The 282,353-nt window shown below is 38.4% G+C and overlaps 26 protein-coding genes across 57 annotated transcripts; 12 read left to right on the forward strand and 14 right to left on the reverse strand.

The window, feature by feature from the left end:
- Positions 1-42,202: 42,202 nt before the first annotated feature.
- LOC106639810 (cilia- and flagella-associated protein 300) lies at positions 42,203-44,077 on the reverse strand. The gene is made up of 6 exons (XM_014353590.2): positions 43,983-44,077; positions 43,607-43,688; positions 43,298-43,367; positions 43,058-43,230; positions 42,801-42,973; positions 42,203-42,413 (listed from the first exon to the last, which is right to left on the reverse strand). Exons 1-6 carry the CDS (start codon positions 44,075-44,077, stop codon positions 42,209-42,211), a joined length of 798 nt encoding a protein of 265 aa, XP_014209076.2. The 3' UTR covers positions 42,203-42,208.
- Positions 44,078-62,571: 18,494 nt separating this feature from the next.
- LOC106639829 (unconventional myosin-IXb) lies at positions 62,572-77,749 on the reverse strand. 4 transcript variants are annotated; one of them, XM_089593645.1, is made up of 17 exons: positions 77,049-77,749; positions 74,688-75,379; positions 74,181-74,487; positions 73,481-74,098; positions 72,639-72,937; positions 72,310-72,569; positions 71,932-72,239; positions 71,517-71,854; positions 71,369-71,429; positions 69,862-70,296; positions 67,164-68,024; positions 66,959-67,045; positions 65,339-66,887; positions 64,516-65,251; positions 64,011-64,431; positions 63,324-63,922; positions 62,572-63,240 (listed from the first exon to the last, which is right to left on the reverse strand). In XM_089593645.1, the coding sequence occupies exons 3-17, from the start codon at positions 74,474-74,476 to the stop codon at positions 63,143-63,145; spliced, it is 6,966 nt and encodes a 2,321-aa protein (XP_089449771.1). In that variant the 5' UTR covers positions 74,477-74,487; positions 74,688-75,379; positions 77,049-77,749; the 3' UTR covers positions 62,572-63,142. The 4 variants fall into 4 exon arrangements, with proteins under 4 accessions (XP_089449771.1, XP_023244943.2, XP_089449774.1 ...); XM_023389175.2 differs by lacking the exon at positions 69,862-70,296 and adding an exon at positions 70,974-71,021; XM_089593648.1 differs by lacking the exon at positions 77,049-77,749 and adding an exon at positions 75,653-75,737.
- Positions 77,750-79,845: 2,096 nt separating this feature from the next.
- On the forward strand, positions 79,846-83,953 carry Fadd (fas-associated death domain protein). Its single transcript, XM_089589374.1, has 5 exons — positions 79,846-79,873; positions 82,465-83,045; positions 83,304-83,501; positions 83,598-83,737; positions 83,795-83,953. Exons 2-5 carry the CDS (start codon positions 82,718-82,720, stop codon positions 83,951-83,953), a joined length of 825 nt encoding a protein of 274 aa, XP_089445500.1. The 5' UTR covers positions 79,846-79,873; positions 82,465-82,717.
- Positions 83,954-84,024: 71 nt separating this feature from the next.
- Positions 84,025-87,776, reverse strand: eIF4E4 (eukaryotic translation initiation factor 4E4). 2 transcript variants are annotated; one of them, XM_014353553.2, is made up of 4 exons: positions 87,504-87,776; positions 85,408-85,586; positions 84,777-85,094; positions 84,025-84,694 (listed from the first exon to the last, which is right to left on the reverse strand). In XM_014353553.2, the coding sequence occupies exons 1-4, from the start codon at positions 87,531-87,533 to the stop codon at positions 84,580-84,582; spliced, it is 642 nt and encodes a 213-aa protein (XP_014209039.2). In that variant the 5' UTR covers positions 87,534-87,776; the 3' UTR covers positions 84,025-84,579. The 2 variants fall into 2 exon arrangements, with proteins under 2 accessions (XP_014209039.2, XP_014209038.2); XM_014353552.2 differs by lacking the exon at positions 87,504-87,776 and adding an exon at positions 85,796-86,058.
- A 775-nt stretch (positions 87,777-88,551) lies between these two features.
- Positions 88,552-90,699, forward strand: RIOK2 (RIO kinase 2). The gene has a single exon (XM_014353551.3). The coding sequence runs from the start codon at positions 88,685-88,687 to the stop codon at positions 90,272-90,274; it is 1,590 nt and encodes a 529-aa protein (XP_014209037.2). The 5' UTR covers positions 88,552-88,684; the 3' UTR covers positions 90,275-90,699.
- A 149-nt stretch (positions 90,700-90,848) lies between these two features.
- Positions 90,849-91,806, forward strand: cype (cytochrome c oxidase subunit cyclope). Of its 2 annotated transcripts, none has more exons than XM_014353589.2 (3): positions 90,849-90,993; positions 91,361-91,521; positions 91,598-91,806. In XM_014353589.2, exons 2-3 carry the CDS (start codon positions 91,361-91,363, stop codon positions 91,677-91,679), a joined length of 243 nt encoding a protein of 80 aa, XP_014209075.2. In that variant the 5' UTR covers positions 90,849-90,993; the 3' UTR covers positions 91,680-91,806. The 2 variants fall into 2 exon arrangements, with proteins under 2 accessions (XP_014209075.2, XP_014209074.2); XM_014353588.2 differs by lacking the exon at positions 90,849-90,993 and adding an exon at positions 91,199-91,298.
- A 1,973-nt stretch (positions 91,807-93,779) lies between these two features.
- Positions 93,780-114,626, forward strand: LOC106639766 (Nuclear receptor coactivator 6). Of its 8 annotated transcripts, none has more exons than XM_089592951.1 (16): positions 93,780-94,450; positions 99,175-99,315; positions 99,391-99,519; positions 99,695-99,861; positions 99,997-100,210; positions 100,296-101,392; positions 101,476-101,751; positions 101,834-102,397; positions 102,623-103,110; positions 103,194-103,690; positions 103,774-104,217; positions 104,411-104,815; positions 104,902-107,934; positions 108,515-108,641; positions 108,811-109,313; positions 110,652-114,626. In XM_089592951.1, exons 3-16 carry the CDS (start codon positions 99,393-99,395, stop codon positions 110,711-110,713), a joined length of 8,004 nt encoding a protein of 2,667 aa, XP_089449077.1. In that variant the 5' UTR covers positions 93,780-94,450; positions 99,175-99,315; positions 99,391-99,392; the 3' UTR covers positions 110,714-114,626. The 8 variants fall into 8 exon arrangements, with proteins under 8 accessions (XP_089449077.1, XP_089449108.1, XP_089449084.1 ...); XM_089592982.1 differs by having other exon boundaries at positions 104,902-107,781; XM_089592958.1 differs by having other exon boundaries at positions 103,777-104,217.
- Positions 114,627-115,431: 805 nt separating this feature from the next.
- LOC106639765 (coiled-coil-helix-coiled-coil-helix domain-containing protein 7) lies at positions 115,432-116,584 on the forward strand. Its single transcript, XM_014353525.2, has 4 exons — positions 115,432-115,484; positions 116,106-116,180; positions 116,247-116,345; positions 116,434-116,584. Exons 2-4 carry the CDS (start codon positions 116,109-116,111, stop codon positions 116,548-116,550), a joined length of 288 nt encoding a protein of 95 aa, XP_014209011.2. The 5' UTR covers positions 115,432-115,484; positions 116,106-116,108; the 3' UTR covers positions 116,551-116,584.
- Positions 116,585-117,315: 731 nt separating this feature from the next.
- Positions 117,316-121,437, reverse strand: LOC106639792 (ethanolaminephosphotransferase 1). 2 transcript variants are annotated; one of them, XM_014353560.2, is made up of 7 exons: positions 120,063-121,437; positions 119,902-119,970; positions 119,626-119,818; positions 119,137-119,557; positions 118,889-119,069; positions 118,633-118,809; positions 117,316-118,546 (listed from the first exon to the last, which is right to left on the reverse strand). In XM_014353560.2, exons 1-7 carry the CDS (start codon positions 120,120-120,122, stop codon positions 118,484-118,486), a joined length of 1,164 nt encoding a protein of 387 aa, XP_014209046.1. In that variant the 5' UTR covers positions 120,123-121,437; the 3' UTR covers positions 117,316-118,483. The 2 variants fall into 2 exon arrangements, with proteins under 2 accessions (XP_014209046.1, XP_014209047.1); XM_014353561.2 differs by lacking the exon at positions 120,063-121,437 and having other exon boundaries at positions 119,626-119,775; positions 119,902-119,961.
- Positions 121,438-125,402: 3,965 nt separating this feature from the next.
- Positions 125,403-126,847, forward strand: LOC106639821 (transmembrane protein 70 homolog, mitochondrial). Its single transcript, XM_014353605.2, has 3 exons — positions 125,403-125,787; positions 125,875-126,270; positions 126,345-126,847. The coding sequence occupies exons 1-3, from the start codon at positions 125,662-125,664 to the stop codon at positions 126,567-126,569; spliced, it is 747 nt and encodes a 248-aa protein (XP_014209091.2). The 5' UTR covers positions 125,403-125,661; the 3' UTR covers positions 126,570-126,847.
- Positions 126,567-134,616, reverse strand: LOC106639764 (uncharacterized). 3 transcript variants are annotated; one of them, XM_089598063.1, is made up of 11 exons: positions 133,972-134,616; positions 133,173-133,361; positions 132,001-132,086; positions 131,844-131,898; positions 130,849-130,863; positions 130,720-130,782; positions 129,426-129,630; positions 128,987-129,380; positions 127,845-128,909; positions 127,310-127,765; positions 126,567-127,194 (listed from the first exon to the last, which is right to left on the reverse strand). In XM_089598063.1, the coding sequence occupies exons 1-11, from the start codon at positions 134,093-134,095 to the stop codon at positions 127,015-127,017; spliced, it is 2,832 nt and encodes a 943-aa protein (XP_089454189.1). In that variant the 5' UTR covers positions 134,096-134,616; the 3' UTR covers positions 126,567-127,014. The 3 variants fall into 3 exon arrangements, with proteins under 3 accessions (XP_089454189.1, XP_089450694.1, XP_089446598.1); XM_089594568.1 differs by having other exon boundaries at positions 128,987-129,712; positions 130,586-130,863; positions 131,844-132,086; positions 133,972-134,287; positions 134,478-134,615; XM_089590472.1 differs by having other exon boundaries at positions 128,987-129,712; positions 130,586-130,863; positions 131,844-132,086; positions 133,972-134,615.
- Positions 134,617-136,140: 1,524 nt separating this feature from the next.
- Positions 136,141-162,116, reverse strand: LOC106639820 (uncharacterized). Its single transcript, XM_014353603.2, has 12 exons — positions 161,633-162,116; positions 145,507-145,576; positions 145,156-145,415; positions 144,970-145,033; positions 144,396-144,491; positions 144,207-144,307; positions 143,918-144,049; positions 142,017-143,050; positions 140,656-141,325; positions 140,426-140,555; positions 140,148-140,273; positions 136,141-140,060 (listed from the first exon to the last, which is right to left on the reverse strand). The coding sequence occupies exons 1-12, from the start codon at positions 161,810-161,812 to the stop codon at positions 139,600-139,602; spliced, it is 3,324 nt and encodes a 1,107-aa protein (XP_014209089.2). The 5' UTR covers positions 161,813-162,116; the 3' UTR covers positions 136,141-139,599.
- An 11,421-nt stretch (positions 162,117-173,537) lies between these two features.
- LOC106639804 (uncharacterized) lies at positions 173,538-176,743 on the reverse strand. Of its 6 annotated transcripts, XM_089588954.1 has the most exons (7): positions 176,700-176,743; positions 176,392-176,599; positions 175,851-176,034; positions 175,357-175,389; positions 174,969-175,114; positions 174,698-174,905; positions 173,538-174,608 (listed from the first exon to the last, which is right to left on the reverse strand). In XM_089588954.1, the coding sequence occupies exons 3-7, from the start codon at positions 176,030-176,032 to the stop codon at positions 174,467-174,469; spliced, it is 711 nt and encodes a 236-aa protein (XP_089445080.1). In that variant the 5' UTR covers positions 176,033-176,034; positions 176,392-176,599; positions 176,700-176,743; the 3' UTR covers positions 173,538-174,466. The 6 variants fall into 6 exon arrangements, with proteins under 6 accessions (XP_089445080.1, XP_089445073.1, XP_089445067.1 ...); XM_089588947.1 differs by lacking the exon at positions 175,357-175,389; XM_089588941.1 differs by lacking the exon at positions 175,357-175,389 and having other exon boundaries at positions 173,538-174,355; positions 174,437-174,608; positions 174,698-175,114.
- A 1,021-nt stretch (positions 176,744-177,764) lies between these two features.
- VhaAC39-1 (V-type proton ATPase subunit VhaAC39-1) lies at positions 177,765-179,683 on the forward strand. Its single transcript, XM_014353544.3, has 6 exons — positions 177,765-178,171; positions 178,246-178,596; positions 178,679-178,836; positions 178,914-179,090; positions 179,163-179,240; positions 179,302-179,683. Exons 1-6 carry the CDS (start codon positions 178,051-178,053, stop codon positions 179,461-179,463), a joined length of 1,047 nt encoding a protein of 348 aa, XP_014209030.1. The 5' UTR covers positions 177,765-178,050; the 3' UTR covers positions 179,464-179,683.
- Positions 179,684-180,143: 460 nt separating this feature from the next.
- Positions 180,144-182,375, reverse strand: THG (tRNA-histidine guanylyltransferase). Of its 2 annotated transcripts, XM_014353543.2 has the most exons (4): positions 181,941-182,375; positions 181,410-181,770; positions 181,085-181,329; positions 180,144-181,003 (listed from the first exon to the last, which is right to left on the reverse strand). In XM_014353543.2, exons 2-4 carry the CDS (start codon positions 181,684-181,686, stop codon positions 180,452-180,454), a joined length of 1,074 nt encoding a protein of 357 aa, XP_014209029.2. In that variant the 5' UTR covers positions 181,687-181,770; positions 181,941-182,375; the 3' UTR covers positions 180,144-180,451. The 2 variants fall into 2 exon arrangements, with proteins under 2 accessions (XP_014209029.2, XP_014209028.2); XM_014353542.2 differs by having other exon boundaries at positions 181,410-182,375.
- On the forward strand, positions 182,027-187,630 carry LOC149376018 (tRNA (guanosine(18)-2'-O)-methyltransferase TARBP1). Its single transcript, XM_089593865.1, has 10 exons — positions 182,027-182,437; positions 182,516-185,276; positions 185,362-185,615; positions 185,674-185,890; positions 185,969-186,121; positions 186,199-186,546; positions 186,610-186,781; positions 186,856-187,184; positions 187,274-187,410; positions 187,469-187,630. Exons 2-10 carry the CDS (start codon positions 182,517-182,519, stop codon positions 187,620-187,622), a joined length of 4,524 nt encoding a protein of 1,507 aa, XP_089449991.1. The 5' UTR covers positions 182,027-182,437; position 182,516; the 3' UTR covers positions 187,623-187,630.
- A 115-nt stretch (positions 187,631-187,745) lies between these two features.
- On the reverse strand, positions 187,746-188,613 carry LOC149376019 (ATP synthase F(0) complex subunit g, mitochondrial). The gene is made up of 2 exons (XM_014353548.2): positions 188,487-188,613; positions 187,746-188,098 (listed from the first exon to the last, which is right to left on the reverse strand). The coding sequence occupies exons 1-2, from the start codon at positions 188,521-188,523 to the stop codon at positions 187,839-187,841; spliced, it is 297 nt and encodes a 98-aa protein (XP_014209034.2). The 5' UTR covers positions 188,524-188,613; the 3' UTR covers positions 187,746-187,838.
- Positions 188,614-188,955: 342 nt separating this feature from the next.
- Positions 188,956-191,372, reverse strand: TBCC (Tubulin-binding cofactor C). Its single transcript, XM_089589236.1, has 3 exons — positions 191,092-191,372; positions 190,226-190,524; positions 188,956-190,141 (listed from the first exon to the last, which is right to left on the reverse strand). Exon 3 carries the CDS (start codon positions 190,126-190,128, stop codon positions 189,094-189,096), a length of 1,035 nt encoding a protein of 344 aa, XP_089445362.1. The 5' UTR covers positions 190,129-190,141; positions 190,226-190,524; positions 191,092-191,372; the 3' UTR covers positions 188,956-189,093.
- A 3,649-nt stretch (positions 191,373-195,021) lies between these two features.
- CIAPIN1 (cytokine induced apoptosis inhibitor 1) lies at positions 195,022-196,959 on the forward strand. The gene is made up of 5 exons (XM_014353547.2): positions 195,022-195,442; positions 195,534-195,796; positions 195,875-196,019; positions 196,092-196,204; positions 196,270-196,959. The coding sequence occupies exons 1-5, from the start codon at positions 195,289-195,291 to the stop codon at positions 196,381-196,383; spliced, it is 789 nt and encodes a 262-aa protein (XP_014209033.2). The 5' UTR covers positions 195,022-195,288; the 3' UTR covers positions 196,384-196,959.
- Positions 196,960-198,521: 1,562 nt separating this feature from the next.
- Positions 198,522-209,720, reverse strand: cue (Low-density lipoprotein receptor repeat domain-containing protein cueball). Of its 2 annotated transcripts, XM_089593368.1 has the most exons (8): positions 209,552-209,720; positions 202,994-203,212; positions 202,616-202,799; positions 201,162-201,665; positions 201,024-201,128; positions 200,611-200,925; positions 200,236-200,521; positions 198,522-199,571 (listed from the first exon to the last, which is right to left on the reverse strand). In XM_089593368.1, the coding sequence occupies exons 1-8, from the start codon at positions 209,643-209,645 to the stop codon at positions 199,440-199,442; spliced, it is 1,839 nt and encodes a 612-aa protein (XP_089449494.1). In that variant the 5' UTR covers positions 209,646-209,720; the 3' UTR covers positions 198,522-199,439. The 2 variants fall into 2 exon arrangements, with proteins under 2 accessions (XP_089449494.1, XP_014209044.2); XM_014353558.2 differs by having other exon boundaries at positions 201,024-201,665.
- Positions 209,721-213,480: 3,760 nt separating this feature from the next.
- Positions 213,481-224,049, forward strand: LOC106639796 (uncharacterized). Of its 6 annotated transcripts, none has more exons than XM_023389177.2 (16): positions 213,481-213,875; positions 214,733-215,130; positions 215,215-215,350; positions 215,432-215,545; positions 215,627-215,748; positions 215,875-216,071; positions 216,152-216,306; positions 216,397-216,459; positions 216,536-217,021; positions 217,158-217,813; positions 217,892-218,125; positions 218,234-218,286; positions 220,689-220,798; positions 222,411-222,452; positions 222,542-222,961; positions 223,392-224,049. In XM_023389177.2, exons 2-16 carry the CDS (start codon positions 215,044-215,046, stop codon positions 223,748-223,750), a joined length of 3,234 nt encoding a protein of 1,077 aa, XP_023244945.2. In that variant the 5' UTR covers positions 213,481-213,875; positions 214,733-215,043; the 3' UTR covers positions 223,751-224,049. The 6 variants fall into 6 exon arrangements, with proteins under 6 accessions (XP_023244945.2, XP_014209051.2, XP_023244947.2 ...); XM_014353565.2 differs by having other exon boundaries at positions 220,692-220,798; XM_023389179.2 differs by having other exon boundaries at positions 217,158-217,804.
- A 5,511-nt stretch (positions 224,050-229,560) lies between these two features.
- Positions 229,561-232,195, reverse strand: LOC106639761 (uncharacterized). The gene is made up of 10 exons (XM_014353521.2): positions 232,106-232,195; positions 231,836-231,920; positions 231,655-231,767; positions 231,516-231,576; positions 231,239-231,339; positions 231,010-231,159; positions 230,858-230,906; positions 230,376-230,503; positions 230,027-230,204; positions 229,561-229,943 (listed from the first exon to the last, which is right to left on the reverse strand). The coding sequence occupies exons 1-10, from the start codon at positions 232,193-232,195 to the stop codon at positions 229,561-229,563; spliced, it is 1,338 nt and encodes a 445-aa protein (XP_014209007.2).
- A 2,404-nt stretch (positions 232,196-234,599) lies between these two features.
- On the forward strand, positions 234,600-242,051 carry fbl (pantothenate kinase 3 fbl). 3 transcript variants are annotated; one of them, XM_089588504.1, is made up of 9 exons: positions 234,600-235,170; positions 236,695-236,875; positions 237,617-237,795; positions 238,224-238,565; positions 238,864-238,940; positions 239,128-239,304; positions 239,872-240,025; positions 240,119-240,232; positions 240,311-242,051. In XM_089588504.1, the coding sequence occupies exons 2-9, from the start codon at positions 236,749-236,751 to the stop codon at positions 240,362-240,364; spliced, it is 1,224 nt and encodes a 407-aa protein (XP_089444630.1). In that variant the 5' UTR covers positions 234,600-235,170; positions 236,695-236,748; the 3' UTR covers positions 240,365-242,051. The 3 variants fall into 3 exon arrangements, with proteins under 3 accessions (XP_089444630.1, XP_089444641.1, XP_089444637.1); XM_089588515.1 differs by having other exon boundaries at positions 239,890-240,025; XM_089588511.1 differs by having other exon boundaries at positions 236,695-236,860.
- On the reverse strand, positions 241,456-244,907 carry LOC106639760 (neither inactivation nor afterpotential protein G). The gene is made up of 9 exons (XM_014353519.2): positions 244,820-244,907; positions 244,310-244,512; positions 243,342-243,689; positions 243,081-243,254; positions 242,850-243,015; positions 242,661-242,782; positions 242,405-242,588; positions 242,120-242,345; positions 241,456-241,829 (listed from the first exon to the last, which is right to left on the reverse strand). Exons 1-9 carry the CDS (start codon positions 244,905-244,907, stop codon positions 241,709-241,711), a joined length of 1,632 nt encoding a protein of 543 aa, XP_014209005.2. The 3' UTR covers positions 241,456-241,708.
- Positions 244,908-245,399: 492 nt separating this feature from the next.
- Positions 245,400-247,932, reverse strand: Hacd2 (3-hydroxyacyl-CoA dehydratase 2). 2 transcript variants are annotated; one of them, XM_014353578.2, is made up of 5 exons: positions 247,690-247,932; positions 247,516-247,632; positions 247,207-247,441; positions 247,025-247,126; positions 245,400-246,956 (listed from the first exon to the last, which is right to left on the reverse strand). In XM_014353578.2, exons 1-5 carry the CDS (start codon positions 247,774-247,776, stop codon positions 246,397-246,399), a joined length of 1,101 nt encoding a protein of 366 aa, XP_014209064.2. In that variant the 5' UTR covers positions 247,777-247,932; the 3' UTR covers positions 245,400-246,396. The 2 variants fall into 2 exon arrangements, with proteins under 2 accessions (XP_014209064.2, XP_014209063.2); XM_014353577.2 differs by having other exon boundaries at positions 247,025-247,129.
- Positions 247,933-248,065: 133 nt separating this feature from the next.
- RpL24-like (ribosomal protein L24-like) lies at positions 248,066-249,290 on the forward strand. Of its 2 annotated transcripts, XM_089590256.1 has the most exons (3): positions 248,066-248,130; positions 248,214-248,435; positions 248,692-249,290. In XM_089590256.1, exons 2-3 carry the CDS (start codon positions 248,355-248,357, stop codon positions 249,121-249,123), a joined length of 513 nt encoding a protein of 170 aa, XP_089446382.1. In that variant the 5' UTR covers positions 248,066-248,130; positions 248,214-248,354; the 3' UTR covers positions 249,124-249,290. The 2 variants fall into 2 exon arrangements, with proteins under 2 accessions (XP_089446382.1, XP_014209072.2); XM_014353586.2 differs by having other exon boundaries at positions 248,072-248,435.
- Positions 249,291-282,353: the final 33,063 nt, after the last annotated feature.

A 282,353-nucleotide genomic window follows, 5' to 3' on the forward strand; every position in this document is an offset into this window, starting at 1 on the left:
GCAGCACGGAAAATCACGCTCGGTTTAAACAAAAAGAGCCTCTATAGCGAACGTGCGCGTCTGGAAGCTCTCCATGTTCGTGTTTTCGGGAGCTCGTATTCATGCACGGGGCGTAAAGCACGAAACTCGAGCCGAAATCTAATTAGACGTGCAGAAGGCGACCCGCAGCTCTTGGCGCGGCTAGAAGAATATTAAATAAACCATTCTCGATGGAAATTCGATGCTGCTGGAATGTCCCCATGTATGGTTGAAAACAAAAGCTCGGTATATGTATATGCCTCTGATGCTTTTTTTTTCCAGTCATGACCCACAAAATTATTCCACGCAGCTAATTCTTCAATTTTGCCTCTCCTCGAAATCAATCGAAGAAAAACCTGAGCGATTGGCTATTGAGTAATAATTTTGACTCGCTTCTCGGCTAAAATGTATTAAAAAATTCGTATTGAAAATGCAAGGTTGATCAACAATCTACAAAAACAGTAAGCAAAAAAACAACAACAAACAACTCTTATTATTAGCGCGGCGAGCAAACTAGACTAATTGAAACACAAGAGCAGCCAAATAGGGCATTTGCATAGCCAAAGGCCCCTGGAAGCCCCAGCCATGAATTTATTAGCTCAGCCGGTCTACCCACACCAGCAGCATTAAACACACACACACACGAACACACGCCTAGTGAGAACACAATTACAGACCTACAGGTAAACTAGCGCGTTAAAAGCGAAATCGGGCGCAACACAACTGAACAGCAGTTCGATGCAGCAACAGCTCGAGGGGATAAGCTCGTACGTTCACGGCCGGATCCGAAAGGGATCGTAAATTTCGAGCCAAAGGAGATTGGACGCAGAGGGCAAGCAGCTCCGGAATTAGAGCTTCCTATGACTGTTGGTAGGAGAACGCTGGAAAGGACAATATCCTGAGGAAGAAAGTGGCCTGAATTGATCGATCAGTAGCGGAGACAGCAAGTACTTTGACTCCCACGTTCGACCCTCCCTTTGGTCTGTCTCTTTTTGGTTTTTTTCCCTGTTCAGGTTCCACAAGGCAAAAAAAGAGAAAAAAAAGTCGAGTGCTTGGCTTCCAATGTACCAATGGACTTGCTCTGTAATCGCCAACTGGTGGGCTTTTGTACTACGTAACTACAAACATACGTCCGTATCGACGTATCACCTTTTGACTTTGTTTACTCCGTCTTATATATTATTAATGTTATTCTTTGGATTTTCAGTGGTTTGTTTATAAACAGAATTAACAATACGTAATATTCTCTTGTAGTGTATATGTATTCCCCATTCCATCAAAGCTATGGCAATGACAACGTATATTAATAACCTTCGACAAAAAGGACGCGCTTTCAGATTCGGGATTTTTCATAAGCAGCCTCGCTCAGCCAGTAAGAGCTTCCGTCTGCTCGTCTCGATTAAAAAGGATGAAACAGATCCGAGCTTCCTTGACGGATGCGCTCCTTTTTCTCCTGCTTCTTCTTGGGAAAAAAAAAAAAAAAAAAAAAAAAACGAGGGAGAGAAAGTAGCCATGGCTGTATCCTTTGGCGAGGGAAACGAAATTACGCGGAACGTGCTTAAAAGAGGAAGCGGAGGCCAGCACTTAGCCCATGTACCTGTATACGCGGTGTTCCCTGTCGAGCGAGCGTGTTGTGGATGTGCTGAAGTTGGAAGTATGGCTGGTGGTGTGTGTGTACATAGGATAATTACGCGGTCGGTCGATTTAGCTTGGCGCCGAGGAGAAGGAGGAGAGGGAGTTTATCGTGGCGGATAGAAGCGCCCAGGGTGCGTGGGAAAAAATGAAGCCGAGAGATTGGATGAAAGGCCGTCGAGGGTGAACAAAAGCGACGAGCCTGGGGTTAAATCGGAGCTTGTCTGCCGAGGTGTTGGCGAAAAGTAAGGAGATAAAGCTAGCGAAAATACGCAATGGTCGATTTTTCTAAATCGATACGAATGATATTTAATTTTGACTCCCTCTCGATCTCATAATGGTACTGCTTTATTGTGTGGATTGCAATGCATGGGATCGAAAAAGCCATCTCGAACGTATCTATATGGGGGCACGTATGTAGTACGCATCGATTGCACAAAGGGAGCACTGAATTCTTTGCTTTTAGCTAAGACATCGAAGATACGGTCACTTTACACGCTAAATTCCTTTACCCCTTTGCCCGATGCCTACGTATACGTATGCTGTTCTCTGCTCCACCGTCGAAATAATCGAGTTAGCTGGCATTCATTAGCCAAGTATACATGTATCTACGGGTTAGGCTCCCATGGGCTACTCCAGCGGCCTATACTGCTTGCATTGTCATATGCTCAATGTATCGTGTATAATATACTAGGGAGGCTAGCGAAATTAGATGCTAAATATGTATCGATACCTTCCGTTGTTTGGTCGGACGAGATCGAATTATTCTACAATTTACGTGCTGGACACGAGATCAATACCGAATCCAAATAATCATACGTTTATTGATCTACGTCTCCTTTTTTTGTATTTACAACCATTGGAGCGAATCGTTCACAGGCTTTGGGTGAACAAAAATTGAATATTTCTAAAAAATGTTTCGTGTCAGTTGAGTTGGACTGGCTCGTTTCGGGTGGCTTGGGCCGCTCCTTTTCGAAACCCTCGCACCCATCAGCCTCGAACAGCTCGTCCAGCCGAAGCGCAGCGTTAACTGTTTAAAATCCCGACATCGCCAGTCTTGCGACAGCGGGAGCTTTCGCTTACATCGTGTTATCCCGGCGTGTCCGGCTCTCCCCAAAGCTCCCTCGGGACGATGTCGCTCGCAGAGAGGGGGACTGGAAAGGAGATTCGTTCCAAGCCCCCGTAAGAGGCGGGTGGGGTTGCTCGGGACGTAATGGCCACTTTTGTCCAGCTCCTCCGATACGTACGAAGCTCCGCGATTGCTCGAGTTGACCAAAGGTTGCCGGAAAGGGGGGACGTGCAGATTGGACGTGGACAAATCGCTATTCTGCAAGTACTGTACAAGAGGGACGTATTCCTTGAAGCAAAGAGAGACTGATTCCCGAGTAGACCAGCTGAGCTTGAAAGCTCGCTCGTGCACGACACGTTTCTCCAGTCTTTTTTCTTTTTTTCCTACCGCACTCGCGTGATTTTCAGCACATGTGGCAATTCGCAAGCTTTGGGCAGCTTTGGAATTAAAAAAGGCAGTAGGCGGAAAAACGCGCCGGTTTTAAAGGTGCTTGTGGTGGCGAGACGAGTTTTCATTAATGCCATCACGAGCGCGGCAGGACAGCCAGTGGGCGTCTTCTATTTGATGTTTTGACGCGGTTACGTCTGGACCCGTGAACGGGCAGTTTTGAGTTATGAGAAATTTTAATTACACGCCCCTCCCGGCGGTGTCTCGAGACGCAGTTCTTTCAAACGAGGAAAAGCTCGCTCGGAACCTCTCTCTCTGCGTCAAATTGCACGAACGGGAAATAAGGTTACTTTCGCGCATTGGAAAGTGTTTTCAAAAGAATTCGGGGTGGCCGTGCCTCTGCGAGTCATCGAGAAAAGCGTTTAATTAAAGTACCACAGTGAAAGCTGACGAGGAGAAAAATGCGTTTCGTAAGATCTGCACGAGCGTACATGAATACGCCATGAGGCGTTGCGGTGGTTCAGAGCGAGTCTACGTAAGGACGCGCAGGTGCACCCATCGGGACTCCCAGTCAAATTTCACCCACACGTATTATATATACACCAATGCTGCATCGCTTGCTTTCTCGTTTTCGTTGGATGCAAAAAAGAAAAGGAGGAGGAGGAGAAGAAGGGAAATGAGAGGCGGAAGCCGGAGGAGAATTCAAGTTTTTCGGCGCGGCCTTTTTCAATTCCCGGATGTAGGTCAAACGAGGAAGAAAAGTACAGCGGACTATAGTAATAGGGGGGGGGGGGTAAGGAAAGGAGAGATTCTCTCGGCGTATAAAAGTCGGGCGCGCGAGTTATAATATTCCACCGGGAAGAGCCACACACGCGTACAATCGCCGAGTGTAAAGTGGAAAATAAAGAAAGCCGAAGGTGGTGAGACACGCGCGCGCAGAGTGTGGGAGATGGCCGGTGGGTGAAAAAGTTTGAGAGGAGCATCGGAGAAAAAAAGCAAAATAAACGGAAGAGAAAAAGGAGGGGGACGCGATTAGCCGAACAATGGTTGCAGGGGAGTTGGACAATGGACTAAAAGAGAGAGAGAAAGAGAAGGAAGTAAAATGGATGAATTGGCCATGATTGAGCCAAGGATAATGGACAAAAGTGGAATAAAACGCGAGAACCAAGGGGTAAATAGCGACGTGGTGGGTGCAGAGCAGCTGGGGTCGTGTGAGCTTTGCGGAGGAGCGGAGAGGGGAATCGAAGCACAGTTAGAGCCAGAGAGAGGGTAAATTTATTAGCTCGGAGAAGTTTCGGAAAGATGGAGGAGGAGGAGAAGAAGCAGACCGTATGGCTGACTTTAGAGTGCAAAGTATGAATTGCAGGGGCGAAATTATTGCCGGCGAGCTAGCGAGGGAGTTTGCGATTGCTAAAAGTGAAATACAAATGGGCGCACGAGTTTGTCTAAATGGTAATGTTCGGGAGCTGGCGAGGAAATGGTATTGTAACGAGTCGGATGTGTGCTGGTGGAAGGACGAGAAGTGTCCTGTTTTTGCACTGTTTAAGTGGAAGCATGTGTCGAAAGTAAATGTGAATCAGCGATGGGCACTCGTGTTTATTTTTTTTTTTTTTTTCCTGTTTATTGTTATTTCTTGGAGCACCCTCGAGGGTTGAAACACGCTCGTACGTGTATTGCTCTCGTAACAAGCAAAAAAAAGGCTGAGTGCCAGTTTCTCTGTACATGCACGTACTTCACAAAGGGCGTCGAAATGCACATCCAGCTAAAAGGGAAAAAAGAAAATACCAAAGCAATTTCCATCCCGAAAAAAGCTCGTCGTATCGATGATAATAAAAGAGAAGGTGAAAAAGGTGGGGTTTTAATAAATACGTGCACGAATGAAGTTGATCGAAAGGGGAGCCTTGATTCTTCGCTCAACGTAGCTGTCGGTGGAGGTAAAATTTTTCCCGTCAAGTAGAAAACAGAAGAGAGGAAAGTAGAGCACGGAACTGTGAAAGCGCCTACGTCTCTTTTAGGAAGCCATCGAGTACCAGCGTTATTTCCCCTCTGGTTGCTTGCATTGGTGAAATCCAAGAGAAGCTCCGCCAGTGCTGCTACGCGGAACTCGAAATTCTATTATCAACGTGAACGAAAAGTTGATCGATGGAAATTTCATCGGTTGTTTCGGTTAGCTCGAACTTTGCAAAAGTAAAATGTTTGGGGGTACCGTAGTTTATAATTACGAGTAACTGTGTATATGCGCGCGTGCGGGTCATCTCGCGATCAAAGTAGCGTTGCTGTAATTATTACCACTTGTTCAAGAAAATTGGGCTATTGTACTTGCATTATGAAAAACTTTTGTTTGTACAAGGGTAATTATTTGTTTATGTTGACCAATAAAATCTTTGTGCACGATACCCATGACGACAATACCGATACTATACCTAAAGCTACACTCAATTGTAAGGCTCTATGTAACTTCAGAAAAATATTGACCTCGTGCAATTCAATCGAAGCGTAACAGTTTAAAGATATTTTTTTCCAATTCTCAAGTACAAAAAATATTTATAATTTTCACAATAGCAAACAGCGTAAAAACGTTAAAAATCAATGTCAAGACCGAAAAACGTCAACAAGCAGATCGCGCCTAAATATTTGGTCTTACAAAACACTCGAACAACCGGCACACCTTAGTTGTCGCGTAGATGTAGAGCCTCCCACGCTGAAATCATCATTATTTTAAAATTCCATTCCTCCGGGAGATAACAAAATTAAACCAAACTCACTCTCGAGGCTTATCTAAATCTAGGGGGTCGTTATCGCGGCCCCGCGAATTTTTCACACCCACGTAACCCACCCCCGCTTTTTTTTACCCTCCGAAGCTTTCAAGCGCTCAATTACAAGAGCGGCGCATATCGCCTGGGTTCGATCTTTCTAGCACAGTGGTTGTGCAGTATACACACACACACCCACTTTCAACTCCAACTTGGGTTGTTTTTTTTTTTTTTTTTTTTTTTTTTTCCTCAACAGACTACACCTCGGCTCGATAGCTTTTCTAAACTGCCGAGAGAGAAGAGAAGCAGGAGGAGGACGAGGCTAGTGCTCTCCCAAGATGTGCACTGCACTTGATTCGGAGAATCTGCTCCCGCGCATTCTAAGGAAAATGCAGTCGGCAGTCGAAAGAGATTCAGAGCGAAAGCGAGAGAGAGAGAGAGACGGGGATGCTTCCTTTTCAGATGTTAAGTTCCGTGGCCCACTTTATTCCGTTTTTTTTTTTCCCCCTCAAAGGTACCTACGATAGCTACAAGCTTTCGGCCCGAGGAGTTTATACACCCAACGAAGGCCGCGGGAACAATGACGCGACCACTGCTGTACGCTCGGTTTAGCTCGCGCTGATGACGAAGCCCCGCCAGACCATTAATTCCTTTTAACGCTCGGCTTCGTACTTTTTTTCCTTCACCTTCTCCCTTTCCTCTTTTTTCACCCACGCTTCGTGAGATTTATTTGTTGGGATGTAGAAAGTCACGGCTGGCCACGCACATGTTTCTTTGCTCCCCTCGCGCCACGGTCAATGAGATTTGTCGCGGCAACGTGTCCCGATGCATTTGGCCTTTCACGCCGCGAAATAATCACAACTGGCTGTACGTGCAATGAAACTTGAGCCAACTTCGAAATGAAGACCGGTTGTTTTAAAACTCGGTGGGGAGGGTATTATGTTTATGCAAAGCACATTAACGCGACTATGCACTCCAAAACTTATAATGCAATAGAGCCACGGTGGTGTATATGAGGAAGAAATAAAAAATTAGAAAAAAGTACCTATATACGCGTCGAGGACGAAAAGAAGAAAAGAACGCGTGGCTGGAGAGTCAAGTTGTTCGAAGGCCCGTTGGCCATTTATCAATCCCGAGGAAGTTTCTTGCGGCCGGCACACAATTCCTGCGCGAAGGGAAAACAGAGCCGTACAACTGTGCACGCCCACGCGAGTTTTGTTTTGTACATACGTCCTTTCCTCTCTCTCTCTCTCTCTCTCTCTCTCTCTCTCTCTCTCTCTCTGATGGTAGGAAGTGCTGGATGCGGAGGGAAAAAAAAATTGGCTCCGCTAGCGGTGGCAACTAAGCTTCGCGTATACGTGTGTTCGCGAGAGCCTCGTCGGGCTGATATACAGCAGCGGCCGTATTTTCTCCAAACGAGGCAAATGGCCCGGAAAAAAACGCAATGACACGCCGACATGTCAAACGAGGATTTTATCTTTCCCTCCGCCAGTGTATATGTGTGTGTGTGTGTGCTATGCTCCGCTCTGCTGGGCTTTCCCTCCGCCCTTTATTTCCTGAAATTTCGGTACGTGTAAGCGCGAGTTCCCGGAGTTTGGGGTAAAAATAGTTTCTTTGTTCACTACGAGCCTTGATTTTTGCCTTACAACTATCGTTTTCATGTCTTTCGATCAAATAGATATTTTGCCGATGAATATTGTGTGTTTCGTGCAAAACAACCCATGTCTTATTTCAAATATCACCGGAGCTCCGAGATTCCCCTCCATATACAAATATCAACCCTAAAAATAGAATTTGTACACAGATGCGATTGAATTTCGCTCTCTCGCCTCTCACTTCCTACTCCTCTCTCGATATCCCTGAGAGTTTCGCCCGAGTGTATACACACACGCGTGTAACTCTGGACTATTGGTGTTCCCCTTCCCCTTCGGCCAAGAGCCGAGATAAAGATTTCGCTTACTACCTCCACGGAGGTTTGAAAGGCACTTTGGCTCCCGGCATCGGAGCCATTATCCTTATAGTCCCCCCGACGCTCGTCGTTCGTTTTCTCCCGGCTTATTAAATTTTTGCGCGTCGCCACCCATTTTTCAGTCTCCTCCTTCTTCGCGATTTCACCTCCACCAAATGTAAACACACCCTATATACGTCACTTTAGATTTTTCGGTTGTATTTTCGATGATTGCGGTCATTAATCGTTCCCTTCGAATTTACCAAACGCGTTTTTTTCACCCCCCCCCCCCACACATTTTTCTCTCTCGATATTACAGTTGTTGTTATTGTTTCACCCGATAGCTGTCTTTTTTTTTTATTCAACTCTGATCAAATCTACACGTCAGTTGACTGTGATTTATGACCCTTACGCGTCAATGTTTGACCGAGGAATCAGAGTCGATGTCTTTTTTTTTCATCTTCTAATTAATCAAAGTTATCGATTTTATGAACAGCGTGAAATTCTCTCACCCGCTGCTATCACCGTACCCAACACCCAACGGAACCACAACAACGAGCTTCGTTAACAAAAAACAAAAAAACAAAAAAAAAAAAAATGGTTCTTAAGTAACAAACGATATTCCGAATAAAAAAACTCCCTACAAAACCCCATTACCTCCCATACAAACGTTATAATATTGAACAAACAATGGGAGTCCATTGAACGGACCAGCTTTCAAATAACGATATTAATTCAGTAGGATTGGGACACACCCGCATAAATCATTCGCAGCCCTGGCGGACGGCAAATTAATTCACACGAGCCATATCCCCTTCGAAAATCCGTATTTCAAAGACACGCGCGATTATGCAGTTCAATCGCAGCCCACGTGGTGGGTAAACGCAAGCTTTGGCTCGTAAAGGAGGAATAGCAAAAGCTCCGCGAATCATGAAGAGATCCTGTGCATGTATTTTATATATACGTATACACAAGCCGAGGGCTAAGCCTTACATCTGACCGGGCGCGCGTGTATACGTCTACAGGGAGAGGAGGGGGATGGGCCATATTTCGCGGTCCGATTACATCGGGGGAAGATCGCGCCATTGAATTATTCATCCGATCGGCCGGGGCTTCGATCGCCCTTCCTATCATCCCCCCCCCCCCGCGCGGAGGCAAATAATCGCCGCAAAGCCCACGAACGCGCAACGCGACCTATTAATGCCGTACCCGGCACCAAAGCTACGCGCCCGGCCTTTCAATCGCCACGCGCGAATCCAATCTCCCACTCTGTTCTCTGTCTGTATACATACCACTGTGGTGGCAAGTACTTACCGGGTGGCAAAGGCTCGTTTACGTGTGCTGTGGGTACTCACGAGTCAGGCTGCATCCTTGTACCGGATCGCTGAGCCGTGATAGGTACATTTGTAATTTCTATCATCTATGTGTGTACACGGGTTGTTTTTTTTTTTTGCCTATTTAGCTCTTTTTTTCACTCTCCTACGGATACACACCTGGACGTATCGATTTGCCCGAGATTTCACTCCATCCAAACGCATTACTATGTATACCGTTAACGCAGGCAAAACACGGTTGTTTGATGATCTTTCAAAACGCCCACCGCCCCGTTTTAATGCGATTGCGCGTCAAAAGTGTTTGGTTTGTTTGTTTTTGTTTTTTTTTTCCCCCAACAAGAGCAGCAGCTCGCTCTCGCGGTACATATCTTTTATTTACAAACTGATTTCCACTCCCACCGAGGAAGGGGTGAGGGGTGAAAAAAAAAACACGGCAAGCGATCGAGCGGGTGGGAATAAATAAAAATCGCTCGAAAAAACAGCATCCGCGGCCATTCGTTAAAAGCCGTATCGCGAGAGGACGAGGGACATTTTCGTTTTTGTTTTTTCGTTTCGCCCGTTTTACTGGTTACGTAGTCCAGAAAACCCTTTACGCGGAGCGGATCTGCGTAATGTTATCTCTGCTCGACGTGCTTGCATATTTTACGGTGTTTCATTTTTTTTTCTTTCTTTTTTTTCCCTCGTCACTGGTGTACTGTATATATGTATCCGTATGGGGGGGGGGGAAAAAGAGACAGAGAAAGGGAGGGTGAACGGTTTTTAAGCTTAAACTTTTCACTCTGCCCGGGGAAATTGAATTTTCGGTATCCAACGTTGAACGGGGCAACGCGCTCCTTGTTTAAAATCCAAAGGTGACACAACAAAATAATATTTGTGAATCCACGAGTAACATGTGAATTTTCTTTAAAATAGAGTTTTTACCAACCAAACTTGGGAGGAAAAAAAAAGCCCCATTCACGATCGGGGAAACCCCCCTATCATGTATACTCGCATGTGCGAGAGCTTCGGAAAAAGTCACCTTACGACTCGCGCGTACCATCAGGTAATTCTGATTGACGGGTGTTCCGGTGGGTGCAACGTATAGGGGACTCGTCTTTCCCCACCGCGTAATACATGTATGTATGCGTATCCTACCGCACGGATGGTTGTGTGGCGAAGTTGACGGAAAATGGTTTCGGTGCGTAAGCGCAGGATGATACGGCACAACGCATGTGTATACGGTGCACGAGACCGACCCGAGAGGGGCTTGATGAGCCGTGAAATCGCGTAAACATCGAGTGGAGCTATTGTTATTCAAAGTAACGGATTCCCCGCGCACGTGCGTGCCTTGCGTTCAAATTATTTTTGAGGCGTGTAACATAAGATTTCTGCATCAGTTAAATGGATTGTTTGTTATTCGTGATCGATGGGAGGGAGCGTTAAGCCGTTTTTTTTTTTTTTTTTTTTTTTTTCATCTTCCGATGCGATATGTTGCAGATCATTGAATAATCTATAGCTATTCATTCGTTGAAACGAACCATAAATATAATACCGTGTGGCGATGAATAATTTGTCGAGTGGTGGTGCGAATATAAGCTCTTTTATTGATTTCCGCGCGTTGGGGTGTTGCGAGGATAGCAGTATTAATTATAACATCGAATTGGTGAATTGGATTGATTAGCTGATTTTCTTGAACCAACAGTGAATGCGAGAACGCGGCGAGTGATGGTGCTAATTGGGCATTTAAATTTCGAGAGCTCGTGCGTGATGTGGATATTCGCGCGAAAGACAAACAGTAACGCGTAAGCCAAACATGGTAAAATTAATTTTACCAAAGTGTTTTGACGTGGGTGTGGTTGAACTTTTGTCTGACATTGTCCATTGTAGTCGTAAATAGCCAATAGTTCAATAATTAATCTCGAGTGTTGAAAAACTACGATTTATCCTATACGAGTGGTAAAAAATGTTTTGCTCGTGTGTTCGTGCAACTGATAAATTCTGGAAATTTGCAGAAATTCACCATCAGAAAAAGCTTTCGTTGTTACAAAAAGTATAATAAAATGGGTATTGAATAAGCTCTCCAAATATTTTTTCAGAAGAACTTCCTCATCGCCAGTGAATCCGCTTATTAATTTTGAAAAATTTCCACCCAAATCGATTCAAGTGAAAAAATTCGAGGAAAAAATTACTCTGTTCAAAAAAATCATGCTTTTGCATTTAGAACTTCCGTATTATACGTATTTAAAGAAGAGAAAAAAAATTATTTCATATTAAACTCCGAGTGTGCCTTTATTGAGCTTTTTATAATTTTAACTATTTGTAAAAAAAAAAAAAAAAAAAAAAAAAATTATGCAGATCTACCTTATGAAAATAATACCATGTACAAAAGCACCAAACCCGTTGTCAAATTCTGATAAATTTGTGGCACAGCATAGGGGTAAAGAGTACAGTTGTTGACCCCCCGATAGTGATTGACCGCCACATGCATTTTTAAATGGAGCCTTTATATATAGATATACAAATTATACAGGGGTCAATCACTACCTTAAGGTGTCAATAACTGTACCGTTTACCCCTACGTATTACGTTTAATAAAAACTTTTTTACCAAGCGTAAAATGGAAAAGAATCGCATCACCAACAATGAAAATGTACATCATGCTTTATATTCCTCTGTGTATGAAATTGAACGGATTCTTCGTTAATTATTATATTAAATCTTGGAAAGAGACATTCCATGAATTTAATTCCAGTAAATTTTTCATCAGACTTGTAGAAAAATTATATAAAATCGATGCAACGCACAAATTCTGTAAAGCTGAAATGAAATTCTTCATTGCCGCGAGCACTTGACTATTAATTCGAGGAAATTTTTCCACGAGGGCCCTTACCAACGAAGCGAAGGAGCCCCTTGCACTTGATTTCTCGGACCTCGTGATACCGCTTCATCAACCTTGAGCTGTTTAACTACCTTTTTTAAAAAAACAATTTTATTTTTATTTTTTTTACTACACGTAATCTGGAAAAAAACGTCTCGGGCAGAGGTTTACAGAGTTTCCAACAGAGTATTATTTTCCGGGGCTCTTACACAGTAACAAAAGTACCAAAATCCCCGAGACGCGGAGCGCGTGCAAAATCAACTTAAGCTTATTAGCCGCCGGAATGAAATTATTTCGCTCCCCGGTCCCTTGGCGGCGTTTAAAGTGAAACGCCAGAGATTGAGACGAAGGCAGACGCACCGACCCCGTTAGAGACAAAACGGACCAGAAGAAACAACCGCAAGAAGAAAACTCCCGCCCCTCGCTCTCTCGGCGTCTAAGAGACAATCGCAAAAACTCGAGTATCCCGAGAGAGTGCCTCGAAGGAGAAAAAAATATAAAGAATGCCCCCCGGCGGTCATTTTCGAGAGAAAGAGCTAGAGGGGGTCCTTTGACGTGCCTCGGGCCGCTTTCGCGCCGGCACCCTTTCATCGATTCTCCCGAGGAATTGGGCCAACCGCGCTCGTGACGCAACACTACCCCAGCCCCTCCACCCACTCGGCCAGCAGCATCCCGGCGCCACTCCTCCACCCCATCATCATCCTCCTTCGCTCGTCCTCGGCGTCGACAGCCCAGCTCCACCCCCCGTTGTACACGTATTCATCCTGACAGAGCAATTATTTACATCGGTCCACTTCTCCCGGAGCTCCCCTCTCGACCGTGAGCCTCTTTTTTTCGGCACCACCAACGACTCCCCTTTCACCGACAGTTTTTTCAGCTCCATGCTCTCCCTCTCTCTTTCTCTCTTTCGAAGAGAAGCGACGATTACTGGGCTCCGCGACACTTTGCGATCACCGTACGATAAAAGTGGCCACGGGAGGTACAAATTGTACCCACGAAACGATCCGAGGCTTACGGTACGCGTCACTCCATCTCGCCGGGGGCGAAGCTTTTTTTTTTTTTTTTTTTTTTCCAACGTGTTTTGACTCGCCGGGGCTTTGCGCCGCGTGTTTGTATTGCAGCCTCGTCGATTCTCGTTCGGACTTGGGGGAGCTTTTGAATTTATGCCGGGATTTTCGAGCGAGTAGCTTGTACCATTGAGCCCGTGAATTTCCAACTCTGCGGGGGAGTGCATTATTGCCCGGCGGACGATTGAATTTTATTGTTTGTACTGTGCGATAAGTGGACGTATCGCGACGAACGAAAAATACGCGAGCCAACAAAAAGTAAAATCTGTACGTTGGGACGACGAGGCGAACGGTGTGCTTTTCTTATCGGGGAAGAGAGGGTGTGCTTTCTCGTGCGATATGTCGCGTAGGCACCCTTGACTGGGGGGAAGAGGGGGACTTTGCGTATTTTCGAGCAAAGTTCCGTTCGAGTTTCATCCACTTCGGAATCTCGAAAGTTTTGCGTCTCGGCTCCGCTGCTATTTGCCCACGGAACTTTTGTTGCTTTTGTCACCGTCGGCGTCGTTGTTGCTGTTGGGCAAATAATTCCCGACCAAGGATTTTTCTACTCGCTGAAATGCCGTTTTTACTCTTTTTACCCTAAAATGATCATCAATACCGCTCTGATGATTAAATCTCGCCAAAGTATGCGAGTATCATAAAAATCTACCCCAAACACGGGTGGGGTAAAAGTAACAAAATTTACAACTAAATTACACGTAAACGAGTCAAAGATCACGCTGTTAAAATGCAAAATGCCATTGAATCACACAAAATGCAACTAGATAAATTTCGCGTGTCCATTTGAAATTACTTTTTGTACGTACGTACATTTATAAAAAAGAGCATTTGAGTTGGCGCTCGAGTGTCCTTTCGATGAAGCCGGTAAATCGAGGGGGTGAACAGCGAAGCCACCTCGACGCGCTTAATTGCCCCAATGTGTGCACCCTCGTGGCTCGGTCGCGCCGCGAAATGGGCTCGGGAAAAAATTTGTATGGCTACGACGTAAATCATCGGGCCGATGGATAGGTTTGGTAGTCATGGGCGAGAGCACGATGGTAGACGTCCGTGAAAGTGGAATGGTCACGCTGATATGCCAGTGACGTATTGAGATCGAGTGGCTGGCCATTTGGGAGGGGAAAGAAAGAACGAATAGAGGAAAGGATTTCGGCCGTAAGGTATGATAAATGGGGGTATATCATATGTACGTGTACATTATCGTCGCGGATCCTTCTGATTTTACTGCCCCCGATATTTAGAATGTGGGATTTTATCACTCACTCATTTATTTATTGCAATTATTTTATACAACAGTCACGCAATGGGAGTACAATCATACATGCGTAGGATGATCCATTCAAATCTCTTGCATTGAGTTTTCCCACAAACGCAAACTCCCCCGTGCAGCTGAAGGTAAATTATTAACTTCTTCCGTTCCAAACAATATGTTATACTTGCGACTATGTGCGAGTGTACTTTTAGCTTAATTCGTACACGCGAAGAAAGCAAACTTTTTGCTCATCAGGTGCGTCTTGCGAGAGTTTATGCGCGTACTCAATTATATGAACCTTAATTGAAATGTACACATCATAAGCGCCTGACTGCACGGATGTACCCTAGTTTTGAGCCTGCAGTTCTTCGTTCGAGGTAATTTTGAAGTATAAGCCAGCTCAACTTCGCGAACTATCTCGGCCCAAATCCATCAGTGTTCGTATAATATATACTATTCAGTGGATCGATTTTTCTTTATACCTGACGTTATGAAATAATTATGGATTACTTAACTATGTGAATAAGAGTACTTGGACGAAGGAGAAAATTAGATTAATAATTGCTACATTTCCTACAGTTGTAATATCACATCAAGCGGATTTTGTTCTGTTTTCGTTGCTGAAACATCAATAAATAACTATTTTTAAATTTACAAGAGATCAAAATGCATCCTTTTTTGACAAAACTTACATAAACAAGCATACAATGAAATACAAGTGCAGTAAAACATATGTTACAAGAGTTTTAATTTTTCCTGAGAAAACGATTTAAAATGTGATTTTATAACGATAGTATCCATTTTTATACATGTAATTTCAGCACTGCTTTTCATTTTGATACGCCGATACAACTACACATGTTTTGTGTGAGCAATTTTTTTTTTACTTGAATGATGACTGATTGAAATTCCCCTGATGCATGACAACAAAATCCAGTATTACTTGTTGACATTATTAGTCATATTAAAGCTCATGAAGGAGAACTTTTTTTCCTGTTATAAATAATCAGAGTGAATAAGTAAATGTAACTAAACGTTTATTATTTTGGGTTTATTCTGGGAACGAGCATATAAAAGAAAGCAAACGATGAAATCTCAGCAGTGTAAATTAAATAAGTATTCAGGTCAATTTACGTAGGCAAAGGTGAGATGAAAAAAAAAAAATAATAAAATAACAAGATTAAATTTACTCAAAAATATCAAGGATTACTTTATTTTTAGCTGTAAGATGCAACTCAAAATCGTATCAATCCTAGTAATATTTGCGATTTTCACCATCTCACTGGTATCAGCACAGATTGAAAACCAAGAAGTATGTTTATTATTTCAAAAAATTATCTAATTCATTACATAATATTAATGGTAGTAAAAATTAGCGTTAAAAATAGCCATTATTACAACATAACATTTTGTAAGTAAAATTTAACATTTTTATGGTCTTAGCTGATTCAACAATTTTGAAACATTATCACTTGTACATACATACCAGCTGTAGTGTATAATATGTTTCATTTAAATTTTAGTGCTATGGCCATGGAGTTTGTTCCACCAAGTGTTGCTACCAAGGAAAATGCACCGCTGGTAAGAAAATAATTTTGCTTTTTTCTGTTAAATAATTAAATTGAAACACTTGTTTTTATATTCAGTCGGGACTAAATTATTTTTAGTTCATTTAATTTTTTTGTTTTGTTTATTAGTTGTTTGGAATTCTTGTTTCACACATACCGATACATCAAATATATATTTTTCACCAAAACCAAATTTAAATTTATTGAAGTAACTTTATAAATCTACGTAATATTACAGACACCAGGTGGTGCCCTTGCATGAATTATGAATGCCAACCTGGTTACATATGCTTACCAACGAAGATAGTAAATTGTAAAGCACCTTGCTATCCTGGCCGCGGGTGCGTACGTCTTTTAATTCCTCCAAAGAAGTAAGATACCATTTAGAAAACTTCTACTTTAACGTACATTGTATTACAACTACAAATAAATTAATAAAATTAAGTGAAATTATTTGTATAAGATACATCTAAAAATGTGTATTTTTAATACACCCGATCAATACAATAATAAAGATACAATTGACAAATTGTTAATGCCAATGTCTTGACAATTTAAAAATAAAAAAAAAAATGAACCTCCAAAATAGTCCAAAATTAATAATAAAAACAGTTAAATTCCAACCAATAATTGATTTTCACTATATAACTTTAGAAACAAAATCATTTAGTACCTTAATAAAATAAGATCAAAAGTTTTATGTCTACGAATGATAAATAAATATCTTCAATAAAGTTCTGCTTAACAACTTTTCCGCGTTACATAACAACTTGCAGCATTGCTTCCTCAACATTGATATGCATCGATTTGCTTCAACAAAGAAAGAAGGGCAGGATAAGGGGGATGCTGGGGGAGGGGGCGAGAAAATGTAACAAGGAAAAAAAGACGTCAAATCAAGAGACGCAGAATGGAAAAAAAAAAATTTCGCGTGATGCTTTGCATTATTCAAAGATCTCGGCGACAATAAGAAAAGCAGGAGCCACAGACGAGTCTGCCTCGAGTCGAGACACTGTCGTTTTCGACGCGTGATGAAAAGTACACCCATATACACATATATGGCACGCGAGGGAAGGAAAATTAACGAAATAAGATAAAAAAAAGTGGGTAGGCTGGCTTTAATTTATCTTAGACTCGGCGCAGTTTCTGCCTTTTTTCCTACGCTTCCCCCTCTTAGTTGCTCCTCTTTTTTCATCCCTGCAGACACTCTCGTCCGCCCTCATTTATCCATCCATTGAGCCCTTGAGAATGACTCTCTTTCTTTATTATTTTTCTTGGTACTTGCTCTCTTTTTTCCTATTTCATTTTGCAATTATCCACTCGTTTTCCAAGAATCAACCGAACACCGTTACTTTCAACAGCAAACGAACCGTGAACAATTGACTACGAGGCTTCGCGTAATTTCTTATATTTCACACCTACACGCCCACATGTAAATTCGGAGTATCAAATCAAAAGCGCGCACGTTCTATTCTTCGAAATTTGCATTTTCATTTGTGTTCGTCACGCGCAAGAGAGCAAGAGAGAATGAGGGAGACACATACAGAGATGGGCAAAGAGCGTGAGTGGACTGATTTACTTTAGCCCGCCGAGAGCTCGTTTTATTTGTAACAACATTCGGTTTTCCCGCATCGACGACCCACTTGGAAAATTTACGTAAAAATAATTTACGCAGCGCGTGCGTTTGAAATTGATTTTGAAGTGGGGAAAAAATGACTAGTTGGTTCGAAAACTTGTTAACTTGATTATTTTTTTTTTCGCCGTTTCTAATCGGTGCTTCAACTAATGGCACATATAAAAACTATAATAACCAAGCAAGCTTACATTAAACGGTGCACTTTGATTTAATTGGAATTATGTATGATTAAAAGTGATCGTACCTACGTGCCCCGAGCTTACTTTACCTCGACAAACGCACACACAAGGTTTCCACTTTGAAAGATCAATTATACACCACAACGGGTATAACGTTTGTTTACGATTGACATCATGCAAACTCGATTCTCCTTTACGTACAACTGTGATATCTATGGTTACGCTACACGTCGAATCTAAAAACAAGGAACAACAATTCCTTACCTGGTTTTACAGGTAAAAACCAACAAAAACAAAACTAACGAGATCCATGGCAGACCAAACGCATGAAAAGGCCGACGATTGGGATAATTTATCATCGCCCTGTGCCAACTCCCTGGATTTGTTCAGCATAACGTATTGACGCGATTTGCTTGGTGTAATTGCGAAATGCGCTCGCTCAAGGAATGGAGAGAGCCGTCGAGACGTGCAGCATCATAACACGCCGATGACGAGAGGATTGCGCGAGCAGTCAGGCAGTCATACAGTCCACTGATGTAAACTGCAGCCGTTAATATTTTTTTTTTTTTTTTTTTTTTTTTTTATCATTATCGTCGTAAACGAGTCAGCTTACTGCTGTCCCGACGGTGCCTTGTTCATATCCGTCATTTAATGAGGGCACCAGTTGTCATTTCTTTTTTTCCGATCTGCTTTGTATGTGCATCATGGGATTAATGATGGTTTTTGATTCATCTCAGGACTCAAGTGGACGAAAAAAATGTTCATTGCATTATTTTTTCTTAATCAATGGTCATAGAGTGAGCTTTTGCGTTTTAGTTGATTATATCATTTTTACATGTATTAGACAAGTTTTCTGCTTCAAATGTCGTATAATTAAAATTGAAAATTGGAAAATGTATGCGGCCTTGGTCGCAATTATCAGATTATCATACAGACAAGCGGTCGAGTAACTTTTATTTTTCGTTTCTCTTCTATGTACAGCGTAAGTTACTGAAACATGAAAAACTTCAAAAATGCGTCAACGAATCACAGAGAAACAAAATGTATAGTGAAAAAATCCGTTTAAGCCGTGCAAAAGAGCGATCGAAAACCGATAACCAAACCGGATTACGGTGACCCTGTCCCTCACAATTAAGAATCACGAGATACACCGCGCTTTGCTTGAATGAAAAAAAAAAAAAAAAAAAAAAAAATGGGCAAAAGCACCAACCGATAATCACCCACAGCGCTTTATCTTGCCGAACGATTCAGCATCTGCGATTCATACGTATATATATATACATTGACCCAAACGCATCATTATATCGGAAAACACTTTCGTAGATAACGCGAAGCGGAAACCGCAGCAATAAAGAGCCGCGCGAAGTTTTTGTTCCTCCCGGCAAATATATATCGGTGAAAAATAATAGCCCCTCCCCGGAAAAACGCACACAATACAATATATACCCTTTATATTATATACACCCCGAACCGGAGAACAACGGGCAAAGCTAGCGTTGCTGGCCTCTTTTTCGTCCCTCATCCCCAACTTTTTACAATCATCTACTCCCTCTTTTTTTTATTTTTTGCTTTTTATTTCTGCAGCCCACCTCTTCTTTTCATTCTTTCTTTTCACGGTATACATTACACACTTTTCTCTCGCTAGAAACGTACGTATCTCCCTTCCAAAGAGACGGAGGCTAAGCTCGAGACGGACAAGACGAAATTTCATCCCTGACGCGAGAGAGCAAAAAAGATGGGTAACGAGACGTCCTGTTACGCATAATTCGCTTTTTCTCTGATGCGCCGTATTTTGCGTTTCACCCGTTTAAAGCAATTCATCAAATGCTCATCGCTCAAGCTTCGTTGAAAGGCTCCAATTGAATTTTACAACTCTTTGTACGCCACGTTATAAATTTTACGCTAGAAGCACCAACATTAATTTAATAAGTTCATCTCCCGAGATCGACGTTCAAACATCAAAAAGACGAAAAAGACGAAAAAAAAGAAGCGAGAGGTAAAGCAAACTAGGAAAAAGTCTGCCTATGTAGCATCGATGTACGCGATTCTCAATTTCCCAGTCGCGCTCGCAGCAATTTGTCATCGACTACTCGATTTCATTTCTCGTGCTACACGCCATTCCTTTCTCTCGTCCCTCTTTCCCTACGGCACCCTGCAATATCTCGCATTTTTGTTTTCCACTCCACTGTATATACGTATACGTGCACCGACATAAATATCAAAGACTTTGAAGCCGAATAAATTGAACGCTGTGACTCGTGCACATTCGTCATTTGTAAATATAGTGGGTGCACTGTTCACGATGATGCCTCGATATTTTGCGCGTGACTGTTGGCTTCTAAACGAATTTTTTTTCTTTCTTTTTTTCCTTTCAAAGGTACAGCTTTGGTGAGTTTATTTAACAAATCGGTTGAATGTGATCGACAGTGACTGTAAGTACATCTTTTTCCTAAAATCGCATAAAAATGCCAGACAAATATTTCAGGGTAATACGTGTGCTCATTGCGTGTAGTAAAAAAGATATTAAAGAAACACTATGTATTATGTACGGTTCGCTCGTTTAATTTAATTAAAATCCCTGTATGCGCCATGAAAACTCGACTGGTACGTTCGCGTTTGAAAAATTTTTCGCATTTGAAAAGTACTACAACAGCGCGGGATAGCTCCTTTCTTTTATCTCTCATTCATGCTGTCAATTATGAAAATCGGGCGGTAATTAAAACACGGTTCAAACAAATTTTATAAAATTGCAAAATTTTTGCGAGAGTTTTCGGGTGTATATTATATACTTGCACATGAAAAACCCTAAACGGAAATATTTCTTATGAACTATTTTTTCCACGACTTTCTTGCGGTTTGAGTAGTAAAAATTTAATTCAATTTACAGTTAGCAAATATGTGGATTCTGTAATTAGTATTTTTACACTATATCGCAAGAAAAACGTCACACATCACGATAGTGCGTAAAACTACACACTCCGGAAAAATTGTACTTTTCTTGCTATTTGTCAAACTAACTTTTGACACCATGCAAGCACGCACTGGATTAAAATTTGTTTACTTGGCCAACTTAAATGGTCTTCTAATCCCTTGGACCGTACAGCCCGACACTCGCATAGTTAAGCTCCTAAGTTTTAACATGTAGGCTCAACTTAACCAAAGTTTATGACAACTAATAAACTATTGACTATTATGATATTATTAATACAAGCGAGTACAGAGAATTAGTGAACGTAGATTTTCTATAATACCTATGTTTCGGTTGTTAAATATATATATTATAATCCAATCGTTAAGTATAAGTTAATGTGAGCTTGTGGAGTACGGTAGACTAAAAAGATTATGTTTTCTGTAAACAAGAATTCATTCGCACCTCATAGATTTTGCCTTTGTAAGAATCATGATTGTTTCGTATGAAGATTTTTTTGACACGTGTTGCACATTTAATGGATTCCATTAAATCAGCATTTTATCAAAAATTACAACGTGCTTACGGCATTTACAAATTATCCACAAACATACACCAAACACTCCTTGCTATACGTTATCACTTGTGTCTCTATCGGCATAGACTATTAGTTTTCAATATTTATTTCTGTTTGGCAAATCTATTTTATTTTTAAGCTTCGAACCGTATACATCGAAATATCACCTTCAAGTGAAAAAAGTATATATTTGTGGACATTAAATTTTCGTGATGTTTGATGTGTAGATTCGTGTCGAATTTGATGTCAAAAATAATTTTTAAATAATCAAATACATGGTTAACCCAGAACAATATAAGAGCAAAGCGTGAGTTTCTAATATTTACATTGTAATTAATATTTTTTAAACATACATTATTGCGCCATGTATACACGGAGATAACGAAACACAGTTGTAACGAGTGATGATCGTCCGCATGCATGTGGCACGATAACATATTCATCACCAAGGAAGTGGATTCTGCTACTCCTTTACGTATAGAGGCTTGTGAGCACTAATTATATTGTAATATACGTGGCATTCTCATTGTTTAAACTTAACTGTATATATCAGCCATACCGAGAACACGTAGACACTGTACTCGCTACAACCATCTTTTGTTCTCTCTGTGTAAAAAAGAGATATTTTTTAAGTTTGTGGTATAAAAAAAGTACTGATTCGTCATTTTCATTGAACAAGCAGCTAAAAATTGATAGCTATTTCCTAACTGGTGATGTTGTTTACAACCTTATTTGCGAATATTTGTTAAATGATAAGAACACGAAATGCATAATACCACCAACTTATTATTTGTCAAATTGCTTTATAAGATGATAAATGTTTTTTTTTTTTTTTTTTTTGCCAACAGGAACAGAGTATTTCCAATAACAAATCACAAATCTTGTTAAATCGTAGCTTCGATTTCGCAACCTCAGAAACTGACGCAATAAGATCGAAACCACAACTTAATTATCAGTGATTTTTGTGAAGTGTTATTGTTAAAAATATGGTTCACTATCGCAACAGCCATAATTTCTCGTGGAATCATCGTTGTGACATGTGCTCGGAAATTTTCACTGATTTTAAACTACTTGAAATGCACACCTACTACTGTCATAATCGTTGCAATTTATGTCACATAAACTTCATCGATTCAAAAAGTCTTACACTGCACCTACATAGAAAACATTTATTTCCTCAAAAAAACTCATTGTGATCGCTGTTTAAATCGAATCAATTAAAAATACATGGAGTAAAGTAGGGTCTAAACAGATTTAAGAAATTCTAATAATGTAATAATTTAAATAAAACGAAATTCATGGTATCAAAAGCCTCGTTTGTAAAATACCAAATGCAATCATTAAAAATCTTATTTCCTAAGTTTCAAATCTCCTAGGGGCTCACAGAGAAGGATATCGACGCTTAAAAACGTAAGTAAACTTCTTTTTGAATGGTACATTTTTTCTTTTCAAAGTAAAATTAATGATCCATATCGTTGAAACGACTGAAAATCATAATTCACCACCAACGATACGATTTTACATAATCAAAATAATACATGTTGTAAAAAACATAGTGATAAATTTATCAGAGTTGCCTTGTACGCAAATAACCATACCTTTCTGATGAACTTGGCCACTTGTTCGTTCGCTTTTAGTACCGCTGCTAAAATAATATCAACGTGGCGTTAAGAGGATCAAAAGTTAACGTAATTAAACCCAAAAAGGATGACGAGCCTTGGCATTAGTTGTAGGCAAGGCAGAGTCATATCACAGAACGCAACGCAACATTAAGCACGCCATCAAATTGTATCTTGTCCGTCACAGGATGAATAAAAACTACGATCCCTCTCGGCCCGGGGCTCCCTCTTAATCTTCGGATTCTCCCATAAATCAAGTTTACCCCCCTCAGTTCGCTCGCATCCATCCAGCTCGCGTTTCTGGCTATTATTTTCGCCCATCCCTCCCTCTCTCTTTCTGATAAGCCTTCGGTGTATACAAGTGCAGAGTGTAAGTGCGAAAGAGAATGAGAGGGCAACGAAAGCACCATCACGGCCCACTGTTCGGGTGAGTTAAAGCGTGTATACGTAAGGAAGCCTACCGGCTCGATCTCTCCCCTCTCGGAGTGGCATCGTTTTTCTCCCGTTTGCTTTGCCCTTTTGCCGCGCACTTTCGTTTACGAGAGACAGTGACATGGCTTTTACGACTTTGGAGCTGCTGCGAGAGGGAGACTCAGAAAGACAGCGATGACGATGATGCCTCGTTTTATGCGTCTTCTTATTTCTCGACCCTTCACTCCGATTCTCTTTTTACTTCTTATCACTGCACTCATTGGTTTTTTTTTTTTGCTTCGACATTGCTCAACACTATTCGACTTGTAATACTTAGCTGTTGGAAATGACTAAGCTGTTGATGTGCATTTTTTTTCTTTTTTTTTTTTTTATCACGAGAGTGACTAAAATTGCATTCTCTGTATCGAATTTTTTCATGAAAACTGGTAGGTAGTATATTTGTCATAAAATGCGCATGAAAAGGTTAAGACTGAGACTAGCTTTTTTTATGGCAAGTTTTAAGCTGGACTTTATGTATGTAGGAAGAAATGCATCATCTGAAGGGTCGCATTCAATGTTTATTTCGATGCATACTCGCATTGCATGATGCATTTAAAGCAACTTATATCGTGATGGAACCATAAATTTTTAATGGGAATGTTTTATGGAATAAGCAAGAGTTATGGAAATGTATAAAAGCTGTATGCCACAGTAATCATAAGCTTATAAAGCTTTTTAAATTGTACTATTCATATAGCTTTTTATTAAAACACAGTTGTTTGCTTTCCCTTTCATTAAAAGCCTGGAGTTACAATCTTTTTGCAAATTAAAAAACCATTTTTTGATAAATGGTAATAATGTCATTTATTAACTGATAACACGTTTCATATACGTTTAAAGTAACAACCGTATTTTTATTTTTAGCCTATTATGAGTACTTTAGAAAGAGGTTCGATGAAATAAAATATTCATGTACACTCTTATAAAAAATTTATGAAGTAATGATTCTTGGCTGCCAAGTGAAATATATCTTCGAACGTAAGAAAAGTTCTGATAAAACAAAAACACATGTACCATTGCCTGTTTAGAGCTATAAATTTGTTTTAATAACATTTGAGACAATGAACGCGCACGTGTGCATTGTGTCTTATGCATTCCATAGTATTCTCAAAAATTTTGTTATATTGGGTGCAGCTACAGTTTTTACTGCAAGAATTATGCAAATGATCTTTCAAACGATAGACGTGATCTAAACACGGGTGAGAAATATGGGCGTTCTGATAGTGCTTAAAAATTCATGCTCATAAAATGAAAATTATTTCCAATATTAATAGTCTATGACAAGAGAACCATTATACTAACAAAATAATGCGTATTTTATAAAATTAGACATTGCCCCCACGTGGAAAAATTTTTCGAGAATACGCTGTGTTAATAAAATCCAGCAAGCATATGATAAATAATAAAAGGAAAATTACTGTCAATTATTTTAAACAAAAAAAAGAAATATTTAAATCTAACAATAGAAATCTTCTATTTTCAAAGCAGTATATGTTATCAAATGAGAACAATTACATTAAAAAGTAATAAGTTGACATGCTGGATTTTTATGTCATTTAAATATTCATTATGCTCATGATAAAAATCTACAGATAAGCCAGATACGTCTTCTCACTAACGAAGATTGTTCATCATATGATAACGAGGATTTCAACATGTTGGAAATATTTCAATAAGCTGCTTTGGCTCACCGTATACTATAACGACCTATGTTTATGTGCACTTTGCGAAGTAGTAGACATGCGCACCATTTACATGTACACAGTTACAACGTCATATATATTACCTATTATCTGCGAATTATTAATAATACGAGGGAAAACTGAAGCAGTTCATGATTATATGAACACTTTGTAATAAAACAACTTGAGTGTAATTTGAGTCCCAGATCCAAAGCCTGATTAACTTTTCCATCCGGCACAGCTCTCTATAGGCTTCTCCTCGTCATATCGCACGTGACAATACTCACAATGCATACAAGCAGTCCCCCAAAAAAGCACAAACTAGTCACAGAGTGATATTAAGAGCTCGTCCTTTGGTACAACCAATCGTAAGAACAATCAATTTTTTTTTTTTTTTTTCTCCATTTGAGGAAGCAGAAACGACAAAACAAAGTCCGATACCTCGGTCGTGAAGCGCATATAAAAAAGCCGCTCAAGCCACGGCCATCAATCTCCAGTCCTCACGTGCACCTTATATACACACGGACCGACTCAGCCGGAGAGAAAAGAGACGAGTTGGAGGGCTGTACATCGCCGCCGGCAGCCAAATCGCCCGGGCAATTACGTCGTTAGGTCCATACAGTTCAATTAAGCGCCGCGAGGCCTTTGCTCTACCACCCCCTACCAGTGACGAGCCAATTAACTCCAGCCAGAGATTATCTCTCACCCTGGCTTGTATAGCGGGAGTGTCGTGAATTTAATTGCAGTCTGACGTATACGGACGTGCAATGCGCATCACCTTTTCAGGAGTGCGCGTTACGCTCATCGTCCTGATACCTCGTGTCCGAAAGAGATTTGTCTCTTTGGTTTGAGCGCGCATTACCTTAGAATCGTTATTTTCATCCTACTACATGTATCAGTAAAATGCGTATTGTACGGAAATTCATCTGGTCCAGATAAGAACTGAAAAACGGGGCACTGACAGCGGGAAGGGCGCATATATTGGTTTTGGAGAGGGGCTTATGGAAGTCTACTGAGTGATTGCGATGTAGACAAGTCTCGGGAAACGGTGACTTGCACTAAGTTATGTATACTGATCGATGGCTCGTTTGGGTGTGTTGCGTCGTAAGCTTACATACGACTACCTACTCGGGGAGTGAGGGAACGACGTTTTCGTGAATATAGTAGATAGAAAAACCATATTGACGTATCGAATGAAAATTATTGTTTTTTCCGTCACACTTGATCCAGGCTTCGGACTGGCAGCATACGTATTATGTAGTATACTGGCGTGTTTAAAAATACAATAATTTTATTTATTGAAAGTCAAATGTTTACTGAAACATGCTGTTGAAGCATGACTCGTTATTATTTGCTGGAAAAAAGAGAGACGATGAAATTTTTTTCCAAATACTGGAAGGTTTTTTTGTTGTTGATTTATACATTTATTGGAAGCAATGATATTATATTTGTGCAAAATTGTACGAATACCAGCATGCATCGACTGTTCAAAATCAACAAAAATCGTTTAAGGTTTAAATTTTAAAAACATTTTTTTTTATATTTAAATTTTAAAAAGTAAACTACTTACTTGCAAGAGTTAGTATTCTTGTTCATAGAACTAATTCATATAAAATAGTGAAAGATAAAAATTTACCATCGTTAAATATTTTGATCTCATTAATTAACATAAAAGGATTGCAAATAGTTGAACTAAGCTACAAGCTCATTTGCTAAGGGAGAAAAAGTAACATAAAATAATTCGATAAATAGAGAGATACATGTATACCAGTAAAAACACAACAAGTCCATCCTTTGTACCAACGAAAGTCAAACACATCGAAAATTCATCCTTTCGAACGGTATATGATACAAGTTCTCTTCAAACAGCCGCTCGACCCGTGGGTACGGAGGTCGTCGTCCGGTTGGGCGCCAAAGAGACGACAAGCTTATATCCTCCAAGGCTGTGTACGTAGAGCCAGAGAGGCTGGGCACACACAGTGTATTTTTGAAGAGGAAGGAGGACCTGACAAGTCGAATGACGCATGGTTAGTCGCAAAACTGGAGCACAATGAGCGTCTGATGAAAACGATGATGCCGGACGTGATGGAACTGGTACAGCGTGGGTCAACGGATGAAAGATGACGAAAATAAAAGTCGAAAAGCACGTATCAATGGAACGATCCTTGGCAGCCTGTGGAGCTCTCTATCTTATAGACTTTCTTTCGAAGAGCTGCTGCTTTTTGCCCTCGAATTGTCCAGACATCGAGTCGTTGTAATTTTCACCAGGATTAAATCAGGAGTCATCCCTTTGGTAAGAGAGACATAGCTTCTCCTTATTACATTAAAAAAAAAAAAAAAAAAAAAAGATTACGTTAATCATCAATGAAGTTTCAAGAAAGTCACGATTACACACGACCACAAATAACTTGATTGTCATGTTCAATGTTCCATTCAACTACAAATATTCAATCAACAATTACACGTAAAACTCGAGCTGGCGGATAAATCATAGCTACACGTGAATGATGCGACAGGACATACACAGACAGACAAAAAAGCACAAACGCAGATACTCATCCACGCAAAACAGCCCTTTATCGAAAAAACTTTCCTATAGCAGCAGCTCACCACCCCTCCAAAAAGCACTACGTTCCAAGTGGAGATGCATGCATATACATCCATCCATCCATAATCCTCTCTCTCTCTCTCTCTCTCTTGCACTCAGAGCGGAGACTCTCTCTGTCGCTTAACGATTACCCAGGTATGGCAGAGAGAGCTTCCTCCAAAACCCCAAAGACGAGGGCTTTTGGTGGTAAAGAAGGGGTGAGGCTATACACACGACAGCAGCGGAGGCAAAGACGAAGACGAGGCCTCTCTCTGTCGCCTTGTAAAACAGGATCAAACTTTCTCTCGAGCAGCATCAGACGCATAGCGAGTGGCTTTAATGCATGTGCGCACCACTGAGTGTCTTTCTCATCCACCCCTCCTGCAGAATGTCTGATGATGGAGTGTGGCACGAGGAGGTGGAGGAACAGCACATGGCTGTGCTCTCTCTCTCTCTCTCTTAAGAAATTTTATGCAGATTCCTTGCTGTTGGCTGTGGTGGGCTGTTTAGCGAACTTTTTCGGATTCTTAATTGATTTTTTAAATTATTTATTATTATTTTTATTTCTTTTTCTGTCAGTCATCGTGGATAAGGAATCCAATTTACGAACACGAGCTAATTGACGAAATTTGACATAAATTTTAAGTCAATTCAACTTTATCCAAGTCTACTATAACAGACGTATTTTTTACTTTTTATATCACACACTGCGCATTGGCTTTGTCAAGCTCACCAGCGTTATCGAGCACAATTTTTATGCTTTTCACACGCAGCAAATGACCATTATTATGCCATTAACGACGCATCTATTGTCGCTTGAACCATCCCACATATTGGGGGGCCAGCTCTAGTGCAGGAGCATTAACTTGCGAAAGTTCAACCTCGCGGATCATAAGCTCTTCTGTTTATCAAAAAGAAGAAAAAATTGAAAATATTTTGCTAACGAGGTTTTCAAAGTGACGTTTGACTACGAGTAAGTAATAGGAAATTAGCACAGCACAACATCAAAGGTTGATATCATTTTTAGAACTTGAAAAAAAAAAAATTTTTTAAGTGTGAGAAAATATTAGTCTATTGCTTTGAAAAGTAGCTATTTGAGAATAACCCTTGTTTTTCATATTTCTTATTTTATTTTTACAAGCTAATCGAAACACTTTTTTTACAATTAAATCACTTCCGGCATGATAAGTATTGACCACTAACGTAAGTAAAAAAAAAATCCGAAAGTAAATTCAATTCAGCGAATGAAAAAAATTTATTTGAAACATCTGATTTTCAATTTCAAATCCAAAGTAATTTCATTGATTCTAGAATTAGCCGATGTATTTACCGATTTTCAAATTTATCTCATAGTCGTAGTAAAAAAAAATATAACAATATTTCAGTAACATACGGCCACGTAATTTAATTCAGCATAGTACAAAAATGATTTATTTTACTGTTAATATAGCTTGCGATCAAAAAACAACAGAAACGAATCAACTTTTTTTTATCATCAACCAGGTCAAAAGTGCCAACGTCGACGTCAACCGACATAGAATGTCAGTTGATCCGCAACTTCCAGAGCACATGGAGCTTACAAGTACGTTCAAAGATGTGAGACGGGTATCCAATGGAGGAGAAAAAAAAAGTCCTTCACTTGCAGCGCATGCCAAAAGACGTTCGCCTTTTGCGAGCAAACTCATAACCCACGAGCGCATCAACTCGAACGAGAGGCCCTTCCAGTGCTCCGTGTGTCCGCAAGCCTTCACCCAAGTAGGCAACCTAACGGTACACCTTCGCACCCACACCGGCATGATGCCCTACCGTTGCTCGGTGTGCTCGAGAGCCTTCAGCGACAAGAGCAACCTAAGGCGCCACGAGCACCGAGCACAGCCACACCCACCAAAGGCGTTATCGGTGCTCCAAGTGTTCGCGCCTCTTCAAGGACAGGAGCAACCTCAAGGTACACATGCGTAACCACACGGGCGAGAGGCCCTACCGATGCTCGGTATGTTTGCGTAATTTCAGTCCAAAGAGCCATTTGACGGTCCACGTGCGCATCCACACGGGCATGATGCCCTACCGGTGTGCCGAGTGCTCGCGGGCTTTCAGCGACAAGAGCAGTCTCACGGAAGCACGAACGCTTCCACGCGCGTACAAAGTACAAAGGTGACGGGGTACCAAGCGTGCGGACGAGCTGTCAGTACAGTACGTGTACAGTAGGGCGTGATTTCTTTATTTACAGTGCTGCATATTATCTACTCGAAATGGATACTCAAATCTTCATGAACAACGTAAATTACATCATGACTTTAAGCTTACATGTAGATATTTAACAAGAAACTCAGTTTATGTAAATTACTTTGGTTTTGCATGCAAGGCGCACGACAGACACATAGGATACACACGAGTGTGTAATTATATTTTTCTTCTATTTGTCCTTGTAACAAAAATTTTAATTTATGTTATGTATTGTACTATTTTTAAAGATAAGCAAGATAAATTTTTAATACATTTATTTTCCTCTTTACCCCCAAATTGTATACGGACAGACTTGGGTGCTACTATTTTTAATGGCTCTTTGAATTAACTTATTTTTCCTTAATCAAGTATATTTTAAAATGTATTGTTCATTTCTATTCACGGTACCGTATTGATAGGAAAATTTTTTTCTGGCAGATAAGATAAGTGCAATGTCTTTTTAGGTATGAAAGTTTATTATTAGGTATTTCATATAAAATATTTAATACTTTTTAAATGCATTGACTCTTTTTTTTCTAAATTATTCTTTTTTTTTTTTTTAAATTGTAGTGCATTTTTTGGCTGGAAAAATTTGTGTTTAGTACTGTGATACAAGTAGTATAAAAAAAATGTATTTATCATCAATAAGGCTAAGCGTTTAGCAAGAAAATTTTTTTTTTTTTAATTTAAATAACTATCGGAGCCCAAGGGTGTATACAAACCAACGACTCCTGCTGTAAACCACAATAACAGGAGCACCATACGCTATATCGAACTTTGCGACTTGAAAGCAGTAAGTATTGCGTAGCAGAGCAGAATCGTGCCACTTCTGTCAGATTCCAAAAGAATCGATGAAAGTGCAGCCAAGACATGGCAAAACTTTCGTAAAAGTGACACGCGCGCACACCCTGAAGTATACACAAGAGCAACAGCCGTAGATTGAAAATGAAGACGAAAGGCGGTATAGAGGAAGGTAAAGGAGGGGTGAGGCCAAGATAGAGAGAGAGAGGGTAAGTGCAGTATTCATGACGACAGTGCCAGATGCCACGGAACGGTATTTTCCAGTTTCCAACAGATTTTGCACGCCCGCGGTGCAAGCGTGTATTTATCTGTACGTGTATGCCCCTCGAGCTTCTTCCTCTCCCCTTTTTTTCATCCCAACTTTGGATTGTCGAAACTTTCGCTTCGGTGTTTTTCATTTCTTCCAAGGTCTCGTTTCGTAATATGGTATTTTTTGCGAACTCGAGTTTATATTTGGTATCCAAAGTGCTTCAAAGTGTCAGATGAACTAAAGGTTCTACGGATTCGACTGCTCCCTGCAGTTCATCCTTAATTTGTGTTTTAAACGTCGATGATCCAAGCAGCATTTGTTGCTTATCGAACGTGCACGTACGTCGTACATTGAAATGATCAAAAAATTTGGAGTAATTAAATTTTGAGTGTCTCGCACGGTGGGTACCTATATATATCTTGGCTTCGATCAAAACTCAATTAGTATGGGTACAATGGTAACTATCAAAATTTTGCAAGTTTACTCTGGTCGTTTAACGCGGTTTCTACGGTAGTGAAAGTTTGATTGGTCCCGTGCAATTAGCAACGAAATTAATGTCATCGTGATTCGTTTCGCGTAAGCGTGTGTACGTCTATGTATTGATTAAAAGGGAAAAGTATAAGTGTACATCCCGAAGGTACGAAAACCCGAGACTTAATTGAACTGCATCGTCGGGCGGGAAAATTAAAAATGAATTTATAAGAGTGAGAAAGTAAAGGAAGACATCGGACTAATTGGTCGAGAATCGAGTTGGCGGAAGTACCGTTGGCTGGAAATACGTTTGAAAACCAAAGAGAGAGAGAGAGAGAGAGAGACGCAGCGAGAGAAAGAAATTATTGCGCGGATGGAGGAAAAAGAAAGCCGGCTAACAAAATCAGCCGTAAGTAAAGGAGGAGGAAAACTTTTAATTCTCTTTTGCGACAACAACGGCCACGCGCATCTGTGCTGTATTTTGCGCGCAACACAGTTCTCGTAATCAAAAGCTGTAGGTGGGAAAGGCAGTTGCGTTACGGAAGAAAGTTTATGAAAACCAATCCCATTCCAGCCGTCGAAGTCGGCGTTTATGATAAAGAGCAGATTTCTCCGGGTATTTTACAAATTTCACAGACGTACTATTAAAAAAAAAAACTTGTTTTCATCGTCGACTAAACGAAAGAGCGGAGATAAAATTTTCATTCGATAAAAGTCCGTCCGAGTCAAAGCGATGAAAAAGCCTTTGTTCTGTTTTATTCGTATTTTTTCACGATGGGCACCGATAGGTATTTCATAGCAACGCCATTTAATTAAAACTCGATTGATTTTCCCTCAGAGTCTTCGATATTTCCATCAAACGTCGTTGCATTTTATTCCCGGCCTATAGTCGAAAAAAGAAGAAGAACAAAAAACAAAAATAAAATCCACCGGCCCAATTCCGTGTGAAACAAGCGGCGGCTCTGAATGAAACGCTCGAACAACATAAATCTCGTTTTTCTCGCAAATCTACGTCCCTTAACACCGTAGAGAAGGGAAAAAAAAAAAAAAAAAAAAAAAAAAAAAAACGGAACAGGGAAAGGGGGGGATGCGTGTTCGTGCGAGGAAAGCAAAGGATCCACGAAAGGAAGCGCCGCTCAAAGGATTAGCCCATCGAAATCCACCGCAGGCCGGTATAAAGTTTACCGCCTTTTTTTTCTCCCTTCCACATTTCCCTCGCAAAAACGTGGAAGCCCTCGCGTGTGCAGTTCAATTCCAAGGGGCCAGAGAGTTCTTCGGGGATTCGTCGGATACCAGTGGCCGAGTTTATTTGCGGATCTCGAGCGAGAAAGGGTGAGAGGGGGGAAGGTCGGAAAATCTTGAATTCCATTGTTTTTATAACGTTGAGGTGCTATTGCGTAGAAAAATGCGTTTTCTTGCGTATACATACATGTTAACCCCACACGCGGAGGCTGGCCATTCCAGGAAGGTACGTATAAATATTCGCGGAATCTTAAGAGGATCTGCACGGAAAATTGGATGCGTCTTGAATGCAAGATTGCGGTGAATATGCTGTATACGTCGAAGGACGTATTCTAAATATGCGTGCAGCCTCCACGTACCGGCCTCGCTGGCGGAATAAAGTGGCATTCTTATCTTTGCTACCCAATTAAATAACTCTCGAGGCCGAGAGTCGCCCCTGCACCAGCTGCTATGATTGTGATGATCATATTTAAATTCTTACTGCACGTGTACACGGTGAAAAATCACAAGGAGCGCGTGAATAAAAGTAACCCCGTGCTTCGTGGCTAGCCTGTTTTTTTGTTTGAGAAAAACTTTTTCAAACCAACGGTGCTAATCCTGCGCATCCATGATGTGTCCCTAATTGCGCAAAGCGTGCTCGATCACGAATTCCGTGGCTACCCTGCCGTTTCTCCGAGAGATCCGTTTAATCTCCCAAAGTCAGTGCAAGCTCTTAGCGTTGTCTTAGTACTTTCGACTATCGATCGGTGCCGAATCCGTCTTTCCTCCTCCTCATCCGTGGCCCTTTGCGATCACGACTATTCGGGAGGGCGGGGCGAACCGACAAAAAAGTCCAGGTCCTGTGTAGAGCGCGCTTGTGGACGCTCTTGGAAAATAGAGAAGCAAGAGCCGATCCAATAGAGCTGAACTTTCTTTCTTACGTGGCTTTGCGAGATTGTATATCAAATGCGTTAGGAAGCGGGAGATTCAATAAAAAAAAAAAAATAAAAAAAAAAAACCTTTCGAGTGTTTATATAACAAGTGAGACTTGAGATGGATCGCCCAAAATTCGCACATCCTTTTTTTGTGCCCTCGCGTCATGGATGTAAACGTGAATTTCATTGCATCGAAGAGTGTGAACAATTTTGGAAAATAATTACGATTTGCAAAAAAAGTAGAGTTCACGATATCAGCAACAAGATGAGATTCTCCAGTGGGTATTTTGATTGGTGAAAAACAATAAGAACCACTCCCCACTGCATTCACAGCCCCCTCGGCTGATTATCGAACATCGGTTGTATATATACTCCTCTTAAGAGCCTCGTTAAAGTAACAAAGTCGCAATTTAAAGCTCATCGTCCCCCCTGATTTTCCCCTCTGCTTTTCCTTGTAAAATCACTGTCTGAGGGTGTAGTGTCACCGCCTACCTCGTAAAAAATACGGTTGCGGTTCCAAGGGAATTCCTACTCGATAGAAGAGTGAATTTTCTCTCGCTCTCTTTGATCTTGGGGGAAATTAAAATTCATCCCACATGATTTTTACGTAATTATCACTTTTAGCTGAATTGCAGCTCTCGATGCCTTTCCGATAATTCAATTGACACTTTGAGGTATAACGAAACAGGATGTAAATGTGATTTATTTGCAAATTAAAATTCAACCCTTGTGTTTTCGTGTCAAAGGCATTTTTAAGCTCAGTCAAATTGACCCCTTTTAGTACTTATTAGCATGTACCTACGATAGAACGAGACAAATGTCCACTTACGGATACTACAAAGCTGAAGTATATGTACATTGAACTTTTCCGTACTTGATACGAAAATCACTACAGCAATGTTGATTGACCATCTACAGGTATAACGGAAATAAAAGCGGTACAAACCATTTTATCAACTGTATCAGACTGGAAACTTTTTAAACGTTTGTATAAAGTGTGTAAAAAAGTATTATAGAGATATTTGATTTCCACAATTTTCCTAAGCTCGTTTTTGCTAAAAAAAAACATTTGATCTGTAATTGAGCTCGTGAAATAGTTTTTGGCACATTAATTTATATACTTATCAACAATTTACTGACGTCATTGTCGTGCATTTTGTTGCTAAGACAAAATATCGACTTTCACCCTTGGTTTGCAGTGTAAGCTCGAGTTTTGATGTATGAGTCGGAAGCATCGAGCAAAGCTCAGAAATATTTTTTCAGTGATTCCAAAAATGTAATTTCCGCAATTTAATTGCCTGGATCCCATTAGCCACGGATTATAGAGATTGGAAAAGATACTGTTTCGTAATTTTCTTCCACATCATGTGGGAAATAAATTTTATCCGGTGCGAATCCACTCTACGGCAAATTGCTTTGATTTTCTCGTTAAAAAGGTCGTTGCAGATTCCGAAACCCTCAATGTGGCTAACCCGATTAGTTGCAGTCATTACCAAACACTCTGAAACGTATTAAAACAACCGATCCATGGGAACGAAATTCCAAAGCAATTTAGATTTGAATGCTATATGCCGATAACATGTTCTCCGATGAGCTGTTTGGTAATGAAATATACGAAACGCTAGGTAGAATGAACCCAATTACTATTGACTCATTGAAATTTGGACTCAAAGTATTATTAAAAAAAAAAAAAAAAAAAAAAAAAGTAAATTTAACTTGGCATTGGGTACGAGTGAAATGTCAAATAAATAGCGTCTTTGTGAGCGAGAAAAGGGATTGTTTTTTCTTCTTCTTCTTCTTCTTCTTTTTCCATCCAACTTGAGGAACATTAAAAGAAACAGTGTACCTTCCTGCGATGCATGAGAAAAAGTAAATAACCGCTCGGCCTCTTTATTGTGTACTACCTCTAATCCGCGCGTACAGTACCGGAGAAAACAATGCCCCGGCACACCGACTTCGTCCGAGTAAATACACCATAAAAATGTGTAGGAGGGGGTTGGGGAGGTAGAACAAAAATCAGCGTAAAAAAAGTTCGGAAACAGCAGAAACCCCTCGCCATAAAATACAGCTTACACGCGCCGAGACAAAGAAAGCGCGCGGAAGCACGAGAAGAAAATCCACGCCGTAAAAACCCGTAGGGACGCGAGATTCATTTGCCCCCGCCCTTCGGCTCTATACACGTGTATGTAGGTATACTAGTCGCATGTACATATTATATTCCTCCTTTCGCGTACGTGGTTACACAGCAACACGCGACTATGACGCGCGATCAGCTAGAACGCGAAGATGAAGTAGTTGTTCGTGCCTAACGAGCTGCGATGAGCTGAACTTGCAAGGTTGTTCCGCGCCCTGGAACAACGGCTGCATTGGCATGTAGACGCGCGAGAGGGAAGGGCGGGGCTGCTCCGATTCGATCAGTTTTTCGACGGTGGAAAGGAAACGGCAATTTTTCACGAGTAATTTGATGGAAAGCTTTCGCAGGGAGAAGCAAGAAAATAGGCAGGCTTTCCGCGGGTCTCGATCGGCGTGATGGATACGCGCGCGTATAGTGATGAAATCCGTGCAGCCGATGCCAGTGGGTCACGTGTTGGCTGCACAATGGCCTTTTAACGATCTTCGGCTGAATATTTCATTGACGTGATGAAACGTCGAAGGTTTCTTGTCAGCGGAAACGTGACTTCCTTGAATATCGAGATACACCCTGCATCGAGCGATGGGTAGTTGTTCGTTAATCGCTTGAGAATCTCATTGGTGTTTTTTCGAAACTTTGATAAAAATTTTTTTCCTTTTTTTTTTTTTTTTTTTCATCAAAAACTCGTTACTACTACGGAAATGCAAATCTAGTTGCGACACGTCGTCGTTTTAGCCACTTGGGATTCCGAGCTTTTTTTTTGTCCTCGTGGATGGAATCAGCAATTTCACGATATTTTGACAAAAAAAATTCAAACGTCAAACCTTTTCAAAAAAGGATGAATTTCGACGTTATATTATTTCAACAAGAAGAGCAGAGAAACAAAAAGAGTAAATAATAAATAATTTTATGAAATACTCGACAAACATTTTTTTCAGCTTATGTGCGTCATTACATTGTACGTAATTACATATACGTATTTGTTGATGGGCATAAGGTAAAGTTGAAAAGTGTAGTTAATTACGCATATAGGATGGAGAAGTAAAAAAAAAAATTATGCCAGCACATTATTTGTCATGTTGCAATGGTTGGTAATTTCAATTACTGTCTGTACTTTAAATTTGGGTTGAAAAAATTTCTCACTTTGAACATTCGACATCTTAAATGTTTCATAGTGAAAAATTCATCTAGAAAAGTCCGACTAAAAATTTATTATAATTATTATCATCTTTAACACAAATTCCATAACTTATTCTACAATTTATTTTACAAATTTTCCAGGCAAACGGTATCGCTCAACTTTACTTCAATATCGTTTAATTAATGCGTTCGGTGAATACCTACTTATTATCGTGTCATTAACGATAGCTTTCTCCTAGCTAAAAACGTGTTTCACTTCGAGAGCCGCTTTCGTTGTTAAATCATTGTCTTTTCAAACATACATCCGTACTGGTCACCGCTTCTTCGAGTCACATTTTAAAAATAAATCTCTAAATAAATTTATGAGTTAGTTTAATTTACTGGGTAGTGCTAATATCGTTAAACAATCGAATGTATAATTAGTATAAACATAGTAAAAGTGGAGTTGGACAGCTGGAATCTAGAAATTAGGTAAGTGAATTTTAATTCTAAATTAAGAAAAAAGTACCCAAAGCTATTCGCTTTTACAATCAAAGTAAATAAATTTTGATACACTTTGGGAGATAAAATAATTCACCCTTGGAGAATATTACCCTTCAAATTTTAGAGACATTCGGAGCCTTCGAATCATTCCTTTGGTAAAAATTATTGAACAGTACTAAAAATTAAAAACTTCGACAATACAGTAAAAGAAAAACTCCGAAATTTAATAGCGATGGTACAGTAATTTTTTTACGAGCAAAATAAATTTAAAGACACAAGAACTTGTTGAATTTTAAATTACTCTCAGATTAATTAATGTACCAAAAAATTTGTCAAACTTGGCGTTCATTTTTACGCCCAAAAATTCCGACGTTATAATTATAAGAGAAATTTCATAGTTAAGCAATTGTTATACATAATAATATCTGTCTAGTTTTTTTATCAAAAACCAACTGAATTCACCATCGTATTTCTAAGATCTCAATTTCAAGTGGGCCATAAAATAACAATAGCCATCAGCTGTTCTCTATACTTTTGTCTAAAATGATCTTGACGAGTCACATAGAATAAAATATTCCCTAATTGGATATTCAAAATAATAGAGTAAATCAGACATGTTATTTAAAACTGTAACATAACTGTTTATTTTTTTTTTTTTGCCAACAGGAAACAATTCTTTGGAACTTGGACATCAACGAAAACCAACCCTTAAAACACCAGCCAGACTATGAGTTCCCGTCATGCTTGTGATACGTGCTTAAAAAGCTTCGCCTACGCCTCTGATCTCCTAAAACACCGGCGTATTCACACGGGCGAAAGGCCCTTCAGTTGTAACGTGTGTCAACGCGGCTTTTCCGATCCGAGTGCTTTATTGAGGCACAAACGTACTCACACAGTGGCGGTGACCCACCGGTGTACCGTGTGCTTCCGAACCTTCGACCGACGCGATAACCTCACACGTCACATGCGCAGCCACACCAACGAAAAGCCCTTCTCCTGCGCTATGTGCTCGCTATCTTGTACCCGAAGGGACGATCTCGCGACGCACATTCGTAAAATGCACAATGATTACCGGTGCACCGCGTGTTCGCAAGTCTTCACTCGGAGGGACGATCTCACGAGACACGTGGCCACCAAGCACACTTACCACTGTTACCGGTGTCCCGAGAGCTTTGCTCAAAACGGGGATCTTCAAAGGCACGTGGCCACCAAGCACACCTACCACTGCTACCGATGCCCGGAAATATTTTACCGAAGCAGCGATTTTCGGGGACACATTGTCACTCACGGACCCACAGATTGCCGATGTACCTCTGAATCTCCGAAAAGCCACGACACGGGGATGGCACGATTAGTTTCGAAAAGCCAGTTTGTAAAGAGCATCTTTCATCAGCCGAAAAAATTCTCAATCTGGAGATAATCTGTGTGTCATAATATACTGAAGGTATGACAACTAAAAAAATGGGAGAATTCGTGTAGATAAATAAGGCCCATGTTAGTCTTGCGCTCCTTCACGTTTTTTTAGGCGCTGCCTCCGATGTATACGTTACGTGTCCAATGTAACGCTGTTCTCTTCAGGATTTTGACAGTTCTTGTTCATTCTTCAACATTTTCGTTATGTACGATGCAACTGAGTGTTTTTTGCCAAGATTAAAAAAAAAAAGTTTTTGCTCTAAGATAAAAAAAAAATTTTTTTATGTTGCAAGTACAATATTATCTTGTGTAAAACTTTTCAGGAAAAAGGTACGAAAGTATAAAAAGCAGGAAGTAAAATTTTTTTTTAATCACATGCTAGATAACAAAAGCGTAAAATTTATAAAAAAGATATCCATAATGTATTTTTAATCTATTTTTTTTATTTTTTTATTTTCGCGCCACTTGCTTGAAATAAAAAACTGCTGCTATCTTTTAGACAATCGTTAAAAAAAATTATCATATAATAATGACATGTTTGCACGTTATTGTTGTACTAAAATAGTTAAAAAAATGTCGAAGCATACACAATTAACTATAATGTACGTGAGCCTGAGAAATATAATAAACACGAGTTGAATATTTATCCGTCAAAAATATAATATATCATTTTAATGAACCACGAACCCTATATAATTCGATATCCTCTCCAATTAAGTCACACAAAGCTCGCCTCTTTAGCATTTATAATTTCGCTAATCAACGAATAAGCTGAGCTAATTTTTATTAACATTAATTATGGTTTTCTACAATTACACAATCACCAAAAGCCTTTCTTCTACTCCAAATTTCAACAATATTTTCGCAGATTTACAGTTGGAATACCATAAGGGGAAAAAAAACACACTCTGCCCTCTTTCACCGGAACACGCCTGCAGAGTCTAAAGGGAGGAAGGAAAGAAAAGCCTCGTATGTTGTACACGTCAGGCTTAACGATAGAGCTAGAGTAGCTGGTTAAGCACAAATAGTACCGCCCACACCCACATACATACTCATACATCATATGTATATATCCACGCATTGTGAGCGTACATGGGGAGTCGCAGCTTCAATGCTTCAATCTCGCTCTCGAGGGAGTAAGAGAAGAGCCGCATCATCCTACACGTGCAAACTCTGGGGAGTCGGATAACGAAAGTTCGAGCAAGCGACGAGATGCATACGTATAGGCATTGGATGGTGCGCTAGTGCGCTATTCCTTTCGTCAAAGGTTGGTTCGAAGCATATGGGCAAAGGTATTGTTATCGTACTGTAAAGGGTTCAGATGGAGATTTTCATGTTTTGGGTTGTAATGAAAAATAAACGAAACTTGGACGACGGAGAAAATCTGCGTTGAATCAAGCTTTTAGAAAAATTAAAACTTGCCAAACGAGAGAAAAAAAAAAAAAAAAAAAAACGAAAATTCATAACGTGAAAACGAAAGCTCACGCGAGAACAATTCTTTCCGGGAGGTATGAAAATTACATTTTTATCCCTGTTTTTCGTGTGTCGTGAAAATGATTTTCCGTTTGTAATCTTATGTAATCTTATGAGGAACCCGCGCCATCCCGGCCCGACATCCGTTTTCATTTACATGCGACTTTTTTACGCAACTCCCGACCTTTTCCTCTGGTTTTTTTCTTCCTCTTCTACTTTTCCCCCCCTTCCTAAGCCCGAAGTAAAACGCGGTCACACCGACACGCTTCCTTATAAAAAAAAAAAAAAAAATAAAGAAAACGAGAGAGAGAGGAGCAGTAGCAGCTCGAAGGAATTCAAATCGAAGTGGAGCGACAAAAAGACGACGCGCCCCACATACACGCATACGCGAGCGGTGAACGAGCAGATTTGATATGCAGATGCGCGCGCGGTGAGCGCCGGGGAGGAAAAGGGGGAAACGGCGTGTAAGGCGCGGGGAGTGATTTTGCGGGAGGGCATGCGCGCACGGAACGCAAAATAACCGGGAGAGTCTTGTCGAGTAAGCTACTGATGGGATGGAGGTGAAGGGAGGGGGTGGGGGTAGGAAGGTCGAAAGTGAAAAATTTAATAGCGCGTCGCGAGAGAGGAGCCGTTCTTTGTTTTTTGTTCCCCGAACGGAGGAGTAAGGAAAGGGTGGAGAGACCGATGGAAAGTTTGAGAGAAAGCCAGGGAGAGTCGGCTGACAACTGGAGCATCGACTAATATCTCGGATTTAAAAGGCCCGGGGAGCCTGGGATCTTTTTTCCCACCTCTTCCCGACCGCGCTTAGCTGGCGCACACGTACTTACTTACTCAAAAGTATTTCTACTTTTTTTTTTTTTTCTTTTTTTTTCCTTACTTGCCAAGACGGCAAAGTTGCGATGGCAGGAGCTGCAGGTGAAGGCAAAAGAAGTTAAAAATTTAGCGTCATTAAAAGTTTTCCATCCCCGTGCGCGCGTGTATGCGATCGAGCGTCACTGGATATTATTTCAATAGCGCTCGCGCACCTGTTCCGCCGATCGCCCACTTTTTACGTTTGAAGGAAGAAAAGTTGCTTTTTTTTCTTTCTTTAAGCACTTGAATGAATCAAAGGAGTCATAAGAAGAACATAAACATCGGCAATAGAAGTAGAGGAGAAGTGCAGACAGAGAGCTTGAGAAGAAAAATAATTATGTCGAGAAAAAACAAGCGTGAGGAGGAAGGAAAAAGCAAGTCGTATGGTAAGCACGAGTGTGCATTATTATAACGTAAATAATGCAAATGAGACCGAGAACGGGGTAGTCTTGGGCACCCCCCTTTTTTCCTGTATAATAATGTCGGTGGCGCCAAGCTCACACACGCGCTGGAGTTTGCAATTTCGGCTTACAATCCGAGACGATGGCTCTGCGCTGCGGAGGCACATTACAGTTGTTACTTTTCTTTTCTTTTTCACTTGCCCCCTTGTTTTTAATGAGATTCCTTTTTCACCTTCGACGGAAAACGACGCGAATTTTCGTTCGCACGACGCGTTAGCCGCTTCGCGCTCCCCGTTCTCTTCATTATGAAAATGTAGAATTGCAAGTGATTCTTTTTTTATATTTTCGTTATTCTCACTTCGCGTGTGCATACTTCAAGGTGTACGACAAACAGCCTGTTCAAACAGGACTCGTTAGACGCTGCACTCGAGAGGGAAAGAGAGTGTCATTACGCTCATTATGCGGATTTTATTGTTTCCCTCTGCAGCTCTTTTTTTTCCTCCCCCCCCCGGCTTGTGATTAATTTGTAGAGCGTGAGAATTAAATTACTATCATTGTCCTCAAAATATAAACACACACGTGATTACTGCATTGTCTTTGCATGTACGTACGGGACATAGAGATACAAATTATTTTTGTACAAGCAGACAATTGTTTTTATTATGCATAAGCTTCTTTTTGATTATTCAGCAATTTATTGAGTAAATCAAAATTTGTAAATTAAATTCTTTATAATGAACAACATATACCAGTTGAAACCACAAATTTTCATAATGAATCATTTCATCATGAAATACAAGCTTTATTTCGAGGATCCAGCTGTGATGAAACCGCGCAAAAAAAAGTCCTGTACGAGACAAGCCCCCAAAACTTGTCTCACCAGTTAAAACCTCCGAATCGATGCAGCAAACTGGTCACCCGGCGTCCCGAGCCGTCAATCAGGAGGAATCCGACGTTCTGCCGGTTCTCCGTATCACCTCCCGGGAAGTACGGCCGCGTATCCCCGCGCTCCCTCGCGCTGGCCACCACTCGCACGACCGTCGTACATATTGACAAATCGCGGTCCTCCTTTTTCTCCACCCTGTGAATCACACGCGTTTATGCCACTGGAACTGAAAAGTTTCCCCCTCCCTATACCCCGCGATGCTAATAAATCAGAGCCCTAATGGGACGCGGCGAGTTTCTTCTTTTTTTTTTTTTTTCCCTCCCTGCTTCAACCTAGTTAACCGGTCGTAAAGTATACCTCTTGCGGCCTTCCTGCTTTGAAAACAAGCGTGTTTGTCGAGTTTGCTTGTTTTCGTAGCTAAAGACCATTACCGGCTCTCTCTATTTCTGTTCTACCGTATCACATGGACGGAGACAGATGGATGTATAGGGGAGCGATTAAAAAACTTTCGGTGCTGCACGAGCGAGTGTGTATACATTACATGCGAAGAATAGGGTTTGTAAAGTCATTTGGTTGGCTCACCTGACGAGGTCCTTGTAAATTTTTCTCGTGACGTCGAGATAGGGCTGCAGCTCGTCCTCGTACTGGCACAGGCTTCCCCCGAGGACGAGCATCTCGAACAGCCGGAAGATAAACTCGTCCCTCTCCTCTGGCCCGTACAGGCTGTAACGCTCGTTATCCTCGTCGAGGATCATCTGAGGAATTTTTTTTTTTTTTTTTTTTCTGCATTTCTCGATAAATTGAGTTCTCGGGGGGGGGGGGGGGAAAGGTGTACCCACGGCTCTGAGTTTGTCGGAGACGATGAATCCTTCGATTTCCACGTCGCACTGTTTGCAAATGGCTCCCGAGAGGGAGACGATTTTGTTCTCGGGGTTTTTTAATTTGTCGAAAAAGGACATGTTCAGCGCGGTACACTGCACCGGAGTGACGTCGACTGACGTAGCTTTGATGCCTGTGGATTCAAAAAAAAAACTCATCCAAATGAAAATCCACTTACCAGTAAAATAGACCATTTATACCTTGGACCATCCAAGCATCGCCGACTTTAAGTTTCAGCGAATTGGCAACCACGGGGCTCTTGAAAAATTGCTAAAACGTACAAAATCGAAGCATGAAGAGAGAGAGAGAGAGTACACACACGATTATGCGGGTACGAATTAATACCTATGAAATCCGGGGCTACAGAGAGACGGACAGATATCAAGGGGAAATTGAAAAACATAGTGATAGATGCAGAGCAATAAATCTAGCTGGAATTTATACACAAGCAGCAGCAGCAGCAGCAGCAGTGCCGTTTCGAGCGATTGGGTTAAGCGAAATTGAATTACCTCGGCTATGTGATATTTGTTGTACGGCTGAAACGGCTCGTTAAAGCAGAAATCTTGTATGCCTATGTTCCCGAGTAATCCCCTGAAATTGAAAAGCAATCAGCTTCGCGCGCAACTTACGCTTGTTCGAAGATTTTTCGATTCAAGATAATAAATACTCCTTCTTTTTTTTCTTTGTTTCATCAATTATCATACATGAGTATCGGTATATTGTTCAAAAAGGTAAGACAAGGCAATTTTATTACCGCAGTCAATAACCCCCAAATCTCGCACCCATACCCTCAACGAAACAGCAAAAAAGATGGAGTATGACGTAAAAGTAAAAAAAAAAAAAAAAAAAAAAAAACAATCACTAGGTAGAGAAAGAGTATTTTACCATTTTTTCAAGTAGTGCTGGGTGTCTTTGTTTTGTATGCCCATGTAGTGGCGCTCGGCGAGCGGGACGAACGTGTAGTCCGGATCGAGCTCCATTTTCAAACAAACTATCTTTCTCTTTCTCTTTGCACTCCTCCTGCTGTTATATACCGTTGGTCGTTACCGAGGTAACCGGGTGCTCCAACAAAGATCACGCATATGCTCCGTGAGAGAGTGTCTACACCGCTGGACACGACCTTTTGCCACGGTGTACAACATACTATGTACCTATAGGGTGTATAGGGTGTGTAAACCTCCACTCGCTCAGCTGCCCCCCTTCTTTTCGGGAAACTCGAGAATACATCCGCGTATATTTGATTTGAGGAAAGAGGGCGAGGCGAAAACGCGTGTGTGGACACTGTATCGTCCAAATCGATGTTTGACTGTGTTAAACTATAGACTCGATTTCTCTCTTTCTCCTCTCGACTACACCGAGATGAGCTGTAGTATATACCTATACGGTTGTTTGTCTTGAAATTAGCACCGACTCTCCTAGCTCGCTTGATTTTCTTTTTTTTTTTTTTTTTTTTTTTTTTTTTTTGTGGTACAATTTGCTCCGCGTATAGAGAGTTGGTTTATACTAATGTACATTGTGGCGTCCTCTGTGCATCACGAATGTTCAACTTTCCGATCTAATCGAGATGAAATAGGCAGGAAAGTAGTTGTGTACCAAACTGCGACGATATCATCTTCCACGCGCACCCAACACAACATCTCTCCTGCTTGCCGGAGACGCGCCTAGTTTTCGATGAGACACGCTGATGCTCGCAAACAAGCGCGAACTGCACTTATACGTGCCGGTATGTACCGGGCTGCGCCGCACTTATTCGCCGAGATTTATAGCCACCCGGCAGTTTTGTAACTCAGAAACAATTTGCATCGTAAATTCAAATGCGAGCTAAGGAGAGAAGGAGTCGGCGCCACGGGGAGGCAAGGGGGAAGACAAATATTGCGTCGGGCTGAAAATTAGAAACTACTCGCTTCGGGAAAGAGAAGCCGAGCCGGAGATAAACTTTTGCCCGCGGAATTGCACTTTGGGATACAAAGGTGTGTATGGGTGATTGATGAGGCGTTTATGCGTTTCGAGGTTTTTCCGCGAAGGAAGACTGGAGGTGTGGAGCTTGTATCCACGCGTGGTGTCATTGATTTTTACTTTTGCGCGGTTTCATCATTCATTGGCCACGCCAGGCCATGTCGAATAAGTGTGCTTTCGATAACTGTATTTTTACTGTGGTCGTTTGTTACTCAACGTAAAACCTTTTTTTCCTTCAACTTCTGATTCGACAAAAAAAAAAAAAAACAAGTAAAACTTGAAAAAATTTTTTAAATACATTGCTGTCACAACAATCAGTGTGTGACCTCATTGTGGTGTTAAATCATTAATTTCACGTGTATTTATTTATATCTTGGTACATTAGGCTTCCTAACGATTGAACTTTTACGTTACTCAAGATTACTGCTTACACTTGTGTCGTAAACTTTGAGGCCCGAAATATAATTGGCCGATACATTTTACAGTTTTTAGATAAGATGTAGTGCTTGTCTGTTTTAACTATACTCTTGTTATATTATCAACGAGGAATATCTTATCCTAAAGCCATCCGGCTATTATTTTACGTACTTCGTTTCAATATTTCTGAAGAAGTAGGGAAGTCCACTACGTCTTGCAACCATGGGATTAAACTCTTGGGTCCAACTATAGGTTAGTGCGTGTATATCGATGTACGAGGCCAACATAAAAACCAATATCGTGTAGTGGTCTGCCGAGAAATTGAATCTTTATTTTTCAAGATGAACCAGCCGTCGAATTCGGTAAGTGATTGTATTTAATATTGATCTGTTTGTAACGAATTAACTTTTTTTTTTACTAGGTATCGTAATATTTTGCTACTCACTTTTCGATGACGATCAATGACCGATTGATTGTTTTTAAATAATCATTATTGTTAGCTTAACCGGTTGTACTTATTTATCTATTGACTGGGTGTATATAATTTCAGTTTGCCGCTGAATTTGTCCATGAATCATCTTCATTCAATAACAATTGCATCGATTTTCATTCTAATGCCGCAGAAATGACTGTCCTAGAATGTCGATATGCCTATATTCCAACAAAAGAGTATCCTTCTACAGGTATATATGTATAACAAAAGTACATTCTCCACAGCACGTTGAAAAAAATTTTTAATTTTATCTTTCTTTTGTAGTGATTGTTACGGAAAATGGGGAGATAAAAGGAAAAAGAGGACAAAAAAGAAAAATTGAAGAAGTAACAGATTAATAGATAAGTTAAATGTTTATACGATTAAAAGTTACATACCTCCCTGTTTTCTGAAGCTCTGCGATGAAAGTATAATGAATCATGTAAGAAGAATTAAATGGTATTTTTGTTTTAACGTTAATCCTCCCTTTGTGAAAATCAACAAATAATAAACAGCTTTATCTATTTTGCTAGCTTTGAAATGAAACCAAAAACCAATAATATTAGTCAAAGTGATAATTTTGTCCCTGAAATCTTTTAGCATAGATAAATAATCGTTACATGATTGTACTTTTGAAATTTTAAACAATTACCCTTCAAAGCTTCCAATAACCCTCTGATCATGATCTCTTATCAAATAATTTATACCCTCAAGGAAGCAAGCCAAAACTTTGTTCTCCAAATATCTCCAGATTCCACATTTTTGTTTTTCGAAAATAAAAAATACTCAAAGATTTTAAATGCACTAAAAATATCAAGCACCATAAGTTAGAAATTTTATTATACAAGAAAAATAAAAATAATTCAGCAATCACCTTATATAGAAAAATACTATTGATTGATCTTGTTAAGTAGAATTTTCATTGCAGCAACCAAAACGTAATTTGGTGACGGAAAATTAATAATCAAGATTAGGACCTAAAAATTGTGTGCATCCACGCCCCCGTGCGATATATCCTTTTCGTGGAAATTCACGAACCATTAAATATAATCAAAATAAATTTTATACAAAAGACATCCATGCATACGTATATATATTCAACGACAAAAGTGTGCCAAATAAATTAAGAGTAGAGTCGAGGCGTCATCGCGCGATACACGCGCCGGCCATAATTCGCGCGCGAATTTCCTTTCAGCTCCTTTCCACGCACATAAATCAAGCGCCCTTCCCTTCCCATCCTTCCCTAGTCCCGTATATAAATTAATACCCGAATCTAGCTCTGTTACACGCACACACACGCCTACGCCGTACATTCGTTTGTTCCGCAAAAACTGCACAGCTTGTCATCGCACGCGTACGCGTCTGTATAGGTATATCATTTTTTTCCATTTTTTTGGACACATCCAATAGAAATTTTTTTCTGGGTTCCCGTAAATAACGTACAGAGGCATTTATAAATATCTCCCGCGGTCATTATATATGCAGGCAATAACAACACTTGGGGCTACAAAAACACTCACGGAGACGCTCCTCACGCGCATTCCAATCTTGCATCTGAAACCACCGGCATTACAGACAGAAAGCTCCTGCTCAACCATCTTTTGCAAATCACTCCTTCCTCCCCAAATTGCGTACACCCTTGACGAGCTATTCGTCGTCGAGGCCGTTTCAATCCGAACTCCCTTCCCGTAAACAGATGCAAAGACAGAATGAAAAAAAGAGAGACCGAGCAGAGTACGGTGACTCGAGAGAAAAGCTCGAGACGCAATCGATGGGGAAACGTAAAAGTAATCCGCGGCGAAGAGAGAGAGAGAGTCAGGCGCAGCCGGGTGTGGCTAATCGGAGGCTGTTAGCGGGAACACCGGCTTCGCGCGCGCGTGAGCAGAGAGAGTGGAAGGATGATCCCTTCCCGTTGGAATTATCTTTGCCGGCGACGTCAGGTGCGCGTAATCGCGCCAACTATTAAGGAACCTCTTTTACGGTTACAGATCCTTTCTCGATTTCCCGCTCGGGGAGAGGATACTATACACCGGGAGCCGAGGTTCGTATAGGCTGGAATGGAATGGCTCTCGAGTTTTTTTTTTTTTTTTCCCCCGAGAGATCTGAAGATGATGGTGATCGCTATGACGAGAGGAAGTGAACGAGACTTGCCGAGCAACGAAGGGGCCACGGATGACATTTCGCACGCGCCAGTCGGATGAGATCTATTGAAATCGCGTCTTTTGCGCAACTTTGCACATCAAACACCGCAGTGGGTCAAAGTATCCCCCTCCCAGTGGCTGAGAAGGGTAGGAGGGTTCAATCTGGGCCTGTTTAATCCTTTGCTTTGGAGAGAGGATCCGTTCGAGGGGAAAATGAAGCGAGTTCCTTATCCGTGCTGCTCTTTGCTGCACTGCACACCTCATCTCGTGCTAACTGCTAGGAGAGACGAGAGGTGGGGTTTGAGCCAGGATTATTGTAGGGCCTCTACGTTGAATGAAGAGGGGCTGGAAATAAAAAAGAATTTTGCTACTTTTTGATGCGGAAGAGCTGAGCTTTCGTGCGAGTATGATATGATTGTTTTGCGGCGAGAAAGAGAATTTCCATAAAGTCGACTTTGTTTCCTGAAAATAAATGTGATTCCGCTTGTCACCTTAAATTTTAAGGATATTACGTACGCTTGGATGCTGCACAACAATAAAAATCAAAAGAGAGCAACGACTCGGTTACGTCTGACCAAATACTGACTTATACTACTTGACTTTCAATTTCCGCGCGTTTCTATGTTGTAGGAGTATCTCGTACACACAAAATAGTTATTTTTATAATTGTAATCGATAGTAAAATTCTGTACAGCTCGTTGGATTCAAGAATAAACAAATTCCAACGAAATAAGAGCACACGCGCAATTCCTCGACATCACAACAATGGTACGTCCAAATCAGCTTTAAAACTTTGCCCTCCTGCGCAAAAAGCACAGTGTACATTCAACTAAATCTCGTCATTGTCTTTCTACTTGGGCCAAAGTTGAGTCACTTTTGACTCGAGACGAGACAGAAGACGTACCCGAAACAAAAGAAGAAGAAGAAAAAGAAGAAGCAAGACCGCTTGCAGGAGCAACGCTGCACAAGGGCGGATTCGCGTGGCAAAGCCAACAGAGCGCACAGACAACGATACCTTTCCTGAATGTATATCTATACACACGGCATGCCTGTGTACATTTAAGTTCTCGGGAGAACGAGCTCTTGCACCGCGGAAGAGGAATTTCCAATTCCGCTTGTACCAGACAGTTAATCCGCTCAAAGTAGCCCCTCTGCGCCGCAGACTCCCACAGCCACCGCTGTTAAAATTTTCTAATTAATTCGCCCGAGTAATGCTACAATTATATCGCGCTGTTGCTGCGCTTCTTTGAGGAATTATACACGTATACCCGGAAGGGCAATTGTAAAGTGGGTATTTATTTGAGCCCAATGTCGTTTGCATTTCGAAAGCCCCGTATTTAAAGCTCGCAAACATGCACAGGGTTCGTTCTTTTCATTGATTGAATGGAATAATGATGGATAAATATGCAGGCAAAGTACATTTCTTTCGCTGCGTTTTGGGTGATTTTAATTATAAATAATCAAACGGAGTGTTTTCAGGAGCTTTTGAAAAAACAAGAAAGGGAGATGGATCGTGTTTCAATAAACTACGATTTAACAGGTTTTAGGGAGCGTAAACCGGCAAAAACAACCAAACTCTTTTTTCTCCGTGCACGTTTCATCAGCTCCCAATACAAAACTTTCATTAACTTTCCCCGGTGCGTTCCGAGCTAGGGTATCGTAAATTTGAACCCCGGGACCTTTGAAGCTTGCACGACGGCAACATTTTCGTAGCTCACGTTTACAAAGAGCTGATTAAAACGATTAGAAATTTTCTAAATTTCTTTCCACAACAGTGTTATGAGAGGTAAAAGTGGAATTTTAATAGTCTGTTAAAAAAAAAAAAAAAAGTTAATTAAACCTATTGATTGTAAGACAAGTTACTGCTTTTCAAACGTAACCACAGAAAATTGATCCACATAAATTTCTCTGCTGGAATATTTCGAAACATGCAGTGCTACTTTTATTCAAGCAAAGTGGCCACTCTACCAGAGGTATGAAAACAGGACTCGTTCGAAGCGATAACGATGCGCGGTAAGTAAATTTACTTTTTGAAGTATCGTGCGAAAACGAGGTCCGAGGAAAAAGAGGTAATTAATAGAGAAGAAAGTTCGGTCCCAAGAAAAAATTCAATGGCGTGTCTTTGAAAACTGATTGCTCCTGAAAGTGTTTGGTAGCGAATCCAAGGAGTGAAAAGTTATTTAAAGGGAACTTTTACCATTCAACGCGCTTGCAAAAATCTTACACGGGTTTTTTAATTGAGGCGCATTGAATTTCTCGGGGTCAATATTTGACTCTCTCCCTTTCTCGACAAGTGGAGAGATACATATATAATATATACCAAGTGACGGAGCAAAGAGTAACTTCTGTACCTTTCGTCCCGTGACTTTCAAACTTTTTTCCAAGTATTGCTTCGAGGAAACTGGTTGTCGAGTTTAAATGATACCTGGAAAAAATAGAGTCAAGCTGTTCGTTATTAATTTTCATCAATTGGTGCACGATACGGCTTTTTTCGAGACGCGATTGTATATTTAATAATTGGTTTTCTTTAAAGAAATACACGAGTAACTTAAAACAAATCGTAATTTCAATTTTGATTCATACGTTTTATAATTGACTCTTTAAACTTCTTCAACCTTTAGAAAAAAAATCTTCAGACAAGCGTGGATATATCTCTCGAACAACGCAAAGGATTTCTACTCGAGAATAAATACAACTTTCTAGAGCACTAAAAGCAGAGTTTTCTACTACACATACTACAAGTAAGCTTTTTTTAAAACGAACCAATTTAGCAGCAAAAGTTATTGGAAAATCTTTGTCGAAGAATCAATACCCCAAGCACGATAACGGTTCTTGGTTCAACAACCCGTAAGAAATATCGGCGGTATCAAAATGGAAAGATATTGCAAAATAACTTTTTTGAAAAGCAAAAAAGAAAAGAAAAAAAATCCAATTACCGGAATAACAGAGCAATCATTTTTTGATTTATCGTTACATGACTGAAGCCCTTTTATTCGTTTGTGATTGGCATTGATTATATGAAATTCAATTCTCATGTTCTCTTACAAAATAATGAGATAACCATGTTGTGTACTACAGTACAAAGACTTGACAAAAATTAAGAATCGTTGACGAGATTATGAAAGTTTTTACGAAGGCAGTGGCGATTGATAAGCCAGTGCGAGCTAGAAACAAAAGAAAAAGGTGCAACTCCAGTAAACAGACCCTCAAACGGCTTTCACGGACAGTAAAGTACATCTAACGCGTGCAACGTCTCTCGGCGCGTTCGACCGGCAAAACGGTGCGAGCGAGGTACAGGAGGACGAGATTCCGAATGAAAGCTCACGCGCAGACTCCGAGGGCGCATCTTCCACCTCTCGTTCGCCGGCGATCGATTCCAGATTTTCCGGCGCTTAACGAGAGGAGACCCGGAGGCGACCCCTCCCCCATTCCGCTCTTTACGGTGGCGCAGACGTTGTTCGAGAAGAAAGAGAGAAGTGGAGGGGAAGCGGTGATTATTTATGCCCGCCGAAAGGGACCGTGCGCTGTTACTTGCTCGGTCTATCGGAACGCGAGGGCTGGCGAACACGGTCGATCTCGCTATACGTCGCTACTCGTTACCAATCGAAGCCGGGAGAAAGAGAAGCTGCCGGTAACAAACTATTGTCCCCCTTTTGCTGGCTATTCAATTATTCGCGTGACTCCTGCTTGCATAGGTACGGGCTTTTTTTTTTCACAAAGTGGTTACGAAGAGAGAGGGGGAGAGAGAGCGAAGAAAATTCGGAGCTCAAAAATCCCTAAAGTTATAATTTGTTCGGAGTTACGGCCGATTAGCTGCGCATGCACGCTGTAAGAGCTACTCGTACGGGAGTTTTTGAACTTTTGTTATACCGGCAGGCGGTGGCCGCAGTTTCTTACAGAAGGCACGAGTCGACGCTCCCTCGCCAACTCGTACACTTTTTCCTCTTCCGGCCTCGCTTAAGGAATTTCCGATACTATTTTTCCGACTCGCTTGAAATCTTTGGATGATATTTTAAATTACTTTCGCCCCGACGCCAGCACTGCGAGCATACGTGTCTATATATGTATACGTATACACTCTTATGGAGGGCCTTTGTTCTTTTGAATGTGATATTGTACAACCATAGTTGAAAAGAAACTTTGGTAAACTTGGACCCTCGGACTGCTCTATTTTTGGTGTAGGTACATAGAAGGAGGGAGTATTTGCAAGTGATTTGAAAGTCTACCTCAATGAGAACCAGTGCCTTTCGACTGAAACAACCACGCAAATATTTGTCCATAGATTTTTCAATTTATTTTTTTTTTTTTTTTGTTTTTCCATATTTACCGTACGAAAAATATTCGCAAGGCAAAACTGCAGCGTGTACGCGAAATTTTACAAAGGTAAATAAAGAATTGATCGTACACGTATTCCACAGACATACATTGACATACTGGCATGTGTTAAACGTGAAGCTAAATTAATGATCAAAATAACTGTGAAAATAAAGAAAAAACACGATGAGCTTTGACTCACGAGCGATCAAGTTGCGGAAAATCGGACAAAGAAAAAAAAAAAAAAAAAAAAAAAACGCAAGCGTCGGTGGGTAAAAAATTTATTACCACACGGGTGTAAATAAATTCCGAGCGCATAATTTTTCGCGCTTGCCGCAGCCGACCCACTTTCGAACTTAGGGCCGATGTATCCCTATACGCGTCCACGGGTCCAGCCTCGAATAAACAAGCGTCGCGCTGACGAGGAGGAAAAAAAAAAGCTCAACGTGCGTAAGTACACGCGAAAGAAGAGAAAGAACAAGAGAGAGAAGGGCGGAAACGTGGCTTATCGTACTCTAATTTTCCATCGTCTTGTTTCGTTGCTGCACACGTACACGTACAACACGAGAAACCAGAGCACGACACGACAACAACTGTGCACGGCGTCTCGTCTCGGCGTCTTTGGCGTCCATAACTAGATTCAATTGCGACCGATTAGAGCAAGAGGGAGACAGAGATAGCCGTCGGGGCGCAAGGGCGTGATCGGCATCCCTTAGCGCGTGCAGGTGCGCAATCGTTACCCCTGCGAGGTAGTGGTTGGTATTTTAGGAAGGTAAAGTTACCTTGCTTGTGTATACGCATATATATATATATGTACGTGAGCTCGAGGAAACTGCTGACGTCTGTGTGTATATATTTATGCGTGTCTATCGAGCGAACGTGGTGTGTTTTCGTACATCGTGGCTTTTACTTTTGTTGTTTTATTTTTTACAAACTAGTAAACAATGCGCGAGAAAGCGAAGAGAGCTGGATTCTGTGTCTGTCTGACCATACCTTGACTTTTCTACTGATTTTCATGATCGATTGGCGCATGAAACAGGGATTTGAAAACAAATTGATTGCAAGACCTCCGTGTGTAAAATCGTTAGATATTATTAAATAATCTCAAAAAGTGAAGCATTACAAACACTTTTTTCGAAAAACATCCTTTTTCCACTGTCCCAGTCGTATAGAGCAAACAAGCCGAAAAATTACACTCTTGCGATCACCCTATATATATTTTAATATACTTCTAGTTTTCTTCAGAAATAAAGAAAACTAAAAACACCCCAGCCGTCGACACTTTAACCCACCGGGTCGAAAAATTACCTCCCGAACGTTGCGCCTTTCTTTTGTTTGAAAAACGTTCAGCCAAGCGCGGATTTCACTTCCTTCTCCCTGAAAAAAACCGTACGCTAAACATTCTCGTTGCCCGAGTTTTTCCGGCCCTCCGCCTCTTTAATTTTTCCTCCTCGTCGGCTAGAGTCAAAGACACCCTCGCGCCGGCCCCGTCGAAATCAAAGGAATCGGGAATGCCGGCTTATTTCCCTCGTTTTTCTTCGCTCTCCGCGCGCCTCTTTCAAAGCCCATCCTGAGTGGCCCTTTACGCGGGCGCGCCAGTGTTACTTCGAAAAATGACTGCAGGTGTACAAAGAAGACAGTGACCCGCAAAGTGGCACTCCCGCCGTGTGACGATTTTTCGCTGTCGCGCGTATTATTCGCCGAGCCGGGAATTACAGTAATTATTCGCGATGAGCTTTATTTCAAGCTCACGGGACCTGGATTTTATGTCCAGGCACGTTCTCCGTTACCAAGGAAATCACTTGGGCTCGTTGTTCTTTAAGCGCGCACATCCACTGGATTGAGTAAAAGGTGCAGTTTCTAAAGCGGATCGCATGAAATGTTATTCACAGTATTTTTTCATGTATATTGGAGAAATCTCGTGTTATCATCGGAGTTGAAAGTTCACTCAGGAAGTGGATCGCTCAACGAAGGCCATGTACGACCGATTCGGCTGATTTTGACGCGTGACGTGCCGGCTCGTGGTGGTGGTTTACATGTGCCTGTAGTGATTTGATTGACGCAACGCTAGTCGGAACGATATAATTGTTCTCGATGTAATTTCATATTGCAATTTCCAAAATTTGAATTTCCGTGAGGTGATTTTCGTACAACTACGGCAGGCTATGTTTTGACTATTACATCAATCGTCAACCAGATGATAGTAATAATCAAAATATCAATAATACCACTCTTTCTCGTAAAATTAAACAAAAGGTCTTACCACTACGACAGTTGAGTGGCGCTAAGTTATTTTTTCATTTGACTTTAGATCAACATTTTTTTTCTCAATTTTCGTTACAAGTGTATACCTTGAGCAAAAACTACTGTTTTTTCGTCGCGTAAAATTGAAAATGGTACTTTTCCAAAATTCTTTAGTATTTCAAAAACTAAATAATGTAAAAAAGTATAATCATCGATCAAAATAACTCATCATAAGCACTGAAAAGGTGTTAGCAATTTCCCGTGCGTGTGATTTTAATTAAAATATAAATAAATAAATTATTTTAAAAAATTGTAAGTGCACGTATCAATGATTTTTTCACAAACTAGATTTTTCACGGAAAAAAAAAAAATAATTAACACGAACAAGGATTAAAAAGTTTTAAAAAACAACAATAAATATGGTACTGAAAAGAACATTTGGATCAATTAATTGGCAATGATTTTTTTTGTTTCGTTCAATAAATCGTGATTCTCAGTCAAACAACATTGCAGCCACAAGCTTGAATGCCGTTGGACTTTTTTCTGCTCAACCCAAACCCTGAATGATAAAAAAAAAAAAAAAAAAAAAAAAAAAATGAATCTAACGAGTTCGAAGAAGTACATGCTATCCTGCAGGTAAGCCGGCAACGGCAGTCAGAAACTAAAACCAAGCCTTTCTTTTTTATCCAACTAATTGGCCAAGTAAAGTTTATCCATCTCGTGTTTTTTCGCCACATACCCTTAGTCGTTTATTTCCCTCCCAACTTTGTCCCCTTCTGTTGTCGCGACTTTAAAACGCCCTTTTCCGTCGCGTAGCCGATACGTATACACACGTGTGTACAAAAGCACAGTCAATACAATCACAAGCGATTCCGGAAGCACCACCGTCGTAAAATCGATTTTTGGATTTACATTTAGAGCGACGAGGAGTCCGTCCGTCTGTCTGGCCTGGCAGCCAGCAAAGCTCATCCAATGCAAAAACACATGTTCTCCGACGCTGTGTATTTTTATTTCCGAAAGTAGCCTACATATAGACTCGCAGGACAGATAATTTTACATTGAAAACGAGAGGAAAAAAGGGAGGTAGGAGGTAAAAAAAAAAAAAAAAAAGATAAAGCGCCACTCGAGCACGCGGAAATTGGCATTCATGTATGCGCAAATTGTTATCTGCTGTTGTCACGGGGAAGCCGAATCCGTATGAATAAGGACTCCGAACGGGTGATCTGAATACCAGCGAAAATAATTTTCTTCAAACAGCTGTACCTTTTACGAACGGGTCAAAGTTTTCAACGAAACTTCATCAATGACGTTTCAAAGTTTCCGAGAAAATAAAGCGAGTACAGTTGAATATAACTTTTTTCCAAAAGAGGCCAAACTTCAATTAAAAGAATTTTAATTAAAATTTGCTTTGAAAGAAAACGTTGAGATTAAAAATAACAGGTTGTAAAAGTTCGAAGGGGGGGGGGTACAAACGCAAACTCACCAACTCAACCAGATTAGCCAGAAAAATTTACGAACCTGTTTGCATTGCGAAAGCTCAAATCGACCGTAAATTTTGATCCGAAAATCCCTTTTTAAATCTCGGAGGATCAAATTCAAGCACATTACGTACGAAGCTTACTTCACTTTTTTTTATTCGATTCGTGTTCATTACCTTCCGAAAAATAGTTTTTCATTTCTGTACTCGCTCTAAGGTATCTAGACATAGTCTCTTGGATAGTATACAGAAAACAGGCTATCACGTCTGTTATTCTTTTTTTTTAGCTTAGCAAGTTCTGAAATGAAAAAACTCGCTTTTCCATCGCAAAGTACTCTCAACGTGTTGGTATAAAATGGAGCATCTGCCATATGGAAAAAAAAAAAAGAATTTTTCAATCACACGAATAAAAAAGTAGTTGGGAATACAATACGAACAATGTAAGTGTGTGGGCGAGTGAGCAGTGCGATCGCTAATGACGCGAGAAATAATGCACTCCCGCGAGCATGCATGGGCGAGGAGGGGAGGCTAAAGACTCGGAGTGGAGAGCGCCATTCTGAACTTAATGGCACGTGCAGGAGAGCGGGAGAATGTCCTGCCTATACTCCCCTGACTTATTACTATTATTATTATTATTATATTCCACTTCTCTCTACCTTCACCCTTTCGCCCTTTGCTAATGTACTTTTGAAAATGTGCACGCAGGTAGTATACACGTGCATATGCGACAGCGAGTTAATTTTCCAATAATTCGTGGAGTCGTGTGATTTTTGGGACGATTTAATGGAATGAGAAATTTCATCGCTTTTCGTGAGGCTCGAGAACGCGCGTGCACGCGAGGGGGAACAAGACTTTCATGCGATGGATAAAAGATTCGTCTTAATTAACGACTCGGTCCGACGAAAAAAAAAGAAAGAAAGAAAGAAAGAAAAATCAAGATCGCGGACATAAGGAGAAAAAAAAAAAAAAAAAGAATCGCCAATCCAACGAACGGAGCGTCCGAGCGCGTTAGTTTTATTAGACAATCAATTAGACGAGTTTCGGTTGAAAATGAGGGGAAAGTGGAGGAAAACGAGATTCGTGGAGGCAAAAGCGAGAAAAAGGAGCTGCCGAGACGTCGGGTGGGGCCAAAGAGGAGGAGAAGGAGGGCGAAAAGCTGCTTTAACTGGGAAAGGATTTACCGGCGCTCGTTTCTCGCCGATTGCGAGCGGCTCTTTTCCTCGTTGTGCCCTTTTTTTTTGTCTTTCATCCACTTACGCGTTCTTGTTGCTGTTGTACGATATCTCCTTCGGTGTGCAGCTACTTCATGCATATATACCACGTGCGATGGATCCCGTGAAAGAAAAAGCCATTTTAAGGTCCAGGAATGAGTAAGGTTTTTTTAATTTTTTTCTTCCATTGGACCTTAAATTGGAAAAAAATCATCCAACCCACGATTATTAAAATCTCGAGATGTATTGTTACTACAGCCCTTCAATTTTTTGATGTTTTTACTTTACGCCAAATTTAAAATATATTTCATTTCTTTTTTTTTTTTTTTTTTTTTTTTTTTTTTTCTAATTTTAGGGTTTCAAAGAGTTTTTTTTTTTTATTCCTTAAACCCAGCTTTTTTAGTAAAAAATTTGGAATATTGAACCTTACGTGATGTGTCACTTGAATCGTGGGTCCGAGGATTTTTTTCGTCAAATAATTATCACAATAGTATGCTTCATAAAAAAAAAATCCAAGCTTTTTGTGGACTCCAAAAAGGCTTTTTCAAGCGGAATCTTTTACATGCATGATAAAAATTAATATTTTCACGGTGTGATAAATTTATTGTAGAAAAAAAAGAATCGAACCGATGCACCAATTATTTCTTAATAAATTGCCTCGAATAGTTATTCGTCAGTTTTTTCCATCAGTAAATCACTTACATTAAGTGCAGGGAGTCTTATTGAGCCGAAATAACGAAATCACCTCGCCCAATTTATTTTTCAAGCCATCAATCACGAGTAATTAAGACTGCGATTTTTTTTTTTTTTAAGTTTTATTCATCAACCGACAGTGGGCAAAAGCTTTTACAGGACGAATTTTTCCGTGATCAATTTAAAAAGAAATATTGAATGATTGGATCGATGTAATAACATTAGCCCACTGATGGGTTTTCGTTTTGTACCTGTTTTCCTCTCCTCCATTTTCCAATTTGAATGCGAATCGCGAATTCAATAAATCCCAATACTATCGCATTTAATTTGAAACGTAAATTTGAAATTTTCTTCTTCAAAGCAAACCATATGAAAAGTAAATAAATAAAAATAACCAATAACACATTGTACAATTGCTCGAAAAACCACCGTAAAGTTAAAAAGAAGATTTGAAGAAATTCTCAAAGGTATGTCCCAATTAAAAGTGAAAAAACAAACCCTCCATATTTTTTTTCACAGCTCGCCTCGAAAAAAAAATCACTTGCTCAAGAACCCATCAGTAAGTAAGTACATCCTCTTAATTTACGTAAAACGTCATTTCTGCTCGGAAAGGCTAGCGATTTTCGTCTCTCTTTATCTTTTTTTTTTTTTTTTTTTGCTATATGGCTATATCTCGATAAAACTTTGCTGGGGTCAAGCGGAAAAAATATATAAATTGAGGGTCTTGCTATCGGTGCGGTTTATTTGATTTTTTTTTTTTTTTTTTCTTTTCTTCTCTTTATTTCTTATTTTACAGAGCAAGGGAGAGCCTATCTACACTTTAGCTAAGCTCGTTTGTTTATATCTCAATGAATGGAAACGTGCAGGGCATATGGAGAGATACTTTTTTGTAGTTAGTCGAATAATAAGAAATGCTTACCACGGAAAAAATAATCCTCTTTTTATGTTTGTTTGTAACGAGTATTGATATATTTAAAAAAATGTTTAAGGTTAAACAATTTAAATGGTTTGTATGCAAGTACTTTGGAATGAGTAAATATTTACCAATTGCGTGTTCTACTTATGAAATATGTGTCGTAATTTATGCATAATTATCGAATAACAGACATCGACAAAGAGGTATGCTAATTGAAAATAAAGGAAAACTAATAACGGTTTAATGTTCGGGCTACTTCATTACTAATTTCATCCCGAGTACTATCGTTGAGTCGAATTGTTACATAGACATTCCAATCAAACTATGTATTTTTTTTTTCTGTGAGACCATTAATTTTCCCGTGTTTCCATAAATTTACCATTTATTAAAATGAAGACGGGAAAAGGGCGGTTTTTTATAATTTTATGATATTAATATCTCATTGTCAAATTAGAGCTTTTTTTTTTAATTTAAAGAATCGGAAGTATTTGAACCATTCGAGCTACTTTGATAAAATTTCATACTCGTAAATTTATAATAGGTTAAAAATTGTAGGTATGTACGTGTTTTGCTCTAATAAAAAAATATAGGCACTTTGTGTAACACTAGAGGTGAAAAATTACCAACTCACGCAAATACACTATAATATATGTAAACACATGCTTGAGATCAAAATACATTAATATTGATGGACGTCTGTTTCGTCAATATCAATTAATAGCTCAAATGTCTACAGAAATTTTTGCTTCTCATCTGCGTTAGTTATGGTCAAACGAATTGGACAAAATCACATTGGGTATTACTTCGCTATTAGTAAAATTGATTTATTGCTTTGACTTGCATTGCCGAAACTACAGACACTGTAAATGTTTGACCCAATTGCCAGGACAAGCCCATGTACTTTATGATACTACATTAGGCAGACAAATATTGATTCATGCGTGCAAAATTTTACAAACAAACATTCCCGTAATGTTAAGCAGTTTGATAAATTCTCGAAAACAATTAACGAGATAATGTGTAAGAAAAATATAAAGTAAGCAAAAAGTTATTTAGTTTTGCAGGTATTAAAACAAATACGCGTTATTTTTAATAGAATCTTTTACATTCTAAAAAAACTTAAATTTATTTTTTTAAAAATTAGTAATTAATACGATTCATTAAGTAAATTAACAAGTATAGGCAACCAAAGAACAATGAGTAGTTGAGGCGATTTTTAGGGATGAATGTTTAATTGGAAATGACAGGAGAATCGAGAATTCATATTATATCATTTATTTATACGCATATATATCACATAGTACGTTTAAAAAAATATACAGATATTTTGTGTGTTTTGTGTATGTGTTCGTTTTCAATATTACGCCCCGCACAGCGCGCAGTCCATCGATCGTCTTTGCTTTTGTTACTTATTTGTTCGTTTTACTTTTTCTAGAATCGTAGTAAAAATTATATAATATATTACTGCTGGAAGAGCGATTCATTTATGAAAACTGGGATAACGTAAAATATTTTCTTATCTTTTTTTTTTCTTTTTTTTTAAATAAAAAACTAATAATCGATAAGGATTAACCTTTTTGACAGTTTACAATAATTCAGTCGCTTTCAGTGATTTAAAGTAGTAAGTATTTCAATTTCCCCCTAAACATACATATTTCGTTTTTTTCATGATTTTCGCGTACGCGTGAGACTACGGTGCAACGACAAACAAGTCTCACGAATAAGCAACGTATCATTTGTTCGTTATAAAAAAAATAATCATTATATTCTATGTATTAAATACATTCAATCGTTTACCATTCTCGTTGATTACGAAAATCTAAAGCTTGCAAATGTACGCGTTCAAGGTCTGTGGTTGAAAAATTTATCGAACGAATAAAAAATATCTTTCTCACGTTGAAAAGTTATACATTTTTCTCTCTCTCTCTCTTTTTTTTTTTTTTTTTGTTTATACACGTCTTTGTACAGGATCACAGGACTCGAAAGCTAAATTTGCAAGATTCGACTTTTTCTTCATTCAAGTATTTTTCGCCTATGCTCTCCTCGAGGGTCATTGATGTCATGGTTAGCTAAACGGACACTAGTATATTATAATAACAAACAAAAATCTTCATAAGCTCGAGGAAAATAGTTAAGATTACAAAGTTTCGTAACAATTTAATTACAATCGTACCGAGTAATATAGTAATTGATTTTTCAACTAAAATTCATTCTCACGTTTTATAACTAATTTTTACACTCTAACTTTTCGAAAAAAGTACAAGAGAACCTTTAAGCGCTGTATTAAAAAAAGTTCCGATCTCGTGCTTTTCTCAAACGCAAAAAAAAAAGAAAGTTAATTAAGTAAACAACTTGATAAAACATTAACGTTAAACTTTATACAAAATATACGATAAAGTATATATTTTCAATTAAAATAATCAACTTTGCATAAAAAACAGGAACGTACCTTTTCGTTTCATTTGATCGCAATATTATAAATCTTCAAGGAAATCCTTAATCATCTAGTTAATATGATAAATCAATCGTGAATGATAACATAATGCGTTAATCTTTTCACACCTTAATGATATTTAATCATCGCTGATGCAGAGATAAAAAGCCATTTACCTTTCGGAGTCTCTCTCTCTCTCTCTCTCTCTCTCTCTGTGTCATCAAAATTAATCAGACTAAAGACAGAAATGCATCAGTAATTACGTCAATGGGTCAGTTCAGTTTTGTTAAGCTGAACGAAAAAACAAACATCAATCTTTACGTCTTGACGTCTTTTTCAATTTCACAAAAAAAGTCTATTACTGAAATAGAAATGGAAAGTAAGAATAAGTTATTGTTTTGGGTCATACCAAGGTAGAATTACTTAAAATTACTTTTTATTTGTAATGATCATGTACTATTAACTACAATAATAAATTATTTAAAACCAATAATATATGTGTAAAAAAAGTAAAAAATACAAGCTTCAATTGACAACAATTATTTTAAATATTTGTTACTGACTAAAAAAATAATTAATAACGTCGAAGGGATTTGTTAAAAAAAATGTAAAAGCTTGAAACTTATTCTCATTCCATTTTCTACTCAATCTTTTGATTTTTTTATTTTTTTATTTTTTTAATTTTTTATGCATGAAAGATCTGGATGTACATATATTACATATGTAATTAGAATATCGCGCTTTTTAAGTGATCTCTTCTATGTCTTAATGTGAGTTTGTACACTAAAAAAATCATATAATTTTGTGTACATAATAAATATACAAAAACATTCACGCACGAACGTAAATATTATGATTTAGTTTTTACACGGGAATCACGGAATAGGGAAGCTGAAATTGGATGAGATAGATCAAGGGTCGGAGGAGCCAATAAAGCACGCTATTAAGTAATTCACGTGTCTATATACGATTGCTTTGTAACTCAGATTGATTCTTATTATCAACGAGAGATGAAGTAGTAGAAACTTGGTAACGTCGTTCGCTAAAAATTCGCAACAATATAATAGTAACAGATTATGTACAAGCTAAGATATTTTGGTTTATCGTTCACCTCTTTGTAAACCGTCTTTTTCAATGTAAGTTTATATAGTCTCTTTGTCGCTGTAAGTCACTTTTTCTCATGCACTTGAAATTATAACTTTCTTTTTTTTTTTTTTTTTTTTTTTTTTAAATGAAGAAAGGGTTATCTAAAGGTTTTGATCTTTTCTCGCTCCACCACTTCGACAGCAGTCGCCATAAGGGCAACACACTTGATTTCTTTTAATTTTACACTTTTTCCACATGAGAGTCATAAATTTTTTTTTAAATGCGGCTCATTTATGATTTTACGATTGAGATAAAGAAAACACATAAGCAAAGCAATACACACCATAGAAAAGTTATCTTCTTTTGAAAGTCGGCATAACGTTCTCACTGATGTGCGAACAGCAGTCTTAGATAAGGAATGCATTCTCAGACGATTGGACTTGAAACAAAATCATACGCTCCAATGTACAGATATACATGTATTCTCCTTTTTTTTTTTGCAGCACATTCAATAATCAAAAGATGAAGATGCGCTAACCAAGTTTACTAGTTATTTAACGATGGACGCTATATTCCAGTAGAAGATTGACATAGTGCTTGTTTGCTTAAGTCGTATAGCCATTTAATCAACGAATGAACTTTTAATCAACGAGAGGACGATGTCTTGTGCATTTTCATCATTGATCACACCATCACCATGTCTTCGTCAACATTGATAATTGTGGGGAAGCTGCTGTCTGCTGAACTCTGCCTTTGAACATTTTTTTTTCTGACATGTCCATCTGTGGCAAAACAGTTAATTATTAATCAACTATCTACTGAATTTTCTTGAAATATAAAAATTATTGATAACGTGAAAACTTACCAGCTGACGGTAAAAGATCATCCAGCGATCCATCGTCAAGATCAGTCGCCGAGAGCAACAGATCATCGTCGGAAGAGGCCCTCGTGAGACTCGGCAGCGTCGATGTGAGCAGAGCCTTTTCTTTTTGTATCTCCTGAATGTGCCCCACGAGCGCCTCTTCTTCATCCTCACGATCCCTCTCTACAGAATTCGAAACAGAACTATTCGAGCCTCTACTAGCAACGATGCTCGATAATGTTGAGCTCAACTCTTGTGAACTGAAAATCTTTGAAGATCTGAGACTCGATAATCGATGCGTCGCCGAGTGGCAGGCCGAATCGAGATCGTTGATGTCAGCGAGAGTCGTCTTCACGATGCGTAGCTTCTCCTGGACTATCGTTTCCACGCACTTGGTCTGCCGACCCACGTCTTGCAAAGAGTCTTGGGCTGGCAGAGTTCGATTTGTGCGCAGAATGCACGGCGCGAAAACTATGGCAAGGGCCGACGGTGACATACGGTTGTCGACCTCGTGTAGAGCTACTCGCGCCAAGTGTACTATCAGCCTTTCCATTAGATCAAAATTTGGCTTTGGCAGTTTTTTCAGGATAGCAAAGAGTGTACTGTAAACAAAATATAAAAAAAAAAAAAAAAAAACTAAAGAATGCAACAGTTTCTTACAAACTATTATAAATTAACCAAACCCCTCACCTTATCCGATCCTGAGGTTCAGTCAAACTAGCAGCATGTAAGAAATCTTCGTAATATTCAAAGGTAAGCAGGGGCTCGGGCATGTCTCTAAAAAAGCTCTTGAGTACGGCCGCTAGAACATGCACCTGGTAATTTTTAAAGTCCACCTTCTCAAGGTCTCCTTCGTCCATCTTAGCCTTAAGTTCTTTCACTTTCGAGCTAACGCCACTCTTGCGATAGATGCCTTCGGTGTACATGCCGTGCATCTCGATTGTCGTGATTAATCTGTCAACTACTAGAGGAACCTTACCGTCACCAAAGTCAAGTTTGTGAAGTGGAACACCAAAAATTTTTCGCGGGTTCATGTCGAGTGGCAGACCATCCTTGCCACACTCTGGTGTCGCTTTTGTATAACACTTTTTGTGACATGTAAGCTTGCAATCTAAAAAACAAAAATTTATCAAATTAATATGTATATCTATTTTTAATGAAAGATAAGTGTAAAAATCCACGACATAGGACTCACTTTGACAGATGAGGCCACGCTCGATAGGCCACATGAAAAATGACGTGCAAACCTCGCAAGCAGTCGGTATGTTTATAATCGTCAACTGGAACACATGACTACCATGCCTAATCGGCTCTTCCTGCTTCCTCTTCTCCTTTTTTTCTTTTTTTCTTTTGCTTTTGCTCTGCTTTTCAACAGTTTCATTCTTAGCTGTCTGCATGAATTCATTCATAAACCCTCTGAATGCATTCACACCCATTGTCAATGGGAAATCTTCTTTCAGATTCTCCTGCTTGCACACGGTCTCCATCACACTTAGAAAATTCGCTATCAAATCCGTATACTTGATGTTACCCTCCATGCCTTGTTGGATTGCCACGCTGTACGTCATCACGAGATCGTCCTTGAATTGTTTGAGCGCCTGTTTAAACACCCGGTCGACCTCGTTCAGTGGTTTTTTGGTGTCTTTTTTGTCTTCCATCCCGTAGATCTTTCTCGCGATAAAATCCTGCATAAGTGCCAACTCCTTAGCGTCCGAAATAATCATGTCTGTGCTGTCTGAGAAAGCAGACGTTCCAGTAAGACTGAATTTCGAAGTGACTGCGTGTTTAACGTGATCGTATGGTGTTCGCAGCTGTTTCCTTTTGTTTCTGCGATTCGGTATGTTGGCTGTTATGCAGGGCATTTTCAAAACACCACCGTTCTGGATGCATTTAGTGTGGAAGAGTTGCTTACAGTCTATACACTTGTAGCCCTGTATTAAGAATTTTTTTTTTTTTAACATCGAATGACCAATAAAAGCCACAAAAAAAGAAATAAACGAGATTAAAAAATACTTTACCTGAGTAACAAACGCATCCATCTTTTCGCGGCAACAAACGCACACGTCGTCCTTGGAGAACCTCGGTATTTTTCTGAACTGGTGTCCTGCCAGACAAACCAAGTTACCCTTCCACTCGACCAAATTCATACCAGGTGCAATGGTATTGGGACTAGTCTTAACGTGAGGCTTATCGTCGCTCAGGCCCGATATGTTTGTGGCCGGGTCCGAGTTGCGACGCCGCAGCTCTATATTTGTAATAGCATTAGACCGTGTGCGTTTGGCTAACGGATTCAACTGCATTTCTTTCTTGTTCACGGGCCAGTCGGTGACAGTGCGCGAGACCGCCTCGTGCTTCGCCTCCTCCTTGTGTGACCAAGCGTTTGTCTTGACGAGGTCGCTTTCCTTAATTGTGCTCAAGAGAACGTTACGAGCTTCGTTAGTCGCCTCGCTCACGGACTCACCCATGGAACGACACTGAAGCTCCCGAGGCGGCCTGTTGCGCCGAACGCTCCTAACTGGAACATCAGGCTCGTTTTTCTCCTTTTGTGGCCCCAACACCTTAGCAGCTGTCTTCAAGTTCGCTATGTTATCACCTAGACCCACGTCACCCTCGGAATTTTGTCTCATCAGATACGCATACTCTTTCGCCTCTTTGCCGTAGACCGGAGCCCACTTAATGGACGTTGGCGTTATCGCGGGGTCCTCGTTGTCACTGAGTTTCCTGTGCCTCAGCGGGTTCTCAAGCTTGAGCGTCGCGGACATGGCTGGCTTGTTCAGTCGCTCCAGTCTGTTCGACCGTTCTTGCTCGAGCATGCTTTCACTGAGGTTCCTGGGCTGCGTGACATTGGGCGAGCGCGTGATTGTCGGCTTCTGCGGCACTTGAGGCGTTCCTCCGTACTCGACGCTGCTACTGTACTCTGGCCTCTTGTGCCACACGTCCGACGAGTTTGGCGCGTGAGTGAGATTAGCGTTGGTCGGATGATGGTGGTGATGATGGTACTTGAGATCGCGTGGAGTGGAAAACGATGGCAAACTGGCATTGAAAACGGGTGGCGCGCTATGAACTGCGCTCGGTGTCTCCGCATCAGTTTCGCCATCACTGAAGCCGGCGGACGTGCTGCTGCTGCCGGTATGCCTGGTCGTCGACAACGACTGTCGACTCGTTGTCGAGCTGGGCGTGTGAACGCTCGCCTGTTGCTCGAGTATGCTCGTAGTTGAAACACCGCTGCGTCGTACTCGCGCGTTCGGTACTGGTTTTGTCGCCAAAGTCGTCGCATTGTTCTCGCCGTGTGAGTGGTGAGACTCCGACGATTCTACCGACACCTGGGATTCATAACTCTGCAGGCTGGCTAGACTGTCGAGGCTACCCTTGCGCGGTTGGTGATGGTGTTCAATGCTCCCACTGCTCGTGTTGTTACTCTCGGAGTACGGATAGGAATCGGAGCTGTTGAGGATCTTGGGTGAGGTGTCGTTCGAGGTACGTCGGTAAACGGTAACTTTACGCTTCGAGACCTTTGAGATATTCGGATCGACGATTGGATCGTGATGGCTACTGTTGTCATTTGTCCTACGAACAATATTGAAGATTTGAGCAACTTTTACAGAAAACCATTCGACATTATTTCATCAATGACTTACCTCATTGGAGAGATACGGTTCGCAGGCTCCGGTCGATGCAGGGTCAAATTACTTTCAGCAAGAGGATTCGAATCGTGAATATACGACCTATAACGATAGTCGCACGAGCGATAATGACAATAAATAACGTTGAAAAAAAAAAAAAAAAAAAAAATTTTCTTCTTCTTCAACTATTATAACAGAAAGAAAGGAAGAAAGAACTTACTCTCGTCGTTCCTTGATTTTCAGCTCCCGTTTCTTCCTCCTCCGCTCGGGCAGCGTCTTCCTCACGTTGTAGCCCCTAACGCAGGCCTGGAACTTCACAATGCACTTTCTAAAGTTACTGAACCACTTTTGCTGCCTGTACGCCTTCCAGGTTGCCTGTATGTGCGTGGCCGCCTTGATCCTCGTCCTGAGGGCTTTGGCGAGCCTCTGCGCGGTGACCATCCTCCAGAACGACTGTATGAGCACAACCGCATTCTTGAGTTTGAGGAAACGCCTGCGCTCGAGGCAAACCCTGAACCACTTTTGTATCGTCGTGATGCTTGTGATGATCTGCTGGTGGAGCTCGATCTCGAGCTTGATCTTCTCGGACTCGCGCAGAAAGACCTTGGTCGTGCCGAGCTGGTAGTTATCGCGGTTGAGGTTGAGGGTGAGCAGGAAGTCTCGGACGTCGGCGCGCGTGCTAAGCAGACCCTTGGGCAGGAGCATGCGGTACAGCTGGATGAATTCCTCGTAGGTGAGACGCACGTTGAAGCCGGCCTGCCGGATGCGCACGGTCTCGAGCATGCCGGTGTAGCGCAGTTGGCGTTGCACCGTCTCCTCGTCGAATTCGTTGGGCACCTTGTTGGCGTTGCTCTTGATGCACCTGATGAAGAACGGATTCGCCTGGTTCAGGGTGTCCATCAGACTGTGCAGACTCTGTTGGAACTGCGCCGACACCGTCATGGGTTGCTTGCGGGCCTTGCCTGGACCACCGCCGCCTCCGGTTCCGTAGCTCTGCGTCCTACCGACCAGAGTTTTGACGGTCTGCAGGTTCTTCAGGCCTTTTTTGCCTCGCTCGCGTGGCCGAAAAGACTTGTTCTTCCTGTGTGCGCGTGTGAACAGAAAAAAAAGGCATTCGCGTGCGCTACAGTCAATGGGTTTATGGATTCGAACACTATTTTTTTATATTATAATACCAGCCTTCGGTTGCAGTCGAAGGTGTCTTGTGATTGAGGAGAGATCGTCCTTTTGGACTGTCGGTTACACAGTTGAAAAGTAATATATTCATACACAACGGGGACGTGAATTGAAAATATAAAATTGAGCTATGGAAATCGCGACTTTTTTTTTTTTTTTTTTTTTTTTTGTTGCAAAAGTCAAATATTTTCAATTCACGTGGCCCAAAAACGTTAAAGAAAATATGTACAGATAGAAAATATTTCCGTGATGATAATTGTGTGCCAAGTGAAATGTAAAGTGTCTAATTTTACCAAACGATCAAAGTCAATCCGATGTGCAAGAAAATTATCGAAAATGTGAAACAATACAGAGTGGAGTTTTCAACTGTGTTGGTACGTTCTAATGATTTTAAAACAATCCTAGAAAAATAATTACAAAAAATATTATGCATAAGATTGGAAAAAACTAAAGTTTTTCCCAGTAAATGCTAAATGAAACTTCTAGCCTAACGATTAAAATATCAATAGCCATCACTGTTTGTCTCGATACGATCTAAATCTAATCAAGAAATAATAAAAGTAAAAATTCTTGGTGGCTTTAATTTCGTTTTTTAGTACAGAACCATGCATCAAACGTGTCTTGAGCAAGTGACTGACTCATCAAGCGAATCGATTCACGGAAACGTGATGAAGTTTCTTGGAGTCGATTTGCTGGATGGACGGAACGGTAATTTTCATGCACGATACGTATCTCTTTGTTTCATCAAACTACGAGAAACCAGCTATTGCGCAAATGGAAATTCTCGTAGGATGAAACAAATACTCGTTGCGAATTAAGTTTTGGTAAAAAATGAATGTATGATGTATCCTCGAGTGAAGATCGATCAATGATAATGAATCAGTGATGATGAGAACAGTTACTAATTGTTATTTACAACAATTATTGTGCGGACTGTAATTATAAATACGGGGCCCATTGAAAAAATGTGTTGTTTTTTTTTTTTTTTACTTGTAACGGTGCAAACTACTTTGTGTATGTTAATCTACTTATTTCACTTGAACCAGAGATGGAAAAGTCCAAGACAACGCATTTACAAGAGCGCCTACGTGTACTGTTCCATTCCTGCTACAGAGCCTATGATTCGTTAACACGCAGTGCCTATATTAATCTTCTACGAGTTCCATAAAACCTAACGGTACTTTTGATAAATGCAAATTCAAGAGTTACAAATAATAGCACGCAACTCTGCCCTTCACCCTTTTAATGTAAAACCCAGGCTAAATCCACACCCTCGATAATGAGGTTTTTTTTTCTTCAATTGTGCGATGATTATTCCGAAAGCTCCGTTTTTAATTTTTCAACAAACCTGCCGAACGTGTGTGCGAGTGCGCGTAGCTTATATCATGTGGATGCACGTATCTTGTACTCTCTAATGCAAAACTCTGCTTTTACAGTAAGAAGAAAAGTCTATAAGCACCTAAACGCTACAATTGAATATGTTTATCGTAGGCTTTTTTCACTTTGAATAGTGTAACGGTCAGAAAATATAGTCAATATTCGTTGCATCGAAACGATTTTTCATTTTATTTCAACCAACGTAAGATAAGCACATCCAAAAAAATGCCATCCAATCGTAGTTATTGATAAGTCTAGTTATATGAATGAAAATAATGATGGTAAAATTTTTGAAAAAAAAAAAAAAAGGCAAATAACGCGTGCGATCGGAAGGGGGAGCGCAATCGGCAATCGGCATTACATACATGACAATCTGATTGGCGCGCTCCATGACGCTTGCCTCGTCTTTCAGCATCAGCATAGCTCTCGACGAGTCGAGCTTTATGTCTCGACCCGGCCTATTTCTCGGATAACTGGGCTCGTGTTCCCGACCAGCGCCACCGGCCGGCTGGTACTGCTGCCTCGGACATTTGCCCAACACGGCCCCGCCACCGCTCGCTTGATTAACATTTCGGAACTGCGGCCACGACACCCTATTGTTGTTATTGTTGTTGTTGTTGTTGTTGTTGTTGTGATGGTGGTGATGGTAATGGTGATGATGATGGTGGTGGTGATGATTGTTGTTATTAAGGCTGTCACTGTTAAGTGTAAGGGTAGCGCAGTTCGGGGCTACGGTAGCCTGGCTTGTGCTGCGCTGCTGCTGCCTCTGATAGCCCGCGCGGCTCTGTTGTTTATGGGAACTGGAAAGAAACGATGCTCTCATGCTTTAGACGAGCGCCGAGTTCATCTCATTTTTTTTCCGTATATAGGTACGCACTACAGTCGCTTCACACACACATAGTATTTTCCAAAGTAATACTTTCATACAGTACTTGGTTACATAATGTCGTTTTTTAGCTATTGCATTAATAATCAAGTGTTCGTACATCCTGTGGAAGATATCGCATATCAGCGTGACAATAATGACGACGGTAATGACAATTGATCGAGTGTGGTCATCGTTTTGGATGATCAACTTTTTTTTCTAGCGAGATGAGCAAACCGCGTACAATATAATGCCATTGAGTGAATATATGCAATGATTTTATGAACAATAGGCTTGTGATATCGTAAGATGTATCTAGTTTTTGATTAGCTACATTCTAATTTCATACAACACGTAACAGAATGATGAAATAAAAAATCTAAAATAAAAAATAAAAAAATTTAATTTAAATTGTAACGGTATCTAACTTTAAAAAACATTTACCAACAAAGGAATGACGATTTACATTCAAGTGAAAATTAAAAATGATACTTTATCGTACGTTGAATGATGAGAGATTAAAAAATTTTTTAAAAATAATACAAAAAAATAAAATTAAAAAAAAGTTCCTTCAAACAGTATACACAAACAGTGGATCAAAGGACCACTTACGCAATCCTGTTTACAGTTAGATTCACCGCAGATAACGTCACAAGATGGCTACAGGGACAGAAGACATTTTGGACAATTATAGTGTCATCACCTTTTTGTCTTTGATTTATGAATGCCAAGTATTCCACTACGTTATACATTTTTTTGACTACTAAGATTTTTTTATTATTAGTCGAGGGACATTTTTTCTAATGCAATGAATTATTAATGCACACAAACAAGATTAGTAATTATTTCAATGTTCAGTTGCAAGTAATGGCTTAATTAAAGAGATTGGTAATACTGATAAACATATAGAAATTTAGGGATGGGTTACCAACTTTTATTTCCAAGACATTTTAATTTTTATTACTGCAGTGGTATAACTATATGCGATAAGAAATTGAAACACTTACCTGATTACATTCTCGTTCGGAGTTCTGTATCTGTTCTGCACAGACACTTTATTTCCATCAGCTGTAAAAAAGTTTTTGTAATTGTAATTTCACTTAAACAAGTCTCGTTAAACATTAATCAAATTAAAAAATATGTATATGTGTATACCTCGCCCGTGCCTATGTGCTCTTCCAGCTTCTTGAAAAGCAAAGTGAGCTCGAAAGAAAGCTCGAAGTATAGCCCATCGAAAAACGGCTACGGGGTCGGCACCAACCAGTTCGCGTACAAAGGCTAACGAGGAATTTTTTAGAACTCCAACGACACCATCTGGCCTCATCAGATCCAGATTTTTCTCCCTCATGTTAGCAGCTTGATACTTTACTGCCCCGGCGTAATGCCGGACGACAAATGTGCCCTCTCTTCGTTGTGGTGCTTCGTAAAACGGATTATCTTTGTGAACTGAATTGAACTTTTGGAGAAGTGTTTCGTTAGTGGCACCAGGAAAACTGTAAAATAAAAATAAAACGTCGCTCACGTACAAACATAACGTAGTTATTGAAAAAAGTCTCCGTCATATACTTACTTGCACTGATCATCTAATAAACAAAGTAAACCATTTGGTTTGCCTTCAATGAGATTCAAGCAGCCAGAATTGTCGCTGTAACCGATATCTGTCCACCTGATTTCTTGTTTCCTGTATTCTCGTTGTTCATATTGAAAGACATGTTGATTAAAGTAATGTTGTAACTGCTCGTTGGCGTAATTAATACAAAGTTGCTCAAAGCTGTTGCACGTTTTGAAGTCTTCAAAACCAAAAATATCTAACACACCTATACTATTCCCTTGATGTTCTCTTAAAGTATCTTTTTTGGATAGAAGAGCGTGATTGACCTTTACAAAAAAGTTTACCATTGATTTTGGTTTACATTTGTTGAGGCATAAAATCTTTTTAAATACCCACTTGCAAAACTATCCAATCAAATAAAGCACCATATAAACACTTGGCCATGGCATCCCTAGCAGCAACAGCTTCCGGGAGCCTGTAATTAATGACCAAAGTCTCTCCAGACGCTCTCGCACGTTTGGCCGTGAGAGCTGACAGAAGAGTTTCTTGTTTTACCCTTAAGAGTTCAGATATTAGCGCAACTACATCTGGATTTTTTACACACACTGCTTCGTCGTGGTGGTGATAAAATTTTCTTGGCTGGAATTCAACATTTCCTGCGAAATAAATAAGTATGTACTATTGCAATTATTCAAATTTATAATTATAGTCATTCATCAACTAACCGAGTAACAAAACAGCCGACAGAACGGCAAATAGTCGCCTTTGCTTTTCAGGTGTGAACCCAACCATTTCCATCGATTGCTTCAATCTTGAAAACTCGTATCGCTCGTCGACGTTTTCCAAACCGTAGCAACCGCTTTTATTTAAATAATTATACCACTCGCAGTTGCGAAGGTGAAGGACCTGCCTCTCCTGCTCGTTTGCCCCGGCCAGCAGATAATAAAAGACGTGATAGTTTCGTTCGTTCCTCCCTTGCGAAACAATTCGTGATTTTTCGAGAAGGTACTTTTGTACCACAGCTCTGTAATGACCCATTAAAGCGATATATTAAAATGATTGGCACTAAAATTTAAATTGAAAACCAAAATACTATTCAACGCATTTTTTTCAATAATAAATAAAAAATTTTCACATGAACTGACGAAGATCAACAGGGAAACGTGCAGGGGGAAAGACATTAATAAAAAACAAAAATAATAAGTGAATATTAGAACCTGTTTGGGACCAGAAGCCTTTACACAAAGATGGTTAAAGGCAAATTGCTATATTGATAGAGGAAAAAAGGAAACGATAATCAAAATAAAACTTGCTTGGAAACAGAAAACGTTGCTTAGAAATAAGTTTTGAGACAGTAAAGACCAAATACGAAGTGCTCAAGGCTATTGACTCACTGTATCGTATGTCTTTAAAAGGTAGTCACATGACTTTATTTAGCTTCTTTAATTGAAAAGCAAATTAAATAAAGAATCAATGTACTCGATACTTAAACCGAAAAATTCGCTCACAACAGAAAATAGTTATAAAACGTTAAACTTGAATGAAAAGTAAAAATCAAATCTCTCACCCATGAACCATTCCATTCTCCTTGTAATTCACTTGAATGAACTTTCCGAATCGACTGCTGTTGTTATTATGCGCAGTTTTTGCATTACCAAACGCTTCAAGTACCGGCCCAGCGCTCAAAATCGTCTGTTCTACACCACTTCCATGCGAGCCCTTTTGACTGAGAGCAGTCAGGTGGTGCAACAAAAAATTTGTGGACTCCGTCTTTCCCGAGCCACTCTCACCACTAATAACAATACACTGGTTCTTCTTTTCCTTGAGCATGCAGTGGTAAGCAGCATCGGCTATCGCGAATATGTGAGGCGGTATATCTGAACCAAATCTACGATTCTGGTATAGCTTCACGTATTTTGGATTATAAATCGGATAAAATTTGAAGGGGTTGAGCGCTATAAGAATGCTGCCAACATAAGTATAGATGTTGCCAGCGAGAAAACGAGCTCGTAGATTGTCCAAAAGAGTTTGTTCGTTGAGGTCAGGCAGTTGGCAGAGGTCCGGATACTCTTTGTCGCGTGGCTGGTACAGAAAACGGTTAAAATAGTCCTTGAGCAGCTGTGGATCCATTGGAAATCTGCTGTCGGACCATAGATAATCTGGCTGTTTTTTCCTGAGATAAAATCTGCAAACACAAATTAACGCTTGCATAACAAACTTCCCTCATTGTGATTTACAGTTACTTAATATAATACAAACTATCTTACTTGTAATACTCTTGCTGAGAATTGTTCTTCTTTGGCCAGAGCAACATAAGTGCAACGGGACACTCTGTTGGCCCAAGCCTACGCTCTTTACACTCCTGGCCCACAGAGTTTCCGATGACCTCTGCCAATTCGTAGCCATTGGAAAGATTACCATCGACGAGGCTGAGCCTCTCTATGATACAATCAACTATTTCAGCTGACGATGTTTGCTTTGTGGCTCGGATAGAGAGTGCCTCGTACTCGGCGCTCCATTCTCCCACGAATACTTGCACAACTCCAACGCTACTGTTGTCCATATCTATTAACCCTGGAACATATTACAAGTTATTATTTCATGATTTTTTAAGGTTAATACAAAGAGCATAGTTTTTTTTATTTACAATTTAGACAGATTAAAAAATCTATACAAATAGCAATTTACTATGAATAAAGAAAGGGTGCGTTAACTGTGAATAAATAAAGGTAATAAAGAGCACTTTGACAAATTACTTTTGATATCAAACTCACCTTGCTACCTTAGGGTTACCACATTTGACCTCTATCATCCAAGAAACATTGAGAAAATGGTTGATCATGTTTATTTTGACATTTTAAAAATACTATTTTAAAAAAAAATCTTGGTTGCTTTATGCACATGTTAATAGGAAATTTTATCAAATGAACACTCAAAAACACAAATTTCACGTATTATATGAGCTTTCCCATTAGTTTAACGAAAATTTCATAAAATTATTTGAGCAATTTCTTTGTATTATCTATTTGGGGTTTTGAATTCTTGATCTTGTAGTGTACATGTAAATCAATGTTACAACTCGATCACAAAAAATCTTGAGATTGCTTTAACAAAGACGATATTGTTGCAGTACCATTTTTCTTCAGTATTTAAAAATAAATACACACATTAAAATAGTTTTTCTCAGCTGTTAAGTGCACAGAGTACTTTGAGAAACTGAATAACATGTTTATACATGGAATATATTCAAATAGCACCACTTCCATGGACTTTTAAACTGTTATCACAACATTTACGTCAGTTGAAAACTGTGCGCGAGTATGCTTTTGTGCAGTGGCAGGCAGTTACTTGATTTTCTTACTGGACACAAAAATCTATAGTTTTCCATTAGAGTATCCTTTTCGAATCACTTGAGTATTTTGATATTGCAGAAATTACAGTTGTTTTGAAGTATTACAGATTTTGACTGGAAAAATATATAATTAAATTAATATATGCAAAAATGTTTGTTAAGTAGAAGTTTACAATAATAAAAATACTAAAAAATAAAGTTTGTCTTTAAAAATTTGGATAAATTCTTTTTACATTAAAAGCAGAGAAAAAATTAGATATAATGTAGTAAAATTTGTAAAGCAAAAGCAATCATTGGATAAAGGAAAACCTTGTCTGATATTAGTCACGCATTTGAAAAACCAATTAATCATCACAGAAATAAAGTTTACATCTATTTACAACTTACTTACAAAACTCTTAGAACAAATAAATAAATTCAATCAGCTAATTATTATTTATCATGGTGTGTTTTCTAACAATTTTTATTTAATGAAAAATACGTACAACGAGTTGACATTGTTCAATGAGTTGACATGACACTAGATTTTAGATGATAAATAACATGTTATCTGCAATGATATTCGCATATCTTATCGCAATTGATTCTTCAAAAAAATCTTACGTTACTGAAAATTATTCCACACGATTCGTGAAGTATAAAATGGGGCAATAATTGACTTTAACATTATTTTAGATTTCAGGACGATAAAAACTCTTGATCGAGAAAATAGTTTGAATATATTTGTGTTCAAAATAATGACGTTTTAATTTATCCATAGTGAGAAAACACGTTATATTAAGAAATGATTCAAGCATTACAAATAGCTATTAATTACTTTTCATTCTACAACAAACAAATACTTAGCTATATATACTATCATTACTATCATGATTGAACAAAAACTACTTTATAATTTAAATTTTAAATGAGATTCAATTTAATATTGTTATTTTTTATATTTACATAATGTGATTAATATTACTGTGTCAAGACTATTAAAAAATATGTTTGATTTACATCCATTCCTTAAGTGCTGTTTACACACCTTCTTAGATAAGTGAAATACTGTCACATATGTAGAAAGGATGTCTTTTCAGATATTTTAACCTCAATTTACCGAGATTAATTGAAAAGTAGCTTTAAGCAGCATCACAATACGTAAGAAAAAAAAAATTTGTTCTTAAATCAGTTGAACATGGTGTTAAAAAATTTAATTCAAGTAATTACTTAAATAACCCAAAAAAACTGGAACACATGCAAAATTGAATCATTATCACTGAGTATACACTGTATCGTTAATCCAATACCTTCTAACAAAATAATCCAGAATTTGCACAGTCAACTCATTTGGCACAACTCCAAACTTTTGGCAGGCGAGCAGTGATAGCGTTTAAAAACAACACCAATAATCTGCACACTAAAAAATTCGCAAGCCTGCCACCTTCATTTACGTATTCAATGAAACTTCAGTCCAAACAAAAAAAGGCCTTCATCAAACCTACACGACTCTTAATACTTTATTGCACACAGAAAAAAATATCACTATACTTCTCTCCAACTAAATACATGTCACTAAAGAACAAAAACAATAACTCAATATAATTAACTACCACCAGTAAAACTGAAAAAAAGTGTGCACCGTGTAGGGCACACACTACGAGCAAGTGAATGAAAAAAAAAGCCAGATAAAAAGCGGCTCTGAACGGAGAGAAACAAGACGTCCCCATATACAAACATACACGCATACATGCACTTGGATGAACTTCAAGCCCATAAGCGAGCACGAAAGGCGTGTGTTTACCTTGAAGAAGGGGACTCTGGACGACGTATCGTGTTCTCTCCTCTTGGCCAGTGCTCTGCCCCAGGTTTTTCTTGCTCTTTTGATACACTATTCTTGTACTCTCTCAACATTAGTGGATCCGTGACGAGAGTCGTGTCGTGCGTATGTGTCTCTCACCTCCTCCTCATCCTCCTTCTCCTCCTCTTTAGCCTCTCGTTACTCTCGTATCCAAGGCGAGGGACACATACAGAGGTAAGTATATAAAGAGACGGAGCGACGAGAGAAAGAAGGATACGGCAACGTAGACAACGGCGACGGAAGGCAGGGTCGTACGCCAGGCTGCGGATAGTTAGCTGAAGCTGACTGGTTGTCCACGTCTTCCCCTTTTCTCTTGCTTTCCTTGCTGCTGCTGCTGCTTATATTTTGTACTTAGTTTGCTAGTCTTCTCAATCTGCACTCGGACTTTGCAACATTCGCAGATTCGCAATTTCGCACTTTTGTTCAGTATGCATGTGAACACCCAAGCATATGAACAGTAACACTTTGACGACCACGGCACGGCGGCGCGGCACGACGACAACGAACTAGGTAGGTATATGGATGTACGTGTGGGACACTGTGTGTGTGTATATGCTCATATATGTAGAGAGAGAGAATGAAAGAATGAGAGGGCTGCGTGTACACCTTCGTTCTCCTCTTGCTTACTCTTTTAGTAAGGATAAGGACTATAAGGAGTTCCAAAACTTCTCTAACCCTCACCTCCTTCGAGCAGCATCATACACAGAAGTCACAGCAGCTTCAGATCCCAGGCATGCACACGCAACTGTGGCAGCAGCATCTTCTCCACGGCTGCTAGCTGGGGCACGCGTGCGCTATTCGCTATAAGCTAATAAGCTATACCTAAGTACTTACTACTTAGGTATAAACTGACCCGGAGAAAGCACGGGAGTTATTCGGAAATCAGTAGAGAGCAGATCTAAATTTATTTTTACTTTATATTAAATGTTGATGATAGGTAGTATAGGTAGTTTTGGTACAGTGGGGATACTTGTGGGTTCACTGCAATCTGTATATCTGTAAACTCTGCCGAGTGTTGTTTTTCTTTTAAAAAACCATAAGTCTAGTAGTATCTCTCTCTTCTCGCCCTTTTAGCTCTAATTTATTAATTAACTCCGGTACTTTACCACTCCCAAGTCCCAAATGTCCCAATCCTCTTAAATCACATCTGATAATTGTCTTTAGCTTATGGTGTGTCTTAATTATCGCTGTTACCTTACGTCTTACGTCTATGTAGTATGTATACTATACTACTACATTAATACCAACTAGATACCACAATGGCTATTATTATAAGTATATTTATACTTTTGGAGGTCGATTTTCGGGTAAAAAATAAATTGAGCACTTGCCGCAAATAGCACAAACAATGTCAATTTTTTATTTTCTGGAGCTGTTCACATAGACATTTTTTGCTTATTTCATTGTGAACGTTCATATTGAAAAGGGGGTTCCACTAAACTCAAACTTTACAGCCTCTGATTGTATCATTCTGGTAAAGAGAGCACGGTGTAAGATGTACGTGGAGTTACGTGTAGTAATTAAAGTAATTATTACTAAGTAATGCCATATGGTCGATTTTATTAAACCATATGAATATGTATATTTTTGGAGGTCGACTTTTGGGTGGAAAATAGATTGTAAACTTGCCTCAACCAGCACAGACCACGTCAACTTTTTATTGTCTATCTATAAAATTAGTTGCGGCTGGTTTATAATTGATTAAATGGCTCCAATATAAGAAGTAATAATTATTTGGATCAGCGCCATCTAGCGTTGCGAATTTCTGAACTAAAAAGTGGCCCTAAACTTTTCAGCCAGAGCTTTAGCGCGTAGAGCCATTCAGTCAGTTATAAACCAGCCGCAACTCATGATGAAGCTATAAAATGAAAAAACAACGATACATGTGTTTTTGGCGGCAAGTTAACAATTTATTTTCTACCAAAAGATCGACCTCCTATGTGTTTATACCTTTGAAGATAAATTTTCGAGCATAAGATAGATTGTTAACTTGCCGCCAAAAACACATATATTGTTATTTTTTTATTTTATAGCTTTGTCATGAGTTGCGGCTGGTTTATAATTGACTAAATGGCTCTAATCCTGAATGCTCTGATTGAGAATTTTAGGAGCCACTTTTGGCCAAAAAATTAAGACCGCTAGATGGCGCTGATCCAAAATAATTATTGCCACATTGCTACTTACAGTAAAGTCACTTTATTAGTTATAAACCAGCCGCAACAAATCATATAGATAGATAATAAAAAGTTAACATTTTTTGTGCTACTTGCGGCAAGTTTACAATTTATCTTTTACCTTAAAATCGACCTCCAAAACCATCAATATTCTACTTATCTTATATGGCTCATAAAATCGACAATATTTACAATATTACAATAATCTTGACCTTTTACCATTAACTCATGGAAGCGCAAATGAATCAGTCCATTAAAGAGACAACCGAAGAAAAAAGGCCTGAAAAAGAAGCAGTCACACGAAAAGTCTCATACAAGAATGGAGCATTGGATCTCACTTGATCAGAGAAGGTTGGGTTCTTTGTTTACTAGGAATGGAGCATCGGATCTCACTAATTGAAAAATACATTTATTACAGAGATGTAAATTTTAAGTGTTATAAGTAAACAAAGAACCCAACCTTCTCTGATCAAGTGAGATCCAATGCTCCATTCTTGTATGAGACTTTTCGTGTGACTGTGCTTCTTTTTCAGGCCTTTTTTCTTCGGTTGTCTCTTTAATGGACTGATTCATTTGCGCTTCCATGAGTTAATGGTAAAAGGTCAAGATTATTGTAATATTGTAAATATTGTCGATTTTATGAGCCATATAAGATAAGTAGAATATTGATGGTTTTGGAGGTCGATTTTAAGGTAAAAGATAAATTGTAAACTTGCCGCAAGTAGCACAAAAAATGTTAACTTTTTATTATCTATCTATATGATTTGTTGCGGCTGGTTTATAACTAATAAAGTGACTTTACTGTAAGTAGCAATGTGGCAATAATTATTTTGGATCAGCGCCATCTAGCGGTCTTAATTTTTTGGCCAAAAGTGGCTCCTAAAATTCTCAATCAGAGCATTCAGGATTAGAGCCATTTAGTCAATTATAAACCAGCCGCAACTCATGACAAAGCTATAAAATAAAAAAATAACAATATATGTGTTTTTGGCGGCAAGTTAACAATCTATCTTATGCTCGAAAATTTATCTTCAAAGGTATAAACACATAGGAGGTCGATCTTTTGGTAGAAAATAAATTGTTAACTTGCCGCCAAAAACACATGTATCGTTGTTTTTTCATTTTATAGCTTCATCATGAGTTGCGGCTGGTTTATAACTGACTGAATGGCTCTACGCGCTAAAGCTCTGGCTGAAAAGTTTAGGGCCACTTTTTAGTTCAGAAATTCGCAACGCTAGATGGCGCTGATCCAAATAATTATTACTTCTTATATTGGAGCCATTTAATCAATTATAAACCAGCCGCAACTAATTTTATAGATAGACAATAAAAAATTGATATTTTTTGTGCTATTTGCGGCAAGTGTACAATATGTTTTAATAAAATCGACCATATGGCACTACTTAGTAGTGATACTAGTGATTACTATAATTACTATTATAACTTCACGTATATATCTTACACCGTGCTCTCTTTACCCAGAATGATAAAATCAGAGGCTGTATGCTACTCTGTGTTCTATTCCGCAAATGCTGCCCCAACAGATCAGTTGCGACGTTGCGTGGGTCGTGGTAATGGGTGTAATCCGCAATCGCCGCCAGCAGTTACATATGTACGACGTGACAACGTTGCGTGGTTGGGGGCGCTACTGTCGATTTACTGGTGATGTGATCCGCAATCTCACCAGCAGTAAAGCAGACGACGTCGGTCTATAGACTATAGTAGACCGACGTCGTCTGCTTTACTGCTGGTGAGATTGCGGATCACATCATGCACGACATCACCAGTAAATCGACAGTAGCGCCCCCAACCACGCAACGTTGTCACATCGTACATATGTAACTGCTGGCCGGCGATTGCGGATTACACCCAATGCAGCATGGTCGGGCGGCGCTAGCGTCAACCTGTACTAACTTAGAGTTAAACTCAAACTCTGTCAAACCAGTCAAACTGTCAAACTGTCAAACTGTCGGTGGGTTCCGCATGTCAACAAACTCCGAAATACTTATCGGGTGGCATGGGATTGAACAGTGAAAACAGCTAAAAATATCGAAGTTTGTTGACATGCGGAACCCACCGACAGTTAGTGCAGGTTAACGCTGGCGCCGCCCGACCATTGACAAATAAATCATCACTTTGTTGACCAAAACAGATCATGAGTGTATATATAGAATTCATTATAAGAAGTGTTTATTAAGAGTTTCTTTATGAATTTTTAATAGACATCAGCAAGAGTATAAAGCTTGGAAAGCATTTATTACCAGGTACAACGTTTTTTCGTAACGTGTAGATCTTACATAGATCTCTTGATCTCGTACAGTATATAATATATGCAATCGAGTCCGTAAAAGGTTGGAATCATATGGCGGCAGATCTACTATTAAAATCGTTAATTGACATACATACAAATAAATACACTATAGGTGAATAACAATTTGCGTTTTTTAAATTGATGTTGTCGTTGTTATATTTATGAACGAAGTATCTCAAGTTTATTACTTATTTTCATATGATTATTTTCACGTATCCATATACAGCGTATAGGTAACGTGTACGTGGTATCGAACTACAATTATAAAATTTATTCTGCCTGAAGCTAATGTATATTTTAAGTGATTATACGGGAACACTGCAACAATCGGAAATAATGTGATTTTAAATACTTGGTCATGCTGACTTATATTGAGTTTGTCTGTTATTTGCAAATAATTTTTATTCTAGATTCGATTTTATACTCTATTATTTAAAATCAAATATACTTACTCTTGCTATCGATACTAGATTATTTTTACCTTTTTTTTCTTTTTTTCTTGCATGAGTAATGTGCCTAGCGTTTATTTATGACAATCGTCACGATTTTTTTATATTCGAATAATCGTCAGATGCCGCAGTCATGATTCATGACAATACCTACTTGAGAACTCTGCTTATGCCGTAACAACTTTATCCGTTTTCTTGGAAGTAAATTTGTTTCAAGCCAAACAAACCTACAAAATTTTATGCAAATGTTTAAAGGTTTTTCAAATTATTATAAGTAAGAAAACAAAAATTCAGGTTCCACTTTCGTAGAACATACGACTTCGCAGTAACGAAAAATAATTGATTCAACACTTTTCAGAACAAAATGTCATAAACCGAGATAATTTCTTACACATATCCAAATTTTTTATTTTTTTTATTTTCAGAAAAATCATTTTTCGAGTAAAAGCATTCAAACGGAAACAATTCGACTATAAAATCCAGTACATACTATGTAACACATGTCCAACGCAAAGTTTACTTAATTTACGGAGAAGGGAAGTATCAACCAATCCTGAGCTCGAATTGTTATAAAATTGACAAAAAGGGGAATCCCGTAGCTCCAGTACCTATCGTCATACATGCGCACGTCACGCACTTGGCCCTGACTTTTTATATTTGCAACTAAGTAGTTTCATCATGGTAATGGGCTTGGAAAGATATTTCGAGTTCATTCGTCAGTTTGAACAAATATCACAAGCACATGTTCACGGTGATGTACTCGAACAATTGAAGGATCAATTCAAGAATCAAATTAACTCGAGGCGTATGTTGGAGACAATTATCGACATCAGGATTTTATTAAAAGTTTTAGAAAAACGTGGTGTGTTACAATATAATGATATACGAGTAATAAAACACGTTGCCAAAGAGTTTATAAGGGATACATCGGTTGAAGAGTTAATTTTGAACTATGAATTGTGGTTGGAAGAAAATTATTCTCAAATAAACAATTTATACAACCTTGGTGAGTCAATTATTTTACTTGTAAAAAATGTAAAACACCTATTGCTAAATCTTGTGGCAATCCAAATGAAAATCCATTTTATAACACTGAAGAAGCACCAAAATTTTTTTAGAGCCACCTACTATTTGTTTGGTTTTAAGCATAATATTTATTATGGAAGAGTGCGCTACTTTGAAAAATAATAATTTCGTTGCTCTTACTCTTTTACCCGTTTCTAATGTAATTGTGGTCATATCACATTATCTTGTCAATTAACAGCTATTGTACCAAATACTGATACAATTAAACCAACGTCAGTAACGCCGCCTATTTTGGGTGATAGTAAAATGCCATTCTATACATCTAGTATCAATGTGGGAATTTCTATGGACCCTAGAATTACTGTGAAACAGACCCAAAATCATACACCCACATTGCCGTCCAACGTTGATCAAGAAAAAGAACTAAAAGATTTAAGTAAGATGAAAACTTTTGAACTCTCAGTAGGCTGTCGGAGTTTTTTTTTTGGCTATCTAATTCATGAACAATCTTAATGATTTTAAATATTTTCAGTTTCCAATGGAGTAGGCAAAAAAATTGGTATATTTTGGAAGGATGTAAGTAGGAGATTAAAAATTGAAGAATCCATCATTGTAGAAATAGAAGCAAAATATTGCACAGAGGAGCACAGAGATGAAAAATCGTTCAAAAAGGTTTGCCGAAAATATCTTCTATTTCAAAATGGCTTGTTTAATATACTTATGTTCTAGGTACTTGAGTTATACTTTTCGAAAAATCATCACAATTGGAAAATAGAATTGATGCATGCATTGGAAAGATCTAGAAGAACAGATTTAAAAAATCATGTCGAACACGTAATTCTTGAATATTATCGTTCGCCTTGGTTAGAGTCTTCAGTGGTTGACTAGAAAAATAGTTAAAGTATCGCATCATAATTTATAAGACTATTTTACACACTGTTTAAAAATAAAAAAAACCATTGTGCAAAGTATATATTTATTCACATTATTTTCAAACATACCTTATATAGAAAACTGAATTACATAAGATTCATGAAAATGGATGCGCATATCTAATAATTAATGTAGCTTGTGAATAACGATTATTGAGCAGATTGTTGTATTTTTTCTAAAAATACAAGAAAAAAAATTAAACTAAAAAACAAACTAAATTTAATTTTCGATGATTATGATGGGATCGACACTACAACAATCTGCACTTGTCTCACCAAACATTCTCAATTATACTCAAATATATTGTACAGTTTTACTTATTCATACGTATTTTATATTAATCTATTATCATTCAGCAAACATATTCAATAACACCAGTTTTTTTTTTTTCTTTTTTTTCTTTAACTTTGCTCAACACTGTCAAAAAGTTTAAGTGGTAACGAAAAAAAGGATCATCACTTAGTTTCTGAATTTTTTTTTAAATCTTTCAACATCTGATTCCAGTCAGCGAGTGGATCTTAAATATTAATCCTCTTAAAAAACAGCACGCATAAGCTTGTGATATCGGTCCCACTTACTTCTTAAACTGTGTAGGTTGACTTTATTGTACTTCCTGATTTTACCATGGTATCTCTATGTACTTGATACGGTATTTGAAGCTTTGATGCAATCTTTAGTCTTTCTTTCAGTTTTCTTCTGCAAAAAATATTATGTTCATAATTTGTAACTTATTTTATAATTTATATATTTATATACAAACTGTTATTCGAATACGTACCCAATCTCTAAAATGTTGTCTTCGAGCTTAGCATTTCCGGTCCAAAGAGCAATTTTGTCTTGTCGATTTCTAATATTAACAACAGCTCCGCAAATCGTATCTGAACTATCATTGAATCCTTCACCAATCATACAAAGCAAAATCTCCAACCAAAAATTATCTAAATCAACGGATCTCTGTTTTCTATCCAAATTGATCAGCCATCTTCCTCCATGTTTATTGGCATCATCTTCCCACATGGGTCTAATGCCTTGCTTAAACATACTGTAGTCACATCCTATTTTCAGCTCGGATGCTTGTTTGATATGGTTGTAAAGACTGCACAAAAATAGAAACTATTAAACTTGAATGTATTATTTTTTTTGTTGATAACAAAAATGTATTGGAAAATATCTAAATATTAGAGATACAATAAAAAGGGCAATTAAATGATGTACCAATGCAGGCTATAATACGACTTCTAAATATAGACTAGTTGTTCGTGACCATATGCAAATGATTCGTTCATACCAAAGTCTCAATTTACCAAAACAACTGTACAGCTTGGTAATACAAACAAATTATGTTCAATGGAAAAACTGACTTCTCTGTAGCCTTTTACATAAGAACTGAGCAACAAGGTATGGCCTACCTCCAGAAATCTTCAGCTGTGTCGAAACTGGTGATCTCCCGCTGGCTGTCCTCCCATCCCTTGCTCTTGTCCAGCTCAAAGTACCAGAGGGTCCATGTGTTCTGTAGTGGATGCTTAATCAGAAGTTCAGGCGGGAACTCCTCAGGTTTAGGTGACTCTTGCTCTTTTTTCTGAATTTCCTGAAAAAAAATTCATACGGACATGAATACGTGTGTGTGTGTGTATATGTATGGAACTTACAAGTGAGAAACCTAACCTCTCACGTTAGCGTTTCGTAAATTTTGTTGAAATAAAAAATATTGAAAGACGGGCAGAATGTTGACAAAGAGTGAAAGTTCGCTACCTCGAATAAACATAACTATTATAGACGAAAGAACAACAATTTTACCGATTTACGAACGAGTGCAGACTCTGGCTTCTGGATGTCGATCATCTCTATATCCTCTCTGTATGCTAGACAAAAACTCTTTCGATGATTGTAAATAAATGTACGTTTTGAAAACGGTAAAACTGGATGAAGACGTTCACCAATATTCAATTCGATTTAACAAAAAAAGGCAATTTTAATCGCGATTTTTAACTCCTACAAAGAGAGAAAAGCTGAGCTGCCGTGGCTCACCGCTTCACAGCAGTAGCCAGAAAGGGAAATGCCGCGACGATGGGGCGCCGCTACACCCGCTACGGATACTTTTCGCATTCTTCCTTTAAGCACATCGGGGTGTGTGATAGACCAGTGTGTTGAGGGAGTCAAGGGGGGGCAAATCAAATCCGCGTATCATTCATAATAATTTATCATAAGTAGTAGGTGTATTTACGTAATTTAGGGTGAAAATGTCTCTTAATGTCGTAATTGAGTGGAAAACTCAAGTTTGCAGCTGTTCACTATATATGTAAAATTACAAATAATCTACTATCTGCTGCTTGATTGCTTGATCATCGTTGAAGAAAGAGTGATAAGTAATACGTTAGAAACGCACAAAATTTTCAAACGAATGTAGATAATCAGGATCAAATTTATGATTAATCAAAATTTTTTTTAAAAAAGAATAATCAAACTCAATAATATTAGTTTGAGAAAACTATTGAAAAATGTGAGGTTTCATAATAATTCAAATATTTATTTACTCAATTTCTCTAAAGTTATGGTAATATTGATCGATGTACCGCAAAAGTATTGAAAAATAAAGTTTCGGTATTTCGCAAATTGTCCAGAGATACGCGATATATTTAAAATTAAAAAATAAAAGTATGTCTCACCACTTCAAACAGATGTGCACGTAACATTTTTGATGCTATTATTTCACTCTATTTTAGTTTTATCACAATAAGGCATACATGCATGCCCATTACAGTTCCACGTAAAACTATGAAGTTTGATTTTACGGAATAATTTTAATCTATTTATAGCCAACTCGACAGACGAAAAACTGCCCAACAATAAAAATAAAATTTCCATACATATATATTCGATAATAATAATAATCACCAAGACAACGGATCGTAAGCTATATATACCTTTCACAAAAAAAAATTGAACATTCACAAATCATTCGAGTCAACTAACTGAACATAGCTTACATTTTCTTCAGTAAGTAGTTTTAGATTTTGTTTCTGTGAAATATGCACATCCTTACCGGAGTAAATAATTGGACGTACCATAAAAATTCCGTGGAAATTGTGACCTGTACCACGTATAGGTAAGATGAAGTAAAAAATAAATCCCAGTCGTACCGTTAATATTGGAAAGTTACATATATAAACATACGCGAGATAAGAGACACACGTTGGGTACACCATACCCTCGCCCTCGCCTATTACGTACACACATACTTATAACATATTTCCAAATGCGTGGAGAAAAGAGAGCGACCGAGTTGCAAAGATAAAAAATATACAGACGATTCGGGCATTAGACTATATTACAAAAAACGAGCTAAGCACACATCTTCCACTGGGGCTGCTGATATATTATAACGAAGAACAACCAAAATACTGTGTAATGTAGTACATTATGTGTATGTCATAGCTCCCTTAATTTGCAGATGTATCGATGAACACATCTAACTCATTAAATATTGTACAATGCACCTGCATACCTCGACCTCTTCCGTATTGTTCGTAGCCATTTGATTAGAGCCGAGCACAGTTGAGATTTATTCTTCTGTTTTTTTTTTTTTTTTGTCTTTTAAATAAATCTATTGAATAAGACGGTTTACATTCGCGCGATGACGCGACGACGATGGTATGCAAGAAACCGCAAATGAATTTAAAAAAAAAAAGTTTTTTTTTTCAAACGTGGCTTGATTACACGAGGAGCACAGCAGACGATTTCAACAGAGCTTCTCTCTCCGTGTGCACCACTATCCGCACACGAGACTTTTCCGTCACTGAAAGCTGAAAGAAGGGCTCTCTCCTCTCTCTCGATCGCTCTCTCCTCTCGAGACTTCAGAGTTCCGGAGTTTCGGACATTTGATATGCCGTGCGTGCTGTAGAGAGAAAATAAACGTACCCTATTTTCATAACATCTATGTATTTTCCCCTCTCTTTTGTTTTCCTCGTCGACTTGTCGAACAGCCAGCTTTTTTTTGGTAAGTACAGTCTTTCGTCACCACCTCCCACACCACCAGTTCATTAATTAATGGAAAATTATTTCTTTTACCCATACTTTTCAAATAATTAATCTCTGAATGTAAAGAAACATAATGATGTTATTATATTCAACAAGACTATTTTTAAAGCGAGATGAGAGAAGTAAAAGCGGCCTTTTTTCATCCAAAAGAGTTTAGTATTTCTATTTTATCCATCAATATAATTTTCATATTGTTCTTATTAGCCGATTGCACATAATTTTATATATTTCATTGCTACGAAGTGTTGAGTTTTTTTGTATTTCGGGAATCAGTACTGTAATTTTCGATGTACATAAAAGTTTACTTAATTAACTATGAAAACCTGTTTATTCACAATTGTTCTTTCGATTTGAATTTCGCGCCAATTGTGGTGGACCGCTGTCACCTCGCCCACCCCGGCACTGGGGGCACACGCGTCATAACCCTATCCCCCCCCCCATATGTCAGCTTATGCCCCATTGCCCCTTTCCCATTTCTTTTCTTTCCTTAAAACTTCTCAGACAGTGCAAAGCTGCAGAGTAGTGCAGTGCAGAGCAGAGTCTGATGCTCAAGTGCTCAGCCCTCAGGAGACAGACTGCAGACCCCACAGAGGTTAAATAAGTGTTCTTTTTCTGTAACCTGTTAATTATTGAAAAAGCAACAATAACATGGGCAAGCTGGACGTGAAGATGATGCGCTACTTGACGCGCGAAGACTTCCGCGTGTTGACAGCTATCGAGATGGGTATGAAAAACCATGAGCTCGTACCCGGAGCCCTCGCCGCTCAAATCGCCAATCTTCGTCACGGCGGACTTCACAAAATCATGAAGGACCTGTGCAAGCACCGGCTACTCAGTTACGAGAGCACTAAGCGTTACCAGGGCTATCGTTTGACCAACACCGGCTACGATTACCTGGCACTCAAGACACTCGCAGCTCGTGGACTCCTCGACTCGTTTGGCAACCAGATTGGCGTCGGCAAAGAGTCAAATATTTACGTCGTATCCAAGAATCGCGTGGAACACTACGTCCTTAAGCTTCACAGATTAGGCAGGGTTTGTTTCCGTAATATAAAAATCAAACGAGACTACCATCAACACAGAAAACACATGTCTTGGCTTTACATGTCGAGGGTATCTGCTGCCAAAGAGTTTGCTTTCATGAAGGCTCTTCACGACAGAGGTTTCAAAGTACCTAAACCAATCGATGTTAACAGGCACTGCATTATCATGGAGCTGATCGATGGTGTACCGCTATGTAATGTCCACGAGGTTGAGAATGTGGAAAAGTTGTACGATGAACTGATGAATACTATTTGCAGGCTCGCTTACCATGGAGTCATACACGGTGATTTCAATGAGTTCAATATCATGCTCATGGCTGATGAGACGCCTATTCTCATTGACTTTCCACAGATGATATCCACTAAACATGAAGATGCAGAACTTCACTTTGAGCGTGATGTAAATTGTATAAGAGAGTTTTTCAGAAGACGCTTTGCTTATGAAAGCACAACATATCCGGAATTTAATGAAATCGTTGGAGAAAAGAATGCAGAATACAAAAAGACATCAAAAGTCATCTTACATTCACCTGAGGTGAGCGATGATGAAGATGGAGAAGATGAAGAAGAAAATATGGAAAAGTCCATTAGTGACTTACAAAGAAAAGTGGATGAATTGAATGTAGGCATGGATAAAGAAGTTACTTTGTCTTTTCAAGAAAAAGAAGAATCTGACAGTGACTCTACAGTTTGCGATGACAAAGAAACTTTTAATTTAGAAAATGATTTAATTAAGAATACATTTATACCACCAAATGGAGATCAAGAAGTAGATCGATCTGTGAATGATCATACAGACTCATTGAAAATTCAAGAATTAGAGCAGGTTTCATTTGAACATAGTGAATCACATGATAATAAAACATCGAATCAATCTTCCAATGAAGATATTAAGTATGACCCAGACCATGTACCTGATGCCGAACATGATTTTAAACAAATGATGGCTGATTTTTATCTTGACTGTGGTGCAAGTGATACTTCTCATTACACGGAAACTATGTCCATAGCTTCTACTATAATACCAGAAGGTTTGGTGAAAAAAAGAGTCAAAGCAGATTTATTGAAACGTGAAAAGAAAACAACGAAATTGCAGGTTCAGAGGAAACTCAAAAAATCTGGAGTGCAAAATAAAAACAGAAGAGACAATAAAAATGTTGCTAGAGAAAATATTGACGTTTGGGACGATTTGTAAAAAAAAAGTTTATTGTGTAAATTATCTAAAAATTACTAAAGTATCTATTTATAAGATCCTATGTAATTTTACATATTTTATACGTGATTGTTATAAAAATGAAAACAACATCCATCTTTATTGATTACTTTAAAAAATTAATTATTTCAAGTACTTATACTCTAATTTGACGCAGATCAAAACATATATTACAAATTTCATCAGATTTAAAACCTTTCTCCTGCAAAATATATAACTGCTGATATTTCCTCGTAGCTATGCAAAACGTACACGAATTAAATTTTGTTTGCCATAATAAAAAATTTATAAAAAATTCACCTTGGAGTGATTTAAAAAAATAAATAACATTCACCAGTACTTGACATCAACAATATTTTTAATTCGTCGTAAAAAATAACACCAAGCTATACTGTTTGTACGAATAAAAATCTTTGATAATGTTTATAATTCTTATTGTATGTTTTTATTTATACTCGTTTATTAATCGAAATTTGATTCCGTATTCGATTTTCGTCCGATACTCCGATGACGTCACACAGCATAGCTGCTGAGTGTCTGCTAGTACGCAGAGTGTACCCAATATATATATGTATAAACAGTGTACTTTTCTCATCTGCCAAGAATCGGGAAGCCTTGTTACTGGTTCTCGTCAATCAGATCGATAACAGATAATAAAGTACATAAGACTCGACCTCAAGGAATAACTGTCAAAAAATACGGTAATTGTAGGAGTAATTTTGTATAGAATCCTCGAGAAAAGTATTTATTACGTAACTTCGGAATCTACTTTTGAGGTTTTGTCTCGGTAACTTGTACCCACCCCTTCTCTTTACCTTCTCAGTCCTTTGGCATTTGCGTCGTTTTTAGAATATGCACAAGATAATTTTAATTTTTTATTGAAACTTGTTGTATATTGTTTTTGGATGTGACACTTGCATGTTTACACATTTTAGACATGTACAGAGCTATATTTTGTATTGTGTACCTATAAAGGTTACTTTAAACTCCTCTCTGACAGTCCATGGTACTAGATGTTTTGATGTTTAAAATTTATTTTTTTTTTTTATAAAAAATTACTTTTTTCAGATGACTACAACAACGATTCCAAAGCCTCAGCTGAGGAATCTTCTGCAAACCAGAATCACCAAAGCTATATATGGAGCTGTTGCATGCTCTATATTAGGAGGACTTGCTTGGAAATACATGGTAATGGAGCCAAGGAAGAAGAAATATGCTGAATTTTACAAGTAATCTTATCTTTTTGATTTACTTTTTTTCTTATCTAAGGAAAGTTTAAATACTTAACGTGAATTTGTGTTTTAGAACCTATGATCCAGTAAAGAGGCTAAAACTTATGTGTGATAGAGGGCTTTTGCAAGCTTGTGGTCCAAATACAAAAAATTGAATTTGATTTACAATGTAAATAGTGATGATTATACCAATATTTGAAAACTTTGATTCAATGTTTCCGGTATAACATAAATAAAACCTAATTAAAGTTAAAAAAATATAACACTAAAAAAAACTCTCAATTTCATAAGTCATTTAATAAATGGTAAACTTATATCAACATAATACAGAGTGATTTTTCATTTTATATTTACTGATGCCAAAGTTTATTTATAATTTTCAATAAATACCATTTTACTTATTTTCGTAATACACAATTTATTTAATTCTATTTTTTAATTGTACACATATTTTTTTTGCTTTTTTTAAAAAGTGTTTTAACTATAAATGTCAAGTAATTAACTGTATATGTTTATGTTACTTAGAAATTTAAAAAAATTTATTAGAGCCAGATATTCTTTTTGCCATCATATTGATAGATGCACCTTTCGTTGCAAAAGTAATCATTTAAAGATTTAAGGAGGCTCCCTCGTGACAGTTCCCGAACCAAGAACAGAAGAATTTAATTGCTGAAAATCTACTGAAGAGGGTTGGCATTTCTGCACGAGGGAGCCTCCTTAAATGCTTTACAAGGATATGCTACAATATTAAGTATGAAGAGCAAGTCATCAAATGGTAAAAAAAGGTATACATTGAGTGCGTTATACTTATGAACTCTATCTAGTGAAATACGATCCAATTTTAACAAAATATAAATATATACCTCTACGTAACTTCCATCCCCTAAAAAAAAATAAAACAGCTGCAGGTCGACTGCAGGTATGGAATTACTGTGGAATTATGAGATGAAAAAAAAATCTGGGAACAAAATTTATGAGTCGTAATAATTTCGGTACCTAGTACTTATCTCAATCGTCTACATAATATTTCCAACATTTGTGTATAAGAATTATTTACTGTTTTTTAGGCCAACAGTATTTTATTCGTAATTAACTGATATTATGGTCATGTTCATTTAACAAAGAGTGGAAAGACTATTACTATTAATTAATAGCCAAATCCAAGGAAAACGATTGACTCCGATATGAATATCAATAACATGTACGGCAAGTATAGATCGTGTAAGAATGTTGTACATAAATTAAATTGTTTTTACATGTAGATTGTATGTATAGCTGCAAGATCTACTGATGGTAAACAAGTGTTTTTTTATTGTCTTTTGTCTCAACGATTTTATAGTTTATTTTTTTAAATATCAATTGATGAAATTTTAGTTCGAATTTGTTTCAGAGATGATTCAGGACCAACGTAGTTGTACTTTTAGCATTATATAATTATTTAGATTGCTCATTAAATCTCTAATTTCATATGATAAGCCCATGAACAAAATTGTTAAGAAGGGTGAGTAAATTTTAAGACCTTGATTACAATTTTGAAACACGATAAGTAGCAACAATGTATGAAAAAGCTCTAGAAAAAGTCGTTCTCTCAGAGAGAAAAAGATATATCGTCTGAAGTATAACAGAATTTGAGTCCCATAGTCCGCAAGTAACGATTTTGTATGAGATGATCCAAGGAATAGAAGTAGCAACAACTAAGTGTGTGCACTCTGAAAACTGATTAGCATCGTCGTCGTCGGCAAACGAAGAGTATGACAATGATCACCATGCAAGCTGCAAGCCAGACGTTGACTTGTTGACTTACGGTTGTCGATTTAATTTTTGGGAACTCTGGAGAGCCTCTGAGCGTCGGAAATGGAGATCAAAATCGCCGTTAGGCGTCAGCACTAGTGCCATGAATAGGTAGTACGACACACCAAATCGTCCAAATCACTAATCACCTAATGCTTGAAAAATGAGAAGTGTTTTTGGCAGGAGCTCTATTATACTAAGGACAAGGAGTCACTATAAGGACTTTATGCACCTTATCCTTTGTCGTATGCCAAGGTTTATCTCAATATGTATGTACTTTATACCTATACTCTCTCCAGGTAGGCTCTCACATGGGGTATATATGTATACACACAAACTATACTTTTTACAATTGTACAGAAGAGCTATAGTGCAGTGCACTGTGTACATGTGTAGTGTGTGCACTGGTATGTGTGTACACTGTACAAAAGTATAGTGTGCCAGTGTGCCCCCCGCGCGATTGATTTGCGCATGTCAGTTGGTTACATTGCAAATGGCGGAATCTTGTTATTGTCCATGGCGTTTCGTGACTCGTCCGCAGCATCAGCAGCAGTTACTCCTCGTCGCCGACGTCCACGCCGTTGTCGTCGCAGCTGTAGCTCCTCGTCGTTGTTGATGTTGCTGTTGCTCCGCACCGCTATCCTGACGACGACGACGACGACGAGAGAGAGAGCGCGCGCGCCCGCTTTAAAAAGTTCAGTGCAGTAGTGCTCAGTACGCCGTGTCGCCGCCGCCACCGCCTCTCGCAGCCGCTGTACACCAGCCTGTGTAGTTGCGCGTAACCTGGCCATACTCTAGTGCGCGTGTTTTCTGTTTGTGTACCTACGTGTAGTGTATGTGTATCGTGTACAATAGCTGCTGTTGCCGCCGCCACAGGTCAAATTGGCAGTCGTGACGAGAAAAAGAGAGAGAGAGAGAGAGAGAGATAACGAAAAACTGAATATACAAGGAGATCCCGATTTTCTCTTTTTTTCTAATATTGTGCTCCGAACACTAAATACGAGGACATCTACCTGAGGCGCAAGCCTCCGTGGGACAAGAAAGCGATATGAACCCCGGCTGCTCCAGCAGCTATTGTCAAAGCTCGACGAGCAGCCAGCGGCCACTTTTCTGCTGCCGCTACACCCTCGACCCGGTAATAATAACAACATACAGCTTATAAACCCAGTAGATGCAGACGGTAGCATTTGAGTCCAACTGCCTGTCTGCATCCTGATCGCTTTGGCTCTTGTAGGTACCGACCAAGAGATCGGCGTGAGTGTGTTTACGGGCTCTCTAGGAGTCACCGTCATTACGATTGATCTAGTGCGCGTACGAGTGATCTATTAGATAAGTAGGTATTGTGCGTGTAATTTGTTTCATTGATCATTCGGTATTATCTGTGGCAACAGATTTGAAGTGTATGTATACCAATACTCGTGTATATAATATGTAACTAGCTGGTGGTGTGGCTACCTACTGCTGCTCATTTTAAGGCTGATGCCCCTGCCAATGTCCATACTGCATGCAGCAACCAAACCCCATCGGTCTTTCTGATCACGATTTTTGTGTGTAAATATAGCTTAGCTTTATCACATACATGTACAGTTTTTTAAAGAGGTAACCGGCTACTCGTGTCCGGATAATTGATCATCTATTTTGGCTCTGGTTCCCCGTGCATGTGTCCCCTAGGCTACCTCCAGGAGAAGAGCAGCAAAAGATGTATGTGTGTGCGTGCGTGCCTGCGTGCGCCTAGTGCTCTGCGCCCCGTGAGAGAGCGCGCGCGCTTCCTCGCCTCGCTCTGATCTCTACCTAGTGTACCCATACCTATGCATGTGTGCGTTTACTTGTATTTTTCACGTGTGGGTGTGTGTCCATGCGCGATTTTAGAGAGAGATGGATAGTGGACCCGCAGGAAAGGACCGTATCGTCTAGGTTTAGGTGTACGAACGTTTTCTCTATGTCATTCACGTCGTGGATCTACCCTGGGGTTCGTGTGAAAACAGGTTGTCGTAGATAGTACCTGTAATTCTGGAGTACTTAAATCCATATAGGAGATTCGTTCACCTTACAATCCAGGGACGGTCGGGGACGGTGTGAGCGAGTCGGAGACGAAAGTGAACAAGTGCTCTTCTCCGATCGTCCGCGATCGTCCCTGACCGTACGCGATGCGGAGTTGTACACGTTAGGTTAGATTAATGCTGTATGTAAACAATAGTTTGTAAATAAAGAAGTGCAAATACAAACAAGTTTGTTTACTTTTTGCATTAATCTAACCTAACGTGTACAACTGCGCATCGCGTACGGTCAGGGACGATCGCGGACGATCGGAGAAGAGCACTTGTTCACTTTCGTCTCCGACTCGCTCACACCGTCCCCGACCGTCCCTGGATTGTAAGGTGAACGAATCTAGGTACTCGGGATAATTCCCGACGAGCTGGCGACTTCTCGCCACTGTTGTTTTTTCCGCGCGTTCTCTCATTGGTATATTATTTATCCTCCCTCTATTCCTCGTGCACTCTTGCGCTCTCTATCCTCCTCTTAATTGGCTTTCCTATCGCACATTATGTGTACTATGCACACGTATTTATTACAACAAGGAAAAATTAAAATTAAAAGCCCGCGCAGTCAACTAATTATCCCCAATATCTTCTATTTTGGAGCGCGTGCTCCAAAACTTTGCGGGCCAAGTCTGTCCTTTACTCCTACACATATCATACCCTTATTTCTTTACTTATGGCATACCCTACCTTTAAATTTTGGAGCATCGGGAACAACAACAACAACAACAACAATTATAATAATAAAACAGAACATTAATTTCAGTTGGACCTAAAAATTGGCTCCTCCTGCAACTGATAACCGTCCTGGATTAAGTTGACGAAGGTAGTGATAAGTACTATATACGAAAACAGCGCGCACGAGACGGTCTTCACCTCCCCCCGACTTGTACAATGTATATGTATATACAGACAAGACAAAATGGTGGTCCCCTCCTCCTTTTCCTCCGCTTCCTACCCTCTCACCCGCAGTCCAGCCCCCCTGGCCCTGTCGACGACGGCGACAGAGACGCAACGGTGGCGGCGACGGCGCACGAGAGCTGTGCTATATATGCTCATCCGCGTGTACACGCGAGGTCGAGAGGAGCGGAGGGAGTCCCCGTGCGCGCGCACAATCCATCCCATAGTCGTCGTCGTCGTCGTCACACTTCTGCCCAGGAAGTCGTGACCCTTTAATCCACCTCCAGTGCGACCAGCTGTCCTGCTGTTGTTGTTGTTTCTGTTGTTATTGTTGTATGCCATACGCCTCGGATCTACATGACAGCTCGGTCTGGTGTGTACACGCGCAGCAGCTCTATCCCTCTTTTTTTCCCAGCTTTTCCTGGTGCCGATAACCTCGTTTGTTTGCTCTAGCTGTAGCTGTAATTTTCTCTCTCCCGTCTTCTTCTTCCCCCCGCTCTCTTTTTCTCTCCATATTGCTCCGAAATGAAACGGAGAGCAGCCGAGAGAGCTCAGCCACGCGCAACAGAGATGGAAAACGAAAAAAGCACACCAACACGCGTTTAAAGAACACAGATGTAGAAAATATGGAAAAAGAAAAAACGAAGTTTATGATAGGCGCTGAGAAAAACGAAGCTATAGAGATTATTCCGAGTATTCCGTCACTGTATGCTTTTCCAGATTTCCCGACGGACGGTCCCTTTTACGTTTTCCTTTTTTTTTTTTTTCTATCCTCGATGCGTACCAATTAAGAGAGAATACCTAAAACAAAACAAAAAATGAATACACGAAAGAGAGAACGAGTACGTGTGCAGTGCTCCCCTCGCCCCTCGAAAGAGCGAGAGAGGAGGCAACGACGATAACCTCTGAGCAAAAGTGCATCTCCTGGGGGAGGGAAATACAGAGGCTAGCACCTAGTAGATGCTTTTTTGCACTCAATATCGCGCGAGTAAAGGCTTTTCTTTTTTTTTTTTTTTTTTTTTTTTTACGAGCTTTCCGATTCAGCGTCCAGCAAGAAATTGGTGTATAAATGCTGAAACTTGCACTTAACTAATGTCATATTTTTACGAAATGAAAACTGAAGAAAAAACTAGCTTTACCGTAAGTAAGTATACGTAAACCCCACAGCGCGCAATTATTTTCCCTTAAAAGATGGGTCAAGACGTCAGGAGAACTGTATATTGTGCAGCCCGTTTGCTGCTTTTTCTCTCAAATTGTATCCTTGTAGGTGTACATACACGCGTCTTTTTCACCTGTCGGAGTTCGGAGTTGTGCGGCGCTCCAAAGTCAAAGATGCATATGTCGTTGTTGTTGTCGTCGTCATCGTTGTTGCAATAGGTAGCAGTATAGGTGATAAGTGCTCTCCCGAAGCCGTGCAATGTACCTAGATACGTTTTGCATGCATTGGTTTCGTAGATAGATTCATTTTTTATCTCTTCAGTAGCGCAGTTTCTTCTCTTGCGTTGTGTGTGTACATAAGTGTGTGTGCGTGTGTGTGTACCATGTATATTATGTGAGACGAGCTGCGTACAAGTATATGGTTGTATGGTGTGGTAGTTCAGTGTAGTTAGTTACTCTTGTTCAGATCAAGGGGAAGACACACGGATGCGTGCAGATTTTTTTGGAGTTTTCTGGCTTGTGTACACGGCTGTGTTTACACCAATGTCTTTCCTCTGACGATATGATCGATCGGTTGCATTTTGGAACAGATTTTTCGATCCCGGCTGGGTAGGTTTCAAGAAACCAAGCAGAGCGCTGTTACAGTTTTACTACTAAGTATAGATGGTTTGTTAACTGATGTTGAATTATTTCACGTGATTTTACGGCAGATCTTGTAAGTTTAAATTTAATAGAACCATTGATTAGAAAGTTGGTACCATCTTCGTTCAGTTATTAATGTATTTTGGAACAACGCTGCCAGTGTTCTACTGTAAATAGGTGTATAATCTATTGTAGAGGATCAGTTCATAAGATGCAGATTGATTATTTTTCAAATAAATAAAGTATTTCTCATTTTATATTACAATTAATTTGATTGTCAATGATGACAGATATTCTGTTTGTTACTCGATACTGTTTAGCAGTTTTTTTTATAGAGATCAAATATTTTTGTTCCTTCCTTCTGTTTTTCTTTTCAAAAATTAGCAGATTACAACTGAATTACCTCTTCAAGTAAAATTATAGCATCTTGTTACCTTATTATATTATTCATTTAGTATCGAAAATTCATAAGAATATAGTTTTTTTGCCTTAATCGTGATATAAAATATGTGATAAATTAAAGATTTTTACATAAGAAACTTTGAGGTTATGATTGATGAACTATCTGTTACCTTGTTGCCTACCAATCTTTACTTTAATAACTGAAAAGAAAAAAAATATTTAATTTTATATTTATTTATGGGATTGTAAAACAATTGAAATCTTTGCTTTGAAGGAATTACATATGTACCGAAAAATATATTCCAGAAAACAAAAACAAGTGCAATTGTAGTTGTTTTTTTTTTTTTAGTATTTAATTTGTTCACCTCAGCACGCATTATTTTATTGCTTTTGAAATAATTATTCTAAGCTTTTTCTAAAGCTTTTACATTTTTAATTCGGCATTTCGTTACATAACTATAAAATTATAAATTTCAATGAACTGACGCTCTGACTCTTTATTATAGTTATGGATTACAATTTTTTAAATACAATCTTACTTTTTAAATATAATTAATTGTATATTCAGAATTAGTTTCATAATCAAAATTCTCAAAGTTTATACAAGTAGTTATAAGCAACAAAATTAAATCATTCTAAATATTTTTCTATGTAGAGACAGTATAAATGGTCGAAAAAAAAACTAAAATGTAATATTCTGTTTCTTTGTCTTTTTCAGAAAAATAAGCTTCTAAGCAACATTTGCAGTGGAGAAACTTGTGGTATTCACTAATAGTCCAATTAAATTTCACAGTGAAAACATACGCTAGTACCTTTAAAAGTCCCCCAAACTACATAATAGTTATGTGATTGATTGTTGGTAAGGTGTTATTTTTTTATTCCATATATTTATCATTGACAAAGAAGTTGGTTTTTAATGAAATGGCTCTTCCAGAAATGGCGGCTGATAGTGATGGTGATTTAATTGAGACGGTGATAACTTGTGAAGGTGATATTGGAGATCCTGAATTTCCAGACAAGTTCCAAGTTATTGTAGATCATCTAAAGTCCCTTGTCTGCAAAGGTAAACACAGTTTGAAATCGAGTGATTTATGTTGCTTAGAAATATTATAACGTAAAATGGCGAGTTTTTCTGCAGGTAAAGAAAGTTCTTAGATCAATTAAATTTATTGAATATTAAAGACGATAAAAATTTTGTTCATTTTGCATTAATGACTATTTTTTTCAATTTTCAATAGGCGAGGGGCAAAAATTAAAAGTAAAAAAAGTAGAACCATGGAATTCGGTAAGGGTAACGTTCTCAATTCCCAAAGAAGCTGCTCTGAGGTTGCGCGAACTCGCAGCCCAGGGTTCTGCTACCCTTGCGCAACTTGGTATTCTCTCGGTACAAGTAGAAGGAGATCAGGTAACATTATTATCATGTCTCGTTTATTTCAAAATTTGTTTTATTAGTAAAATAAGTCCATACGTCTAATAAATAAATAAACAAATATCAAATTGATCGATTCCGAAGTATGTAACGTTAATCACGTACAAACAGGTAATCTCGTTGAGGATAGCTGGACGATATGGTGGCGAATCACAAGAAATCGTTTTACACTCGGGTCCAACCCAAGAAGGCGTTAGTAAATCCCAAAGTGATCTTGCAAGTAGTGCATCTACTGTGGACAGTAATGCTACTCCTGTGCCTGGGCCTAGTAATGCCTCCAACATCTCGTCAGCTCTGCGCAATGTTGCTCAACTTATCGCGACTGGTTAGATTACCTTCCTTAATAATCACTATTTATGTATAATGCATAACTGTTATTGTTTTCAACTCATTTGAGCATTTTATTGTAGCTGGTCCATCCTCGGAAAAATCGCCGCAATTTCGTTCGCCGAATGTTATTGCTCCAACGGATTGTGATCAAATTCCGCCCTTCCTTGCGAAAGCTGTCCAACAACCTAGTGCGTCGACGGCTGGTGTTTCTGGCAGTGTTGGAGCCCCGAGCTCTACTGCGATGCAACAAGTTGCTAGCGCGAGCGGCACATCATCAAGAACGAGTTACAACGGACCCTTTCCGTTTGCCAGTATGACCCACGCGGCTCAAGCGATACACAGTCGCGAGGCTTCTGGTGGAGTGAAAGGTTCGACAGCAACTGTACAGTCGTTCAAGCATCACAACCAGCCACCGCCACCATATCCAGCTGTAGGCAGTGCGCAGCAGGATGGCTTGGCAACAACGGTTAACCCATCGCCTCAAACAGCAGGCATGCATGTACAGCAACAAACAGTTGTCGGGCCCAGTCAGTACAAATCTCCGGGTGCCGTGGTCTCTAGTCCATCGCCGAACAGTTTGGCTGCGACTAACCCCGCAATAGGCACTGTCGGCAATCAAGTTGCGCTCTCAAGTCCGCTTCTGGTAAACTTATTACAGAACGACGGCACGAGCACTAGCTCACCTGGCGTTGTCCACGCCGCCGCTAGCCATCAACAAAAGATGTTGCCGCCTGCTGTGATAGATGGTTCAAACGCTGCAATGACAAATCGCATAAGGCCACAGAAAAAACCAACGGTTAGGAGAAAAGATCCTCTCACGTCAGTTTCACCGAATGCTTCGCCACCAAATAGTCTCGACTCGTTGAGGACAGAAGACCTCATTGTGTCGACAGCGGTGATCGCTGATATTGGTGGTCATGGGCCTTCGGCCTTTGCTCAGGTTAACGCCGCCTCGGTGGCTTCTACAGTGCCTCAACACCAGCTGCAGCAACAATTGCTGCAAAATCAGCAGTTGATGCAGTCACATACGGTAATGCCGGCTGCGATGCACACACAAGTACAAATACAGCAAAAGTTCCCAGTGAGGCAGGAGCTGGCTTACAAGCCAGCAGCCGTCACTCAACAACAAGTTCAGATTCAAGGCCAGTTGACCAGGTTTCCCGTTAATGGCCAACAGGTAATAAATAATAAGATTCCTGTTAACTTTGTTTCATTTTATATACATATAATTTAACTAGTTTTCATTTTTATGCAAAATAGTTACAATTGCTTGAATTCCAGGCAAGAACACACATGCAGCAAAGGCAGCAGTTGCTTTTGCAGCAACAGCAACAACAGTCACAAATTAGTCAGCAAGGCTTGTCTGGTCAGTCACTGTTAATACCTCAGCAACAACTAAGTTCGCCTCAGGTTATGCAAACGAATCCAATAAGCACTGGACAGCTTTTACAACAGCAACAACAGCAAATACTTCAAACTGGGCAAATAGGAGTTAATCAACAGCGATTAGCATTTATTGGAGCTCAGCAAGGCCGGGTATGATTTGTTTATAACAATATATTATTCTGCATTTCATTGGTAATTAGTAAATAATAAAAAAAATTGATAATTTTTATAGCCAGTGCAAGCTATCGGTAATCAATCATCGAATCAACAAACACCGCCGCCCTACCCACGTCAGCAACAATCACAACCACAAGTTCAGCAAACAACGCAATCTACGACTCAGCAAGTACTTTTGGGTCAACCTCAACAGCAGCATCAGCAGCAACAGCATCAGCAGCAGCAACAACAACTGAACCAGGCTGTGAACGTGCAGCAACAATTGCACCATAATCAATTGAAAAATATAAATGTGAACACAGGAGCATCTACCGATTTCCGCTACGGTCAAAGTCAAAATATACTTAGCAGAAACTATTCGGGAACAACAACTGTGACAAGTAGGTCACACGCCGCGGTTGCCGTGTCAAATATTAACACGGAAGCGAACGGGACTATGGTTAGCGCTACCGCCGTATGGAGCGCTCCGCAGAACGTTTCCATTCCGCAGGCTGCACCGATCAACAGTGCAGTGGCGGTGCAACGTAGCACGCCAGTCACTGCTACTGTGGCGACCACGACGCCCATCAGTCAGCCAGTTCCCGATGTCTTCGTTCAGAATAATGCTGATTTGTCCGTGGTAAGACTAGCTTTTATTTTATACAGAGTGCCTCGCAAATTTTTTAAACACTTTCCCCTACTCGCGTCATTGTACGGTGATACTTTGTATGGTTGATTTATTTTATATATCCTGGGAAATCGCATTTTGTAATTAACTAAAACGAATTTTACCCTTTTTATTGAAAGATTTAATATTTTTGAGAGTATCTAAAATAATAATCAAACTGATATACTTGCTCGACAGACTAAATCGACAAGTCACGAAAACTTATCAGCTTCGATGAAAGCAGCAACGTCAGCTCCGACCAAAGCCGCTTCGTCCACAGCCACGGAGACGAGAAATGAGTCTTCAAAAGTCGGGGATTCGGAATCCACCGGCGAACTCGAATACACGTCCTCAGGTAAACCACGGCAGTATCTCATTAACCCGCTCACAGGCCTGCTCGAGCCTATGCCCAGTGACACTTCAGATTCGGAACCTGAGAGTGCACTTGAGACGCAAGACAACTTTTTCTCGTTTCCCTCTCCGTTGAACGATCGCTCGAATTCGATATTTTCTGATGACGATGCGGACAGTAACTTTTCAAGAAGAAACGACACAACGAACACTGATCAGTCAGACTCGGAAAATACAGCCAAGTCCACAGCAAGCGAGGGCAGTCTTAAACACAATAGACTCAAGTCCAGTAGGGACACAAACAGTCCCATGCCAACGGAAAAGATTAAACTTAGGTAAAGCATAGTAATAGTTCTACTTCGATATCTTAATGCTCAATATTCAAAATAATTCTTACCGCGTTTTCCTTTATGAACAGGCTTAAGTTGGAAAAGTCAGAGCCTGTCACTCCAGCATACAAGGTGGAGCATGTCTCTATTGTGAACACACAGCCGGCGCGTAAAGCTGAAAAAACAAGTATGAATAAGTTGTTGAGTAGCACTTTAGGAGGCACCAATAGCAGCATTTGTCCGTCGAGTAGTGCTAGTGTTGCCTCAGCAGGCATTACAACCATGAACACACTCGTAGGTACGACTGTCGCGACAACGCCAGTGAGCTTAGGTAGTGGTGGTAACGTTGGACCCAGTGGTGGTTCGACACCTACGAGCGAAGAGCCAAGAGTGCCTCCATTGCACATATCGCTGCGTGGTCGTAACGCTTCGGTAGTGCAAATTGGTAAAAAAGAGAAAAAATTGCTTAAAGATTCTGAGTCGGGAGATTTGACTGGTATCAAAAAACGCGGAAAACTGAAAAAAATGAAGGATTCGATCGACGGCAATAAGCTCTTGCAAAAGAAGTCGTTTAATATGTTTATGGGTAAGGAAATATTTATTTGAAAACAAATTGTATACAAAAAAAAAAAATTGCCATTTACGTTACGTACAATTATCAACTTTTAGCAGGTGCAGCGTCTGCCTCGAAATTGCCTTTGTCAAACTCCACTGTGTTGAATAGTGCTAATTCCCTTGTAAAAATGAACAATACGCTGCAAAATGTCATGACCAAATCTAATGCCTTAAAACAAGACAGTAACAGCAATAGCAGTAGTAGTAGTAGTAGCAGCAGCAGCAGCAGTGGTGGCAATGGTTCACCTATGGAAATGGCGACGGCGCCGCGCTTACAGCAGCAGCACCAGCATCAGACGACTGCTACGACGACAAAACAATCGTTGAGCAAAGTCGTTGCCGGCAGCGACGTTGATGATTTGCCGCTAAACAGTAGGATACCCTCTCCACTCAAACACAAGACCTCGTCCATTTTAAACCAGCAACAGTCGGCGATGCAGCAGGTTTCTGGCGAGACTGAACTGTCCAACCATACGAGTGAACATAAAATTGGTGGAGGTAAATCTTCCTAATTTAATACATTTTTTACAAATAAATTAAGTACATTTAAAAGTTCTAACATCCATCATCTCGGATTATTAAACGATTGTTACGTAATCATTAAGTAGATGTCATTATGATTTGGCTCAAAACATTTTACATGATAATTTTACTATCAGTCCCATCATTAATCGAGTAAATAAAATTTCAGGTAAAACAAAAAGAAGAGATTCGAAAAAGAAGTCGGAGTCGAGCGAGAGTCTGCATCGTGAGCAGAATCTGATGACGGGTGGTCGTATACTTGATAATCAGGCCAAGTGGCGCAAACTGGGCTACAAAGGTGGCGACGCCGTCGCGGCAGTACAGACTGCAAAGAAAACAGTCGAAAATTTAACGACGCCAGTAACTACGACAATGTCGAGTAATGATTTCAAGAGGACAGGTGAAATCAGACGGATCTGTGATAACGATACAAGTGCTGGTCGATCTGCAGTAGATAAGACCATCTGTCTTTTGAGCACCAAGCTGCCCGAACCAAATGGCATCAGAAAAGACCTAGTTAATCAAGAGAAGAGAACTAGGCTCAGCTTGGATGAGAAATATCTGCACCTGTCAGGTATATTTCATCACATCACTTAAATATCATTCAAAAATATGAAAAAAGTTTTTTTTTTAAATATTTATCATTTAATTTTTTTACAGAATCTCAAAGTGTTGAGACATCGCAATCATCGAACCAGAAAACGACTCTAGATTCTGTGTCGCAACAACAGCAGTTACAGCACCAAAAGACCGTAACGTTATCCAGCATAAAGTTGACTGGAAGCAAAACCACTATCTCCAATTCGTCGCTTGATAACGATATTGGCAGAAGCAGTTCAGTGTCACCAAAGATTTCAAACTTACTGACCCAAGCTAATAATTCGAGCTTGGATAGTAACATTTTGTCTTCAACAACAAAGACTGCTGTCTCGAGCCTCGTGGAAACCGGTCTGTCCACTAAAACTAATCTGGTGAACGAAACTACGAGAACAGTATCCACTCCGACAGCGTTGGTAAATAAGCCTTTATCGAAAACAGAACTCGAGGTTAAATTGGGTCAGAGCATGAAGTTGAAAAATCATGCCTTATCTGGAGCAGCGGCTAAAAATGAACTCAACAGGTTATCAAGCGCAGCTGCATTGCAGGCCAAAAAACTCGTTCCTAATCACCATCCGCTCGTCATTAGCAAACAAAGTAGTATTGTACCGATCAGTAAAGTTGAGACGACGGTACAGCACGCGACTTTGCTCAAGAGCAATCCTATCGAAAAACTGACGGACGAGCAGGCGATCAAATCACAACAACAGATAGATCAGCTGCCAACGACGATAGAACAGCTGGTCAGTAACAAACCGGTTTTGCCGATAGGCGACATTAACGTCTCTGAGGCTAAAGTCAAGCAAAAGCTTCTCGAAAATCCAACCGTCCTGACAACTCCGATTGGTCTGAGTGGTGGTATACTTGACGCGAATGCCAACAACGCTGGTGCCAACAACAGTGCAAGCAATGCTGCTGGAGAGGACAGTGGTATAGAGTCCATGGATGCACTATCAGAAAAGTCACCTAATCAGGGTGAGTCTCCGCTACACAGGCCCGCTGCTGCCCAGGACTCCGTCACGACGTCGTCTATCAAGAGTAGTGCTCAAGCTCACATAGAGACACCCCCGCCTCCGCAACAGCTGACAATTGACAACAAGAACCACGTGCCTTCCCCAACAGTTAGTAGCAGTAGTATTGATATGTGTTCAATTTCGCGGAGTAGTGTTTCTGAGAAGCAGCAACAGCTTGATTCGGTTCAGAGCAGCTTTGAGAGTCATCTGAACGCCGAAGTGTTGGAAAAAGAGCTTGCCGCGATTTCGTCTTCTATTGCGCCTGATACGACGGTAAATAGGCTGGAAGAAAGAAAGGAGCAGCCAGAAAAAGAAAACAGTCTTGTAGATACTGCGCCAATGACATTGACGGCTAAAGTGAAAGACGACGAGACGATTAAGTGCGCGATAGACTCCAAAGAATCACCGTCCTCGTCTAGTGTTGTGGACGTTTGCGTTAAGAACGAGTCACCAAAAACTAAGCCCAAAAACGCGAGTGATAATTCGTGCGTGAATCAGACTAGTGCTAGTGTTGGTGCCGTCAAGTCCGAGACGACAGGACCGTCAATGACGACGACGACGACGACGACGACAAAAAACGTTGTTCATGTTGAGAGTAGTGCCGACGTCGCTCCGGTTGTAGTGGACGAGAATAAGTCTCTAGCTGTCGATGATAGTTTAAGTAGGTTAAGCGCCGAGGAGAGTTCGCAACAACCACCTCAAGCGCAAAGTAACAATAATTCTAGTGGTAATAATAACAATAATATTAATAATAACGGTGTGCCTATAATGCAAAATCACGTGGGGTATGGTGAAGTGAAAGTGGAAAAAATTGAAACAAGTGCCGATCTCGATGTGACTTCTAGCTTGATTTTGACTCCAAAGCTTGAAGTTAGATCAGCGCTTGAACTGAAACTTGTGCCCAAAATTGAACCCAAAATTGAACCCAAAATTGAATCAAAAATTGAACCCAAAATTAAAGTGAAAGAGGAAGAACCCGTATTTGATGATACGAGGCAACAACAGCAGACCAAACAGGAAGTAAAGGGAGTGACAAGCGCGTTACCCAAGTCCGAGTTAGTAGCTGTAGATCAAAGCCAAAAATCAAATGTACAAAGCCAACAGCAATCGAGCAGCCGGGACTTGGTGAATCCACAAAAGGTCAAGGACGATCTCGCAAAAAGAGTAGCAATGCCAAGTGACACCAGCAGCAGTAGTAGTAATAATAGTGTCAGCAGTAACATAACAATCTGCGATCTGAACGTCCAGTCACCGCTGGGTGACGATCCTCAACCGATCCGCATCACGCCGCCTCTGTACACGTACTCAAATCCTGTGGTGCTTCAGCGCGACGATACACCGAGCCCGGCTGGACCTCAAACTCCTACGGAGGCCGAGTCCGCTGAATCAGCAATGATCGTCGCGGCTGAGCATCTGCGGCGCAAGCGACGCCGTAAGCAGGAGCTCGAATTCCAACAGGACTTGATCTGTATCGATGACGATGTCACCGAGACGCTAACTGCGGCTCCACAATTCAACAGCGAAAGTTATGGAGCCAAGCAGCAGGTTACCACAACTGACAAGTCACTGCTGGAACAACTGTTAACGGAACAACATACACCCAATAGTGACTCATCTCTGTCCGGAGGTGTGGAAAAGCGGCGCACCAGGTCGCAAAAGTCGGGCCTGAATAGTCCGGATGTCAAAGCAGCCAAGTGTACGGGCCCTCAGGAAAGGCGAAGCATCTCACCATACTCGAAGGCTGGACCAACAAAGCTGAGCGTCACGGGCAGTGCCACCAACACGAAGCTGTCAGCTGGGACGACGACCAATGTGACGCTCGCAAGCACTGGAGTCCATCCACCACTCAGAACTACTGGCAAGCGCAAAAGACAGGAGAGCGAGAGCAGCGTTGCATCGAATAACGAGGAACAGCAACAGCCAAGGCCAGGTAAACGGAAATGCTCGGAGAATGCTGCTGGACTTATTAAGGCTTGCATGGGCGTAGATGAGAGCTCTGGTGGTCCTGTTAAAAGACAACTCGTCACTGGCAAGGATGATTCGTCCAAGAAAAGCATCAACATGTTGTCCAAGAGCAAAAAAGGTGTCTATTATAAAAATAAAGACGTGAGCGATTAGGGCCTTTAGTAGTGCACAGTTAAATAAAGCCAATAATGCACGGGATTGAAAACCGGATGTATTTTGAACTATATCAGTTATCATCTTTTTTTTTTTTCTCACTTTTATAAGTTGTAGAAAAAAAAGCGTTGATTTATTTACTGTGTGCGATTTTTTAACTTGAATTTAAGTCACATTTCTAGAGCCTCATTTAACAATAAGTATTTCTATGATAAATTACAACTACAAATACTTGCTCTTTTACAAAAAAAATTAGAAAACATATATGTAAATTAAATGCGGAAATTTGAAGGACATGTTGACCAAGCCAGAATCTAAAAAGTTGATCTTACAGAAAAAGGACCTGTAAACTTATCTTGATGTTGTGTATTTTTATATACTTTGATATTGTACTGTATTTTAGAAAGTTTTAGATTTGTGTGTCAAATATCTTTATGAATTTATTATTTTGGTATCTTAGATTGGTGTGACTTTTCCTTTAAGTTCTTATCATTCTTCATTTATAATACTAATGCCGATATATATATTTGTGTAAATTTTTTTAGCTCCAGGACCCTTGCTCGTAGACATAGAATCGTCAGATGATGAACTCGTGGCAGATATTTCCAGCAAAGCAAAAATCCGAGTAACAGAAGATATTATCACTGGATTACCAAAACCCAAAGACCAAAAGTATGTATTTCATGAAAATATTAAAAATTTAAATCTAAACGATAATTTTCTTTGTCAGCAAATAAGCGTAATAAATTTTTAATTTTACAAAGCTCTTTAGCATCAGCATTATTAAACATGACCGTATTTATTTTAAGTATTCGTGTAGTAACGGAACACGAAATTCCAGGAGCAGCTCTAGCGCAACAGCGTCGATCGGTCAGCTGCACTCGGGCCTCTCGAACTACAACTCGGGCAACAGCCGAGCGCAGCGCGAAAGCCGTCAGCTTACGACCAAACAGCTCCACCATCACCAACAGCAGCAGCAGCAGCAGCACCACCACCACCAACAGCAGCAACAGCAGCAACATCAAAGCCAACAGCAGCAGCAGCATGTCCAGCAACAGCAACAGTCGAGCACGACGGCGGGTAGCCACAACAGCAGCAGCAGTGGCGGCGGGGGCGGGGGTAGTGGCGGCAGCGGGCCGACGTTCGTAAAGGAGAGGCTACGTGGTATCTCGGTCTCAAGCAACGAGTCCCTAGGCGAGGTGATGGTGACGACGGTCACGTCGACGAGGCGCTCGGTACGTCAAAATACTGCCTCCCCGCTTGCAACTCCCGCCGGTAATACGAGAGGTGCCTCTCGCTCCCTCGAAGACGTCAATCGGAGGAAGACCAGGAGCGGAGCTGCTGGTGAGTAAGCCAACCTAGTCTTACCGACTATGGGGCACAGGCCAAATCGAAAATTAAGAAAACTAGAGCACCCAGTGCTGTATATGTCATTTGGTAGGAGGTTGCTCAAAGATCCTGTTTTTCAAATAGAATCACTTCTTGCTAATGACACGTATACTCTGAACTGTTCTATTCGTTATTTTCCGTGGAAATGTGTAATACTGCTGTGATATATGTGCATTTAAAAGTCAAGTGCTATGATTTAAGTATAGTTTTGTGAACGTATGCGAGGGTATGTGAATCTCATCTGCTGCCGATTTATTTTAATTTAAAATCATTAGATTGGTAAGAAATTATATAAATATACAGAATTGTAAATACTATCGACAATCAATGAAATGCGTAGCTATTTTTAAAATAACTATGTGGAATTCGATCTAGATTTTGTTATGCTAACACAATTTTTTTATAAGCAACTTGTACATATTTAAGAGTATTGGCTAAATAATGATGAAAAATTTAAAACATCTTTAAGGAAAGATGTGGCAGCAGCGAAATTTTACGTCCCTCACAAAGCAATATTCATGCGTATCGAGATTTCATCATTTAAATATGCATATTTATTAAGAATACAGGCAAATGAAATTTAGAAAAGTACGTTGTACGCGTTTTCATGTGTAAATAATTTATATAAATTTATATATATATATATCCATCATTGCTTGGCGAAATTTTTAAAAGTTAAAATTTTGTTTCCATGTGTTTAATATATATACACAAAAATATGGTTTTTTAATTAGCTGAAAAAAGAGTTCACGATATATTATATGCTTATATTATCAATCTTGACAGAAATAAATCAAAAATTAAAAATATATACCTATATTTATATATTTGTTTTAAGTTTTTAATTTTATCTGAGTTTATGTAAAGTAGCTTGTATCGAGGTCGTGTATACAGTAATATTTCATTTGTACAAAGGAATCGAATACTATCCGATTATAATATAAAAATGTAAAATATTTTTTTCAACTTCAAATATAATCTTAAAACAAATATCTTGGTGGGATTGTTTTGTAAAAATTTCGTCAGTCTGTGTTTTTTGAACCAATTATGATTACTGTCATCTTCACCTCATAATACATATCATCACAACTCTTCACCTACATAAGTGCAAACGAAGGCAATGTGTCCAAAAAATGTTGGTACATTGAGCATGACGATGCTAAAAGATCAATTTAAATCCAAGAATAATACATTCCATCACGCATGCACACGCTTATATTTAGTGAAATAGCGTAAAGAAAAAAAAAGAAAAAGAAAAAAAAACTAGCTCGTACAGCGTAAACGATTTTTTAGTGAACGCTGCCGAGCAGGCAGAGCAAGCCAAGAGGCGGCGAATATCGCGTGAAAACAAATGACCTTCGGAAAGTGACCTTGACAGCGATTAGCTAGGGTCGCTCGTCAAGGCCAAGCTTTTCGGTTTGGTTGACTCGCCCACAATCAATGACTACGCCCTCACCCTGTGGCTGGACTCCACCTGGTGATCACCTCAACCCTTACGTCGTCTTCGTCATCGTCACCGTCTTCATGTAGAGTAACAGAGAACCTCGATTGTCGAGGCTACATTTTAATGAAAAACAGATGTTGCAAAGCTGCTTTATGGACCTTTTTTCCCCATGAATATGTTGATCGAACCATGCCCCGCCGTTCCAGTGATTTTATTACATAATTTCCCTTAGTTTATTTATTAAATAAGACGCGATGTTAAATTATACTATATGCGCTAAGATCGTACGTTTCAAATTTCTACAAAAAATCTTAACTGGTCAGTTCTACATGATTTTATCACCATGTAATGGTGATAATCTTTCATTTATTTTTAAATTTTGAAGCTTCTTTTACTTATCACAACTCACTTTTTATAAAAACTCATAGTAGCTTATGGATTATAATATCAAACCAAAGTGGTTCTGTCATAAAGTTCGTTGTTGTAAACTGTCCAAAGATGAATTCAATTTTTCTAATGAAACGAAACTAATCTAACAAAATCAAAACTTTCGTCTGGTATGAAAAATGAACAAATTTTTTTTTTTAACAGTTTTCAATGATGTTTTTATGGTGGTAAAAGAAGATCGAATCCAATATAATTTGACTGCTAAATTTGTAACTGCCCTATAACTAGTGTAGATTTAATTTTGTAAATTATTCATGACAAAATTAAGCAAAAAAAACGTTTTTAACAAAGGTAAAAATAAGATCGACTATAGTAGGGTCGACGGATAGACTTTGTATAGCTACCAATGTTATTTATTTTACATTATTTTCCCTAATGGTTTCAATCAATTCAAGATTATCAAATTTCAAACTATTTTCGTAGTTATGACAAACATTAAAATATTTCCACGCGAAAAGCATCGTACATTGTATACATTTTTTGAAAGACAAATATTTTTTATATTCTACATGAATAAAATATTTTTAATTAAATGTGATCTTGCGCAGAGTCTATAAATTAAAAAAAAAAAATAATAATAATACTAATATAAATTAATAGAGTATTTGAATACAAAGAACTGTAAATTAATTATTTTTTATTTATGAAATGATGAAAGCAAAATTAAAAAAATGTTGATAAGTCATACTTAAACTTAACAGAGATAAATATGAAAAGAATAAATTGTAACTATAATAATCAATGAGCATGTTTGTAAAAAGTAAGAACGAAATACGTTTGAAAAATCAATTATATTTTGTAAATAAACTATCATGAAGGTAGAAGAGGCACTTTTTTATTGTAAATATTAAGTCCATTTGGAATTTTTGTGAAATCGTGACTCATACCGTTTCAGTTGTAAGCCGTGTAGCTTTACCATCATTGGACTATTACCTCATTAATTATTGGATATTACTGTTTCTATATGATTACCAACTCTTATTGTCGATAAAACTTATGTAATTAAATAAGATCATAGATATTCTCCTTTCTCAGATATTTTTATCGATTTACTAAAAAAAATTACATACGAAGGTGATAATAAATACGCGTTTTTTGATGTCGATATCAAGAAAGTAAGAGCTCTTTTTCAGTAGTTCATATTTCTCATGATTTTTGATTTTTCTTTTTTCTATCTCATCTTGTATGTTTTTAGTGACTTTTTTTTCATCGCTTCAAGTTTCGTTCGCAATCGTTAACACACCATGTACATGTAATTTTTTATATTGGTTAATTATAAATGTGCGTTTTGTTATCATTTAAAAATTTTTTGTCACTCTGATCATATAGTATTTATTTATAAAATGTAAATTTGATTTAATGAAGACTATAATCGTTGCTATTACAAAAATACATATGAATCATGTATTTTCTTATTTAAGGAAAAATAAGTAATGATAATGTCGAAAATAAATCCAAAATTATATATTATATTTTTTTTTTAGAAAAACTGTTAAAAAATTTTGTTCTTTAATTAAAAATTTGTTTACATTTACAAAGAAAAACAATATATTTGTTGAATTATTTTTAAGTCTATATTTATTTTTTTGCAACAAGTAAATTTTTCCCTAATTAAGAACATAATATGTAAAATTGATATCAATTGTTATAACAATCGTTTGGTATATTTATTATTCCTTTTTTATATATATATATATATTTTATGACTTCGATTCAGCCTTTAATTAACGGCAGTCTGATTCAAAGCCATGCTCTGAACTTCAATCTTCTTTTTCCTCTGTTTATTTTTTCCCTTTCATATTTTGCTAGTTCGTACTTTAAATTACATAGTGCAACATTTAAATTATTACATAGAGGTAAACTCACGTTTTTGACGGATATAATTGTGCCCGCTACCTTTGTTTGTAAATAATAACATACTTTATTATTCACCTGAAAGGGCTGGTAACGCAAATAAAAACTGTATATATTGTGAAAAATAGAAATATTCAAACGCCAGAGAGTTGGTTTAGCGAGGATATAAGGCGAAAGTAAAGTTACATTGATTTATACTCTACATTGTGATGGGATTAAGTGTAATGTAAAATCTAGTTGCTAGATCTGCGTGAAAGAGACGTACAAGAACTTTCTTACTTCTTAAATAAAATTAAAAATAACGTGATAGAATATTCTATCACGATTGAAGATAATACGCGAAAGAATCGTAATTTTTCTCGATTGTTGTAAAATATTTCTGTCGACACATAGTTAGATAGGCTAGGCATTATTACGTTGTAATTTTATCGTCATTAAGTTTACATATTTGTATAAAAGAAAATTAATAAATAAATATAAAGAAGAATTTAAACTTCGTATGTACATATTGGTACTTGAAATAAATAGTGTAAGAAAATCTTATGCATCCTTGGTATAACATTAAAGGGCTTTTGAAGCAGTTATTTATAAGATTGTATATGTTCAAAGCAAAATAAATATAATGATTGTATTGGGAGAAGAAAATAATGAGAGAAAATTCGCGTGCTTAGATTTTACGAATCGATAAACCGATCTCTCTTTTTCTCTATGCGGGTACTTGTATGATAATCGTGTTGAAAAGTTTAAAATAACCATATGCAAAGTTAAAACAAAGCCTTGTATATTCTCGTCGTGAATGCAAGACAAAATTCTTTGTAAAAAAAAAGAGCGAATTTATATATGAAAATACGAAAAATTTTCTGTGTATAAGCAGTACGATTGCGACGCTAAGGTAAAAAAAAAAAAAAAAAAAAAAAATAGAAGTTCTTTCTTCTGCTTGAAAGATAACGTGGGTGTCAAGTGCAAATTTCCTTCACGAGCCCCTTAATTTTATATTGGTAATATATATAAATAAAAGATACCCGATCGTATATATGTATAAGAAGAGTATAGAGAATAAAGAAAACGAGGCGCTTTTCAAAGGCATTGAAGTTGCGCCCTTCACTGCTTTTGAAACCTCGCTCCGCTAACCGATATATGAAACATTTGTATTTTTAGTATTCGATTATTAAAACATTATAAATAGAAGCGACGATATAGGAGAGAAAAGAAAACCGATTAATAATAATAATCCGACGTGGATGTAATTATGTAAACAAGAAAAAATAAAAATACTAGATAACATATTATTATATTTGTAGAAAAGACATGAAATCGAGCACGTGAGAAAAAAAATTGCGCTTCAATTATAAAGAAAAAAAAAAAAAAAAATTACAATTATATCATTACCTATTATTACACAAAATGAATACACAGCATAGTAATTTGCTAATTGTACCTTTTAATAATTACTGTAGACAACAGATGAAGGTTTTTTCTTGTTATTAATTATTAATTACCATAGACCTACCAGAAAATGAAAGTGTTATAAAAAAAAATCATACAACCTGTGTTTAAATTTATTAATCCTTTCCAATACCACTGCTTACAGAAGAATATTTTTTAACCATTCACAACATTAAGTCAATCATTTTCGTTTAATTTTGTTATTTTTTATTTTTTATTTTTTAATGCAGATTTTCTGAAAAGAATAACTTCAGTTAAAAGCGTTTGATTTTTTAAATTCAATTCCATAAGTAAATACTTACCGTTCAGTTGACACGCCTTCGCGTACCATTTTTCTTTCACCAAAAAAAAAAAAAAAAAAAAACAATTTGAAATGATAAATAAAATAATTAAACAAATCATAAAAATAATGAAATGATCGATGCAACACTAAGTTATAATATGTACATACGGTAAAAAATAAAAATCGTAAATTCTCTAACATGTCTACAATTCATTACAGACTTTGTTGCAGAGCTACTTGTTACGGATGTGTTCAATTCAGTTTGTCTTTCTCATGATCGGTGTACATAAACAGTTAAATGTCATATTTTTTACACATTAAAATTTTTTTATGTACTTAATTTGGCAACCCCTACATTCGATAGCGTGAGAAATATGACTAACATTCAAAAAATGGAATAAAGCAACAAAGGGATTGATGTTGGAGTTAATTGAAAAATATAAAATATTGTTAACTGCTACTACTTGATGACTGAGTTTGAAAGCTCAATTAATGTGTGAGAGAACATCTCGCGTTTTTTTTTAAATGTTGTACCAAATTCTCAGTTTTTATAAAGATTAGGTTAGTAGTGCGCACACGTATATGTTAAAGTGTGTGATATATAACCCAAGTAAAGTGCAATGCAACTTTTAGTTTTAATTAAATAGAACAGGTATAATTAACTTATTAAAATTTAATGTGATTTCTTAAATTGGTATATTTATTATTTTTGGATAAAAATATCTGTGACATTACAATACTTAAAGAAATGACTAGTTCTTAATCTTGATAAATTACTTACATTTATACATTCTTTTATTAAACTTTTACTCGTATATTGCGCTCTAGCTACATAATAATTTTAAGCGTTAAAAATTTTCGTAAGCTTTTTTTTTCCAAATTGTTTTTCAGTATTATCTTAATTTTGTTTTTTAAACACTTGAGAAATACACTCGTAAAATTTAAAAATATTACAAAAATTAATGTCCAAAAATTTGAACAATCAATTATACATGTGGTTTACTGTCATCAACTTTTCCTTGTACACGTTTTCGAATTTTTTTTTCTGTTGATAAAAATTTCTCATTAGTTTCAGAATATCAAGTATGTTAAAAGTTTTTCCACATGTTAATATACACTTACAAGGTCAATTTTCTCAGTAGTGATAAAAAAATATTTCTTATTTAGCAATACATCTTTATTAGATGTTGAACATTTTAATTATTGCAAAAAATTTATTCTTACGTAACATGAATATATATGCACATTATGATGTTTGAAAATTGTATTTCAGAAAATGACTTCAAGTCAACAGAATATCAAGTCTCAAGGAAAACTCATTAATAAAGAAACAAACCCATGTTTGAAAGTATGGCTCTCAAAATAAATGGTACATATTTGGAATAGAAATTAATGTATGTATTTATTTTTTTAGGAGCATAATCTAACAAATAATTGTTTAGTAGAAAATAATTATGATAAGAAAAAATGTGAGTTATACTTTGAGAACTACAGAAACTGCAAACAATTTTGGGTAGGTACAGTACTTAATAATATTACATAATTGAAATTAGTTTTATAAATTGAAAAAACATATCTAAAAAAATTTTTCAATCGAGTAGTTGGCAGTTCAAGTAGATCGTAGAAGAAAAGGAATCACACCTGAAATGCCATCATTAGAAGAAAGGAACAAAATAATGGAAGAAAGGAAAAGAAATCTTAGCAGTACAAGTAGATAAAACTTATTTCTTTGTGATATGTGTGAATTGAAACTGCGTGAAAGATAAACATTTAGTTTCCAGTTTTGTAAAACTTATGTATTTAATATTTTTACATATTTAATAAGACACAGTTTCATAATATACCCAACTATCTCGAATCTGGTGGGATTCAATACAAAACTAAATATATTACAAAAATTATTGTAAAAATAAGTAAACATTGCGAGTTATTTTTTCATACCTAACAAGCTAGAATTTCACAGTATTTTGAGAAAAAAAGGTTTGGTGTCGGATATGCTGTCAAATTTTTAAATGTTTAGGATTCAATTGCAATATTAAACGCAAGTTGATGCAATGCTCATTAAATTTTTTACGTAAGCATACAAGAATTACAATAAATGCGAAGTATGAGAGATTTGAGACACTGAATTTAACATTTACTAAGTAATATGCATGTGTAAAAAAATCATTTTTGTTACATACATTACATGCACTAGACAGTTTGCACACTTGTACTATATTATTTTTTATAGAACAAGTCAGTAAAACATTAATATTATTAGAGGTAAAAAATAAAAGAAAGTATGATACATAAAACTTATTTGTACTAACTAAGGAATTTCCCAAATATGAAGCATCTGAAATCGCTTACAGTAAGAGGAAGTAAGATTGAAAATTAGTACCCTATTCATAGTATTTCTGCGATAGAAATAAACTTTGGAATTTCATCTTGTTGAAATTTATGATGTGACTGGTTGGTTCATCGAACACATACAACTACTATTAAAATTAGTACTCAAAAACGATATGAATTTATTTTGTACATAAAGAATCAGTAAATTCATTGTAACATTTAGTCAATGCTAGTTTTACAAACTTCAATGTAACCATACTCGACTGGTGGTACAATAATCTCATGAATATTAGTAGAAATCATTCCAAATAGACTAGCCACGATGTTCAAAAACTATTAGAGTCTAAATGCAACGAGCTGTAAACTGTGAGGAACGACTATTGTGTAAGCAAGTATATCAATATACATGAGTCAAGAGCTCGTAAGCCTATAATAGTATTGTAAATGACTTGTGTTGTCAGAAATAAATATACTATTTAACGCTATGCTTTGTATGTGTGCTACAACTGTTTTCATTTCATAAGTATATGCTTTCAGATAACTTTGAAGTATGTAGCTTTCAAAACCGCATGACACAAAAATTAATTAAATTTTATAGTTAATAAAAATTATTGTTTTTTTGATACGTGACATTAGATTTGTATCAAAAAACACATATTAAATTAGGCAAGAAACACGAAGTGGGAATCGCAACTTGTATTTTTCTATATCAGCACAAAACTGCGTGGCATACACGCTCGTCGTTTTACTATTTCCTCTCCTTTGGACTGAGTAGTATCAAGTACAATTGATAAGACTTGATGTAGTCTTTTAAGAGACAATGCATTTTTAAAACGGAATCGTATGCATTTAATTTGTACACAAACAAAACCGATCTAAGTCTACAGAAAGTAGAAGAATATATTAATGATGCAACGACCTGTAACTATCGTAGTTGCAGAAAAAACGTTACAAAATATATTTTTGGTTTCTTTTTCATTCTGCATTTCAAAAATTAAAGTTACTTAATTTTTTACGATACCTAGCGCGTGATGCTACTTTTTTTCTACAAGCAATCACAATTTTAATCACAGCAGTATGAGATTAGACTTGCTATGGCCATCTATCAAATTAGTATTTTCCAGGTACTTAAAAATGATTATAAAACTGAAAGTAAAATTTTAAAAAGCCAGATAATTGTTTCATAACCCACTTGTTACAATGGAATTTGTCAGATCTTTATATTTAACTTTAGTTTATCTTTAGTTTGCTCAAGCTGCGTTCATTTACTAGCTGCTCCTTGATACTTTCATTTTAACACGCATCGTCAGCGAGTAGTCATTGTGAGTGATCTTTTATTTTGAAAGCGTCAATTCGAAAATGACGACACATTTGTCTCACCTGAAAATAAAAAAAAATTGAAAGTTTCACATACAATTTAATGAATGTAATATCATTTGGTAGTAAATACTGTTTAAAGTACTTACAACACAAGAGCCATAGTGTACATGGGATGTCAATGCAATTGCAGCCAGTAAGTACATTAATTTAAATTCTAATCTAGGAATGAGGAACGAAAGAACTGCTGTACCAGCAACAGGAAAGAGTATCCATGGTAATATTTCACACCTTGTATTACTCATTTGAGCAACTATTAAACGACACTAAAAAATTTAGCGCATGTATTAAATAAAAATCATAAGTAACAAAAAAAAAGTAAATATACAAAAAGTAATCTCTTACACATATATTGGAAAATATTGTTCCTACGGTAAAGAAAATGATTCTTGGATCTTGGTCTATAATTTTGCTAGGAGAATTTAGCACCCAGTAAGTGGTTATAACAAATAAAACAGTTAATGGCACTAATGGTCTCAGTGCTTCTGAAAAAGATCTCATTTTTCCAGTTTTATGTACATAGGATCTAAAAATTAACAACACATTAGTTAGAAATTCATTGAAAAAAATTGAATGTAAAACTATTCACTTACTTATAAATATTCAACAAGACAACCGGTAAGCTCGATACAAGAGCACTTATGTATAAAATCATTTCAAAAATCATCCCTGAGGAAATACCGTTATTCATACGAAATTTAAATAAAGTATTTCCAGCAATACCCGATAAAATAAAAACTCCTATTGTCGCTACCATTGAAGCATCATAACCCCATGGTAAGAAAAGTACTCCTGTATTGTACTTTTCCCAATGACTGAGATAAAAGGTAACAAACACATTCCACAATATAAAGTACATTCTTGTAGGAGACACACTAAAATCAGTTCTGCCAAACACAGAGAACATACACGTGGTAATTAACATGGCAGTCCAGCTGTCGAGACCATGGTCAAAAAGTTCCCCTAATGGCCCAGAAGTCTGAGTTCTTCTGGCCTGTTTTCCATCGATACCATCTACATAGACATTAAAAATATAAGTATATAATAAAAGAAAAAAAATAATTAATTAATTAAACAAGTACCAAGTGTGTATGCCATAAATATATTGAATGCAGCCATGGCAAAAATCCATTTTGGAATAGAAGGATAATCTAACATATCATCGTTTGAAGCATAATAATAGTAATCATACTTTGAAAACATTGCAAAGTTCAGGACTGTAAAAAGGAAGCCTGTGAAAGTCAATGCATTAGGTGCAACCCATTTTGGACAGTACTACAAAGTAAATGATTAAAACTTATTACATAGGATTGTAGATTGCAGTGAAACATTGTTTGAATAATGAGAGTTTGAGTTACCTGTACAACTTTATTCCAGAAAGGATGCATCACATAAATACTAAGTGGGCTCGTATCCAAAGAACTGTACTGAAATAGATTATAATACATTACGACAAGAAATACATTATAATCATTAAACATAAAATTACATCAAGAAGAGAGGACGATAGTGTACTTACTTTGTAACTCTCGAAGCCTGCCAGGTGCTCTGGTGACAAGTATTCCATTTCTAAACGCATTTTGTCCAGTGTTTTTTTGTTGAACCAATAAAAGTTATTACTACGAGAGATTTATGGTTTACTGAATGAACATTATCTTGTTGGTGCAGGGAAGGGCATAAAAAAGGGTCTGATCAAGAAGTAGAATGTCATGAGAAAGAAAAATTATATCTCTGGTGTGCGATTGGATCTGCGTCTCTCGGGGCGATGCCGAAAGAAACCTTTCTCAGAACTTTAGTAGAAATTCTTTTTCAGCAACGACGGCCCCGAGCTATACAACTTGCTCAAGGACTAATGCTTTTCCATACTGGCAGTACTGGCAGTGTTGGCTTCTCATATCAGGGCAAATTTAGTCAATGAGGCACTGAATATTTTATTTCATCACACTACTTATAGTCACTCGTTATTAATCAATTTGCCACGACACAATAAACACGTCAGTCAACACACGACATGTAGACACTAGAGATAGGTAGGTACTAGATGTAGGGCATAGGCACGAGAAAAAATGATATGGTCGTAAACGAACACACAACATGGGCATGGGCAAGGAGATTGTTGCACCGTCTCCAAGTAACACCAGGTCTCGGCTGTATGTAATTAAAAATGTTAGATACCAACTACTTAAGTGTGTAATAAAGAGAGAGAGAAAGAGAGCCGTTTTGTAGGGTAGGTGAGGGACAGGAACAGGAAGTTCATGGGCGGATACGTGATTACGTGCGCCCTTTACTGTTTCCTCCCCTTTTTTGCCCTGCCCGGTTACCTCTGCACGATTAACACTTTTGACAGTTTTGACTGCGTACGAAGCTACCCGAATATTAGCTTGCGTCGAATAAGTATGCGGACCATCCAAGGTATACCAGCTGTATTCCGCAAATGCTGCCAGCAGTCAGGGTGACCACTGTGACCAGATCAATTGAGCACGATGTCGCCGCCGTTAAGTCGCCAAAAGTCGCCTACAGTTATCATTCAAATCGCCAATGAAATCGCCAAAATTGAATAACCATTTACGGAGCGGAGATAGTTAAATATAAATCAATTTTATCTTAACATGTTGGCCACCAACAAATTTAATACCAGTGCAGACGAAAGTTGGCGATTACTGGGTGAAAGTCAGGCCCTCAAGCTGCGCCCCTAAATCAACGCCGTCTATGCTGATGGGATGGGCAGTGGGGGCAGTGGGCATGAGGCACGGACGACACGGTACTCAACTACTGAGTCCCTCACACTGGTTCTCCTGACAGAACCTTCTTACTCCTGACAGTGCTGAATTAGCCTAGCAACCAAAATAACTCGCTAAAGTTATAGGGCAAGTTATCATCATAACTTCATTACCCCAAAAGACGAACGGACAAAATATTCTCTCCCGCCTCCCGCCCGCAAATCGAAGTATTATCTAGCCCAACCTGAGGGTGTTTTCCGCAATCGTCATACCAGCAAGTAATTTAGGGTGTATTCCGCAAATGCTGCCAGCAGTTAAGTTACGTAGGTCGTGGTAACGCCGCATGGTCGGGTAGCGCTAGCGTCAACCTGTACTAACTGTCGGTGGGTTCCGCATGTCAACAAACTTTGATATTTTTTACTGTTTTCGCTCCCATGCCATCTGATATTTCGGAGTTTGTTGACATGCGGAACCCACCGATAGTTAGTACAGGTTGACGCTAGCGCTACCCGACCATGCGGCGTTACCACGACCTACGTAACTTAACTGCTGGCAGCATTTGCGGAATACAGGCTAAGTAGTAAGTATACGTCCTTAACCGCCTTTTTCACTAACGTTTAGAATAATGATTGAGACAATCAATGATTGTATCATGAGTTTTTGTATAAAGTTCAATTTATACAAATAAGTTGGTAAATATAGGCACACATGATTAATATTTAAACATTTTAAGCTGTATAAATATATAACATAGATTCCAAATATGCATTATTACCGCTGGAATATGCTAACAAAACCAAATATCCGTCTTTCTCACCCAGCAAAATAATAGGTATCTGTATAATCCTGTATCAATTTATTGCACACATGCGAAATGTTCAATGACAGTAAACAATGACATAATTTCAAACTTTACTTTTAACTCTTCATTTCACACGTAATTTTACAATGCAATTGATAAATTATTATTCATACAAAAGTATTAATATTCTTATAGGAGGTCGATTTTCAGGCAAAAGATTATTTGTAAACTTGCCGTAAATAGCACAGCCAATGTCAACTTTTTATTTTCTATCTACACAACTAGTTGCGGCTGGTTTTAGCGTTTCAGGCTTCTAAACTAAAAAGTGGCCCTAAAATTCTGAAGGAAAGCTTTAGATATTTTAGGCCCTAGAGCCATGTTGTCAATTATAAACCAGCCGCAACTTATTTGACAGATACAAAATGAAAATTCAACATTTTTGGTGCTGTTTGCGGCAAGTTTACAATTTATCTATTACTCAAAAGTATAAATATATAAGAGGTCAATATTCGTATAAAACATACACTGCAAACTTGCCGCAAGCAGCACAAACATCGTTAATTATTTATTTTGTATCTATTTCAAGAGTTGCGGCTGGTTTATAAGTGACTAAATGGCTCTAGGGCTAAGCTGCCTAAAGCTCTCCTTCAGAATTTCAGAAGCAATTTTTGGCCAAAAAAATCACTACCGCTAGATGGCGCTGATCCAAATGATTATTACTACTTGTAGTAGAGCCATTTGATCAATTATAAACCAGCCGCAACTGATTTTGTAAATACAAAATGAAAAGTAAACATTGTTTGTGCTGTTTGCGGCAAGTTTACAATGCATTTTTTACACGAATATTGACTTCCTATATATTTATACTTTCGGGTGAAAGATAAATTGTAAACTTGCCGTCAATAGTGCGAACAATGTTCACTTTTTATTTTGTATTTCTCAAATTAGTTGCGGCTGGTTTATAAATAATTAAATGGCTCTAGTGTAAGTATAGTAATAATCATTTGGATCAGCGCCATCTAGCGGTAGTGATTTTTTTGGCCAAAAATTGCTTCTGACATTCTGATGGAGAGCTTTAGGCAGCTTAGCCCTGGAGCCGTTTAATCACTTATAAACCAGCCGCAACTTTTGAAATAGATACAAAATAAATAATTAACGATGTTTGAGCTACTTGCGGCAAGTTTGCAGTGTATGTTTTACACAAATATCGACCTACCTTATATTTACACTTTCGGGTAATAGATAAATTGTAAACTTGCCGCAAACAGCACAAACATCGTTAATTATTTATTTTGTATCTATTTCAATAGTTGCGGCTGGTTTATAAGTAATTAAACGGCTCTAGGGCTAAGTTGCCTAAAGCTCTCCATCAGAATTTCAGAAGCAATTTTTGGCCAAAAAAATCACTACCGCTAGATGGCGCTGATCCAAATGATTATTACTATACTTATACTAGAGCCATTTAATTATTTATAAACCAGCCGCAACTAATTTGATAAATACAAAATAAAAAGTAAACATTGTTCGCACTATTGGCGGCAAGTTTACAATTTATCTTTCACCCGAAAGTGTAAATATATAGAAAGTCAATATTCGTGTAAAAAATGCATTGTAAACTTGCCGCAAACAGCACAAACAATGTTTACTTTTCATTTTGTATTTACAAAATCAGTTGCGGCTGGTTTATAATTGATCAAATGGCTCTACTACAAGCAGTAATAATCATTTGGATCAGCGCCATCTAGCGGTAGTGATTTTTTTGGCCAAAAATTGCTTCTGAAATTCTGAAAGAGAGCTTTAGGCAGCTTAGCCCTAGAGCCATTTAATTACTTATAAACCAGCCGCAACTAATTTCATAAATATAAAATAAAAAGTTAACGTTGTTTGCACTGTTTGCGTCAAGTTTACAATTCATCTATTACCCAAAAGTATAAATATATATGAGGTTGATATTCGTATAAAACATACACTGCAAACTTGCCGCAAGTAGCACAATTATCTTTAACTATTTATTTTGTAATTACGAAATTAGTTGCGGCTGGTTTATAATTGATTAAATGGCTCTACTATAAGTAGTTATAATCATTAGGATCAGCGCCATCTAGCGGTCGTGATTTTTTTGGCCAAAAATTGCTTCTGAAATTCTGAAGGAGAGCTTTAGGCAGCTTAGCCCTAGAGCCATTTAGTCACTTATAAACCAGCCGCAACTCTTGAAATAGATACAAAATAAATAATTAACGATGTTTGTGCTGCTTGCGGCAAGTTTGCAGTGTATGTTTTATACGAATATTGACCTCCTATACATTTATACTTTCGAGTAATAGATAAATTGTAAACTTGCCGCAAACAGCACAGAAAATGTTGAATTTTCATTTTGTATCTGTCAAATAAGTTGCGGCTGGTTTATAATTGACAACATGGCTCTAGGGCCTAAAATATCTAAAGCTTTCCTTCAGAATTTTAGGGCCACTTTTTAGTTTAGAAGCCTGAAACGCTAAAACCAGCCGCAACTAGTTGTGTAGATAGAAAATAAAAAGTTGACATTGGCTGTGCTGTTTACGGCAAGTTTACAAATAATCTTTTGCCTGAAAATCGACCTCCTATAAGAATATTAATACTTTTGTATGAATAATAATTTATCAATTGCATTGTAAAATTACGTGTGAAATGAAGAGTTAAAAGTAAAGTTTGAAATTGTGTCATTGTTTACTGTCATTGAACATTTCGCATGTGTGCAATAAATTGATACAGGATTATACAGATACCTATTATTTTGCTGGGTGAGAAAGACGGATATTTGGTTTTGTTAGCATATTTCAGCGGTAATAATGCATATTTGGAATCTATGTTATATATTTATACAGCTTAAAATGTTTAAATATTAATCATGTGTGCCTATATTTACCAACTTATTTGTATAAATTGAACTTTATACAAAAACTCATGATACAATCATTGATTGTCTCAATCATTATTCTAAACGTTAGTGAAAAAGGCGGTTAAGGACGTATACTTAGCCTGTATTCCGCAAATGCTGCCAGCAGTTAAGTTACGTAGGTCGTGGTAACGCCGCATGGTCGGGTAGCGCTAGCGTCAACACTAACTGTCGGTGGGTTCCGCATGTCAACAAACTTTGATATTTTTTACTGTTTTCGCTCCCATGCCATCTGATATTTCGGAGTTTGTTGACATGCGGAACCCACCGATAGTTAGTACAGGTTGACGCTAGCGCTACCCGACCATGCGGCGTTACCACGACCTACGTAACTTAACTGCTGGCAGCATTTGCGGAATACACCCTTAAGGTTGCGCTCTACGTTACCGTCAGGTCTACTACCGTCAACTATATCTTGCTGGTGACGATTGCGGAAAACACCCTCTACTGGCTCTTATTTTGGAGAGCCAGTAAAGTGAGAAGAAGAACTATTAAGTACACAATATTCACATATCAATTCTCTCTATCGGTTTCACAATATAAAGTTTAAGTGTAAGGGGCGTCGGGCGTGTGTGTGGTATTTTATCGTCTGCTGCTTGTTTACTGAATTATTATTGTACCTGTACACACCTATATACTGACATATAAAAACTAAATTAAAATGTCACTTATTTTTCGTGCCATCGCCGTACCTAGAAGTACTCAACGGCTTTTATCCAGCAATTCAATCAAGTTTAGTTTCGATTTGCCCGTGAGTGCAACAAATGGCATCAGCTGTAGGTGTCAGGTTAGCACTTTTAAATTAAATTCTTTTTGTCAAAATTTTATGTAATATTTAACACCAATATACTTGACAATACTCTTTTGCTATTAGATCTTACAGATTAATGCAGGTAAATCGTACCAAAGAGACTATTCGACAAAAAGTACTGCTCCAAAAACAGTCACCACAAGCAATGATGAAGTCAACGACAGAGAAATCGTGTATACAGGATTGCTCACGCCGACTATCCGTCGATTAAAACTATTCACGTTATGTACATCGACTTTTGGACTTGGCATGCAACCAATGCTCTACAATAAGATATTACTTGCTGGGGAAGTCTCTGCTATTACTTTGCCACTATTTGGCTGCATAGCTGTTTTAGCTCTTTCGACTCCATTACTTCTTCACGTTGTTACAAAAAGATATATAACGTCTGTCGAGTATGATAACAAAGATAACAAGTACTTCGCCACTACCTACACGCTATTTGTTCGAAAAAATCTTGTAAATACTATTTTCTTCAATTTCTGTTTTTAAAACTACTAGGTTCGATTTAAACTTGATAATATACATTCCAGATCGAGTTTACACCTGGTGATGTTACTTCACCAACTATGCAAGGAATGTTCTCCAACTGTCTGATAAAGGGAAAACCTGCGTTTTTAGATGCCACGCATTTTACTGATCAAAGCCATTATGTAAAGATCATGGGATACGACAAGCCATTGGATTATCAAGTAGAAGACAACCTAGTGGATAGTGATGACGAAGATTGGTCAAAAAATAACAAAAAAGCTAAATAATTTTATTAGATGTTTTTATTATTTTGCCTTATGCATTTTATGTACTAGTGGAAGTTACAACGAGGTGTACTTACAAAGTATATACATTATACCAAATTGAAAGGAAAGGTAATTTTTGTCGATTGCTCATACCTTATTTAAAAAAATAAATTAAGAAATAACAGTATATTGATTTTGAAAAAAAATAAAAAAATTTTAAGTTTGTCCAAGAAGGAAAAGTTTATAAAACAATCGAATAACTTGATAAGTATGTTACAATAAAATCAATATGTACATAATCATTAGAATTTTCAGTCACTTTAAAGAATTTGATAAAATGCAGTGTTGTGCCTTAAAATTACTATGTATACACTCTTCATATACAAATAAGTACATGTCATACACGTGAGATCACAGATAATATCTTCAAAGCGTTAGACGAAGTAGATATAATATTAGTCAAAAATTAAGCAGGTAATAGGTCAAAGTCGTCGGAAACATGAACCATGGGTACATGGGAATCTTCTATTTGAGGTGTTGCTTTAAATTCGCAAAGCTGAACTTCCTTTAATTTCCATTCCCAGTCCATCCGCTGAACAGCATGTAAAGATTCTGCCTCATTATGGTGTCTCAGCAACATTCCTTCCTAATATCAAAGTTCGTTTCACAATTATTTAATAAAAAGTTTTAAATCATCAGATTCATCAATTAAATTGTCTAATCAACTCTATTTTAAATTGGAATAAATGAAAAATAGTTACCTTGATTTTTTCCCATTTATCGTCAACATCCTGCAACCAGCTTAAAAAAAGACGACCATTATATCTACTTCTCGCATTTCGGTCTTTTTCCTCTTGTTCTGGAGTTATAACATTATAGACTTCTTCGTCTTTGAGAAATGTACAAGCTGAAAACGGAAGTGATTGATTAGCAAGAGCTCGAGCTGCTTTACCATGGACCCTAAGAATTTCCTGCTCCACTGATAAAACTAATTTTTCTTTTTCTACAACGTGTTGCATCCGTAATCGATGACGAACTTGTTCCTGTTGTACATAAAGATCTTTCATCTGAGCGGGTAAATTGACAGGAAAATTGATGGTTGGTTCTTTGTTTGCATTTCCTGCAAGCACATATGTGCATCGATTCATCAAGTAATCCTTAAATCCTTGAGGCGGCTTTGGCTGAACAGGAAACAGTCCTTTTCTTTTTTTATCAATCTACGAAAGTATATATAATTCATTAAATAAGACTTGATTGTAAGTACTTAAAAATTGGATGCATTTATTATACACTTGCCTGTTTTCTTATATTCAAAAACAATTGATAACAATTTGTTATGGGTTGATCGTGAGGATGAATTTCGGGTACAGTATTAGTTGTTTCTGTCGTTTCATTTGTCCCTGTGGATGACGAGGTTGACTGCTGATTTTCCTTGTTAGGCTTCATCTTTCTTTTCCGTGGATGAAGCTCTACCGACTGCTGCGAGGATGTGTTTGATGATTCGCTGCCAGGCTCTTTTTTAATGTTAACTTCTGACGAATCGACAAGTTCTTTCTTAACTTCTACCTTAACATCTCCTTTATCTATAACACTACTCGACTTGGGTGCCGGACTATTTTGTATTGATGAATCTGCCGATGCCGTTTTAACAGCCTCGGAGACAACTGATTCAGGCGTTGGGGAATGATATCTCTGTTGCGGAGACGAATTGTTCGATCTATCGGCAGGATTAGCAGGCAATGGCGAGTTGTTTGAAAAATTTCCGTTTCCTGACATGTTACCGGAATTGCTACCAGAAGAACCATTGGCACCATTTCCTGAACGATGCGAACTTCTTAAGACTCGTTGATGACTGTGCCATGGACCATTATTACTACCATCTAGAGCCCCACCCATTTCTTTCTTTTCGTCAGTCTTAGAAGATGCTCCACCATTGTCTATTGGACTGGTAGTGCCACTAGTGACTACCGACATACCTTGCTCCTTATCAGTGGAATCATTGCTGTTGGAGCTCGCCACAACGTACGGTAACTGGTGGCCTCGATTCGAGTTATTTTTGCCATTTCGATTGCCTTGTTCTTGCTCCGACACTGTGCTCTGAGGTATCACAATTTTTAACGGTGGCACTTTAGGTGCAGAATTAGAATCAGAATTTTTCGAACGCTCATCTTCTCCATCGGACTCGGTAGCAGAAGGAGTATTGCCTTTCAGATTATTGGTATTAGAAATCGAGGAGTTAGAAGGTTTGGGGCTGTTTGCACTCATGGATGGACTTTTGCGATCACTGCTACTAGAGTTGTTACCTTGATTACCCTTTGTATTAACGATTCCACCTACTTGTCTGCTACAAGTTTGCTTTATCTGTTGAAACATAAAGGTTGAGCATATGGAACAAAGAATAATCGTTTTTATTGCGTAATATCAATGCCAAAAGTTACCTTATCACTGGCACTGGGATTGTTCCTAGGTGTCGCTTGTCTGCTAGCTGGACCCTTGGTTCCAACATCTTTTCCTGTTTCCGTTTCTTTTTTCTTTCTCTTACGACCTTCTTCGTCTTGCTCATCTCCCGGACCGCTTTCGCTGTCAAAAGACCTTTTAACCGACGTGGAGGAGGCACCAGATACGGTACCAGAGGCACTTGAAGATTGTGGTTGATCGTCCGTTGTCGACGTAGACATAGCTTCCGCTAAAGTACCACTCGTACCGCCAGTCGACGAACAGGACGAGCCAGTAACAGCACCGGCATTCGTGGAAGATACGGACGACGATACGCCCGTACTAGAACCAACTACAGCAGAACCCTGACTGGTGGCATTAGGCTCTGGGGCTGCACTGCTAAGATTCTGAGTATTGCTCGTTGACAAGGCAAGAGAGGACGAGTTGGAATCTTTGCCATCTTTGTCGGGATTGAGATTGGGCGAGGAACTCGAGCCTCGGACCGGTGTGGCTTCCTTAGAACTTTTAAACTCGTAAATATCGCCACCGTCGGCTGACGAAGATGATGACGAGGACGAGTTAGGTACGTTGCCACTGCTGCTGGCTGAACCACTACCGGAGCCGCTGTTGCCCGACGACGCACTACCTGATACTCCACTTCCGCTTGTGTTACCACCACTGCCTGTCGATTTTCCCACGGGCGAATCCATTGCAGTTTGATTGTAGTTCTAGAAATAAAGTTCATCCTGTTCAGATATGTTTTGACCTTTTCCAAAGAATTAGGTTTATTCAGATAATAAGTTTGTACATAAGCTTCAAACGTCATGTTTTTTTAACGCTCTTAACGATACAATACAATAATCTGTTTCTAAAAAGCCAATGTGGAAATAAATTTTGCCGCTATCGCTTCAATGAGGTTTTACGATAAAAGAAACAATTGTATACGTAGTCAAGGTAGTTCTACATGCTGCGCAAATCGTTGATTCTAGGAATATTAATCTATACAGAGCGTTGGGCAGAAATTTATTTAAAAATAGAACTTTAAATTCAAAACACATAGTCGATGGAAGGAAGCGTCTAATTGTTGGGATTACCATGTCTAAAATGATGTTGCAAAATGACTTATTTTCAACTTTTTGGTTGTATGTTCACGAGAAATCGATACCGTTATAACTAAAAAAAAAAAGAAGGGTGCTTGATGAAGTTGTTAGTAGCTACAACGTCATACGCGTGTATTTTTAATCACAACTGATATAGAAATGGAGGTGTATAAAAATATACAATAGGTACTAATTACTGTCCAAGAACCCAAAAAGGGAGTTTGTTCCAAAATCTATAACTACAATCCGTTAGTTTAGGTTGGTATTGATTTTTTAACATGTTGCGTTTCGCGTTATCTATATAGTAGTTTTCCGCATCGACGTAAACGTCATCTTGTATAGTTCTAGCTTATTTATCAATAACGAACAAGGGGATTTACGGGAATTTTGTAATGCAAATAGATTTATGTCTTTATAATTAACCCTTTGACTCTGCGCATAAGATAAATAAGTATAAAAAAACGGATGGACAAAATTAATAATAACTTTGAAAAAACTAACCAGAGACGTGGACCCAGAAGCGGCAGCAGTAGAAATTGCTGCAGCTTGGCGCGACGATGCGTTGCTGCAACTACTGCTGCTGGCTTGACCAGCGGCTGTAGTGGCAGTGCCAGCAATGTTTGTCCCTGGGGCGCTTGTCCCCTTCTTCTCATCCCTCGTGGCTCGCACCTGATTCAGCCGGAGCCGAGCCGAATTACCTCCGCTATTGTTTCCAGCGTTACTTCCACCTCCTCCAGATTGCTGCTGTTGTTGCTGCTGACCACTAGCTTGCCTGTCCACTGTATTGGATGAAAAATGTTTTGGTTTAACTTATGTTCTATGATCCACGCCAGAGAATCAACAGTCGAGTGAAAAAAAGAAAAGAGGTTGAAGAGGAGTATAGGCTTTCCGTGTAGCCGTGTAGCGTCATCCAGTACGTGGCAGTGGCAGCGGAGAGGCCAATAGCCTGAGTAATGGTATATACCCATATAGTACCTATATATACATTTTTATTTAATGTACCTATATATAAAACGGCACAAGTGTAAGCACTAAGCAGTAAGCTTTTTTTGCGTACTCAGAAGAAGGCGGCTGAGTTATCTAGTTTTTAATTTACCGAAGACGTTCATTTGAGTAATTAGAAAGAAAGCTACGAATCACAAAATTATGCGTTTCGACAAAGCAACATCGCTACTTTGCAGTTTCCGACGTTTTAGAGGTACTTCAAGCAATCAACTACTACCGCCATACAATAATAATAAGGATAAGTGCGTATGCGAGTAAGAGAGACACAACAAACTCTTCTCGTCGTCGTCGACGACAGAGTCGCCTGCTCTTTTTCTCTGTCTTTGTCCCTTCTCTTGTGTCTGCCTCTCCCCGCCCCTGTTGCTACTACTACTTATATACAATTATATATCTACCGTAGTAGTTCTTCCTTTTCCCCCCTCTATCGTCCTTGCACATCAGAAATAACATTCTTCTCTCGGTTGGAGCTTTAACATATTATACAAAGACGGACGTGAGCCCACGCTAATTGTTGAACTTATATGCACGTATTTTTTGCACTCTTGCATTGTGTAAATGCGCCCATCCTTCCCACACACATCTCGCTCATTTCCTATACGAGACTTCGATATTTGCACACATCAGCTATCAATATTGACAAAAAATAAATATAAAGAAAAAAAAAACCATGCTCAAGTCTAAAATGGAGAATAACAGCTTAGGGAAGATAAGAGCTGAAGGTCAATCAACAGAAATAATGTAATAATCACGAGACCTTTGCTCTGTGGCGGTGTTCTACGCATCTCATAGGACTCGAGGTGTTGCTGTTCCTGAGACTGTTGCTGCTGTTGGTCCTGTAGCTGATGCTCTTCGACTACTGCTTCAGCGCTGCTACCACTGGCACTAGTGCTGGTGGAAGTGGCGGTTGCAGCGCACTCGGCAGGCGAGCCAGCAGCCCGGGGGCTCTCGGCTTCGCTAGCAGTCCTCACTTCGTCCGGCGAATTCGAGCCTGCGAACTCTGCAACAGCGACCAACCGTGCGACATACAAAATTCGATGCAAACTTTATTATAGCTTGTGATTTCCGTCACTGCTACAATTTTTTCGCGTCACTTAACTCCAATACAGTTTCTAATGTTTTTTTTTTTTTTTTTTTTTTCTATATAAATTTGCTCCTAATTAACCTCTACGGTACTTTCGCGAATTACTTAATGCACTCCTCTCTCATCCTGGCAGTGCAAAAGGTTGTCAAGTTTAGGAGAAGACTGATAGCACGCGCAAAATATTATCTACTCGTCAGTCTTAGACTTCTCTCCCTTCGTCCATTCCATTGTCGTCGTCCGTCTAGGTCAATCGTCCCTGTCGCTCGTCCTCCTCCACCACCCGCGTACCACGCCACCCGCGCCCAGTCGTCAGCGTCATCCGCTACGCTGCTGCACCACCACCACTCTTCCTCTCTTTAGTTTGACTCCTACGCTCCGCTCTCGGTTGCCCCAAAACCAACGGAGCTTAGCGTCATCTGGCGGTGTTTCGATTCGTACTATCATACTATACATCGTCTTCAGGACCCTGTGTTACGTGACTTACGTGAGCGCTTTTGTATGTGTATATACATACATACAATTCAGAATGTTATGCTCGATGCTCGCTGCTCGCAGTGCTCGCATGGTTGGTCAATCGATTTGTTGCCGCGAGCAAACTCAAGTTGCATTAGTTGTATCCGTGTAATTCTGACTTATCGAGCAGTAAACTCAAAAATACTTGCATGATTTAAAACACAATACTTCAAATTTGACGAAATTCACAGCAAGGTACGAAAAAAATTTTTAATAAAAAATTTCTCTAGGATAATTTTCTACTGAAATACTCATCAATAACACCTTGGATACAAAAATATACTGATTGTGATTTCTTTGTTGAAAAAATATGTATAACGTCACGTGGAAAACGATTCACACGTAAATAAACTTGGACTACATGCATATTTGAGCCAAAAAAATAGTAGTTGAAATATTTGAAAAAACTATGAGAAACTGTAATTGATTTCAACGAAAGGTCTATTTTTATGCATTAAACTAAAGAATAAGTCGATTAACAGATCTTACCACTCCTATCCTTAGAATCACAGCCATTAGCAAGACGTAAGCGATCATCTTGCCGGTTGTAAGAAGTATTTACATCCAGTAGCTCAGCATTTTTGTTTGACCAACGATTCTTTGAATTCTTTTGATGTTGCAAGGGTGATGATCTGACATTGCTCAAAGGTATTGTACTCTCAGATCTATTTGATGAACCTGAAATAAATTGTATACTGTAGATGATGCGCTGTCACACAAAAGCAATAAACTATACACGTTAATCTTAGGAAAAACTCGAATGTATTAGTAATTAAATTTAAAAAAAAAGAAAAAAAAAACATGTGTATTTAATGCACATGAATTGTCAATAATCTAAAATTGAAATTGTAAAAAAATTGATAGCTTTGAATTGATAAAATAATGAATCAAACTTTCACCAAAAAAACAATTACAAGTCCCTGACGTAAATTTGGAAGATAGCGATAGACGAAATCAGCTGATTTTTTGACAACAACAACATAAGCGCCAGACCAAATAAGGATAGTGTAATGTTTTGGTTCTCTTGGCTCAGCTGCAGCGCATTAGTGCGAAAGAGACAAAAGCGACTTAAGGATCAAGGAGGAGAGAGCAACAACAGACGTGCTTCGCGACAATTAAAAAAAACAACATGCAATGTAATTAACAACAACGCGAAGAAGGTACGGTAGACGAGAGGTACGAGTTGCACATGTTAGTGCAGAGCAAGTGAATACGAAAAAGGAAAAGAGCGGCAGGCAACAACCAGGTACCCATTCTTCCATTCTATCGCTCCGTTTGTTGCACTCACCTGATGTCATCTCCTGGGACGTCATCTGCATGATCAGCGCGAGCTGTTGACGTTCAGAGACCCGCGCTGAGTAATTACGGAAACGACTGTTACCGCCCGCGGGCATTCCGTCCTCATAACTCATGCAAGCACACACGACACAACACACGGCTCTGTTCTCTCGACTGCAGAAACTGCTTTTTCTCTTTATAATCTATCGAGGCAATCCTTGGTTACCCGGGCTACTGCGAGCCTCGTTACTCGACATCGAGAGATTCTGTTACATTGATGCATGGGTTGGGTTGTGTTGTATCTCCAGAAGAATATCCGCTCTTCGCTGTGGGACAGAGAGATTATAACCTTAAAGAGCGGGAATCGCCATTTTGAGAGCGAAATTCCTGGTGGTGGTGGTGGTGGCGCGATGCAGATTGGAGGTGGTGGAGAGAGAAGATAAAAAGAGGCGACAGCACACGCGTGAAGACACAAAAAACACAAATATTATGAACACGGCAGAAGAACGCACGGACCCGTCTGCGACGTCTGAAAACCTGGACTCGGTGCAGGTCTGGGCTGGGCTGGGCCAGAAACACCTATAGGACGGATGCGCGAAATTCTGATGGGTATTTTACATAGGTGTAAGAAAGAGACACCCGAACTCCCAAGCAGAAAACAGAACAGAGAGAGATAGAGGAACTCTGTCTATATATATATATATATAAGTATACTGTACCCGGTGGCCCCGGTGCGCAGTATGACGCAACAGCCAATCTCCGGCCTTCCCGCGAATCCCGCGATTCGTCTGCGCCCGCTTCAAAAAATTAATACTCTATAACTAAGTACTAAGTACTATACTTATCATTTTCATCTTTTAATAAGGCAAAATGTATATCAGTAAGTACTGTGGTTCATCTAATAAATGAAACATAATCCGTAAAAGAAAGATATGGTATAAAAAAAAAGTAATATTTTTTACTAAAAACACAAATTCCACCTGCACCCGTTGGGTTATTGAAACCTTTATTTCAATTTTTCTCTTGTGATTCGTATTTATTTAATTTATTCGTCTATATTATTTTTAAAAAAATTATTGGTACATCATAGTTTTCGCGATGTATACTGCAGAGAGATCAGCTTGTTTTTATCTTTCACGGAAATGAAATTAAACAAAACGACGTGATAATGAAATTGTAGTTTGTCACAAAACGGAAAATAAGAAATCGTATTGGGTTATTGTATGAAAATTTAGCTCTATATAATAGAATGTAGTGAGGTAAATCTTCGGAGTAAATAATAATGGGCCATTATTTTTTTTCTATTTTTTTTTTTTTTGTTTTTTTGTTTTTATTGTATTCAATGAAATACTAGGGCAGTCGTTTTACACGTATGCTCATCAGTTATTACACGCTGCTCATCATCAGTCGGCGATTGTACACTTATTAACTATCATTTAATTGAATTCATTCGTTTTTTTTTCCCCCATCATGTAATTCAATTCATTTTGCTGTTTATTTCTTTCATTCCACGCATTACGTAATTAATTACGTTTGTCAATAATTAATCGCAAAAGTGCTTGAGACCCATACGCATGACGTAAGACGAAATCGTATATATCCGGGGATCCCCTGCCCTTTTCATTTACCCTATCATATCTTTTAAATTATTTATTATTTCTTTCTCCCACTATCTAACTAAGGGTTTGTATATAAGAAGGCTCAGAAAGTCTAGGGTCGTGGTTGTAGAGATGATGTAATATTATAGACTAGATTTTCTCAAATCATTCACTGCTTCCATTCGTCATAGCATATATTATTATGCAGTACGCTTATAATATATAGGTACGTCTACGACAAACAAGTAACGATTGCGTTATTGTACATGTGTGTACACGGAGCTCTGAAGATAATAATATTAATGTTATTACAGATAGTGCGCGCAGATTTGATCTATCGGAGACAAATGAATAAATCGATCGGTTAATGTTTACTGTGAGTTTTGTTGTACCGCAAGGTAAGTGAAAAAAAAAAAAAAAAAAAACGAGAGATGTACAAATAATACGTGCTGACTCGCTCTATTTTTTTGTTTTAACATTGGTATTCTTTTTTTTCCTCCTTGTGTTCCTAATATCTAAATCAACACATCACCTCGTTTGTTTATTATAATTATGTATGCTGAGACAAAAATTGCCTTCGATTTTTTTTTTTTTTTTTTTTTTTTTTACTTTCCGACAGTCTGACAGAGGTTTTATTATTTTCTAGATATAATAGAAAAGAGGGGAGGAGAGAGATGGAGAGCCACAAACGATGACTCTTTCAAGTATAGATTCAGTTCAGATGAGCATTTTATTATTTTATAACAGTAGTATTATTTCATAAAGTACGACAAGACGCTCCTTCGAGCGGAATTGATTAAAATTTTTTTTTATTTTATTTTTTATTTTTATGTTGGTCGGCATTAAAACACACAATGTTTAATAATTCGTTACATTCTTCTTCAATTCGAACTTTTCGACTTCCAACTTTTGAGGTTCTTATGTGTTATAAAAAATCTCAAGTTATCTTAATTAATTTTATTTTTTGACAACATTTAACAATAAACAGATTATACATCACGAAATGAGGGTAATCCATTTTTTATAAAACATTATCAAGTGTTTTTATCAATTATCATACAAGTTGAGGGTTTTTATAATACATAAGACTCCTCAAATCTACTCCAAACTATTCTCTTCGTCTTTCGATCTTTTACTATTCACAGCGTTAATAACTATTTAACTAACTAATCATACATTTTCTTTTCTCCATCAGATAGGACTATTGTCTAATAATTTTGCTAAACTACCGGTATAAACGTTGCTTTTTTTGTCTTTTCATTACAATGAAGGTAATGTTTAGGTAATGCAACAACGACGGTTCAATAATATGCACAGTAATGTGAGGGATGGAAAGGGGTCTAGGTATTGCGATTCTTCGTCACAATCGCGCAAGCTGCTTTATGGAATGACCAGCTACATACAGTGTTATTATTATTACTTTTTTTTTTCTAAAATACTTTGTAGGTGCATGTGAATTATTGTTGTTATTATTATTATTATTATAATGTATTGTTCCAGTTTCAGATTTTTGTTTCACTTGACAATTATAATGCAGTCGATTATATATAATTATCATCATAATTAACATTAATGGTTTCACTTTCATTTTTGCTCAATAAATATTAAAATAATGTTTTTTTTTTTTTTTTTTTTCATATCAGTTACGAAAAAAATATACATACTTTAAAAATTTACGAGTTTAAATTTACAATAAAGCTTATCGTTGACTTAAATATATAAATTGATGTATACCTAAATATATGTCCTGTATATAAATTTTAAAAAATCACCGATACTTTTTTCTCATTTTAAAACTTACGTAGCTGGCTCTTGCATGCGGCAGTTTCCATTTCTTTTTCAACGTATGTATACGACATACGTACCCCGATTTCTACAATACGTGTGTATATGCTATTTAATCAAGTACGGAATTGTAATTGCAGCGACCCAAACGAATTTTTTTCATGTTGAGTTTAAATTGGTATAGCTATGTTCTTTTTGTACTTGGGCTTATTATATTTACGAGATTTATTTTGATTTTGAATACGTACATTGAATATAAAAAAATTTATTTATAAATTCAAGACACCGCCGTCAGAAAATTCACCGACTAGAATCGAAAATTCGTGTTATCGATTTTACTTTGGTTGGCAAACCGAAAAATTTGAATTTTACTCTTTGATTGGACAAATTTTACTTTTTTGTTAATCAAACCATAAAATACGTTAAAATATTTTATTTTTTCACTCATACACATTCTTCACTTAAAAGGACTAAATTATACAATTACAAGATTAGGTAAAATCTAATTGTCCTGATTAGCTTTGCATAATACAGAATTATTCGATTTTTCATTACTTTAAATGATTATTAAATTTCATCCGATCGCATCGACTTTGGCATTATAATATATATAATATAGCCCAGTGTGCTTTTACCAGTCTTGTTCTTTCTTGGTGCCTACAAGTATATATTATTTATTATATTTTGTAACTGTATTGATCAACCCTGTGTTAAGTTTGAATTTTTTTAATCAATTGTACGAATTTATCTACCCGAAGCGAAAATGTAACCAAAAGTTAAGAGCGACAATTGAAGGAATTAACACATAAATATGGCACACGTGAATTTGGCGTGAGCTTATTGCACATTTTCGTGACCACTTTGTAAAATTTAAAGTGGGAAGACTTGTAGAGCCTCATCCATACAACAATATACTGTTCAACGTTCGTGAAGAGGAATAAAGACACCAAGGATTATTTTTTTTTATTTTTCATTTGAACGATTAACACATAAATGCGTACATGCATACACATAAAAGCTCTTTGCGCATACAAACTTTATACTTGAGATTTGAGCGAAAAAACGCATGATTCGTACTCTATAAAAACTCGAATGATTTACGATTTCATGGCAAAGTTGCAATATGCACGAAAGCACATATTTATGCAACAACATGCTCTCTTATCCCTTTGCAAATCATATACTAATGTTAATTGGTTAATCTTTGCGTTTACCATCAAATAAAAAACATTTCCACAGTTGATTTTTTAGAGATGTCCTGCAGATCTACCATGATGTGTTGACCAGCCCGTGCTGCTGTCCGAGAAAATCCAGAGAATCTTAAAGTAATATTACTTGTTTTCCTTATCTACACAAATAAGTTGTAGTCCAGCCTTTTTCTAAGGGAGCCATTTATAAACAACAGTCTGCAACGTTTCATCTTGCTTGGGATCTGTTACAATGAGCGCACTCGCCGTAATAAAAATTACATTTTGTAACAGTATCATTGAGAATAAAAACTGAACAAATAGGTATGTGAATGCAAGAGAAAAAAAAATTACTTTATTTTTATTTTATTGTTAATTCATGAAATTCGGGAACTTAATATTTTTACGCATTAATAAAATCAAGTCTTAACAACTTTTCGACATTAAGCATTACTTATCAATGAAATGTCAAAAAAACATGGTCTCATTAATAAGTAGTAACTTGTGCGTTCAATTATTAATGTAAGAATATGCACGGTTCATCATTGCATAATACAATTGGAAAAACAGTATACATATTATAAAAAAAAAAAAAAAAATCTTGTCAATTTGAAACATTATCATATAAATAAATAAAAATACAAGTAAACATAATAATCAATAAACGGTGAAACAAATGAATCAAATGACGCGCGCTTGATGATCGCTGGGGTAAGAAAATTTTTCCTAGTGCAATTAAAATTTAATTATTAAATAATGCAACGAAACTTCGATATCATGAGTTTACGTTTTAGGGCAATACGCTTAATAATATATGTACACTTGACCGAACCAGACGGCGCAAACACGGATAAAAAAGAAACAAAAAAAAAAAAAAAACAAAAAAAAGTTAGAAAAAATTCAACAAAATACACAACTCGGTAAGTTAACGGGTATCCGGGATTCCAAAGACGGTAACAGCGACGGGGTGTCCAGGATATCGATAAAACGTGCGAGCGAGTCGCGCCTCAGTTCTGACTGGTACTGCGCGTAGCTCGGCTCTTAGACAAGCCCGCGCATGGTTTGGTCCTATCTGTGTATGTATCTGCCGGTGAACGAGAGCGCGAGCATCTCAACGGGCAAGGATCCCCGACGTTTGGCCAACAGCGGTACCGGCTCGTCCCTCTTGACAAAGTCGCGCTTGCCACGACTGCTGGGCCATATGGCCCCGTTATCGTTGCCATCTGCGCCGCTGGCAAACATTTCGGGGCCACCACTGCTCCGCCTGCGCAGCAATTTCTTGCTGCTCCTCGTGTTGCGAGACTTGCCGTTGCCTCCGGTGAAGCTAGATCGGCCGAAGAGGTCGCGCCTTAGCTCCGATATGTCGGCGGGCACCGAACCCCGACGTGCGTTCAGTATCGCTCCGGGCGTCGCGCCTAGAGCCACCTCAACACTCAGCCGCGAGAAGCCATTATTGTTGTTACCAGTATTGTTATTGTTGTTATTGTTGTTGTTGCTGTTGTTGTTATTGTTGTAATTCTCGCGCTCGGCTGAAAAACGATAATTCGACAAGTGTCAGATCTTACCAGCGACGAGTCATTGAAAATGGATATCGGCGCGACTTGGTGATTGCTTACCTGCTAGCTGAACTAGATTGCCAAGTAGATTGCCAAGGGCCGTTTCGTGCGGCAGGCTAGATCGTCTCTTATTGTTTGACAACTTTTCGGTGCGAATGCTCAGCCCAACACGATTAACTCCTCCATCTGCGCAAACAAAAATACGTGTCGTATTTACGGGATTTCGCAAAATCAAGCAATGTACTAATTACGCGAGCGAGGGACTTTTTACGTGTGGTTAAAGGACAAAAAAAAAAAAAAATGTGTGCACTCAATCGTAAAATTGTCAATGTATTAACTTGGATGAGCGGTTATGTCGGCAGGAACGGAGCCTCTCCTGGAGCAAGGATCGATGGCTTTCGTAGTCGACAAATCGTCCAGCTTGGCCATCAGTCCCACCGGCGCTGAGCCTCTTCTTCGCGCCAATCCCTGTACATATCGAAAAAATGGAAAATTTTCATCACTCTATTTTCCATCGAATATGTATAGACATTCTCACGCAAAGCTGAGTTAAAAAAAATCACAAAACCTGATTGCTGGAGCGTCGATTCGAAAGGACGTGCGAGCCTTTGGCCAAATCGTCGGCCACGCGAGGATCGACGTTCTCCTTCATGAGCTTGAGTATCTTGGAGCTCTTCTCGCGGCCCGTGTCGGAGTAGTCACGCTTGTTTCCGGGCAGGCTGACGCTATCGACGCTCTTCCTGGGCTCGCCGGAAACGCTGCCACTGCCACTGTCGCTGGACGGCGTGGCGCTCGTGTGCCTCGGCGGCGAGTCGGGTGGACTACCGATGAAGAAGACCTTGTGGCTGTCGGACTTTTGGGCCTCCTGGGTCAGGGGGATGGTGGTGAAGCGACGACCCGTCCCGGGCGCCACGCTGCGGCTCTTGGTCTGTGCGGGCGTTGAGTGTCGCCGCAGCTCGGCTCCAAGGGTAGCGCAACCCTGACCCGTTGAGGTGGAACTCGAGCAACCTAGTCGTCCGGGTGGAGGATCGGGACTCGGGGCCGTGGGCGCAGGCGAGGTCGAGCGCGACGACGAACTGTCGGCCTCCAGCAGCACTTCCGGACAGCACTGCGACATCTCGGCCGTGGTCGACATGTAGCGCATACGCGAGAACGGCTGCACCGGCGGGAAGGTCTGCTGGCGCGTCAGCGTCCCCTGGCGCGCTGCCACCGGCTGCTGCTCGATTAGCTGCTGCTCCCTGAAAATGAGTGATGGAGAGCCGAGCGATTATCAATCATACTCCTCCATTACTCTTGATAATGCCATTTTTCACGAAGCTTGCGTCAATGGTTCTTTACCGAACAGCCCCTTTGATTTCTATATGCAACGCGTTTATAAATATTATCAGTTCCTGCTCTTGACTTTCAGTCTACATGCCATATCGCATCGTTATGATGTACGCAGTTATCCGACGTTTGCAAAAGTTGCAAAGGGAAGCGCGTATCATCAGCATTCAAAGGATTTTTCCCCAACAGCGAGAAACAATGAGGAAAATGAAAGAAAAAAAGGTGTATTTCACTCAAAGCGCAAAACCAGTTAGCTCGGGCATGAGTACTCGAAACACACTGTACAGCAGTCGGGGGAGCTTAAAGGAAAAATATGCAGATGCACAAACGAAGCGTTCGCGTGTCGAGGCTGCAGTTGAGCCGATAAAACACGAGTACCTAGTCACGTAGGTACCTATAGTATAATAAAGTAGCCGCCGAGTCGGATGAATGTTTCAGAGGCTTTTTCTTTACGCCGACTAGAATGCGAGCGTTGAAAACTAAATGAGGCGAGCTCGAGCAGGTTGTAACGTAAGTATAAGTAAGTACATAACGAGAACGAGGGAACAACGGGAAAACAAAAAGACGGAGGATGACAAAAGTAGCGGGGCTTTGAAAAATTACCAATTCAGCTGCTGCTGTTGCTGGACGAGGCTGCTGAGCTTGGAGGCTTCGAGGCTGTTGGCTATGCTGGCGATGCTCGTGTCGGGCAGGAGATTCTCGGCGCTTACGGGACGCTCGGGAACTGCCAGCGACATCGACAAACTATTGAGCCCGGCTCCGCTAGGCGAGACATCCGAGCGCTGCAGGCTGCTTCGCGATGAAATCCTCGAGGGCACGAGGGACGCGGCTCCGGGCAAGCTCTCCCGCCTCCCGGTGGTCGGTCGGGGCGCCAGGGTCATGCTTCGAGAGACACCCAGGGGCACCGAATGCCGTCGGCCGTCGGAGTGCTGTGGTGGCGCCAATCCTACCGTCGACGACAGCTCCAAACTAACCGAGTCGTCCTCCGTCGTGCACTCGGACGCGTCGTGCACTACCGTAACCTCGGCTTGAGGCTCGATCTGATGATGATGATGATGATGCTGTTGCTGCTCGGCTGCTATGACGGCGAGCTCCTCCTGTAGGAGGGTCTCCCAGTGGCACTCGTTTTCGTGCAGGTTTTTCATGAGCGTGTGACTGAAGGAGTCGTTGAGGAAACGATGCCACTCCTCGTACAGCGGCAGTACCACGAATTTAAAGAAGCCCACTTGAATCTTGGGTATGCTGGTGATGTGCCTGTCGCAGCTAGGGGTGATGGGTAGACTGAGCTGGCGCTCGTAGTCGCCCTGTCGGAAGAACTCCTCGCAGACCTTGTAGGCCCACTTGCGCGATATATCCCAGGGCCGGCAGGGGTTGGATATGTCGGCGCACTTGAGGGCTATCTGGAGGATGAAGTGACGGTGCTCGGGCCTTTGCATGTCGAGCTCCCGGTCGTCGAGGTAGCGCCTCAAGCGCGCGAGAAACTCCTGCTGGCGCGTTATGTCGGTCGCGAGGATCAGAGAGCTTATGTGCTGCTGGAGCTCGGGCTTGACGCTGTCGGGCAGCTGCTCGAGGACGCCGCTCTCCAGGAGGCAGCAGACCGCCGATCTCCAGTGGTGGTTCTCCAGCACGGATTTGTTCTGCAACGACAACAATGGCTCGATCGTTATCATCATAATCATCATTCGACTTTGTAATAGTATATGAACGAGGGTTTGTGTGCGCGTGCGAAGTTTGCGCGACAGTTTGTCTTGACGTTTCTGGGACGTGCTGCTGCTGTACGGCCGGCGGGGCAGGAGTTATTAAGGAAATGCGCGATGTATGTGTCTCTCTTTCTCTACTGGCACTATCGCGAACCCCCGACCCGCCCCCTTTCCGCGCCTCGGTGTCCCACTTTGTGGTGCGGAACGAGTGTTCGAAATCGCGGCTTCACGCTGGCCTCTGTGCCAAGAAATGCCTGGTTTGTTTTTTTTTCTCTTTTCTTTCTTTTCAATTTATTTATTTATTTATTCGCTTATGAGGTTGCATCAAAAGTATTTTTGGAAAATCCGAAAGTTTAATAAAATCAGTGGGCCGGGATCCCACGCACGCCAAGAATTTAAGTTTGGAAATAAATTGCATCGCGAGTCATGCGACGAGTCGTTTAATAGGATTTCATTTGCGTTTTCTCATTCTTTTGTATTTTCTTCAGATAAATTGTTTACAAAAATAATAAAAGTACGGAATACTTGGATGCTTTGTGGAATAAAACATAAAAAAATGTATTTTCGTCTCCTGGATTGTTTTTGGATGCTTTGAAAGAACCAACCAGTACGCGATGATGATGATGATGATGATGATGGTTCATTCCACCTTTTATAATCGACTTTTTTTTTTTTTTTTTTTTCAATATTCACACACACGTTACAGTATTCTCATGAGAACTATGAAAAATAAAGATGCACGAGTGTTTCTGTTTTGCTCAACGACGTACACCTGATGAGAAATTAAAAAAAAAAACAACTCACCCCATAGAGAGCAGCTAGATGATTCCTCGTGGCAACTAGGAACGGCTGGTTGACGCCAGGATGGTCGAGGTCGTGCGTCACGGCGGCTATCAGCGAAGCCATAATTTCCATGTAGCTCAGGTGTCTTCTTATCTGTAAATTCGCGGTATGAGGTACGAAATTTATGCGATGTGCAGCCAAACGCGTTAAACGAAACGATCCGAGGAGCTACATGGCTAGTGGTGCAGATTCGCGAGGGTGAGCCAAAAAAGAGAGAGAGAGAGAGAGAGGGGTGTTTATCATACTGTACCTGTTCCACTTGAAGAAAACAGTGCATCGCTTGCGTTACGTCCGCCGCGTGAATGCTGTTGTGATAAGGATTTGTACTGTGATAGCCCTCTTCGATAAGAGCTGGAATTTTACGAATTTTTGTACGATTGTAGTAAAAGGCGCGGGTATCCGTGTTTGTTTTTATTTATTTATTTTTTTTTTTACTTACTGAACAGTTTCCAGACTCGCACGACGTCCAAATTGAAGTGCTCGAGGAGTCCGTACCAGTGGAAGAGATGAACGCACACGACCGAAAGGGAACGACCTGTAAATTTACAAGAAACGCACACTTAATAAAATATCGTTTTCAATTTTATCGAATAAGAAAAAAAAAAAAAAAAAAAGAAAGAAACGCACACTGATCCCCCGAGCAAATTGTTCATTATTGCAAACGCATTACACAAACCCGTGCGAATGGACGATAATATAATTTGGTTGTAACTTGTCTTTCGAGTTTATGATGCGCGGTTTCAACGTGGCGCGACACGCTTTATAAATAACCGTACCAATTATACCCGCGTGAAATCGCGAGTTAAAAATACACATGCGCGCGAGTAATCATGACCAGCAAAGAGTCGTTTTGACAAAATTCGTTAATTCGTTAACGGCGCCGCGTCCATTCGCTCCGTTCATTTTAAGCGGGAGGAGCCAAAGCAACGCGCATATAAACAAAAGAATCGACGTGGCTGGTGATGTTTTTCGCCCGCAACGAGCGATGGTGGTGGAAATGAAAGGTCGCTCACCTCCGGTCGCATTCTCGAGTGTGAAGGCGTTGAAATTCCAATTGGCCACCCTCTGCAGGACGCACTGAAAGCCAAAAAAAAAAAAAAAAAAAAGAAATGATAAACGGAAAAAAAAACAGTGAGTCACCTCCAGTAACGGAGTATAACACAACGGATCGGGGAGGGTGTTGATTGGGGTTGTCTAACCTGGACTTGGCCGTGGGAGACGTCATCGAGGAGTGCGGGATCCTGGTCGAGGGAGCGCGTGACCAGTCGTTTGCGCCTCCGCTTGTGCATTGTGAGGAAGCGGCCCGTGTGCTTCGACCGGGGCTGCTGCTGTTGCTGCTGGGGTTGGCTCGCGTCGAGCTTCGACAGAAGCAGCCGCTCGAGCTCGTCCAGCTTGCCGAGCGACTTTTTCCGGCTGCCGTTGGGCTGCAGCGCCAGGGCGTCCGGGTCCTTTGTCTCTTCTGCGCGAGGAAAGATGCACGCGTTATGCTCTCGATTCATCATGATGGGAAATTTTTATTTTCCGCTAACAGTCACTATATATTATATTACCGGATATCCGTAGCATGAGAGCGGCGCTCTGCTCGCGGCTGCAGTCCACCATCGCCTCGGACGATTGCCTCTGCAACAGGAGATAATGACAAACCGCCTTGATTAGTATACTGAGCTTGAAATTTCTTTAATTTTTTTTTTTTTTTTTTTTCTTCCACCAGCCGAATCGAGTGCTCGTGTTCAAACACCATTTGCGTTTGGCACTAATTGCTCGGTGTGGGTTTTTTGAACGGACGATCACATAGATCGGGGGGGGGGGAGGGAAAGGGAAATTAGTAGCTGCACGCAAGCTCGTGCGACCGAACCGTCAATTTTAATAAAAGTCTCCTCCTCTCACCGACAGATTCGTACCACTTATACACACTGGCGTGTCCCGAAAAACGTATCGCCAAGGTGATTAAGCGTATCGTACGAGCATATAAAAATACACAATGTTCATTTCCATTTGAATGTAAAGTACAAAAAATAAACGACACGATGGCCAACCTCACTTTTTGTAAGTAGGGCGTGTACGCGTGGTGACTTATCGCGGTTTTTCATTTAGAGCCTCGTTAGTATATGCCCCGAGATACTATCTGAAATACGTTTTCCTTCACCGACTCCTGCGAGTCGGGCTAACAAGCTCTGACGCGGGGCCGTCGGGGTTTTGGCATTCACATGATGAGATCGAGTGATTCGGACCGAGCGGCGTGTGTCCAATGAGCTGTAGTTCGGGACGAACAGTATACGGTGCCTGCGTTTTAGCTCCAAGAGGTCAAACTTTGCAATTTGTGTGGCTCATTTTGTACTCACGCGGGAAATAACTTTTGACGCTCTTGTCGTCCATCGGAGATTTTCGAGTAAGAATTAACTTTGTAACGAGCTAATCGTGGAGCTAACTTTGGTAACGAGCAATTTTTTACCGCCCACCTATACGAGACGTAGGACATTTTTCTACTGTCGAGGAAAAAAAAAAAAAAAGTCCACAAATTATTACACATACACAGCGCTACGACAGATAAGAAAAATAGTTTTTGTTTGTTCTTTGTTCCGTTATCTTAATTGTATAGCTGCAACCATAAAAAAATGACGATGATTAATACACATGAAAATAAAAAATTTTCAATGAGAATCGATCGTGTTCGCATCACAAAGTGTGAACATGACGTATATATTATGATGAACGTTCCGCAATTGTTGAGGAGAAAAATCAAAAGCCCGTGCGAGCCAACTCGTGCTCGAGCTACAAGCGCCTAAACAGAGACTACTAAAACGATAATGACGATAAAGCCGATTGACGGACAAAGAAGCCAGTCCCAGTGCGTATATACCTGTAACGCACGAGTAGAGAGACAGTAGGGCGCCCGACTCTGCACGCGGGAGTTGAGTTATTTTCCACTTAGACAAATGCCGAGTGCAGTACACGTATAAATTATTAACGACGTGAAAGGAACGATTTGACTCGCGAAGAGCGGCAGTGCTTCTGCTGCTGGGCTGATGATTGGTGTACTGGCTATACTGACGGAGGGTAGCTTAATGTGCGTCGATTGCAAGCTGGCAAAAGGCACGCGGTTGTGCTTGCATTCAATTTGATGGCTCGTTATACGTTTGCTCTTATTTTGCTTACGATCGACATTACGTAAAATTTTATAGATGCTGTTTTGATTTTACACTCGATGAACCAAACGATTATACTTGTGTTTTCTAGTCAAGCTTAGGTAAGGTGATTTTGTACGAAAAACACCTTATTGTGAATTGATTGATTTGATTCTTGAGGATAAATAACAACGTAACAATGTACCATAAGTTGTTTTCTTTGGTAATTTTTGGCACTCCATGCGCTAGGCGAGGAAAAAAGCTTTAAACAATTTTAACTCAATGAAAACTACAAACGTTTTGAACGATTGATTGGGTTCATTCCTATACGATTAACAATACGCATCCTAGTGTGGAAAAAAAAAAAAACGTTGTCCAAAACGTATACTAAATTTGAACAATTGAGTTCACCAGCTATATTTTAAGGCTACATTGTTGGGCGTTTTTTCATCTCTGCGGAACGACCTCAATTTCTCCCCTTTTTGTCTTCGGCGCAGCTCGAAATCGATTTTTTCGTCGTATCCCGATACTTCCTCGTTCGCTCTTCGAATAATACGATTAAATGGATTTATCTGTCCCTTTCCGCCTCTTTCTCCCGGCAATAGATTGTAATCGCCTTTAAGCCGCTTGATTGACATCGTCCTGCCATACGTACAAACACACACAACTTTGCCATTTTCGTGCGCTATATGTATGTCTTTCTCGTTACGGACGACGTACAGTTAGAACAAAGTATTGCCCCGCGTTAAAAGCAGCCAAGAAAGAGAGTTCGAAGCACTCGGTCAACACAGAAAAAAAAAAAAAACCCCCCGGGGTCTAATTGACACTAAACGCCTCCACTATTCGTAAAGAAAACATCATGTGCACGTTTCGCTTCTTCCTATTTCCAAGGGGTTTAGCTCGAGACGCTGAGTAATAATAAAATTAAAAAATTATACAGATGTTAGGAACAAATTGCAAAATAAAAGTGCGACACGGGGTATATTGAATTTATTATACACGCTTGAGTGAATAGTGAAAAAAATACATAATGTACGAACTGATCGCGGGACACACGCTAAATTTGACTCGCGTGATTTGAGCAATAAAGTTTTTGTGTGTGTTTAGGGGATAATAAGCATACATCGATTGCTCGCCTTCCTCCCCCCCTTGAGCATACGCTGTTGATACAAGTATACATTCACTCGATTTGCTCTACAGAGTATAATAACTGAATCAGTGAACAAGTACTTACTGATTAAAATAGTTAAAAATATAGATCGACGCGAATCGGTGAAAATGTAAATTTAACTGTTTATTTTGCGTTTACCGATAGCGTTTCGGTATACAATAGAGCGAATGTGGCAAAAATATGTTAATAATTTATACCAAAATCCACGTGCGTGAGTAATTATATATCAACTAGTGGATCATCTACAATATTTCCCTTTGACACGAGTTACCTTATTCCTCCCGAACAAAGCGAGCATCGCAGTCGCCGACGTTATTATTGTATCGCGTGGGTGATGGTAGAAACACTCATCGGCAAAGAATCCTGGTATAGTGTTGATGGGGCGGGGGGAGGATATGCGTACATACCAGAAAACGTACGAAAAAATCATCATCACCCAAGAATATCCATTTGAAACAATATTTTTCGAGACACGCGGATTCAAAGATCGTCCGAAAGGACCGAAAAAAGAAAAAAAATCACTACCCAACTCTCGAGTATGGGACCTGCTTGCAGCGAAACAGTACAAACACCCCCTTGGATTAAAAAATTAGAGCACTCGAATTCATTTGGCAAATCGATATTATCGTGCTGTTTTGTTGTTTGGTCGATAAAATGAAGACAATGCAGCCGCGAACAATAAAGAGCAACAACGGGCCTACCTCCTATCAAGGTTGCAAATCGAAAAAGGGAAACAAACCGGGACACGCTCGTCCCGATGGCACCCCCTGCACTTGTAGGTATAGGGTAAAGCCATAGTGGGAGACAGAGGCAGAAAGCAGCCAAATAGAGCCGACGCTGGAGAAATAAGCGAGGAAGGGAGGCAGATAGATCGTTAGTAGACAACGAATCGAAGAGGGTGGCAGGCTCTTACCCTGAAAGTTTGATCGGGGGGGGGAGGGAAGGGAGGAGAGACTGCTATTGTGCTCGCCTCGGGGTGATGGCTGGGCTTGGAGATCTTGGACCCCTCTCTCTTTCTCTCGAGGGGTGCCAAAGAGCTCTAGCCGTATAGTGCTCGTAGTTCGTCAGCCGCCGCCGTCGCCTCCTCCTCCTCCTCCTAGCTGCCGAATCGAGAGCAAAGCACACGCTGGGCGTCGATATAGCACGTATAGGTATATACACATCACCTATATATATGTATATATGTGGCACTGCGCCCGGAGAGAGAAAAGAGGGTTGCGGCTTGGCACCGGAGAGCTAGCTAGAGAGAAAAAGAGAGACCTCGAGAGAGGGAGATGGGGGTGGCGGTGGTGAGCAGCGTATACACGTACACGTAGAGAGAGAGAGAGCGCCGAGCTCGAGCCAGCTAGTGACGTCATGGACTTTCGGGTCATGCACTGGAATTCAGGTCGACACTACTCCTCGGCAGCGCGAGCAGCTGTACGTATGTGTATATAAAATATAGGCTCGCTCTGCTACTAGCGCGACTATATACACTATATATGTGTACTTTACGCTACTCAGCTGGCTTCCAACAAGCACTTCTGTATATTGTAAATCTCTATTTAAAAGTACTCTGCTGTCGGTACTTTACTCTTTTTGTGCACACAAGTACATGTATAGGCGCCAGCAGCGTCATCGGCTATACCTGCTCAGTTTGATTCGTCCGCAAACCTCGAAAGAAAGGAGAGCTCCTTCACCCCTTGTACCTACCCCTTTTACACTTGCAACAGCACCAATGGCCATGTGTCAACCCCGTTTTTTTTTTCATCATATTCTTTTTACGCGTAAGTAAAAATTATGACATCCCTCCCTCTCTCCTTGAACTGCCTTTTTTGTATCTCAAAAAAAAAAAAAAAAAAAAACAAGGGATCATTTTTTTTTTTTTTTTTTTTTTATTGCCATCCTCATTGGAGCTGTACACATGGCGTAAAAATAATGCATTGCGTTTTTAAATCATACACCTCGAGCCGCTCGACAGCTCCGACTTTCATATTTTTCAATTATTCGAGCGCAAGAGCACAACATAATATAGCATCAGCAGCAGCGCAGAGCTTAAAAATCAATGTACGAAGCGCTTATTGCCTGCAGCGTCCAGGGAGATGGCGAATTTATTACTACGTGTAATCCTCTTTTCTTTTTTTTTCTTCTCGATGATATTTATTGCATCCAAGTGTATCTGGTAAATAATTGCAAAAAAATGATGGATAGCAACTGAGCCTCGTGTGCATAGTTATAGTTGCACGGGTCAGAACAAACAAGTGTATGAAAAAAAAAAAAAAAAAAAAAAATTCATTCGCTCGAGTATAAGCATGCAGCGGGTAGAAACTGAAAACTACGTAAGAGTTGACTTTCGCGTGTTTGCCTCGAAGCCTGCTCGAAGATAGAAGCAAACGAAAACTCATTTTTGTTATTAAGTATTCACCTGGCGTGCAGGCACGCACACACACAACAATGGGTATGTATGTATATACCTGTATGATGATCGAACCGCAAGCGTCGGCGTGTATGTATATAGGCGCTGGAGCGCATAATAGCGCTTATTTATTTTATAACACGTCAGGCTCGCTCGAAGCGTTTAATCGCGCGCGAGGCGTACATCACATGTTATATACAATACCTGTGCATGTATATTTAGTTAGTGTACGGGTGTACCGCGGCTGCGGCCGGAAACGCGATACGAGGAGAAATTATCACGCCGAGAAATACCTACACGTGATGTATAGCATATAGGTTTGCATACAGGCGATGATAATGGTATCATAAATCCTGACGGGTCGTCGGTATATGTGGGTTTCGTGGTGGGACAACAAAGTATTAAAAATGATATGCCCAGTGGACGCAGGGCAGAGTTACTTGGAGTACCCAAAAGACAATCTAATCGCAACGGAAACTCTTTATCTGTTGCAAGTAGAGAAATATTACAAAAGAAAAAAAAAAAAAAAAGGTCGAATATGTAAATGCAGTTCGAGGTGATTTCGAGTTTGTAAGCGTATATGTTTTAGACGTCCCCGATAATCCTCGAGGGATCTTTATACACCAAAGTGAACGCGTTGGTAAAATTTTTTCGCTGTAACCGTGACGAGGCCAAAGCAAAATTTCGAATCATTAACAGAGTGCCAAACCCTCGTCCGTCCGACGAAAAGATTCTGTCGCTTGAATAGGAGACGCGAAAGAGAGGAAAACGAGGCCGGGAAATATTTCCTCGCCCAAGGCTTCTGGGACTATAGTTCCCTGACCAGCGATAAAACGCACGTCCCTTTTATCCCCCTGTACATTGTGTGTATCCTACATCATGCCCCTGCGTGTGTACATATAATTTTATCCTACTTGTCTGTCATCCCTTACTTTTCGCTTCTTCCTTCAGCTTCCGCGTTAAAAAAATGCTTGTATTTCGTCCCCTTCGGGCCTACTAAGCGACAATCATCGTCCCTTTTTGCGCAAGTGGACCCTAGTTTGCGATATTCATCCTTTACGCTGCTATGCAATTTACTAACCAACTGCAAACCACCTTTTGTGTTTATTCATTCCTTCTTTAACGAGTGTGTCTTTGTAAGACGTGAGATGTACAAAATTTGCAAAACTTGAGCAAAAAACAAAAATTTCAAAGGGAGAGAGAGCGCGGAGAAAAATTGAAGAAAGATGAAGAAAGGAATGGCAAGAAGCGAGAGGCCGATGTTGCAAGCTGTTGTCATTTATTAGCGAAAAAATTGATGCGTTTGCGCGCACACGACGGTGTGGTTGCACTCACGCGCTTTGGCGCGAGACGACGACACGGCACATAAATTGATGCCTCGCGGGAACTCGAAAGCTATAATAGTGCCGTCGACGATTGTTATGCAAAGCTTCCGACGAGGACGCGCCGTCGTACTTACATATAGACGCGGCGCTGATCCGTTGCCGCTGTACTCTTCGCTCTTCTCTTATACATTTTTCGACAATGGTATATATATATATGCAAGCTACTCTATTATTTTTGGTCCAATCTTTGCCACGTGGCTATAACGTTGCTATTAAAAGTATATAGTAACATTTTTTCAGATTAATTCATTGTTGGGGCTGAAGCTCCTCAAAATTTTCACCAAGACTGTGATGATAAAATGTTTTCGAGTTACTTATTTGTTTGTTAAATGAACTTAAATGCCTACTTAATTACACCGCAAAAGTATTTAACCCAATAACAAAAAAATAATTTTGTTTTCGCTAAAGTTTGAAGGGCACTTGAAGGTCTTTTCGCAAGGATGCGACTAAAGTGCGTTTTAGCGAATTTTCTTTTTTTCTTTTATATATAAAAATACATCGGTATACTTAAGTTCGCTTGCCTGCCTATTTTTAGGCCGACACTTGGAAATTTATAAACACGACAGTTTTCGAAACGATGTTTTTTATTTTTTTTTATTTTTAAATCTTTGTTTTCGAACAAAAAACTTTACGTTAGATAATCTCCAGCAATAATCTTGACAGATAATATTTTAAAAAGCATTGTTGTCCAGCCAAACAAAAAAAAAAGAAAAAAATTAAAAAATGAGAAGATACTTATAACGAAAAAACAAGTTGAACGAACAAGGTCTCTCTGCTCTACGAATCGTACATCGTACTTATGTACACACATATATTTCACACACATACGCACACGTGTTTACGCGAACGCATTCATCAGACGCTTTTGCGCCACGTGCACGCACATATAATGCACATAAGCAGTTGTATGCGCAGTAGCTCTCCGACGACTTGTTTTGTGTGTTGACAAGATGTTTTTTCCATCTCTCTCTTTTTTTTAATGCTAATGCACTCGAGAAGTATCTTACATGAGAGGTCGTCTTACTGAAGCTTCTCGCGTTCAACTATTAATTGAAACATGAATTTCTTCCCTCATCCATCGGCGTCTTTTTTTCCCATTGAAGTAATAGTCAACGCCAAACGTTGACCTTTGATCGAATGATTAATAGCCCGAATTAATAGCGACTACGACGGCGCATCTGTGCGGATAATAATAGCTATCGAGTATTATTATCGAGCACAAGACAATCATCGGCATCGACATCGTTTATCAGAGATGATGTGTGTAGGGAGCCTCTAATCAAAAGAAAGACTGACTTGCATAAGCTGAGTTTCTCTCAATTAGACTTTTTTTTATTTTTTCCCTCGACTGGCTTCTTTAGATGAGCTTAATAAATACTGTGGGTTTTTTTTTCTCTTCATTTCATCCTTGAATCAATTGTGATTTTCTTTTTTTGTTACTTTTTTTTTGTTTTTAATCAAGAAAATTTAATTTGTCTGTTTTACCGATATACAATTTGTATACAAAGTGACAAAGGCCGTATATATATAATTTACGATAAGAGATAAGTACAAGCACTTTTCTTTTTTTTTCTTTTTTTTAAACTCAAGAGCTCTCAAGTGCTCAACTTTGATAATCGGATCATTTGGTTAAGCACGTTTAAAGTGTATACAGTAAAATTATTCTAATCACACAAGGAACACTCGTTTTTTGAGAGAGAGAGAGAGAGAGAGATGAGAGAAAAAGTAATAATTACGCGTTCGTAATCACACTCTTGTAAGGGTTTTCATAAATCTAAAAATATACTATTATTAAAAAACGGTTTTTCGTTTAATTCGAGTGAACTTGATTATGGGCTTGGCACGGCAATGGTGACACTATAGCATCGACGAACTCTATTTTAAAAACTTCTGGTTGAACACTCTTAAGTCACTCAAAGAAACGGTATGGGTGTACAGTATGTCACGATCGTTAGGAATTGAATCTGGTTCGATAGACGACAATCTTTTTGCTTTATTACCGCCTGAATCGTACCCGAATTAAAAAAAAAAAAAAAAAAAAAAAAAAAAAAAAAAAAAAAAAATCCAATATTATTTTGATCTCAAAAACCATTTGGCATACTACTAGAGGACAACCGTAAAAAAATCAAAGTTTTCGTTTACATTTTTGATCTAAATAATTTCTAAAAAAAAAAAGAAAAAAAAAATTCTTCAACACGAAAACAAAGAAAACAGTTAAAATTCTTCCAGAATTTAATTCTAAATAAAGAATTCCCGTAAAATCAGACTAACGAACACTGGGGAGCGCCGACGACACGTTTTTCACATAAACCGACTCTGATCGCTCACGCATATTTTACACCGCGTGAGCACCAAGATCCCGGAGGCTGATGCCGTGCCACCACGACGACGCGTTTGTTATTTTTAATTATCCCCAACTGCTGCTGTGGCGTTATGCTGTGTCTATATATGTACTATCCCACAAACAACGAAACTCTCCCGCGTGTCCCTATTAGTGTGCACGAATTTTCGAACAAGTAAAGTATCTTCGAGTGTTTGTGTACCGGTGTCCCTGTGCTTACGCAACGCGCGAGTAAAATTTTTACTATTTAATATATTTAAAAAAAAAAAAAAAAAAAAAAAAAAAAAAAAACATAGTGTATCGGTCGATTGTCATAATTGACGGGAAGTTGTACTTTTATGAATTTTTTATACAGCGCACACGTTTCGCAAAAACGTTTTCGTGTACGGTATAAAATCTTATGATAACATTTTTAATAAAAAATAAAAAAAAATAGAATATTAATACAATAGAAAAAAAAAAAAAAAAAAAAAAAGAAAAGTTACGTATACGTGCAGGAATTCACGGAACGCCGATAAAAATAGCAGTAATAATAACAGCGGACAGTTTTTAATCTGCTTTGGCCAGTATATCGGTATTCATATAAATATAATATATACAGGTAAAGTATAAAGTAGCGGCTCAATCCGATTTAATTAGCGTGGCTTTATTGGCTTGCCGGAAATGAAACTAATAAATCTCTTCCTGATTGGCTTGCAAGCGGCATCAGCAGCAGCGGCACACAATAAACAATAACAATCGGCAGAGCGAGTGACGGGCTGTGCTTGTATATAGTTCGATAAAACGTCACGAGAGAGTGTTATACAATAGCCGTTTTTCATGTATACCTATATTTATGAACTTGTGCATAAACCAGTGGAACGAGTTGGGGGAAAAAAGATTTTACAGTATAGATCCGTATGAACGGATTTCGAGAGAGAGAGAGGGAGAAAAAAAAATAATGTCAATTGCGCGAGGGCGGGATTTATTATTGTATACGTTTCGCAGGCCAGGCACGTTCAATAGATCTCATCCCTCCTCCCCTTCGCGCCAACCTCGAGTAGTGATTGACCTGGTTTACAGGTCGCGTCCGCCAAGACGTCACATACACACTGCACCCGCGAGACGTCGTTTTATTCTCGTGAATTTTCTCGGATTATCGTTGCACCCCGTGAACCTTCTTCCCCCGCATCTTTACAATAAATCATCCTCTGTTTGCAATATTTAACCTTTACGTGCAAAGTCGCTAATTTTTTTTTACATCCCACGGTACGGTATACCAGCGTTGAATGACTTCCCATTTGGTTTTATTATATATTACGTCCGTGAATTATTCCTTGAAAAATCTTATACTCAGGACAAAGAAATTTTTATTTTTCACGTATCTTCAGAAATTTTTAAGGAAATTCGTGAATATGCCGTAAAAATTTTGTGCTATTTTAAAAAATCTTTATTGTTTCTTTATTTCTCAGAGATGATAATTTTTTGGATTAACTCAAAAAACATTAAGAGTAGCGAATAATATAAATCTTGAAAAACATTTTTTTTTATTCTTTACTAGAAAATGATTTTGTAAGCCAGGAATTTTTAAAATTATTTGTATAAATTTAAAAATATGTTTTGCAATACGACACTGTAAGCAATTTCCAGTGTTAAGCAGCTTATTGCAGCCTGGCCTTCGATCATTTCTTTGCCTTGAAATTGGCCAAAAGTTAATTTAAAAAAAAAAAAATAATAGTAGTAAACGAGATGAAGTAAAATCACAATTAATGTAAAGCATACAAATGTTAAAAAATTGTGTGAATCAGTACATACAGGAAGCTTGGTACCGATTGATTAAAATTAGTACGTTCCTACAACCTTGGAGTTTTTCAACTTAAAAAAAAATAGAATTAATAGAAAATCGCTATGCATTTTGTTTTTTTTGTTTAGTCTCTAAAAAAAAAAATTATTTGTCAAGATTAATTAGAGTTAAAAACTTTTCAAGGATCAATATAAAATTGAATAAAAAATTCAAGTAGAAAGAAAAACAGTGATATACTTAATTACACTGAATTCATTGCACGTCAGCCTTTTTTCCCTGGAGGCCAAAAAAATTTTTATCTCGAATAATCATCTAAAACAATTATGTTTCGTAAATTTTTTACAACGCCTGAATCGACATTTTTTGTGGATTTCCTAACGTGTGAGCTCCAGGTTGTAATATACTAGACAAAATTTGTGGGGCAAAAATGCCTTCTTTCAACTATACATATGCTGTGACGCGGCGCACATGTGTTTCGATTCGTGTCTCTTGTTGCTACTGTAGTATACTCCAATACAAGGAATGTTGATTCGAATAATAAAAGAGTTAACCCGCTAACCCCTTTAAGCTCCGCTTATTTTAATTGCCGTTTCTTATCTCTTTCTTTCCTCCTTCCCCCCACGGATTATGTAACCAATTGGCAGGATTTAATTAATTTTTACCATTTTTTTTTAATATTCAAACGACTCGCGATATTTGTGAACTATTTTAGGTTGTAAAATTAAAAAAAAAAGAAAGAAAAAAAAGTTTTGTTATAATAGTTCAAGTAATTGGTTACATTATAGGTATAAACAATGGAAATTCTAATAAACTTGTGCGTAATGATACTACACAGTTGAGGAATGCTTCCAACTGGTAAAGTTGTGTACTCTCATCATCGTACATAAATAATGTTTGAATGCAACTAAATTATTCAAAAACTTGGATCTATATTTAAATTTGAAACTCGTACGCTCTGAATCCGAATGCAGAGTTCATTGACTTGTTTCTCGTGTACACGAAGTAACGCGATATCCACACGTTATTAGCATTATAATGCACGATACGTGTAATTTGTAGAAAACACATTAGTAATGACCTTTCCGAGTTAAAAATAATGTTTTGAAATATTTTTCGTGGTAAAAGAAAAAAAAAATTCTTTGTTTTTTAAAACTTTATTCAAGTTCTTGTATTTATATTATTCATTGAAAAATAAATAAATAAATGTATACTCCAACAAAGTGACGTTATTATATACGTAAAACAGCCGAGAATAATATTAAAACAGTTGTATATCGACCAGCGTAAAGCTTGAAACGTATTTATTATATGAGCTGTTATTGAAATAAATACTAAACTTATGTACACACATGACCCATCGATCAGACAGATCATAATTATTTGTTCATCCGAGAAAATACCGAAAATTCTCTACTACGAGTTAAAAAAAAAAAGAGTCGTCAAAACGAAAATCAACCGAGATGAAAAGTGCGTACAGCCTTATGAGCTATGACAGCGATTGATTTTAAAAGTACAGTTTAACACGAACATACCAGGCCCGATTGTCCTCGCATTATTTTGCACACACACTTAATAATTATTATTCGACGCGATCGAGCAGAAGAAATCGCTTAGGCGTATAAGTGCGAAGAGAAGATCATGATTGTATTCGGCATGTTCTTTCGGGGCGAATCACGTGTACACACTACAAGATTGATACATGTATCATGCAAGTGTATATTTGCGGTAGGTCAGGCTCTTTCGTGCGTATAATATTAAGTACGTGTGTGCAAGACCGACTCGTAGAAATCCTAGAGTGCCGTCCTGGGGTATAAGCTTAGCTGCCCTCTAATACACACGGCACACACCGCACGCCATTATTGACTCTCAAGATTTACAGCCGGCTCGCGTGCCGTTATTAATAAAATGCAAGATTGACTCGCTCTCTCTCTCGTGCCGACTCCCTCGCTTGTGTGTGTATATGCATAGTGTTCTACTCGCGTTACGTCACTAATTTCCTTCATGTCTGGCAGAAACGAGAAATATATATGTATATATGGACTCGCTAAACTATTTTCGAGCCTCGCGCTTCTATTTATGTGTTTGTGTCTATAAGTGCCCTCGTATACGTTATGCACACGTGTGTACCTATAAGTAGATGAAATGCGGGCGACAGACGTAGCGAATTAAATGCAACAACAACGACGACGACACCTCACGCGTGCGATAAATATTAGATGTACTTAAATACGTTGTATAACGATACCCAAACTTGATAACAGTACCAAATATCGTGACAAAAGATACGCTTACAAACCGGTTACATTAATGCTGAGATAAGGCGAGGCAGAAAAAAAAAGAAACGTCACATTTGTGTAGGTACGTGTACTTTAATAATACGAAGCACGAGTGCTGTATAGTACTCTTATCTTGGATCATGGATAAGCGATGCTCGTTTTGATTGCGGAACTTGACGTACGTTAATACTATTATTGGTGAGAGAATCCATGATAAAAAGTTGATAGGAAGAGTATAAGTAGAGCACGAGTGTGATGATTAAACTGTCAAAAATACGATGTTTGAAAAACGTATACCTAACAGGTGTATTTCTTCCTGTTTTTTCATTTTTTTTTTTTTTTTTTTTTTTAGCTTTGGATAGTTTCTTAGCTTAACATTTAAAATGTAAGAGAGTACTAACGGGGTGAGCGGTAATTATTTACTGTGTAATGTAAGTGCACGTTGATAATAACAAAAACAATCATAATAATGGTGATAATATTAATAGTAATAAAAATACTATTAATGATAATAATAAAAATAATTATTAATGATAGTAATAATTAGTGCCATCAGTTATTATATAGCAGTTTAATCACAATTTTATAGATGTCACAATAAAAGAATCTGCACGTCGCGGTGAAAACGAGTATCAATAATGGCAGTCGTTCAAGAAAAATAAACCATAGTACATTCGCTCAAAAACACACACAATAAATACTATTACGTTTCAACGCTATGATGTATACAACAAGACAGCACTAATAAACAATCGAGCAGGTATACAAAGAGAAACAAATAGAAAGGGGACTATTTTCGAAAAATTTCATTTCACTCTTGAGCGCAAGAGGATTAACTAGAAGCTAAAAAGATCTGTCAGTTTTTTTGTAAATACCCAAAACTTGCAACTGCGACGAGAACAAAAATAGCACGTTCGGAAAATTTCTGTTGAATCTCCAGTAATCCTAGATTAAATATGGGGATGGATACAAGATGTGATGCTTGAAATTTTTTTTTTTCGGACAACAAAATTTTCTTCTATATTTTATCGGGTGTATAAACGTGCAGAAAAATACTCTGATGTGTGTAGATTTTTTTTTTTTTCGTACACAAGACTTTTCAAAGTACACAAATATTGTTACTAAAAACAAAACAATTACCATTTATTAAAACAAAACTGCTTTTCTCAAGCAAACGTAAGATAAACAAAAGTTTATGACATTAAAACATAAACGAACACGTTCGAGTACCAGCAGTTATAACACTAAGAATGAATCATTAATATTAATCTACAATAAGACAATAAAATGTATAAATTCACAATTTCCGAGGAAATAAATTTCTCGATAAAATTGATAAAACTTTTTTTTCATGATTATTACACCTCAACATGCACGCGTGGATTTATTATTAAATCGCCAACCACGTGCGTGTATTATCGACTAAAAATAAAACGCAACAATCGATTTCTTTTTTATGCAGCTGCCGATAAGTACCTGTTATTAAACAAGTCGTAGCTACGACATAATATTTTAATCCACGAGCACAACTTATACGAACGCGGCACTTTTCATTGTTTACTTCTCTTCCGAGAGATGTTTAATGTAAATTATTAATAAGAAAAAAAAAAAAAAAAAAAAAAAAAAAAAAAAAAAAAAGAAAAGGAAATCAGAAAACACTTTTATCGCGTAAACATTATAGTGCGCGTAAAACGCGGCAGTATCTAAGCCTAAGTAAGAAATCGGATTAACACGATTAAACAACAAAGCTGGAGGAGCGGGAGCTGAGCCTAATCGCACAAACATAAAAGCTCTTTGACTCTAGCACTCTCAATTTTTTTTTTCTTTTCTCTTCACCAGGAATATACGAAAAATAGCGCTATTTTCATTGAAAGCCTTAAATGGAAATTTAGTGTTCGACACGGAAAATGTGAAAACAGAAATCGTTCATTCGCATCGCGTGTAGCTGGAAAAAATACGTGCTCGATTAAAGTATTTCCACTCGTTCTGAGTTACGGTTAATCTTTAGATTCTCGTCCATAATTAAACACAGCCATGATAAATATGACGTAAAAACATACTTGTGTGGAAAATAATAAGCTATAGTGTTTACACACGTTGTATGCACATTTTCGCATGGAAAAAAAAAAAAAAAAAGTTCGCCAAAACTCATGACGTGCAACGTTTACTATAACAAGAGCAATATATGTATTGATTCGTATAGTATCTGCTCCACTTATTAATTTCTTTTTTGTTTTTATCGAAATCATTCGAATCCATCCACGACGTACTTTGTGTTGTTTTCCAAGATCATTCGTATACGAGCGACAAACTTGATGAAATCATCGATAACTCGATAACGACAATGTTGATAGCTCGAAGCACATACGATTAAACCGTCAGAGGAAAGAAGCAGCCTATATCTTCCCGAAAAAATTATGCTTCATCGCTCGATAAGACGACGAGACAATGTTAAAAAACGGTCATTAACGAGAACTTCTCCAGGGGTCGTTTCTATTTCCAAAAGCTTTCAAGAGCTTTCCCATAGAAGGGGGAGGGAAGCCAAAGTTGCGACACGAAGCCCGTCAGCTCGGGGGACGGCAATAGCCCGGTGGACGCAATTAGGGCCGTAAGAAAAGCTGGATGAGTCGAGGAGGGCGACAAAAGCGCGGGCGAAGGCGTAAAAAACAAAACGAGACTGCATCAGGGGGAGAGAAAAGACATTCGTCGGGGGGGGGAGGGGAGAGAGAAAGAAAGAGGGCGAGAGAGCGTGGCCGTCCCCGTGCGCGTTGTACACAGGCGTCCCCCGTGATATATCGGCTTCGGCCCCGGGCGCTGAAGCTCGTAAAAGCCAGCGATCGCGCGAGCGGAGAACCGGGGGGAGGCGCGAGCAGGCTAGCTGGGGGCTGAGAATTGCGAGCTGTGCGTCGAGGGAGGGGATGGGCAAGAGAGCCTCGTCGCGCCCCCATAGCGGTCGTCCAGAAAGAGCGAGAGAGACAAGGGATGGGGGATGGGGGAGGGGGATCAGGTGTCGGATCGATGCACACGCGAGGAGCTACTGCTGCTGCTTTCACCCCCCCCATCCCTTCCCCGTCAGTGGCAACAGAGCTAGCCACCCTATATGTATATGATTATTATGTAAATGTATAAAATCAAAGGGGTGGTTGTATTTTGACATTGTTCATATTATTGTGTACTTATGGAGCTGTGTACGGGCTTACCTGCTGGTGGTGGTCTTTGGCCGGTCCACGAGACTCGGAGGAGGTGCACGAGACGAGCGGAGGGGGCGGGGGCAGCTCCTGGTAGCAAGTGCTCGACTCACCGGAGCCCCGGCGGCTGCCCGCTATGCACATGGCCCTACGGAATAGGCCCGCGACGACGGCGCAGAGGCCGCATTGCATGCTAGCGGCGCTGCCGCCACTACTCGCGTTGCTACTACTGCCACCACCGCCGCTGCTGCTAGCCCGGCCACCTACACCACCACCTAAACCGCTATAACCACTACTCGACCCGGCGCCGGCGCTCGAGCCGCTGCCCCGCTGGGCCGCCCGGGCCTCCCTCGGCTCCAGCGCTGCTTCCTCCTGCCGATTCTTGCAGCTGCGCCTCCTCCGCCTCCGCCTCAGCTGCTGTTCGCCGCCGCGCTGCTGCAGCTTGCCTGATGTTCCCGACTGGCACGTTTCAGGTGTATATCATATATACATATATATATATTTATATATTTATATATGATGTGTGTGTGTATCCTTCCTTCCTTCCTTCCTCCCTCCCTCTTTCAGCTAATAGCGAATGCTGATAGGCCAAGGTTGATCAGTCGCTCGGGAGGAGCCAGCCCAGCTGCGCTGGCCGGGGTGCAGCCGGCGGCCGGTGTCGGGCTCGGGGCCATTCACAAAGGGCCCCCCAATACTATACCACTGTTATCATTTTCCTCGTCAACGTTGCCGATAATGTCGATGCATCATGATAATGATGATGGCTCGTCCACGGTGGCCATGGAAACGAGCGTAGGTACGGGCATGGGACGGCCGGGGACGGCGCTTAACGCCGAGCTACTGGTGATACTATTTGGCTGATGGTTGTACAACTGGCGGTTGTGATGACAGTACAAGCGGCATGCCACCAACGGGGTGGGGCGCACGTGCTACACAGTTTCGGAGCAGCTACTCCCTTTTTAGGCCTCGTACACGTACAATGTAATATATATGTATATATATATATATATATAAAGTCTGTATGCTTGTAAGTCATGTGTCCCCCGAAATCGGAGCACGTCGGGGGTCACTGCACCGACTGGACGACTGGTGTAAATAGAGTGTCAGAATATATAGGTGATGGGCACAGCCGAGCGGTTCAGCTCAGCTTATATATTATACGCAGTTCGGTCTCATGGTCGCGCGCGCACTGCACAAGCAAAGGCAGAAGCAGCGCAACGATGCCGCTCCGGCTTATCGGTTCGCGTCGCGTGTATCACACGCACACCCGCACGTTGTTCACACTGACGCTGATACACGTACTGATTTCAGCTCGGAGCTGAGGCTACTGTGCTCCTCTCATCTATACCTATATAATGATGATGCTGATGCTGGCGATGATGATGATGATGATGATGCCATCACCGCCGAGGCTGTCGGAGACGCTCGGCCTCTGGCGCACATCCTCGGCTCGAAGCAACGGACCGAAGCAGAAGAAGGCTCGCGAGCACAGATGAGCTTGAGAGTACGCGGAGCGTTATATAGCATCGGAGGAAGAGGTAGAGGAGAGAAAGCGCGGAGGAGGAGGCTGTTTGGGTCGCTATATAACTACGTGTACTCCACGCGTTACGAGCTATACACTTACGCGTGTACGCAAAAAAAAAAACAAAAAAAAAAAACAAAAAAAAAAAAAAAAAAAAAACAGTTTACTACGGATAGCAAAGCCTGAGATAGTAGATTGCGCACTGACAGAGTAGAAGACGACGTGCACGACAGAGCAGCACACGAGAGACGGTGGTAACACTTGGAACAAAAGTTACGTTTGAAACATATTTTGGTGTGCGACGTATGTATAAGTAGTCCGAGATCTTGACTTGAGCGAGTAAAAAATTGTATAGGTGTATATAAGTAAAACGAGAAGAAAAGAAAAAGAAAAAAGACTTGGGAGAGATAAGAGAGAAAGAGAGAGGTAGAGAAAGAAGGAAGAGAACGAGTAAGCCGAGCGAGGTAGAGGAGAAAGAGAGAGAGCGCGCACGCCGGCCGGCCGCTCAGCACGCACTGGGCAGCAAGCAGACTTTATACTCCTCCTCGGCGGGCGGCTCGGTATATCTCTGCGGCTTGGGCTGCTGGGGAGTACCTAAGTGAAGTAGATATGAAGAGCTGCACACACAGCCTTGCTATACGCGCGCGGGCTCGCTCGGCTCGCTTCGGCAAAGCTCGCGCGATCCCCGTCGTTCCCAAGCTATATAGCTGATAATAGAGAGCTTGCTGCCGCGAATCGAGGCTGATGTGCTCGAATCGAGCTATAGAGCTTTCGCGTTTCTCGCGCCGACCAAACGGAGCTTCGGCTCGACTCGGTACTCTCATTGGCTGTGGCTCGATGGGATGCGCGAGAACACGCTCCCATTGTTACTCCTCCTCCTCCTCCTCCCCTCCCCCCCCCCCTTTGGCTCGACGAGAGCTTTTTACCTTGCAAGTCCATAGGTCGCACGGAGCGAGATGCAGCACACCCCCTCCTCCTCCTCCTCCTCCTCCTGCCTTGCACGTACTCTGACGCGCACCCGCGCGCGCCGCGAGATCAATATATCGCAGCTCTATTTTCTCTCTCTTTCCTCCCTCTCTCCCGTTAAGTACCTTATATATACCTTGTACGTACAGCGATGATGACGACGACAGAAGCTCCAACGCTTCAGTATGTATATTTATATAGGGTACACGAGTGACGGTCCCATGGGACGCGCGTTGATGCTTGCCTGCTGGCTTCTAAGCTCCGGCTTTCTTTGATACACCCTGCTCCATCGGTGCATGTGAGTACCATATGCGTATGGGTACAACCCAATACACGTCCCGAGTGTATATATATATATGTAACGTTATGTTCCCTTCGCTCGCTCTCAACTTTGTTATCGTTATTGTTGTTGCTGTACACGACGGCTACCTTGGCTCCGCTCTCCCCCAACCCCTTGCAACGTGCGTGACAAGGAGGAGGTGAGCGTATACCACCCCCGGTATTATACCTATACCTTATACGGTGCTTTTAACTTTTTCTTGCCCTAATTGTAGTAGCAGCAGCGAGCAACCCTTTATACTTGCCTGCCCCGACTGCAGCGCGATCGCAAAAAAAAAAAAAAAAAAAAACAAAGAGCGCCGCGAGCTTTTGCTTGAAAGCTCCGTTTGGTAACATTATACAATAACACGTCGCCGCAAGAAGGTGCTCCATGTGTATAACAAAGAGGCGGGGGGTAATGAAATGGAAAGTAAAATGATGATTGTGCGAATCGTGTACTCAAAAGCTCAACGATTGCGGCAATGGCTTTGGAATTGACAGAATTGAACCCTTGAGAGAGCTATATCGGTGAGCTATCGTTTTGTGAGCTTTCAAATAGAGCAATGATCCAATGGAAACGTTTGTTGTCACATCATTGTGTGTGGAGATGTACGAAATTGACGACAAACCGTACAAAGTTTGAGTTTAATCGTTTTTAAGCTTCAAATTCGGAGTCCAAAGGATACGTATTTTTTGCACGTTTGTTTCGCTGTGCCCGTCGTTGTACTTTCACCCAAGGAATAGGGTGAAAAGGAAAAAAAATCCATCATTTACCCTCCGACGCACTCATATATCGCTCGAGTTTTGTCGTTGCAGGTTGTTGAAGCAATTATACGAGCTACAGAGCACTATATATATTATACTTGTAACGCGTAAGAAGTGCGCGCAAGCTCGAGAGCTCCCCGAATTGTTTGACGCTGTTTTTTTGCGTCGCCCACGGCTGCCTCATACAAAGGCGCGCGTTAATATTTCGATTCAATATTGAAAAGGTATTATTTTCACACGCACTCGAGTCTTATTTATAGTATACGTCAGAATGAGTTGATGGAGGGAGGAGGGTCACGCGTCGAGCAATAACAATAAACTTCAAGAGCAATCGTCGACTGATAAGCAAGTAGATGGCGTATATACCTAACGTTTGTATACGCGACACCTTTGTAATCGCTCATCGCAATTAAATCGTAAAAATCGATCGCTCGACTCGGCAGTATTGGCTGCGATTGGAATGCACGAGCACGATTCTCTTTTTTTTTTTTTTTTTTTTTGCCCTCTAATCTGTACTCTAAAACGAAATTTATACAAGGGGGGAGGGTGGGGGTGTAAAAAATCATCGGAGCCATTATAAATTATCGAAAGCGAGAGGGGGAGAGCCCTTGGCATTTCAAATTAAAAGCCTCGAGAGGGGGCTGGTATCATTTCGAGGGTTCCACTGCACGAGTATACATTTACGTATACGTGTTTCACGGGGCTCGGCGCTATGTGCGTGCATGCACGTGACGCTCTACATAAGATACGATCGATCTCTCCCTCGCCAACCTACCTATACAATATAGCGTACACGTATGGCTGATTCCGATGCCAAAGGCTCGCAAAAGATAAATGTACACGCCAGGACAACGAGCGCTTTTACAGAGACACGCGTTAATATACATACCTATAGGTTTGGGCGCGTATACGTACAGAACACTGATCGCGAATCGCGATACCAACATTTTTATTTCCACGATCGCACGGAATCGGTACACGTTTAGTTTATACATGATGGTTACTCTTCGCGCCGTACTGCTGGAAAGTAATCAGTGGAAAAGCTCAAAACTATACATATCCATACCATACCAGGTAGAAGCAGTTTATGTGTACAATTGTATCGACGTCTCGGATATTTTTCGAAGGTTCATGTGGAATGCACAAATGCAAGATCTAGGCCATGTGCGCTTTTTACCCTGCACCGTCCCTCTTACGTTACACACGTACGTACGTATACGTGAATGACTTGCGTGTGTATATATACATATATTATATTGTATACGTGGACGTGAATGTTACGTGTGACCTATAATTTCGGATGCGGGGCGGCGATAATTCGCTAATCAATTTTAGCGACAATAAGTTTATCGCTTTCAAGGATGGGTGTATATTATGTATAATGTATATACGTAACACGTGACGGTGCCTGTACAACACCACCTGTGCGTCCGTCAATGGAAAAAAAAAATCGAAAAAAAAAGCTGCAGACTTCTTTTTGTTCGTCTTTTCATCGCGTAGTTTCTGGCTGCAGTTGAAATTTATACGCACGCGCGTGTACACACGCGTATAGCTCAAAAAATTGTATAATCCGGCTCGCAAAGTTGCAAAACGCATTTTTACGGCGATCGAAAGGCGAAAAAAATTTTTATGGATACCCAACGATGTCGATTTCTTTGTTTCTTTTTTCTTTTTTTTTCCTACACGTCGCTCACGCGAGATATGGAAAGGAGTCGACGATATATGTCTAGGCGTGCATGCACCTACACAGGTGCGAGCGTTGCATATATATTCTCATGTCTCGACATACGTGCGTGTTTCAAAGGTTTAAAAATAGAAACTTTACAAATTACACCAATCTGAAATGTATTCCAAAGTTATCAGATTTAAATTTGCAAGTAGTATGAAAACTAGAAAATTTCCTCGTTGCTGTTTGTATGTACGGGCACTGTGGTGAGGGAGGGGGATTGCGTTAAACTCGGCGCGCTGAGAGCAAAGCTGTTAAATGGATTCAAATTACCGGAGAGGGGGCGAAATACTTGACTCATTTTGGAGCTCGAGAAGAAATTAAATTTGAAATAAAGAGGGAAAAAAAAAGTAAGACTTGGGCATACGTACGTGTATAAAAATGTACAAATGTTTCGTGCAAGGGTGAAAAGGTGAATTCAATTTTACGTGCATTGCACAACCCTCACGCATCCGCGAAATCGTATAGATTGCCGAATGTCTTTGTCTCAAATATCTGGAGAGACTTGGTATTGTCGAAGATAGATAAAGAACATGCCTGCATACATATATGTAAGCGTATACAATATATTATCTGTCGATAGACTTGAAGTGGACGACGAGGAATTGCGAATTCGAGAGCACCTGCAACGCACACTTGACCTTGTCCAATCCAAGATAAGGGGAGAGGGAACAAGTGACTAGAAAAGAAGATAACTTCCGCTCTCTCTCTCTCTCTTTCGCATACAATGTATATCTGTGTATGCACATCACGTGCTGCTGTTTCATCGTTCTTTCTTGCATTCTTGCATTTTTTTTTTTTTCTTACTCATCGTTCGCCTGTTATACAGCTTTATTACCATATATTTCTGGGGCTCGAGAGCTAACCCGATTTCTAGTCGACATTTTCAGCCAATTTCTCTTTTGCATTTAAATTTGATTGCAAAAAAAGTAAAAGAAGTATATACATTTTAACAACTTTTAATTGGTGGCTGTTGACAGCAAGTTCGCCGAGAGGCTGCGGGAATGTAGGATATCTCCTATAGAGGAGTGTGTGCATATAATATTGTGCTGTCGCGAGGTTTCGTTATAACGAGAGTGCAAAAAAATGGGCTCGAAATCTATTCGATGGACAGAGTTTACGCTTTGTTAAACTAAATCTGGGAAAAGCTCTGGTGCATATATATTTTTTGCGACAAATTTTTTTTAACTAAGCGAATTGAAAGTACCGTAAAACTGTTACCCGAGTCACTTGGCAGCTTTTTTTTCTCTCTTGTGCGCGGAGTGGAGGGGAAAAAAAGGCATTTTCAAATGACATTTCATAGCGACGAATCGAGAAGTGGTACGTAAATAAGGAAACGACTGGAAAAAGAGGAAAACGAGTTTAGCGAACGTTTCTTTCAAGTAAAAATTACTTGCGTACAATATTGTTAATAGAAGAGCGAATTTGCGAACTTGTACGTGAGCGAGGAGTATATTACAACGATGGTTTGCTTTAATATATGTATAAGTAAAAAAAACATACTTTTTCATTGATAAATTTACAGACTGAAATTAATAGGGACACTGGTATATTTTTTTTTTTTTTCTATGCGTCATTGAAATAAAATTAGAATGATCCTGCATGTGAAGTAATTTATATTTATTAAATGAAAAATTTCAATTACATGAAAAGCAGCACCAGTGGAAAGGATTTCTTAAATTTTGTTTCAATGAATTACCCGTTCGCAAGTTTTTGATTGTGTGACACTCACATAAATATTTATTATTACCTAACGAACGACATTTTTTGTGGCTATGCATTGCAAGGTTCTGCGTGAAAATTTTTATTTCCGTGAATTATGCGAGGCCCCTGGTTTTTTCAAAATTAATTAATCAATCTAGGCCAAGGAGTAGACAAAAAACGAAAAGAACGAGGAAAATATTTTTGTGAGAATCTTTTAGTGTGGAGCAATTAAAATTTTGCACTTGAGGCAGAGCTGCTACAATTTTTACCAAAGTACTTTTCTCGGTCGCACACAAACCTTCAAAATTAAATGTTAAAATAGCGGTCAAAAATCTTTTTCATTGAAACTATACGATAAATCGGTCGTAAAATGTTAGCTTCTCACCACACGGACAAAAAATCTTTTTTTTTGCTTTTCCAAGTTTTTTGCCAGCATGTCCATCAGGACAAAATCTTATGGATAAAAAAAAACAATTGTTTTAATATTATGTACTTACAAGTTTTCCTAATCACTCGTAGGTCTGATAAGTAAGCTGTTACACTTTTAAGTGCAACAAAAGATTTTATGCTCAGTTAAAAAAAATGGTATCATATAATATATATAAATGATATATGTATACTTGTTAAGATTTCCATTAAGTATACATATACATATGTGCCATGGCAAGCTATATAAGTCGTTCTTGAACTAAATTATTTTAAGAAACCAGGTTTTCTTTACTTTTGGCGTATGGCATTCATTAGGAAAAAAAAAAAAAAAAAAAAAAAAAAAAAAAAAAAAAAAAAAAAAAAAAAAACAGTAACTAGTATACATTATTCTTCCAGAGACAATTGGGCTACTATTGTTATTTACTATCTCATTCTCAGGTAGCCATACTGATGAGGTGTACAAATGATGTTGCAAAATAGACGCTTCACCAGACTTGAGATGTGCGTATATGTATATACACACTCGTGCAACATCATCTTCTCAGCTGTTTCTCTCAAAATTTTACGCTGGTCAAAATAAAAGTAAGTACTAGGTAGTGCTACAAAATGCATTTTTTCCGCTCTTTCGATTGGTGCAAGCCGTTTTTTGGTACGCATTACCGTTTTCGAAAAAATTTACATGAAAACGCGTTTTTTGCAGTGAACTACGATACTAAAAATTTTTAAACCATTTTTTCCGTAATCATGCGTACTTATTTCGTATGAAATGAAAATATAGAATTATTAACTTTACATAAACGAGAACGAACGAAAATAAAATTTTTAGATGGTAGCTCTTTCGAGGGCGCACGTTGCATGTGAAATCCAATTAATGATGAAAAATCTCTTCGAGTATGGTGCTACTATAGCTTTACACCCACCTACAACTCCAGCTGTTACTTACGTACCCACTATGCACATGTATACATTACCATCGGCACGGTAAGTGAGAAAATATGTCCTCGTCATCTCAAAGCTTCCAAACCATTCCTCGCGCTAATGAGAGTATTCAATATATTATACACACATATATATCAGCGCCCCCGTAAGCCGGCTACTTAAAACTTCCATTACGCACAATTTATACAAATATTTACGTGGCGCCTTTTTTGAGTAATAATACCCAAATTGCGTCTCAAGAGTTGTAAAATGTTGGTAATGTGAGAGTTATGTCTATCTTGGATGGTTAATCTTAATATCTGAAACAGACCAAGCTTTTGGTTTCTCGAAGGCTGCCTATACCTACTGAAGTATTCGTCATTGTACGCTGAAGCACCTTTCAAAGGAGACCGGCAAAGTGTGCATCGTATACGTGTACACTGTCGTTTTACGAATATATTTGTCAGTGTTCATCGGAGTACCCTATAATGTCATTGGCATTATTTGTTTATGATAAATTTATTACATACTGCGGGGAAAAACTTGGAATCAATAACATAGTTTGATAAATGCCAAACAGTCCACTAACTTGTTCCTTACTCATACGCACCAGTAATATCGATTGTTTGGAGTCGAAGCGATAGTCCGTAAAAATAAATAAAAGAAAAAGAAAACACTTACCAGTTTAATAAATAGTCCCGTCAGGCTGATCCCGCCTCGCCGGCAGAGCACTGCCGACGGCACTGCTATGTCGAGTGGAAGTTTTGGTAGAGTCATCGTGATTGTTTAGCCATTCCGTTGCTTTTCCATCCGTTGACGCTAGACGAAAACATATACTATACCATACGATGCATGTGTAATTTTCGCGAGCTCTCGCGGAGGCTGGAAACGTTTTGACCAATAAAGATATAAAAGGCAAAAGCAGCATAGATCTTACGCCCTATAGACCCCGCGAAGAGTATTATTATGAACATCATCCGAGGAGTGCTTAGTTAAACGAAAGAGAAAAAAAAAACAGGTACGTTTTTAAATTTAATTTAAAAACAGGTACTTAGTTAGTTCATTGTATTCCCCAAAGCGTATACCGATAATTTTTAATGGGAGAGCTAAAAAATTATATTAAATGTAATTAAAAGTTGCGTGTTATATTTAGGCTGCATCTAATTCGTCATTAGAAATTAAAATTTACAAAGCATCATTATAAACTGCCGTAAGTGAGCCAAATAATTTAAAATCAATTTTTCATTCACCAAAATACAATCATTATGTCCCAATGCACATGAATGGTAGATCTGCTGTAATAAATTTTACTACATCTGAACAATATAAACTATTCTAAAAAATCCTCGTTGTAGTCTTGGTATAGTAACCTTATTTGCAGAATCAGTAAATTCCATTTCACGTTTAAAAAAAAAAAATGAAATATCAGAGTAGTAGTACTTAATTTTGCCACACTCTCTGCATAAGTTTAGTATAATATACAATATGTACATACAATAGATAATGATGTATATTATAATAGATGGTGATAAGAGTACAGGATCGAGGGTCTGAATTTTTTGTATAGTTAAATGAATTATAAAATGTGGCAGAAGAAAAAAAAAGTTTATCATCATATTTTGCTATTAATAATTTGTTACTTATATAGTTGGAAAGTCGTTAAATGACATACAAATATGAGCCCAGTACAGTGAATAGTCGTCATGAAATGATCTAGAGTATGGCACAGGCGATAGCATTGCGCATTTTAAAACGTGCGTAATTAATAAAAAATAAGTACACATAGATATAGATACGTACCCAAACTAATTCTACGATGGTGAAAAACATGGACGCGGGTGAGACGCCGCCGCCCCGCGCCTCATCATCACAGGAATCGGATCTCTCATTTCTCGATCTCTTGTAAAATTCAAGAACTATTTTTTAAATTGCTTATTTTTCTCCGATGACACTACAGCGTGGTGTTAGTGTTTACAGGGTTCATGGTTCATCATCTCGTCTTTCTGATGAACTTATGAAATTATCAAAACTAAGTATATGTACCTATTACACTACAAGCGGTGTGTTCAAGGATGTAGCAGAAAACTATTCTTTGGTCTCTTTGTAGTGCGTCGAATCGAAAGGGTGAACGACCGATGCCTGATGGGCTGTGGGCGCGAGAGGCGCGAGCGCGGATCGCGGATTAAAAAAAAAAATTCATCTTTACTTTACGCTTACGGTCCTTACGGATATAGACGGTACATATCATATGTATAAACATGCACATGCACACACTTTACGCAGGGTTACATTTTTCTCTCCATGAATTATAAATATGCATAATCTCGGTTATTCATTTTGTCACCACTTAATTCCTCACGCGTTTTTTTCTTTCAGACCAAACTTCCTAATTATTTTCTTGCTTTTCACCATTTCAGACCTCTTAGTTCGCTGCAGCTGTCATATTATATTAGCTGTAAGGAAAACATAACCTATACTTCATTACACTGTGTTCTTTTTTTTGTGTATATTATACCCCTTATATTACACCTGCATATTCGTAGATTTAATTTGTGTGTACCACATTTGATTCGCATATTTAAGTGATAATCTGATCAGATGTTGACACATTAAACTGAATCTCCTTATTAATCTCTTAGGTGCTTTGATTTCCATGTAGACCTTGACTCTTTTCCTTTTCTCCTTCGTGTATTTATATGAAATTTAAAACAAACACCATGTTTTTTTAAGCTAAACTACCGCTCTAAATAAAATAAAACCCAGAGGGTAATGAACACACACTAGTCGCTACTCGGCAGCTTATAATTCTTGTTTTCGCGAAACTTGTTGCTGCTCTGTTATAGACAGTAAAGCACATAGAACATTACTTTTCTGTATAGAAGTTGTTCTGCTGACATGATGATTTGCACTCCGATTTACGTCAGCGTTTAAATGCAGGTCAACATTTACCTATACAACTGTTCGATATTCGCGCCGAAGGACAACGGACTGAAATGAAAGGACCATTGCACTATATATATATGCACTTACATAGGCATATATACATATATGTGAGTGTGTATATGTGCGCGTGTTATCCATCAGGAATTATTTTTTTCTTTTATATAAATAGACCTCAAAATGCATTGACATTTGGTTTGGAACGATGAAGGCAACTGAAATTTAAAAAAAATTGCGACAAAAGGATGCATCAATTGGGTTTTTTCTTACCAAAAATTTGTAGCACACTGATAGAATACAGGTATTAATTGTCAATTTGAGTTTCGAGAGAAAGAAAAAAAAAGTTGCTTACCTTGACCCGATTCTATATACTCATAGTACTATTTGACCCTCAGAGTTGACGCTTTCCACTATACTTGTAAGGTGCAATAATTTCGAGCAGCTGATGCTAAATTCGTGAGCTACCTGACATGCAAAAATTGCTTGGGTCATCTGTGAATGAATTTCTTGTCCACAAACTACATCTTGCAAGTTTATGTATTTGTTTGTTTGCTCTACTTTCGGAGGAAAATAGGAAGTGTCTTTCATAAATGAACAATCAACGTTTCTGCTTTCAATCTGTACAAGTATTTTATATTTTCATTTTTTTACAGCTTACACAATGATAACAGTAACATTAGTTGCTTATTTTCTTCTTTTTTTTTTCGTCATGTTTTTAAACTTTAATTCAATATAAGCTTTAAGTATAAAACTTCCTATACATTTGTCACATGGCAGATCAAATGTAGGACTCAGTCTCCAGAAAGTGGTATGTTTTACCAATGGCTGTGTATCTTGCATACTTTTTGCACCATACTATTTCTTCGGAGAGTAGTCCTTGTTTTAGACAAAAATAATAAAACGAAGAAATTTTTATCACATTAGATTTAGCACAAAATATAAATTTTATTTTTCGTTAGGCATCAAATATAATTTGATGTAGGTGTCACGTGTTGCACAATTGTATAGCACCTAGCAAATGGTGTATTTTTGTGATTCATTTAACAATTTTCAAGAAATCATAGTGTCTATCTTGATTTCGCGAGTTACTTAATGTTTTATCACAGGCTTAAAGTGTAAAATGCCATGCATAATCTAATGATACTTTTACAATATCTCCTAATTAATATATCTATTATCTTGATACCTAAAACTATTTGAGGTCAACCGCAATTGCAAGACATAAAATTTCTACCCCTTTCAAATAATAATTTGTTTTAAAATCTGTGGCATATTAGCTATTTCAAACATTTATAGACACTCAGGCTTGCACTCATCTGTACATGACTTGATTTGCATAAAAATATCCATTTTTTTGCATGGATAAATATGGTACAGACAGATCTTTAAATCAATAATTATTATATATGGCTTTTGTATTGAATCACCAAAACGGTAACGATTTGGACTGTAACGGAAAGTCGAAATTATTCCAATTTCCGTATATTGGCTTCACATTTCCTTAATGTCACTTTTTTTATGTACTTACATCTACCACTTGAGGGATTTTGGCAGCTATTCAAAAGCTGTCATCAAGCATTGAAGAATTTCTACTATCCGGAGAATGCGCGATAGTAAGATAACGTCTTCTCAAAATTTCTTGTAAATCGTTACATGGACTGTTTTCTCGTTTGACTCGGAGTGGCCCACCATTGGGAGATCTGAGGAGTGAAAATTTCAAGAAATGTAATGATTACAAAATGAATAACTTAAGATGAATCACGTTGATATCTGGGGAATGTTTCATTACTTTGCAACTGGTTTCAGTTTAACTTTATTCATGTCTTTCAAAATATCTCCCATGGATTTCTGGCTGTTTAATGGCGGTTTTTTTCGATCATCGTTCATGTGATCTTGAAGGCTTGCTCTTCTGGCAATGTGTGGTGTTGTTGGTGGTGGCAGTGGAGGTGGCGGAGGCGGTGGTCGAACAGAATCGTGACCATTGGACAAACATGGCTCTAAAAATGATTTTTTAACTTTATTTATGAAAACGTAAAATACTAAAAAAAACATGATCTTACGAGAAGCGCTTTGCTTTCCAGTTTTTACTATTGTTGATATCTGTTCTCTTAAATCTTGGAGTTCTTGCTCCAAAGCGAGTAAACGTACTTCTGATCCAAAATTTATAGGTTCTAACAAATCTGGCTTGTTTTGAGACAGTCCGTTACTAAATTGTTAATTATTGATCATTATTATTTATTGTGTGCACAAAAACGTAACTACGTTCAACATACAATAAATTAGCAGATTGTACATATTAGTTACAGAAGGTAGCAACAAGCAATTCAAAAATTATGTAATACAACCTAAGAAGTATCAAGCATGTTTGATAAAATGAAAACCGTTTGATTTAAATCAAAAGTTCTAGCTTTTTAAATGAAAGCTGGATAATTCATGTTTACATATTACTTTAACTTTCTTAACTTTATTAATGAATTGCTCCTGAGTTGATACCTTAGAGAATATATACATGGAGGAAGCATTGTATGCTCCTACCGCGAGACGAGATGAGAGAGACAAAAGACAAATAGCAGTACAACCTTTCTCTCTCTTACACGCCTCTGATTGGTTGGCCCCCTTCCATATATATAGGTATAGTCGTATGCACGAGTGGCAGTCGTGGGGGAACAGAGTAGATACTATACTTATATATACGGAGGGGCCAACCAATCAGAGGCGTGTAAGAGAGAGAAAGGTTGTACTGCTATTTGTCTTTTGTCTCTCTCATCTCGTCTCGCGGTAGGAGCATACAATGCTTCCTCCATGTATATATTCTCTAAGGTTGATACAGTGAGATACTTCTTTAATAGGAAAACAAAAATTTGTTTTATTCTTTTCTTTCCAAAAATAATCAATGTATTAAAAATAATTTTATTTCTTTCATTAACAAAATAATAACTCACCTTCCAATGCTCAGACCATTAGAACTACTGAAGTCTTGGGTATCTGGATCAATCATAGAATTGGTCATCGAATGAAGTGGCGTAACACTGACGTAAACCTTTGGTGGTGGCTTTAAGGGCAAAACAGAGCCAATCCTACGTACGATACTTCTTCTCCTGCCATATGTTATAGGCTCATCCATTTCTAAAAATGTAAAATAAGTAATCCAAAACAACAATTCATGCGGTTGAGGTTATAGTGCACACAATATACACGCACATCTGCGCTCTTTGAATAGTTGTTAATCGACGAATGAGTGTCAATTATACGGACCAACAGTGCAGAACAAGAGATATAAAGTGGGCCATAGGGTAACTTTGTTATATTTTTAAGCGAAACGTGTTAATGCTCTCGTTATTGCGTCAGCGCGCGCGCTTTTTCTAATAGAAAGGCACCATCAACGAGTTGACGAGATCTAGGGCTTGCAATTCGTGCCAAGTGCCCTTCTAAAATGTGCTAATTTGTAAACTCGAGTATTAAAATAATACAATGCTCATTTACCTTATTGTTCTTTTATTCCAGAAAGTAAGCCCTCAAGGCCCAAAGAATTGCTTGTTTGTTAGTCGATGTTCGCTCTTGAGTACTTTTCTACTTAAATGTATGAGCTCTATTTAATCTATAGACTTGAGCCTTGAGAGCGATGTGTTTGACATTTCACGCCATCATCGCTACGTCTCTCTTTAATCTTGTTAATTCCAATCAGCTAGAACTAGATAGTAAGTATATATAAGAATAAATTAGACGATTGTGACGCGATTAGTAGGCACATACATTGCTGATTTGCTACGTAAATATATTATCCTACTTACAGGCTGTATTCCGCAAATGCTGCCAGCAGTTAAGTCAAGTTACGTTTACGTAGTCGTGGTACTCGTGGTTCGTGGTAACGCAGGTAACGCTGCATGATCGGGCGGCGCTAGCGTCAAACTGTACTGTAGAATATCTATACTTTTGGAGGTCGATTTCCAGGTAAAGATAAATTTTATACTTGCCGCAAATAATATAAACAGCGTTAACTTTATATTTTATGTATACATAATTATTTGCGGCTGGTTTATAATTAATTACATGGCTCTGCTGTAAGTAGTAATAATTATTTGGATCAGCGCCATCTAGCGTTGCGAATTTCTGAACTAAAAAGTGGCCCTAAACTTTTCAGCCAGAGCTTTAGCGCTTAGAGCCATTTAGTAAATTATAAACCAGCCGCAACTTATTTCGTAGCTATAAAATAAAAAAATAACGATACGTGTGTTTTTGGCGGCAAGTTAACAATCTATCTTTTACTCGAAAATTCATCTTCAAAAGTATAAATACATATGAGATCAATTTTTTGGTAGAAAATAGATTGTTAACTTGCCGCTAAAAACACACGTATCGTTATTTTTTTGTTGTATAGCTATAAGATGAGTTGCGGCTGGTTTATAATTGACTAAATGGCTCTAAGCGCTAAAGCTCTGGCTGAAAAGTTTAGGGCCACTTTTTATCTCAGAAATCCGCAACGCTAGATGGCGCTGATTCAAATAACTATTACTACTTACAGTAAAGCCATGTAATTGATTATAAACCAGCCGCAAATAATTCTGTTTACATAAAATAAAAAGTTGAAGCTGCTCGTATTATTTGCGGCAAGTACACAATTTATCTTTTATCTGAAAATCAACCTCCAAAGTATAGAATTTAGAATAGATATTCGACATTTTTACTGTAATTCTACTTCTACAACAGTTTGACGCTAGCGCCGCCCGACAATGCGGCGTTACCACGACCTACGTAGCAGTAGTCAGTACTGGCAGCATTTGCGGAATGCAGTCAATTATATATAGGTATTGTTGTGTGCAGGAGATATCTTTAGTGAGTGCGTGAAAATAGGCGAAAGTGGCGAAACAAAAATCGGAGTGTCGAGAGTCGAAGTTCGAGAGAATCGAGAGTGGATGAAAAATTTTTAAAAGTTGGCTTAGTAGACTAGTTCAGAGAGGCGAGCCGTAAGTCATATGATCGACACACTCCTGACTTGACTGCTATTATAGCCATCAAAAGTAAACGCATCAGAAAAATTTGGGCTAGCCGCTTGCCGAAGACGTTTCTTTTGCATCCGAGGTGGCTTAGCTCCGTACGGGTGCGTGTGTGTATTTTTAACAAAGGCCCAGCCAGTGTCTCGAGATGAAGGGCTGCATGTTCAATATCGACGGTGGCTACCTAGAGGCCCTGTGTCGTGGCTTCAAGTGTGGCATCCTCCAACAGAGTGATTATCTCAATCTTGTCCAGTGCGAGACTCTCGAGGGTACTTACTTCCGAACCCTTTTTATCCTGGTTATTTGTGTGCCTGTCATGTATGTGTTTTTCTTAAATTTACAGATTTGAAGCTACATTTGGCTGGCACTGATTATGGCAGTTTTTTGGCTAACGAGCCCTCACCACTGTCAGTCAGTGTGATTGATGATAAGCTGAGGGAAAAGCTGGTTGTTGAGTTCCAGCACATGAGAAATCACTCCGTGGAGCCGCTCTCGCAGTTTCTAGACTTTATTACCTACAGCTACATGATTGACAATATTATTCTGCTAATTACCGGAACGTTGCATCAACGTCCTATATCTGAACTGATTCCCAAGTGTCATCCTCTCGGCAGTTTCGAACAGATGGAAGCTATTCATGTTGCAGCTACACCTGCTGAATTGTACAATGCTGTTTTGGTAGATACACCATTAGGTATGAAACTTCATTGTCAAAGTACAGGAGGCAAGATTATGATGATTACTTATGCATAATTATGTTTTTGTGCACTTTTTAGCCCCTTTCTTTGTTGACTGTATTTCTGAACAAGATTTAGACGAAATGAATATTGAGATCATCAGAAACACACTGTACAAAGCTTATTTGGAAGCTTTTTACAACTTCTGCAAGGAAATTGGTGGTACAACTGCCGATACTATGTGTGAAATTTTAGCTGTAAGTTTTTGAAAATGTCAACTTTCAATGGATGCTTCAGGGACAAAAAATTTTACACATTTTCTCAAAAATCGTAGTTTGAAGCTGACAGGAGAGCCATCATTATCACTATAAACTCCTTTGGAACAGAATTAGGAAAAGATGATAGAGCAAAGTTGTATCCACGATGTGGACGTCTAAATCCTGATGGCCTCGCAGCTTTGGCTAGAGCTGATGATTATGAACAAGTTAAAGCTGTTGCAGAATATTACGCGGTAAATCATACTTGTTTATTAATTAAGTTTACACTCAAGTTTTTTTACTGATCAGTGCAATTCAAACTATAGGAATATGCAGCTCTGTTTGATGGGGCTGGAAATAATCCAGGAGATAAAACATTGGAGGACAAATTCTTTGAACGTGAAGTAAGATTTAGAATTTCTCAATTTAAAAATGAAATTATTTCAATACACGTTTTTCTTTCAGGTTCGTCTTAATGTTAACGCTTTTCTCCAGCAATTTCATTATGGCGTATTTTACAGTTACTTGAAACTCAAAGAACAAGAATGTCGAAACATTGTTTGGATATCAGAATGTGTGGCTCAAAAACATCGCGCTAAAATTGACAATTACATCCCAATTTTTTAAATTGCTCTTTGTTTTTTCTTTTTTTTTTATTCCACCACATCATATGAATCGTTAGGCTTTTCAATATGTACTAAATACTGAATGAAACTATGAAGATAAACCGGTGGTCACGTGTTTGGACAACCTTCAATCAAGTTTATTGGGAAAAAGATTTGTTTGTTATGTATATCATAAATATCATTTCACATTTTGAAATACAAGTAATATAGTATGTACATAATGTATTTGATTGTTTTCAAAATTAGATCATTATCGAAACTCGACAAGTATTATGTTTTAATTGTTAATTTAATATATATGTATAAATTTACAAAAATGTACCACGATGGATAATTGCATTCCATGTCATGACAGTGACAAAGTTATACGTGTACATTTCTATAGTTACATGATGTAAAGTGATGAAAATATATTATTGTGAATATTAAAAAAACGTTTTATTATTTATCAAGATAATTGATGCTAACGATCAAATACAAAAATACCAGCAGTTTCAACAATTGCTATTTGATACATTATAAGTAATTTAAATTGTATTGCTTATTAACTAGTAGTCAATATTATTTGTGTGTGAAATAATGTCACTAGTAATATTTACCATTGCCGTGTACATTCATCTGTGAAATATAATAAAAGACTTATTTTTATTAATTACTAAAATATTAATACTATTAAAACGTAAAATTTTAAAAAATTTAATAGTAAAATACAAAAAATAACATTAAAGATAATTCAATCATTCAATAATTTTAATTAATGAAACCTGCTCGTCTTATAAAGAAAATCAATTACAAGTAAAAGAAGATATTTGGAATAAATTATTTAAAGCTTAATGATAATCTTAAATGCTTTAAAAATCTGATGTTACGTGAAATAACTAGTTAAAAATTATTGATATGGGAATATACTATTTTATAATGTACTAAATAGAAGATTTTTAAAAAAATATTAAATATCAGTTCATTCCATCTTGATCGTCGATAACTATTTACAAGTGGTCTTGTACACGACTTAAGTCATTTTTATTTGATCCTAAATCATGTTGGTTCATTTCAGTGGCATTTTTTTTCATAGGCGGACCACCATGATACCCAGATGTTTGATTATTGTTTATTGGATGGGGTGCTTTTCCTAGTGAATTTTTAGCTTGCAGTGGAGTTTGAGGACACTGAGGACCATATTGAGGGCCCTGGGCAACCAATGGCTGCTGTGAACCTAGAGGCACTTGTGGACATAAAGGTTTTGGAAGTTTTTGAGGTACGGGATTACCAGTTGTATTGTTAACGTGGGGCTGATATGTTCCTAAGCTTTTCAAGCCAATTATTTCTGGATTTTCTTTCCAAAATCTATCACCAATGATGTCATCTACTAGAGGAACTATGCTAGGTTTTCGATGACCCATTCCATTAGGAACTAGTTTCCGCACCAAAGTAGATCCTTTCCTGAAGATGGCTGGCTCATTGTTGTAATTTATGCCAATCTCTTGGAAGAGAAGTTCATTTTTGTGAGATGCCAAAGTACCACTCAATCTTTCCTCAGCCTAAAGCAAAGTTTTATATTCATTAATATTTTTGTTTACTAAAGCTGTTTTTGTTACTTGATAGGTGAACTTTGAAAGCACCTGTTGTGGTGACATTTGTTTTTTAAGAACAAGGCTCCAAAAGCAAGTATTATACAAGTTATTAATGTGAACATCGGCTTGTCTCCAGGCCAAATAGTCCCTCAAATTTTTGTCCGTAGGATACAAGACGACTCTGGCATCAAACGAGGGTGGATAGTGTAATTCCTTGTTCTTAAAGTACTGTGGCCAAAAGTAGACATAGGAAGAGGAGAATAACGAACAACAGTTTGTCATGAGTTTGGAGGCTACAATAAAAAGTACAATATTACTTCAGAAAAATAATTTTTTGTAAAAACGAACCTCCCAAGAGATGTAACCAGCCTACCTCTGCGCTTAAAGAGCGACGTGTCTTTGCGAAAGACGAAGGAATACTCGTCGCTTTGCCCAAAGGCGATAACAATTTCCCTGAACTCCTCCATAACCGTGGAGGCTGCCCGGTTCATTAGTTCCAGGGCAGCGAGGTCATTGGGCTTTATGAACTGATGAGCCTCAGAGAACTTTGAGAAGTTCCGGCCGTCGATCCTAACCACAATCCAGCAGTTGGGTAGGCAGGAGTCCTCGGATTCAAACTCCCTCACGTAGTCGTACTTGCTCTTGGCCATTGTCGAGGTCGTGTTTATAAGCCGGAAGCTCAGCAATCCAGCATAACGGTCACGTGTTGCTGTCGTCGCTACAAACGAGCAAAACTGGTGGCACTTGTTAATAAACTTCATTCAGTAAAAAGTGTGTTGCGCGCCTTTTCACACCAGGATAGCCATCAAGTGAGCTCCGACACGTAGGTATTTCGCGCTGGTGAATAATTGGTGATATGGTGATGGTCGGCGGATTGTCGGACCAGACACACACCACAAATTACCTTCAAATGCTATCTTTGGACCTTTGGACGAGTTCCCCCGTTGATTACCTTCTTCTTCTTTTGATCATTTTGCCGCCAGTGTTATTTGAGCACATAAATATGTGTATAGTATCATACACTTTACTTTACTGAGGTAAGACTCCGTATTCTGTAACCGTAAACCGTAAGTATACCATTACCATTACACTGTACTTCACACACATACACGCAAAATCGTCAGTCAGCTGTTGCTATTAGTGTCGAATTAAAATATCTGCAAATGTGCAAAGGGTGCAAATTAAGTGCAAAGTGAAAACGATATAGAGTATATACTTGCACATGTGCATGTGCAGTGTGTTAACACGTGCCGCCGGTTACGACTGTTACGAGAGGTTTGTTGGTGGTCAGGTGAGGTAAACTTATTGTTTACCTATTCCGTACGTGATACACGCTTAGAACGTGATACGTGACTCCGAAAATTGACAATCTTTCGGACATCTTTCGTTTTCACACATCAGGTTCGAAATTTTATCTAACAAATACTTACTTAATTTTTCTGTTAAAATTATTTGTTAAAAAATAAATTTTTTTAGTAGTATGGAGCTTCACGAACAATTTATGAAAATAGCTGGATCGGAATCATCGATATTCAAAACTCTTGAGGATTCTTGTATTGTTCATGACTCGATTGATTCCATTCTGATAAAGTCCATAGAAGATTGTTTCAATAAACTAAAAACTAGTCCGGCCAAACAACACTTGGAGTTAATGAGATTACTGTTATGTCAACTTTACAAATTAAATTACAAACATGGCAGAAATAATAAAACAAAACTTGCCGCAAAATTCAATGAATTTGCCGAAATTTTTACAATTGAGAAGCTAAGTATTAGTAAAGGTGATAAAATTGTTGTCTATGACATCTTGATTTTGCATCTAGTCCTCTTTGAAAATCAGAACAATTTAATTAATTTGTTTGAGGATTTCAAAACTTTCGTTACTTTAAGCCAATTAAAGAATAAACTTTCAACTGATTTTCATCTGAACGTATTAAACTGTTTTTTGGAGTCTTGGGAAATACTTTATTTTCTAAGCTTTAATGAAGATTTAAATCCAGTAAATAAAACACACTTGGAGTCGTGTAAAAAAGTGTTAGTTTCTTCGATTTTATACGATCTGCAAACTTTTGTACTACATAAAGAAACTATTGAATGGCACTCTTTCTACTGTATTTTACGTAAAATCATAGATATTACCAAAAGTACTAAAATATTAAGTTCATTTATTCACGAAATTCCTCTTGAAAACAATTCAACCTTGACTGTTTTGTGTATTCTCTGTGATTTAATTTTTCCTGTTGATTCATCAAAACTAGATGTAGATTATAATTTAATTTTAAATTCAGACTTATGGTTCTTATTACATACTAAGCTTGTCCACGCTCAGTCCCCAGAACGCAAACAAGCCTTATACTTTTTCAAGAAAACAGTGGATTTTATTAGTAAAAATACAAGCGAAATCAAAAAAGCTAAACTTTCCATGCTGTCAGAGTGTAAAATCAACCCGTTTATTTGCGATCTCGCAGGAAGCAAAAGTACATTATCAATAAAAGACTTGTTAGTTAGTTTTATATTAATAATGGAAGCTTTAGAAGAAAAACAAAAGCATTTGGTCATTCCAAGTTTGTCACTGCTTAGCGATTTGGAAAAAGGCTGGGTAGAACATAAGCAATGCGGAAATTGTTTCGATTTAACGTGGCTATTGTGTGTTTATACAAAAATTTTGCATCACGACAATAATTCTGTTATTAAATGGGGATTATTGAGACTATTGCAGTTTGACTTTATGGAGGAGAACACGTATAATTTTATAAAGTTAATCGTCGTATCTTTGAATAATACGTTCTTGTATGAAAAGAGCATCAATGAAAGCGATCCCGAAATTTCACTTGCTCTACGTCAGTGGTTCATTTATAATCAACGCGAAGATCAAGATTCAATAGAAAGATTCGTTTTTTTATCAAGTCAAGTACCATGGGGACCAGTACCAATGTATTACACATTAAAATCACTGCTTTCCGCTTCAAATGAATTGGAAAATTCCACCAAGTGGACAATAGAAACATTAGATTCAATAAGATTCTTGATGGAAAGCAATATAAAATTATATCCTCCAAAGCTGAGGTCAACATGTCAAGTGATGCTAATTAAGATACTGTCGCGGTTTTGCGAAATTGAAGACCTTTCAGTCATGGCCAATTTATTACACGTATTCTTAGAACAAGATATACAAGAGCCTAGTTGTTGGCTTTCTCTGACGACGTGGATGTACAAAATTCCCCACAATGTATCTATAGATTTCATTCGTAAAACTTGCCTGGAACTTAGACTCAACGACGCAAACGAAAGAATTTCAATGTCCGTTTTTGCTTTGATAATTCAGTTGCTGTACGAAGGACAGGTAATCTGTCAAACGAAACATTGTCCCGCTACTCTAGAACTACGGGCTCTGCTTTTACATTTGAGTAATGTCGATGTAAGACCGTACGTTGACACTAGCTTTATTATAAAAATCTTAGATCTAATTTATCATTTACTGCATTTACAACGGCCTGTTCCCGACTTCATTCTACAATACTTTATCAGTTACAAAGAGACTGTGTACAGATTTATCTTGAAACTACTGAACAATGACAATGTCACGTACAAACAATCTCGAGTTTGTTTAAGAGCTTTAGAAAACATCAACTATCGCTCAGGTGGCAAAAATAGTACCATATTAATTGTTACGGGCGATAACAAAGTAGAGTTGGAAGACAAGTGTATACGAGTTCTGAACAACGCCAACAAGCACAACGAAGTGCAATTGTCACTTGCAGTACAACTGTGGAGCGATCATTCTGATTTGTTTACTTATAAAAGCAAATTTTTCCACGTAATAGTTAACGAGCTGCTGCAAATACCGAAATCGAAAAATCTCGGCGGCGAATTGACGGGAAAAATCGGCCAAGATTACTACGTCGCCTTGAGCAGATTCATCAGAAATCACGTCCTCGCGTTGAATATTGCTGAATTTAACGAGATCGACGACTGGCTCGACATACTTTCCGAAATACTCGATGCTTCGGGGAATCAAGTTTTGATACACTTCAGCGACGTAATGCGCTTGTACAGTACTTTTATTCGAAATGATAACGACAAGTTGGAGACTTTCAATTTTTTAATAAAAAGCTTTTGGAACTGCAATTTCGCCAGTAAGAGGGACAAAATATTCTGGATGGTCAATCAACGACTGACCGCATGTGTGAACAGCTCAAACTTTTTAAGTTGCAAAACTCTACGCGTCACATCCAAAGAGGTGAGTTGCAATTTTTTTTTTACAAAATATTTTTTTGCAAGCACCTATAAATATCCATAAAATTCCATTTTTTTTTTCTACACAGTTTATTAGTCGAATGTTGAGCGAGGCAGACTCGTTGTCTGTTCTCAAGTACATTTTACTGACTTGCAGTGAAATTGAGGGGAACTTTAATCATTTCACGGAAGTGGTGTTGAACGGGCTACTCCATGGGCAAGTTTTGAGGCGCGATCAAAGAATCAGCATGCAAGCTTGCACGGTAGGCGATGATTCGGAGCATCTCCATGACTTTAAGCACGAGAAATTAAAAAATGTCGAAGTCCACGATTTTATAAACAGGTTTGTGGTTGTGTCGTTGTTATAAATTTAATTTTTAACTTCAAACGATACATCACAGGCAATCAAACGTCGACGCAGCTATTCGAGCAGCAGCTGTTTTGCAACTTTGCAATGCACTGAGAGAACGCGCTGCTAATGCAGATTTATTTTTGCCATTGGTACTGGAAAAATTGTTACCTCTGAAAAAGAAAAGATACTTTGCCGATTCACAGCTCCACAGGATAAAGCATCGAATTTTTCAAGTTTTGTTGATACTGCAGCCTAACTTGAATGAGGTATTTTTTTTCAAAACTTGTACGATTGTTTTTTACAAGCACATCACTACACTGATCGCGACGAACACCTCTTTTCAGGAATCTACAAAGATTTTATACGAAAACTTGTGCGATTCATTCGTTGAGGATACCGATCAACATAGCATTCGCTTGATGAAGGAGTGGTTACTTGTAAGAATTTATCTGTCAAACGAAAACTTACTGGTGAATTTGTGGGAATTCTTCGATAAGGTCCGATTTAAATGAATTTGAGTGTAAATAATTCTCTCATCATCATCATCATCATCGCATCTATACATGCATTGCAGATTTACAATGAAAGGCCGGGTAGTGCGAGTTCTATGATTGGAATTATATGGCATGTTGCTCAGCTACTGAACAAGGAACAACTTCAGAAATTCATAAGGACGGCACTTTCAAAACTCGGAATATGCGGCATGGGACAGCAATTCGGAATGCGTTTTTTCGGTCAAGTATTTTTTGTTAAACTTTACGAACTGCTCGATAAAGACTGTGATATTAGATTAGAGTACTCGTGCTTTTATAAAGCGATCTTGGAGAGTTTAAATAATGGGAGCTTTAAGAAAAATCCTATGAGAATCGATGAAGACTTTTTTTATACAGTATTTAATCCACTAGAACACTACAGTTTAGAGGTAAGAGTATTATAAATAAATTGAATGAAAAACGCTCTATTATTTTTTTTTCTTTTTTATAAGACGATATATCACCAGTTACCTCGATTAACCAATGTTAGTTTTGAAGAATGGGTAACAAAAAAGATTTTCGAAGAACAAATGCTGCTGGATAATTTAAAAGTTGACTTTAATGTCACTAACTCTGATAACTTGTTGAATCAGGCGACTATTCCTTACGCTATTTTAAAATCCAGTAAGTGTTATTTACTTTTTTTTTTCTATAAATTATCCGAGGTATTGTGATGAACCATAGAATTAAATTTAAAGATGAGCGCTCGAAAGCGGAAGAAATTGAATCTTCCGGAACTACGACGGATATGCAGAAGAAAATAATCCCGTGGAAAATAATGTTGCCAAATGATGAAGAACTTCAAGAATTGGCGAGTTTATTGAGCTTAAAAAATGGAATAAAAAGTCCGCAAAATATGATAGTGGTAGCTTCTTTAATTGACAAACCACAAAATTTAGGTGGAATAGCGAGAACGTGCGAAATTTTCGCAGTTAAAGAACTTGTCGTTTCCAACTGTAAACAAACGGAAGAAAAAGACTTTCAAGCTCTGAGTGTGTCAGCTGATAAGTGGTTGAGGATTATTGAGGTATTTACCCATGTTCATATGAAATATTGTACATAAAAATTAACTAAAAACTAATTAACAATACATAAAAAGTAAAATTAAAATTATAGGTTAAATCATTTTTACTTAATAAATACTTACTAGAATTAAAAAACTCTGGATGGACCCTCATTGGAGCAGAGCAAACAGCCAACAGCGTAAATTTAGTTGATGTGAAATTTCCAAAGAAAACTGCTCTCATTTTAGGGTAAGTTTTCATAGATACAAATATGAAATTAGTACTTCAAGTTATGTCTTGATTTCAGAAATGAAAAAAACGGTATTCCTGCCAATATTATACCACTATTGGACATATGCCTAGAAATACCTCAATTTGGTATCATACGCTCATTAAATGTCCATGTAACAAGCGCGATTTGCATTTGGGAGTATGTAAAGCAACACCAATTACTAACGTAAATTTTTACAGTGACAATTAAAAGAAAATTTTTCAACTCTTGTTAATTTAAATTATATTTTTGTAAATAAAAATTTCAAACAGTTTGAAATCAAAGAGTGACTTTCTTTGCAATCAATCGCATGTTTAGATATTCCCGACATTTATTGATCTTTACACATTTATTAGTATTTATCTATTATAAGCATGTAGTCATCTATTTGAAGTTAAAATTTATTTTAAACATCATAACCCACAATATGTCTTTTGCCAATGCATTCGCCGATGAAGAACCAACAGTAAACTTCAATAGCCACCAGTGTGTTTAATGTTGCTTCCTTGACTGTGAGATTTTTGAATGAACCAGTTTTGGCACTGTGGATTAGTTTAGAGATCCCAGAACGAATGGCTGGAAGATCTCTTGGAGATGGTGGAACTAATTCAACCAATGCATATCTCTGGATGATCTTCAACTGTGGAGTAGCTGCCTTAATTGTGCCTGTACAAAATCAGGAATTCGTTTTGATCACTAGCAATTTAATTCTGCAAAGTTGTAAATTCTTCAACAAAAAAGCACTTCAAACTTTCACTGGTTACTTTTTAATGAAATGAATACGATTAATAAAATATATTGAAACTGACACATAACCTTAAAAAAATGTATATTGTACACTCGTAAGCAAATAGAAAAAAAGTTCGATTGAATACTAAATCAAAAAAACCATGACACAAAAATCGAGTGATTGATTTTTTCGTTAAAAAACCTTTTTGAAACAATCAATCGATTGTTACATAAGTATGTTTATCTCTGAAGGATCCACGACAATTGATGTAGTATTGACATTCTCGTATAAATAATAAGCCAAATTCAATAAAATACTACTTACTTTGCAAAAGAGAAGGAATTTTGGCTAAGGCTCCCATTGTTTAATTATTTCTTCAAAGAACTAACGTTCTTCAAAGTCGTTTCTCCCTGCAGCAGAAATATTAGGCGTACAAGAACTGCGAGGTCCGCGTTCCACTTTTCCATATGTATATATATATATATGTGTGTGTATATATCACAATAAGGTCAATAAGTATTATATTAGAGAGAGAGAGAGAGCCCGTCAGTCAGCCCGTTAATGCTGATTCTGATTTGATTCTAATCGATTAATTAAAGTTCCATCAAAAATCATTAAAATTAAGAATTGAATCGGCATATAATAAGTACTTATATAATAGATGATGATTGTAAATTATAAAATTTACTGAATTTCTATCAAAAATATTCACTAATCCGGAATTTTCATTTTTCTAAATTATGGTTAATTATAATGAAGTGTAAATTTATAAGCAGAGATATTTATTACCATGTAATAAATGAGTAAGTAATATTACTTTAATGTGTAAAAAGGAAATACATAGTTAATTTTTTTATACTGCATACATTGATTTTCCCAGTCTCTCATGAAATTAAACTTATAAAATTTATAACATTTATTGTACAAATAATCAATCCCAAGATTTCACTCTCAATTCAGGCTCTAGTATGGACCAATTTGGAGAACTTTTCTCTTTCGACAGCCAATTAAAGTCGTCAATTGAGTCCCAGTTGTTGATTTTGTGATCCAAACCAGCCAACTTAAAATGATTCATTTGATCTTCGTAAGACCAATTATAGGGAGCAACAAATATTTTTGCCGAATCCTCTATAATTGCTCTGCTTGTCACGTGCAAGTATATCTTACAATTCGTAGAACTATGTAGTCTAAGTTGCTGACACGCAAAGGCAAAATCACAATCACGACAGTTATCAACAAACACAGATGTTGTCACTGGTCCAATTAAAACAGTGCATTGTACAAGACTAACCATGTGAAGTGTATTTGGAGTTCCGTATATTCTGACTGTACACCTTGTTAAATCAGTCAGTAACACATCGTTTTTATTCACATTTTCAGCATCTAGTACCAGCTTTTCATCCGTTTTCCCTAGCAGCATGCACGTGTTATCCCCATACTTGTTATAAATTTTTTTACTACACTGTTTACCTACACCGTTTGCTGCATTTCCTTCGGTTATCTTCATGTCCTTTAAACCATCAGTCACGTCACTTGGTTTATCGGATGATTTTTTAATAACTCGGCGATTTTTAAAGCCGAATTTTTTCCTTGGAACTAGTTTTGCTTCCAGCTGGGCTGCATCACTTTCCAGTATTTGAAGAGTTTCTTGAGCTTTACGGATATCATACATCTTCAAAAATATTTTTGATTCAAACAAGTAATTTTTTAGCATCAGTATATCCTTGTTGACTTTATCGAAAATTTCCAATAGCGAAGAAGTAGGAGCCGATTCAGCACTGTCGAGTAACTTTTTGATATTAGTGCAAGTGGAATCAAAAGCATCTTTAAAGTAGCTAGCTTGCTCTGTTTCAACGATGAGCTGTTGTTTCTCTTCTTTACGCTTTTCAATCACATTCCTACGCTCTCTGTCTCTTTTGTTGATACGCTCGGATAAGCTTTCTTCGCTGGGAGTGTTAAATTCCATGATAATTTTGTCCCTAAATAATTTGAATGCGTTAGTTTCAAATAAATATGAACTTTTTACAACACGTAATAATGTTGAAACTGCTATGTATACTTACTGAACTTTACTGATTAACAGTTTATTAATCGTTATCTCTTGTACTCATTTACATTTCCTTTGATCATTATGTCGTCATCCACTAAGCATGTGTAATCTATTCTACTTTTATTGATCATGGATAAAAAATGTTGCAAAAACTCCATTACATTTTTCTTTGCTCTTCTGACATGTCTCCGTTTCGGATCCAATAATTTTCATCCAGCTTTGCCAAATTGTAATATGGGTTTTGTGCTTCACCAAGACTATAAAATCCACTTAGAACCATGGGATAATTCTTGTGCATGTAGAGTCTGAAATCTAAAAAAAAAGAACTTCAGGTATAAAATCTTAACTTGATTTAAATCATTGTAAAACTGTACTTGGTTATGGGCAAAGAACTTGATCAAGATGAGAAAATTACTAGAAGTAGATTTGAAAACTACAAAAAATAATGTTTGTTGAAGAAAACAATATGCCATGTCACTGGTGCATGTGTACCTGACATTAATTCAATTGCCAAAGTATATAAGCAGGCTTGTTGAATACAGGTACCGCACAAACCATAATAAAGAAAATATCGAAATATTAATGTTAGGAAAGTAAGAAATAGTATAAGGGAAACAAAAATTTTTATTCTAGAAAGTTTTTTAATGACTCTTGATATCCTATCGAGAGAGACCGGATGACGACAGAGATGTAAATAAAATATACTCAATAAGGCAAAAGAGTAGGACGAAAAACAGAAGAGAGCGAGAGAACTATAACCTAGAGAACGCGATGTTCATTCTGACATAAAAGATCATATATTATACACAAATATATGTACGCAAAACTCGAAGGAAGGGGGTGGTCAGAGCCGTGGAGGGTAGTTACAACGTGACTCACCCCGCGAATGATTCATGTACCGCCAGACACCGTAGGCGGCAGCGAGAGCTGCAAACTCAACACCGATAAGTGCTATCATCCATCTGAATTTGTTATTCTTCGGCTGCTTGACCAGCATAACTCCTGCTGCTGCTCTTTCTGTTCTCCTATGCTGCCGTTTCGTGTGTTCGTTACCTTTGAAGCTGTAAATCGGACTGTTAAATACGTGAATAAAAGATGTTATGCTTCCGATCTCCTGTAATGGCTGTATTCCGCAAATACTGCCAGCAGTTAAGTTACGTATAGGTCGTGGTAACGCCGCATGGTCGGGCGGCGCTAGCGTCAACCTGTACAAGGTATAAGTCCGCAGGCTAAGTATACGTCCTTAACCGCCTTTTTCACTAACGTTTAGAATAATGATTGAGACAATCAATGATTGTATCATGAGTTTTTGTATAAAGTTCAATTTATACAAATAAGTTGGTAAATATAGGCACACATGATTAATATTTAAACATTTTAAGCTGTATAAATATATAACATAGATTCCAAATATGCATTATTACCGCTGGAATATGCTAACAAAACCAAATATCCGTCTTTCTCACCCAGCAAAATAATAGGTATCTGTATAATCCTGTATCAATTTATTGCACACATGCGAAATGTTCAATGACAGTAAACAATGACACAATTTCAAACTTTACTTTTAACTCTTCATTTCACACGTAATTTTACAATGCAATTGATAAATTATTATTCATACAAAAGTATTAATATTCTTATAGGAGGTCGATTTTCAGGCAAAAGATTATTTGTAAACTTGCCGTAAACAGCACAGCCAAAGTCAACTTTTTATTTTCTATCTACACAACTAGTTGCGGCTGGTTTTAGCGTTTCAGATTTCTAAACTAAAAAGTGGCCCTAAAATTCTGAAGGAAAGCTTTAGATATTTTAGGCCATAGAGCCATGTTGTCAATTATAAACCAGCCGCAACTTATTTGACAGATACAAAATAAAAATCCAACATTTTCTGTGCTGTTTGCGGCAAGTTTACAATTTATCTATTACTCAAAAGTATAAATATATAGGAGGTCAATATTCGTATAAAACATATACTGCAAACTTGCCGCAAGTAGCACAAACATCGTTAATTATTTATTTTGTATCTATTTCAAGAGTTGCGGCTGGTTTATGAGTGACTAAATGGCTCTAGGGCTAAGCTGCCTAAAGCTCTCCTTCAGAATTTCAGAAGCAATTTTTGGCCAAAAAAATCACTACCACTAGATGGCGCTGATCCAAATGATTATTACTACTTGTAGTAGAGCCATTTGATCAATTATAAACCAGCCGCAACTAATTAAGTAAATACAAAATAAAAAGATAACATTGTTTGTGCTACTTGCGGCAAGTTTGCAGTGTATGTTTTACATCAATATCGACCTCCCTTATATTTACACTTTCGGGTAATAGATAAATTGTAAACTTGCCGCCAACAGTGCGAACAATGTTCACTTTTTATTTTATATTTATGACATTAGTTGCGGCTGGTTTATAAGTAATTAAATGGCTCTAGGGCTAAGCTGCCTAAAGCTCTCTTTCAGAATTTCAGAAGCAATTTTTGGCCAAAAAAATCACTACCGCTAGATGGCGCTGATCCAAATGATTATTACTACTTGTAGTAGAGCCATTTGATCAATTATAAACCAGCCGCAACTAATTTAGTAAATACAAAATAAAAAGATAACATTGTTTGTGCTACTTGCGGCAAGTTTGCAGTGTATGTTTTACATCAATATCGACCTCCCTTATATTTACACTTTCGGGTAATAGATAAATTGTAAACTTGCCGCCAACAGTGCGAACAATGTTCACTTTTTATTTTATATTTATCAAATTAGTTGCGGCTGGTTTATAAATGATTAAATGGCTCTAGTATAAGTATAGTAATAATCATTTGGATCAGCGCCATCTAGCGGTAGTGATTTTTTTGGCCAAAAATTGCTTCTGAAATTCTGAAGGAGAGCTTTAGGCAGCTTAGCCCTAGAGCCGTTTAATCACTTATAAACCAGCCGCAACTATTGAAATAGATACAAAATAAATAATTAACGATGTTTGTGCTGTTTGCGGCAAGTTTACAATTTATCTATTACCCGAAAGTGTAAATATAAGGGAGGTCGATATTGGTGTAAAACATACACTGCAAACTTGCCGCAAGTAGCACAAACAATGTTATCTTTTTATTTTGTATTTACTAAATTAGTTGCGGCTGGTTTATAATTGATCAAATGGCTCTACTACAAGTAGTAATAATCATTAGGATCAGCGCCATCTAACGGTCGTGATTTTTTTGGCCAAAAATTGCTTCTGAAATTCTGAAGGAGAGCTTTAGGCAGCTTAGCCCTAGAGCCATTTAGTCACTTATAAACCAGCCGCAACTCTTGAAATAGATACAAAATAAATAATTAACGATGTTTGTGCTACTTGCGGCAAGTTTGCAGTGTATGTTTTATACGAATATCAACCTCATATATATTTATACTTTTGGGTAATAGATAAATTGTAAACTTGACGCAAACAGTGCAAACAACGTTAACTTTTTATTTTATATTTATGAAATTAGTTGCGGCTGGTTTATAAGTGATTAAACGGCTCCAGGGCTAAGCTGCCTAAAGCTCTCCATCAGAATTTTAGAAGCAATTTTTGGCCAAAAAAATCACTACCGCTAGATGGCGCTGATCCAAATGATTATTACTATACTTATACTAGAGCCATTTAATCATTTATAAACCAGCCGCAACTAATTTGATAAATATAAAATAAAAAGTGAACATTGTTCGCACTGTTGGCGGCAAGTTTACAATTTATCTTTCACCCGAAAGTATAAATATATAGGAAGTCAATATTCGTGTAAAAAATGCATTGTAAACTTGCCGCAAACAGCACAAACAATGTTATCTTTTCATTTTGTATTTACTAAATTAGTTGCGGCTGGTTTATAATTGATCAAATGGCTCTACTACAAGTAGTAATAATCATTTGGATCAGCGCCATCTAGCGGTAGTGATTTTTTTGGCCAAAAATTGCTTCTGAAATTCTGAAGGAGAGCTTTAGGCAGCTTAGCCCTAGAGCCATTTAGTCACTTATAAACCAGCCGCAACTCTTGAAATAGATACAAAATAAATAATTAACGATGTTTGTGCTACTTGCGGCAAGTTTGCAGTATATGTTTTATACGAATATTGACCTCCTATATATTTATACTTTTGAGTAATAGATAAATTGTAAGCTTGCCGCAAACAGCACAGAAAATGTTGGATTTTTATTTTGTATCTGTCAAATAAGTTGCGGCTGGTTTATAATTGACAACATGGCTCTAGGGCCTAAAATATCTAAAGCTTTCCTTCAGAATTTTAGGGCCACTTTTTAGTTTAGAAATCTGAAACGCTAAAACCAGCCGCAACTAGTTGTGTAGATAGAAAATAAAAAGTTGACTTTGGCTGTGCTGTTTACGGCAAGTTTACAAATAATCTTTTGCCTGAAAATCGACCTCCTATAAGAATATTAATACTTTTGTATGAATAATAATTTATCAATTGCATTGTAAAATTACGTGTGAAATGAAGAGTTAAAAGTAAAGTTTGAAATTGTGTCATTGTTTACTGTCATTGAACATTTCGCATGTGTGCAATAAATTGATACAGGATTATACAGATACCTATTATTTTGCTGGGTGAGAAAGACGGATATTTGGTTTTGTTAGCATATTCCAGCGGTAATAATGCATATTTGGAATCTATGTTATATATTTATACAGCTTAAAATGTTTAAATATTAATCATGTGTGCCTATATTTACCAACTTATTTGTATAAATTGAACTTTATACAAAAACTCATGATACAATCATTGATTGTCTCAATCTTTATTCTAAGGGTCAAATCTTCTATATATTTTTTGCACAGGTTAGGTTCGGTTAAATAAGTTATACTTAAGTACTTTCAGCAAATCAGCAAGCAAATTTAACATTGCCACATTGCCAGTTGTACGATTGTCACGTTGTAATAGGATTGCATGTAATTACTTAGTTACGTACAAGTACTTGAGTACGCGTGACTTTTTATTAAAAAATAGTGGTGCTAATAAATTATAGATTAGAAATTTGCTTGGTTGGATTGGTATATATACTTGAATCTCTTGCTTTTGACACAAAGACGTTATGGCTAATTTTGTGAAAGAAGGCAACAAAGTCATTGTGCTGTTAGCACCTGGTGAAAACGAAACTGCTGCTAAGAGTTTTATTGGTGAAGTTGAAAAAAGTGTTGGAAACAGTGGCCAAGTATTGCTTGTAAGCTCAAGTGAATTGCAAGATCGTGAGTAATTTTGTTTGACTACTTTTTCGTAACACAAAGATTTAATAATATTCTTACAACGAGGCATCACACTAATTTTGCCAAATTTCAGGTAAATTTGATTCATCTTCAATGGATATTATATTATCAGGATATACAAGCTCTTATGTTCATAGTGAAGACTTGTTAAAAGAATCATTTAGGATTTTAAAACCAGAAGGAATCTTAGCAATGCGTGAATTGTCTGACAGCAAAGGAGATTTCAATAATCAAATTCTTAAAGTCATGCTGCAAGGATTTTTGCTGCAAGAAAAAGAGCCTAAAGCTGTTGAACCACACTCCTATGAAATCATTGCAGAAAAACCAGATTACGAGGTGATTTGATATGAATATTCAATACATACTTATTTTTAGTTGTATGTTACATCCAATTGCTTTTATTTTTGATTCTAGATTGGATCGAGTGTCAAGATTTCTTTTAAAAAGCCCGCAACGAATGTTTGGAAATTAGATGCTGATGAAGAGGAAGATTTAATAGATGAAGATAATCTTTTGGATGAAAGTGATATTTTAAAACCCCAAGCTGCCTCCTTAAAAGGTGAGTTCATTACTCTGAAAGCAGAAAGTAAAGAATGTAAATGTAGAATAATTAGAAAAAATTATATTTTAGTTTGCAGCACAACAGGCAAACGTAAAGCTTGTAAAGACTGTTCATGTGGTTTAGCTGAAGAATTGAAAGGAGAAGCAGCAGTAAAAGAGCAACCAAAGTCATCCTGTGGCAGTGTAAGTAAATCTTTTTTATATTATGTGTAATACTTCACAGTTGTACAAAAATTAATTTTTTACAGTGCTACCTTGGTGATGCTTTTCGATGTGCTAGCTGTCCTTACCTTGGAATGCCAGCTTTCAAACCAGGAGAAAAAATTGTCCTTCCTGATGCTCAACTGACTGCAGACACGTGAATATTCCAGTTTTGCAAAAGTGGGTTACGACATTATTTAGTTGATGTATAATTTTTTTTAAATTAAAATTTCAGTGTTAAAATTTTGTGGAAAATAAGGATAAATCAAAACCATTTGCATTTAGAAGATAAAAGCCATTTTTATTTATTATTTACTTTTTCTTTTATTATATTTACAATTGTACCTCTACATTATTTTCGTTATGTAAACAGTAATTCAATACTACAAAATGTTTAATCTACACAGTGAATTGAAAAAAAAATTTCAAGTAAAAATTATTATTGACTGCTGTTTACATAGCAAATCTCTTAGCATAGAAACACATCCCTTTCACCATAAAACCACTATCACAACTCTGTGGATGAGTGTGTGGGAGAGGGCTATGTTTCAACGCATCCTTAACTTATATTTGATTTCTAGTTGGTAGGCCACTAGAAAAATTTCATTTAAAACAATCATCATGTAGTTATTGAAAGATTATAGCAGACTTTTTTAATCTCAAACATTTTTTTTTAAACATGGTAATTTGTAAAATGGCAAATTTTGTTTTTGTACAGAATAAAATGGTTGAATAAAAAAAAAAATAGCTGCTTTGCTATAGTTTTGGTCAATGCTCCTGCAAATATGTAGCTGTATTGGCATAGATAACAGTGACATAAATTGGAAATGAAAGATTCCATCTGCCCAAAAAACGCATATCTCCCGAATGACGATTTATACTAGCTATAAACACATGAAGTCAGTTGTTACATGATCTTATGACTAAATAAATTATATTTTTACTAGTATTAACAGCACCTACTTAAAAATAACAGTTGTGTTCATAAAATTATTTTTTGGGGGAAAGGGTAATCACAAATAAGTTTCAAAATATATTTATACTTGAATTGTGGATTTGCTCTAATTAAAAATTTTTAAAGTTTTTTGCAACAATATTATTATTATTAAAAATATATTGGATATAATGTAGGGGCATAAAAAAATTTTTTTAAGTTGTTTGGCTTAAGTAATTAAAATTTTAAAGGCCATACTTGTATTCATCGATGCAAGTTTCTTAATTTTGTATACTTTTTTGAAATGTTTTATCATTTTTACTTTGCCTCTAAGAGAATATTAGTTCTCTTTTTGTTTATCTTAATAACTACTATATTTTACTACACGTGACATCAAAGAGTTTTGCACTAGAAAATGATTTATTAGCTCCACACATTCACCTTTACTATATATTTTGTTGTAACATCTTATTGGTACTCTTTTTTAGTCTGTAACAATTCAAGAATAAAAAAACTACTCATATAAATAACATTAAAAATGTTATCTATAGGATTTTACGCAATAGGAACAATGACTTTAGGAAAAAATCAAACACTGCTAGAAAAATGGTAATTTTTGATCTACAAAAAAAAAAAAATCTTCATTAACAAACATTCGCTATTTTTATGAAGTAGTATCGGAGAAGTATCAGAATACTTCATCATAATATTTTATAAGAATGAAGTGAATATTTGCAATTAAATGAATAAAAGTAAGAAAAAAAATGGTAACGATTTAATGAAATTTTCATACGTTAAGTTTTTCTTTGATACATGGTGAGAATCGAAAAAATTACATTCCAATAAAATTAGTGCTTTCATTTACAGAAAGCACAAAAAATACTGAAAAAGAAAATCCACTTCGATTGTTGAACAAATGTGATTTTTCTACTTTCTTATCGCCACAATAAATTATTAACAATTAAAGCTTGCTTGAATATGGCCTTTTATTAGCTGCAGCTTTGTCACTTTGGTCCTGTGGTAGACGTAATCATATTAATAAATGAACACGAGTGTGTTGGACTATTTTTTGGATTCACGGAAAAAATGTAATTGAAAAACTGATAGTTCGTTACTTTTAAGTAACTAATATGGGAAAACATTGGATGGCAAAAGTTACAAAAACTTCCGACCTATGCCTTTGGAACCCATGTAAAGTGATTATTGTTTAATATCCTATTTTTTTTTTTTTTTTTTTTTTTTTTTTTTTTTTTTTTTTTTTTTTTTTTTTTTTTTTTTTTTTTAATAACTGACTTCAATTCTCGTTCCTCACCGATTGCCTTAGTTTCATAACAATTTGATTTTCACGAGTGTAAAAATAATTAAGTTTCCCCAGTAACTATATTGTACTCGTGTAAAAATTGTATTAAGTATCACACCTCATTAAAAATCTAATTAAGTCAATTATTCATTCAAAACTTTGAGGAATCCTTGAAAAAATTTTCAATTACGAGTACAACTAAAGAATTTATAATTTATACAAATGAGTAAGCAAAAAATTTCAGCTCACTGAAAACCACAAGTGACCAACGATCCCTGTAATAGGGAGTGAATTGTTTTAGCTGCCCACGTTGCAATAGCCGAGTGTTTACACACTTCGCGTTCAATCACAAATTAAGTATTAAAGTAACAACAAAATTGCGTCCTATGAAAAAAAAGGAAAAAAAAAAAAAAAAAATTAAACATGCATCAACATACGCTGAGAAAACGAAGTTAAAACACTTCGGTCCGAAAGCCAACCAAGTAATAATACGGTCACATTCATCCAGGTTCGGACAAAAGAATCATAGAACAAGTATATCATCTATATGCTTGAAAATCGTCTTGATGAAGAAAAAAAAAAAAAGGTCAAAGGCAGGCTCGGTATTTTCTCAGCACGCGCGGAAAGCCTTTGGTTTCGATATATGTATAAATATATATGTATATATGTGTACAAATCCATCTTCTCGTTCAAAGACAGAGAAAAAGCTCTATCTCGCACCTTCAACAACAAAAATACTCAACAAAGATTTGTTTGTTTTAGTTATCTTCTTCCATCATTCGCGTATCGGCGTCGTTTGCAAAATTGCAGTCTCAAGAAAAACTGTTTTTCCTTTCTTCGTACGCCACTCTATCGTGCAATCTGTTGCGGTGGCACGTATGGTAGTATGTATAGCAGTTGCAGTAAGTAGTTCGGTAGTCGTATACGGTGAGCAGTATCACGTTGGCAGCCAGAGATGCATCGGAAGCCGTCGTTAGTCGATGCTAGCAGCCGTGTCCGGGGCCAACCTCCATGTGGTCCAGCAAATTGCTCTTTTCCTCTTTTTTCGTGCCGTTGCTGCCACCGGTGACGTTTCGACCGTTGCTGGACGCGCGCAACTTTGGCTCGAAGCACGGCTGCAAAATACAATAAGCTTGCTGGTGATGCCTTGATTTTTTTGTTTCTAAGTGCAACTTCTTTCGTGCCGAATCTTCGTTTGATACAAACTCGTGCATATAACTTTCAATGCTTTCTATACTATACATAGCATTCCAATGGTAACGAGAAATCAGATCAATCGTAAATTTTTTTTTTTTTTTTTTTTCCAACAAAACTTCAAATGTGCCATGCTAGGACGTGGTATGATGTACTTTGTTATGATTCAAATTAATTTTAACGCATCAACCAAAGCAAAATCGTGGAGTTGAAGAATAAAATAAAACATTCTGTGCTAATAATGAGGGATGACATGCGAATCATGGTGTGATGGAAAAACAATAACCCGCACAATTGACAACGTGTGAGGTGTCCAATGAAACACCAATTGATGTACACATATATTATATAAGATTGTCACTGAGAAAAAAAAAAAATAATAATAATACTGCTGTAGACGCGTAGATGCCCAAGCCAACAAATAAATAAGCCTGTGAAAAAATACTCAAAACGTAAAAATGGAATAGGATGCCTTCAAGCGTCAATAAATCCAAACAAAAAAATAAAAAGTATAAAAACAACCAGGCGAACACGAGCGCCTCGTGCTTATCTACCGAAGCCAGGAGGATCGGGAGGCTGACTCACTGTTTCGCAGATGTTCATGTTGCAGCAGTTCTCGATGGTAATCTCGCACTGTTGGGTATCGGTGCCGGGCGAGGGCCTCGAGGTCAAGGGTGTGATGCCGGTCTTGTTGACGACGAAGCGCTTCTTTATGCGCGGCCTACGCTTCAGCCTCGAGACGTAAAAGCTCAGCAGAATCACAGCGATCGTGAGCATGCCCACAAAACCTGACAGCAGCGGCACAATAATCTGGCAGTTGAAGCTGTCGTAGCCCAAGACTTCCTGGATCGTATGGTTGAGCTCCGAGCATCTGTAACAATTATTGAGTTAAAACCATACCACATCATCAGACACTGCACTGTTACAGCTCTAACGTAAAAGAGAGAGAAAAAAAGCAACCTGCAGGACGCGGTGTCGATGCCGGTCATCTGAAACTGCCTGTTCATGCAGAAGAGAGCGCATATCTCGGCCATCTCGAGGGTCACCTCGCACCTCGCGCCGCTCGAATACTTGCACTCGCAGCTGGGCTTGCCGTCCTCGACCAGGCACTGGCCGTTGTTCAGACAGTAGCCATCACACGCGTCCCTCTCACACCTCGACCCACTCCTGGACCCATCGCACGAGCAGATCGGCAACCCCCGGCTGTTCACTTGGCACTCACCGGCCAGGCAGTAGTTGTGGCACGGCGAGATCTCGCACCTCGAGCCACTGAATCTGTGAGCAGCAGACGAAGAGCCCAGAATACATTCATCAGGATGCAATGACGACAAGAAAAGAAAAAGAAAAGAAAAAAAAAAGCAGCAAAAATTTACCCAGACTTGCAGCGGCAGGTACCGATGACTTTGTCAAATTCCCCTTGCCCGGAGCACTCGTTTTTAGGAAGCAACTGCTCCGAGCTTGAGGTAAGGTTGCTAAAGCTCGGCTCGGACCTGTCCAGCTCGTCGCGGGACCTCTGGCTCTTGGACTCGGTGGATTTTTGCTGCTGCAGCTTCCTCCTTGCGAGCTCGGCCTTCATCGCCCTGCAGTCGACGCCGGAGCCAAGGTTGTCGCGCGCGAGGAGGGTCGTCAAATCGGCTTGTTCGCCGGTCTTTAGGTAACTCCAGAACCTTCGGGGCGCGTCGCCCTGCCTCGACTCTTTGCCGATCTGCCAGACCGCGTTGGACACGTAGTCCGTCCAGTAGACGCGCTCCTTGTCGACACCTAGGTGTATCGGCTGGTGGTGGTTGCCGTGCACGAGGATGGCACGCCCGCTGCCGTCCAACTCGCTCTGCTCCACCTTATAGTGAATGCCCTCCTCGTCGTCCAGCCAGTAAAGCCGACCGCTCCAGTGGTCCACTGCGAGGCTCGACGTCTCGTAAAGGCTCTCGTTCGCCACGATGATCGCGTTACTGCCGTCCAGCTGCGAACGCCCTATACTCTGCCGCGACCGGTTTCCGTTCACCCAGTACAGTTGCCTGAACAAGCGCGATCTTCGTTATCGGAGCGATATTACACACTTTTACAACTACTAATATTTGACAATAAAAATCGGAAGCTCGACAGCGTGAACGCTATTTTCACCGCAAAGATCAGTGCAGTTAACAAAATTGACTGATTTTTTTTTGTGTAAAGTGCAACGAGTTATTTCAAAGTTTTTATCTTTTCTCGTTTAATTTGACTCTACATGTATTCCGGGATATGTATTGACAAAAAGAGATATACTTTGCGTTAAAAAAAAAAAAAAAAAAAAAAAATTAATAAATATTTTTTACAAACCAAAAAAGCTTGGGTATTTACGTGACGATAAGTAATGCAACAATAATTTATCGCGCACCGCAACGATTCACAGTCGATGCTCAGAGCCGCACACGATACCGAGAAGCTACTTGCGAAACGACGGACTTTCTCTTAGTTTGACATTTTTCAACCAACCAGCAGCTGTTGAATAATTCAATGTCACGAGGGTAGCACGTGAATTCAGAATCAAAGAGAAAAATCATTTTATCATAATATTAAAACTAGCGCGTACTTCGTTAAATGGTTTTCTTTGATTAGTAAAGATTAAAAGGCTGAACTGCAGCACGCAACAAAAAGCGACGAATCGAAGAACTGAATCATTAGAAATACAGACCCGATCAATCGAGCGAAACATGAAATTAAGCGTAACTTTCATAGAATGTATACCGATTTCGACCGCAAGAACTTATGTTGATACCAACTACAGCTCAAAATCATCGGTCACAAGCAGCCTTTGAAAAATTTGTTATCTCCATACTTTCAACTTATTCTCCGACATACGCTCGTTTGTGTGTATTTTGAGATACCGAGAGGAGCACTTTGAAAAAACCGACGATAAAAAGAATGTGTGTGCATAATACATAATAAAACCGCTGATGAATAAAACCAAACTGTATGTAAGTAATACCTGTTGCAGACGTCGAGGGCAATGGCTCGTAGGCTTTCGGTTACGAAGGCGCGTACTACGATCGGCTGGCCGGGCGGACCGTTGAGTGGCAGTTTCATTTTTGCTATAGACTTTTCGGTCGCCCAGAATAATGTACGCGACGCTCCGTCGAACGCCATACTCTGGATTTGGGAGTCTTTATCTCCTGAAACAACACAATTTATACATGCTATTTTTCATGTGTGACGTACAGCGGCGGGCCCTTTGATTTAATTAATTGGCAGATCGAAAACGCCACTTGAAGTTATAACATCTGATCTCTACGATTATACTGTATCTCTAAAGTGTAGGTATAATTGAGCACACGTAAGATAAGAATGAGTCGGTGATTATACTAACTCTTGAGTAAAGGCTTGGCGGTGATATTTTTAGCGGCGGTCAGATCGACACTGACGATCGAGTGCTCCATGTTGCCGGCGTCGCTCAGAAACAGCGTGTAGGTGTCATCGTCGTACGCCATTGCCACGAAGGACGAGGTATTGGTGATTACCATGCTGCCAGTGAGATTGCCATCGCGCGCGATAAAGTCGATCTCTTTACCGATCGTCACTGCCAGATCTGTAACGAGGAAAGAGGTTTTTTTTTTTTTTTTTTTTCTTTAGGAGTTGGTAAACTTGAACTTGTGGGATGATAGCGCTATCTCATTTTTTTATCGTACCACCGAGGAAAATAACATCAAACGCATAGTATGTTTTACGTATCGATAAAAGCACCGACAGCTCACAATGTACATACAAACGCGCAGCGCACGCATTGCTCCGACTCGTGAATAAAAATTAAGCTCGGACCTTTGGCTTATGTCAAATATTTTTCCTCGTTTGCGGGAAAAGCATTCATGCACATAAAACTCTCTGGGAATAACCGATCTTCCATCCGATTTGTCGTTTGCGTAGATCTACAACCGATCTTCAGTGGACCTTGAATTTTTATTTTAAACACGTAATATTATATTTATGCATTTCCCCATGCTGCAATAATAATAAAGTGTCGCTGAAAATGACGGCAAAGACGAGAGCATCAACATGTCGTGAAAGACTTGTAATAAAAAAACTTTAAGCCAATTTTTAACAGTCGTAATTCTCCAAGAGAGCTATATCGATAAAAACCAAAACCGCGAGACTCAAAATCGAAAAATACGTCGAGTATTTTTAATGGGTTGTTGGGGTTGTGGGGTTAAAAATGACGGTATCAACGTGCCTCAACATAGATTTGCAATAAAAACACCTTAAAGCTAATTTTTAACAGTCGCAATTCTCTAAAAGCGCTATCTCGATGAGAATCAATTATCTCACAAAACTCAAAATCGAAAAATACGTTAAACATTTTTATTGGGTTATTGGGGTCAAAAAAATGAAAGGTCGCTAAAAATGATAGTAAAGACGAGAGCATCAACATGCTGTAAGAAACTTATAATAATAATGCATTAGACTAATTTTCATCACTCGCAACTTCCCAATAGAGCCACATCGATAAGAATCAATTATCTAACGAGAGTCAATATTAAAAATTACCTCGATTTTTCTTGTTGAGTTATTTTAATTGTCTGGTGACAGTTTATCAAGCACGCATTATTTGTTTTTGTAAGAGGAGGTGACACAAAAGATTAGCAATAAACAAATGTTATTGTGATCTGTACCTTTGCGAGTGCACATTATATTACGTTTGAGTCTGCCCCCGTGACTGCATTGTCAACCAGGAAGGAATGTAAAGTCGATTACATTTTCTCCACGTTACCGATCTCTGCGTTTTCGAGAGCCAATTATTTTAGTGCAGGCGTTTATTTTTTTCTATTGACCGTCACGTGATTATTGCAAGTTTTTCGTTATTCATACAATACAATTTTATGACGCTCGTCGCTTGACATATAGTTGTAAAATTTTTTTAATGACAAACGCGCGTGTGCAAGCTGATTGTCGACTATGTGCGTAATTGCAGAATGGAACGTCAAAAATGAATTGTAAGTATTTGTAAAAAAAAAAAAAATTTTTTTAAATTTATTAATGTATGTTTTTAGTATTGCACAAAAGTTTTCCTGGAACATAAAGTATTTGCAACGTGAGCAAAAGTACATCGCATTATTGACGTACGGTGACGATGTTTTGACTCGTACATGTACATTTTTTTTATTTCCCCGATCAAGAAGTTTGCCGATCTTTGCCTTTGACATTTTTTTCCACGGATCTCGAAATAAAAAGCACTCATGACACCCGCATGCGACTAGTTTCCGCTCTCAAATTACGAAACGAATGTACATCGCAGGGGTAATGTAATACGTATGTACATACTTTTGTAGATCGAGGTAAAATGTGATGATGCGCGCACACAGTGAATACCTGTACGTGAGTACAGCGTAAATGAGTGAAAGTGTCCTCGTCGGTAGGTACATGGGTAAACACAAGTAATGAAGTTATTATACTCCAACCGAGTCGAAATGAGCAGTCACTTGGACATGAGGTATGCAAGTATTGTCAGCGCAATTTTCACAGCTAGGTGCACATTGCTTCTCTTTCGAGAACGTAATCTTAGACGAGACGAGGCTCTGTTGATTACTTTTTTTGTTTTCGTTCACAGGAGAGTGGAAAGATTTGTAGTCTCCGAGTTCAAGTTTCTCTCTCTCTCTCTTTCCTTATTGCATAATAATAATACATAAAGGGTCGCATACGACTATCGTGACGTATGTGTATTTATCCCTCCAAACTTCTATATACAGTTTTAACGGGATGAATAATGGGTTGTATTATTCTGTAGTCACCGTAAGTTATCAACATCTATGTATTTATTGGTCGCAGGGTCTGCGTGAAAAAATTTTAACGACCATTTATTCGACGTATCTAAATTAACTCATTTAATTCCTCAAATTTACATTGATGTAAAGTATTTTTTCAACTATCTTGTACATTTGCTAAAAAAATGTAACCAATTGTCTCTATAGAAACTGTACGGCATTATTCTCTCAATGACTTTTATATATAAAAAAAAAGTAGGTAATGGTGTCACGAGCGACAAAACTCACAGAGCAAAAGAAAACAAAGTGATGTTTCAAAAGGCTGTGGATAAATGAGTGACTTTTTTGATAAATCATACGACAAACCCATGGAAAATAATAATAGTATCGTCACCTAAGCTTGTTTCCTATATACGTACGAACTCAGAGGTATAGTGTAAAAATTAACTCCCTGCGGTGCCCTCGGATGATAAATGTGGTGAAAGTTATTTGCCGGGATGATGCGAAAAATTTGCGAGGCATGGACTCTTTCTCAATATTAGTCACCAAATGGAGATTCACGCGACGGACATGTAGGTATAAATAAGTTGCTCGTAGAAAAAGTTGTGTACAGGGGAATGTGGTCGGTACATTTCGAACGTGACTAGCCTATTTTCAAACGAGCTCTCATAATGACGCTGCACTTGTCTATGCAAAATTAAGTTGATGCTATAAATAATTTGCGTACACGTGCGTGCATTACTTATATAATTTTATAAGAACGAGCTTGAACGAGATGAGATTCGGTTAACTGATTGCTGCACGCGAATCGTTGTTCGTCAAATACCTTTGCCTCGCGTTTAACGTTGAATCTATAAAATTATGCACTCTTGTTGTCTCTGGATCATAATTTAATGTAATTCGTTAATTTTGGTCAGCACGACTGTTGGACATCGCAAAGGTAGGCGAAATCAATGATTTCATGATCGGGTGATCGAACGATCGCGGAAATTTCCAACATATCGTTTAGTTACGTCGATTCGCTGCAGAGAGACTCATTTTATTTACTAAACTTTGTTGGAAATCCACTCACCTGATAATTCTCGCTTCACATCGACGTGACAATAATTTAATTCAAGATGATGATTCGCAAATTACTATACTTTTGTTATCTCGTATAAATCTTTTAATACCGCAAGCGCTGATTATACATTTCGCATATGCAAATTTATTCGGTCGACATTTCGAAAAAAAATGTTTCAATGTCTGTGCAGATTGCTATATATAACGATGATCCGGTGGATTGAGAGAAAAAAAAAATAATTACGTAAAATCTCGCATACTAACGATTATGTATCCATTTGACGAACATAGGTAGTTTGCGCTTCGACTCATTTCAGTCTTCGACGAGTGGAATGCACTTACAAGCCTGGCGCGTGCAGTGTAACGATGCATTTGATATTTATTAAACCATTGTAATCATTATCATCATCGTGACTGTCATCGTATATGAATAATTGCTAATCATTTTCATACCAACTAAAAGCGATAAACAACAATATCGTCTCGTTTTTTGCCATCCACCCATTAACCGTGAATCTTTTGCTGTGCCAGAACGAAATTCTCCACTGTTTATCAGATGTCTATTGCATAAAATCCATCATCATCATATCATCTGATACATTGTTTCTCTTTCTTATTTTTTGATCGTATCGATAGTTACGTACGTGCGCGTTTCAAAGAGTTGCATGCAATTACAGCACTATCGGGCCGTGGTGGTGGATATTCAATGAGGTGCTAATAGCACCAATGTACCGCAAGCTCGATACGCTCGTAATCACGTTTTTGATCCAATTTGCGTCAATCGCGTTGACGACTGACATTTCCAATTCAGAGTCCTTTTGTGTGCCTTAGAAATACGTATACTCTGTCAATGTATACCGATGAATATTGTACATTGAGCTTCACCGAATCAAGACCACGAAAGAGAGCTTGATTCAATCAGAGCTTTCGATTCAAACGTTAGTCTCGAGAAACATCCCATGCATCTATAATGGATACACATTATATAACACCCGTTTTTCATTTAATCGGGCGTGCTTGTAAGAATATACGTGGCGACCGACATTGAAGATGAAAACTTGCACGATCGAATATATGAAGAATTCAAAAGGTCATCCAAGTGAAACCCAAGTCATACTCGAGCAGGTACCGAGATTCCCATAAAATTTCCAGAATAGAAAGTAAGCCCGTCGTCGAGCCACTATCACCTCTGGTCCGACAAATGTATATGATTTGAAATTCTTTCCATGCCGACTCGCATTATCCACAAGCTATGTGTATGATCGAGACACGAGATGAGAGGCCGGCAGCGTCAATATAGTCTCTCTGACATTAGTTATATAAAAAGCTCGTCCCCTGGCCAAAAAAGCTCTTGGCGCCAAACGGTCGCCCGGAGCCAAAGCCATGCCCCGTCGACGCACCCCAAATAAATCACGTTCCCTTAAGACTTTAACTCATGATTTCGAATTGAAACAAGTGTCCGTCCAAAGACCAGAGAGGATGCAGCACTAAATATATGTGTATAAGGCATCGGGAGATCTGCGGCGAAGCCGAGAGAATAAGGCGCGCGCGCAGTAGGTATACAAGCCGGCGAGGGCCTACGTGACGAGCCGTGGCACGCGAATGGAGTCGACCTCTCGTGCCTCGTGTTTTCTCTCTCTGGTGCCATGTATGCGTTGCTATTGGATGTTATGCTGTGCGCACCACGCGTCAATCGAACCTCTGTACTTATAAAGCTTCGAAAGCTCGGCTTGCGATAAGCGAAATTAGACAGGCGCTTGGTAATGTCTTTTGGTTGGGTCGAGCTTTCGCCACGGATGAGCCGCAAGGGGGGGGGGGCACTCCTTCGTTTTTTTTTTTATTTCGAGCTGGTTTGTCGGAGCGACATGGAGTAAGGACCTTTTTGAGTTTCGATCGAGTACGCCGCTCGCCAGATAAAAGATTATTTTTACCGAATCTCTCAGCTATCGTACGATAATAGACTGCTGCCCCCTCCCATGCGAGCTGACATTGAAAATTTGAGGGCAGCCTAATGGTGTATAATTAGGTGCTATCTCAACGCGGAAGCAAACATTTTTTTTTTTGTTTTTTTGTTTTTGTTTCTCTTCGTTATCGCTAATGGGTACGGGTGTGTCATGACGTTTTACCGATCCATTGATTACATCCTTCGGTATATTGCCGTATAATAATATAATTTATACACGCTTTACCAGAATTAGCTTGTATACCTTTTTGTATCTGATGCTGAAGTGTCGCAGCTGAAGAACGATAAATACGGCGACACACTTATTCGACGCGAATGGCACACATTTGGGTAATGATGTACGTTGGATGCATACCTACGTTAATCGTGATGACAGCAGAGATTTTCTTTTTTTTCCACGAGAAGTGCCGAGCGTGTATGATTTCGTGCACTTTAAAAAAAAAAAAAAAAATACGTTATAAGGGGGATTTTTGAAACAACGGTGTTTCATGTTTTTTTTCAATTGTTGGATCATAATTTTTATTTTTTTTATGGTAAGTGGATACTAGATATGTTGAAGCTAACATAAGTAGGTTGCTCCGAAATCAATGAGGTGCGGAATGTCTAAAACTCCAAGATGACAGGGCGTTTTCAATTATAGCATATGTATACGTATCGCCTAAACGAAGGTCCACACGTGTTATTAAACTGAAACAACATACTTTACGATTAGGTGCTTGTCTAACTATAAGTATGTGACACTAGGAGAAATACGTAGGTAAAATTAATCCAAACGCGAGATATCAAGTATTCGGTACGTTCTTGCGATCAGCTGAAGACGAAAAAAATTTAGTTTACGTAACATATAGAAAGAGAGAGAAAGAGAAAACAAAAAGAAAAGAGTCAGGTCGTGCGCACACTAAACTCACACGGGCTTACATGTACCTGACATACCATCGTCGCAGCAAAATCGTGTCTTACTACTTGCTTGCCACAGTGTCCGCCCGACCTTAAATTCGCCGGCACGTAGCCAAAGAGCGAGATGCGTTGCTCCCACATAGGTACTTACACACATACACATACACACCGTCTAAAAATGCTCCATATTTCGTCCCTGACAAATTAATGAATAGTAAAAAAAAAAAAAAAACAAACAAAAAGAACTCACCCCACTGCCTGGCACTGACAGTGCCAAAGAGGCCCAAAACAACGAGGACGAGGAGCATTGCAGCCGCATACACCGTCCCCTTCGTGCGATTCATTGTTCTCTCATTTGTCGCTAATTTTGTTTGAACAATTAGTTAATTCAATAGTGTGCTTGGAAAAAAAAAAAAAAAAAAAAATTCAGCTGCGTGACCCCCGCCAGTCGATATGTATTAGCACTACTACACTATATTATGTAGCGAGAGATCGAGCCAAGCAGTTGACACGAGGACGGTGTTGGATTGTCGGCTTGGGTGCACACGTATACACTTTGGAGTAAAAATTACACGACGGCTATGTTTATATGAAAAAGAAAAAAAGAAAAAAATAGCGGCAGTAACAATTTGTCTTTTTCTTTCAACATTCAATTGAAATACGCATCAGTTTGATCGTACCCCCCTGTTTTGCTAGCGTAAAAACCCGAGCGCTCAAACAAAAAGTCAGTACGTCCCGTGTGCTCTCCGCGGACCGACTGAGTTGCGCCAAAGACCTGACTGAAGATCCATCCGTCCGACTTCCTCTCTCGCTCTTTCGCTTTACGCCATGCACAATGACCTATACCTCTCTCGTATAGGAGTATAGGAGATAGGGCTCGGCTTCTAATCGAACGGGTAAAATAGGAAGTGAACTCCGTGCCGGTGTATATACTACAGAGCTCTCACACGACGCTTTTTTTTTTTTGTGGATTATTTTTATATTTTTAACTTTTTCAAAGTAATATTTAAATTTTTTACGGGGAGGGTGGTTTTGAGGAAAATTTTTCCATTCGAAGAAGGTACGGGGCTTGAGCTCCCCTACGGGGGGTAATTGAAAAGTGTCTACGTGACAAGCTGTGGGGAGAAGAATGGGCGATATTACGCGCACTTCTTCCTTGCCTTTTTTGCAGCTTCGATTCTGGCTACTTTAGTAACCACACACTTGTATATTGCACCATTCGGTGTCGCACGATCTCGTTTCGAGGACGAGACTCAATTTAGGCGATATTTTAACGGGTTATTGGGTTTATTAGCCGGAGGAACATTGATTGCGCGCCCGTGTGTGCGTACGATTGGATCAATGAGAGATAATTGTCGGACATCGATTGTTCATGGCTACTTTATTATGGAACCCCCCTTTTTTCTTTTTTTTTTTTTTTTTTTTTTTTCATACTCGTGTAAGTTTGTGACTTTAATGTGCAATTTAGAGGAAAATAATGATTATATGACATGCTGGAAAATCACGATTCTTATTGAATTACAAACGTGTTTGTTTATATTAGTTTCATTCGTGTTTTCATTGTGGTACTTATCAAACCTGTGATGATTTACGATTTGTTCCGTTCTTAGTCAATCGTGGGTAAGATGATATTAGAGTATGGTGTTATACTTTGAGTTTCCAAACCATTATTTTACATTGTATTCAGTCGAAGTAAATTTGATGATTTCGAATGTATACAGCATCTACAATCTCTCAATTCAATATAATATAGTGTACGAAAAATTAGATACAACAGTGTTTAGGGTTGATAGAGACACCGGTGTTCTGGGTATGGAAATTAGTAAAAATAAATTTAAAAATGATTACATATAGCAGGTTAGCGAATTCGTTGGCATACACCCTGGAAAATATCTTGATATTTTCACTGTATTATGGAAATGGTACAACATCCACAAAATATTTGAACTACTTGGAGTCTCGTAATAAATTTCATTTAGTTACAATATTTACTATATGTATATGAGTCATTGGATAGGCGCTTCAACAAAACGTCCACCATTACATGAATGTCATGATGTACATACTTGTTTACTTTGCCTTATCACATTTATGTCCACGGGAGTCTACAAGTATTACACTAATAATTAACTAAGTAATCTAGGTAAAAAGTAATTTAAAACCAATTTTACGTAGTAGCTTTCGTATATTTTCTTTTTATTTCCCTGCTTCCCTAGATTATTTTATTTTTCGTTACTTAGTTTAAATTAGTGTACATTAATTCTATAATGCATTCACCTGTTGCATAATATGTAACCCTGACAATCAAATGATTGAAAAGTTCAACGGAATAATCCCTATTGTTCAGTTCATTGAAAAAGTAACATTTTTGGTGCGGTAATCGCTAGAGTAAAAAATTGCTTGATAAAAGTAAGATAGACTCTCGGTGATAGAGTAACTATTATTTTATGGTCCAATAGTTTTAAAAAAAAAAAAGTTGATGAATACCCCCGTGAAGCAACAAATAAACGGATTTTATTTGGAATGCTGATTGGTGTAAAGCTCGATGTAATTAATTAAAAAATTAAAATTAGTTATTTTTAATAAATAACTCAAAGAAAATGCACGCCATATAAATCATTTTTTTCGAGTCTGGCCGATTTAACGGACAATCAGCTGTAGGCCATTGGAAATCAGCCATCTATCACGTAGTCCACTTTGAGAGACGTCCGAAGTTAAACTGCTTAGCCAATATATACTTACAAGACAAGAAACACACCTATACAGAAACCTTTACGATGGACATAAAAAAAAAAAAAAATATAGATATAGTTAAGAATAAATTTTGCAAGCATAAGTACGAGATGATGGAGGGAGTGAAATTACCAAGTATTTAAAACGCTTACGTTTTAGTACTGTATAATTGACAATCTTTTTTGTCTTCCTCTTCGCTTTTATCGCTGCTGCTCTTTTACAATGTTTAATGCTAATGTAAGCTCAACAAGACTCATTACGTAACGTGTATACTCTTTAGTACTAAATTATTAATTGTGACCTCTAGTAGGTAGTGCTTTTGAAATTGTTCAGTGTTTGAACAATTGTATAGAACTGATTGAGAAAAATAATGAGTAACGCACGATCAACTTTACGGCTTTTTGAGTGCTGAGGTTAAATAATTTATTTATTTATTGCATCACAAACGAAATAACATGTAACCATATAATACTATGTAATTGTATGCTTGTGTAAAGTATAAGGATTTTTTTGTTCTAATACGGCATGTAGGAGTTTTTAAATTGTAATAATCATAATTCGTTTTCGTTGGGTTTTCATTGGTATCAGTACCAGGAAAAAAATATTTTAACTACTGATCAACTTGAAGATTATACAAATTTTGTGTTTTCAAAAAATCATTTTTTTAATAATTAATTAAATTAAAGTAATAATTCAAAACGATTTATATAAATTGTTCACAAAAACAATTTTGAAAATCCCGCGCCGAGGATCTGCTTGAAAGAGATAAACAATTGCCAACGGTACAGATAAGTAATTAAGTAAGATAAGCTCTCTGGAACACCAAATTCAAGTATGCAGCTTATTATGCACACAAGTAAGTTGTTTATAATTTAACATTGGACTGAATTATCATCATTTGTCATTCGTGTTGTACGTCAAAATGAAAATAAAATTTCTTGCCTTATATTTCTTCGTAATATTGGCTTTAAAATATTTCTCTCTCGTTTTTATAATAAAGAAATAATAACGTACAATTTACGAATTAAAATATTAATATTTTTCGAGGTTCAAAAAAACTTCACATCTCATTGTTGATTTTAAGTTGATAAATTTCTCATCATTTCTAGAGGGGATAAAAAGTTAAAAATCCTTGTACTTATTGAGAGAGTACGCGCTTCAAAATAACTTTTTTTTTTTTTACTCTCGAGAAACCCTATAAGTACTTAGTTGGAGTTTTTTCGTTTAATTGCGCATAATATTAAATACGGCACTGTAGATTTTAGAGTAAATATAGGTATACTGTTGTGCATGATGTGTATTATTCTTTTACTGCATTATTACTATACCTAAATACGTGTATAGGTGTGTATAGTGTATTTCTATCTCTTTTCGTCGACCCTTTTGCAATTTTTTGTACTCGCAGTGCGCAAATTTCTCGCACATATAGAATGGAGTACCAACACAGTAAATGTGAGAATTCGTACCGTGTAGTAAGTATAGTAAGCAAGCATAAAGTACTGACTGAGGTACAACATGTATAACTTTTGCACTTGCGATTAATAACGTGAAACGGTGAAACATTTCCCCTTAAACTTGAAATATTTACTTATTATCTTGCATCAAATATCAAACAGAAGTGGACACAAAGAGAAAGAGGAGAGATTTCATGACAGAGCGATCTCGTTTGTCTTCGCGTATAGGTATATACGTACTTTACAGACAGACACTTACGTTGGGTTTGATGTGTTATGGCTCGCGTAGAGCTCGCGTGTGACGTCTTCGCCGTGGCTATGAGGTTAACCCAGCAGATCCAGCTGTAAGGAGAGAAAATATAGTCAACGAAAGCACCCAGCAAAAAGGTAAATTAGATCTTCTGACTATTTTTAATCTAATGCCTCTGTGTTGCCCCCTTGTTCTGTAACATCTTATAAGGTTGTATACAGGTAGTACTCATATTTTACTAAAGTGCGAGAAAGAGTGGATTTTCTTGGCGATAAATGTCCTCTTTTACATGCTCCTACTTTATTTTACATTTCTCTTGAGTGCTTATTTTTTTTTCTTTGTTATGACTTGTTGAGTGAACTGGAGGGCAGTAAGAGAAAATACATTGTTACTGATAATGGTAATATCCATTTTGTTTGTGTATGCTACTGCCATAAGCTATAAGTATAGTGTAGTGGTTAGGTAAATCAATTGTATCAGTATAGATATCGTTGCCAGCAAATTAAGCAGTTATGTGGTATGTGTGCAAGAGGCGCACTTTGCAATTAAAAGCATATTACCAAGTAAATGTGTATCATACAACTTCTTGCTTGAATTGTTCGTAGTAAAATTAATGTTAGCAGTGAAAAGTGGTTGTCTTAAAAAATTTGTCTAAGATACATTGCTGAATGTGTACAGCATCCTTTATGTACACTTTCAAAATGGTTTCAACTAACGTAGATTTAATATAAGTAGTATGCAAATACAATTATTTTAAAAGTTAATTTTATATATTACGTTGACTATATCTATGGTAGATGTATGTAGCTGAGTTAATTAAAAATAAAATCTGCATTACATTAAAATTTAAGTCACTGCTCATCATACATAGCATCAAACATTTTATGCATTTTTTTTTAACATTACATAATACATTTTATACTTTTGAATCGTCTTTTATACTGTTCCAAACGAATAAACGTTTAATTTGTTCATTTTTATTTTACTATTATAGGCACAAGAAGTCATTTCATTCTAAAGAAATTAAATGGTGAAAGCCTACATGGATACACATCAATGGACAGAGATTTCATTAATACTTAACTGTGGAGCTTTAGACATTCTGTTTTTTTTCTTGACATCAAATGAAAACTTTTTGTTAAAAACGTGATAAATCTTTTAAGACCATGTAAAAAAGTATCCAATCATATACCATTTGTAGTGTGCAAGACAACAGAATGAGAGTCGCATTTGATATTGGTTGGTTAGTTGTTACTAGAGTGTACGTTTTAAAATAACATATTAAGATTGCGTTTGACTGCAATCATGAAGAAAGGTATAAGTGCAGCCATAAGGATTAATTCCTTACACATGACCAAGGGAAAAGTGAAAACCATGGATGGCAATAACAAGGTATATAATATTTGTTATACATTTTTCATCCATGAAACAACTATTTTGTTTGATATACATTCCTTCTAATGTTTTATAAAATAGCTTATGACATCATCGAACGGTGGATACAAAGGAAACGAAATGTTCACCACAGAATTTGAGATCAATGAAACACCCCCTAGTGCAAGAACTTTGCTAACTAAAGGTTACATACAAGATGAAATCAATTCTTTCTCAGGTACTTCAATTCAAATCATTTGTTACGTTAGCCTCAGTAGCTTGGTTCATTAAATAACAATTTAACTTGGGTATTTTTTAGGTGCAACTGTATCAACTCGAGGACGTTTCATGTCTGAGCAAGAAAAAGCTCGATGTCCACACGAGCGTCCGCTTTATCTGTACATACAAGGGCATTTAAAACATAATGTTGATTGTAAGTTTATCAATGAAAAATGCATGAATGTTGAATAGATCTGGACATTGCAATATTTTTTTTTTCTTTTTCATCAAACAGTAGCTGTACAAAAAATAAATGAAATCATAAGGACTGAGCATAGGAGTTCCTTAAATAGGCCAAGTCGATTTACTAATGCACCACCACCTTTAATGAGCTTACACTCAGGAGTTCCATCCGTTGTAAGGCGATTCTATGATTATTGCATCCGTTAGACACTAAAACGATTTTATTGTTTATTAGTATCTTTTAGTGTTTTTTCATATCTAAATAAAAAAACAATTTTTATGAAAATTTATGTGTTACAGGAAAAAATATGCGTGGGCATTGAAAATGCTCCTCAAGGTTTTGATCTACGAGGCCGAATTGTAGGAGCAGGTGGTGCCAATTTACTGTACATAAGAGGAGAAACGGGTGCTACGGTAACATTAAGAGGTCGTAGTTCGCAATTTATTGATCCGGCTCTTGGAACGGAATCTCCTGAGCCGCTTCATTTATTCATAGAGTTAGTTTTTATCATTTTGTTTTTGTATCAAGCTTTTCACGAAGCCAGTTTTTAAAACAATTTTTTAAATTTTATTACAGACATCCAAACCCTGTAGCATTACAAAATGCAAAGCAATTAGCAATAAATTTAATACAAACCATACAATCAGAACTACAATCTTACATTCAACAACAGCCACCACCAGTTCAATCACAGCCTGTGATTCAACAGCCTATGCAACAAATACAACAAGGTGAATACTTTGTTTTATTATTATTATTGCTGTTATTATTGTTATTTCGTCTTATCTATCTGTACATCACAATAATTTTACTTTTTGCAGCTCCATTTCAAACAATGAACATTGGTGCTATGAGACAACCAAACGTAGTTACTATCCATCAAGGTAATGGAATAGATTTTTATTTTAAAAACATATAATGAAATTGTAAGTTTTCCATAAAACTAAACATTTTTTTCAGATATGATGCAACATCCACCGAGTAGTGTGGTAACGTTACCGGCAACAATAATTACAGCTACAGTTGCCGGCACACCCATGCAAGCATCAATTCACCCAACTGGTGTTCATGTTCCTGCACCTACACCAATGCCACCACCAGATCAGCCTCAAGAAATTCAAACTTTCGTTCCTCCTTCGTCGGTTGGTCAGGTGCAGCTGATAGGTCCACCTCCGGGTATAAATCAAGTTCAGTATCAGATACACCCAGGCCAGCCACTGCAAATTCAGAGTATGCCACCGCCGGGCTCGCAAAATTCACCTCAGCCAATGACACAAATGTATGTCGTGAGTCAACCACCACCGCAGCAAACGTTTATAAGCAGCAGTGCATCTATGAACGGTGCCATGACTTTTAGCCACGTTTACACGCAGCCCAGATCAGCAACACCGACTCAAACTATGATCGAGCACGTTAACGTTAATCTGCAGCAGCCTCCACCTTCTGGTGAGAATTTCTCATTTATTATAAACTTTTTTTTACCAGTTTCACAAAAAAGGTCGTCATGAGTGCTCTTTACAACTTATTGACACACTCGGTGAAACTTAGTTAATAAAAAAAAAATGCACTTTTTTTTCTTCAGGTCCAATGAATCTCAATCAGCAGCCTCCTCCACCATCGCTGCTGCAGTTGCACTTTCCGCCACCGTTTCCCCAAAATCAGCCTCCTCCTCCAATTTCTCAAGCCTATCAGATTCAATATCACCAGCCAGTTCCAACAAGCGTAGCTCAACAGGGTCAGACGCCTCCTCATTTTGTAATTACTGGACCTCCGCCTCACGGTCCTGAACACGTCGGTCCACCTCCACAAAATCATGAACCACCACCACCTCAAGGCATGGGGCCGCCACCTCAGCACATAGCTCCAGGGCCGCCTCAGTTTGAAGGTCAGCCACCGCCGATGCAGATGCACGCGCCTCCACCGCCTGCCGTCTCGCAGGGATACATGGTGCCCACGTCACAGACTCTAGTTGACCATCACGGCCAGCAACCACCACTTCCGCCGCCCGGGAGTGAATTACAGCATCCTCAAGAGGGCCCAGTAGATCAAGGCATGCCTCCACAGCCGGTACCTCCGCCACAAATGGTTCCTCCGCCGTCTGTCAATCAAATTCAACATTCCATGAATATAATAACAAGTGTGCCTCCACCGTCTCATCCGCCTCCTCAGGCAGCTCCGTGGCTTTATCAGGGACAGTCACTTCCGCAACCTCCACAAGGTCAAATGCAGGTAAATATGGTTGGTTTGATTTTCAATCGTAAAATCTACTGTCATTTAATCGAAAAGTAAAATGTACATCGAATTCGTATTTTGAAGGTGCAATTACCACCTACGAGTATGCCACACCATGTTGTTCCTCCACCAGAAATGCAGCCTCCTATGCAATATCATGCACAACAAATACATTATCAGAACGACCAGATGCAGTCGCAAATGCATTACGCCGTCCAGCCCCCGCAACCTCAGCCTCATTTTGATCAGAACTCGGATATACCTGATTACCACAAGGGACAAGGTGTCAAAAGGAGATATTTAGATATGGAACCACCCGTAAGTGTTATCTTAATATGCTGCTAAGTAATATTAAATACTAAATAATTTAACACTTTTTGGGGTTTTAATAAGAAATACTTGAATTGGTTATTCTGATCTGTACAGGAAGCTATGATGCACCAGCTGAACAGACCACCTAACCAACGTCATGGTACTGGGTAAGTTGATAATTTAAAAAAATTTTCGTTTCATTTCCGTTCATTCGATGACAATCGTTTCAAGATTAGGCTTAATAGGAAATTGGAGAAAAATACCAAAACATTACTGACGATATTTATTTATGTGTTTAGATGATAGCGATAGGTTTGAACAACGTCTGTGAACAAGTATCCAGAAGCTTAAAATATTTTAATTTACTGCAAATTTAACATGAACAATGTTTTTCCCAAGAACTAAAAAAATAATAATTTGCAATTGCTAAAGATTAATAATTTCGTACTAACAATAACCAAATAAATAAAAAAGAGTATTTCATCATACATACAAAAGTTGAAAATATTGTTTATTAACTACGATGGAGGTGGGTGTGTAGGATTGCTTAAATGAATGTAATCTCATCTTAGAAACACTAAAATCCACTTCCTTACTTAAACTAAAAAATTGTATGAAATTTGTTTATTTTAACACACAATAATTTGATAAAGGGATCATGGTGTTTCAAAGATGTACGATTTTTTTAAAGATTATATCCTTAAATAAAAAAAAAATATTTATCATATAACACTTCTCGTAATTTCTGCAGACGCATCCCCTTTTACTTTTAAGTGCAAAAAAACTGACCATATCTTTCGTAATAAATGGTACTTAAAGCTACTTGGACCATGTAAGCCTATGAGTATTATTAAAATAATAAATAACCGCTTGTATTTTATTTTTTATCATACATCTTATAATAATTTTTCCCATAAATGCTTTTTTGACAAATAGTAAAAAGATATGTCTCATATATATGGTGTAAACATTTTGCAAATTTAGACTGTAAGTAGTAAAGAAAATATCGTGATCTTAGTGTAGTGTAATGTTTTTAATTTGTAGATTTTTTTTTTCGTCATCTCAAACTCATTTCCATCAGTCAGAATTTTCATTCCTCCCGGTTCTGACGGTGGCGGACCTAATATATGTAGCGTCAAAAATCAAGTTCACATGTTAATTCAAATTTTAGTTAAAAAAAAAAAAAAAAAAAAAAAATGAATTATAAAAACTTAAGAGATATTATCTTACAAAAAAATCTTTAAAAACAGACAGCTGTGAATGTTTTACAGTTAATTATTCATGATTGCACTTATTTATCATTTCAGAAATTTCCAGGACTGTGTATGGGCAATATTGAAAAAAATTCTATTAAAAATGAAAGAATTCTTAGAACTGAGAAAAATAAAAAAATGAAAAATTTCACATTTTGAATCATTTAAATTTGTAAAAGTGTCAAAGGAAGATTCACTTGCTTAAAATTTTCTTGAGCTTTGAAGTGTAAGTTATAAAAAAAATTATTGTACTATTTTCAAGCTATTTATAAATTTGATCATTTACCTGTATACATTCGGTATTACAGTGCATTAATGATAAATAAACTAATTTTACCAGTTGTAATCATTGTGCGAATCACATACGAAAAATTTTTTTTTACATCAATTTTTATGAGAATGTGGCATTTAAATCCTCCAACAGTCTTGAAAAAATCATCAATTACATTAGTTTTTTAGAACAAATTTTGATATAAGTAATAAATATTTGTCTGACAATGCCTGCAAGTAAACACAGAGTGTAAATGATTTAAGTAAAAAAGTGAAGCATTAACTATATTTTAAGCATTAACTACATACCTAGATGATATACAAGTGACTAAATTAAAAATGGTTGTACATTACATGTTCTCTTGCGAATATATAATACCAAATCAAACACATTTTTCTCTTATTTGTTGTTTTTTACTACTGTTGAGTAACAGTTTAGAGTTCAAAAATTTAACAACAAATAACAGATTTTAATAGTATAGTTTATGCAAAAACTGCTTAATAAATCTTTTTAATAGTGGATACTGAATCTTACACCTGTAAAAAAAAGAACTTTTTCAATAAAAAAATTCAAAACTATAGATTTTTAGCAGGACAAAACTAAAGATTATTGGAGTATAACATAAGATGAATCCATTGCTGAGTAAAAGAAACTATTCCCTCACGAATCATGTGGTTGAAAAATACATTTTAAATAAATATTAGTACAATCTGGTAGTCGTAATAATAATCGTGTGGTAAAAATCACGCATTATTTTCGAGTTGCCCAGTTGACACCTATGATTAGTGAGGTAAGAAAGTTTCTTTGTCGTTAAAGTCAAGGAATTAAGTTTTACAAATGGAAATAATCGTTCGAAAAAATACATACGTACCCAAGAAATGCAAAAAGAAGCCTAAACGAACGATATCAATGTTGTATGATTGAATAATCCACGAAAACATGTAAAATGTAATAAAAAGGGGTCGCATAATCTGATGGTTTTGATCGCGCGCATAAGAACGCGCGCGCGCGCGTATACTAATGTTTAAAAAATCCCTTGTTCAAGCAGAGAGGTGGAACAGCAGCAGCACCTAATGCACGGTCCACCAGGGCTTGGCGGAAATCTTCCACCAGGCGAGCGCGGCAAGCACCTGTTAATGCCACCTCCTTACCCAGGTCTGTAGCTAACTGTAGCTAATGCTCAACAACAACCTATATTTTAGGATCTCATACAGGGATGGAGAAAATTGTGCGATGCAATTATTGCTACTGTCATTCATTTTAATATACATAATCACTTTTTTCAATTGATGTTACGTATTAAACTTATTTTTAACATTCTATTATGTTAATTTTTGGCCTTCTTTTTCTTGGAAACTGATTTGGATGACAACCACTCTTGATTCCTTCTGTACATATTCTGTTGAAAGTAATAGCTATTTTACCTTTTTTTGTTCTTCGATGTGGATGACTTTTTATTTTAGTTATTGACTCATTCGTATATTAGCAGAAAACCTTTCTTTTATTTAGTTGTGTGCTGCAACAGGTTGTACGTTATCGTTCGAGCACCTCGGAGATATTTAAACATATATTTTTTTACGATTTTTCAAGTTTTTCTCTTTTGACAGCAATATTAGGAAGTCTGCGCATGATCTGGAGGAATTCAAAATGATGCAAGAGTCTGCATTTAACCGAGTATATGTGTAATAAAAAAATGCTATTTATTAATTAGTTTGTTGAATTCGACTTAGCGAAAACCGACTATTGCATCTTTGGATGATACAACTAAAAAAAAACCTGCTCCTGTAAATTTTTTTAGTACAGCTTCATTCATTGCATCATTAAAATCTTACTTTGAACAAGCAAAACTTATTTTTCGTAAGTTAGCAAAGTCAAGGAGACAAATTTATTAAGGAGAACACATCTCTATAGATGCGAAAGTCATACCAAGGAGGGCATTCGATTTTTTAGTTCTTTTACACTTGGAGTAATAAAGCCCACTCTTATTTATCAATATATAAATATTTATGTACATCGCTTTGTCTCGGCAACATTTGATTAGTTTTGAATCGCTTCACGCCTGTAGAGTATAAACATTACAATACCTTATCAACTGGTTGGATTTTTTACCAGTTTGTAAATAAGATATTGATTCTATAATTATCTTATCTTTTTTTTCAGTAGATGTTTTCGATTAGTAGCAAAGGCGAATCGCGATAATAACGCCATATGTTCCAGCAACATCTAGAAATATTTTCTCTTCAGTTGTTTATGATATAGATTGTATTTGATTATTCGATGAATTTTTAGTTTCAGAAGAGACTAATTCACATGTTTGCCGAATTTTTCTTATGGTCTATTATTATTTTAGTATTATTATTTTTTTTAGTTGTCCTTCTATGAACCGCCTCTGCAAGGCCCACTATTACATATTTTTCCTCATTGAAATTTAACTTTTACAGAAACTGCAATTCCTTATGTATTTTTCTTTTTTTTTTTTCTTTTCTTTTTTTTTTTTTTTTGCAAAATAAATATCTCGTTATTTGGCATTTTGATTTTGTATTCCACGTTTAGATTTCATTTAGACTAAGAGATGCCGGGTGGAAGAGAAGCTGACAGAAAATTGAAGTTTCATGCACGATGCCGCCGTTTTTTTCAGCTCATTAGCAAACATTTATTACTCTTACCTAAACATTCTGTCTCTATATGTATCATATGCAATTGTTATCATGAAATTTTTGTGATTCATTGATTGTAATGCTTTCGATGTTTGTTTTTCTTCCCACAGATGATAGGCGTAACATGGATCAGTTTGTCGGTCATAATCCAGGTATTTATATTTTTGGCCATTGCAATCATAAAAAGCCAATGCACGTTAAACTCGTTAACTAACGCAATCGGCGCTTGGGCGTTGCGCAGGCTGCGAGCAACCGCTGATCGGCGAGCACGGACGCGTCGTGGCGACAGGTCCGGGATCGTCGCAGCAACAGCAGCAGCAACCACCACCGTCCGGCCAGCAGCAGCAACCCTGGCAGTTCGCAGCGCGTTATCCAGCGCCTCCCACCTGCAGACCACCCGCGCCCGCTGCCGTTGCCGCTCAACAAGCGGCAGCAGCTGCTGCTGCAGCAGCAGCCGCACGCGACGCTAACGAGCAACATCATCAGCAGCAGCAAGCCCAGCAACAACAGCAGCAGCAACACCAACATCACCAGGGTCCACCGCCCTATCACGCAGGGGGTGGCGCCGCAGGCCCCCAGCAGCCTCCAAGTAGTATGGCTGGCCCCCACCCGCCACCACCACCGCCAACCCAGGCTCCGCCGCAGATGAGGCTTGTTCAGGGTAAATATTCCAAATACAAAAAGAGAAAAGAGGCTCGAAGGTACTTATAACATACTTTTTATTGTTTACCTTTTTTTGTTTCTTCATTTATTTATTTTATTTTATTTATTTATTTTTTTTTTTTTTTTATTATTGTCCATATGTTAAACTTTACTCGTTACCATATAATAATCTAATTACGGTCATGATACTTTTCTACAAATATACTTTCTTTCTTTGTTGAACATCACGAAGTTGATGATAAAAAGTACTCGTTCATTAATCTTCTGAACATGTGAATTTAATCACTTCAATTGATTAAAATTTACTTCGAGAAGATACATTTATCCTATACGAACCCTCGGTTGAGCGAGCTTGCCGAGTAATTATCTTGCAATATCAGAGCTTCAATATGACCAGGGTGGCAAAAACCCTCTAATGACTTTTTCAGGGGTCGATGGGAGTCGATCACCACCTAATCAGGGAGCACTGTCTGAGCATCCGGTGAGCTCGGCCGCTGGGCTCGAGTACAATCCAATGCCACCGCAGCTGCCTCCGCCACCGTATGGCTCGATGAAGCCACCAGTCAGTGCGGCTTTGCCGCTCGTTCAGTCGATTTGCAATCCACCCCCTCCCCCCCCATCACCGCCTTCTTACATACAGTCTCGACACCATCATCATCACTATCATCATCCCCGTGGACCACCTATGCATCACTATAGACCACATCATCCGCACCAACACCATCATCACCATCATCATCGACAGGCATTGGCGCACAATCAATTGCCACCACCCTGGATGAACTAGGTCAACGGCAACGTCCCCTACATTCTGGTCGGATGTGTGCGAACCATCGCCACTGTCGAGTGTGCGAGATGGCCAACCTTAGTCGCTATGCACCATGTCGTTTTGTTGTTCAAGGTGCTAAATTCATCATTTCTCATGGTATAACTCGACACCCTCTACTATAGACTGTAGATAAAAACATCATATTCTTGGGATGCCAGAATCAATATGCAGGTAGGATGCGTTTAGACCTGGCAAAATTCGTCATTGAGTGGAAAAAATTTTCGACCTCAATTTTTTTGCAGAATTACATTCGGAACAGGCTCCTCCATGTAAAAGTGCAGGTTGCCCGTCGATAACCAGATAAACAATTGTTTAAACTAATTTTTTATAAGCAATTTTATCAAAGTTAATTTTTTGGATCTGAAAAAAATATTTTTAAATTCTTTGGCACGTTTGTAACAAAATCCAATCGGTAGGTGTATGCCTTGCATAAAACAATATATTGAATATTGCAAAAAACAATTTTGCCACTCAATTTTTCGACATTTTTTTTTTTTTTTTGGACATTGTAGAGGAGAGTTGATAGTTAATATTAGTGTGTTGTAACATGTGAAAATGTGTTTATTCAGTACTTTCGTTGAGCTCTGAAAATCGAAAAAAGGCATTTTTTTAAACTTTGGGAATTTTTTACTCGAAAACTCTGGGGTTTAGGTATACACCTACCGATTGGTTTTTTGTTACAAACGTGCCAAAGAATCTAAAAATATTTTTTTCAGATCCAAAAAATTAACTTTGATAAAATTGTTCATAAAAAATTAGAATAAATAATGACAAGTACTAAGGGCTATGCTGTTCAAATTGACTTTATTTGAAAAATGACGTTTCGACTACTCCAAGGCAGTCCTTATCAAGTCAAATATTAAACAATAATCGCAGAGTGTCGTCAATGTAAGATGTTTATTCTACTCAACTGCCTATGAGTTGCCTATGAGCAACTCGCAGTTGAGTAGAATAAACATCTTACATTGACGACACTCTGCGATTATTGTTTAATATTTGACTTGATAAGGACTGCCTTGGAGTAGTCGAAACGTCGTTTTTCAAATAAAGTCAATTTGAACAGCATAGCCCTTAGTACTTGTCATTATTTATTGTATTATTAGCTGTTCTTGGAATCAAACAATATAAAAAATTAGTTTAAACAATTATTTACCTGGTTATCGGCTGGTAATCTGCGCTTTTACATTGAGGAGCCTGTTCCGAATGTAATCCTGGAAAAAATTTAAGGTCGAAAATTTTTTCCACTCAATGACGGATTTTGCCAGTTTTACAGTTTTCATGTTATGAAAATTGTTTGTTTACATACTAATTATAAGTTTAAGTAGGTTAATTTTTAAGATCTGTAAATATTACTCGGGATATTTTTTCATGAAAGATGATGGAATGATATTTAAAATAATAAATTTGATGACTTTGTTTTTAAAAAGTTTTGTTTTCTTAATTTAAAAAAATTCTACGAGGCGTTATTGTTTGTCATTTTTTACAAACAATAAAATTCATAAATTTCTCAAGCGGCTAGTCACTAGAAAGAGGGTACAAATATTTTTTTTTCTGAGAATAGTTACTTTACTTTGCTTTTGAAACCACGTTAAATCCGATTATTCCCCTATATTTAGTACTTAATCATTACTTAATTGAATTACTGTTTATCAGTTGTGCTAAATTATAGACAAACAACAGAAATAACAAAATAAAAAAAATAATTCAAAAGCGAGATTTATTACTATAAAAAATTTTACTTATTTTTGTACTAAGAATTTTTCGTATGAATAATTGAGAATTGAAGATATCCTGTTGTGCACAAGAATACTAAATGTTAAAAACAAGACTTGAAAAAAAAATTTTTAATAAACAATGAGCAACAATGTATATTATTAAGTATCAGTTAAGGTATTTTTATGCATTGGCGACTCGTTAAAATTTTTCGATTTTTTTTCTTACAGTTTTTGTACTTGTAATATAACTTAAATTATTGTAGGTATGTACATATATAAAGATTAATTTTTATAAAAAAGAAAAAAAAAAAAATTGTTCAATTACGTGTCCAGTTACGACGTTTTAAAAGTTAAAAATGTGATGTTACATTTTTACTTTTCTATATACAATCAATAACGTTTAGTGTTCTTTGAAATGTAAAGCATATAACTTGTATAACACTACGGGTATTCGATAGTGAAGACGTATAAATTAATTTGTCTGATAAAATTAAGAGAACTTAACCTAGCAGTTGAAAATTTATATAATAAGACTCGTTTTTGAATTGTTAAAATTAAATTCATGATACTAAAATGGTGGAATAACACCAAATAAAATGTTCAATCATTGTTGCTTTGTAAGTTTCCAAAAGAGTGACGATAAAAAGCTTTATAGAATAAAGAGAAACCGCAGATACGTGTAATAATATTATAAATTAATGCTGAACTAAAAATCTACAGACTAGTTTACAGTCATGTTTTCTCTTGCACTAATATGGTTAAAAACATATTAACTTGGTAGTAGATCGCAAATGGTGCGTCAATTAGTTCCCGGGCGATAAATCGTAATTGCCGCTCAAGTAACATACTTTCAAGATAGTGAAAAAAAAGTGTGCGAAGGAGGAATGAGTTATTTAAAACGAATATTTTTCATAGGAACTATTTGTACATATACGCATAATTTAAATAAACATGCAATAAAGCACTAGTTTTTTGAAAGTTAACTGCGACGTGTAAAGGATCAATTGGTGCGTTTTCATTATATTTTTATTTGCTGCACTTTTCAAAAGTTGCTTTCTTATTTTAAAGATTAAAAATTTTTTGTTTGTTCGATTTATTAAAAGAAAAAGGCTTACATACAGTAATTTTGACCCCAAAAAGAGGTTTTTGTATAAGTAATTTTTCATGCAATAAGTAATCGCTAGTTGCAATGTATTATTATACATAAGAGTTGTCGCTAGCGTTTATTGCTATGACAGGCAGTAGCATAAAAAAAGACTTTATATTGTGAAAAAAATTATATGCTTTAGCTAAAATCTAACGAAACAATTGATCATTTTCCCTTTTTTACAAATGAGTGTATACAAACACCAAGTGTTGAATGATGAGCGTGACTGCGAAAACAATGTAAATTGTAACATTTGTAGATTGATTTTGTATTTAACAAGCAGCTTATTGATTATTATTAATATTATTATTAGTGTTATTGTATTTTTTGTACATAGATAAAAGAAATACGACGGCTTAACCGTTGAAATAAGTGATAAGCAGATTTATTCTGCGGCCATTGAGTGAGAGAAGGTAATGTTGAAGAGTAACAAATAATCGAGAATAATGGCTTGTGGCGATTCTGTTGATTTACGAGAATTGGAGAAAAAAAAACCTGTAGATAATCACTGTTTAAAGACTTTCGAGTTTGGCGAATCAGTTGGTACAGATGCTCTTTGGTGTTCAAACAAATTTTATCGAAAAAAAATATCCGTCAATAACAAGTAAAAAATAATCGACGCCCAATGGAAACTCGAAAATCTTCTTATAATACATACTGAATGTTGCGTTTTCTCGGAGGTACACCGCCAGAGAAAATACCGAGACATGTTTTGATCATCATCTTGTTATTGAATTGTATTTTATATTTCAATAGAGAAAAAAAAAAAAAATAAATAAAACCAAGTAAATCATTATGTTTTCATTATTTCCTTGAAAGAAAAATCTTACGATATAATATCCCTTTTCCATGATTCTTTACCATTTGGTAATTGGCCTGAGGCATATTCAAATCGAGTCGAACGATTTGAATTGAGTCTCGTAACAAAAACACTCGAGCGCACACATGCTGCATAAAATTTCTTTTTCTTTTTTTCCCCCGTAAAGCTTTGTAAAGTCGTTTAACCAAATAATCTTTGCCACAATATACACACTTGACGATTTCAATGGATTTTAAAATATCAGAATACGTAGAGCCCCCGAGCTCGCGTCGCGCGATGTCAAAAGCTTTTCAGAAAGCCCGTCGCCGATTTCCCAAGAACGGGCCAGCTCCGAGGCAAAGCGACCTCAGCACGGACGTACGTTTTGTTTTGCTTGAATTTGAATACCTTACAACGTAATGGATTGTAAACCGGATAAGAATAAATACAGTTTGAAGATTCGTCGGCGGAGAATAAACATGCCGAAGAACCTCCTCTGAACGGTCGGAGTTACGAAACGACGATTACCGATCAAATGGAATCGACTCTCGTTGATTCACTCGAAGGCGTCGAAATTTCGGACGAGGCCGATCGCCATCGTCCCGAGCCCAATGGCGATGAGGATGACGACGATTTTGATCAAGACGATGCCTCGGCTCTAGAAGCAAAAGAGGAGCTTGAGAATATTTGCGATCAACGGCTGATGGACGAATTCGACGACTCCCACAGGTAACGGCGTTCACCCCTGTTCATCCAAAAACTCACTCGATCAAATTACCCGCATCTAGCGCTTGCCGGTCACCGTTCCACCTCAGCCAGTCGCGCAACACGCTCGACAAAGGCGACGTCGATTACAACAGTAACAACCATAAGTACAATATACTTTGGAAAAGCGAGGCGACCGCGTGCGACAACCAAAGTAAAAAGCTCCGAGGAGTAAAATAATTGGACATGTCTCAAACTGTATACTAAACTGCAAATTCCAAACTCGCATGAACACAAAGTAGACTCCGACAGCGAGCCAGCCCGCGTCTACGAAATACCAGCAAGTTTCGCGTCGCACCACCGGGAAGCTCCGCCTCAGCGACGACACAACATACACAGGACCAAGAACAACCGACACTCGTCCTCGGACTACGTTTACGAGGCCGTTCCTCCTTCTTCGAGCTGTCCGTGCTGCGAGCAACAGCAACAACAACACTGCACCCACTGCCAGCACTTCAATCGACACTGTTGCTACCACGTCGCCCTCTGCTGCTGTTCTCGGCGATGCTACAGCTGGCACGATTTCAGGTACCTCCGTAACTCAAGCACCTGCAAACATTGTCTACTCCTTCACGAACATTAACCATCATCAGGCAAGAGGACCGAGAGCGCTGCAAGCCGTCGTCGAGGCGCCAGCGACGATCGAAACGCTGCGCAACTTGCCGGCGTCGAATCTCGTCGCACCACAGGGACACGGACTCGGGTGTGTTTACGAACGTTCCCCGTTACGACTACGATTACGACGACGACAACAAGAACCGCGGCGATGACGAAGAAGACTACAGGGGCGCCTCGTGCGCCCTGCTGCACAAGGACTCGCTGTCGATCCTTCAGGAAAAATATTCCGGGCGCAGAAGGAACGACGGTACGGCTCACGCGGCGAGGTGCGACAGTCAGGAGGATGACGGCCGTCGACGTAGGTTCCGCAAGCGGCTGATAAGATACGGGAACTCGTATTGAGGAGATCGCGTTTGCCTTCAACTTTTCTAGGGGCTCGTGATTTATATTACTGTTGTTATGATGATCTCGAGGCAGGGGATAATAGCAGCTAACTTGTACGACTTTTTTTTTTTTTTAGATAAAGGCATTTTTTGGTATTTGGTCTGGTGTACGTGTTTCATTGAGGGGAGGGGGGGGGGAAATAAAGATGTACAACATGGCAGTGTATTTAAAATAAAATGAAGCGTCGAAATGCGTGCGAGCGAATGGGAACTTCTGTCTGGCCGACTAAAAATAGCTCCATTGACGAAAAAAAAAAGATAACGTTACAACGACACCCCAAAGTATTGCGTTTCGGCTTTACGACGAAAGCGAGTAAATCATTTATTTACGTGACATCGCTCTAATCTTTACGCTCATCTTCTTCTCCTTTGGATTCAGAGCTCGTTTCGTTTCGGCTTTTTCCTTCCTCCGTTTCCGTGTCTCGAACCTGATCCGTGGATTCGGCTATCGATACTTTCGCCTCCTCATCCACCCCCCCGGCGTTTTCGACCTCCCGAGATTCTTCATAGCTGCCGAGAGGAACCTCGACTTTCTCTTCCGTCTTTCCCACGGCCCCCTTACTGTCTTCACTATCGGGAGGGATCGCGGGTTTGTTGTCGTCCCCTTCCTCCACCACATCATCACTGTCGTTTCGAGCGTAATCACGATCACCTTCGGCCTCAATGATCGAAATCTGCACGTTGGATTGGAATCTCAACTCCTTGACTTTACCGTCGTAGTCGTCTACACGCGAAGGAAGGAAAAAGAATCGATATCGTGGCATTTCTAAAATTTCTCCGTTGATGGGCATATAGAATTGTAATCACCCTCGGACGATTCCGCCACGCCTGAAGGTCCGGTGCGTTTTCGGGCCGAAGCCTGGGAGCTGCTCGCCATGTCGGTCGACGTTGTGCTCAGCGTGGTCAGTTTGCTCGGGCTGGATAAGCTCTTGGAGAGGCCGCGAGGCTCCCCGTGCTTTCGTTTCCAGTATTGCCTGAAAACGGTCTTGAAAAACACGCACAGTCACAAGGAGATATGAACAAAGCCGCGGGCATATCGTACGAGTCACCGGGTTTTGGGTTTCGAGAACAAAAATGGGGCGTGGATCGACGATACGTGACAACATTTCGCCATCCATAGCTCGGGTCTTATTTTAATGCCGTTCATGATAGCCACCTGGATAATTATCGCAGCTTCGTTTGCACGTGTGAGCGTAAGACCGGTCTCTTCGAGCAGCGCTGAAAACCAAGCATCCGCTCCAATGGCTCGTTTTGGCTCCACTATACCCATTTCTCGCAGACGCTCTGTCATTGAGTAACATGCTCATGTATTTTGTTGATTTGCATTTAAGGACGTTCATTCGACCTATAACTTTGTCACCGTTTAAAAAATAATTCATTCGCAAAAAATACAACATTTGTTGATCGAAACCTTAAAGAAGAACTATCCAAAGAAGATAAAAACTACGCTTTAATTGAATGGTGCGGGTCCGATTTGAGAAAAATTTTAATTTCACGGTGTATCGAATCCTGTATACGATTTTTAAGTATTGTGAAGATGTAGGTACCCATGATATTTCAAAATTGTGAATTTCTTTAAGTCATAATGCTATCTGACATATTATTTTTGGAATAACAGAAATAATTCTAGTCACGTACCTTCTCTCAGCTTTAAATTCCGTCTCGTATAGTACCCTCGATAAACCGACTAATGGAGTTGCGAAAAAAGTGTAATCAAAATGAATGATTGACCAGAAGCAGATAAAAAATAAAAATCACGAAGCCGATTGACAAAATTTGATACACCTGACCTGAATAACAGTCGCAGCGTGAACAGCCTCGCTCCGCGAAACCCCGGCTTTGCGCAAAATTTCAACGGTGGTGACTGCGGCCCTCTGCCAACAGATATCACCCCTTTTTTCGGCCAGCAGCATCCTTTCGTAGTGACCTCGGAATGCAGCCTAATTTATTACGGAGTAAAGATTAAAATCATTTTTAAGCAGTATATCAAATAAAGCAGGGCTTTTTGCAATCACATACTTGTATCTTTATCGCTGCACTCTGGGCTTTTTGATAAGAGGCTCCGATTCCTCGTAAAATACAGCAGATGGACATCTCACACTGCTCGCCTGCCTCGATGTCTGATATTTGATATTTTGTTCCAAAAATAACCTGTATTAGTTATATTTTTTGTCCAAGAAACGCCCACATAATTTACGCTATTAATTTTGTGTTTTTCTCCCTGGCTGTTGTCGTTTTGAAACCCACATCACCATTACCGGACTTACTTATAATTTGATGATTAATAAAAACTTACCGTCACACCCGCACGATTTATTTTGTGCTTCAATGGCATCCAAGTATTCTCTAAAAGCGTTCTAATGATAAAAAAAATTATGCGGTTGCAGAAGTGTCTTACGATAAAGTGATAATCTGTGACATAATAAGTATATAACTCGTAGTCGTGGCATTGCTGCGGCGATTTCCTCCAACTTGAGACCGGTCATTGCCAGAATTTCGGCTATCTGTTCGCCTCTCATTACGACGTTACGTACGACCTTTACGGCAACTTTACGTAATGAAACATTATTTATGTGTAATACGAGTGAATGACTGATAAATCATTTTTGCGCTTACTATTGGCGTTTTCACGAGTAATCAGGAGAGCATCCAAGTAATCGGCGATAAAGCAGTAAGCATCGTCAGGCTGGTGTCGTATCACCTGCGCGAAACTTTTATTTATATCAATTTTCACTGTTACCTACAGCACATCTTTTGTCACTATTTTTCTCGTTGTTAACGATAAAATCGTAGATTGAGGTATGAGCGAAAAACGTATTGAAGGAAGAAAGAAAACAAAAACAAATAGGGTGTACCGACAGTAATTTGAAAAAGGTAAAGCCTGACCTCACGTGATATGTCGGCGCAGAGTTCACAAAGACCGTCGGGAACTTCGCAGACCGGCTTTGCTTGGTGGTTCTGCAGTACAACGTCCATTTTTCTCTTGTTGATGATAGCCTATGTGTGGATTTGCGCACACGCGGTTTTTCGCATTTGGAATAGGTTAAACAATGAATAGGCACGTGTGGGACAAAATGGGCATTGGAAACCGATGACAGGCGTGAGAAAAATAATACGTAGTACATCATCGTATGCATTTTCCGATGACTAACCGTTATCGTTTGACATTTTTATAAATTAGACACTCGATACAAAAATTGCCAAATTCTTCGATGAGATACCGTTATAGTTTGACATTTTTATAAATTAGACACTCGATAAAAAAATTGCCAAATTCTTCGATGAGATACCGTTATAGTTTGACATTTTTATAAATTAGACACTCGATACAAAAATTGCCAAATGCTTCGATGAGATACCGTTATAGTTTGACATTTTTATAAATTAGACACTCGATAAAAAAATTGCCAAATGCTTCGATGAGGACCGTTATAGTTTGACATTTTCATAAATTAGACACTCGATACAAAAATTGCCAAATGCTTCGATGAGATCAGGTGCCATAAAAATAAAAGAAAATTGCATTTAGGCATTGATTACTCATTTGAAATTTGATGATTAATTTTTGTTGGTATTATTTATAAATTATTGAAGCTGCATTATGAAAACTATTGTTATGTTGCATTCGATAATTACAAAGAAATGTTTCACTCTTCAGAAATGTGCATACCTGCACGAATGTAAATTATTGAGTAATTTTTAATAGACTACGTGTGACTGTCATCTTGTGGAATTTTCGTTTTTCATGGAAAAAAAAAAATTCAATTTAAAATCGAAATTTATAAAATTAATTTGAGTAATCGATATTTCACAAGCAGATCCCTACAAAGTAGAAATGAAATGATTAATTTTTCAGAGTATTTTGTTACAATGTATCCACGAAACGAGAGCTTGCTCTTATCTACCAAAAAGTTTTCTGACTCGACCGGTGATACTCAGAGTGGAAAAAAAAAAAAAATTAATTCAAGTCAAAGAAAATACAAGCTGGTTCAGAGCCTTAAAATAATTTTTATTCTTAGACATGATCATGCGTATTCATGATGTAAAGCAGTCTCGAAAAGAGCGTCAGTCACGTAAACACAAATATGCACATGCTTAATTTATTGTGTACGTTAAAATGAGAGCGAGATAGCGCGTGCGAACACTGTATGGATACATGCATATATTGTTACCTGAGTTACCTCACCTGGTCCCTTTAACGCGCTACGTGAATGCCAGTTAAATAAGTCAAGTCGCACAAGTATACGGTGTACTTTGGACGATTATGCCTCATCTTCATTGTCATTATGATATATACGTACCATACATACGGTTGACCGTAACGACTAAAAAAAGTATTATTTTATTTTGTTAGCAAAAGAGAGGTGATCGATCGGCTTCGAATAAAAAAAAAGGAGGTTTAAATTGGAAACAAGGGCGCACAGGGGTACGCGGGCTCAGGGCCGAAATGCAGGTTTTGGCGACTTCCTCGTATCTTATAGTTACAAAAAGGTACATTCTTGGATCTATGTTATTCGATATAAATGTGTGCCGTAACAAGTTATTAAAATTTATTCGCTAGATAAAATGCAATGATGAATGGGGCTCGCAAAATTCTTTGTTTGTAAAAAAAATAATAATATTTTGAAAATCATCAACCACTTCGCATAAACAGTTTGATCTGCTTTACTTCCAACGCAGTAGGTGATTGACGATACATGTAATAAGTATAATGTGCCGACTACTACGCCAATATGTCATAGTATTTATTTTAAAACTCGGTCTCATTGACGTTCTCTCTCTATCATAAGTGAACAAATAATATTCAAATTATTGCAAAGCTTAAAACTTTGAACTCTGGCATCGAGTGATTTATGAAAATCAAGGTTCTGTCGAATATCATTCGCTATGCTTGTGAGTATAACGAAGCTCGCGCCAGAGATTTCTTGTATCAGGCACATATTTAGCTACATTCGACACAATACATTTGTACTTGTAAAAATACGAGATTTGTGTACCTACAAAGATGACAATCGTAAGAATTTAAGATTGCAAAAAAGTTTTTTTAGTCGTTAAATGGCATTATAGTAAGATAATTTCATGAAAAAATGGTCCAAAAAATGGTCCAAATGGCTCGGTTGAAAACTCAAAGCGTGTGTTGAGGGATGAGGGATGAACACCAGACCCTTTGATCCGGTCGTGTGTCCTACATTTAGCTGGAACGCGCATGCGACCACGAAAAGGGGGACTTGGGTGACGCCACCAGACTCGTGCACCCAATAGGTGAGTGCATGGCGGCGGCGCGCGATATCGGGTGATGTCCACGGCTCTCCACCCTCCCCCAAGCCTCGTACCGACGACACTGACCCAGTAGCGTCAACATCTGAGCAGCGCATCAGCACGGCGCGTGTGCTCTCTCCCGTAGCAGCAGCAGTGTCGGTTAACAAAATACTTATCCGAGGCGCACACTGCCGCACAGTTGTTGCGCTGCTCGCAACCAGGGAACAATTACAAGTATTAAACCTACATATAGGTATAAAACTCATATACACGTTCCTTACAGGTGCATGAGAAAAGGTATTATTACATGAAACGCGAATTTGCGGTGTATTACTTACGAATTTATGACTCGTGTGTACGAAGATACGTATACGCGTATACATTTTAACACGTATACCTACAACATGTAATACACGCGTGTTTGTGTCTGGTGTGTGTGTTTGTGTCTGTGTTTTATGGTAAATAGTGGGTTCATACAGCACAAACTTCTACTTATGTGAAAAAAAAAAAAAAAAATAAATTAAAAAAAAAGTTAATTTAAAGAGTAAAAGACTGGAACTGAGGCATCAAAGAAAGTGTGTTAAGTATTATTTTTACGAATAATAGTATAAATACAAGGTTCTCGGTCGTCACCGCTCGATGCTGCCAAGCCGAGACAACAGTGCCCGTCGATCCTATCATGAGTATCTCAGGTGAGCAGCCAGCCATCGTCAGCCTCCATTTCTCTCTTTCTTTCTTCCTTGCTCTTTCGATGTATCATCAGTTTATACACGATGATCAGAGCCACTTGCGTAACGCGTCGGGATTTTCATATATATATATATTTTTTTTAATTTTCTTCATCGTTTTAATTCTTCTTTACTTCGTGATTGTAGATAAAAGATTCATCATGAAATGTGCACGATCACAAGTACCGTTAATTGTGAAACACTTTTTCTGTCTACGCAGAACTTTCTCTTTGGCTCGGAGCTTCGTGTGTATATATTATAGTATTATAAGCAAATATGTGAACATGACACACGTATGGTTTGTCTCGTATACAAACAGCCACGACTCTATACTCACGGCATTTTATGTCTTTTTTGTGTTTCATTTTTCTATATAATCTAAAGGTGTTAACAGATGGACGCTTGGATTATCTTTTTTTTATCCCTACTTTTATTTTCCCTGTTTTTGTTCGTTTGTTGAGACGAGCTTTCGGATTGTTTTGGTTAACAGCTGAATATACGGAGCGAATGCTGCGCTTTGGAGTTTCGGAGTTCTGCTTTTGAGTAATAAGTACAGTCTGCTAGGGTTTTTTTTTTTTTTTTTTTTTTTTTCAAACTCGATCAGCTGATTTCTGAAGTGGTAGATGCGCCACTCTGTTGCGACTATACGTATTGCCGGTGCACACTCCAGAATGTACTTAACCCACGGTATTATCAAATATATAATCATCTGAGTAAATAAATAACGATCCTTGGTCTTTTAATGATACACATATATCAACTTATTTACAACCTCAGTATGATATTCAAAACAACATTTTTTTCCATTATTGTTTTATTCAATTTTGTCGAGGAAAAAAGTTGTTATCAATGGTAGACAGGTGTTTGATTTAAAGTCTATTAGTGGGAAAGACTTGATTGAGTACATTTTTTTCCGTCTTTTATGCAGTTGCACGCGTGAAGTGTTCATGACATCTGTCATGACAAGTGCAATTTCGCTCGTTTTTATTTTGACGAACAGCGATTTTCTTCGTGAATATTTTATACGTATAATGCCTTTGTTTAAATTTGACATAATTTATGTATAAACTAATTATTCGTGCTCAAAGGAGGAAAAAATAGTGCGTGACGATAGTACTTGTCGCTCATTCTAAAGTAAAATTCACCTACTTTGCGTTTTGCATGATGATGTAAATTTATGCTTCTTCTCGAGCCTATTCATATACAATTTTCAACTTTGAGGAAGTCAAAGGCACACGAGACTCATCGCACTGTTATTATTTTTCCATACCGATGTTCACGTACACTGTATTCAAGCGTTAAACGTCATTCATGTTGTATTGCGTCAAGCTCACGATTCTTTTTTGCACGTACATCATACGTCTCTGTCACACCGAATTGTAATTTTTTTTTTTTTTTTTTTTTTTTTTTTTTTCATTTCACTATATACTATTCGACGAGTAACAGTTGTATTGTTGTATTTTTATACAATAATTTTTAATTTTCCAGCTAATCGTAGAGTCAAATCGGAGTATTCGATGAAAACAGCGAGCCACAGCAAACATGAGGCCTCAGAACTGTGAAAATTGCCTTAATGAAGAGGTCATGGCTTCAAATGGTTACACCAATGCTGCGGCTGTATCAGCCAAGCAGTCAAAGACCAACTCACCACCCTGTGAGTCTGGGAATTGTATGTGTGTGCTTGGATTAGCAACCTTTATTTTTTTATTATTACTACACTAACCAATAATCTACATATATAGTTTCCCTATGTAATTACAATAGTTATGTAACGTTTGTAGTTGTTGATGCTAACAGTGCTCTGTGACTTTGAAGTTATGACGATAAATAATACAATTGACAATAACACGAGTAAAGTTGATTGTAGATTGAAATGTAACAGATTTCTTTTCTTTTTTTTTTTTTTTTTTTCGACTGCCAGTTCGACTTTTAACACCAGTACAAAAGCTGCTTGGCAGAAATATGCTGGACACTTTGTGCAATCGATTTTAATGATTATTATTATGACTCTTCTAGTAGCCTTGGAGTGATAAATAGTTAATCTGTATTAGTAATTTTGAATTACATGATCAATCTGACCGACGTAATTGCAATTTTTAAAAATTTTAGCGGTAAAGTTTTATTAAAATCATGATTTGTCGATTTTCCCTACTTTGATCAAATTGTGATCATTGACTAGTTATTACTAACGTCAGTATCGTACTTATAAACTTTTTTAACATAATAGTTTAAACTACCACGCGCTTTTAAATAATTTTACTCACTGAAATTAGTTTTTGCTCCAAAGTATATTTCGAGATAATTTACATCTCAGGTTGGATTTTGTACCAACTTTCCAGCATTTTTTATTGAAGTAATTTGATAGTATTACTGTGATTTTTGTACGTTTTTTTTTTTTTTTTTTTTTTAGCAATGCCATGGTTTGGTATGGACATTGGTGGCACACTTTGTAAATTAGTATACTTCGAGCCTAAGTACATAACAAAAGACGAGGCAGACGCCGAGGTCGAAACGTTAAAGAATATTCGTCAATATTTGACCAAGAACTCAGCGTATGGCAAAACTGGTCATCGCGATGCACATCTACAGGTAAACGAATTCTATATAGTACTTATTTGTTCATTTTTAGAGTAAAATTAGCGAGTGATGTACGATAATATTTTACAACTTATTAACACCAATGGCGACGATATAAAATCATCACTTAACGTTTAATAAAAGATATTAAGTATGATTTTATAAAACATTTCCTTGACGTTTTGATTTCCTTGAGTATCAATACTTGATTTTAAAAAGAAAAATTTGATCGGTCGCTTTGTCATACTATTTTGACGCTGCAAAGAAAAATAAAAATAAGAAAAACAATTGTCAAAATATCAAGGAAGTCGTCTGACGGCAAACGATAAACAGTAGACTCGCGGTTTTTTTTTTTTTTATGGCAAGTCGAGCCGCAGATAACTAATGACGTTTTGAGATTTGATTTGGAAAAAGAAAAAGAAAAACATCCGATGTCGTAGATGGATGACGTTTGCATCAGGGGTAGATGGGGTACGCTGCACTTTATCCGTTTCCCAACAAGCGAGATGGGCAACTTCCTCGCTCTTGCCAAGTCCAAGGGCATGGCAAATCTCGTGACGACGGTGTGCGCCACGGGAGGTGGCGCCTACAAGTTCGAGGATAACTTCAAGAAGGAGGTGAACCTCAGCTTGGCCAAGTTCGACGAGCTCGACAGCCTTATCCGAGGCATGCTGTACATCGAGATGACGAATCCCTGCGAGTGCTACTACTGGGCCAATCCGACCGACGATGAGAAATGCCTGAAGGTGCCCTATGACTTCTCGAAACCCTATCCGTTCTTGGTGAGTGCTGCCTTTATTTTCTTACTTGCGGATTTTTGGAGCAGTTTTTTTTTTCATTCGATACATTACTATTGAATGAGGTACTACATATTGTGTAGTATATGTCAAGTAGCTTGCTGGATTCAAATGGCATTGGAATAAATACATTATTCATGGGGTTACTACTCGATGCATCAGAAATTTGAAAGTTTATTGACCTTCGGTTGGAGAGTCTTGGTTTATCGCTTTTTTACGTGGCTTCGACAATAAAGTTTTTAAAAAACAGTCGGATTTTTCAATCTGAAAATTTTTATTGCAGCTTGTGAATGTCGGCTCTGGTGTTAGTGTACTTGCCGTACAAAGTCCCAACGATTACAGAAGAATAAGCGGTACTAGGTAAATATGGCGAAAAAGTATTCGAGCTGTTAATTATTTATTTAAAAAAATATTGATTATTTTTGTGCCATTAAAAAAAATTGGTATCGAGTGAAATATTCAAGTACAGTAAAAATCGTTAATTTTTATTTTTATGGTAGTATTTATCAAGTAACACAATAATAAAGTTTCGTAATGTCTATTACAGTTTGGGTGGAGGTACGTTTTTGGGATTATGTTGTTTGTTGACTGGTTGCAATACATTTGAAGAAGCGATAGAGTTGGCTACCAGCGGCGATAGCACCAAGGTTGACAAGCTAGTCAAGGACATTTACGGAGGGGACTACTGTCGCTTCGGCTTGCAAGGAGATACAGTTGCAAGCAGGTAATTACTAATACAACAATAGTAGCTTCGCACACGTGTATACTCTGAATCACTAGTAAATTAGTTCTGTGAACAATTTACAAGTCATTAAAAATTTGATTTTTTTCAAGTGTATACGTACCTATTCTTGTACATAGCTTAATGTGTAGATAACTAATTACTAATTTGAGTTTCTTATCTAAAAAATTTTTTTTTATTACGTGTTTTCTCTTTATTGATGTAAAATTGCAATTTCGCGGTGCTTGATTATCGTAACACAAAAAAAAAAAAAAATCAATTATTAAACAAAAAATTATTGCCTTCCTTTTTTTTTTTAGAAAAATGCATGTTCTTCTACGTAAATAAGTACCTAGAAAACAATTAACATATTTAGTAAGAATATAATGCTAACGTTTTTAGTTTTAGTTTGTATTTCACTTTGAATTACCTGCACCACACTGTATGCAACTGCACAATCTTTGCAAATTTTCACTCACTCACCGTCTTTTAATCATGAAACCACTAATTACTTCTTGTAGATGGGCTTTGTAGTTTCTTTTAAATCTAATTGTTGCGTATGTATTTAAGTTTTTTCGATGTCCGTAGTTTTGGACAGATGAATTCGAAAGACAGACGAAATACAGTGTCGAAGGAGGACCTCGCTCGCGCGACTCTTGTTACCATCACCAATAATATTGGTTCTATTGCAAGGATGTGTGCCCTCAATGAAAAAATCGAAAGGGTAAGGCGTAAATCACAATATGAAATTACATTTGTTGTACAATTGAATGCACTTTATCAGAATTGTGATTAATCATTGGATATAAAATTATAGGTAGTGTTTGTCGGAAATTTTTTACGAGTAAATCCTATTTCCATGAAGTTACTATCCTATGCAATGGATTTTTGGTCTAAAGGAACACTTAAAGCTCTCTTTTTGGAACACGAGGTATAAAATTAAGACAACAGAACTAAAATTTTTTGGAAAATTTCATGTTCACTTACATTCGTATTTTTTAACTTTTAGGGATATTTTGGTGCTGTAGGATGTTTATTACAATTCACTGGTGATACCAGCTAAGCTCGTTTGTTACACCGCGTAATGCTCAAATGAAAATATAGGGACTTTTTTAAGCATCAAGTAAACAATTTACAAGGAATAGTTGATTTAATTGTTTCTTGTATACGCGTTTAATTGTCAGCGTATTTAATAATAATTGTACACTTGTACATAAATATACATCATTCCAGTTGTAAAAGGCCACGGGTGAACTATAAATTTACTTTTAGTTATTTATTTACATTGCACGTTTATTGTTTTTAACAGCAAACAAAATAATATAGATGAAAAGTCTATTGCGATTATCTCGATTGTTAGATATATTTATTGCCAAATGAAAGTGATTTCCTTAATACGGAAGTAGCACAATTTTTCAAAGTCGTTTTGTACTTTTCGATCTTTGTACATATTTCTTACAAGTACATGTATTGATTAGCGCTTGGGCAGTCAACCTTGTAGTTAACTTTGTTTTTGTTTTGCTGAAGTATTCACTTTTAAAGAATCTATACGAATGTTTTTTCATACGATAGTTGAACGCGGTACATATTATTCCTGTATACGTTAACTTGGAATTGTAAAAATAATTTTCTATTTGTTAATAGGATCTTCTCACTTGTTAATGTTATTTGCAAGTCGTTTACCAATCATATGTCTGCAATGTTGTATTGGATTTGATAGAGAATGTTTGTCATAATATATATATATATACATGCAAGCAGACGTTGTTTTATCTATGTTCAAAAGATATCGCTCAAAATTTTTGTTATTAAAAAAAAAAAGTTTACTATACATTGTTTTGGACCTCTTATATGATACGACTTAAAAAGAGGATCAAACGTATGCATTTGTATGAAAATAAAAATAAATTCGTATTATTGTGTAAATATAATCGACATTATTCGAAAATTTATATTGTTTCGGCGAAACATCACCCTTCTAGTTTAATATACTTAGCAGTTTTTTAAAATTCAAATTTACGTTAAGATAAAAAAATTACAGCAATTCACACTTAAATTTTGTAAGATTTGAAATAATTATTATAAATTAAAAAGTATTTTTATGATAAATGAACCGTACGAAATAATTTAATAACTTTAGATGAAGTATTTACAAGCACTTGAAAACTTGTTGCTGATCGCACATATTTTTATAAAACTTTTTTCTCCAAACTCAATTCATATAGTTTAACGTTGCTACCATTGTTTTTTTAATTACCGATTTATCATTATACGAGTAAAGTAACAACAAAAAATTTATTATATCCGTTCCTAGGTGCTAAAAAAATGTATATTATATTCATATGTTTTGACATCAATATATCAAAATGACATAATAACAAAAAACTTCCAGTAATAAAAACTTCTTTCACCTTATCATCTGGGCAGCCTTTTCGGCAATGGCTATTATCACGGAGTTGGGTGGCCCGGAAATCGGACTTGGCAGTATGCTGGCATCGACTATCCGCAGATTGTTGATGCCATGAACTCTAGAAAAAATAAAAAAGAGAAAAACAAGCATCCATGTGAATACATTTTTAAAATAATCATTGGTGCGCATGGTGTCTCCGAAAAACTTGTGTACTTAGACAAAAACGATGAAGTCGTAGACGATTCTACACGCAAGATTGACCTGTCATACGAGTTTTTATATGAATATTATTTGGGTTTGTATTTGTAAAATAAAGCTACTTTTTTACGAAAAACCTCAACATGCTGTACAAAGTATTACCTTTTACAAACTGTACCATTTAACCGATTAAAATAGTCACGAACTCACCGAAGCTTCTCATCAACGACGGAGGTGTTCCTGTTGGCGCCCATTTGACAGGTGCCGCCGGGATGGTGACTAGTTATCGCACCGATGCGCACCAGGCAGGCCGAAAAATCCTCACTGCCGATGTCCTGCCTGTAATGTCTGCACTCCTCGAACCACGGGACGTGCAGCTCAGCCCCGTAATCGACGAACGGGGGTGAATTCGCTATCTCTTTGACTTGTTGCATTGCTGGATTAAGCAGAGTGGCGTTACTACACACAAGTTAGGGAATAAAATGAAAAGTGTACCTTTAACGTGACACTTGACGTCCTCGATTTTTTTCAAGTAATTTGGATCGAGGAGCGGATGATCCCGAACACTGCCCGAATGCAGGCGCACGCGACCCCGGCTCTTCGGCTGCAGGCAGGTGGCTAGCATCAGATAGCCCTCGGCTGTGCTGTCGTTGTACGTCGGGAACAGCCTCTCAAAGATCTGAAATTTTATCGCTCGCATAAATTAATCATTGGCTGGATATACTTCTACGCCAAGTACACTGGCAATTACTTGAGGTCGATAGTTCGACAGCTGTATCAGCGCGTCTTTGTCGATGGTCCCAATGGCAGTGAGAATCACGGCGTGATCGTCCTTCCACGTCATGCCGGCTATCCCGTTGCTCGCCAATAATCCTGAAATGTAGATTTTGATAAAAAAAAATTGTTAAAAAACAACTTGAAGTGTCCTTTCGAAACTCACCTGTTCCTCCAAAAAAATAGTCGGTCAACGTTCGGAGGGTCAGCAAATTCTCGTGCGTTATGCTGACGGCTTCGCTCGACGGATTTTTCAGTTTAACGTACATTGGCATGTTAAGGTGATCGAACAGGTTGCGCCCCACGGCCGGCAAATCGGCTCTGACGGTTATCTGAAAAAAAAAAAATGAGTGACAATATCTCATCGATGTAAGTTTGTCTCTACTCCGGTGCTAACATTGTGTTTTTTCAACTCTCTCTGCGGCCCGACGCCGGAGAGCATCAGCAGGTGCGGCGAGCCCAACGCACCAGCACATAGGATAACTTCTTTGCGCGCCAGAACGCCGCCGAGCTGTCCGACATTGTCGATCAGCTCAATCCCGCGGGCCGTGTTGCCCTCGTCGATCGACACCTAGACGCCAAATCGGTGTGATCGGTAAAACTCTCAATGCAAAGTAATAAAAAAAAAAAAAAGGGGGGGGGAAAAACAGCGCATCACCTTACTGACGAGAGTGTCGATCAGGATATGTAGATTCGGCTGGTGCCAAACTTTCTGCAGATGGGTGCGATAGCTGCTCGTGCGGACGCCCTGGGACGTACTCACCGAGACCGGAACAAAGGGATTGGCAGATTTATGGTACAGGTCCGCCGCTCGGGCCAAGATCCTGCTGGTGGGCCGCCGGTTGATCGACATGAGCTGCTCGACTTGGTCGAAGTAGGGCTCGAGTTCCGTGCTGGTCCAGCCCTTGGGCCAGTCGTTGTAGTCGCTGGGCCGGCCAAACGAGTGGATCATATAATTTATGTGCCCTGAGCCGCCAAGACCCTTTCCTCGCGGCAGGAACTGTATCTGGGGTAATTGCACAATCGTCGTAGATGGTGAGCTTTTTTTCTATATTATATGTCGTAGCTTTCGATGACAGAAAATCTTGGGAGTCTCTCTGTTTAAGCTTTATGTGGGTGTGTAAGTACCTATATGTGTCCATACACTTTTTGTATACTGATGAAAAATCGATTTATCGTATAAGTAGGTACTCATGTGTCAATAATAATAAATTTTTCCTACCTCCGGTTTTTCTTAAAGTTTGGACGTTAACTAAACCTTTGATAGGAAAAATATGACCTTCACCGTTAATGCGCATTTGGCCAGGGCGGTCAGCACAGTGATCGCGTTGGAGAAATGCAGTGCACCAGTAATGAAAATTACTATATTACTATCGATACGCAGACGGTGATTCTTACATTAGTAAATGGTTAATAAAATTTAGAAATGATTACCATCCACGATCTACGACTTCACTATTCAAGATTGAAGACTGCAGAGTATTGAAATATAAAATGGTTTCGCTCAATGAATTTAATTCCTTGCGGATTCGATCGAAGTACGAGTTGAGACTATTAATTGTAGATAAGAAAAAAAAAAACAAAAACAAAAAATGATCCCGTACGTAAATACAAAACATATCTTACACGGTCAAACAGTCCTATCGAGGAAAATTTCTGAGACACTGTTTTGAACTGCCAATCAGCGTTGGTCTGCTGAACTAAAGGTGCGAGAAGAGGAATCCGGCTGACGATTTGGATGGTACTGCCTGCTTCCACCAGCAACACCTTCGCATTCGAATTTTCGGCCAACCGGGACGCTACCACACAACCTGCTGTGCCCGCACCAACTGTGGTTTATTGGTTGAAAAAAAAAAAAAATCGATTTACTGACGATTTTCTGATAAACTATGTGATATCCAATGGTATCAAAAATTAAAAAAAAAACATGAAATAACATAGAATCTGTAAAGAAATATATCCACAGTTTAAAACGTCAAGATAACGATTTTGACACTTGCTTGTATGGTTTTTTGGAGGTGGACCAAAACGTTTTTTTTTTTTTTTTTTTGAACTAACAAAACGCAATTGCAAATAAAAATTTTTATTTTTGTTGACTCCCTTTTCATCGCAGCTCTACCGAAAAAACTTACTTACCAATGATGTAGTCGTACTCCCGGTCAGGAGATTCCACAATACTGCTTGGTCCAACGCCATAAAGTACAACCGCAAGAATCAAGATCATAGTTGAACAAAAAATGATGACCTTCCACATTTTCGTCCTCCACAAATTAGAAAAAAAAGTACGAAATCCAAAAAATAGCGACTGAAAATGTGACTTAGTTGGTACTTGACTGCGAGAAAAAAAGCGTCGTTGTCGTGGAGAAGCTCGCAACAAGAGTAATGTGGCACTAGATCGGAGCAGCACGTGAGAGATTCACAAATAACGTGAATCGGCACTCTTATGTACAAGCGCCAACGTTGATCTGCCAATATTAAATTAGTATCCCTGGACGCGACCGTAAATCAATAGACAGTAAGAGTGGCAAGGTAGTACATTTGTGCTGTGGGTTGTTTGAAGCCTGACCTAAACCCTTGATTTCAAATCGAACGGAAGCAGGTTAATACTTACGAGATTTAGCGTTTGCACTATTCGGAGCTGTGCTTGTACGTGTGTGTATTAGTTAAACCAAAGTTAATCTCTCCATGTGGGATAGGAAAAAAAACGTACGAGAAATGTAGATCAAGTATTTTATTTTTCAAATGGTACAAGTTATTTACTGCCTTTAACAGAAACATGTTTTCCTCAAGTAGTCTGGACTGCTAAAATTTTTCACGTAAGCAAGTGACAAAATTTATGAAAAAGATCGCCACGCTCACGGTTGCTTACATTTATCGTTAGGATCGGTATTCTATAAAATTTTTTGGGAAAGCAGTTTGAGACAGTTTCTCGAAACTCAGGACACCAATTCCAAAGCACTGGAGAAGTATTTTTATATCCATGATACCAATGACAGTGCCAGACTGCTTGTTATACCCAAGATATCTTACAACTAAGTTACCTTTAAATCCAAACTTGCAGCCATTCAATTTTGGGTCTTAAGGTATCTAGAGGCTTGTATAGCCCTAATTTTAATTGTCCAGCTGAATTCGAATACAGAAAAAAAGTTGTAATTTATCAGAATGATGTTCCTTATAGAACTTGAACGATTGTTTATAATTAAAAAATAAGAAAAAAATGTTTAAAACGTCATTGACGAATACATATGCACCAGTAATAAGTTTATACATAGGATTAATGCTTCAAAGAATTTTTTTTTTTTTCTTTGTGACTTAGAGCTGTTTTATATGTTATAAAAATTTATTTATGTAAATAACAATTAAAGATAAATGTAAATAGTTTTTGGTTGACTATCAATCACGAATCTTCCCATTTAAAGTAAGTTTTTTAGTTTTACTAAAAACACCTCTGTTATGCACACTGACATGTAAGTATAATAAGTATTCTATAAAGCTCTTGACTTAAAAAAAATTTCTACTTCAGACGATAATTATATCAAAACTACAGCTTTCACTGTCCAGGAATTGTACACATCTTTGTTCAAATGCTCATATTAACGACACTTTGGTCAAATAAATGTTTTTCATGTTTTTCAATTATCAAGCTTCTTAAATTATTTAAAGTTTTTTTGATTCAGTTTTTTTTTGGTTATTCAAAAATTTTTGTAAATAAGTTATTTCTTTTTTATTTTCTTCTTGATGAGTTGTTTAGAACGAGTGGCATTCATGTGTCTCATCACAAAAATTATACCAGGAATACAAAACATGAGTAAATATAATCTTAAAAAGGTTGGATAGTAAAATCCAATATTCCAGAAGTTAGGCATATGAATGCTAAATCTTTCAGTTTCCTCAAAATAAGGAATATTTCTTAAAACTATTATCCCTTCAAATACAAAACCTAGGGGATATAGGGGTATCCAAATTGTGTACCTTAACCATTTTAAAACGGGCATGTTAATATTAAGAAGTTTTGTCAAGTAATAAGGATATCTAACCACTTCTACCATGGTCCATACTAAGAAAAGATAAAACACAACTGGCTTCACCTGCATTCTTGGCTCAGCTTCAATATTACCAAATAATATGAATGCACGACCACCAACTTGTAATAAACTAGCTAATACACTTCCCTTGGTGTAACCAAACAGTGGGTGCATAACTTCTAAAAACATTAAAAGTTGAATGAACTTCATGGGGTTGCCAACATTTTCATAAGTATCCTTCATTGAATCTGCAAACAAAGCATTAGGATCATGAGTAACAATGGTATCTAGCAATTATATATCGTTCCATACAAACCTGGTCCATCACGATAATATTTAACAGCCATAACGGAAAAAATGCACATAAAGCCAATACACTGGAATAAATTGTAAAGAATAAGATAGACCTTTTTCACATCTTCTGTAAAGAAAGCAAAATTTTCATCCAATTAGTAAAGCTGAAAGCACGACTGAAGTTAAAAATCGACCAAAGACAACCTTTTCTGTAACCAAGCTCCTCTTTGTGCAAATAATCATACATATCCGGATAGTCTTGACAAATATCTCGCATGGCCTCCTCGACTTCTTCCGTGTCTTCGCTCTTCCATTTATCAAAATCTATCTTGAGCCATGGCGGCTTTTGTGGCTGGCCGGTCAGCCTCGGCCACCAGGCATTGGACTTTTTAATCAAGACAAAATCCACTTGTCTGTCAATGACTTTGTAATCGCTTTCCTAAAATTTTATGTACATTTAATTTAAAAGTTCGGGCTCCAAAAAAAATACTTTGTATACGAGACCATACTTACGTCAGGATCGACCTCAGAATGGAAGTCCAGGTTGAACCCATACTTGTTTTGTCCTCTGGCTCCCTGCCCATCAGCAGAGAACTTGAGCTTCTTTTCTTCAAGATAAACGCCGACATCCTAAATGAAAAAATTGACTTACTTCTCTCACTCTGTTTAGTTACAACACTCGTTTACCTTAACGTTAGTCAGGTCGACTTTGAGATTAATCTTTTTATCGGTCTGTGCCCAGTACACAAAAGGTGTGAGCACGTCCACCGTCATGTTTTCACTTAATTTCACAACCAATATGCGAAAGACCAAGTACTTAGGTAAATTATAATATGCTTATTGCTTGACGTTACAATGATTTAAGTGTGGACATTTTATCGCTGATCGATTTTATTTTCCTTATTACCGGGGGGACAGCGCGTTGTCATCGTCATCATCACACACAGATACACAGCTTTTGAGCTTTCTGCTACCAGCCTATTTATATTTACCTTATACCTAAACAATCATGGTGGAGATGGCAGCACTAGTCGGTACTGTCGGTAGCAAAAGTAGCAGACGAGGACACGACACGCGCAAAGCACGAGAGAGCAGACGAGAATCGTCAAGTATCGGGGTGTGCGCGAGGTGCGAAGAATAAAAACTTATTTATGTATCAGACAAGTAAAAATAAAAATTGTGCTTTCATACACACACATGTTCTCTTATAGGCACGCAATCTGCGAACTTCACTTTACGTGGACATACTTCATTTGAAAAAGTAGCGTTTTTCTTTAAAATTCCTAACCTTATATCCACGGAATTACGTGGATTTGGTGCGAATAGACACATCGATTTTAATTCTCAATACAATGAGGATTGAGGCTTGTTATTTTTGTTCATCCAGAATATATCCTGGACACGGTATACAGTTTGTCAGGAACGATTGCAAGGTAATGTACACTGTCAACTTGGTCGTTTATAGGTTATGTATTAAAGTGTATTTTGTCTAGTTTTTTTATTTTTTATAAACCTTTTGAACGGCAATACTAAATTTTATATTCTTAAACTTTACCAAGAGATTCAGTTTACGTAAAAATTATATAGTAGCCTTTTTTTCGTTATTGTCACATAAAATGTAATACCTGCATGTTCATTGACATCATGTGTAGATTTGCAACTTGTTTCTAATCACAAGATTATTTGCAGATATTCAAATTTTGTCGGTCAAAATGCCATGCAGCATTCAAAAAGAAGAAGAACCCAAGGAAAGTTAAATGGACAAAAGCTTACAGAAAAACAGTTGGCAAAGACTTGGCTGTTGATCCCACCTTTGAATTTGAAAAGAGGAGAAATGTTCCACTCAAATATAACAGAGAGTTATGGTCCAAAACTATTGAAGCTATGAAGAAGGTTGAGGGTATAAGGCAGAAGAGAGCAAACACACATATTATGCAAAGATTGATGAAAGGACGAGAGTTGGATAAGGAGAAGGACATGAAGGAAGTACACAGAGATCTATCTTTAATACAATCAGCTGCTATTAATCTCAAGAAGAAAAAGAAACAAGAAGAAGAGGAGGAAGAAAAGATGGAACACAACGAGGTTGCAATGGAAGCTGTCGAAGAGAATTCAGATTAATTTTAACAATGTTTAATGCTAATGCAAGCTCAACAAGACTTATTACATAACATAACATGCACTCTTTTATACTAAAATTTTTTCATGAATTTCAAATAAATTATTTTCTGAATTTAGACTTCTGATTTTTACTATAATTTTTTTTTCCTAAAATTTTTTGATGATAAAAAATTTTCATTGCAAAAATAATTGTAAAAAATGCAAAAAATTGAATTGTGTCCCGCGAACCCCAAAACACTGTTTGTTGGTCGAGATCCTCATAACGGCACGAATTCATGAACAGCCTTGCTATATGCCTTAAGCTGAAGGGGATGCACAAAGTATGGTTTTTTATTAATTCCATTGTACTTTCGGAATTTAAAAAAAATAAAAAGTAGTCGTTAGTCCAAAATACGTATTAGGTGTATTGTAACTTATTTAGGCATCAATTTTATTATTTTGTGTTAAAATTATTTTGATAATTTTTCCATCTTTTATATAATAGCAAAATTTCACCCAATCCATGTTAAGGTACCTGCAGAATATCCTGCAAAACGTAGAAATTGTGTGCACCGTGTATGCAGGTTGAATAATTTCTATAAATATATTTCTTTACATGTAGATACATACATACTAATGTAGATAGAGTATCAGTGAATAAATAATGTTTTAAATCCATTGTATTTTTTCATTCCTTATGGAGGCTTGAAATGTAATTAATGTGGATTATAGATTTAGTAAAAACGATTTGAAGATAAGAAATATTCATAAACAAATCTCCGAGACAATGATGTTATCAATTGTTTATTTTGAAAATCACAACAGGCGATTAGGAAGAAATCAGTAAGGCGTCACTTTGTTAGAACAATTTCCTATAATATCCCATCATTAAGCAATAACATTTAATCAGTAATGAAGTCTGTACCAATAAATATAGAATAAAAGTATTTAATTACCTTTTATCGACATCGTAAAAATCGTAAATAACGATAAAACAAAAGATATTTTTTTTATGATAATATTACTCATTAAAAATGCTATTACTTGTAATTGACTGCGAAAAAAATTTTGCCTAAAGGCCCGCTTTAAGTTTAAAAAAATTTTTAAAATTGCCTTGGCGCCAATATTAATCTAGACAATTTTTTAATCAGTGACCGGCGGTTGATTTTCTCAATTTGATACTCTAATTAAAATAGGCAATGTCATTTTTAATTTTATTATAAGGCTATATTTTGACTACTGTACGATGATAAAATTTTAAAACAGATTACGAAAACGTTGAGAAAATCCGATGAAAAAATTAATACACTGATATTATTTTGTTTTTTAAGAAAACAATTTTTTTTAAATCGTTTTTAAAGAAACGATTATTTCGTGAAAATTCCATACAGAAAATAAGTGTCTACTTTTTTTTATTGGGACAAAAAGAAGTATAGGTATATACGTAAGAAAGACCCTTTCACATAATACGAAAGGAGTGAGGGGCTCTCGTCCTTATATATATATGCCAGACATCTCATCTCGGCTCAAGCAAACAAGCACGTAACTTTTCCCTTAAGGGCGTGCACGTGGGAAATCATAGCGTAAAGGAACGAAGAGAGAGAGAGAGAGAGAGAAAGGAAAAACTGTAATAATAAGGCCCAATTTATATTCACTCTCATGGTGAAAGTTGAGAGGAAAATTTGCGATGAAATTTGCTCTCTCTTTCGACAGACGTCGTTTTTGGGAAGATTTAGGCGTTTCAGAGGAAAGTTTTCGGTGTACATTATGTGTCTTTTGTAGATCTATCCATACATTTGTTTACAGTATGATATCACAAAAGATATTGCATTGAGTGGTGTACTTTGCAAAATGAGTTCTTACATATATTTTTTTATAATACCCTTCACATGAAAAATGATTATTACTTCCGTTTAGAACAACGACGAAGACAAAGTCTACGGAAACGCAGACATCTATTTATTAGTTTCTCAATTTATGAGTACTCTATTTTGGACTATTACTTTACTCATACAGTTTTTACCTCTTTCTTATTTAGATGAATCATCCGATTTTTTATCATCAGATTATTCTCCCTTCCCTCAAAATAAGAATAAGAGAGGATGAATTAATTGTCTCTATTCATGCGTCCTTTTACATTATTATTATTTTTTTTTTATGTAAAATTAAAATTTAAAATATTGATAAGATGGTTATCTGTTAGATTTCTCCGAAAAAAAAAAAAAATTACTTTTGCGTATCGATGTACTGAAAGGTTTCAATTGATCCTTTTTGTATAGAATCTTATTTTTAATAGTGTTATTTTTATTTACATGCAGAATTAGGTAAAACTTTCAAAGATATCTACGTATTGTATCTTTCACTGTATTATTTTTTTCTCCCCGGACAATTAATAATGATTTTATAAATGGTAAATTTATTGTATATTTATAAATATATTTATCTTCGGTGCATACTTGCTTATTAGCACAGGAATAAGAACATTGATAAACTGCATTGGTATTGAAAAATACATCTCTCAGTGAATATTTGTTCTTAATGGTAAAAATATTACTTGTCTTAAAATTAGTCGTTTCGAGAAAGAATAAATTATTTGGTAATATTCTGAATGGTGCAATGGTCCACGGGGTATAAGTACATGTACAATAGAGAGGGGCGGTTGAAATTTCCACACGTACGGTAAACATATATCATAAAATGATTTACTTTGTACATTAAAAAGTCGAGTGGTAATACACAAATCACTCGTCGTACACCTTAACGGGCACGTTCGAAGAGTTCTGCAAGACGCCATAAATATATAACATGCTGTTCCAAGGATGTTCGAGTAACGTGTCGATACCACCACGTAAAATTTGTTCAACACGTCCTAAATTTCAAACAACCTCATCCAAATCGACCGGAAAAAAAAGCTTTCGTTTAATTACAAAATAAACTCGGCCAATGGCAACTGATCGTCGTCGCGACAGATTTCACCGCTCGAATCGACGATGGGTAACATTAAAAGTGCCGCCTCCTCGTCGTCCGGGATTTTTCGTGTCTCCGATGCTTGTATAAATCAAAACAAAGTGTCCCGCGCGTAAATACTCGTCTTATCGCGTGACGTGTCCTCGAAAGATAATTAAATGGGGAAAATTGATTATTCGAGAGCTCATGGAGAAAAAAAAAAAAAAAAAAATACGCTTTATGGGTATAGGTAAATAGCGGCACGACGAGTATCGTGTCAGCGGGAGCCAGTTTTTCAGCACGCCACGAAAAGTGTCATCGAACGAGAAGGAGGAAGAGGAGATCTTATAAGTATATGTAGGTATTTATGGAACGGTGAGAAATACATGTGTTTCTTTCTCACGAGAGTCCGTGTAGGTATATACCAAAGGGGAGGAGAGGCACTTACTCTCTTGGGAGATCGAGATTTAACTCGAGGAAGAGCCGTTTATCTTTAAATTCAAAGAGGTGACGTGTACGATTTTTTCTTATTATGACTATTATAATTATTATTATTATTTTTTTTTTACTCTTGTCTTGAATTTGCTTGTTTTTAAACGACATGCACTAACAATTTTCCACCGACTCGCAATAACATGTATCATATTTTTATTATTTTTGATTCAATGGATATTTCAAAAAATTCACGTGAAAAGTGAAAAAAAAAAAAAAAATTGAAAGTTGCATACATTTTGACTTTTGCTATACTTACTTATCACAAAATTGGTAAAATTGAGTATCATTAAAAAAAAATGTTTGATCCAAGATCAATAAAATGCTCTAATTTTACAAATTCCTTTAGGACAACGAGAATCGTAAATTCTCATGTGTTCTTCCGTAAACATCCAAGCACAGTAAAATGGGAAGAAAAACTGTTATTTTCGAGATCAGTAGGTTCAAATGTTTTTAATCTCGAGCAAGTATCTCTGCCCTCGGGTATACTCCAAACATGGGCTCTTATCGTCTCGATCGGAACGTAGTGTGTGGGCATGCGTGGGTACATGTACGTGTGTGTTTAAGAAAAAACGGAAAAGACACCAAAATAATAAAAATAATAGTAGTGATCAATGTTCATTAGATTTTTTTTTTTTTTTTTTTTAATTAAAGTGTACTGACCTCAGGGACACCAAATAGTTATATTCTTTACACCAAGTAAAATATTTAAGCAAAAAGTCGAATGCACATCTGGTTGAATTTTCTGGTACGTCATGGAAACTTGACCAAGAAAAATAAGCTGCTGCGTTTTAGGAAGTTAGACTCACGCGAATATTCTATTTTATTTATTTTTCACTCCTATTATTGACTCAAGGATTCATAAATATCAGTCGAAAGAAGTCAATTGACTGTGAAGACAAAGGCGACGAAGAGCATTTAACGATCGACACACTGTGGTTTAGAACGGCGTAAAAACACCTGCTAGCAAGCGATGACAGTAAAGCGAATCGTAAAACACGTTTCATACTATCTTTACTCGAAAAGCTTACTTTTTACTTGCGTTAATTTTGTTAGGCTACCTATATTTTTATGGCAAATACATTGTATTTTTATTTGATTTTTCAATTTACTTAAAAAACATTTTACTTTAATTTGCGTAATGGTACGTCAGATCAAGTTGAATACGATAAGAGTAAACAAATCAGGTCCGTAAAAAAAATTATCCACATGGATTCAAATCAAACGAGGATCATAAGTATCGTTTCCATTCGACTCGTGAATGTGAAAATTTCTTTTATTGTTGGTATGCTTTCGAGAATATAAATTTTCTTCCTCGTCTATTTCAATTCTCAGATCTATCGAATATCATTTCATAAATTACTGTACCTCGAAAAAAACAAAAATAAAAATAAAATAAAATAAAGTAAAATACAGTGTAAGGGATAGTCTGGCCGAAAAACACTTTTACTCAACGATAGGGTCTCTGATGCGCGCCTGCCCGTCTGACGTTTTACCCTGCACTTATCTCTTCCTCGGCACATCTTTCTTTAAAGCTGCATCAGTGGCTTCTCGTCGGCCCTCGCTTTACACATTTCCAATTTGTTTCCTTTCAAAGATCTACTATACGCATTGCGCTCTATCGCTTCTTCTCCTCCTCGCGTATACTCGGCTTGACAATACGACAATGGCGACAACTCTTATACACAATGTACCTACAGACGTGCACACGTAGTTTTTTTTTTTTTTTTTTTTTTTTTTTTCAGGGAAAGGAAGGGACATAAACTGGTCGTTGACTGAGTGCGTTGCCTGCACTCTAGTGTGAACGCCTCCGTCACACACGTGTGCATATACACCCATATACTCGCAAGATTAGATAGATTGTGGAGCTGCTTCGGCTAAATGCGACACTAAAGTGCGGTGAAGATATCAATTTCCACTAAAAGTATATGTACATGCAAAAACTATTTGATACCTTCGAGTAGATGAATAATGTAGTTGGAAAAAAAAAAAAAAAAAAACAAAAAAAAAAAAACGAGTCAACTATTTGAGTCGTCATCGTGACCTACATATATTAAATATTATATGAAATTAATAGCGTCGTTTAAAATCGCGCATTTTGCCTATACAGATACACCTACGTTTCATGCGCGCACTAGGGATTAGACATTAAAAATAAGATTCTGCGCCTATGTACCCCATATGCAAGTAAAATAAAGCCATTCAGTGGAGATTATAGGTATAAGTACAGACACGTACAGCACAGCAGTAAAACTCGAAGGCGTCGCCGAGGATATTTTATTACACCCGAGTTATGTATACATGTACACTGCGCGATCCGACGCCAATATCTGCGATACGCGTCTTGTAATTCGTCAATAACATTTATTTATAAACCTGGTGGAAAAAAAGGAGGAAAAAATCAATAAAATCCGAGCTTTGACGGAAAAAACCGTATACTCACTTAGATGTGTACATCATGTATACATTTGCAACAATCAACGTTTTTTTTTTTTTTTCCCCTCGCACAAGCTCGTAAAACACAAAACAACGGGCGTTCGGTGAACGCAGTTGCAGAGAGTATACGTATTATGTATACACATGTCGACGATTGTAAGTGCCCGTGTCTTGTTTTAACCGACAAATATCCATTAAACGCGCTTCCTCTCGATGCTCGGCGTACTTACTTCTCATAGTCTTCCCACCAAAGTCACATCCATACATCTGATTTCGTATTCCGAACGACAATCGTGTCCGACTACAGTCGCGGCATTTCGATGCTCGTACGGACAGATGTATTTTAATTTTATCCATGTAATTACTTGTATTTTGTTAGATGGAAAGAGGTCATGAAATTTTCAACTCCGCAAAGTTCAAGTTTGAGCTTTTAATGAAATGTAAGTTGTCTCTGAAGCGGCAACTCTCGGATCAAAACTCGAGATGATTCTTTTTTTTTCTCAAATATACGTCATCTGCTTACACAGAAGGTAAAAAGGTCAATAGATGACCTCACGGTGTATATGAACTCAATACATGCAAACGAGCACTAAAATTATTGTCTCGTTCGTGTGGTGTAGCACACCTGCAAATGCAGCAGTTCAAAGAAGTAAAAACTCGGACAGAGGATGATCGAAAAGTCGATAGCAACATCAGAAAGATGTACCGTGCAAACTGCACCGATGACTCGTTTATTATGTCTGTGCAGTTAGGCGCGAAAAAATTCTCGAGATGCGAAATAGAGGGTAACGAAAAATCGTGAAAATTAGACGCTACTTGAGTAGCTGCACCTTTGCAGGTATAAACCCACAGCACGTCGGGTGATTATTTCCCTTGGCTTTCTCTCACGCGGCTTCTGATGCAGGCTGCGCCGTAGCCAAAGTCGTGACGTCGTTATTCGTGCACACAGGTATAATAGGTGTACACATTGTATGGGCATAGCCGGTAAGAAGCATCGAGAGTTTCCCCTATCATTTTAATGGTGAACGCATATACTTATTTATACACACACACAGGTATCGACAGAAAGAGAGATGAGGTGTCTGTTATATAGCCGGTCTTGAGCAGCGGCAGCTGCCAATTCTCACCTGAGAGTGTGAGTATTTATTCTTCCTCGTCGTCTTTGGGATGGTGCTGCATAATATCGCGTGGCTTCGGGGGACGACGGGGAGAGAGAGAGATAAGTGAACGAGGAGAAAGGGGAGATAAAAAAAAAAAAAAAAAAAAAAAAAAACTATTTCGTGGGTGAGAAAGAAAAGGGCTCTTTGCTCAAGCGTCGATGAGTCATGGCTCGTACGTGATTAAATTTTTATGGCACGCTTGATGAATTGATGTACGGTGGTATCATGTGGAGCCCTCAATTTTCGTCATCATCGACGGCGCTCAATCGTGCAGTGCGAGCTTGTGTTTGGGCGGTACCATACGAGTACACGTTCTCAGGAAGCTATGAAATAAAAAGCCTATTGGGAATTTCGGTGGCTGATATAACGACTGATCGGCACAGCGCGAGGTCATGAGCGTCGTTATGCCGAATGCATAAATTGATTGAACGAGCCGGCGGTGTATGTATGTAAGTGTCGTGCAAATTGGCATTATTCTTCTGGGAACCGGTTGACAAAAATACTTGTAGCTCTCGGATGATGAGAACGTTATTTCAATTTAGAATTTTTTTTTTTTTTTTTTTTTTTTTCACGTGGGTCGTACGTGTGCAAAGTCAGATTCATGATTTGACATTCTTCGGCCATTTTCTGTATTGCGAATGCGGGAAATGTTTCGAACTTGCTCGGAAAATCTGTTTCGCTGGTTTAAAGGCGTTTATGTTTGAAACATAACATGTTTGTAATTTTTTTCCAACTTACACAAGGGCAGCAATTATGAGATCATACAGTTTTGATATACTCACATTTCAGAGATAAATGGTAATTTTTTCCCTAGTCTATGAAGCAGTACTCTCTTGAGAATAATCAGCCAGAGTTTTTCGTTCGTTGACTGCATTCGCGTACGTTTTGGAGACAACGATGAGTGTATAAAACGCAACGGATTTTTTCTATCAATCACCTTTTTCCCATTATCTCATCCGAGAAGTGCCGAGAGTCACTTCACTAACGTACACTTGATAAATGAATCGGGAGAACAGCCAAAAAATATATAACAAAATTAAAGTAAAAAAAAAAAAAAATCAAACAATTTCAGAAGATTAAGAGAGTGCCGAGAAAGGTATTAATGGCGGTGACCATTAAAAATGTATAACACCTCTACCTCTATTCCGCGAAAACTACTTTCTGTCGCGACAAATAAAACCAAGGAGAATACACCGAAAAGGGATCCTTAATGCACATCACGCGTTTTTGCAACTTATCGGGCGTCCTGAACGCTTGGCCGCGAAATATGCTCGCGAGGCTCATTTATCAAAGCGCGATTCTTCCTTTCTCCTTTTTTTTTTTTTTTTTTTTTTTTTTTTTTTCTCGTCGTCCCGATCTTTTGAGCATACAACGCGTGGTGCGTGATACTGTCTCTGTAAAAGTTGCGGGAGCGGACCGAAAAGAGGAAAAAAAATGTAACGATGGGTGCAAGCAAGTAAGTACCAAGAAGAGAAATAATGCCACGGATGTAGTAAGAGAGAAAATAAAAAAAAAAAAAGGAGAACGAGCGCTCGTTTAAGTACACTAAATCCTCACCTACTGATTGAGTTGAGAGCAGCGAGATATTACAGAGGGGGGAGCAAAAGAAAAGAAAAAAATGCAAGAAGGCTCTCCTTACGAGAGGGTTATAAGTGTATGCATATTAGAGAATAAAGCACAGGTGGTCGGCCTGTATGTGTGTGTGTGTGTGTGTGTGTGTGTGTGTGTGTGTATGTATGCGCAGCAGCAAAGCGGATCGTTGAGATACAGTGATTCCCAAGCTGGGTATTAGTATTTACGCCGCGAGGCATTTCGTCCTCTCCACCGCGAGGCTCTTCATCTCTTTTTTTCGGTTATTCTCCGTGTGAGGTTTCTTCTCTCTTTCTCTGCGTGGTTGTCTGATGCTCGAAGGACGGAGCGTGCGGTGCTCGTGTACTTATACCTGATAGGCCGATGCTGCTCTTCTACGTGTGTATGTGTATACGCGATGACCAAGTCGACGGAGATTTTAATTCCGGACATGGGAAATTTATGTGTACTTACCAAGCTTTCTTTTCTTTCCTTTTTTTTTCTTTTTTTTTTTTTTTTTTTCCTTATTTTATGCCTTTCTTATTCTCATGGGTCTTTCTTATTTCAGGCTCAAGTCCTTGTTTGATGAAAATTTTATTGTTTCATGAATACAATGATAAGTTTTCTGCAGTTTGTAACAAATAAATTTTTCAAAATATCTTGAAATTGGTTCTTTCATTTTGTTTCGATTCTCAAGAATTGGTTCTTTAAGGAACTCGAGTATTAAGACGTCGGTTCTTTTTATAAGAATCACATATCCTTATACAACAGAGTGCAAAAGTATAAGAGATTATGTCACTGTTTTCTCTTTAAATACTTAGTATAATATATACATGAACAGACGAGAAGAAGGAGGATAAGAAGAACAAGTGGAATAAGAAAAAAGAGAGAAGAGGCTTGTCTCCTCTCCTTGCGAATGGGGGAGAAGTAGTGAGGTCCGTTTCCCCTTTCGTACTTTACGACATGGTGTGATATTCTCTACATAGGATAAGGGGGAGATTGGAATACTGGACTATAGTGTTCGCAGACAATTGCGGGATCGTCGGGTTCGTTTTGTTGTCGCGGCTCTTGGGTTAAGTACAGCCAAGTCGGGAGGGAAAACTTATGGGGAGGAAGAAAAAGTTCTCTCGCGAAACTTTGCTGAGTTTTGCTAGTATAACTTTTGTTGTTTACTGCGTATCTCTCGGTAAGCTAGACGAGAAAACTATCTCGGGCGAGAAAAATTTCGGGTGTGGATGAAGTTTTCAAGAGAAAGAGAAAAAAAAAGGATGGCGTTTAACAACTGATTCGCAAACAGCTTTGGTGTCAATTAGTTTTGTTATTCAGAAATTTGTCCTTTTATGTGTATTGGATGGTAAAGGAAACGCGTGTAAATCAGTAACACTTAAAAAAGAAAAAAAAAAAAAAAAAAAAAAAGATGAAAGAAAAGTGAATGATTGAAAACTCGTTTGTAAAATTCAAATGAATTTCTAGGTACTAAGACACTTTTGGATTTTTGAAAACCTAATTAGTGAATTTATGCCCGAGATGGGTGATAAATAACTCTCTCGTTTCATATTCAAATTGAGGTGCCATTAAGCCACCATTATTCGTTTTGAAAATAAGCTACATAAAATTCCCAACTGTTAGGTGTGATCATTACGCAAAGATAAATTATAATAAGGACACGAAAGAGAAGACGATTAAACCCTCGTGTACACTTGACCCCTGTTTTTTTTTTTCACCTCCATCTCCGTTAAAATCTGATGCAACTGCTGACGTTTAGTTTGGGGCGGTGTCTGCTCATTTCAAATCGAGGTTGCGTAGCTTTTCCAATAATCTTACAATTCATGTTAGCCAAGTATCAACGAAAAATTCAATTTTCTCTACTGCGAGAGCAACAATTTAAATCACCATAACAAGCTCAAAGACGAAAATTTAATGTAACATCGTGAAAAAATAAAGAGAAGAAAAAAATGTAAGTATCGAGCATAGCATTTCACTTCAATCGGTAGCCGAATGTTGTACATCGGTTAATCGACGATAAGCATCACGCGATCGCGACGGCGATCGTGAACGAAAAGAAAACGAAACCGTTCGATCGATCGAAGGTCCTTTCGTGTACATACGTGTGCGCTCATTAAGTACAGGTATCCAGCTCCATAGCGAATGCGTGTTCATCTGAACGAAAAAAAATTCAGCGTGGGTGGTGGGATGCAAATGAGAAAGCGAAAATCAACGTGTGCCGCCATCGGCGGAATATTCATGTCACACCACACGCCCTCCTCTCCTCTCGTCGAAATTTTCCACGTCGAGCGTTGGCGTCGACGGTTCGTCAGACCAAAATGTATGTGGAAATTCCGGCCAATCTGGAGCTTTTTCGGCAGCTTCTCTGCCAGTAGTAAAAGTTTGAGCTTCGAGCTATCAGAGGAATAGGGACGAGATCGTTATTTAGATAGGCAACTCCGCCGCGGGAGAGAAGCTGTTGTTATCGGAGATGCTGGACCGAATTTTAATTCCACCCTTATCTACATCGATACGACGTACCAAAGTGGTCGTAGGTAGGTGTATCGAGTGTCGTATATATCTGTGTGCAGAGAAAACTTCAATTACAGCTGGTAGACTTACAGGGTGCGTGTAAAATTTAATGAATTTGAAATCCGTCGCCGCCATTGAGACGCCATTATACTCCGGTTTCGTCGTAAATTCACACCAAAAAAATCGGATGTACATACGAATTTTCAAAAACTCTTATTCCAGCCGTACAGCGGAAACCATAAAGTTTGACGAACGATCGCTTTCACACGCCACAGCGGCGGCATAATTTCGAATTTATCGAACGCGTCGCCAAGCTGGAATAAGCACACATGAGAACGAAAAATCGGTATCTTCTTTTTTATCCTTTCCCCCTCCCCCTCCTCCTTACTCATGAAACAAAATTCCACCCTACTCCTTTCTCCCGCGAACCGAAAGAATCGAAAGTTATGTAAACAGCTCGATCAAAGTACTGTTGCTGAAACAATCGAGCTTCGCAAAAAAATTATCACATACTGGCACATGCACACCTGTTCTTGGTCTAGCATCCGTCTGTCTTTAAATGTACAATCGTTTGTAAGTTTATATACATATATAGCACGTATGTGCGTCCCCCAGCTCTTTTATAAATGCGCGACGTGACGGGAGTCGAGTTACTGCTGCGGCGCGACATCGATAGCCAATGTTGTTGCTACGAAACATCCGGTAGAAAAAAAAAAGCCAAGCGTAAATATACCTACTTATGTGCGCACTTGAGTGTCTGTCTGTGACTCGCCTCGAGCCGGTAAGGCTATGCATTGCACTTGATGAGAGCCGACTTTTCAAACCGATTCGGCGTGATCGACGCAAATTTTCCTGCAAATTACGGTTCTCACTCTTATTTTCGGAAAATAGATACCCACTGCTAGTTCTATTCATCAATACTTTGTTTTGTACACGTGGATTTTTTTTGTTTTTTGTTTTTTTTGTTTGATGGGGCGAGGAGGGGAAATCTTCAAAGACGAACCAGGTTCATGGAACCAGGAACAGTGTTGGATTCACCAGGTAAGCCTGGCGCCTACCAACTAAAACTAACCTCCTCGCGTGAGACCAACCTGCGAAAGGCTCTGCCTCCTAGAAGCCTAGCAAAGCAAATGAGAAAGGGAGAGAAGGAAAAATCGGAACAATATGCGTCGAAGATCTGTGGCCAACTCGCTCTCAAAGGGATGAGAGGAGGGACACCCGCGCTACGAGGCGAAGCAGTATACTTGCCTATTCACAAAAGTCCGTAAGAAAGCGGGTCTTTTTCTTTATACTTACGGTCTAGCTTTCGTTTTCTATTTCATGAAAAGTTACAACTTCCTAAATTCTTGCCGCACATTCTCGAGGAAGAGTGTCCAAAACACACTAGAGCGAGGCTCTTCTTCTTCCATTCACTCGAAACCCAAACAGTGGTGTTTTTTTTCTTCTTTATCTACGTTTTTTCTCTCCTCCGCTATACTTTATTTCTAGTTAAACATCAGCTACTCCTGTGGAGAGAAGAAGATCTCATTAATATATTTACAAGTTTGAATAGAAGACCTTGCGGACCCCCACATATTTTTCCTCGGGGAAATAAATTCAAGCAAATTGTGTTTTCATTATACGGGAGCTTTTTGAATACTTTTGTGTTGTTTCGTGGGGAGGAGTGACATGGACAGGCGTCAAGATAAACAGCCGAGTATCTACGGTGAAAATAAATTTTTTTCAGCCAACAACTACACGTCCATCAAGCAACAAATACAACTCAAGTACGGAATTTGCGCGTTTAACAGCTCCTTTTACGGGACAATGTGTGTGTGTGTGTGTGTGTGTGTGTGTGTGTGTGTGTGTGTGTAAAGCAAGCTTCGAACCATACACTCTAATTGTGAATAATTATCGCCTGACCACCACCTACCCGTGGGTACATATATATCGTATACAACAACAGCGCATCTGTCCGCTGTTGTAAACAACAACTACCGCTATAACGTTGCACTCCACGGTACAGCATCTCATTCGTGAGTGCAGTTTATACCCTCGTATCTCATAAGAAAGCGCTTTCGAGTAAGGCGTATACCCTTTATTGTATTACGTGTAGGGATGTGAATTTGTAAAACATGTACTAATACCTTATCTGTGGTAAACCAGGCCCTTCTATCAAAAGTCCTCTTTTTTTTGTACTAAACTGAAATCTGATAACTAATGCATCGTAAAAACTTCCCGTGACGAGAGATATTTTTTTATCGAAAAAGGATGATGTGTATTCGTAAAAAAAAGTACAAATAAAAAAAAAAAATGTTTAATCCATTGTACGAGCTTGTGACGTTTATACAATTGCGATGTTCACATCTGTTCAACAGACATCGCGCGTCAGTTTTCCTTTGATGCATGTGTATGGGTACTTACGCAGCCGTGTAGGAGCGAAAAACATAAGAATCAAACAGCATGAGTATACAAAGCTATATCGGACTACAAAGCTTCGTGCAACCAAGCTCTATGCTGTAGGTACATAATTTAAATTGTCAACTATGGTCTCCATTTTTTCCCGTACATCGAGCACGAGAAAACCAAGCTGCGTATTCCATGAATTTCTAAATAAAATCGCAAGCCGATTGTTCGCGACGCGCGTCGGTGGCTCTATTTCACGGCAATTTATGTCACACGTATATATAATATATGTATATATATGCACGCGAGAGGGGACGACTTTAAGACCGGCACGAACGAAAGAGAGCACAAAGAGTATAAAGCCGAAGGTAGAGTGCACAGAGGCGCGTTTCCGAGAGATAAGAGCAGCAGAGGAGTAAGCGAGAGGTGAGCAAAACGGGTTCTCTTTCGCGAATGGGAGGAGAATCCCGGGTATCAGAAAAAGGAGACCCCACGTAGCGGCGTACAGTCGAGAGCTAGTTTTCACGCGTTAGCCGATCCAAAGATCGGCCATCGATTTCACACAGCACCGGCTCCTCTTGTATATTCATCAGCGACCGAGAAAATGTTCCCTCGATTTGTGAGTCTTTGTGGTGCACGTGGCGCTTGTTCCCGAAGACGAATCGTTGATTAAAAAGCAGTCACCCGCAGACTTCGTACTCTATGCAGTGGCAGTAGCACGGTGAAGTGAATTGTAATGGGTAAACTCAATGTGTCCTACGGTATATACATGGGATTTCGACTATTCGCTGCTTTTGAATTTTTTGAGAAATCGTATGGAGGGGGAGTGGCACATTGCTTTTGCCAATTTCGGTCGATAAGGTTTCATCAGTTATAGCCCAAAACGGTTGTTGTATGTCATTAACTTTGTTAATTTCGATTTAAAAGTTCAATAAAACATTTTGTAAGTAGCCTACAAGAAAAAAATGTGGGTTAAAAGAAGTACCTCATGTTTGTTCTTGTAATCGGTAACGCGCACTTTGCTCCAACTTTACGATCATTGTAACATTTGATCATCGCGTTTCTTGTAAAAACATAAACATTACGATTTCGCGCTTTAAAACAACTCGATAGCAATTTTGCGTACACAAAAAAAGTGAATGACATCCTAGCTGGAAACGGAAGCGAAAGCTGCACACGGAGCTAGCACCCCAGAGCTGTAACCGGTCATGGGCCCAGCTCGACTTATAGCCGATCATATAACGACGATGTCGTGGACTGCAATACCTATCAACCACGCACAAAGAACTACACACGTATCCGTACCACCTATGTATGTACACATGCGCATAATCCACCGATCTTTCTCTCTTTGTTTTTTTGTTTTCCACTTCTCTTTCCTTTACTATAGACTTTATCGCATACGAAGATGACGATGACGACGGCCCAACTCGCGGGGACGACGAACACGCACATTTACACACAGGTACACGCAGGTGCATAGCATGCATGAGTAGAGCTAGTTTACAGTAAAGGAGAGATGAGAGAAGATGCAACATGCTGCGCTGCTGTTGCTTTGGACGTCGCGTGAATAGGTATCGAGGAGAGATATCCCAAGACGCAGTTGCTGACGTTTACAATATGCGCGGACACGTGTGGTTGTATGGGGTGGGTTTGGGTGTAAAAATTATATCGGCTTTCTTAGGTAAACGAAAACTAAAAACTATTTTGCAAACAGGATGGGCCACCTTGAGAATCTGGTACGGTACACTGAACGAGATTGACATCATATGGACGATATGGAGGAGAGACTCCGCGCCAGTGATCATGTTATCAGTGAGGAATTGTCAACGAATTTTCTCTCTCCATATGCAACGTTTTCTATAAGATACGCTAGAAAATCCTGTGCGCAGATCCACCGAGGACCGATCGAAGATTAAAGCAGCAGCAGTGCATGTCCAAAAGGAGGTTTGGAGTAAAGAACCCGAGCATAAAATATAATAAAAAGAGCCACCTTAGATAGAAAGGGAATAGCAGAAAAGGGGGAAAGAATGTCGAGCGTGTTTAAGCGAAATCCAAGACAGCGAGGGGACTATAAAGACGTCATCCGGAGGGGGGATCGAACCATCCGATATCTATTCCGGCGGGCGCATTCCGGCGGCGCGTCGGACTCCTCATTGTCTCATTCTCTTTTGCTCTCGTGATCCTTCCTCCCCCAAAAATCAGGCGACCGTCTCGAGACGATCGAGCCAATAAGTACGAGCGTCCGAAAACCTTGTGGTTCTTCATAGACACACAATGCAGGTACTTTTGCAACAGGTGATCAGCGCCGGCTTAGCGATGGGTATGCCTGCCATGCATCATCGTGGAGAGGAACCACCGTGGCGGAAACGGGGGCTCGACCTGTTGGAAGAAGATGAGGATGAAGCAAAAAAAAAAAAAAGAAAAAAAGAAAAAAAAAAGACACCGGTAGCTACAGGGTAAGGAGGGTATGTCCGAGAAGTCAAGACCAGCAGCGACAGTTGATGTGGCCTGCACGTATCGGTCTGTTTGCGTGCGTGTATCGGTACTTTACATTACACGAGCAGTATCGGCAAGAGAGGGTGAGGAGGAGAGCGAGAGAGAATAGTGCAAACTACCTACAGACGCTCACACACTCACGCGACTGTCTATGCTTATGAGCAGGAAAGAAGGAGGAGGAGGAGGAAGCACGCCAAATTCCTCTCCCGACGGCTGCTGCTACTACGGCACGCCACCGAGCGCAGTGCGATTCGAGATTCGCAAGCGCGCGGTTCATCAGTTGGAGGAACTAAGTACTAGGGAGCTTGCGCGTATGAAGGTAGTTTTCTGCCATAACCGATTTCCCAAACACGTGTGCACCGCGGGTATTTATAAAGAATCTGTAACATCGGTTCTCCCAGCGAATTCGAGTTCAGAAAATCGGTAGTTCACGGATACCGATTTTTCATATTTTTATCTTTTTTTTTTTTTTTTTTCCTCTTGTTTCGCAAGCTACACGCGCCACCGATCGCTCATCTCCATTACCGAGCATTCGAGAGAGGGCGAGCCGACTAAACGACGAGGAGGAGTCGAAGGAGGAGGAGCCGATGACAAATGAGCTGCTGCTGCAGTAGTGACTTGAGTTTCGTTCGGAGCTATTAACGGCTCGAGTACCCTTCTAATGTGATTTTCCCCAAAGTGTGAAATGGTACCTTGGAAAATTGACGCTGTGGGACGAGAGGGGTGATCGATCGGTTTGATGTTGCGAGACCAGGTGCAATTGTGCGGAAAATTTGTACTCGAGTGCTCGAAACACGTGAACAATGAAACAATTTAACATTATTATTGTTCTCGTGCTTGACTGGAATGACGTAAAATAATAATGGAATAGACAGAGCGAGTCGTCGTATGAGCTTGAACTTAGCTGTAAAATAAATTGATTCATAAAAATCGGCAGCAAGGCTGACGGGCATTACTTTTCAAAGCAAGTGATCGCGCACCTTTGGCTTCAATGTTACTCCAAAACTCGTGCTAGTGCCGGCTTTAGTTTATCGTATAAAAAAAGTCACACCAAAGAGGCTCGTATATCATAGGGCAAGTAATAATATCAGCGGGTAAGCAAGTACCTTTGCTGCGCGCGCCGAGCGTCGTCACCGGCAGGCAGCTGCGCTCAGATCTCTTGGCTGTACTGGCGTTGCCGGCGGCCCGTGAGGAGCGTACTAGTGTATGGCAGCTCCCAACCGGCGAATCAACTCGCCGGCCACTACTCCCCTGCACTCGGGCCGCGTCTGTCGCTCGCGCGGGAGGACTACTACGCTGCTGTGCTAAAGAGTCTTGTTTGTTCGTTCGTTCGTTGCTACTATCTCGATTTTTTTCAGTTTTTTTTTTTACTTTTATTTTTTTATTTCTGTTTTTGTTGTTGTTTTTGTCATTGTTCCGGTATGACTCTCTGATTGCGTCATTCAAACGGCAGTGATCTGCAGTGCGGGCGCTTTAGCTTTATTTTTCGGATGTTCGTCGCTCGACGGAAAAAGAGAGTGATTTTTGCTCGTTCGAGAGGACCAGAGCTTGTGGATGAATTCTCTTCCCTCAAAGAGAAGATCGTATCAACGTAATTGAAGTTGTTGACGCAGAAAGCAAAAACGAGAGCCAGCGCTTTGATCTCGAGGTAAGTACTCCTGTTGATACTTTTTTTTTTTTTTTTTCTTCTTTTTCCCAAGTCGAATTCCCATTTTAAAAAACTGGGAATACCGTGTTTGTGTATACATGTACAAATGGATTCTAATTAAATCCAATAGATTTTAAAGTACTATTTGTCTATTTGTCGCTAGAAATTGAATTTAACGGAGATTCAATTCAAACGGTATTCGCTGAATTCACTTTGCGATACCATCACTACTAAGATTTTTCTCGATACGATAAATCAAGCGCAGCTCTGTAACGTATGTACATTATTGTGCACGTGCCGAGAAGATCAATTTAAAAAGTCATAATGACGATTTACGGCCCGCATCTTTGATGCCGATCTGGTCTGGTTTGGAGGACTCTTTTTCGAAGAAAACAGTATCAAACTAGCGAACACGTGCGCGAATTTCACACACCACTTACTGAGCTCGTGACAAACGACCGCGTCGAGGCGATTACGGATTTTATTCTTCGATCTTGGAAAAAATTGCGTCTTGCGACGATCATGGGTTGAGATAGCGGTGTAGCGATCGTACTCTTTGCTCCTGATCGGTATTCAATAGAGAAGTTCGAAGAAACGGGGACACCCGTGATTTGAGAACAATACAATCGATGATTTAGTACACATACCTACCTGATGCACGTGTTCTTGGTAAATTGATTTTCGGTGTAAACGTATATTAAACGGTTCGTGGAAATCACCGCCCACGCCGATCGTTTTCTGCTCTCCGTGAAACGTGACAGCCGAACGTAAAAACATCTTTTGAAAAATGGCGCTACATCGGATATACGCACCTCGCGATGCTAAACAACGTGCAGCTACCCTTGTGCGAAATCTTAATAGATCAGTGAGAAAGAGCAAGAGGCCCAACGAGGTATATAGGTACACGCGCGCGCGGGGCCCTACATCGAGCAAAACAAGAAGTAAAAAAATACGAAAAAAAAAGGAACGCAGCTCGCGTGCTGCTAATTGCAGGCTCACGCTCTGCACGCATCTACACCTCGTGTATAATTACGAAGGCGCCTGCGCGAATTCCGAAATTCTCTCGCCCGTCTGACGCTCTTTTTTTGCCATTAACCATTATTATTGTTATTATCGTTATTATATTTTTTTTCTCTCCTCGTGAGGTCCTTATTATTCCACGGAGGTGAGAATATTCGTTGTTTTGACTGAAAAAGAGCCGGCCGGCCCTCTCTCAGAGCTGCACGCGTAGCGAGAGATTTTTGATTAAGATGTTTTGTTCGAGGCGGGCTCTTTTGTTACTCCTTTTTTTTTTTCTTCTTTACCTAATGGAAGATGAAAGGAGGCCAATAATTCATGAGAACCTTGAAAGCAACGCGTTGTTTTGTGTGTTTCATTAATTTACGATGTCGTCACCGTTGCCGATGCCTTTTTTTTTTCTTTTTTCATTTACATAACGTTGTTCTGGTCGCGCGGGCGCGTTAACAGACTTTTTTTTCCAACACTTGCCCCGTTCTGCGTTTCGATGATTTATAAATACAGCATCAGGTATCTGATATTGATACGTCTGCGTAAAAGAGACAGGAAAAGAAAAAAACAACGGCCAATTGCTCTCCTCCCCCCCCCTCCCCGATAACAATAGAATGAGGAACGGCTTGTTGTATAATTATTTATTACCCGCTAAAAATACAGTGGCGGGAGAGCGATCTCAGATTAAAAGGAACCTCCGGGAGGTAGGGAGCGCACGGTCCGGAAAATCCAGTTGTTTAACAACATCGGTATTGCGGAACGACTCCCTCCTTATACGCACGCTGTGCCGCCCCGTGAAAATAGATGCACATGTCGGTGTGGAGTTTTAGTATGCGAGTCCATTTTACCTTATATAAATAATTGTACATGGGCGTAAGCTCAAAGGAAAAGAAATATCCAATCCAAGTGAAAATAATAAGTCACGAATTGAATGACTGTCTCTCGTCTGATGCCCCTGCACCCACGCACCGCTCTCTCTCTCTCTCTCTCTTTCTCTATATATTATATTGTAACATTACATAGCTAGAATCGAGACTCGGCGCCCTTGACTTGCGCCCGTCTGCAGCGTGACACGGTGCACGGAGAAAAGTAGCCCTTTTGACGTCGCGCGGCGTAAGAGTATATATTATATACTTATAGATAACGCGTGAATCTTGGACCCACGCGCTAATGTATAGTTCTAAATCCGGCTTTTGTGCTTAGCCGCTTTCTCTCTCTCTCTCTCTCTCTCTCGACGAGGCGTCACACGCTGCGGAGATAAATCACGCGGCAGCAGCAGCAGCGAGACTCTGTCTGTCCATCCCTCTTTCTAGCTCTTTTGGGATGAAAACACCCGACGCGTGGGTGGAGTTTACTTAGCGCACAAGCTGGGGCACGGCTTGCTTCGTATGCTCATGACATGTCTGATCGAGAGGGAAAATGCTGATTGTCACACATGCCAAACTGAAGCCACTGTATGACCCGTACTGGCAAAAATTAGCGTTTGCGGAGAATAGTATATAAATACACGTGTAGGATTACGTACACTAGATAATTTTCTTCTTCGCTTCCGAGTGGACGCACCAGGAGTATGTTTCTCTCACGCTCGATTTAGCGCGGTGGACAGGGTGCTTTTGAAACCTCGCAGAGGGAAGGTTTAGTTGGTGCTATTGCTATGAGATTTGTTTATTGGTCGCACATCGTAGAAATGGATAAATTATTAATTCGCTCGGATCTTGTTGATTCTCTTTGTTTTAGTGGATATAAACAACGTTTTTGTTGACAAGTGATTTTTCATTGGTCAAACGGAGCACAACAGATATAAGTAGTTCGTATCAGCAACCGGTAAAATTTATACCACACAATGTAGGACGATAGTTAATCAAAGCTCGCGTTGCAGTTACATCGCTCGATCCGTTCCCATCAGCTAAGTGCAGGGCCGCGGCCGCGTGTGTTTGACAATAGCGAGTGACGATAAAACGAAGAGCGCCGGAGTCGTCGACATGCTGACGCAAAAGTCAAATAATCGTCGCGTCGAGCTGCCAATCGTAAATCGCAAATGAGAACGGGAGGGATACGTCGGGTCGACTAATGCATCCGTTTCTCTCTCGAGTCGTTGTACGGTCCGCGAAGCATTTTTCGTCAACGGCTTAATTCGCCCTGACGCGTTGTCGCGCTTTTTCGCCGTGGCGTCTCTCTCTCCGCGTGATACGTGACGCTTCGAAAATAGAAATTAGGTCAGCTCCCGGCTATGATTATCATCCGTGCGCTTGTATCACTGTTGCAGGTGTACTTTTTTCCCCGAGCCCGTTATTGTGAGATTAGTGGGTGTGATTGCGCGTGAGAAGTTTTAGCGCGACGTGATTTGTTTTTGGTGTATTGCCATCGCTTCTTTATGACGATGACTACTAATGTGTGATACGGATAATTAGAAAAACTGACGGCGTTTCTTTTATTTTTTTTTTTTTTCTCATCGCGCAAAGTACGCGATACTCAAGAAAAATAAAATAATGTCAAAGTCCCTTGTCGTACATACAATCAAGTATACCTATACGCATGTCATCACAAATACGAAAAAGCGACAGTGTAGATCACGTAATTTTCATACTATTGCATAAATTGTTGTTTCTGCGACGCGAAATAATACCGCGACGAGGCAAGCTTATTATTATCCGTCTTGTTGTTCGCACTTCATTTAAAATCGAAGAAAATACAAGCTTCGAGTGTAAAATATGTTCTCAATGTAACGTGTTTTTTTGGAGAGTTATCAGAAAAAATATCGCTCGGCTAAGGACACGGCGTGAACTGACAAACAATAAATAAAGCTTCTGCGTTTGTATTATTATTATAAAAATACACATGTACGCATGCAGTGGCAGAAATTATCGAGAGCGCGCGACGTGAGTATAAAGATTTCAAGGCTCATAATTTATATTTGGATGTCTGAAATTGGTTTGAAACCCAACGAAGCCCCAAACCATGAAACGCGCGAGTTAAAGTCCGAGCTGAGTTATCGAAAAGAAAAAAAAATGTATACTTGTAGTTATTTTTTTCCCAACAACTTTTTCGCTTGTCGGTCGATTTAGAAAACAATCAAATAATTTAATTCGTCCACTGCGAAACTTTCGATTTCCGCGCGTGGAAAGGAAAAAAGTCAGCCGTGCCGAAAATCAAGCAAACGGATACAGACCGCCTGAGAGAAAACGAATAAAATTATAAAATTATAAAATAAAAATCAGGTGTCGCACGATCGCAAGAAAGTAACTACATACAAGAAATATACGAGATACGCGACGATCGGCCGAGCAAACACATCGCTTGCCGCGCGGTGTGCTGGAAGAGCCAATAAGTAATAAATTTTAACGAGCGGCTCGCTTTTTAATATTCGCCCAGCGCTCCTCCCGATACTTACTTTTTCCCCCTTTTTTTTTTGCATCATCGGCTTCTCTCCACTTTTCACAAGACTCTGCGGTAAAAAAAAAATAAATAAAAAAATAAAAGAGCGAGATTGATCGTTTTTTTGAGCGTTCTCACGGCACTCGGTTTTACTTGCCCCCTCGACTTTTGGCAGCTCGTCACCTTGGCGGGAAAATTAAAAGGTGTCCGGGCGCGTTTAAATCAAAGCGCAAGATAAAAAAGTAATATTACCTTCGCCAAAAAATACGATTATTGAAAATACATGCATAATTACGCGTGCGTTGCGTTACTTTCATTTTTAAATATGTATGGCTGTAAATGCGAGCTATGGTACAGACTCTTTTCCAACAAATGGTTAAAAAGACAAGGAAATTTTGAGAAATAAAATACAATGCTCATAACATGCGCGCACATACGAGTCATTAGTTTTCTATTGGCTCTGAAATCTGATTCCGCTGCATGCTCATCTACTGGGGCATTTTTCAAACTTGGATTTTTATTTTTCTTTGCACTGCACATTTTGAAAACAGAAAAATTGTATGTCAAATAAAAATGACACAACTCGACGTGTCTCTATTAAATTGTGTGTTCCATACTTGCCTACCTCAGGCCAATTAAAGGAACGCAACGACAACTCAATTGTAATTCCTCAGTTATGATTTGTGGCGAAGGAAAATTTAAAGCGTAATGACTTGCCCTACACCTCATCTGCAAGAGCAAAAAACAGCAATCCCAGTAGTACAGAAAAAAAAAAAAAAAAAAAAAAAACCTCCATCGCATAATATATGCGCTCGATGAAAAGTCAGCAGAGAAGACAAGACCGCCAAGAGAAAAAAAAAGGAGAGGAGGAGGAGGATGGCGTTTCAGTATAGATTGCCGATAAAATCCATCGATTAGCACAGTGGCCAATTACCAGGACACTCTTATTAAGCGTCCGCCGAGAGCCGTGCATGTGCACACAGCCTTCGGCTTCGCGGCACACACACACGCACGCCTTTTATGAAGCGATCGTTCGAGATTGCCCAGCCAAGACAAGACTGGCCCGTTCGGAGAGATCAAGTGCGGAGGCCGACTCCCGATCGAGAAATCGTCGTCGATCTGCCGCGGGATATCGGCCCCATAGAGATATACTGTTGTTTGTCGTTGCACGTGCACCGATCATTAAGTGTCGAGCTTTTATTCGTGAAAATCGCAGCCCACGGGCTCGTTGTTGTAGAGCAAGACCGAGTCAACGTACCATTCGGCTATTGCTGTTTTACTGCACTGTTGAGTATATTTTCAAGTTCCTTCCAATAATTATTCTAACTATTCTAACCCGTGACTACAGTTCCGTAGAACATAACCGACTGATAATTTTCTTATATGAAATATGTTCAACGGCACGATCGGGTTGTTTGTCACCGTTTATGCATGAGAGATCGCCAAGGGAAACGAGTTGTATGTTATCTTGGCAACACAAGCGAGCAGAGATCGAACGAAATCTGCTGACGCGATTTTCTTTTACGTTTATACGTATTCGCATCCGTCCCCCACTCCGGCAATCGAATAATACCCAGTGGCCGATGTTTTTGGGAAGCTAAACAATAAAACCGATCGTTCCGTTTTGTGCTGACGGCAGATCCATCAATTTGGGGGGTGGAGCATGGACGGAAGTAATTTAGGCAACGAATAAAGATACCCCCTCGACCCACCTCGTTCCCCCCGGGCTTTGCGCTCGATCGACCAAGTAGGTATTATTACTGCCCGACCATAGCTCCGACCGACTACAGGGGCTTGACGGGCGAGTGGATTTTCACGAGAATAAAAAAAAAAAACAAAAAAAAACAATTCCGCTTGTTTGCGAATGGTTCCGCTGTAGATCAATGATTTTTATGCATAGATATTTACGTAACGTGAAAAGTTTGGAATAACAAGTACGACGAACATGGAAAATCCGAACGTTCGCTCAATGAGTTGATATTGAAAAAAAAAAAATTAAAAAAATCTCCGCGTCTGGAAGATATAAAAATAAACGAAAAACATAACAGTCGACAAATCACGCGCTAGAGCCGTAGCATATAAAAACGAGCCAATAGTCCCCCATAAAGTACCTAAAAGCGTCCGTTATTTCGTCCCAGAGGCTCGAAAGCTCCCTCGTAGATATACTTACCTATATACCGTGCATCTATCAGAGGGAGAGGCTAATATCACGCACAACGCCAGGAGCAATTTTCTCCCTCTCTTCCGTAAGTATATAGTGTCTCGAGTCGTTGGCACAACATAAAGTCGAATATTTAAATCATCCGGCAGGAATCTTGCTCCACGTAGTTTTCGCGTCTGTATATGCACTACTTGTGCGTGTACGTGCCAATAACCCCCCTGGGCGACGACGCTTAATATACCGCGACGATTATGTCGGCGGCCTTATGAAGGATTGCGTCGCTGCGCGTAGGTACGCAAAGGCTGTTAGGCTTCCTTTTGTCACTTTTATTTGACTTTTATGATCGCCCTGGTGATATTTCGATTAACAGAGGGAGGCGTGCGGAGCCTTGAGAAATCGCAAATTGCTTGTTTATATGACCATCATAATCGACGGGAAAGTCCGTACCGAGATGGAGTTGGGCGAAAGAGAAAAACATTTAAACTATATGACATGGTATTATTTTTGTCTTGAAAGTCTTTGAGTGTAGCCGAAACATTGTAAAACGGTGGTGATGAGCTCGCTCGAGATAACAATATTTCCTGCAAAGTCCCATAACAATACCATCCTGTGGTAATTTTATTTCGCACGTACGCGATGTTCTGCATCATCTCAATCGTGCGGTACCGGCAAACAGACGAGGGTCGAAAATATACCGCACGTTGACTCTTCGTTTTTCCTTTTTTTTTCCTCCAGATTCCCTTGCACTTATGTATACATTCGATGAATTCACACGGCAGTGCCTGCGAGCAAAAAAGGGAAGAGACAGAGCGCAGACACCATACGAGTTTTAGCTTCATTCACGAGCATCAGCGGCATCATCTACTCCCTCTGCTTCTCCACTACATCAATATATGATTAATTCCACCAAAAAGCCCTAGTTAAGGAGTCAACTGTTTCAAACGGTGCGCATCTTCGGGGTGGAGATTTTTATCATCCACTTTACGTATAGATATGAAACCTACGATGTGTAACACAGTTTTTTTCCGAGTTTTTAAAAATCTTTAGTATCATTAACCCATGGGAGAAAAACGTTATATTTTTTAAAAGTGTATCTTGGATCTGAAAACAATTTTCAATGTCAAATACGTAGGTTTTCGTAGACTACAGCAAAAGTATTATTTCCAACAGAGCTAAACTTCGTAGATAGCTTCCTTCGTGCATATCAATAGAGCCGGACACTTTTATTTGTATTTTGTCAAACAAAGAAAAAAAATATAAAAATGGTATATTTCAATTTGTCAAAAGAGCGGCTACAGTTCATCATGGGAAACTATTACCCGAATTGAATTGAAAAAACGTTTTCCAAGCGTACAAAAGACTCGAAACCCGAGTAATTTTTTTACGGAATCGCTCACACGCGTACGTGTATAAGACGCAGATTCAGACCGATAGCGCCGCAGCTATAAAGAGATCCTCTCGGAGCCACTTATACCCAAAGCCCGTGCGCAGAGGAATAAGACATACTTAGACACCCACGCGATTGGGCGATACGTCTCTCTCCCTCCGTCGTATTGTCTTAATAGCTCGGCGACGTCTGTGTTCGGTGAATCGGCCGAAAGGACAGCTTATACATCAAGTACGCGCACGAGCACCGCTGCTCCATTACACAAGAATATCCGGCCTATCTTTACCTAATTATCTCGCAGATTCTGATACTATAATAAAGCCCGACGAAGAGGAGGACGGAAGGAATGAGAAAAAGAGAAAGAAAGCAATAAATAAGTAGCGAGAAAGTTCGTGATTGCGTAATGAAAGAAAAAGGGTTATTACTTTCATACATCATTCTACCTTTTTTTTTTTTTTTTTTTTTTTTTTTACTTTGTACCTGCCGTGTACAATGTAAATAACAATAAATACATATTATCGTGCAAGCAATAAAATTTCAATACTTTTTTACAATAGTCTCTGTTTGTTTATGTATTGTACGAGATGGTGGTATATACGATTGCATTGTCAGCGTGAGGAGTTTCTTGAAAAATCAAGCAAGTTTGTTTCGCGCTCGATTTGTCCGAGGAGTCCTTGCTCAGCAGCTATTAAATAAAAATTAGGTATGTCGGTGAAAAAAGGAAACAGAGCCGGGGGTAAGACAAGTAATAAATAAAAGCGAGTGTAAAGATGGACGGGGACTGAGAGCTGTACGCAGAGAAAGATGTAAAGAAAAAAAGGAAATAAGACTCGTGGCACGGCGACTGAAATATATACCTTATCAAGACAACAAGCAAGAATAATCGGATAGGTATACATTTGAATGTACTCGTGGTGGTGGGCACGAAGGTCTTCCCTCCTCGCTTACATTTTGTACTTAAAAAGTTGCAGAGAAACAACGATTAAAAAGTATCCAGAGCAGAGCTGCTGTGGCTATGTATCTTTGAATGCCACCCGCACGACGACGACGGCGAGGACGACGGGGTGGCTCGGATTTTTGCTTACATCCTTTTATTTTTATACGTACTCTGCATGTGAGATGTATTATTATAATATGCACGTCAGGGCGAGGATATAATTAAAGTCTGAGAGAGAAAAAAAAAAACTACTTAAAATAATCCGGTTTAACGTTTAACTTCTGATTTTATTTGATTAAAAGTGGTATAGTTGTGTAGTAGGCCATGTGCGTGTATGGTGAAATATACTAAAAATAAACTATTAACACAATTTGTCAATTTTGACAATTGCACTTTAAGTAGCGGCTAGAAGCAGTGCGTTGATTAAAAAAATTTTAAAGCCCCTGTATTCAAAATTTATCAATTTTTTCTTAAACTTTTGAAGGGTCATAAATGTTTCTGAATCAGTAGCTGACGTTTCAAAACATTTTTAATTAGAAGAACTCCATTGTGGAGATTACGTTGTGGACCCCTCTTCATCTCCCTTAATGAGTATTCCATCGTCTCACGATATGACATCTTGCGTGTTATTCTTATTATTATTTTTTATTTCTTAATTTTCATTCTTGTAGCATAAGTCTTCTTTGATTCTTCTATTCTCAGTTACGAGTTTTATACTGCACCACTTAAATGTGGCACACATTTTCGCTGACACACGCTGACGTGGAAATCCGAAAAAGCGTCTGACGTGCGTACGAAATTTACAAAGGGATAATAACATAGGGAGAAAGATCGCCAGCAGCACCACGAGCGACAAGCGTAATGAGATAACGACTCGGGTATGCACTTAATTACCGAAATAAGCGTCGCGAAGCCGGCGCCAAGTTGAAGTATATACACTTACGGCCAAGTTTTGTCGTCCCGCTTAATTATACGGCAAACGTATGCTCTAGCTTTTATTATAACATAACGTAGGTAGCCGTGTTCTCCTCTTTCTCCGTCGTAAATGTGATGTTCCACCTCAGTTTTTTCTTCTCATTTTGTTCTGCTTTCCTCATCATGCTATACGTCCGTACTGCTTTTCGTTCTGGTATAAATTCCATGTATGCAAGAACTTGAATTTTTATAAAACTATTGCAATCATTGGTTAAGATCGAATTGAATTGCAGTATCAAGTCGAACCGATTGCGTGGGTCATTATTCTCAAGATCTTTAAGGTTCACAATGTAACCACCCGAAATTGACATGTTAGTAAATAATTGAAATCGATAAATTGAAATTAATCAAATTATTTCTCAGATGCCGAGAGAATCCGCAAGTCTGGGCCATGCAATGTACTTTTATCGAATTCTCATTGTAACGTGCAGTCATATATACTCAACCAAATATCAGCCGATTCCCGGCTTCATTCCTCAACCGTTCACGACACCCACGTATAGGGGTGCGCAATCATATTATAATAGGCAGTTCTTCTCTTCTTCCCCTCTGCCCCTTCGTTGGATCAGTTACCTGATTAATTTGCATAGCCCAGCGAGATCGTTATTCGGTCGGGAATTCAATTCGACTTGGCGAGGCTCTCGCCACCCGAACGTCTACGTGTTGAGATTTAAAAAAAAAGGGGTTCTTACGTGCCTCCTTTTTTTCGAGGCTCGATGTTCCTTCTCGCGCGTGCACGGAGACAGACCACCTACGCCGGACGAGCCCCCTTGGAAACGATCGTGCGCGCTTCGGAGCAAATATCATCCCAACAGCAGCTTCTTATTATTGTTATTATTCCTCTTTCTCCTGCTTCTTCTACCACGTTGTGGGGTATATTATACGCTCGAGTGCACCTTACTTATCGCATTATCGGGTAGCATCTCCTTCTAATTTGGCCACCAATTTTTCTCGGTTCAACATTCGTGGGTTTTTTTCTTCTTACATTTTCATGCTGCTGTATTATCTACAAATGCGGATGATTAATGGAGGATCAAGAAGAGCTAGAAAAAAAAAATAACAAGTTTTTCAGCAATACTTTTTAAACCATAAATCTTCGTAAGATATACGTATGTAAAAATTGAGGTTGCGAGTAATTTAGAAGGATTCGACGTTAAAAAAACGGCGTTTGAGCAATATACCCTCAGTAGACGTTTGGTAAAATGCAACATCATAAATTGGTTGCAATTTACCGAGAGATACCATCAGCAGTCTTTTATGCACATTTCAAGCTCAGCTATTTGTGAAAAATTAACTCAATGCAGTTTAGATTTTCCAAGAGACTGTGAAATCGGCCGAGTTAATTTTATATCTCTCAAATACGCACGACTACATTATTTTATAACCATCCAGCCTCGGAATTCAGTACCAAAGATTTTGTAATGTCATTAAATAAGAAAGTAAAAAAAAAAATTATCTTGAGATCATTATTACCGGTTACGAGATTGATAATTTTTTGCAAAAAGGAAAAAATCCAAGTCTCATTTTTCAAGCTTTCTTAGCCAACGGATAATTGATATAAAAAAAAGCTACCTCAACCTGAAACGAATTACGATCTCCAAAATCGAAGCTTTGGAAAAAAAAAGGAGAAAGTCTAAAAAAGAAGCCACACACATAGTAGCAGCAAATCCCTCGACCTCTTTATAAAGTCACACTCACACGTGTATTGGCAAAAATTCATTTTTCCCAAAATCCGAAAAGCTCTACCAGAGACTTCTCGGAACGGGAAACAAAATCGCCAAACTATACGCAATACATGATGAGTTCCGGAGCACGCGAGCCGCATCAAGACCGAAAGATTAGCTCGCAAGTTTTTTTGTCCCCGTCACGGACTTCTCTTTTTTATTTTCTATGAGCACTCTACCGCCCGCAGCAGCTGCTGGATTGAGAAACGAGGGAGTCATTCTCAATGATTAGCTAAGGCGTTGGGATATATTATTACACACGTACAAGGTATACCAACGATTACATTTTATAAATCATAAAGGCGCCTGTGCCTAATATATGCGGACGCGGTCGGTGGCATGGCGCCACGAATGACAAGCTGAACGGCCTGCTGTTTGAAATGACACCACGAGGTGGTTAGCGCTTGCTTATTGTTGCACCTATTCTGGCCATACTGCACCATAGGCGCGGTATAATAGACCTGTACGCGCACAAAGAACGCGTGATATGATTTATGCCCAGATGTGTTGGATGTATTTATTTATTTATTTATTTATTTATACGCGTGTGAGAGATAATGGGTGAGATTGAAGCGTAGTTCGCACGTAGTTTTCAGGCTCGTTAGCGCGTGAAAGATTTGTGTTTGAGAGCAGAAAAACAGGCTGCTCGAATATTCGGCATTTAACGTTGAAGGTACAAGTGGAGCTGTACGCAGTGAAGTTAAATAATGGATGACGCTCAGTAAGAAAGCGATAGCGACGTTCGGCGAGTTCCTTTATTTCACAACGTGATTCACGATTTCGTTGCAATGCAGAAAATTCATAAATATCGGTACTGTTGTTACAACCATGACGTGATATAGGACATACTTGCCTATTTGAGGTGCAGAACGAAAGGTTGGAAGTACACGCTACCTGTGTACGTCAAAAAGGAGCCGCAGGTATACGTTGCTTTCAATAGAATATACTTGATTCTATGAAAATTTCTCTTCTGTCTCTCGCGTATCTTGTACCATCGCACAGAAATTCAAAAAGACCGTACACTAGCTGGCTGTCTAATAACGATTGAAAATAAAGTTTTCATGTCGTCGTCTCCATGAATCGTTAAACGACAAAATTACATTTAGTATTCCTCGTAACACAACGCATTTACTAACGAAAGGCAGATTCACCGCAAGTTATTGGCGTTGCATCATACATTCATGTTTTACTTCAAAGGTTGTTTGATTTTCATATGCTAATCGGACACGTTGAATTATCGAGGCTTCTGAGCGTACGATTACAGCGCGTCCTTCTAACGAATTCCCCTGCCGGGGCCCCCGGCTATTTTTAGTACTTTTTTTTTGTTAATGTATAAAATTTTACATTCCTCAGGTTAAATTATTTGAATCGTGTATGTATTACTCGAATGGTCATCTGTACAGATTTTTTAAAGAATGTGGCTTTTCCAAACAATTCATCATTCGTTTTGCCAGTGCTTACTAAGCATATATGTTTTGTTCGGAGCAGCGAAAAGTAGCAAAACCACTATTGAAATACTAACGATATGGTAAGATTTACGGCCATGTCAGGTGAGATCAAGACAAGCTGAAGAGCTTTCCGTTCGAACAAAATACATCAAATGTATGGAGACTTGGTGGTACGCATATCTGTTCAAGCTATATTTCACTACAGTGGATATATAAAACAAGGATAATGTATGTGTGAATTCAAATTTTATCATTAGTATCTATTCCCATCCACAGTTCCCATTGACGAAAAAATTATTAGACGTGTTGCGTGGCGCATAGAGAAAGAAGTGACGAAATACGATTCGCCCGCCTCGAGGATATTCTGTGCTCTAGCGTCGCTATAGCCCCATTGTAATACATTCGTATAGTTCCTCTCAATAGGCATCAAATGCTTTAATCAGTGGCTCGAGTTTATGGCTTTTGAAGGTGCTAAAATCAAAGACGAGCTAGTGCTTTTACAACACAACGTCTCTTTTTCCCTAGCGTTTTTGAACATTTTGGTGCAATTATCTAATGCTCATGACTCGGCGGCATCAAATTGTTCTTTATTCTTCAACTACTAATAGATTTGAATATGCAGTTCTTAAATCTGGGCAATATTGTTACCAACAGACTATAATCCTATGTTTTATAATTCTTAAATTTTTTCGCTGTTTCATTAAATACTGCCAACTGTTGGATTTATTCGGTACAAATTTCTTTTTTTAATTTCTAATTCATTATCATAACCATATAAAGTTTAGGTGTAATAAAATGTACTTTTCATACTTAGGCAGGCTATGGTCCATACGACTTGTACATTTCTTTATTATTTCGAAAATCGTCCAACTGATCCATCCTCGAAATCCCAAGTCGAGGTAGAGTCGAGGTAGTTAACAAAATGAAAAATGTAACAGAAAAAAGATCAGACGAGACAAAAGCTCCAACATTAAAAAAAAAAAAAAAAAAAATATGAACAAAAAGACAAGAAAAAAAAACAAAAATAAATAAAAAACCTCCTCAAAGTTTTTCACGCCGTCATCGTACAAGTTTGCTGCACGAGGGGTTCCGTGAAAAATAAGTGAAGGCCTTCGCGCACGCTGCACTCAACTGCCGGCCGGCGGTGTCTTTATAATATCTCTTGGCATATCTCCTCATCGTCGTTGTCGCCGAAAGATTAGGAGCTCTGTGCCAAGACGTTGTCAGCTGGGAGTTGGGACGTCGACGCCTATACCTACGCATTAAACGCCGGCGAGTCATGCGCATCGGCTTTCCTTTCCATCTCTGCGCCACGGCCATCCTCCTCCTCTACGTGCACTAAACACCGCGTCGTTTTATCTTCTTTGACTTCTGTCACGTCTGTTTTTTTCTCTCGTCAACGTCGCCAAAATACACGAGCTGATCTCCACTCCTCCCCCCCCCCCCTAGACGAATGTGTGTATATGTGTGTTTGGTTTTTCGCACCGTGATCTGGAATTACCTAGTGCAGACGTTTCATACTGCAAGTTATTGTTGTTATTGCGTTACGTATCACGTTTTCGTAAGTTGAATTTTTTCATTTTCGTCAAAGTGATGGTAGGCCGTCAGTGATACTTTATTGGTACACAGACGTTTCAAAACAATATTGTAAAGAGCAAAGTTTACGAGTGGATACGATGCGGTAGTCGCGCTCTCTGCTCTCGTTGTTTGTTTTCATTGCTCATGTTGTCATCTGGCTTTCCAATAAAAATATCAAAGTGCGCGGTGAAAAATATATTTTTTTGCTCTTCTTATTTTTAAAAATTTGTATATTTTTGTCTATTTGCTTTTATGTTCTTGATGCTTTGGATGTATTTATCTTTTTTTGCTGTATTCTTAAATTTCATTTTTTCACTTAGGTAAATTGGCTCGCTCGGCAATAAATAATGTACATACGTACCCTTTTCTCGTATATTTCGCAAACAGAAAAGAAAAAATAAAAAAAACCGTAAGCAATGCTAAGTCCTACAAAACTGAGTAGGAGAGACAATCTCCAAAAATCACTTTCAGAACATACATGTAATCAGAGGAGCGATTTGTAAGGCCATCGAGATGGCCGGCATCGACTGTAACATACAAAGGGCAATCTTCCCGGTTGTGAAGGTGAATTCTTTTTTTTTTCTCGTCAAACAAGAAACTTGATCTTGAGACACGCAGACACGCGTTGTCTTCTTCTTATCGGGTCGAGACGCAATTAGCAATAACAGTAAAGAAAAGCGAAAGTGACACATTTATGGAGGAGAAAAAGGAAGAGAATGGGCGAAAGTAGAATCACCCCACATGGAAATTGAATTGCTCTGTGGCGAGGGGAAAAAAAAAAAAAAAAAAAAGGTAATAACTTGAGATGTCTTCGGGGTTAACTCTTCTTTTTGTTTATTGGACACGTGGTTGCGGCGACGAAATTCACTTACGTGTAAGGTTATTTGTTTGTTTGAGTTGACATTATAGGTTGATTCGTGGGATGAAATTGAGGAATTCTGCTCATAATTTTTAATAATGAATCTTCGATGACATGATTGGAATCACAGTAAATCCAATCAGCAAG

Source organism: Copidosoma floridanum, unplaced genomic scaffold (genome assembly GCF_036245765.1).
Source record: "Copidosoma floridanum isolate Cflo_tuat_1 unplaced genomic scaffold, Cflo_Japanese_pri ptg000001l, whole genome shotgun sequence".
NCBI lineage: Eukaryota > Metazoa > Arthropoda > Insecta > Hymenoptera > Encyrtidae > Copidosoma > Copidosoma floridanum.

Excerpts from the sequence above, each read along its gene's own strand:
- LOC106639810 (XM_014353590.2), bottom strand. The coding sequence starts at position 44,077 with ATGGAGCTCGATCCGGACTACACGTTCGTCCCGCTCGCCGAGCGCCAC. Across the intron at positions 43,368-43,606 it reads ACAAATATCACATAGCCGAG|CAATTTTTCAAGAGCCCCGT; the intron begins GTAATTCAATTT and ends TGTACGTTTTAG. Across the intron at positions 42,414-42,800 it reads ATTTACAAGGACCTCGTCAG|GGTGGAGAAAAAGGAGGACC; the intron begins GTGAGCCAACCA and ends TGTGATTCACAG.
- LOC106639829 (XM_089593645.1), bottom strand. The coding sequence starts at position 74,476 with ATGGACAACAGTAGCGTTGGAGTTGTGCAAGTATTCGTGGGAGAATGG. Across the intron at positions 72,570-72,638 it reads GTCGGCTGTTTTGTTACTCG|GAAATGTTGAATTCCAGCCA; the intron begins GTTAGTTGATGA and ends TTTATTTCGCAG. Across the intron at positions 68,025-69,861 it reads CGCGCCAATCAGATTGTCAT|GAAGAACAAGTCTTTTCGGC; the intron begins GTATGTAATGCC and ends ACGCGCACACAG.
- Fadd (XM_089589374.1), top strand. The coding sequence starts at position 82,718 with ATGGTAATGGGCTTGGAAAGATATTTCGAGTTCATTCGTCAGTTTGAA. Across the intron at positions 83,046-83,303 it reads AAACAATTTATACAACCTTG|CTATTGTACCAAATACTGAT; the intron begins GTGAGTCAATTA and ends GTCAATTAACAG. Across the intron at positions 83,502-83,597 it reads AAAAGAACTAAAAGATTTAA|TTTCCAATGGAGTAGGCAAA; the intron begins GTAAGATGAAAA and ends AAATATTTTCAG.
- eIF4E4 (XM_014353552.2), bottom strand. The coding sequence starts at position 85,840 with ATGATCGACATCCAGAAGCCAGAGTCTGCACTCGTTCGTAAATCG. Across the intron at positions 85,587-85,795 it reads CTGCACTCGTTCGTAAATCG|GAAATTCAGAAAAAAGAGCA; the intron begins GTAAAATTGTTG and ends ATTTTTTTTCAG. Across the intron at positions 84,695-84,776 it reads GACAACATTTTAGAGATTGG|AAGAAAACTGAAAGAAAGAC; the intron begins GTACGTATTCGA and ends TATTTTTTGCAG.
- RIOK2 (XM_014353551.3), top strand. The coding sequence starts at position 88,685 with ATGGGCAAGCTGGACGTGAAGATGATGCGCTACTTGACGCGCGAAGAC.
- cype (XM_014353588.2), top strand. Across the intron at positions 91,522-91,597 it reads AAATATGCTGAATTTTACAA|AACCTATGATCCAGTAAAGA; the intron begins GTAATCTTATCT and ends TTTGTGTTTTAG.
- LOC106639766 (XM_089592951.1), top strand. The coding sequence starts at position 99,393 with ATGGCGGCTGATAGTGATGGTGATTTAATTGAGACGGTGATAACTTGT. Across the intron at positions 100,211-100,295 it reads TGCTCAACTTATCGCGACTG|CTGGTCCATCCTCGGAAAAA; the intron begins GTTAGATTACCT and ends ATTTTATTGTAG. Across the intron at positions 104,218-104,410 it reads TGAACATAAAATTGGTGGAG|GTAAAACAAAAAGAAGAGAT; the intron begins GTAAATCTTCCT and ends ATAAAATTTCAG.
- LOC106639765 (XM_014353525.2), top strand. The coding sequence starts at position 116,109 with ATGACTTCAAGTCAACAGAATATCAAGTCTCAAGGAAAACTCATTAAT. Across the intron at positions 116,181-116,246 it reads AAACAAACCCATGTTTGAAA|GAGCATAATCTAACAAATAA; the intron begins GTATGGCTCTCA and ends TTATTTTTTTAG. Across the intron at positions 116,346-116,433 it reads GAAACTGCAAACAATTTTGG|TTGGCAGTTCAAGTAGATCG; the intron begins GTAGGTACAGTA and ends TCAATCGAGTAG.
- LOC106639792 (XM_014353560.2), bottom strand. The coding sequence starts at position 120,122 with ATGCGTTTAGAAATGGAATACTTGTCACCAGAGCACCTGGCAGGCTTC. Across the intron at positions 119,971-120,062 it reads CAGGCTTCGAGAGTTACAAA|TACAGTTCTTTGGATACGAG; the intron begins GTAAGTACACTA and ends AATCTATTTCAG. Across the intron at positions 119,819-119,901 it reads TCTGGAATAAAGTTGTACAG|TACTGTCCAAAATGGGTTGC; the intron begins GTAACTCAAACT and ends TTTACTTTGTAG.
- LOC106639821 (XM_014353605.2), top strand. The coding sequence starts at position 125,662 with ATGTCACTTATTTTTCGTGCCATCGCCGTACCTAGAAGTACTCAACGG. Across the intron at positions 125,788-125,874 it reads GCATCAGCTGTAGGTGTCAG|ATCTTACAGATTAATGCAGG; the intron begins GTTAGCACTTTT and ends TTTTGCTATTAG. Across the intron at positions 126,271-126,344 it reads TATTTGTTCGAAAAAATCTT|ATCGAGTTTACACCTGGTGA; the intron begins GTAAATACTATT and ends TATACATTCCAG.
- LOC106639764 (XM_089594568.1), bottom strand. The coding sequence starts at position 134,095 with ATGAGTTATGAGGACGGAATGCCCGCGGGCGGTAACAGTCGTTTCCGT. Across the intron at positions 129,713-130,585 it reads CTTCTGGGTCCACGTCTCTG|AACTACAATCAAACTGCAAT; the intron begins GTTAGTTTTTTC and ends CTTTATTTCTAG. Across the intron at positions 127,195-127,309 it reads ATAAATGGGAAAAAATCAAG|GAAGGAATGTTGCTGAGACA; the intron begins GTAACTATTTTT and ends CTTTGATATTAG.
- LOC106639820 (XM_014353603.2), bottom strand. The coding sequence starts at position 161,812 with ATGCAATGCGGCCTCTGCGCCGTCGTCGCGGGCCTATTCCGTAGGGCC. Across the intron at positions 144,492-144,969 it reads ACTCGAGAATGCGACCGGAG|GTCGTTCCCTTTCGGTCGTG; the intron begins GTGAGCGACCTT and ends GTAAATTTACAG. Across the intron at positions 140,061-140,147 it reads CAATCTAGTTCAGCTAGCAG|CCGAGCGCGAGAATTACAAC; the intron begins GTAAGCAATCAC and ends ATCGTTTTTCAG.
- LOC106639804 (XM_089588941.1), bottom strand. The coding sequence starts at position 176,032 with ATGGATGAGCCTATAACATATGGCAGGAGAAGAAGTATCGTACGTAGG. Across the intron at positions 175,115-175,850 it reads AATGGTCTGAGCATTGGAAG|TAACGGACTGTCTCAAAACA; the intron begins GTGAGTTATTAT and ends TTAACAATTTAG. Across the intron at positions 174,609-174,697 it reads AAACTGAAACCAGTTGCAAA|ATCTCCCAATGGTGGGCCAC; the intron begins GTAATGAAACAT and ends TTCACTCCTCAG.
- VhaAC39-1 (XM_014353544.3), top strand. The coding sequence starts at position 178,051 with ATGAAGGGCTGCATGTTCAATATCGACGGTGGCTACCTAGAGGCCCTG. Across the intron at positions 179,091-179,162 it reads CTGTTGCAGAATATTACGCG|GAATATGCAGCTCTGTTTGA; the intron begins GTAAATCATACT and ends TTCAAACTATAG. Across the intron at positions 179,241-179,301 it reads ACAAATTCTTTGAACGTGAA|GTTCGTCTTAATGTTAACGC; the intron begins GTAAGATTTAGA and ends TTTTTCTTTCAG.
- THG (XM_014353542.2), bottom strand. The coding sequence starts at position 181,797 with ATGAAGTTTATTAACAAGTGCCACCAGTTTTGCTCGTTTGTAGCGACG. Across the intron at positions 181,330-181,409 it reads GTCGCTCTTTAAGCGCAGAG|CCTCCAAACTCATGACAAAC; the intron begins GTAGGCTGGTTA and ends TTTTTATTGTAG. Across the intron at positions 181,004-181,084 it reads AACAAATGTCACCACAACAG|GCTGAGGAAAGATTGAGTGG; the intron begins GTGCTTTCAAAG and ends ACTTTGCTTTAG.
- LOC149376018 (XM_089593865.1), top strand. The coding sequence starts at position 182,517 with ATGGAGCTTCACGAACAATTTATGAAAATAGCTGGATCGGAATCATCG. Across the intron at positions 185,616-185,673 it reads GTCCACGATTTTATAAACAG|GCAATCAAACGTCGACGCAG; the intron begins GTTTGTGGTTGT and ends GATACATCACAG. Across the intron at positions 187,185-187,273 it reads AGTGGTTGAGGATTATTGAG|GTTAAATCATTTTTACTTAA; the intron begins GTATTTACCCAT and ends TTAAAATTATAG.
- LOC149376019 (XM_014353548.2), bottom strand. The coding sequence starts at position 188,523 with ATGGGAGCCTTAGCCAAAATTCCTTCTCTTTTGCAAA. Across the intron at positions 188,099-188,486 it reads AATTCCTTCTCTTTTGCAAA|GCACAATTAAGGCAGCTACT; the intron begins GTAAGTAGTATT and ends GATTTTGTACAG.
- TBCC (XM_089589236.1), bottom strand. The coding sequence starts at position 190,128 with ATGGAATTTAACACTCCCAGCGAAGAAAGCTTATCCGAGCGTATCAAC.
- CIAPIN1 (XM_014353547.2), top strand. The coding sequence starts at position 195,289 with ATGGCTAATTTTGTGAAAGAAGGCAACAAAGTCATTGTGCTGTTAGCA. Across the intron at positions 195,797-195,874 it reads CAGAAAAACCAGATTACGAG|ATTGGATCGAGTGTCAAGAT; the intron begins GTGATTTGATAT and ends TTTTGATTCTAG. Across the intron at positions 196,205-196,269 it reads CAAAGTCATCCTGTGGCAGT|TGCTACCTTGGTGATGCTTT; the intron begins GTAAGTAAATCT and ends AATTTTTTACAG.
- cue (XM_014353558.2), bottom strand. The coding sequence starts at position 209,645 with ATGAATCGCACGAAGGGGACGGTGTATGCGGCTGCAATGCTCCTCGTC. Across the intron at positions 203,213-209,551 it reads TGTCAGTGCCAGGCAGTGGG|ATCTGGCAGTGACGATCGGT; the intron begins GTGAGTTCTTTT and ends TCCTCGTTACAG. Across the intron at positions 200,522-200,610 it reads ATCGACACCGCGTCCTGCAG|ATGCTCGGAGCTCAACCATA; the intron begins GTTGCTTTTTTT and ends TAATTGTTACAG.
- LOC106639796 (XM_023389177.2), top strand. The coding sequence starts at position 215,044 with ATGAAGAAAGGTATAAGTGCAGCCATAAGGATTAATTCCTTACACATG. Across the intron at positions 215,131-215,214 it reads CCATGGATGGCAATAACAAG|CTTATGACATCATCGAACGG; the intron begins GTATATAATATT and ends TTTATAAAATAG. Across the intron at positions 220,799-222,410 it reads AATGCCACCTCCTTACCCAG|ATGATAGGCGTAACATGGAT; the intron begins GTCTGTAGCTAA and ends TTCTTCCCACAG.
- LOC106639761 (XM_014353521.2), bottom strand. The coding sequence starts at position 232,195 with ATGGACGTTGTACTGCAGAACCACCAAGCAAAGCCGGTCTGCGAAGTT. Across the intron at positions 231,160-231,238 it reads GTGCAGCGATAAAGATACAA|GCTGCATTCCGAGGTCACTA; the intron begins GTATGTGATTGC and ends GTAATAAATTAG. Across the intron at positions 230,504-230,857 it reads GAATTTAAAGCTGAGAGAAG|AGCGTCTGCGAGAAATGGGT; the intron begins GTACGTGACTAG and ends ACTCAATGACAG.
- fbl (XM_089588504.1), top strand. The coding sequence starts at position 236,749 with ATGAGGCCTCAGAACTGTGAAAATTGCCTTAATGAAGAGGTCATGGCT. Across the intron at positions 238,941-239,127 it reads AGAAGAATAAGCGGTACTAG|TTTGGGTGGAGGTACGTTTT; the intron begins GTAAATATGGCG and ends TGTCTATTACAG. Across the intron at positions 240,026-240,118 it reads TCAATGAAAAAATCGAAAGG|GTAGTGTTTGTCGGAAATTT; the intron begins GTAAGGCGTAAA and ends ATAAAATTATAG.
- LOC106639760 (XM_014353519.2), bottom strand. The coding sequence starts at position 244,907 with ATGATCTTGATTCTTGCGGTTGTACTTTATGGCGTTGGACCAAGCAGT. Across the intron at positions 244,513-244,819 it reads GGAGTACGACTACATCATTG|TTGGTGCGGGCACAGCAGGT; the intron begins GTAAGTAAGTTT and ends AATAAACCACAG. Across the intron at positions 243,016-243,080 it reads GAGAGTTGAAAAAACACAAT|ATAACCGTCAGAGCCGATTT; the intron begins GTTAGCACCGGA and ends TTTTTTTTTCAG.
- Hacd2 (XM_014353577.2), bottom strand. The coding sequence starts at position 247,776 with ATGACGGTGGACGTGCTCACACCTTTTGTGTACTGGGCACAGACCGAT. Across the intron at positions 247,633-247,689 it reads TCGACCTGACTAACGTTAAG|GATGTCGGCGTTTATCTTGA; the intron begins GTAAACGAGTGT and ends TTTTTCATTTAG. Across the intron at positions 246,957-247,024 it reads ATATTATCGTGATGGACCAG|ATTCAATGAAGGATACTTAT; the intron begins GTTTGTATGGAA and ends CTTTGTTTGCAG.
- RpL24-like (XM_089590256.1), top strand. The coding sequence starts at position 248,355 with ATGAGGATTGAGGCTTGTTATTTTTGTTCATCCAGAATATATCCTGGA. Across the intron at positions 248,436-248,691 it reads TTGTCAGGAACGATTGCAAG|ATATTCAAATTTTGTCGGTC; the intron begins GTAATGTACACT and ends GATTATTTGCAG.